Raw genomic sequence first — 233,249 nt, 5'->3', positions numbered from 1 at the left:
CCCTCAAATATTGGAAGACTGCTATCATGTCTCCCCTGGTCCTTCTCTTCCCTAGACTAGCCATGCCCAGTTCCCGTAACCTTTCTTCGTATGTTTTAGTCTCCAGTCCCCTCATCATCCTGGTTGCTCTTCTCTGCATTTTTCTAGAGTCTTTCTAAGGCTTTATAAAGTGGTAGTAGTATCTCCCTTGATCTTGATTGTATCCTTCTGTTAATGCAATGTAGGATTGCATTGGCTTTTTTGGCTGCTGCTGCACACACACTGCCACTCCCCCTCCCCCCAAATAGCAAGCAGGAAAGAAGGAGACCCAGCTGGGCTGAGGTCAGGACAGCTGCTTAGCTCTTTAGTTAGAGGACCGCTGGTTTCCTTTAAAGAAGCCCATCAAATGCAAGGAGCAAACGGATAACACTTTGGACAGGGACACAGTATTTTAGTTGCGTCATGTGGTTAACAGATCAATGCTGAGCACACAAAGAAATGATATCTTGGATAACCACATCTAAAACATTGTCCTTCTGCCCCCACCCCACCCCATGTTGCTTTGACATGTCCAGGAGACCCCAAGAGAGTTTTGGAGAAGGTCCCTGGTGAAAGATATACGCTACCCCTCCCCCACTGCCCCAAAACAAGCCTTTTCCAAGATCTCCTCCAGATCTGATTGATTTCATAACATCATCTGTTTTGGGATCTATTTCTTTCCCGGCTCGGCTTCAGTTTACATGAAACCAGAGCAAAAATTCTATTTTCTTTGAATTTGCTACAGCTTTTAAAAGCTTGGAGACCATCCATTTTTCCATTGGAAGAATTCTCGCCTCGGCTGTTGTAGTCCAAGCAACCCATCTTCTCTCTGCTCCCTGTCCCAAGAAGAGAGGTCCTGTTTCTTGCTCTTTGTCTCTGCTTTTTCCAGCCTGGATAATACAGGCCCATCATCTCTCCCTCCCTCCCCCTCCCCAGGTGCCCTCATGATTTGCAAACACAGACTTTTGAGGATGGTACCAGGCTACCATAAGTTACCATAAGAATAATAATAGCCATTAAAATGATCCAAACAGAAATGAATAATAATGTTCAAATTATGGTATAGAAAATATCTGAATAACGATTCTGGTTGTGGGGGGAGAGAAGTGGGAGGTGAAAGAGAGAGAGAAGAGCTGCCAGAGGGCCCTTGGGCCAGTGCTTTTCTGTCACGTTTTTTAAATTCCCTCTTCAAATTCCTTTAAGTATGTGCATCTATTTCTTTTTGCCATTTTTAATGTTATTATTCATTTATATACCACGTTATCATTTTTATAAATAACACAAGGCGGTGACTCTACTTAACTTCCTCCCTCTGTTTTTCCCACAACAATAACAACAACAACCCTGTGAGGTAAGCCAGGCTTTTCTTCCCTGTATTTCTTTAACCACTGGAAAAAAGGAAAGAGATCTACAAAATCTCTTTCAAATTGCATCCTTTTCAAACAACAAACAATTCAAATTAGATTTTCAAATTGCACCCTTTTCAACAGCAAACAATATATCCAAAATGACAATATTGAATTTGTGTTGTAGGGGATGATGTTGAGTCTCTAGAAAAAGGGCAGAGGAGAACAAACAGGATGATTAGGGGAATGGAAGCTAAAACATATGAAGAACAGTTACAGGAACTGGGCCTGGCTAGTCTAGTGAAGAGAAGGACCAGGGAAGACACGATAGCAGTCTTCCAATATTTGAGGGGCTGCTACAGAGAGGAGGGAGGTCAAGCTATTTTCCAAAGCACCTGAAGGCCACACAAGGAATAATGGATAGAAACTGACCAAGGAGAGATTCAACCTAGAAATAATTATGAATGGCCGTATAATGATAAAGGAGGTTTCGGAAGCTATAAAATGATTGAAACAGGAAAGAATGGATTACCAGCTTCTTATTATAACTGTTTTGAGATGAACATTTACAAAATAGGATGATTTCTATTTTACAGGCAGGAAATATACCAGACAGCTGGAGAGAGTCCAACAGAGCCTCAATATCTAAAGAGACACCAAGGTTTGACTTCAACAAGAAACTATTTACACAATTGATGGAAGAAAAATAGGTCAATAACATTACTGAATAATGAATAGAAGTAGCTGGTAATTACTTTGGCTGGCAGGCTGAAAATAATTGTGCAAGATAAATGGATGATCAATGTAGATTTTTACCTAAAAGGCAGGGATAAGACAATATTAGAAATGTGTTGCACATTTTGGAATATTTGGAGCAATATAATGAAAAAGAAGTCCCATTGACCTTGTTTGATGCAGAGAAGGCATTTGACTATTTGAACTGGGATTTTGTGTTCAAATTTGGGAGAGAATTTTGTAAAATGGCTAAGATCAGTTTATACTTCACAAAAAGTACAAATACTGGTGGGGTGGGTGTCTTTAACTTACAACCACAATTGATCACAACATTTCTGTTGCTAAGTGAGAAATTTGTTAAGTGAGTTTTGCCCCATTTACGACTTTTCTTGCCACAGTTATTAAGTGAATGACTGCAATTGTTAAGTTAGTAACACAATTGCAGTGACGTGCAGTCAGGGGAGGCAGGGGAGGCAGAGCCTCACCGCTCTCATCATGAAAATAAAAAAAATTTACTCCGGGAAGCTGCGAAAATGGCTGGGAGAGGCGCGCGGCTTGGTTTAGCTTCCCTGGACATCGCAGCAGCAGCCCCAAGTGCACCGATCTCGTCATTTTTTTGCATCGGGCGAGCCCGGGATCCTTGCAAGGGGAATGGGACCATGTGTGCAGGAGGCTCCACAGCGCCAGCCTCAGATCAGCACAGCCGCGGTCCCCTTCATGTTGGCTCAGGAAGGAGGGGAATGGGACCATGTGTGCAGGGGAAGGGGACCACGGCTCGTGCTGATCTGAGGCTGGCGCTGAGGAGCCTCCTGCACACGTCGTCCCATTCCCCTTGCAAGGATCCCGGGCTCGCCCGATGCAAAAAATGCCTAGGTAACATCATCAGTGCTAGAAGGGAGGGGGGAGGGGAGAAGGAGGAGAAAGGAGAAGTTTCTCTTTTCAGAAATGTCTTCTCAGTGGAGCTGTGGCAGCCTGCCTGTCCCTTTCTGACATTCCTGAGAAGAGAAACTTCTCCGGTCGGGCTGTGCCCGTGCGATCGGAGCAACCACGCGGTTTAATGACATCACCAGCCTCACCAGCAATAAACCTCACTGCACGTCACTGCACGATTGTCCAGGGAATCTGGCTTCCCCATTGACTCTGCTTGTCAGAAGGTCTCAAAAGGGGATCACGTAAGCCAGGGACACTGCGACCACCGTAACTATCATAACTAAGACTCAGTTGCTAAGCATCAGAATGTGACTCTGGGGATGCTGCAATGGTTACAAGCATGAAAAATGGTCACTAAATGAACTGTTCTAAGTTGAGGACTACCTGTAATTATTGATGGAGATCTAATAAAGTCTTGTCAGGTACAAAAAAAGGAGCCAGGCAGGGATGGCCATTTATCTCGTCTCTTGCTTATTTCAGCCCTCTAAATACTGAATAAAAGAGAAGATGGTGGAAGAAAACTTTAATAAATAAATTTATTTATTTTAATAAATATTTTAACCTAAGTTTCTGTAAGTTGACTTGGTGGTGATTTTGGAAGAATTTAAAGAAAATTGAAACTTTAGTGGCAAACTGAAAGGATTTGGTACATTGGCGGGTTCTAAGATTCATGAACAGAAGACAACAATATTAACAAAAATCCTGAAAAATGGAGGACGAAGCGAATTGATGTCTAAAACAGGTTTTAAGTTTGAAAGTATCGCCGTGAAGAATGTCAATTGTATGCTATTTCAAAATAATTATGTTCAGCCAATTTATTACCCCAACTAGGTAACATCATCATTGCTAGTATGGAGTGGGGTTTGCCCTCACTTTATATTCTAGTGCAGGGGTGTCCAAACTTGGGAACTTTAAGACTTGTGGACTTCAACTCCCAGAATTCCCCAGCCAGCCATGCTGGCTGGGGAATTCTGGGAGTTGAAGTCCACAAGTCTTAAAGTTCCCAAGTTTGGACACCCCTGTTCTAGTGGCTTACCCTGATCATTCATCCCTTACTTGCATTGATGGCGTCTATCAGTGGTGGGATTCAAAGGTTTTTACTACCGGTTCTGTGGGTGTGGCTTGGTGGGCGTGGCATGGCTTGGTGGGCATGGCAGGAGAAGGATACTGCAAAATCCCCATTCCCTCCCGATCAGCTGGGACTCGGGAGACAGAGAATAGATGTGGGCGGGGCCAGTCAGAGGTGGTATTTACCGGTTCTCCAAACTACTCAAAATGTCCTCTACCGCTTCTCCAGAACTAGTTAGAACCTGCCGAAAACCACCTCTATGGAGATTCTCAGTCCTCCAGGTCATGGTTGTCCCAAAGATACTTTTTCAAACGGCAACTGGAATTTCTTGTTTTTCTTTGAAGACATTTTGCTTCTTATCCAAGAAGCTTCTTCAGCTCTGACTGGATGGTGGGGAATGGAAGGATTTATATTCCTTGCAGACAGGCTGGTCCTTTGCATCCTTTTAGAGTGTCGTGGAGGCAATTTGGAGGTTTATCTGTGTCCTAAGGGTCTCTAAAAGAATGCAAATGCAGCCCTAACATCCAGTCACAGCTGAAGAAGCTTCTTGGGTGAGAAGCGAAATGTCTTCAAAAAACAACAAGAAAATCCAGTTGCCTCTGCTTCTGAGAAAGCATAGGCTTTTAGAGTTGGAAGGACACCCCCAGAAATGTGGGAGGCATGGATTGTTAGTTAGTTAGTTTGTCACTCATGTACAAGATAACAGGAATAAGAATAAACAGGAATAAGAACACAGGAAATTGGTACAAATAAATGGGGACAGCAGGATAGGGATGGTAGGCACATTGGTGCGCTTATGCACGCCCCTTACAGACCTCTTAGGAATGGGGTGAGGTCGACAGGAGACAGTCTAAGGTTAAAGGTTTGAGGGTTTGGGGAAGAAAGCACAGAGCCAGGTAGAGCATTCCAGGCATTAATAATAATAATAATAATTTTATTTGATTAGCCGCAACCCTCTCCCGAAGGACTCGGGGCGGCGTACAATCAAAACAGATAAAATACAGATAAAGACACACATACATACATAAAGAACAAAGACATATACATGTGCATGGAGGAGGTAGACTCATAAGTGAAAGACAATTAAAAAACACAATTTAAAATCCCATTAAATAAAATTATTAAAAAACCCATCAGGAGCGTTATGAAGTTATGATTGAGCCAGGCCGGCTATTTGGAATAGGTGGGTCTTGAGCTTTACACGGAAGGAGCGGAGGTCAGTAGTGGTCCTAATATCCGGGGGGAGGTCATTCCACAGGGCTGGGCCCGCCACAGAGAAGGCTCTGCTCCTAGGCGCCGCCCCATGGCACTGTCTGGTGGACGGCACCTGGAGAAGTCCCTCTCTGTGCGAGCGGATGGGTCGTAGGGATGTATGGGGCAGAATACGATCCCACAGGTAACTAGGTCCTGAGCCATGGAGCGCTTTAAAGATCGTAATCAAGACCTTGAAACGCACCCGATAGACCACAGGAAGCCAGTGCAGCTCGCGCAGGAGAGGTGTCACATGGGAGTACTTAGTACTCCCCATAATCACCTGCGCGGCCGCATTCTGGACCAACTGCAGTCTCCGAGTGCATTTCAAGGGAAGCCCCATGTAGAGAGCGTTACAGTAGTCCAGGCGAGACGTCACCAGCGCATGGGTGACTGTGCGTAGGGCGTCCCGGTCCAATAGGGGGCGCAATTGGCGCACCAAGCGAACCTGGTGGAACGCCCCCCTGGCCACGGCTGTCACATGGTCATCCATGGACAGCCTGGCATCCAGGAGGACGCCCAAATTGCGCGCCCACTCCATGGGGGCGAGTTGAATGCCCCCAATGGCCAGAGATGGGATTAACTGGTTGAACCGGGGGGCCGGAACCCACAGCCACTCCGTCTTGGAAGGGTTGAGCTTGAGTCGGTTGTCATCCATCCAGACCCGTACGACCACTCGGTTGCTGAAGTCGTATTTTCTTCAATCGAGTTTGGAGCGATTTACCTTGAGTTTGCATCTATTGTGTGCTCGTGTATTGTTGTGTTTGAAGCAGAAGTAGTCATTGACAGGTAAGACATTGTAGCAGATAATTTTCTGTACTCCGCTCAGGTCAGACCATAGTGTGGATTTTAAAAATCATTTATGTCAGATATGCCAAATTGAGAACTTGGAACAGGTATAAATCCATGTGGTGCCCAAAAACACCTTTGGGGCTCTTAGCGCAAGAAGCATTTGATAGGTGAGAAATAATAGGGGAACACAAGTGGCTAACTTATTATGAGATACTAGAATTTTGCCAAGGGGAATACAAAATAAAATCAAGGGAAGAACTGGTGGCGGAGGAATATAGCTGTCAATGATTTTTTTATTATTTACAGTTGCCAGAAAGGTTTAAAATAGACAAAAAGTGTTTGTGGTGTTGAACATCGTAACACTGGTGTTGAAACAGAACTGAGCCCAAATGATGAACACGTAAATGCATAAATCTGTACCTTTTTTTTTTTTTTTGAAATTTGAAACAGAAGAAGTGAAATAATGTTATGATAAACTGAACTGAAGCTTTTGCTTATAATGCAGCAGCCCCCTCCCCAACCTTTCTGGGTCTAATATATGAAAAATCCCCATTCTTAATATCAAATATATATATGAAAAAACCATTTTTCATATGAAAGGACCTGCAAAACTTAATTCCCTGATCTGACATAACTTGAGTTTCCATCATAGCCGTAGTTGAGAGGGGGCCAAAGCCTTCCTGCATTTTGCCATTGCTATCTTATTTGCATCCCCCTCTTCCCAACTGGCAGTCCATGTGCTTCCCAGTAGATTCACTGGGCCATTAAGGTACATCTGCCCAGCCCCAGTGCAGGCAAATGGGTATTGGGATATAGTATAGTATAGTATAGTATAGTATAGTATAGTATAGTATAGTATAGTATAGTATAATATAATATAATATAATGATAATAATATAATATAATATAATATAATATAATATAATATAATAATATAATATAATATAATATAATATAATATAATATAATATAATATAATATAATATAATATAATATAATATAATATAATATAATATAATATAATATAATATAATATAATATAATATAATAATATATCAGAGTTGGAACTTTGGAGGTCTTCTGTCCAACCCACTACCTAGGCAGGAAACCCTACACCACTTCAGACAAATGGTTATCCAACTTCTTCTTAAAAACTTCCCGTGTTGGAACTTTCACAACTTCTGGAGGCAAGCTGTTCCACTGATTAATTGTTCTCACTGTCAGAAAATTTCTCCTTAGTTCTACGTTGCTTCTCTCCTTGATTAGTTTTCATCTGTTGCTTCTTTTCCTGCTTTCAGGTGCTTTGAGGAATAATTTAACTCCCTCTTCTTTGTGGCAGCCTCTGAGATACTGGAACACTATTATCATGTATCCCCTAGTCCTTCTTTTCATAAGACTAGACATACCCAGTTCCTGCAACTGTTCTTCATATGAAAAAAATATATGAAAAAACCCTGTTCTTAATATCAAATATATATATATGAAAAAAACATTCTTCATATGAAAAGACCTGCAAAACTTAATTCCCTGATCTGACATAACTTGATTTTCCATCATAGCCGTAGTTGAGAGGGGGCCAAAGCCTTCCTGCATCTTGCCATTGCTATCTTATTTGCATCCCCCTCTTCCCAACTGGCAGTCCGTGTGCTTCCCAGTAGATTCACGGGGCCATTAAGGGACATCTGCCCAGCCCCAGTGCAGGCAAATGGGTACTGGGATGCATAAAATTCCAGTTATGGCTGAGGTTGTTGCAAACAATATAAACATAGGAAAGGGAGCAAAAAAGAACGTTTATCATTCTATCAGTCAGTGGCCATGACAATTTATGATGCTTTGAACGCTGCTTTATTTTACCTATTAATGGAGGGCCAGGAAATGAGATTACTAATGTACTGCTTATGAGTAATTGCCCCTATGGATTAGCCTAGATGGCAATTTCAATTTCCATGCACTACTTTTCCTACAAAACAAATTCCAGCTTGTTTAAAAATATCTGTTAAAAACATGCTCGCCTTGGCTTTTCCTGTGATCCCCCCTTGTCCAATTTTACTGCCACTTAAAAAAAAAGGAGGTTGATTGACATCCATCATCTGTTTCAGCTTCACAAAAAATACAGGTAACTTTGCCCATTAGACATTGCCGGATGTTTTGCAAAACTCTCACAGAGGAAGAATGATGGCTAAAAGGGACATAGTCTGTTCTATAACAATATTTGTTTTTGTTTTTATTTATCATTTCTCATGGTTGACAGGCCCAAATAACAAAATCTTTCAACTAACAATAGGAAAACATCTTACCGACAACAGTTGAAATGTTAATTACTATGCAAATGAAAGAGAAAAAAACCCCAAGATGGGCAAATCCAGTTCAAAAAGCTTATTGCTTTGAAATTTGCATGAAAAATGGCCATTTTTAACAAAATAAGCTACAAGGAGGGGGCCAAGAACTTCTTCAGTTCCCAGAAGGATTTTTTTCTCAGGTTCTCAACAAGTCAATGCTTGAGAAAAGGATTGGGAGCAGATTTGGCTGAATATTTTTTTTTTAAAAAAAAGGTTTGTTTGCTTTTTACTTATTTCCAGAATTAGTGATGGAAAGGAAGACGTGCCTGAATCTCCTTGGGCAATTTTTTCTCCCTCCCCATCTTTAAATCCTTATTAATATGCGAAAGAATTTCTTTGCATTTCACGAAGTGTAAAACATATAGAGAAGTTGCATGGCGCTGCTGTGCGGAGGGAGGTTGCAAAACCCAGCTGATAAACGGGAACTGATCCCTCAAAGAAGCTCCATGGAAAGGTTATCCTGTACCAGAAAATGTGCACTTTTGATTAAGTCGGCTGCTTTGCGAGTACATTCTGGCCACAGCTTTGCCATGGTGCAGATGAGACCAAGGCTGACAAGGGATTAGAGGCAGGTCATTGCAGAAGGCCCAGGAGAGAGATCAAAACAGAGGCCTTGAACTTTCTTCCTCTGCCCGACGTTTGGATTCCTCGGAGGGCTGCATTCATACAAGTTCATTTAAAAAATCCTCTGATGGGGTAGTGTTGGCTCCAGATGCTCAGATTCTACCAATCTGCATTCAATATGCAGACAGAAAGCATCCCCCAACAATTATTTCAAACCAAGGGACGTTTTAGAATGATTCTCGCCACAATAGCACGAGTTCTTCTTGCATTTGCTCTGTGACCAGCAGGTAAACAAGGTCTGTGTGTGAATTATTTTTCACATTCATGGTTTGGTCTCTTAGCAGCCTGTAACTTCAGTCTCACACAAAGATAAAAACGTTCTCTTGGACTTTCCCAATAGCTGCTAAATGGATTTATGCTTTGGAGAAATAGCTAAGGATGTTCTTACCCTGGAGAAGACTTTCCTGTTTACAAATCTGATGAAAAATTTGAAATGGACTTTGTGGTCCTGCTGGTAGTAGACCAACCCTCTTTGGGTGTTGGAGACTGGTGGCCTTCATGCCATCAAGGCCACCAGACTCCATAATGTGAGAACTACTATCTGGACTCCTCTATGCAAAACCAGGAGATTCTATCATATATTTGAAGTGCTTTGGAAAGATGAGTGTCAATATTCCGATTGACTAACCCAAACCAAATCAAGCACAGCCGAGACAATCCAATCCCTGAATGCAAAATTTTATTGAGTACACCATATCAGCACCGATGGGGGCAAAACCAGATCCGGCTAATTCCCATGTAAACCCACATAATTAAAGTATAGGATTCTCCCCCTGCACATTGTCCAATTGAATGACATTGTATTGTTATGAGAAAAAGTCTTTGGTTTTGGCAAACATCTGTCAAAGCATCCTTGGTTCTCACGCCTTGTCTTCTTGATGCCTGGAGCCTACATTCCATCTTCCCCTTCCCTCCCCCCTGGTTCGTTGGCAAGCTAAGAAGTGATAATAGTTGCAACCGCAAAAGCGTGGTTCGAACTTGACATTGAGTGCATGATTACAGCAGAAACCTATTCTACTTTGTTCAGACGAAACCTCTCACAGAGAAATATCTGTGCAAACTCTCAAGATTTCTTATTGGACAGAAATGTCAGAAGAATTTAGCATTTGTTCCAAAGAAGCAAGTAAATAAGGGAGAGTCAAGAATGACACTTGAGTCAATTCCTAGGTTTCCTCCCCTTCCCCAAGATCCATAAAGGACTCAAAAGCCTATATACTAACGCTCAAAGTTTAGGGAACAAACATGGTGAACTTGAAACATTAATACATGAAGTATATGATATAGCTGCCATTACTGAAACTTGGTGGGATGAAAGTCATGAGTGGAATGTACTGATGGAAGGATACAAATTATTCAAAAGAAACAGACCTAGCAAAAGAGGAGGTGGATCTGCATTATATATAAAAGATCACCACATCTCTACAGAAATACACAAAACCAAGGATGAAAACCTACTAGAATCCATATGGGTCAATATAAAAGTAGGTTTTGCTGTAGGCATACGCAGGCCACCCAACCAAGCAGAAGAAATAGATGAACTCTCTCCTAATCAATTAACAAATGTATGTAGGAAACATACCACAGTACTAATGGGAGAATTTAACTACCCTGATATCAACTGGGAGACAAACTCTGAAGTAAGTGGGAGATCGAACAGATTCTTAACCAACTTAGCTGACAACTTTATCATCCAAAAGACAGAGGAGGAAACAAGAGGAAAACTATACTGGACCTAATTCTTGCTAACAGAGAAGAAGTGATAGAGGGAGTTGAAGTTGCCATAACCTTGGGTGAGAGAGACCATGCCATGTTGGAATTCGATATAATGCAAACAGAAACAATAGAATATAATCCAACCAGTATCTTAAATTTTAGAAGAGCTGATTTTAACAAACTCAGAGAGACCCAAAGAAAAATTCCACAGATAAAAATCCTAAAGGAGAAAACAACTCAAGAAGTGTGGGAAACTCTGAAAAATATGATCATAAAAGCCCAGTCCAACACAATACCAATGAAAAAGAAAAAAAAAACCAAGAGAGTTCTGAAGGAGCTGGCAGATGTTATTTCTACATCTGGAAACAAATAAATGTATGCCTAGAAGTCAGCACGGGTTTGTTAAAAACAGAACAAGCTAAATAAATCTTGCTTCATTCTTTGACAAAGTGACTAAATTACTAGACCAGTGAAATGCTGTGGACATAGTACCGTGTTTCCCCGAAAATAAGACAGTGTTTTATTTTCTTTTGCCCCACGAAATATGGCCTTGGGCTTATTATAGAGGGAGGGCTTATTGTTTTGGGGTTGCCCGGCAGCTTCTTCCTTGCGAACTGTCTCCCAAAGAGCCGGGCATAGCCTCAGGGGCAAAGCAACCATGAGGTGACCACGCTCACGAGCAGCCACCTGGAAAAACCCCTCTCCAGCCGGGCAGAGTGCCATTCACTGACCTAGGGGGTATCTCTAAGGCACCAAGCCACGTGGCGCTCTGCCCGTCCCCCCCAGCTCCCGTGGCTTGGCACATTCGGGATACCCCCCTAGGTCAGCGCATGGAGCTCTGTCCGGCTGGAGAAGGGGGTTGCACAAGCGCCTGTTCTGCCTCTGCTGCACTCCGAGCATAACTTCTTCTCCGGCTTCCAAACTCCAAAGCATGGCTGCCAAGTCTCCCAGCAGCGGCCGCTCTAGGAGTGCACTCTATGGTTGTGGACTGGCTGCTGTACAGAGACTCCTCCAGACAGAGAGTCTTCCAGCCGGGCAAAGCTCCATGCACTGACCTAGGGGGTATCCCGAATGTGCCAAGCCACGGCGCTCTGCCCGGCTGGAGAGGGGGTTTGCCAGGCGGCTGCTCGTGAGCTCATTGCTGCTTCACCCCTGAGGCTGTGCCCGGCTCTTCAGGAGCCCACTGGCAACTCTCCCCTCTGACCAGGCAGAATGCCACTCCCCAATCTAGCAGTATCCCGAAGGCGCCAAGCAACGTGAGTGCCTTTGCCCCCGGCTGCCGCGGCTTGGCGCCTTTGGGATACGGCTAGGTCAGTGAGTGGTGCTCTGCCTGGCCAGAGGGGGGGTTGTCCAGGGGGTTTATTTTCAGGGGTGGGCTTATATTTTTGCCCATGCAAAAAATGTGGCAAGGCGTTCATTTCAGGACAGGTCATACTTTCGGGGAAACACGGTATACTTAGACTTCATCAAGGCATTCAACAAAGTAGACTACAACCTGCACCTGTTGGTAAACTAGAAAAATGTGGAATAGACAGCATCATCACTAGTTGCATTTGTAACTGGCTGACAAACTACACTCAATGTGCAGCCTTTAATGGAACTACAACTACATGGAGGGAAGTAAGCAGTGGAGTACCTCAAGGTTCTGTTTTAGGCCCAGTTCTCTTCAATGTCTTCGTAAACAATTTAGAGGAGAGCATAGAAGGGGAATTCATCAAATTTGCAGATGACACCAAGCTGGCAAGAATAGCCAACACCCCAGAAGGATCCAAAAAGATCTTGACAGCTTTGAACAATGGGCCCTACCCAACAACATGGTTTTTAATGTGGAGAAAAGTAAGGTTTTACACCTAGGCAGGAAAAACTAAATGTACAAGTACAGATTAGGTGAAACCTGGCTCAAAAACAATAATTTTGAGAAGGACCTTGGAATCCTAATGGATGATCACTTAAACAGGAGCCAGCAGTGCGTGGCAGCAGCCAAAAACGCTACTACAATCCTTGGTTGTATAAACAGAGGCATAGAATCAAAATCATGTGAAGTATTAGTACTCCTTTATAAAGCCTTAGTAAGGCCACATCTGCATCCAGTATTGGTCACCAAATTGCAAAAAAAAAAAAGATGTTGAGACTTTGGAAAAAGTGCAGAGAAAAGCAACTAAGATGATTAAGTGCCTGGAGACAAAAACATATGAAGAACAGTTGCATGAATTGGGCATGGCCAGTCTAGAGAAAAGAAGGACTAGGGGTGACACAATAGCAGTATTCCAATATTTGAGGGGTGCCACAAAGGAGGCGGAGTGAGCATTTTCCAAAGCACCAGAAGGCAAGACAAGGAACACTGGATGGAAACTAACCAAGGAGAGAAACAACCTGGAATTGAGGAGAAACTTCCTAATAGTGAGGACAATTAACCAGTGGGACAGCCTGCCTTCAGAAGTTGTAAATGCTCCAACAATGGAGGTTTTAAAGAAAAGACTGGACAGCCATCTGTCCAGAGTAGCGTAGAGCAGTGATGGCGAACCTATGGCACACATGCCAAAGGTGGGATGCAGTGCCCTCTCTGTGCGTACACGAGCCATCGCCCCAGCTCAACTCCGCCGTGCATGTGTGTGTACCTCCTGGTCTTCAGGTCCCTGCCACTTACAGTATGTGGGGAGGGTGAATGCAGCGGGCTCACACACACATTGCATTTGGGGGGTTCATGCGTGCATGCACATTCACGTGTGTTGGGCACTCAGTTCAGAAAAGGTTCACCATCATTGGTACAGAGTCTCCTGCTTGAGCAAGTGGTTGGACTAGAAGACTTCCAAGATCCCTTCCAGCTCTATTCCGATTGCTCCTCATTCACCTCCCCAACTGGACGTCCACATGCACTTATTTCTGGTGATGAGCGTGGTTGTGCTTAGCCCAATGTTATGTAAGTAGTTTAGAATGTGTGTGTCTCATTCATTTACTCCTCGGGAACTAGGCCTGGCTGCAGCTCTACAAATAGCCGCTCCTGCATAACTGCTTATAATAATTGACATAGGGATTAAATTGTTTCCTCAGAGGTAACTGGGAAGGGATCCTAAACTTTACGTCCCAGATAAACCAGGCAGGAAATGGGACTTCTTCCTTGTAGGCTACAGGATCAGAATCTTGTGAGTCTGAAGGTAGAAACTTCAAGCTATGACTTTAACTGCCCTAACCATTAGGCCGGGTCCTTTCTAAGTTTCTTCCTCTAACCTTTAAGCTACTAGGGGGTTCCTCTCTTTCATGATTGTCTTCTAAACAGCATTTCTTCCCCTCATCCCTCAAGGTCATTCTTATACACCATCACCCCTTAAGGGCAGAAAACGGCAGAGTAGATCTATTGCCGGTTCCCTCACGTTGGACTCGTGTTCCAGGCAGAGCAAATTATGGCCACGGATTTCTGTTTGTTACATGTACACATGTTTGAAAGTCTCAACTGAAGTTGAAGTGCTGTCTAACAATCCTTCCATTGGAATGAGAGAATGTAGAGTGACATTTTCTCTTCCTGTCTCTATCATCATTTTTGAATCGCAGCCAATGATGTTCTGATCGTTGCTCATGATAGGCAAAGTGTTGGTGTCATCCTTTGTCTTGGCTGGACGCCCTTATTAGCAAAGCTGGGGGGGAAATCTACTAATTGCAGCACCGCTACAGCCATGGGATGGGTCTGCCTCTCTGCTAATCCAGTTGACCAAGTCAGTGGTGACTCTTTCCAGAGCTGAGTTCCTCTGGGATTCTATTCCAGAGGACAGGGGCTGCAAGTACCTTGCTTCCTTAGACCCAGAAGAAGTTGGAATTGATGGGACACCCACTCTATCCAAATGTACTTTGTCATGGGCAGACAAAAATGGTGATTGGTGGTCTCTGGATAACCAGACCCTTTGCCATGAATGGCTTTATCAATAATCAACACCTTGAATTGCCCTCAGAAGCCAGCTGGCAATCAAAGCAACTAGCATAGCAGCAGTGACACATGAGAATAACGAGAAGGGTCCATAACTGCTGATGTTGTATTTTGAAGCGGCTCTAGCTATAGATTCCAGATGGTCTTCAAGAGCAGCTCATGTGCAGTGCTTTTCAAAAATCCAGGGCAATAGTGACTCTCTGAAGGGCTTGAAGACCTGATGCAAATGACCCACAAAATGAAACAAGTGTGAAACAAGCTGAGAGTCCAGAGGACTCCCAAGTTGCAGGCCAATATTGGAGGAGAAGTGCAATTCCATCCAAGGCAACCAAAGTGAAAACATCTCTGAGCCAAGAGCAGAACTGCACTGGAGTTTGTTCCTCCCCATCCAGACCCAAAGAGCCCCCAGACACTGAGTCGGTACCCTGGCGTCATCTTGCAGCCCAGGATTTAACATTCTGATGGTACCAAATCCCAAGCGGACAGATGACCTCACTGAGGAAGGAGACAAAACAGTGCAGCATAGTGCCTACTGCCCTGAGTCTCCGTAGCTGGTCAATGGCGTTGAAAACCACTGAGTGGTCAATGCATCAAAATCCGGTCAAGGCAGCAGCAGACGGATGCAGCACTGCTTTCCTAGCTTCATCAAAGGTCATTGACAAGTGTGACCAATACTGCCTGGGTACTATCCCCCCGTCTGAAATTATTCAAAATAAGCTGCTTCCTCCAAGATCTTCTGAAGTTGCTATCTGATTACTTTCTTCAGAAAGGGAAGATTGGACACCGGACAATATTGCCCAAGATATTGCTTGTCTCTTCAGCAAACAGCAGGAACACTGGATAATGTGTATTAGTAACATACTAAACTGGAGACCTGCATCACCTCCATAGGAGCAGGGCCTCGGGAATGTTCTCCTCTCATCCCTTGAGAAGTCTGATGCCCTCCCATTCCCAAGCAAAGGTGCTTTCAGGTGCTCTTCACATGGAACTCTTGGATTATCATTCAGCTTTGCTGACACCTTGGAGAAATGTTCCTGAACTGAGAAATGTTCTTCGGATGAGCACCTGGGACCAGCCAATCAGGCAGGTTGTCTGAATAGCCAAGGTCCCATCCAGGGGGGGACCACCCTTGGCTTGGCCATTTTCTCTTCTTTACACTTATTGCAAATGAGTCATTCCAGCGCAGTTACCTAAGAAGTATTTGCAGGAAACGTCGGTGGCCACTTTTGTCCTTAGGTGATGTAAGTTATTATTCAGAATATAAATATATTCCCTGCCACCCTGAAAAAGAAAAGAACCATGCAGAAAAACTAAACATATTTAGGCCCAGCTGGAAGGGATAAGAAAAGATTCTATTTATCACCCAGATATTTTTAAATAATCTATGTAAACTAATTATTTCTTTTCTCGTCAATAAGACTGATTTCCTATAACAGCATTGAGTGTTGATAAGTAGCTTGAAAATGCTCTTGAAATGCTTCCTCTGCGTATGTTTCTCTCACACTCGTTTTGTCTAGATCAGGAGTTCCCCAACCCCCGGGGCCACGGACCAGTACCGGTCTACGACCTGTTAGGAACTGTGCTGTGGAAGTGGTGGATGAGCGTGTGAAGCTCCATTTGCACACATGCAGGATTTAGGTTGTGCACATCAAACCATCCCCTCCCTCCGCCACCCCTGGTCCATGGAGCCAGAAAGAGTTAGGGACCGCTGGTCTAGATGAATAACCAAGAAACTGTATCAAAAAAGTAGAAGCCACTCTCCCTGTGTAGCCGAGAAAGGAATTGTACATACGGATTCAGACAATCAAGGTTTGCTTTTTAAAACTGTATTTGGAGGAAGAATAGAATCCAAGGTTACAAAGATCAGAACCGGTTTACAGCATGAAATTTGCCCTCTGTCCAACGACAACGGTCACCTTCTATTAAACACACAACGTACTAATGAAGTCAGAAACAAAAGGCCGATGTTTTGTCTTGTAACATCCTCTCTGTAACAGTTCCCAGTTCACTTCTGTCCCTTGAGGCTGGGTGTTCATGGACTCTCGGGTATTTCGCCTCTGCAACCGGGACATACGGCTGCAACCCACCAGAAAAAGATTGCTTGCCCTGGCCTCACGTCAGTCATCGCAAGACCTGTGGCTGCAGCGGCTTCTGTGGTTGTGCCCAGCATCTCCATCGAAGTGTCTGACACTGAATTACACTCGTGTGTCTAATTCTGACACTAATAAAGTCAATTACAAGTTCTTCTGTCGGTGTCCGTATACAATTGGCTGGTGAATAAATGGCTGGTTCTATCTGCTTTGGCACCGTTAATTAAAGACCACTTCCTGGATATAAGGCCATTATTCTCTTTAAGTGTGGCCACATTGTGTCATGTAATATGCAAAATGCACAGCAACTGGACTGATCTGCTCGCCCATCCACCCAATCAATCAATCAATCAATCAACCAACCAACCAACCATCATTAGTTTTATGTATGCAATGATTTTATGACCATTGGCCAGAACAAAGAATCCATCTCTCCGTTTCATATTCTGTCAATGAATCCTTAGCCTAATGAAATCATTCTTTATCTCCTGCTGTTCGACAGGCATCTGACAGGCAGTTCCTGGGCCCTGGAGAGTTGCTTGGGCAGCTGTTCTGAGGACAATATTTCAGCTGCTTGGCTGGTATGTATATTTTATAGCATCACAAGCTTATTTGACTGCATTAAGACCATAGAAACTTGAACAGGTCCATCTAGCTTCCACCCCCCTCACAACTCCAGTGCACAGCCAGTTGGGTGATCTCATCTAACAATCATCTATGTCTGCAAAGATTTAATTAAAAAAATACACAAGCAGATTAACAAATGTAACTTTTTTTTAAAAAAAAAAAGTGCCACAATTTTTACAGAATTATTTCTGGCTCCAGCTATGCTAAAAAAAAAAGTCTATCCCTCCCCCACCCCCCAGACCCCACCAGGCTCTCCAAACAAGGACCAGAGTCTGGTGTTTGGAGTCCTTCTGCTTTCTACACATTCAATGCAAAACCGGTCTACTTCTGCTAAGAACGAAAGCCGTGTCACGCAGACCGACGTCTTGCTTGACTCTGTCCTGACTTTTGCATGTCCTCCTCCCTTGGCCTCCTTCTCTGGCAAAGGGCTCCTTTCCAGCAAGAGAGGCGAAGGCCATGTCCTCCTCTGGATGCAGCCTGACCCTCCTCCCTCCACCAGTGGTTTGCAGTATCCTCACAGGTGCAGGTAAGGGAAACAGAAGAGCTCCACTACCTTTAGCCTCCCCGTCCTCGTCCTCCGCCCAGATTAAGGCTGAGCTGCAAAAACTCTCTCTCTCTCTGGCAAAAGAGTTTTCCTCCACTCTCTGAGCAGCTGTGAGCATCGAAAACCTTTCGTGCGATCAAACGGGAGCAATATTAGGGCCCGGCTCCCCCCCCCAGTGCAAATAATGCAACCAACAGGGCTATTCCCCTCTGGCTGGCTGCTCTTTTCAGCAGGCCAGGAAATCCATTCGTACCATCTTTTTGTGCCATGCTTTTCTGCCCTGGCTAATCCCACAGGCCCTCCACCCCAGCAGCACGGCAGAGAAGTCTCCCTGTGCCCCAGAGCAAGAGGGTGGCACATCCAACTAAGTCAGAAATCTGTTTTTTTTCCCACTTTAAATAACATTCTTTGGTACTAACATTACAAACACATTCTTTCGGTCAAAATTGCAACAAGTGAATTACAGAAGCAGCCTAAGCTTTTTACAAAGTGCTTTGGACAAAAAGAGAACTCAAGAGTTCCAGTAAAATTAAGGGACAGGATTGGGAAAAAAAGGTTTTCCCAAAGAAAAGGGGGAAAAACATAGATATAGGGATCCTTAACTATAGAAAATCTAAGATTCTTAAGCACATACATCCCACATCAAAAATAAAATACAAGAAATCCCAAATCTGCGATGCACAGCCGTTGTCATCAGAATTGTGATGTTGTCTAGGGTCAAATGCGTAGGTCCTTTCTTTGTGCGATGGGAATGCCCCCTTTCCTTCAATTTACGGCCTTCCTCCTTCTTCCCAACTGCCAAAAGAACAAGATCAAGCGTGCCCCGGGGTGGGGTGGGGGGTGGACAGGACCCCCTTCTGGAGCGAAGGAGCCAGAGGCAGCAGCAGCAAGACTATTGTTCATCCCCTCCCCATCCCCATTTGTCAGTTCTTTTACAATCCTGTGCATTTTCAGAGCGACTGGGGTCTGGCAAATAGCTTCTTGTATCACAAAAGGCAATTATCATATGGCAGAATAGAACGTACCCAAGCCTAAGTACACTTTTAAAAATGTGTAATAATTTCGATGCATAAAATGCACAGTACTAAAAATATGGACTGATGGCTATGATTTTGTAAATGCTTTTCATAATTCGTAAGCTTTCCCCTCCCCCCCTCCCCACAATTCCCTTAGTACTGCTGCAGCAGTAGTCCACCGTAAATAAGCTGAAGAACGTAAATATTTAACTCCCGGCCACCACTAATCCATTCTCCAATATTTACATGACATTCATTAAAAAGGATTTGAAAGGAATCTTCCAGAAATGGCCAGAAGACGAAGCTTCTCCTGGACCTGATGCACCTCAGAAGATGGCTTGATGCTGAAGAGACAGATGAGGAATCAAGCTGCTGGATGACAGGTTACAGCAACCATAAAGGAGTCATCCTGGGGTACTTGAAGATCTAGCATGTTCCCTCTGGTATCAAAAACATGAAGCAGCCATGCTAGATTGCAGAGGTCTACCAGAGGTGGCACTTTGGTTGCACGTGGATCTTGAAGATGTCAAGAGGAGCGCTGCCCTTTTGCAACAGCTTAGCATGAAGGACGCATGTTGCCCTTGAACTTCAAGATTTTCAGAAGATTTGAGCATGGGAGGAGAATACCCTGACACCAAGTACAGCATGCATGCATGGACACAGTTCCCCACAGCCAGCGCTGTGGAAGGCACATCACAAGTACAATGCAGTGGAGGGAAGCCGAATCAACACACTGATCTGAGCCATTGGGCAACTGCAGAAGTGCTTTTGGCGTTTCTGCCCAACTTTTGATGGACTTATCTTCATTCATTTATAGGGGCGCCTGAGGCAACATTTCAAAAAACCAATAATGAAATTATACTGAGTCTACAGGGAAGGAGGGTTAAGAGTGCGATTCATCTAGTTCCATGTATGTGGGAGGAGGAGGAGGAGGCTTTCAAACCAAGCACCCAAAATGTAGATTCTTGTCTTTAAAAAAGAGCTTCGTTGTGTTTTTCAGAAAAAAAATCTCTTGAGACGGCATGAAAAAGGTTCAGGAAAGCCCAAACACCCATTGCATTGTCACTGTTTGCTCTAAGAATGAGAGGAGAGGCAACCTCAGTACAGAAAACAGGGACATATTGCAATGGTTCTGTCTAATTATTGTTGTTAACAATCCAAAAATTAAAAAGCAGCCGAAATAGATTTATTTTAGCAATGCAATGGGCAGCATTACTCAGAAGGAAAAGCTAATTCAATGTATTGCTGCTTTATTGTTCTTGTTCCTGCAGAGATGAAACCGAATGCTGGTCATTTTAACTCTGTGTTGCTAGAAATTTAACCTTGTTTTTCCTTTAGCTGAAGCCTGGAGTGTGCAGGATCCATCAAAGACACAACAACGGCCAGGTAATTAATGATCTTAAGCATCAGATCAAAATGACCCAAGGCGGGCAAGTTTCAAAAACTCCGAGCAAGACATCTTGAAATCACAGCAAATGAAGAATCATGCCAGACCTCAGGAGGGCCATGCAGCCCTCCAAAGGTTTGATCCTAATTTCACCTTTGTTATTCTCAGTAGATGTCACCTTGTGATAAGAAGTGGTACCTAACAGAAAAATAAACCAAGATAATGTTCTCATTATAACCACGGGCTTTTCATACGCTCTCTTACGATATCCAAGGGCATGTTTTGAATTTTCTTTTCCCAGGTGTATTTTTTTTCTTGAAAAGCAAAACAAAACAAAAGAAAAAACCTAATTCACTCACGTGGCTTCTCTGAATCTTTGGCTACCAGCTCATGGGAATTCCTGGTCAGTGATACCAACGGTGCAGCTGGGTTAGAAAAAAAAATGGGACTTTTGTTTCCCATAAAAAAAGAGGTATAATTTGGGGAGGGTGGTTTTCCTTATCTCCTTGGATAAGGCAGTTTCTCCTATTGTTCCAACAGAAAGGAAAAGGGGGATCCATCATCGTTCTCTTGCGGTTTAACACAATCATCATGAACTCGAGTGAAGTTTGGAAGAAATTGTTCCGGGCTGGGCTGGGTTAGGACAATGCGGACGGAGGTACCCAGGATGTCTCGCCGAGTTGTACGATTTCTGAGACAGTTCCCTGCCATGCAGCAAAAAGCCAGTGATCCAAAGAAGCCTCTAGGAAGTGAAATGAATGGCCTGCAACGAGAGGCAGAGCTAAGAGGAGGCGAGCAGAGACTGGGAGAGCATTGGAAGCTGCGGGAAGGGAACAAAAATACAACTGAGAACTAAAGGGAGGGAGGGAGGGAGAGTCCATGGAAAGATTAAAAAAAGCTCACAACTGGAATGTGTTCACATTCACTGGGCAAATGTTTTTACTTCTGGCTCATGGTCCACAGACGAAGAAAGATGAAGTAGTACTAGCTGCAAAAAAAAAGGGCCCCCATCATTTCTGGGCGTTGGGAAAACTTCCATCCCTTCTTATTCCTCCCAAGAACCACTGCATGAAGGGGGCTCTCTGGGTTAGGGAACCGTGGATGTGAGCATCTTCTGAGTGATCTTCTACAACAGCCACTGCAACGGGTGACCCCCGGCTCCTCGGCTCTGTCCAAGAGAGAAAATGTAGCTGAAGGTCTGAGTGCCGGGAACACGATGGCTGTCTGTGGTCTCCTGCTCGAGCAGGGGGTTGGACTAGAAGACCTCCGAGGCCCCTTCCAACGCTGTTATTCTGTGTGCATAGTTGGACCAATGATGGGTGTCTCGAGCCTGATTGTATGTGCAAAGAAAGCCCTCTCTGAAACTAAAGTCTAGCAGGAGCACGGATCATTTGTGTCAACTACATTCTCTTGGTCTGGTTGGCGTCTCTTCGTTATTTCCAGGGACACTTCAGACCTTTTCTCAGAGAGACGATAAAGAGGCTGCCAGAACTGCTAAAACAAACCCAAAATACACCCCTCTCCCCCCCAAAAAAACATCCAGCTTGAAAGTCTCCCCTTAATCCCCAGCATTTAATGACCTGCTTGCCATTGGTTAGAAAACAAACAGCAGCAGGGAGAACCACCAGAAAAGCGCCGATGGACGCTTCCTTTTGGTTGCAGAGGGGCCACCAAAGCCACGGTGGGGAATGCACAAGCACAAGAATGTAAACAGTGCCGCCGGGCACCACGCCACAAAACCGAAAGAGAAAGTCCATGCATACAGTGAGCCACTGAAGCCGGCAAATGTCCAGAGTAGATCTCTCAAGGTGAAGGCAGTTTGGGGGAAAGCAGAAAACAGAAACCTGAAAGGGGGTCCAGCAAAGAGTTCTTTGTGGTTACTGTGCATCTGTTGAGGACACACAGCGTGCCAAGGCACTGCAGTGCAGGAGTCCTGGGACCCGAGGAAAAGGAGGCCCGTCCGCCGCTCGCCATCACTGGGCGTGGAAGTAGATGGGTTTCACTTTCCCGGAAAGGATCTTGGGGACCTGCACCGAGATGATCTCAGCCATCATTTCAGGATAGTCGACGCTCACCATGTGCGACTTCACCAAGAGGTCAAATGTAAACTGATGCAGTTCTCTGGCAATCTAGAGGAGGAAAAGGGAGGTTGTCACAGGGAGGCACCCTTGTCTTGCTCAGCATGCCCTTCCAGAGACCTTCTGCCCTGAGGGCTGCCAGCTGCATTCTGTGCCAGGCCTGCAGCTTTCTTTTGGATCTTTGGCCTGCCACACTTTCTATGATTCTACTATGCCTTTTTCTATTGTGGGAAAATGGGACGGGGGATTGTACGGAGTTAGATGCTAAGTAGCCATAACAAAATTCTTTCTAGAAAGCCAAGGTCATCCTTTGTCTCTGCACCGCTGCACCTGACTGGAACTGGGTGGGTGGAAACTGCCAGCATGCCAGTGGGAGATTGGACCATGGGATGGACTTGTGGGTGTGGGGGCAAGATCTTGAACTTTCAACTAGGTGAGGAAAACCGGGAAGCTTTCGGATTTGGGTTTTCCCAGATGTGCCAACATGGCTCTCTTCATAAATTAGAACTTTGAGCAATACTTTGCCTTGGACTCTGGTTTACTTCTGGATGCTATTTGGAACCCTGACATTCTGAGGGGCTGAGCAGCCACTGGTGGTTCCAAAAGAGAGATGTTTGGGGTTGCTTCAAAGGGAAGGGGGAAGAATACGTGGGGGTGCCTCATATCCTATTGTCCTGACTGGACTTGTGTTGTAAGAGCATTTTATTCTCCCGTAACCAGAAAATGCACAATGTTCTGCAAGGTGTGACTTTCTGTTTTGTTTTGCTGACACTTCTAGAGCTACCCACGGCAAGTGATAACCCACACCCCCTTCTTCTCCTCATCTGAGCCCACTGCCCACTGTTGCACTCTCATGGAAACTTAGCGAATGGAGCTTCCCCAAGAAGCCTCCCTGGCAGGGACCACCTGAAGAGGCCTGAGGGAGCTTGGCTCTGAGCCAAAGAAACAACACAGAGCAAGAATTAAGAAGAACTATTTCCCCCCAAGCTGCACATGGCTGTTGAGTGGTGGGCCAGAAACCCCAGTCCAGAAAGATAGAACAGGAACTAAACTTCCTTTTAAATTTGATGTAGTTAATACTAATACAGCAACAACTTTGTCTACAAAGTTTAAAGATACAAAGAAATTTATATGTACACTTTTGCAGCTCTCGGTGTGTGTGTGTGTGTGTGTGAACCCAAGGATTTTGAGGCTGCTTGCAGCTCTGGGGCTTGAGGTTGTGTATCACTGTGCAGTGTCCATAAATCTGGAGGAGCCTCCAACAGAGGAGTTCCTATAAAAGGAGTAGGTGAATTATATTTACAATACCTTGTTTTCCCAAAAATAAGACCTCCCTGGATAATAAGCCCAAATGGACTTTTGAGCGCATGCACTAAAATAAGCCCTCCCCGAAAATATTGCAACACAGCAGCAGCCATGAGGTGACCACGCTCCCCGCACCTCAAAAATAATAAAACCTCCCTGAAAATAAGGCCAAGTGCTTATTTCGTGGTTCAAAAGAAAATAAGACCCTGTCTTATTTTTGGGGAAACACGGTATAATTATTCACCTCTTGCAAACTTCCGTATGCAAGTCTCCCTCGATCTTTTTCCAAAGTGATTCTGCAGGATTCTGTGGGCTTGGAGCTTCCTCTTTTTTGAAGCCCTTCTTAGTCTGAGCAGACCTTGCCCTGCACCCCAGGGTCCTTGGCCAACTCTCCCTCTTACCGGCTGCACAGAGTCCAGGAGCTTTGTGAGCTGATAGAAGCGACGTGAACAAGACGTGGGGTTCTTCCTTTTGCAAGCGATGATCCGGTCCAGCTCCTTGATGTAGTTCATCCGGAGCTCGTCAAAGAACTTCTGATTCTTCAGCCCATCCACTGGAACTGAGGCAGAATAAGGAGAGGAAATAAAAGGCTTGGAAGCAGACCAAGGAAAGAGCCTGAGGAATACTAAGATGTGTGTGCCCCCATCTCTTTGGCGGGAGGTGAAGGAATCTCCTCACTTACAAAGGCCCAACCAACAGCAGGGAAGCTGCCGCGGAGAACATAGAATGTAGACTAAAAGAGTTGGAAGGGATTTTGGAGGTTATCCAGTCCAACCCTCCTGTACTAGCAGGAGACCCTATAACCAGTGATGGAGAACCTATGGCAGAGCCATCTCTCTGGGCAACAGCAGCCGTCACTCCTCCATGCGCATCAGCCAGCTGGTCTTTGTGGATGTGGGAGCGCCAGAAACTAAAAAAGCAGCTCCTAGGCATACATCCGTGCGCCGGGAAGCTGAGCTTCCGGTTTCTGGTGCACGCATGCACACTGGCCAGCTGGTCTTCGTGCATGCCTATGCACCAGAAACTGGAAGACCAGGTGACTGGTACGCCTGTCAGAGAGCTGCACTTCTGGTTTCTGGCGCTACCCCCCCTCCCCTGCGTGCTCCCATTTCAGCACTCAGTGCCAAACTGGTTCGCTAACAGTGTCCTATACCATTTCAGACAAATGACTGTCCAGTCTCTTCTTCAAAGTCTCCAGTGATGGAGCTCCCACAACCTCTGAAGGCAACGTGTTCCACTGGTTAATTGTACTCACCATCAAGAAATTTATCCTTAGTTCTAGGTTGCTTCTCTCCTTGATTAGTTTCCACCCATTGCTTCTTGCCCTGCCCCCAGTGCTTTGGAGAATAACTTGTTCCCCTCTTCTTGGTGGCAGCCCTTCAGATATTGGAAGCCTGCTATCATGCCTCCGCTAATCCTCCTTTTCACTAGACTAGACATACCCAATTCCTGCAACCTTCCTTCCTATGTTTTAGCCTGATAAAGCTTATTTGCGGCTGTAGTTTCTTAAAGAGGTCCTGCCCATTAGCACCGTGGATCTCACCTACCATGCATCATTTACAGAAACAAAATAGATGTTGAGACTCTAGAACAAGTGCAGAGAAGAGCAACAAAGTTGATTAGGGGACTGGAGCAGTGGTGAAATGCATTTTTTTTTTACTATCAGTTCTGTGGGCGTGGCTTGGTGGGTGTGGCAGGAGAAGGATACTGCAAAATCCCCATTCCCTCCCCACTCTAGGGCCAGCCAGAGTTAGCATTTGCCAGTTCTCCGAACTACTCAAAATTTCCACTACCAGTTCTCCAGAACCTGCTGAATTTCATCCCTGGACTGGAGGCCAAAACATAAGAAGAACAGATGCAGGAATTTGGAACTGGGAATGTCTAGTTTGATGAAAAGAAGGACTAGGGGAGACATGATCGCCGTCTTCCAATATCTAAGAGGATGCCACAAACACGAGGGGAACAACCTATTCTTCCAGGTTCCTGAGAGCAGGACCAGAAGTAATGGGTAGGAAATCAGGAAAGAGACATCCAACCTAGAACTAAGGAAAAAAATTACCTTAATTTGTTTAAATTTAAACAATTAACCTTCGGAATGGCCTGCCTCCAGAAGTTGGGGGGGGGGAGCTCCTTCACTGGAGGTTTCCCAAAAGAGTCTGGGCAGATATTGATCCGGAATGATACAGGATCTCCTGCTGGAGCAGGGGGTTGAGCTAAAAGAGCTCCAAGGTCCCTTTCAACCGTGTTATTTTATGTTTTGTGCTAAGTACAAAGACAGGTACATGAAAAATGCTAGCAGCTTACTAATACTGAAGAGGAGCAGAGCCTTCATACAGAGAAATTCTTGAGGAGTAATCTGAAGCCATCCAAATTCTTGAGAGAGATGCCGCATCCTGACACATTGGCTGTACATTCTGGATTTGTGCATCCGGTACCTGGGAGAAGAAAAGAAGAAAGACATAGGTAAAGTAATGGAATATTGGTATATATATATGAATGGAATATTTAGAATATTTTGTTTAAAATGAAGAAACAATAATTGTAGTTGAATATATGAGACACAATGATAAAGATGTATTTATATATATATTGGATATATATTTTATGATTTTACATATAACTGAAAGTAATGATACATAAATATAAAATGTTGGTGAACCTTTATATATATACGATGAGACCTAAATAGGCTGATGAGACCTAAATAGGTTGAAATAGATCTATACTAGTCTCCCTTTATTTATTTATCAGCACAAATACAACACAAACATGTGTGTGTGTGTGTGTGTGTGTGTGTGTGTGTTGTATTTGTGCTGATAAATAAATAAAGGGAGACTAGTATAGATCTATTTCAACCTATTTAGGTCTCATCAGCTAGCCATACCCTTACTGGGAATCGAACCAGGGCTGTATTGCCACTAAGTCACAGGCTCTCCTCCTTATCAGCTAGGCCAGGGAAATAGGTACGTATTAAGTTTACAACCCCTGGTATGCCCAAATATGGGAGGAAGCACAAACACAACACAAATAACAAAGGCAACATTAAAAATAATGGCTTTCTGTCTGGATGGTTTCTTGGGATGAGCCGATAGACAGAGAAAGGAAGCAGTATGCTTCCTCCCATATTTGGGCATACCAGGGGTTGTAAACTTAATACATACATACATACATACATACATACATACATACATACATACATACATACATACATACATACAAGAAATATCAGAATAAGATAGATGATACCATAATGATATGTTATTATTAGATTTACAATGATGTAACAGATAGCTAGCATACCTATGAATGCAATCTTTAGAATACATGTTTAAAAGGAAGAAATTATAAGAGTAAACTGAATATATGATTTATAATGATAATCAATGTATTAATGTATATTGGGTTGATAACTGTTGATTTTATATGCAACTGAAAGCGGTGACGTACAAATGTTTGTGACCAAATGACAGGCTAAATAGATATGTAATTGATGATACTTTTAATGTTATATGTATGTTTTTGTTTGTTTTAAAATAAAATATTTTTTTAAAAAAAGACATAAAGGGAATCCAGCTGACTAATCTGCCTTTGTTCCAAGACCAACTTCCACGCATTTCACTATTAGAGAAATTTCTAAATGTTACCATTTCAGTCTTGATGGCAACTTCGTATTTCTTGCCATCCAATGCAAGTCCTCTGAAGGGGGGGGGCTGTCACATAATGGTGCATGTTGACCCCTCCCTCCACAAAGGCTCTCCTAGCCCCAAGCTCTGACCCAGTTCAGCCCCCTTCTGTCACTCTGCAAACTCCCACCAGCCCCTTCCTGGGATTTCGGTCATTTCATATGAGAACGCTTACTGTATTTTTCGGAGTATAAGATGCACCCCCCCCCCCGAGCATGGAAATGTCGGTGCGTCTTATACACCGAATCCCCACATCCCATTTTTGCAAAAAAACCGCAACATTTTTCGCAAAAACTGAGGCATTTTTGCCTTCCCTCAACCTCCAGCAGCACTCTGCAGGCTTCAGTAGGGCTGGGGTAAGGCAAAAACGCTTCCCGTTTTTGTGGAAAATGGTCCGTTTTTTGCAAAAACGGGGGCATTTTTGCCTTTCCCCAGCCCTGCTGAAGCCTGCAGAGTGTTGCTGGGGGCTAAGGGAAGGCAAAATCTTTTTTTTTTCTTACTTACCTCTTCGAAATCTTAGTGCATCTTATACACCAGTGCGTCTTATAATCCGAAAAATATGGTATAGCAAGGAAACACTGATGCCCCTCAGCTAACATGCCCCACTGGGAAACCGGTACCAAAGCAGCAGTTCCTCCCCGGGAGGAGTTTCCCATCTTCAAGCTGCATTTTATTCCCACTGGTGTTACTACTCACTGAGTCATGTTATGTCTCTGCCGTCAACTTTTGCTGAGTAAGGTTGAACATCTAGGTTATAAATACCTGCTTGTCTCCAAGAAATGGAAAGATGGATGTGGCATCTGCCAACTACAGAGACCCTTGGAAGCCCAGAGTGCTCAGTCCATTTGAACGCCCACCTGGACATCTGAGACACCACAGAAGTTTCCCTTCTGCTTCTTCCTCTCAGATCGGAAACAGGTCTGAATCAGTGGTGAAATTCAATTTTTTTACTACTGGTTCTGGCGGGGTGGCTTGGTGGGCGTGGCAGGGAAAGAATACTGCAAATCCCCATTCCCTCCCCACTCCTGGGGGAAGGAGACTGCAAAATCTCCATTCCCATCCCACTCTGGGGCCAGCCAGAGGTGGCATTTGCCGGTTCTCCAAACTACTCAAAATTTTCACTACCAGTTCTCCAGAACCTGTCAGAAGCTGCTGAATTTCACCCCTGTTCTGAACTCATTTTAAAGAGACACCAAGTCACGATGGACAAAGGCCATGGGGAAAACTGTCGGCTTCTGCCTGTGACGAGTAAAGAAGGAACTTTCCTGATATGGAGATGGCATATCTTCTTCATGTATGTAAGGTCAGGAGGTCATAGGAAGGAAACCCTGACCAAGAAAGGAAGAAACAAATCCAAGATTGCCTGACACCAGGAGAACAGAGGCAAGCAGGACACAATTTTCCAAGATAGGGCTACCATCACTTTAAAAAAAAATTCACAAAGAACCAGAATTTTTGGCAAGAAAACTATACTCATATTTATGCACAACATAGAAAATGAAAAACACCCACAGAAAGTACCCAGAATTCTGCCATTTGTGTCTAATATCAAAAAATGGGGAAAGATAGCTAGAATCCAACTGATGTTGCAGAAATAATGTTGTTTTTGCTAAGAGAAACTTGTTGGAAATCCTTGGAATTATGTTATTATGTTGAAGCTGGAGCTGCAGGCTCTTCTGTGGAGAAGGAAGATTTTGGTTGAGAGTAGGAGGGGGCATACAATGCATGTAGGTGTAGCAGCTTACTGAAGACTCTTGGGAAGTAATAGCACCTTTCCCTCTTTTTTTAACACAATAACAAGAGTTGGGATGGGCCTTGGAGTCTTCTAGTCCAACTCTCTGCTTAAACAGGAGACCCTAAAACATTTTGGACAAATGACTGTCCATTCTTTTCTTAGAAACCTCGTGATGGGTCACCCACAACTTCTGAAGGCAACATGTTCCACTAGTTTATTGTTCTGTCAGGAAATTTCTGTCAGGTTGCTCCTCTCCTTGAACAGTTTCCATTCATTGTTTCTTGTCCTGCTTTCAAGTGTTTTGGAAAATAGGTTGACCCCCTGTTCTTTGTGGCAATCTCTCGAATATTCAATCAAACAGTCCAAATAGAGCTGGAAGGGACCTTGGAGGTCCTCTAGTCCAATACCACGTTCAAGCAGGAGACCCTATACCATTTCAGACAGGTGGCCATCCAGTCGTTTCACTGGTTGATTGTTCTCACTGTTATAAAGTATCTTATTAATTCCAGGTTGCCTCTCTCCTTGATTAGCTTCCATCCATTGCTTTTTGTCTTGTCTTCTGGTGCTTTGGAAAATAAGTTGACCCCCTCCTTTTGGTGGTAGCCCCTCAAATGCTGCAATATTGGAATCATGTCATCCCTGGTCCTTCTTTTCTTTAGACTAGCCAAACCCAATTCCTGCAATTGTTCTTCATATGTTTTAGTCTTTAATCGTCTTAGTTGCTTTTCTCTGCATTTTTTCCAAAGCTTCAAACATCTTTTTTGTGATGTGGTGACCAAAACTGGGTGCAGTATTCCAGTGTGGTCTTACTAAGAAACCACGATTGTCTATCAAATGAACTCCATAGCGTTACAAGGTCATTATTTGTCCAGGTCTAGTGCCACAGAGGGTGCACTCTTCTCTTTGCAAAGTATCTCTCCCTCTTCTTTCATGAGAGGCTTTGCAGACCTCTATGGATTCTTGAAAGGATAAGACTCATGTCATTACTGCCTCTTCAGCTGCTGGAAGATTTCACTCAAGAGAGTATTCTAAATATGTAGATGTCAAGAAACCAGAAAGATACCCAGGAAGCTAGAGGGTTGGAGTTGACAGAATTATTACCATGTTATGAAGCATTTTTCAAAAGAAAATTGTTGTTTCTTGTCCTGACTTCAGGTAGTTTGGAGAATAGCTTGACTCCCTCTTCTTTGTGGCAGCCCCTGAGATATTGGAACATTGCTGTCATGTCTCCCCTAGTCCTTCTTTTCATAAGACTAGACATACCCAGTTCCTGCAACTGTTCTTCATATGAAAAAAATATATATGAAAAAACCCCATTCTTAATATCAAATATATATATGAAAAAAACGTTCTTCATATGAAAAGGACCTGCAAAACTTAATTCCCTGATCTGACATAACTTGATTTTTCATCATAGCCGTAGTTGAGAGGGGGCCAAAGCCTTCCTGCATTTTGCCATTGCTGCCTTATTTGCATCCCAGTAGATTCACTGGGCCATTAAGGTACATCTGCCCAGCCCCAGTGCAGGCAAATGGGTACTGGGATATAGTATAGTATAGTGTAGTGTAGTGTAGTGTAGTGTAGTGTAGTGTAGTGTAGTGTAGTGTAGTGTAGTGTAGTATAGTATAGTATAGTATAGTATAGTATAGTATAGTATAGTATAATAATATAATATAATATAATATAATATAATATAATATAATATAATATAATATAATATAATATAATATAATATATAATATTATAATATAATATAATATAATATAATATAATATAATATAATATAATATAATATAATATAATATAATAATATAATATAATATAATATAATATAATATAATATAATATAATATAATATAATATAATAATATAATAACCACTAATTAGAAAATATGGCAAAATACATAAGTAAAAGAAAGCACAAATCTGAATTTCTCTGTCACCCTGACAATTTACCCCATGGATTCTGATCTAAGCTGTTTTCAACTGTTCTGTTTTGTTCAGATAAAAGGCTTTATTGAAATGTGCCCTCGCAGAAGACTGTGGTGCCTGTTATCTTGCCACTTATGGCGCATGCAGCTTCAGGCAGAGTCATCTGAAAACAAGAATGCGAAGTACAGAGGCAGATCTTGGAAATTTGTTTCTGCTCTGTAATATCTGGCTACAATGTTCAACTTGAATCCTTCTCCAATGGAGGCCCAGGGATTGAAGTAACTGAATACATGAACTGCATACCGAAACTCTGGTAGACAAATGGTGCTAAGAAGACGAGAACATGGGAAGTCCTCTGCCTGGCCAAGACCTGGGATAGAGAAGCCAGAAGTGCAGAAAACAGTGGCTACGCTTGGGTCAGGATAGCTACATGTCAGGTGGTGTATTGCTTTACAGGACTTTGATCATCCAAGGTGGCATCTGAAGCACCATCATTTTATGCTAAAGATCAACAAAAGATGGAATATTTCAAAGAATGCACAAACATATGGAAAGGACCAGTCTTTGCCCCCTTGAGAAAAATATAGCATATGCCTGGAAAATGGATATTCAGTTTACACTTAAACATTTCTCTGGAAGATATTTTTACTAAACACTTCTAACTAGGAAATAGCTGATGTTTAGACTTAAGAGTTCTACTTTTTGACTCATCTACTTTCCAGAAATTGTGATCTCTACAACTGCCTCTCAGAAGAAGAGAGTATGTGAAACAAAACAAATGTTACCAAGAATTCATATTGTACAGCCCTACATTTTGCCTTTTGACTCCTGTGCAAATGCCATCTCACCCAATCTCCATGACATTGCAGTCAAGGAAAACCTTGAACATTTGCCTGAAACAAGTCAAGCAGACACAGTTTGAGCTCAGAAACGTTGGATCTTGCATAAACTTCCTTTCTTCCTTTTCACTGAAAACAGCTTCTTGGCCTTGTGACTCATTTGCCCTGCCGTGCCTGAAGAAAGGAGAAGGTTTCCTCTGGCTGTCTCTTAAAGCAAACGACAGGGTAACATCCTTTCCACTTCCTTCAACTTTATACATTAATCAGGTCGAACATGAAACAGAGAAAACATACTCATTGAAAACCAAATCTGGAGCGAAATAAAGCATCCGGGAATTCACATTGGTGAAGGACCTCCATCCCATGGCAAAAATCATCAAGCCCATCCAGGAGTACTGAATGATGGCCATCTGGTCATCTACATGCAGGTTGCGGAACCCTGGGGAGAAAAGTCAGAAAAGTTGAGTCAGCTGGAGGCAAAGCTCTTCCTTCAGGTCAAGGAGCAGTTGGGTTGTTAGCCTAGGCTCCAGGCTGTGAGGCCAACTCTTTAGAGCAATGGTACCCAACGTGGGGGCCCCGCCCAACAGGGGGACAATTTGATTTTTAATGGGGGTAATTTGAACCTTGTTTAAACCAAGTTAATGGCCCCTTTAGGCTTCCTCCGCATGAGTAGAGTTCACCTTTTGAGTAAAATAGTAATTATATAATATATAAGAATTATAAAAGGGCTCAATGGCCAAGATTTAGAGCTTGTCGATCAGAAAGGTCAGGAGTTCAGCAGTTAGAATCCCTAGCGCCACGTAACGGAGTGAACGCCCGTTACTTGTCCCAGCTTCTGCCAACCTAGCAGTTCAAAAGCATGTAAAAATGCAAGTAGAAAAATAGGAACCACCTTTGGTAGGGGAAAGTAACAGCATTCTGTGCGCCTTTGGCATTTAGTCATGCCAGCCACATGACCACAGAGATGTCTTCCGACAGCACTGGCTCTTTGGCTTTGAAATGGAAATGAACAACGCCCCCTAGAGTCAGGAATAAGTAGCACGCATGTGCAGGGGAATTTTTACCTTAAGAATTATATGTATGGGGGGGGAGCATCAGGATTTTAGATGGCCCCAAAAAAGTTGGGAACCACTGCTTTAGATGCAACAGAAGCCCTTCTCTAAACTATTGCAGCTTGTGACATTTTAAATCTGGCAGCTGGAAATGAGGGAAGGAAAAGTCATACTCAAAACATTTTCTTACTGGAGGTTTGTCTGTTGTTATAACAGAACAAGCTATTTTTCTCTTTATACACCAGGGATCACAACAAAAGGACTTCTAATTAGGGATGAAATTAGAAAGAAAATAAAGGCTGAACTATTTGGATTCCGAGTTGCATGCAGTCTGGACCGTCTGTATAACTCCATGTGAGGAGAGGGGCATTAAGTCAAAGATCTGCCAAGATGCCTTGCTAAAACCCAGAATTTTCTCAAGCAGAATTATCAGGAAGTTCATGTAATTTGATGCCACGTGGGTCACACTTTAGCCCCCCAAACAGATTATATTTTAAAATTACATTTTAATCTCACTGTTGTTTTCCTCTTCACTCTAAAAGCATCTCTTAAGCCTTTGCAAATTATTAAAAATATATTGTGTTGCCTAAGGTATTTAATCCATAATTATATTTGCTCCACTTAAAACTTCGCATCAGTTAGATTTTCAGACTTTTCGACACTTTTGTTGCTCATTGCTAACATGAGCGCATGTTTCATTCACCTTCTTGGCATTTGGAAGGTGGCGAAAGTGCTGAAATGAATGATCACAGAGAAAAAGAAAATTTGAACATTACCAGAACTATCAACAAAGCTGGAAACTACTTACGTCTTATTCTTCCTTTCTACATCTTTCCAAGGTGATTTACAATATACACTGGGTGCACAATTATTAGGCAAGTGAGTATTTTGACCCTATCATCATATTCCGGGACTGCAACCTACCTGGAGTGTCCAGAAGTACAAGGTGTTCAGTGCTCAGAGACATGGCCAAGGTAAAGAAGGCTGAAACCTGACTGCCACTGAACAAGACACATAAGTTGAAACAGCAAGACTGGCCAAGACGCATCTGAAGACAGATTTTTCCCCCAAAAAGTTTTATGAACTAATGAGATGAGAATGACTCTTGAAGGATCAGATTTGAAGGCTTTGATTTCTCTGCCCTGACTAGACCTGTGCAGTTCTTCCAGTTCTGCTTCTATGAATATTTTATTTCATATTATAAATAGACATTGATCTGCCAGCCCCTGTTCTGTTATTTCTGATTCTGGATGATGTTCTTTCCAGAACTGGTGCATTGATTTCAAATATCCTCTGCTTGTTGGACTTGATCTGTAATAACAGATCATTATTTCTTTGATTTCACTGTATATTTGTGATAGGTAAACACCTTTCCTTCCAGGAGTTATCCAGCTGTGGCCCCTGAGTGTTGCTGACCCAACACTCCTGAGGCCTGTAGCCTATTTTGGACCAGACATCCAAGAACTCCAACATCTAGCGTGGACCTTGTTAATCTGGTTGACATCCGAGCCGGTATGGCTTTCTGAAATTAATGTCTCATCATAATTTTTATAGTAGAGACACTCTTTGTCTGACTTCTCTGATGAGATCTGGCAGTATGGTTGAACCTCTGGCATAGCTATCACATCAAGGTAGTGCCTCACTGGCTATTGTTGTTATTACATGGGCAACCCAAAATTCTTTGGATCATTCTAGGGTCAAAATATAGTTTTCCTTTTACTGATTACTGGAACATTATTTATTATTAACGCCACCAATATTAAATTGAGTTTGCTCAGATGCTGAAATACACCACGTAAAGCTAAGTGGAGAGAGCGGAAGGGAAGATGGGAGAGGAAAGGAGGGGAAGAGAGGGGACAGGAGAGAGAGAAACAGAGGTGAGGAAAAGAGTGGGAGAGCTAGAAGGAGCGGAAAGAGGCGAGAGGAGAAGGGGAGAGGAAGGGGAAGTAGAAAAAAGAAAGGAGAGGAGGGATGGTAGAGGGAAGGAAGAAGGTAGGGAGGAGGAGAGAGGGAGAGGAGGTAGTGCTGCTGTGGAATAGGGCATAATATGGTGTATGGAAAGCAGAAGAGCAAATGAGAGTTGTTGTGGGTAGACGGTGAGAGGAATTGATATAATACTGGAAAATACATAATAAGTGTTTTTTAAGATGTGATGGTATACTTGTGGATACTTATATAAAAATAAAAATTAAAAAAAAACTTAAAAAAATAGATTTCCTTGGTGACAGATCCTTCCCTACCACCGCATAGCTTATTGTCTTATGCTTCGTTGGTCTGTTATTTTCTAAAACAGGAAAGGTACCGACTTCTCCCTGTGAACCAACAACCATAAATTTCAATGCAGAAAATTGTGTGATGTGGACGTTCTGAATTTTGTGACAGAGAATTAACAAGAGTTTAAGGTCCTCGGGGATCAATTAAGAAGATTCTTTTCCAGAATCTTTTCTTGGCACTATTTCTTCAGCATCAATTTCTATTCTTGGAAAACAGGCTTTTGACAGCATAGAGTAGCTAACATTAACATAGACTTTAGAGAGTTCAAACCATTCATAACCTGTGATCTGTACACAAATGAGAGCTTGCCTTGTTCTTTAACATCCTCTAAGTAAGTTCCAAGCAGAGGCAAGAATTGCAGGCTCTTAAGGTTTCTCTCTTACAGATTACATTACAACTTCTTTGGAGACGGAATTCATGCTATCTGTGGTAAATATAAGCCAGCAAGTTTAACATCTTCAAAAACTACTAGCATTACACTTTCAGCTCTGAAGTTACCAATCATAAATAACAAGTATGAAAGTTAAGCAGACTTAAGAGCTTGTGGTTTGTGTAAAGCTGAAATTACAATTTTGGATATCACTGAATTTGCAGGAAGCCTGCCTTATAGCTATCAGCTAAATGGCATCTTGAGATACCTATCACACTAATGCTGCATCAGTGGAAAGCACACTTAATAAGTGTTTGGCATCAAGCACATTTTACCTGCTTTTCCACTGGTATCTCAGTTCATAATTACCTGTTTCACTTGAACTCTATTAATACTATTTTTTTTAAAAAAACTTTGCTAGTATTTTTAGAAAGGTCAGCCTCTTGCCCCCAACAATCTGGCTCATCATTTTACTGGCCTCGGAAGGACGGAAGGCTGAATCAACCTTGAGCTGGTGAGAATCGCACTGCTGGCAGTTGACAGAGTCAGCCTACATTACTGCATTCTAGCCACTGTGCCACCATGGCTCTTTTTCTAAATAGCTGTTAAACAATGTTCACACCATAGCAGTGTTCCAATATTTGAGAGACTGCCACATAGAGGAGGGTGTCAAGCTATTTCCCAAAGCACCCGAAGGCCAGACAAGGAACAATGGATGGAAATTGACCAAGGAGAGATTCAATTTAGAAACAAGGAGGAACTTTCTGACAGTGGGAACAATCAACCCATGGAACAGAAGTTGCCCTCGGAAGTTGTGGGAGCTTCATCACTTGAGACTTTCAAGAAGAGATTGGACTGTGATTTGTCAGAAATGGTGTAGGATCTCCTGCTTAAGTGGGGGGTTGGATTAGATGACCTACAAGGTCCCTTCCAACTCTGCTAATCCATCAACTACCCCCAATGTGCATTGGAACCCCAGGCCAAGGGGCAGAGCCACGTTCTGGCTGGCTGTGTACCGGTTTCCATTTCAGGTGGAGAGAGAAGAGCCCTTCAGGCATGTACATTTAAGTTTTAATATAATACTCCAACATTTACATGAAAAAGAAGAAAATGTATTATTAATCTCAATTCTGTTCTCTAGCAGACAGACAAGCTTGTTATCTCTCACATGGGATGAAGCCACTTCTGATTTTTAGAAACTGGAATCTGCATTTCCTGAGGCTGAAACCAGATCATGTTCATCCTCCATCTGGCCCAAGGCACAACAGCATCATTGACTTCAGGTTTTGACTATCATCTTTCTCCAGGAAGAAGAGTTTATGGTCTGGGTAGTTTTCTGGGGGGTGGGGTGGGGGGTGTTAGAAATTGGGAACTGGATGTCTCTGCAAGCGCTTTGCTTGCAAAACATGTCTCCCATGGGATTCGCCCAAGGTTGAATGCAAAATATTCCATTTAGGAGGTGCAAAGGTTGTACTTCAGATAGAATACAGACATGGGGGAGGAGAGAAGGAGAAATGAATATGAATGTAAGAATTGGAATGGGTCTTTAGACACAGAGTCCAAAATCATGCCCAGTGCAAATGGTCATCCAGTCTTTTTTTTTAAAGATATCCCAAGAAAGGGAGTCAGACCTTTTCCCCAATGGTGAGATTCAAATAATTTAATAACCGGTTCTCTGCTCTAATAATTTCTTCCAACAACCAGTTCACCCAACTGCTCAGAAAGTTAACAACCGGTCCTCCCAAAGTGGTGTGAATTGGCTGAATCCCACCACCGTCTGTTCCACTAGTGAACGGCTCTTCATATTAAGATAAGTTTGCTGATGTTCAGCTGACCTTTACTTCCTTTTCCTTGCTTGAAGTTGTGTTCTTACTATCCAACAAAATGAATTGTAATGTGGAGCAAAGCAAAGTTTTGCATGTAGGTAGGAAAAATTTAAGATACAAGTACAGATCAGGCAAAACCTGGCTCAAAAACAGTAAGTGTGAGAGGGACCTTGGAGTCCGAATGGATGATCACTTGAATATGAGCCAGCCGTGTGCAGCAGCAGCCCAAAAAAGCTAATATAATCCTGGGTTGTATAAACAGAGGCATAGAATCAAGTTTACGTGATTTATAAAGCCCTAGGAAAACCACAACCGGAATACTGCAACCAATGTTGGTCACCATACTACAAAAAAGATGTTGAGACCTTGGAAAAAGTTCAGAGAAGAGCAACTAAGATGATCAAAGGCCTGGAGATGAAAACATAAGAACAGGATTTGGATTTGGCCAGTCTAAAGAAAAAGAGAATTAGAGGTGACATGATAGCAGTATTCCAGTATTTGAGGGGCTTCCACAAAGACCATGGTATCCTATTGCGCCGGCTGGAGGGGTTGGGGGTTGGAGGCACCGTGCTACGGTGGTTCCGCTCCTACCTCTCTGGCCGGACGCAATGTGTGTTGACGGGGGAGCAGAGGTCGACCGCAAGGCCCCTCATTTGTGGGGTCCCACAGGGGTCGATCCTCTCGCCTCTCCTGTTCAACATATATATGAAGCCGCTGGGCGAGATCATCCGTGGTTTTGGGGTGAGTTACCATCTGTACGCTGATGATACTCAGTTGTACATTTCCACCCCAAACCACCCCAACGAGGCTGTCGAAGTGATGGCCCGGTGTCTGGAAGCCGTACGGGTCTGGATGGATGACAACAGGCTCAGGCTCAACCCCTCCAAGACAGAGTGGTTGTGGTTCCCGGCTTCCCGATTCAATCAGCATATTCCATCGCTGACCATCAGGGATGAGCAATTAGCCCCGGTGGAAGGGGCGCGCAACTTGGGCGTCCTCCTTGACGATCGGCTGACCTTAGAAGATCACGTGGCGGCCGTGGCAAGGGGGGCGTTCCACCAGGTTTGCCTGGTGCGCCAGTTGCGGCCCCTTTTGGACCGGGAGGCCTTGCGCACAGTCACTCACGCGCTGGTGACGTCCCGCCTGGACTACTGTAACGCTCTCTACATGGGGCTCCCCTTGAGGTGCGCCCGGAGACTGCAGTTGGTCCAGAATGCAGCCGCGCGGGTTATTATGGGGAGATCGAGATTCTCCCATATAACACCTATCCTGCGCGAGCTGCACTGGCTTCCTGTGGCCTACCGGGTGCGCTTCAAGGTACTGGTTACCATCTTCAAAGCGCTCCATGGCACAGGGCCCAGTTACCTGCGGGATCACGTCCTGCCCCATACATCCCTGCGACCCATTCGCTCACACAGAGAGGGGCTACTCCGGGTGCCGTCCTCTAGAGAGTGCCAGAGGGCGGTGCCCAGGAGTAGGGCCTACCCTTTGGAATGACCTCCCCCCAGACATCCGGACAACAACCGACCTTCGCTCCTTCCGTATGAAGCTGAAGACCTACCTGTTTTGTCAAGCCGGCCTGGCATAACGTTACAATCTTGCCACCCCAGGTCATTTTATAATGGGAAATTTTGTTTTTTAAAGTTTTTAGAGTTTAATATTTTTGGGGTTTTAAATTTTGTAAGTATGCTTATTTATGGACTTATTTTTACCTCCTCTGCACGATATATGGTGCTATCTTGATTATTGCTCTGTACGTCGCCCCGAGTCCCTGTGGGGAGAGGGGGCGACTAATAAGTTCAATAAAATAAATAAATAAATAAATAAATAAATAAATAAATAAATAAATAAATAAAGAAGAGGGGGTCAAATTATTCTGCAAAGTACCGGAAGGCAGGACAAGAAACAATGGTTAGAAACTAATCAAAAAGAAAAGCAGCCTGGAATTAAGGGGAAACTTCCTAACAGTGATGACAATTAACCAGTGGAACAGCTTGCCTCCAGAAATCATGGGTGCTCCATCACTGGACATTTTTAAGAAGAAACTAGACAGCCACTTATCTGAAAGTTTCTCCTGCTTGAGCAGGACTAGAAGACCTCCAAGGTCCCTTCCAGCTCTACTCTAGTCTGAGATTCTTGTTTCTGGTCCTGATTTCTGGAACAACTTGGGACAAATCTACCTCTTTATACAAACGATGAGTAAGGCCAAACCTTGGTTTATTCGCTTCTCTGAATGCCTCTTCAGCATCTTTGCCAGAATCACCCAGCTGTACTTCATTCACAGAGTTTTAGAAAGTTGCCCTCCAAGTCGTTCGCACTTGTATCTTCCCATTCTGAGATGTCAACCTGCACCTTCTTTTACTTCTCGTTGCTCCACTCCCACTAACTCTTGAACTTACTTCCAGCATCAGATTAAGCCCAAACAAACCACTCCGCCAAATGTAATAGGGAAGGACTCAACCAGCCCGAGATCGGCTGTTGTTGAAAAAGTTAACGGCACGCATTAACATGACAGATTTTAAAAACAATTCACAAAACAGTCTTACTGATCAGAAGGGCAAAAGGTTGATTTTTTTTGCCAAAATCTCCAGTTTTTAGTGCCTGCTGCCAATGTGGTTGAGATTAATAAAAGGGAAGAGAAAAAAAGGCAGGTCCCTGCTGAGTTTGCCTACAGACAAGAAATAGGTGTGAAGAGAACAGTTCAAAATCCCAGAGTCACCGAGATCCATGGTTACACAATTCTTCCCTTCACACTCTAACTCTCCCTTTCCTTTCAATGAAGGCCTCCTCGTAGGCAGGAGTAGATCTTCTGCAGCCTCCCCCAGGCCCGGAACTCCCTGTGTCTCCGGCTGCCTCCGAGCCAGCTGAGGTTGAGCCTCAAACTCTCCTGCTAGGGCAGCCAAGGAAGCTTCCCTCTGCCAGCACAGAGAGTCCCCACGGGCAGCTCCTTCCTCTAGTCTTGCCTTGCAGGAGGGCTTCGAAGGAAGATGTGCTTCACTGCCTGCCTTTGGCTACTTGCCAATTGATAAATCAGAACAAAATATTCATTTAACAATAACGACTGCGGTTGCAAAGAGGCTGTCAGGCCTGAAGCCATCTTTTCTTTTGGATCTTTGGCCTGCCACACTTCCTATTATTCTGCTATGCATTTTCTATTGTGGGAAAATGGGAGGGGGGATTGTATGGAGTTAGATGATATGTAGCCATAAAAAGATCCTTTCTAGAAAGCCAAGGTCATCCTTTGTCTCTGCACCTGATGGGAATTGGATGGGTGGAACTGCCAGCACGGCAGTGGGAGATTGGACCATGGGATGGACTTGTGGGTGTGGGGGCAAGATCTTGGACTTTCAACTAGGTGAGGAAAACCAGGAAGCTTTCTGATTTGGGTTTTCCCAGATGTGCCAACATGGCTCTCTTAATAAATTGGAACTTTGAACAATACTTTGCCTTGGATTCTGGTTTACTTTTGGATGCTATTTGGAAACCTGGCATTGGCTATAACTCTCCTGGTGCTACCTGGGAGGAAGATATCAATTTGTCTCCATTATTTCAGCCTAAAGGGCACTTAAGGCAACAGGCAGAAAAGCAACATCACATTTAAAGGCCAAAAAAATGCAAGTTGAGTGTAGTATGAAATAGCACAGAATTAAAAGATGAGAAAAATAGCAGCTAAAGGGGCACTCTAAATAACTTCCATTCCCCACCCTTGAGGGTTCATCTAGCTTGAGGAAGAGAAGACAAGTGTCAATTCTTAAAGTTGCCATAGTGAGAGAAGGGGAGAAGCACATTCCACACATACTTTCGGTTAAAGTCGGATCTCAGAATACTGCAGCAGGCTTGGGAAGGGTGCACCTCATTGGGGAATGTGATTTATGACACAGACTGAGGGAAGGGAAGGAACAGGGGTAAAATTCAGCTATAACTCAAACAAAGCTTAGATCTGACTGCGAAAGGCCTTGCCTAATGGTGCTCCTAATAAATGCCTACTTTTGTATTGAAACTTGTCTCGATACTCATGAATCAATTAGGGCATTTTTAGGAAACCTGACAAGACACTAACAAGATATATATGCCAGCTCTGCCATCTTCGCTATGCATTGCTAAGCTTGCTGGCATTTTGCTAAAGAAATAGCAAAAAAGGTGACGCAAGAGAAGAGTTGGAGAAAGTGTGTTTCATAGTTGAATTCTCAGAGACTCAGCTTCATAACTGAACAGGGCTGGCAAGACTTTGCAAAGGTGACTTGTTGGTGGCATGTTGGCTGTGCCATATTGCCTCATTCTGATCCAGGACCCTTGAAATTTTCTGCGGAGACATTCTTGAACAGTGTTCTTGTTTGTTCCAGTGCACCACAATCACATGCGGATTCTTGGAGTATGAAGTATCTCCACGATGGTCTAACCCAGGGGTCGGCAACCACAAAGGTCCTAACTGGAAGACCCCCGTTCAATTCTGGAGCTGACCAGAAGTCTGGTTCCCCCACCATAGAGTCTCTTCCTAGCGCAGCATCCTTTTTCCTCTGCCAACTGGAAGTCCGGTTCCCCCACCATAGAGTCTCCTCCTAGCGCAGCATCCTTTTTCCTCTACCTGTCCTAACCAAACGCGCTATCAATTATGGAGCTGACCAGAAAATCTGCCCCTTGCCATGGAGTCCTCTCCTAGTGTGTCCTGCCCCCCCCCCCCAGAAGCTCCTCTCAAAATTGTGGTGCTGACTGGCGAAAGGGAGCTGCAGCAGAGGAATGAAAGAGCTACATGCGGTTCCAGAGAGCTGGCTGGAGAATTCTAGGAGTTGAAGTCCACAAGTCTTAAAGTTCCCAAGTTTGGGGACCCATGTGCTAGACACAGGAAAGTAAAACACTCAAACTCCAGGATGCTTCATTCTAAATTAGGCCACAGGTTTTAATGAACATTTACCACATGAGTACTTCAAAATGAGAAGGAATTAATAATCAGGCAGTACTTTTAAAAAGCTCTATTTTAACAGAGATAAGAACCACCAGCAAGTTATGAGATTGCTAATAAGACATCAGTCTTGGAAGTCGTGGTGACATGACACCTACAATCTCAAATAGGAGTGACTTTCTCATTATCCTTATTCACAATTTCAGGAATAGGGTTTAAAAAATACAAGTTAAAATGACACTTCGAGAAAAAACAGCGGTTTGGAAATGTAAGACGGACAGAATGAACATCTTCCATGCAAAGTTATCTTTTTCACAATGGGTGGAAATTCTTGGTCTTTATAACAGTTTAAACAATTTGGTTCTAGTCACTTCCTTTGGAGAGCTGAAGGCACAAGGAGAAAGAGCTTGATAGACACCCTGTTTTGAGTGTAGATGTGCTGTGGCCTGCCAGTGCCCAGCAGAGCTTGCAGCAGAGTGAGGAGATTGTGGAGGAACATGGCCAGTCCTGGAGTCAGGGGAAGGCACGGATGAGGGCTCTGTGTCGGAGGCAGAGAGGGGACCAAGGCCATCTGGTAGTTATTTGTTGCCTCCGGAGCCTGACATCAGTGAGGCAGAAGAACAGCGGGAGCCTGTTCCCAGTGTGCGCATGCGCAGAGCTGCCAGTAGGCAAGAACAATGGGGAAAACAGGGTCAACTTGGGAGCAAGGCTTGGAGATGATTGGCCCCTCCCTTAAGACATAAAAGAGGAGCGAACAGGGCATGAGCTTTTGCAGGAAGCAATTAGTTCATCTGATCAGTTCAAGCTTTGAAAAGTTCTGTTGGACTCTGCGCTGAGTTTGGCCTTGCTCTGCATTCGGCAATTAGGTCTCTGGCAGCCTTCCAAGGGAGATAAGGTGGGTGTTTATCAGCATTCCCCTGAAAGACTGTGGCAACTCAAGCAGACATCTGCCGGAACCTTCGCAGACTGTTTGTGAATCATTAAGGGCTGTGAATGACCGCAAGTCACAGCCATATAAATAAAAGAGGGTTTTGGGGACTAAGATTGTGATTTATGCTTTCTCAGGAAGCCTGGGTCAGAACAGGATGGTGAAGCAGGTATGCTTATGAGTTCTCCCCCCCCCCCCGTTATTTTACTTTCCCTCTTTTATATTGCTGATATGACATATGGCTGAATAATTAAAACAGTATTAGAAGTTTTGAGGTGCAGCAGCAATGGTTGCCCTCCTGGACTTGCTGGTTCTACCTTGCTCAGAATTGAATTGCTCTAGTACACATTTCTTCATTCATTGGTGGGAGAGGTTTTCATTCATAAACCACAGTTATGCCCATCAAATTCTGTAAAACAGGAATCAATGGAATTAAATCTTTCTTTAGATTATTAAGTCCCAAATGTTTCAATGCAGTTGTATCCAAGTCAAACATTAAAATTTTCTCCATTTGCCTGGATAAACTGACAATTTCCTTATTCATGTAAACCAGAAAGGAAAGCCCAGAGTGTTGTCTGATCATTCCTGTTCCTTTTCAATAAAGAAGGATCATAGAATGTATGGATTAAAAGGCACCTGAAATCCTGCTTGGATTACTGGAGTGCACTCCTCATGGGGCTGCCCTCGAAGAGTCTTTGCAAGCTTCACCTGGTGCCAAATGCAGTAGCGGGAGCCATCATGGCTGCTGGTTGTTTGCCACATGTCCCACCTCTGCTCCACAGGCCACACAGCCTGCTTTTGGATACAATGCAAGGTGTTGGTGTTACCTTTCAAGCCTTTCATGGCTTGGGGCCGGGCTACCTATGGGGCCATCTCTCTCCAGCAGCATCTCCCCATCCTGTTCGATCCAGCAGGATATGCTCTAGGTCCAATCTCCTATCGGCTGGTAGGACCAGGTGGAACCTTTTTTATTGTAGCGTCTGACGATGCCTGGGCATTAGATTGGCCCCTGATTTAGAAAGACACCTTCTGATCCACCTCTGCTTCAGCAGGAGACCTCAAGCAAATCCTCACAATAGATTCCTTTTCCTTTCCTTCTCTTCAACGTTACCCAGATGCCTTCAACTTGAATTCCATAATTGGGGACATGGTTTTCTTTATGGCACATGACATCTTGCACTGAAAACTATTCCCCTTGGTTTCAGTTGGGTCTCTTTGCTTTGAACAAGTCATAGCCTTCCATTCTACTCCAACACCTCAGCAGGCTTTTACCATACCGACCCATCCTACTTGTCCCATTCGCTTCCCCACATTAAGCTCTCTAGTTCCTCTGTTTTGTCTGCAGATGTGGACTTGGCGATTGATCTTGCACATGGGGAGGGTTACTGCCTCCCTGCTGTCATTTGCTGAAGATTTCTAAGTAAGTTTTCCATTTCATTGCTTCTGCCATTATTATCTGCAGCTACAGTTCTAATGCCCAGCATTCCTCTACTGACGTCTGGGCTGCTGCCTCCTTTCAATTTATTTTAAAATCTTTCCTAAACCCCGGAAGGCTTTTGCTAAATATATTTTCCCTTCCCTTATAGGTTGTAGCACGTTCTTGTCAAGGAATCCCTTATACTGGTGACGGAGGCCAGGGTTTATGACTTCAGATCTTTCTCAATGGACATGCCTTGCCTGTTTTTTTCCTTCCCTGCCTGTTAAGGACGAGTAGGGAGGATTAGTACTTCTCCAGCTGACCAACTTGCCTGCTTTTACAGGCTTTTACAGTTGCTTGTAATATTCTGAAAGGTTTTTGTCTTCTAGTAATCTTGTTTAACCGGCTCAGAACATACATGAATCGGCCAATGTCAGTCCGATGAGTTTGGATCATCTTTTCTCCATATCAGGGGTGAATTCCTACCAGTTCGGCCTGGTTTGGCCGAACTGGTAGTGGTATGCTGGAACTGGGTCACAGAACCAGCAGCGACCCAGGCTGGACACGCCTCCGAACCAGTTTCCCGGTTGCCGCCATCGCCATCTTTCAAAAAATTTCTGCACATGTGCAGAACAATTTCCATTGAACTGCGCATGTGTGTGCACGTGAGCGAACTGGCAGTAATGCCAGCCAGAACCCACCCCTGCTCCATATCCATGTTCATCTGGAAGGGAGTTGCTTCTTATGCTCTTCTGTTTCTCGTGTCAGGAAATTTCTTGCCCGTATCACTTTACCTCCTCGGTGGAAAGCAGGGTTTTGTTGGTGGATGAAGCACTGAAAGTCCTTTCCATTGTATTTGGAGAAGCTGCTATAAAAGACACCCTCTCAGATGGTTGGAGCTGTTTTTCCACATTCAGCTGGTTGGCTCCCATGATGCAGGCTTTCTCCTACCGTGTTTCACCCGAAAATACGACATGTCCTGAAACTAAGGCCATGCCACACTTTTCGGGTGGGCAAAAATATAAGCCCCCCTGAAAATAAGCCCCCTGGATAATCTCCCCCCCCCCCCCGGCCAGGCAAAGCACCACTCGCCGACCTAGTGGTATCCCGAAGGCACCAAGCCGTGGGAACGAGGTGGGGGGGGGCAAAGGCGCTCACGTTGCTTGGCGCCTTTGGGATACCGCTAGGTCGGCCAGTGGCGCTGTGCCCAGCTGGAGAGGGGGGGTGCCAGGCGGCTGCTCTCTTGCGAGCGGGCTCCCAAAGAGCCAGGCACAGCCTCAGGGTCAAATGGCTGTGTTGCGCCATCGCAGCAGCAACACAACAGCCATGAGATGACCACGCTCATGAGCAGCTGCCAGGCAACCCCCCTTTCCCACTGGACATAGCGCCATTCAGTGACCTAGGGGTATCGCCAAGTCACGGGAGAGCTGTTCGCCGCGCTCCGGCTACCGCGGCTCAGCGTCTTCCGCATGCCCCTAGGTCAGTGAATGGGGCTCTGCATGGCTGGAGAGGGGGGTTGCGTGAGCGGCTTTTCCGCTCCCTGCTCGCGTGACTCCCAGGCTCACGATGCCCTTGCCTAACTCTCCCTTCAGAGCCAGGGCATCTCCACTGCTGCCGCCACCCGCCACATGGCTTTTTCTGCGGCTTCCAAAGCACGGAGGTAGGATGCCGAGTCTTCCGGCAGTTGCCGCTCTGGGAGTGCGCTCTATGATTGGTTGCCGGCAGAGCGTACTCCCAGAGCGTACAAAAACTACCAAAACAAATCCTTTTAATAACATTAATTTTCATTTCAGCAGATATTTGGAGGCTTAATAATCAAGGAAGGTGGTAGAATTTCTTTCTTTTATGAATACAACTTGCTTAAGCATGCACACAGAGAAAGGTACCTATTTCCCTGAAAATAAGACCTCCCTGGGTAATAAGCCCAATCGGGCTTTTGAGCGCATGCGCTAAAATAAGCCCTTTCCCAAAAATAATGCAAAACAGCAGCAGCCATGAGGTGACAACACTCACAGCTTCATGCACCTCAAAAATTTCGGGGGTCAAAAGAAAATAAGACAGGGTCTTATGTACAAATTGAACATTGATGGAAAAGTGAGATTAATGAAACTGATAACTCCTATGCAGCTTTCATGAAAATTAGCAGAAATTAGAATTGGCAGTACTTTATGAGAAGGACTGAGGTGACATTGAAAAAGGAAGCAGATGCCTCTTTCATCCTACAAATTAATGAGTTATAATGGGATTTAAAAGTTTCTAAACATGTCTGAATTTTCAATATTCTTGCGTGAACATTAAATCATAATCTGTTCTTCACACAATGCCTCAAACCCAGAGAAAGAGAACCCAATTAAATAAATTAGTCAGACCCAGAACACTCCTTCACTTATTCATTCAGAAAAATGACCCAAAGCTATATATTTGTGTGTAGCGAAAGTATGTAAACTTCTAGGCTTCATTTGAAGGAGAAATTAGAGTCAGGAGGCTTTGTGGAAGAAGCAATGGGCTAAAATTCCTTTGAGCTGATCAGTTATCATAAATGTTTAACTGCAGGTCTTGCTGCCTAGCGAGGGCGGGGAGCAGACCAGTTACTGAAAGCAAAGCAAAGATAGAGACCAGTGGTAGGATTCAAAATTCTTCACTACCCGTTCAGCTTGATGGGCGTAGCTTGGTTGGCATGACAGGGGAAGATTACTGCAAAATCCCCATTTCCTCCCGATCAGCTGGGACTCGGGAGGCAGAGAATAGATGGGGCAGGGCCAGCCAGAGGTGGTATTTGCCGATTCTCCGAACTACTCAAAGTGTCCACTACCAGTTCTCCAGAACTGGTCAGAACCTGCTGAATACCACCTCTGATAGAGACATACTTTTGCCACGCATAAATGATTGCTTCGGATCATTTTCCTCGATCAATCAGTGAATGTTTTCGACTCATTTATTTAATTTGGTTTTCCTTATCTAGTCTTGGTACTTGCGTGGAGAACAAAACACATTTAGGTCCCATTTGTTCAGAAATGTTGAAAATTCGAAAGGTTCACAAGCTTTAAGTACCATTGTATTTGGTGTTTAAATTTCGATCTTCAGCTTCCTAATTATGCCTTCTTAGTGCATTTTTGTCCTGCTTTCCTCCATGAATCCCAAGCAATAATATAAAGAGGTGACTGGAGGCCCAGGTTGCCCAGGGGGGAGGAGGAGGCCCACTCTGTGACAGTTCAAACTTCTCTTCATAGCCCTAAAACTCAGGCTCTAAAGCAGTGGTGGGATTCAAAAATTTTTACTACCAGTTCTGTGGGTGTGGCTTGGTGGCAGGGGTGGTTTCTGGCTGCTGCCAGTTTGCTCAGAGATGTGCTGTGCCTATGCACACATGCACAGTACTAAAAACATACTTCTACACATGCGCAGAAGTAAAAAACAAGATGGCAACTCTTACGGCGATGCCAAGAGAACTGGTTCGGAGCAGGCAGAGTTACTACCTACTTGTCCAAAGCAGCCGAACTAGTAGGAACACACCTCTGCTTGGTGGGCATGGTGTGGCTTGGTGGGTATGGTGTGGCTTGGTGAGCGTGGCAGGGGAAGGATACTGCAAAATCCCCATTTCCTCCCGATCAGCTGGGACTTGGGAGGCAGAGAATAGATGGGGGCGGGGCCAATCAGAGGTGGTATTTACCGGTTCTCCAAACCACTCAAAATTTCCACTAGCAGTTCTCCAGAACTGGTCAGAACCTTCTGAATACCACCTCTGTTCTAAAGGGAAGAACACTTTTTGGAATGCAAAACCTTTTTTTGGGGGGTGGAATTTTGAGGGCAATACAAAATGCTCAGCAGGAGATCACAAAATGTCTCATCCCCAATTGTCCTTTTATCTGAAACAATCTTTGCCTCCTCCCCCAAGGTCTGCTCTGCAGAGTGCTTTGTCCTCTTGTCTTTCCCAGGCCCTGGCATGCCCCCCTTTCCCTAGGAATACCTGGGAGATGCGGCTTAATAGCTAATGTTTACTTGAGCAGCAGCCCAGGTTTCTGAATGCTGAACCCAGGTGGGTCAGGGAGTTTGAAGGGAGAAGGCCTCTGAGGTCCCCATTACCTGCCCCGAGCGCCTTAATATTCAAGGCATTTCAGAGCAAGAGTCCTGGCTGATGCGAGGGGTTTTGTGTGGTCTCTGGGTCCTTGAAGCTTCCTGGAACAGGGTCACCTTTTGCACTTTATGTGACACAAACTTTTTCAGGGGCCTTGTTTGAGTCTTTTGGACAAAGACTGGGATAGAACTATCAGCTGCCCCTATTAAATTTTGATTGGATTGCATGTGGTGCATAAAGAAAAGGCCATTTGGAAAGAATCAGAAGGCTAAAGCTTTCACAGAGCTGACTGAACTATATTTTCTCAGGGAGCATCTTGTCCTGCAAGGTCCTTCAATGTTTTGAAAAACTGGATTCTTTCATTTGTTCTATGGAAAATGTGGCATTGGGTTTTTTTTCCTTCTGCTTTTCTTTTACACTGATGGATTTCTTATGTATGATTTCCCTCTGCAACTGGCTTTTTATCCATTGTTTTGACAGCAGATAATAGAAGAAAAAAACCCAAATTTAATTTCAAAGAATATGCACGATAATGGAAGAAGGAACTCTGTGTAATATTTGAACGCGAACCTTTTTCCTATTTTGCATTAGAAACTGAAGCTGAGCACAAATCAATCAATCAAAACAAAATAAGCCTCCAATAATATCTGAACAAGAAACCCTGTGTAGCAAATAAGCCTTTAGTAAAGCTGCATCTTCTCTGGCCAGAGAGAGGGAGGTAACTACTCCAGAGAGTCCGGAAGCAAGAGGCAGACGAAGCCCAATCTGGCAGCAGAGACTTCTCAGCACAACCCGGCAAAGGGTGGCTTGTGGGGCTGCTCTTGGGGTGACAATCTTTTTAGGCTCAAGGACACATTTTGATTTTGAGAGCCTTTTTATTTTTACTTTCAAAATGCCAACAGGACCTATGTGAAGCCAAGAAAAATAAATAGGCAATAGATCCCTTGGCCCTTCCTTTGCATTTAAATATGTTTTGGCTCAGTGGCTAAGATGCTGAGCTTGTCGATCAGAAAGGTCGGCAGTTGGGCGGTTTGAATCCCTAGCGCCTTGTAACGGAGTGAGCTCCCGTTACTTGTCCCAGCTTCTGCCAACCTAGCAGTTCGAAAGCACGTAAAAAATGCAAGTAAAAAAATAGGGACCACCTTTGGTGGGAAGGTAACTGCGTTCCATGCACCTTTGGCATTTAGTCATGCCGGCCACATGACTACAGAGACGTCTTCGGACAAGCGCTGGCTCTTCGGCTTTGAAACGGAGATGAGCACCACCCATTAGAGTCGGGAACAACTAGCACATATGTGCGAGGGGAACGTTTACCTTAATATCAGCAGGAGCCTGATGGATACCAAGGAATGAATCCATGCCACGTACCCTCAATCAAATTTCCTTGAGATAAATGCAATCCCTCAGGGACCATTCCATGCAGATTTTGTGGCAATAACAAAGCAGGGGGTTGGACTAGAAGACCTCCAAGGTCCCTTCAAACCTTATTATTCTGCGTTCTATGTTAGCTATCCCCTTCTTCCACGAAGTATTTTCAATCTCCAGTCTAGCCTTCAGGTCTAAGAGGTCCCCTCTCCGAGTGCCTCCATCACCTGAGACCCTCCCCTTGGCTTTACATCTTCGGATCCTGACAGGGCTGGATGGGGGTACACAAAAGTGCTTCTTACCTGGCAAGGCTTTGGCCCATTTCACCACATGGACCAGGTGCCTCTCTCCAAGTTCATTCAAACTGGTGAGAAGGGAGCCAAAGGAGTCGGGCTGGTTGTTGTCATGCCCTGCACAAACCACGCCGGGCTCAATCGCTTCCAGGACATTGAGGAAGATAGGCTGGCATTCCAGGCCGTCGATGTGCGTTAGGGGCATCTTCGTGGCTTGCTCCTCAGTGGGGCTCGATGGCCCTGCCGTCTCCCCTTCTTCTTGCATCTTCAGGTTGCCCAATTTCTTTAACTTGCGGGCTGAAAGGGGAGAAAAAAAGGTTTCTAAGAAAAGTTTCCAAGTTTGAAGGCCTCTGATCTAAGTGGAGAGATTGCAGAGGAAGGGATTACAAGAGAGTAAATTATGCTGGCTGGGGAATTCTGGGAGTTGAAGTCCACAAGTCTTGAAGTTCCCAAGTTTGAAGGCCTCTGATCTAAGTGGAGAGATTGCAGAGGAAGGGATTACAAGAGAGTAAATTATGTTGGCTGGGGAATTCTGGGAATTGAAGTCCACAAGTCTTGAAGTTCCCAAGTATGAAGGCCTCTGATCTAAGTGGAGAGATTGCAGAGGAAGGGATTACAAGAGAGTAAATTATGCTGGCTGGGGAATTCTGGGAGTTGAAGTCCACAGGTCTTAAAGTTCCCAAGTTTGAAGGCCTCTGATCTAAGTGGAGAGATTGCAGAGGAAGGGATTACAAGAGTAAATTATGTTGGCTGGGGAATTCTGGGAGTTGAAGTCCACAAGTCTTGAAGTTCCTAAGTTTTGGACACACCTGGTTTATATGATGAGTGGGCATATCATCAAAGGAAGAAAATTTTATGGAAGTTTCTTTCATATAACTGAACCTTATGAACGTGCTGCTTCCTGGGGTGGGGGGTGGGGAGATACCAGAGCCACCAGAATGCCAATGGGGGCTCCCTGATTCCTTTGGCCAGCCCAGGTGGAGAGGTAGCAGTGCAGAATTGTCATGCAGCTATCAGGCCTGCAGCCATCTTTTCTTTTGGATCTTTGGCCTGCCACACTGTCTAATATCTTATTATGCATTTTCTATTATGGGAAAATGGGTGGGGGAATTGTAAGGAGTGAGATGCGATGTAGCCATAACAAAATTCTCAAGGTCATCCTTTGTCTCTGCACCTCTGCACCTGACGAGAACTGGATGGGTGGAACTGTCTGCATGGCAGTGGAATATTGGACCATGTGATGGACTTGTGGGGGTGGGGGCAAGATCTTGAGCTTTCAACTGGGTAAGAGAAAACCGGGAAGCTTTCAGATTCGGGTTTCCCAGATGTGCCAACATGGCTCTCTTAATAAATTGGAACTTTGAGCAATACTTTGCCTTGGACTCTGATTTACATTTGGATGCTATTTGGAACCCTGACATTAACCCGAATCAGAAATCCCATTCACCCAGGCAGTAGTGTAAACATAATGCGAAGAAATAAGAAATAACTTTGTAAGATTTTCACTACCTCAGCCAGATTTTGCACGAGAACACTGAGAGTCCAATCTTCTCATGCAAGGTTTCACAGTGCAGGCTTGCACACATTTGTAAGGAATATTTTTAGCGTTTACAAAAAGTAATGTGTTAGGATTTGAGCAAACCATTTGGGAATCATAGACATCACGATGGTGCCGGCTACCCCTAAAATGAGTGCGCTTCCTCCTGTTGTGTTTGCCGCAGTCGGTGTGACAAGATGGAATTAAGTTCCTCTGAATGCTTCTCGAAATTCAGTACTGACTGCTGATGTTCACCATTACAATCATATGGAATTTTCCCCAATGCCCAGAGGAGCAATATAGCCTAAATCTACGGCTGCAGGAGTGGAACAGGGAATTTTCCATCATTATGCTTTGATATTTCATATTTGATATTTGATATTTCTGAACAACTAGAGTTCTGACCACCGTTCTTGCAAACAAAACAGCATATTTTATGCATTTTTGATCTGATCCTACAAGACTAGATATGCTCTCTACAAAATAAAGGGTGGCCATTTTTTATGTGGTTGGGGTCTCTATCAGTGATGGGATTCAAATTTTTTTACTGCTGATTCTGTGGGTGTGGCTTGGTGGGCATGGTAAGGGAAGGATACTGCAAAATCCCCATTCCCTCCCAATCAGCAGGGACTCAGGAGGCAGAGAATAGATGTGGGCGTGGCCAGTCAGAGGTGGTATTTACCGGTTCTCCGAACTACTCAAAATTTCTACTACTGGTTCTCCAGAACTGGTCAGAACCTGCTGAATGCCACCTCTGATCTCTATGCTCAAGGGCAAAATGGAGCAATGATCTTTGATCAGCTACCCCGTCCCAAAACCTTGTCAGATCTCTTAGGAGAATCCTCATTAATTCTGGCAGCCTAATCATTTTTAAGAAATTAAATGATGTATTTTTAAAAGGTTAATTTGGGGGCTCCATGGAAGCCACTTGGAGGCTGTAAATTCTGTTGCTGCTCCCTATCACAATGGAAACCGCCAAGACTGGGCAAAAAGAGAAGCTCAACTATTGCAGAAGCACAGAGGGGGCAGAAGTGAAATTCAAATTTTTTTTACTACCAGTTCTGTGGGCGTGGCTTGGTGGGTGTGGCAGAGGAAGGATACTACAAAATCTCCATTCCCACCCAAACTCTGGGGCCAGCCAGAGGTAGTATTTGCCGGTTCTCAGAACTACTCAAAACGTCCGCTACTGGTTCTCCAGAACCTGTCAAAACCTGTTGAATTTCAACCCTGAGAGGGGGGCTTGTTCCCCTTCTCCCCCTCCCAACGTTCCCTATTTCCACCCAGTACAGATCAGCTCTCCATAGTTTATACAAAAGTCAAGTAATATTTCCTAATATTCAAATGGGATCAGAGGTAACTTAGATACATTATTTGAGTGTGGCAATCTGCTCTTTTCAAAATTAAACACTCTTTCTCTTTGGAGGTTGACTTTCTGGTTGCGAATTGGATAATCTTTGCTGCCCTTCTCTAATCTGTCTGAATTGTTCTACTTTTCACTGGTCATCATCAGGCCTGCAGCCATCTTTTCTTTTGGATCTTTGGCCTGCCACACTTTCTATTATTTTACTAGGCAGTTTCTATTGTGGGAAAATGGGAGGGAGGATTATATAGAGTTAGATGATATGCAGCCATAACAAAATTCTTTCTAGAAAGCCAAGGTCATCCTTTGTCTTTGCACCTCTGCACCAGACCGGAACTGGATCTTGAACTTTCCACTGGGGGGGGGGACGGGGGACTGGGAAGCTTTCAGATTCAGGTTTTCCCAGAGGTGCCAACATGGCTCTCTTAATAAATTGGAGCTTTGAGCAATACTTTTCCTTGGACTCTGGTTTACGTTTGGATGCTATTTGGATCCCTGGCAGTCATATTGCTTTTGCAATCATGCAATTAATTAATTCCCCCCCCCCTAATATTCAATTGGGGTTGCCTTTAAAAAAAGAAGAAAAAGAGCCATATCTCCCTAGACAACCAGGATGTTCTCCTGACTTTATGTGTTGTCTCCTGTTTTGGCATTTTGCTGAATTGCTTGCCGCTGTATTGTTTGCGTTTCGTTTAAGGCTGCTGTCAGGCTGTGGGACCCAAATAGGGACTGTAGAACTGGCTGTGGGTCAAACCAAGGGCCCTAAAATTCTTGACTCCCTAAATTAGAGGTGGGGAACAATGGCCCCTTTATGACTTGTAGCTGGTTCAGAAATTCTGGGAGTTGAAGTCCACAAGTCCTAAAAGGGCCATTGCTCCCCCTCCCCTGCCCTAAATGACAAACGAACTTGTCTGGCCCATGAACAATGCTAATGATTTTACTTGTGCTAGTGGCACAAAATAAACACACTACCTTTCATCATTAAACATGCCCAGCAAACAAACCTAGTGACAGAACCTTGTCGTTTTTCTTAAAAATAAATAAATGAAAGCTTTCCATTAGAATTCAACATGTAAACAATACATTTTCAAAGGGAGGAATGAGCTTGCCTAGTTTTGCACAATTCCTGAAGCTCAGGTTCCTGCGCCCAGTTCTCAGTCCATTATTCTGGGTGGACTTTCCCTCTTCAGCGCAGAAACAATGGCAGGCCTCAACTGGGTCAGGCCAAGGAGGGAGCCCGGACTGCCATCCCGCTTGGCAGGTGCGCTTTGCAGGCTCAACCACAGCTTGTCCAGACTTGTTCTGGGCTCTGCTTAGACAAGGATTGTTGACTTGTGTCCCCGTGACCCAGGAAAAGGGGCAGCCATTTGAAAAACCCTGCCCTACAGAATTAAGAAAAAGGCAGGGATTTTTTTCTACGTCCCTGTAGTAATTGTGCTGGTTAAACCCAGCTAGAAGCAGTGGCGCTATATATCTATCTATCAGGTGCCAACCCTGCACCTTGCCCGAGCTCAGCGACTGAACAGCTTGCTAAGTTCTGAATGTTCTTCAGGGCCAAAGAACTGCCCTGCCAGGGAGATTTAAGCCGATCCAAGCAACCTTCAGACCTTGGCATCACATTACACAGATATGAATAAAACCCCAGGAAGTCGGTGATTATGACTTTTCTAATTCTCCGAAATGGACTGTTTGTAACCTTTATTTATTTATTTTCCACTGCTGGGTGTTTGCTTTAATCGTTGCTCACAAACATAAAAGTCTACCGAGCCAGATTTTGTCATTCTGGACCATAAAATGCTTTTATATCTCCCTGAAACTCTTACCACCTCCTTCTCAAAAGGCAGCTTGGAAGAAAAAATAAAATAATGAATTGGAAATAATGGGGAAGAGATAGAGGGAAAAAAATCCCGGTGGCTTCACTTCAGCAAGAGGAGCATAAAACCGTATCTGTTGTCCTGGAGGATCTGGCTCCCTACATTAAATGATACTTATCTGAAACTTCCTCTGGCTGTAATTTAAAAAAATAAGCCTCCCAACATAAAAATGTCAAATCAAAGAGCATCTCAATAAATCCATTCAAAAGCTGATCTTTAATTATAGGCTTTGGATGATCTACAGTAAGAGCAATTAAGGAAGGTTCGTCTGCAGAAATGGGAACAGGCCAATAAAAAAATAAAAGTGAGTAACCTTTGAAAAACAAGAGCAAAATGCAGCGTGACATCCGCGACGTTATTTATGCAGGTTGGGATGGTGACAAGGAGATGGCTGAACATGATCTGACTGTGTCTCGCAACGTCCCGATAAGCTTTTCCAAGAACATGGCTGCGCTCCTCTCTTAACCTTGAGGCAGTTTTGCTTCAAGCTCCAGGGTCAGCTTATTATGGCCTATCTGCGCTCCAAAGACACAACAGTCCCTCTGTTTTGACTACATGGAGTGGTCCCCCACAAGGGAGGCAAGGAAGAGGCTAAGCATCTGGAAAGATCCAACCTTCCAGGGTTGCCTGCATGGCCACTTCTGAGAGAAGCTGCAACGTCAGTCAAGGTTTAGACCAGGGGTGTTCAAACTTGGGAACTTTAAGACTTGTGGATTTCAACTCCCAGAATTCCCCAGCCAGCTGGCTGGGGAATTCTGGGAGTTGAAGTCCACAAGTCTTAAAGTTCCCACGTTTGGACGCCCCTGGCTTAGAACTTGGAGCATCCTTGCCCAACTTCTCATGACCTACAAGGTTTGCAACTGGAACCTCATGGCTTCCCAGCTAATGGGACCCCTGCCAACGCTGGGAGGTATTTAGTTAGTAATCGTTGTGCCTTGGATAAACCTCAGTTGCCAGATGCTGCACAAAGCATTTACTTAATGTTTTTACTTCCAGTTTGTGGAGATTTACCATCGTCCAGGCCATGGTTGTCCCAAAGATGCTTTTTGAAAAGGCAACTGGACATGGTTTTTCCTTGAAGACATTTTGCTTCTCATCCAAGAAGCTTTTTTAGTTCTGAGAATCTCCATAGATTCCACCTCCATTAATTAAAGGTAAAGATTCCCCTTGCACATAGGTGCTCGTCGTTCCTGACTCTAGGGGGCGGTGCTCATCTGCGTTTCAAAGCCTAAGAGCCAGCGCTGTCTGAAGACGTCTCCGTGGTCATGTGGCCGGCATGACTAAACGCCAAAGGCGCACGGAACGCTGTTCCCTTCCCACCAAAGGTGGTTCCTATTTTTCTACTTGCATTTTTTACGTGCTTTCGAACTGTTAGGTTGGCAGAAGCTGGGACAAGTCACGGGAGCTCACTCTGTTATGCGGCGCAAGGGATTCAAACTGTCAAACTGCCAACTTTTCTGATTGACAAGCTCAGCATCTTAGCCACTGAGCCACCGCGCCCCTAACATCCACAATTTCCAGAGGCAGCCGTTCCACTGATTAATTGTTCTCAATGTCAGGAAATATCTCCTTTATTTATGTTGGATCTCTCTTTGATAAGTTTCCATCCATTACTTCTTGTCCTGCCTTCAGGGGCTTTGGAGAATAGGTTGACCCTCTCTTCTATGGGGCAGCCCCTCAAGTATTATTGAAAGCACTATGATCATGTTACTCCTACCACTTCTCTTTGTTAAACTAGACGTAACTAGTTCCTTGACTTGTTTGTCACTATTAGTCTCCAGACTGCTAATCATCTTTGTTGTTCTTCTCTGCACTCTTTCTAGAGCAGTGGTTCTTAACCTTCCCAATGCCGCGACCCTTTAATACAGTTCCTCATGTTGTGGTGACCCCCAACCATAAAATTGGTGTCTCGGTTCCTAAGACAATCGAAAATATGTGTTTTGCGATGGTCTTAGGCAACCCCTGTGAAAGGGTCATTCGACCCCCAAAGGGGTCCTGACCCACAGGTTGAAAACCACTATTCTAGAGTCTCAACATCATTTTTGTATCATGGTGACTAGAAATGGATGCAGTATTCTAATTATGGCCTTACCAGCACATTATAAAGTAGTACTATCATGCAGTGGTAATTCCGGCTGGTACAGACATACCGGTAGTAGCTGGGAGTAGCTGATGGTGTACCGGTACGGTGGCTTGTTTGGCCCACCTGCCCACCCGCGTTCTATACTGGTTTTGAAAGCAACCGGCCAATTGCGCATGCACGCACAGCATGAGGTGCCTGCGCGAGCTCCAACGAGCATCTGGGTGTCACAGGGGCGGTAGAGTGCACATGCGTACACAGCGCATGTGCACGAAAGGATGTGCAGCCCTGCGAGCACCCTACCGGTAGCGACGGGGAGAGGAACCCACCCCTGCTACCATGTCACATGATTGGGAGTGTATCCCTCTGTTGATGCAGCTCAGGACTGCATTCGCTTTTGGGGCAGTTGCTGCAGATTGTCGTAGCAGTTGGGCAGCCTGCACGTTTGCTGGCAAGGGAATTCTGGGAGCTGAAGTCCACCTATCTTAAAGTTGCAGAGGTTTTGAAAAAGCACGGCTCTGGAAGTCGCCAATGCCCCATTAGGAAACTTGCATGTCCAGCTTGTTTCCTCTAATACACAAGAGGTCAGTTAGTGGAACCCTAGAGAAAACATTCCAGAGTTTGGACAAACAGATTGCTATATCCAGTCTAGCCCCCTCCCCCTCCCATCAGCCCAGCTGTTCCAAAATGACAGATTTTGCTTTTTTTTCTTGGAACAAGTCCTGGTTTCCTGCTGATGATGATTGTGGCTTTGATTATGGGTGGGAAAAGACAAGGTGCCCTATTTCCTCAAGAGGAGAAGGTTGTTACACTTGGACTGATGGATCAGCTCAACCACAATACCGGTAGAGGGGTTTGTGTGCGCGCACATGTGTGCAAGTGGGAGGGGGAGAGAGAGAATATACCGTATAGGGTATTGAATGTTTGGGTTATCATTAGAAACGTTGGTAGGGGACAGCACAGGTCACATGCTCCCCCCCCTCCATCTGCCCATGGGAGTACAAAACGTGCTTCATGCTAAAAACAAGGGTAGCCTGGTATGTTCCCATTTGTCCTACACATTGCCCAATGCAGCTGGAAACTAGGCCAGCCGTGCCTTGGGCAGAGGAAGAGGGCAGGTCAGGAATGAAGAACGCTTGCAAAATCCCTCCTTGGCTCCTAAGCCCAACTGAAAGAGAGCCTTTCGGGCCGAGGCCTGCAAAGTAAACAGGCGGGCACCATGGCTATAAGAATGCAACAGGGTTCCTACTGCAAGGGAGAAGGCCATCGTTCATCCAGAGTGTCTTTAAAGATGCCCAGGGCAGGGATGGGCAGACCCCTAAAAGAGCACCCTTGATCAAGATCTTTTGGCAATGGTTGGGCAACTGCGGAGCCTTGGACCCACATTTCTAATGAAGGGCAGGCTGGTCTTGGAGGTAGCTAAGGAAACACAGCTCTTTTCAAAACGGGTTATGGCACCATTCCCATTCAGTTGGAAAAATGGAGATTATTAACCAATCGTGGCTGGCTAGTTTCACAGATATCTCTGGAACTCAGAGAAGTCACACAAAGAAGAAACATTCAAGGGAAGCAGGACAGAATCACATTAACAGAGACATTTCTAGACAACCAGAAGTACACCGCCATTTATACCTGGCTGGGCTAGAAACATATGTTCAAACTTAAACCAAGTCTTATAGTCCAACCCCCTGTCCTATCCATTGCAGACCAAGAGTTGTCCAGTCTCTTCTTAAAAATCTCCAGTGATGGAGCACCCATAACCTCTGGAAGCAATAAACCATTCCACCAATTAAATGTTCTCAAGATCAGAAAATTCCTCCTTAGTTCTAGGTTGGATCTCTCCGTGATTAGTTTCCATCCATTGCTTTTTGTCTTTGCCTTCTGGTGCTTTGGAAAATAGGTTGACCCCCCTCTTCTTTGTGGCAGGGCTGCTATCCTGTCACCCCCAACCCTTCTTTTCATTAGACAAAACATACCCATATCTGCAAATCGTTTTACATACATTTTAACCTCCAGATCCCTAATCCTCTTTGTTGCTCTTCTCTGCTCTCTTTCCAAAGTCTTTACATCTTTTTTATATTGTGGCGATCAAAACTGGATGCAGCATTTCAAATGTGATCTTACAAGGCATTATAAAGTGGTACTAGCACTTGATGTGATCTTGATTCTATTAATGCAGCCGAGGACTGCGTTGTCCACCAGGACTCCAAGACCCCCCTCTCAATTACTGTTATTGAGCCAGGTTTCACCTAACCTGTACCTGCTCTTTTGGTTTCTCTTGCCTAAGACTTTACTTCTCTCTACACTGAATTTCATTTTGTTAGAGAGGGCCCAGTGTTGAAGTCTGTCCAGATCCATCTGGATCTTGAGCCTGTCTTCTGGGCTGCTGGCTATCCCTGCTAGTTTAGTGTCATCTACACATTTGATGAGTTCTCCTTCTATCCCCTCATCTAAATCATTTATGGAGACATTGAAGAACTCAAATTGGCCATAGGGGGAATCTCTACTGAACTAGTATTGAAGAGGTCCGGGGCCATTTAGAAGGCCTCAGTCGGTTTGGATTAAATAAATCCATTGATGGCAGAGAAGTAATTTTATTCTCCAACGCACCTGAAGGCAGGACAAGAAGCAATGGGTGGAAACTAATCAAAGAGAGAAGCTACTTAGAACTGAGGATAAATTTCCTGACAGAACAATTCATCAGTGGAACAACTTGCCTCCGGAAGTTGTGAATGCTCCAACACTGGGCGTTTTTAAGAAGATGTTGGATATCCATTTGTCTGAAGTGGTGTAGGGTTTCATGCCAAGGCAGGGGACAGGAGTAGAAGACCTCCAAGGTCCCTTCCAACTCTGCTATTCTATTCTATTCTATTCTATTCTATTCTATTCTACTCTACTCTACTCTACTCGATTCTACTCTATTCTCTGGATTCCTTCCCCTACTTAGTTATGAAAATAGCATTCATTGCACATTTTCCACCTTCTGTCTTCCAGTTGTAGATTTTGTCATTTTATCACACTGATTTTTAGCTAGTTATTTTTCTATTTAACATGTTGCCAACTCTGACCACCTTGATTGTAAAACTAAAAAAAAAGAAGGGATACCATCTTTGCCTGCCGCGCTGTGCTGGTGTGGAGGCTTCAGAGGAAGGAAGCGCTACGGCTGCAAAGCAGGAAGCCGGAGTTGGCTCTGCAGCTTTTAGTCTACTTTATTGTCATTGCACCTTGTACAACGAAATTAAATGCGATCTTCAGTGTCCAATGACAGTTCAGGTTGTGGTTGTTAAGGAATCATGTGCAGTCATTAAGCACAGTATCGGGGCGGCTGGTTTCCTCATTGACTTGATCGATTAGAAGCTGCCAGTGAAGATCACAAGCGGTGGTGATGATGTGACTGTGGGAAGCTGTGACCCTTGGAACTGTGTGCTGGTTGCCAAGTGCCCCAATCATCATCCTGTGACTGTGGGGACACTGCGACAGCCACAACTTCAAGGACTGGCCATAAGTCTTCTTGTTGAGCACTGTTGTAACTTTGAATGGTTGTTGAACAAGAAGTCAATAGCCCATAGCTTGCTAACATTAACCATTAGGGTTTGATTGAATGGCTGGCTCAAGTCTGAACATGCAAATCTAAAGTCAAGGTTTTACAACTCTTGACATCTGGCGGACTAGAGCAATAATGAATTGCATCAACAATAAGAGAGACTCTATTGGTTAGACCACCAAACCTCTCTTTTCCTTCTCTCCCACTTAGCAGACTCCCCCTTTCTCACCAAACAGGGCACTTCAACTGCCTACTGTGTCAGGGTTCCAAAGAGCATCCAAAATTAAATCATAGTCCGAGGCAAAGGATTCCTCAAAGTTCAAATTTATTAAGAGAGCCAGGTTGGCACATCTGGGAAAGCTTGAATCTGAAAGCTTCCCGTTTTCCCCCACCCAGTTGAAAGTTCAAGATCTTGCCCCTACACCCCAAGTCCATCACATGGTCCAATCTTCCACTGCCACGCTGGCAGCTTCCACCCATCCAGTTCCGGTCAGGTGCAGAGGTGCAAAGACAAAGGATGACCTTGGCTTTCTAGAAAGAACGTTGTTATGGCCACGTATCATCTAACTCTGTCCAATTCCCCCCTCCTATTTGTCCATAATAGAAAATGCACAGTGGAATAATAGAAAGTGTGGCAGGCCAAAGATCCAAAAGAAAGGATGGCTGGAGGTCTGACAGTTAGTAAAGGGTTAATAACAAATATCCAACCACTCAACATTTTTGCATCTTTCTGTGAGGGCTCAAGACAGAAACAACTTGGGGGGGGGGATTCAAAAGGGGAGGATGGTGGGCACGAATCCTCAGCCCACTTTTTTCACAATTACTTTTAAGCTAACAGTAAAAGGGAAGATAAAACGAGACAGGCGGGAAAGGTTAAAGTGACCTAGAAAGGACACGCGAGCATTTATTTGCTCGTCCCAAGTGAGCACATGACCTTGGGAAGGACTGCGTTTTATTTGTAACATTCAACTAAACAGATTTTTCCTTCTAAAAGCGAGCTTGGTCAAAACAAAGCCTTAGCAGGAGACTGTTTGGCAGTTCAGCTCCCAGGGAATCATCTGACACCCATCGGCACATCTTGCTCTTGGGAGTTTATGGCCTTGGAGCCCGGGGGCCTCTGCCCATAGGTGACAAAGTGACGTCCACAGGACAGCTTCGAAAAAGATGCAAACGAAAAGAAGTTGGGCTTACAGCAGGGGTGTCCAAACTTGGGAACTTTAAGACTTGCGGACTTCAACTCTCAGAATTCCCCAGCCAGCATGGCTGGCTGGGGAATTCTGGGAGTTGAAGTCCGCAAGTCTTAAAGTTCCCAAGTTTGGACACCCCTGGCTTACATGGATCCTTTGGGCTGGGTTATTATTTGGGCAGTTTTTTCAGGACTGCATGAATTCCCTTCCCCTGTGTTGCATTTGGCATATAAAAGTCTTATTTTGCACCTCACATCTTTTTTTTCTTTGTCAGCATTGTGAAAGCAACATTAAGTGGCTTTTGACTGCAGTCTTGCTCAAGGAGGGATGTGAACATTCAGAAGCCATGATGGAGTCTTGTTTATCTTGCCCATCCTAGAGTTTGCTATACAGATCCAGAGCAGGACAATCTATTTTTTTTTTTAGCAGCCAGACTGGCTGAGCTCAACTTTAGAATAGAATGCCGTGTTTCCCCCCCAAATAAGGCAGGGTCCTATTTTCTTTTGACGCCCGAAATAAGCGCTTGGCCTTATTTTCAGAGAGGTCTTATTATTTTTGGGGTGCAGGAGGCGGCGAGCGCGGTCACCTCATGGCTGCTGCTGCGGTGCAATATTTTCAGGGAGGGCTTATTTTCATGGGGAGGGCTTATTTTTGGGGAAACAGGGTAGAATAACTTTTTTAAAAAAGTTTTTTATTTTTATTCTCTGTTACAGGTACACATTCACATAGTTATTGTTCTTATTTATCTTTATCATTTTTACATATTTGTTTTTCCATATACAAAGTTAAAATATACATTCTGGGTTGCTTTTCTTACCATCCAGTACATCTATTTTGTATTATCACCACCCTATTTTTTCTTCTTTTTTTGTTCACCCTCCCTCCCTTTTCTACTTCCTTCCTTCCTCCTCTCCTTTCCTTTTCCTACTTACCTTACCTCTCCTCTACTCCTCTCTTTCTCTTCCTCCTTCTACCCTCTCTCCTTTTCTTTCTATCCCTTCCCTTCCCTCCTTCCTCTCCTTTCCTCTTTCTAGAGTTGGAAGGGACCTTGAAGGTGTTCTAGTCCAACCCCCTGCTTAGGCAGGAAACCCTACACCAATTCAGACAAATGGCCATCCAACATCTTCTTAAAGACTTCCAGTGTTGGAGTATTCACAACTTCTGGGGGCAAGGTGTTCCACTGATTAATTATTGGACTAGAAGACCTCCAAGGTCCCTTCCAACTCTACTATTGTATTGTATTGTATTGGAGGCAAGCTGTTCCACTGATTAATTGTTCTCACTGTCAGGAAATTTCCCCTTAGTTCTAAATTGCTTCTGTCCTTGATTAGTTTCTTTAGCATTCTGTCTTTCAGGGCAGGACCTGGGAAGCAGCTGAGCAGATCCTTTCTTTGCCCATAACTCCTCTAACCCGAGGGCTCACCTTTTCAGTTGGAAAGACAGCTATTAATATTAGACCCTGGCACACGTTTATGAAGATAAGCCATGGCTTGCTCCGCTGCCTACAGAAACAGAGGCATCCTGGTGCTTCAGCTGGGCTAGGATCAAAACTTTCACAGCAACAGGTGGGAAAGGCTGGTTTGCTTACCCTGTCATAAAGGTATATACGGCTTGTACTTTGTTCCCAAATGGCATAAGCTAAGAATTACAACTTCATCAGTGCTTTATCAACGCCATCAAAGCGGAGTCTGACTCTCAGTAGTACCACTGCAAATGTGCCCTCTTTGGGAACATGTGGGTCTTGGCTGTGAAAATAAGTCCATAGGAGTCCAACAGTGAGCCCGAGACTGTGCCACACTTGTACACCTTCTCTTCTGGAGGAGGGCAGAACAGAACGACAGAGTTGGAAGCGACCTTTGAGGTCTTCTAGTCCAACCCCCTGCTCAAGACGTGGGATAGGAAGGGCATCTATGCCCATCATCTGCTTGCTAACCCTAAATGATTTCTGTGACAAAGAGCAGTCAGCCTTAAGCCTTGATAGTTCTAGTTCTTCTTTTTTTAACAAGAGGCTTAAGCTGCATGCTAAGAATTAAAGGAAAATAATGTCTCAGGACATACTGTATACTCAACGCAGTAATTTGTGACAGTAGTAAAATGAAACTCTCCTTAAAATGCACACAGATATGGAGATCTTTTTCATTATTTTGGGGGAGGGGTTGGGCTATTTTTGCTACTGTTAATATTCCTACCACGTTTTCCTGAAAATAAGACAGGGTCTTATTTTCTTTTGAACCCCCCCCCCCCAATAAGCACTTGGCCTTATTTTCGGGGAGGTCTTATTATTTTTGAGGTGCGGGAGGAGGCGAGCGGGGTCACCTCATGGCTGCTGCTGTGTTGCAATATTTTCAGGGAGGGCTTATTTTCAAGGGAGGGCTTATTTTAGTGCATGCGCTCAAAAGCCCGATTGGGCTTATTATCTGGTAAGGTCTTATTTTTAGGGTAGTTTCTGCGAAACAGAAAACCTTGCAGATCAGATAATTCAGACTTCCAGGGAAGGCGTGGCAAGCTAAGCATGTCTCCAAGCAAAGATGACAACCATGGCAAAGATGAAAGAATCAGCAAGTAAAATAGATTTTTGGAACCTCTCCAGACAAGGAAAGGATGGGAGAGTACCCCCATGTGCTCAGGGTAGCTGCTGCTCATGAAGAGGCCACAGGGCAGCAGCCTTCTGGAGGTTTGAGACAACTGTGGAGGGACCTTTTAAAAGACATTGGGTCCACTAACTCATTTTATAATCACCTTCAGAAATTGCCTCTTTAATTACCTCAACACTATTAGAGACCTTCAGAGCAATAAGGTTTAAGAGCAATCTGATGAGTTTACTTCCATCCTTGAAAAATAACCATGATCTTAAGAATGTAAAGAATTGGACATAAATAGTAAAAAGCAAATAAGACTTTGATTTATGAAAGTTATAAACAAATTAAGGGTCCATTTGTTACTATAAGCTTTTATTATATAAAATAAACAGTTTTTCATGGAAAGCAAATTGTTTTGTCTATCTTACGCTGTAATAGATATTTGAAACTTCAAGACCAGAAATTGGACACTGAGAAGGACAAAAGGCTCCAAGCAGAAAAGGAAAAGGAAAAAAAAAAACGAAGTGTAAACATGCCCTTGCTTTTTTCTTTGTAAAAGGCTTACAAAATGACACAAAGCTTTAGAATGTTGAAATACTCCACGAGATTTTCAAAGAATGGAGCCAGAAATGTGTAAACAATGTTAGTAATTTCAGCAATGCTTCTACAGATTGATTAACCAAATGATATTCATGATGAGGTGATAGATAGATAAAAATTTGTTTGATGAAATATTAAATATTTTAATTTAATAGTAGAAATATTAAAACCAGAAATACTGGATAATAAAGACAACAGAGAAGGCAGCTATAGTATCTTGCCAGTGGTGGGATTCAAATAATTTAACAACCGGTTCTCTGCCCTAATGACCATCTGGGTAGGTGTGGCCCAGTGGTCATGTGATCGGGTGGGCGTGGTCAATCAATGTCACTCAGGTCAATGGGCTCTTCGCCTTAGCTGTTACAATGTCATAAGGGTTAACCACAGAGGCAGTTTCTGTAAACAGGGCAATAAAGATTAGGCTAGAAACAACCACTGTTCCCTCTAAGGTGCGCACCTGCGTGGCCACGCACATGCCTAGAGTACGCCGCACAGTAATTTCTAACTGCCGCGCAGCACCAGCGTCGCGTATTTGGTGTGGACACACGGTCTCCAGCCAGCTCCAGCTAAATGCAGTTCATTGCCGCCTGACTTGTGACTTCAGGATTCTCCTTAATCAGTGTAGGTCAAAAATAAAAAAGGGAAAGGGGCACTTCAAAACAAGCGCCCCTTTCCCTTTTTTCTTTTCAACCCACAATGATTAGGGAGGATCCTGAAGTCGGGCGGGGCTGAGAAGCGAGGAGGCAGAAAAAGAAACAGAGGCCAAGGAGCTTCCCCCCGCCCCCTCCCAGCAAAAATCTAACCGGGGAGCCGGGCGGGCAGTAGCAAATTAGCCGATCACGCCGCGTGGGCAGTAGCAAATTAACCGATCACGCGGCGTGATCGGCTAATTTGCTACTGCCCGCCCGGCTCCCTGGTTAGATTTTTGCGGGGGGGGGGGGGAGAAGCTCCTTGGCCTCCGTCTCTTTTTCTCCCTCTTCGCTTCTTGGGGCTCCACCAATGGGGGAGCAAGGCCCGCCCAGCGCCAGGCTTTGGGTTAACACAGAGGTCTACAAAGTTGGCTGTTTTAAGACTGGTGGACTTCAATTCTCAGAATTCTGGGAGTTGAAGTCCACCAGTCTTAAGAGCCAATTTTGCAGATCCCTGGGCTAATATGATTGATGTCCTTGGTGGACTTCAACTCTCAGAATTCTGGGAGTTGAAGTCCACAAGTCTTAAAGCTGTCAGGTTTGAAGACCCCTGGGTTTTTTTTTTCTAAAGGGTTAGGGGTGCAAGGGTCTTGCAACTTGACAGCTTTAAGACTTGCATGCTTCAATGCCAGAGTTCCTGAGCCAACATGACTGGAGGAGGAATTCTGGGAGTTGAAGTCCACAAGTCTTAAAGCTGTCAGGTTTGAAGACCCCTTGGGGTTTTTTTCCTAAAGGGTTAGGGATGCAAGGATCTTGTAACTTGACAGCTTTAAGACTTGTGTGCTTCAAATGCCAGAGTTTCTTACCCAACATTTTGGTTGCTAAGCAGGAGCGTTGTTAAGTGATACTATATAACATTAAGCAGGTACCTTGAATAAACATAACTTTGAGTTTCAAATAATACTGATTTTGTTGTTGTCTTAGGTGACACCTGTGAAAAAAATTCAGGTGCTGCTCAGGCATAAAAATGTGCCGCGCAAACACTATACTTTTCTGCTCACACTGAAAAAAAATTAGAGGGAACATTGGAAACAACACCAGAACGTTTCCTTCTTTCCTGCCTTCCTTACAGGATTAGCCTTGTAAAGTGGGAAAAAACAAAAGGAGATTTCTTCCAACCACCGGTTCTCTGATCTGCTTAGAAAGTTAACAACCGGTTCTCCCGAATAGGTGTGAACTGACTGAATCCCACCACTGTGTCTTGCCCAGAGAAAGACCGGAATAAGGACCAGAACCTGGTTAAAGCATTGAAAATGAAACTGGAAATACAAATGATAAACCAAAAGGGGGGAATGATTTTTTTTAACTGGATTTACCATGGAATTTACTTAATTACCTCAACACTATTAGAGACTTTCAGAGCAATAAGGTTTAAGAGCAATCTAAGAAGCTTTTGAGCAGGGAAAAATAAAAATTGAATATAACCCAAATCCGATGACAACAGCTGAAAGACTTAAAGATCAAAACTGTCAGAGGTAAAAGAAAGGAATATAAAGTTGGTTTCTTTGACCAAGATTATAATGACACAAGTTTTCATAAAGCATTAGTGACCATTTTATAGACATTTGCTGACACCAGGACTGATGGTTTTACGTATCAATAAGGAGTGATTTATGGAAAAGAAGGCATATTTGTACTCTTTTAGGAGATGAAGAGTTATCATTTTCATTTATACTTTTTCTGATTAAGATTGAAGGTCACTTCTTTAAATATTTCTTTTCTTTTTCTTTTTCTTTTTTCTTTTGCACTTTTGTAAGAGAAAACCTTGCCAATCACAGAGGGAAAAAAAACAGTTTCCACTCTTATTCTTGTTTCATATATAGGAATGTTTGGGGCTTTAACATTCCTTTCTCCCCATTTTCCCAACAAATGTCCATTTCCCCCCCTTTTTTTGTTTCTGGGTGCAGCATAATGTGCATGTCTGAGTTAGGTTGTGAAATGTTCTGAATACTCCATGTGCTAGTTTTAGGGAGTTCAACCAATACAAATCCACCCACCCCATTTCTGAAAGTCCAAGGTTGCATCTCAAAACCCATGCGGTGCCTGTAAAAGTAAAGGTTCCCCTCGCACATAGGTGCTAGTTGTTCCTGACTCTAGGGAGCAATGATCATCTCAATTTCAAAGCCAAACAGCCAGCGCTGCCTGAAGACATCTCCATGGTCATGTGGCCGGCATGACTAAACGTGGAAGGCTCATGGGCTGCTCTTCCCTTCCCACCAAAGGTGGTTCCTATTTTTCTACATGCATTTTTAATGTGCTTTCGAAGTGCTCGATTGGCAGAAGCTGGGACAAGTAACGAGAGCTCACTCCATTATGCAGGGCTAGGGACTCGAACCGCTGAACTGCCGACCTTTCGATTGACAAGCTCAGCGTCTTAGCCACTGAGCCACCCTGTCCCTTTAGCTGTGCCCTCTACCAACTGTAAACTGGAAGGTGATATTTCTGCTTTGTAAATGCATCTAGTTTCATTAAGTCCCTAACAGGGGCAAGAAAAACATCGTCCCCAACACTGGTTTTACCTTCATTTTGTGGTGCTATTTAGTTGCAAATTCAAAACACTGATTGTTCTTAACAGCCCATTAATTTGAACACCTGATGATGTATGTTTTCCATCCTAACAGCGCTTGACATGCAAAGAACCATCTGTTGGGGGCTGGATGTCACTCTTGCAGGCAGGCTCCCACCTGGCAGGCGGGGTAATCGAATTGCACGGCTGACCTTGCCAGTCTATCCAGGAGTGGGATGAGAATAGCAAGTGTTTCTGTCTCTCCGCTACCAGGCTTCAGGGCCACACCTTCGTAAATGCACCACCGCTTTGTTAGAGAAACCATGCAGCTGCGCTGTAGAGTAACTGCTCTACCAGGCTAGGAAAGGAGGAGGAAGCAAGTAATCCTTCTCAACTCACAGCCAGCCCAGTAGATTTTGTTTTTCATTTTCTGACGCCGTGAACTGTATGAAGGGACCCCCACCAACCCCCAGCGCTTCATCTAGTCCAGGTATCAGCAACCTTAGACACTCAAAGAGCCACAAAGGTCCTACGTAATTGGAAGACCCCCACTCAATTCTGGAGCCGACTAGAAGTCTGGTTCCTCCCCCCCCCCCCCCCGAGTCTCCTCCTAGCACAACATCCTTTTTCCTTTACTGACCGGAACTCCGGTTCCCCCCACCATAGAGTCTCCTCCTAGCACAACATCCTTTTTCCTCTGCTGACCAGAAGTCTGGTTCCCCCACCATAGAGTCTCCTCCTAGCGCGGCACCCTTTTTCCTCTGCTGATCGGAATTCTGGTTCCCCCACCATAGAGTCTCCTCCTAGCGCGGCACCCTTTTTCCTCTACCTGTCCCAATTGAAAGCCCTATCAATTGTGGAGCTGACCGGCAAAGGGAGCCACAGCAGATGGATGAAAGAGCCACATGCAGCCCCAGAGCCACAGGGTGGTGACACCTGATCTAGTCAAACAATGAAGAGCATGTAAATGTGTGCCAACTAGCTCCTCCAACTTTTTGCAAGCCGAATTCACTGCCGCCAACCTCTTCCACTACCTCTAGGTGACCAAGGGTCAAACTGGCAGCTCACCTTCAACAGCATCTTTTTGCCAATGGCGAAAAGTCCCCTTGAAGGAATGAAGGGACTGACAAAAAATAACCTGGATGTCATAACAAACTGTGCAAATTGCAAAGAAGAGAAGCCAAAGCTAAGAAAAAGAAAAATCTCAGAAGTGAACTTAATAAAGCATTGGAGAGAGAGAGGGGGGAAGAGCTGTTGGAAGAAACAAGAAGCAGAGTTACAACATTTTAAAGATATAGAGGCAAAGGTTCCCCTCGCACATATGTGCTAGTCATTCCCGACTCTAGGGACGGTGCTCATCTCCGTTTCTAAGCTGAGGAGTTAGTGCTGTCTGAAGACGTCTCTGTGGTTATATGGCGGCATGACTAAATGCTGAAGGCGCACAGAACGCTGTTACCTTCCCACCAAAGGTGGTTCCTATTTTTCTACTTGCTTTTTTTACATGCTTTTGAACTGCTAGGTTGGCAGAAGCTGGTACAAGTACAGGAGCTCACTCTGTTACACGGTGCTAGGGATTCGAACCGTCAAACTGCTGACCTTTCTGATCGACAAGCACAGCGTCTTAGCCACTGAGCCACCGCTTCCCTAACCAAAAAGTCAGGATGATACTTCTTCTCAATGAGGCAGCTCTTAGTGCAGACACACACACACAAATGTGCTTTCACCCCTCTAAGTCAGAGCTGTCAACCTTGCAGCCTGTGGGTCAGATGCATCATGCGCTGGCCACGCCTACGCCCGATTTAGCGAAGGGAAAAAAGTCGTGATGCGAGTTTGACACCCCTGCTCTAAATAATTCCAGTGATGGAAGATAGCAAGTGTGAATCCAGCCTGTGCAGCCTACCAATTATGATAGTATGTTATGACGGTCATAAATCAGATCAGACACATGACCAAACTGATTTTACAACCTTAACCACTGACCTGTGGTGACTAAGCCAACGCAACAGTTATAAAGGGAATGCTGTGGTTGTTTAGTGCATCCATTGTTTGCTATGCTGCAGTTTCCCCCCAAATCAGAAGTAACTTCTGCTTTTCAGCAAACGGTCATAAAATGCAGACATCCTCATCCTCATCCAGACAAGTGACTGTAAGATGCTGCCAATGGCCATAATTGCAGCCATGTTGCCAAGCACCCAACTTGTGATCACAAAGACGAATTCCTTGCGTGTCCAATCGCACTTGGCCAATAAAGAATTCTATCCTATTCTATTCTATTTGCATGTGGGGTCACAACTTTGAAACTGGACCATAACTCTATTGTTCCAGGTAAAAGTTGTAACTTGGAAGAGTTGCGAAATGATCAGTTACAAGTTGAGGATGACCTGTAATCAGTTTGCCATGAGGCGAGTGTACTCTTCACTTAAGAGCTGAGGTCAAGACACAAAGCTGCGAGATTGCACAATGGAACATAGCTGATATCACGCCTTTTATTATCCGAGGCTACTGAAGTGGCCACTCCCACTTATCATTCTTCTACGTATATTTTACCCTAGCAATGCAACCGTAAGAGCTGAAAACCTTAAAGAACATTTATTTGTGCATTCCATATATCCTGAAGTCACGACATTTGGGCACATTATTATGGCCCTATTGGATATGACTTCATAGCACATCATACAAGTCTGATAAGCATTTCTATTGCCTGGTTAGAGGTCCTGAAGGCTTGTTGGGGTGGGCTAGGTGGATTTTCCTCAGGAGCAGGATGAAGATCAAATGGGGATGGTTGGTTATGTGCCATCACATCACTGTTAACTTTGACAATCACATAATTAATTCAATTCAATTCAGAATAGAGTTGGAAAGGACATTAGAACCCCCTGCTCAAGCAGGAGACCCTATACCATTTTAGACAAGTGGCTGTCCAGTCTTCTCTTAAAAACTTCCAGTGATGAAGCACCCACAACTTCTGAAGGCAAACTGTCCCACTGTTAATTGCTCTCACCATTAGAAGGTTTCTTCTTAATTCCACATTGCTTCTATCCTTAATTGGTTTCCAGCCATTGTTTCGTGTCCTGTCTTCTGTCCTTTGGAAAATAAGTTGACCCTCTTCTCTTTGTGGCAAATACTGCAATACTGCTATCATGTCATCCCTGGTCCTTCTCTTCTCTAGACTAGCCATATCCTGGTTCTGCAACCATTCTTCATATGTTTTAGTCTTGAGGCCTTTAATCATCTTAGTTGCTTGTCTCTGCACTTCTTGCAATCTCAACATCTTTCTTATAAGGTAGGGACAAAAATTAGATGCAGTATTCCAGTGTGGTCTTACTAAAGCTTTATAAAGCGGTACTAATACTTCATATGATGTTGATTCTATGCCTGTATTTATACAACCAAGGATTGCATTAGCTTTTTTGGCTGCTGCCCCATACTGTTGGCTCATGTTTAAATGATCGTCCACTAGCGCTCCAAGGTCTCTCTCACAGTCACCACTACTGAGCAAGGGACCAGGTATACTCTACCTGTGCAGTTTGTTTTTCTTGCCTAAATGTAGAACCTTCCTTTTTTCACCCTTGAATTTCATTTTGTTAGATAGTGCCCAATGTTCAAGTCTGTCAAGATCCTTCTGTATCTTCAGCCTATCTTCTGGAGTATTGATTATTCCTCCCAGTTTACTGTCATCTGCAAATTTGATGATTTCCCCATCTATTCCCTCATCTAAGACATTAGATTTTCTGCAGGACAAATGGACACTAACTGGATCTTTTGGGTAAGGGGCAGGGGTGAAATCCAGCAGGTTCTGGAGAACCGGTAGCGGAAATGTTGAGTACTTCAGAGAACCTGCAAATGCTACCTCTGGCTGGCCCCAGAGTGGGGTGGGAATTAAGATTTTGCAGTATCCTTCCCCTGGAGCGGGGAAGGAATGGAGATTTTGCAGTATCCTTCCCCTGGAGCGGGGAGGGAATGGAGATTTTGCAGTATCCTTCCACTGGAGCGGGGAAGGAATGGAGGTTTTGCAGTATCCTTCCCCTGAAGCGGGGAGGGAATGGAGATTTTGCAGTATCCTTCCACTGGAGCGGGGAGGAAATGGGGATTTTGCAGTATCCTTCCACTGGAGCGGGGAGGGAATGGAGATTTTGCAGTATCCTTCCCCTGAAGCGGGGAGGAAATGGGGATTTTGCAGTATCCCTCCCATGGAGCGGGGAGGGAATGGAGCTTTGCAGTAACCTTCCCCTGGAGTAGGGAGGGAATGGAGATTTTGCAGTAACCTTCCCTTGCCATGCCTACCAAGCCACGCCCACAGAACCGGTAGTTTAAAAAATTGAATTTCACCACTGGTATGGGGTTTATATTGGGCTCTTATTAGAAACTCAGTGATCCTCCTTCCGATATGAAGATAATCCTCTCAAGTTCAACACAAGCTCTCTGGCGCAATTGAGGCTGCACAACCCCTTCCCACAGAAAGAGAAGAAAGAAATGGAGGAAAATAGGGAGGGCTCCCTCCCAGAATTGGGGCAGAACCTATCTCAGCTGGAGTGGAAGACTTTACAGAAGAGGTCCAGAGTAGGCTTGGGTCCACCTTGCAAACTGCCTGGAGTTCTGGGAAAGGCAAGTGACTTAACCAAGAAGTCGAACTGGGAAAGGGATTTCAGAGTTTGCTTCAGCAAGGTAAAATTTCTTCTGGGCTCCCTGGCTTAACAATCAAGAGGGCTGCCAGACAATCCAGCCTAGGAAGACTAAATGTTGGATGTTTTGGTCTTGTGGGTTTGCAAGCATTTGTTTGCAGACAGCTGCCGTACCTGACTACAATCTGCACAAAGGAGAGCTGCTTGAAAATTACAGGAGGGGCACGGTGACCTGGAAACCACATAAACCCAGCTCAGCAGCTGTAGCCTCAGTCTTGGCAGGGCAGAAGACCCATAGCCAATGCTTCTGCTTCTGCAAGTGAATGGCAGAGCCTTCCCTTCCCCACCAGTTCAAACCCCTCGCCTGCCATGTTCCAAATGGCGTGTCGGGCTGGCCGTGCGGGAGGACACATCCCCAGCAATTTGGGTGCATTTATCAGTTAATTCCAGGCAATTGTAGGAATGCTCAGCTTATCTGATGAAAGAGGAGACGTCCTGCCCTCCAGGCTGCCCGTCTCTAAAGGGCTTGTAGGCTAATGGCAGACCGACACTTGGAAAGAGAGCCGGGGAGGGCAGCCAGAGCAGAGTGGGGGACGGGCAGACAAGAAGAGCTGGGAAAAGGAGAGACAATCTGCCTGCTCTCAAAACGCTTGTAGTCTGAGGCTTCCTTTCAACAGACTTTGTTGGAGTGCTGCGTTCACATGCGCAGTGGAAGAGATCACTGGGGAGGACGCAGAACTGTGCGATGATTCCTCTGGAGTATAAGATGCTGAAAATGGCAGATTGCTGAGTGATATGATAGCAGCATTCCAATATCTAAGGGGCTGCCAGAGAGGAGAGGGGACCAACCTACTTCCCAATCACAGGACAAGGGCAGGACAAAACACAGTGGATGAAAACCAATCAAGAAGCGATCCAAGCTAGTACGAAGAAGAAATCTCCGGACAGTCAGAACAATTCATTAGTGAAACGGGTTGCCTTCAGAAGCTGTAAGTGCTCCACCCTTGGAGGTTTTTAGAATAGAATAGAATAGCAGAGCTGGAAGGGACCTTAGGGGTCTTCAAGTCCAACCCCCTGCTCAGGCAGGAAACCCTACACCACTTCAGGCAAGTGGTTATTCAACATCTTGTTAAAAATGTCCAGTGTTGGAGCATTCACAACTTCTGGAGGCAAACAGTTCCACTCAATAATTGTTCTCACTGTCAGGAAATTTCCCCTCACTTCTAAGTTGCTTCTCTCCTTGATTAGTTTCCACCCATTGCTTCCTATTCTACCCTCAGGTGCTCTGGAGAATAGCTTGTCTCCCTCTTCTTCGTGGTAACCCCTGAGATATCGGAACATTGGTATCATGTCTCCCCTGGTTCTTCTCTTCACTAGACTAGACATACCCAGTTCCTGCAACCGTTCTTCATATGTTTTAGTCTCCAGTCCCCTAATCATCTTTGTTGCTCTTCTCTGCACTCTTTCTAGAGTCTCCACATTTTTTTTACATCGTAGCAACCAAAACTGAATGCAGTATTTCAAGGCATTATAAAGTGGTATTAACACTTCATGTGATCTTACGAAGAGACAATTGGACAATCATTGGTCTGAAATGGTACAGGGTCTTCTGCTTGAGCAGGGAGTTAGACTAGATGACCTCCAAGGTCCCTTCCAAGCATGTTATTCTGTTATTTTTCAAGTCAATGCAACAACAGAGCAGGGGCAGCAGGTAACCTTTCTGTCGTTAAGATTCTTCCCAACATTCATGATCTTTTGCAGACACCACTGGGCACAAAGGTCTGTGTCTCTAGTTGCACTTATGGGCTGTGGGGGGGGGGGGGAGAAGCTAGCTGCCACTGCTGCTCTTGAAGTCAGAAAAGCTACACCCTTGGTGAGTTGGGCACAGGTTTCGGGAAGATCCTGGGGATTGGCTGGAACTTGACAACTTTGCTGCTCTTTAAGAAAAAGGTCCATAAAGGCTGCCTCTCAGTTGTCCAGATAAGGTGAAAAGAAGGGCTTCCTTTGTGGGCAAAAAGCATTAGCAAAATCATCAAACTGCCTGCTCAACAACATCATAAGTTTTACTGATTATGGAGAAGATACTCCACCTGATTCAGATTGCTGATTCTACTGTAGCCACAGTTATTGTATTAAAATGGCAGAATTCTGTACCATAAGTTCAAAGACAATAATCAAGTTCATAACAAATAATACTTCAAATGCAAGTTAAACCTCCCTCCTGCCTGATATACTAAATAATTTTTATCCCTCAGATTTTATAGTACATGCATTTGCATTTCCAGCACAGCAAAACCCCAATTTGAAACTTTCCCGGATGGTTTTGAACTTTCAGGGGTTGTCCATCTTCTACAGTCCTTCTCTCACTATTAAACAAGAAGCAGTCAACGGGAAAGATTGGAAAGAAGGAATCAAAACAAGGCAAATTTTCATTTAATTATCTCGAATTGGTTTGAATTAAATTTTTCAAGGGTGTTGGATTAACATTTGGGAAAGGTATCATTTTATACCCAGAGGTCTTTGATAAGAATACCAATTCTAGTTCTTGGGGGAAGAGAGCGCTTCTTCTTGAGACCTGCTGGAGAATGTCCAGGCACCTAATTCTTGCACAGAACATGTCCTCTGATGAAAATCTAGCAGCTGATAAATCATGCCAGGCGCCCTGTTTTGCTTTTTGATGGATGAAGATCAGTATATTTGCTGTGTGGTATGTCGTCGAGAATCGACATCTATGCAAGGGAAGCATGCCGATAGATAGGATAATCAATAGACCATGAGAAATCATGTGCAGTGTATTTACTACCATATGTGATGGTAGTGACAAAAAGCCAAAATATACTGGCGGAATATCCAAAAGTGGTTGATAGAGATAACCGAAGATGAAATAGAATTCACACCCGAACTATTTCTTTTGGGAATTATAAACAATAAATACAACAAGGTTATCTTTTTAACTGTACACATTATCACGGCAGCAAGAATGATCTTTGCCACAAATTGGAAAAACAGGGAAATTCCACAAGAGGAGGAAATAATTAGGAAAATTCTGACCTGTGCTGAAATGGATAAATTGTTGTGGGAATTGAAGAATAAAGATGCATCAGAATATTGTAAGATTTGGGATAAATTTTATCGATGGTTGGAATATAAAAGGGAAAGTCCAAAACGGGCATGAGGCAAGATTCATAGAATGGAGACTAGAATTATGTATGAAATGATAAACGTGAGAATGTACAAGATCAGGGGTGTCCAAACTTGGGAACTTTAAGACTTGTGGACTTCAACTCCCAGAATTCCCCAGCCAGCATGGGAATTCTGGGAGTTGAAGTCCACAAGTCTTAAAGTTCCCAAGTTTGGACACCCCTGTACAAGATAAACACAAACCAACACGGCTGGAAATAGGTTACTTTTTTTCTTTTTTTTAAATACGGCATGGATCAAATGTTTAAAAAAACAAACAAACAGGGGGATGCAATGTATAACTGGATATCTTAGCACGTATGGCATAGGTTCTTCCAGGATGGTTTACATTGTGTCCAACGTTTTAATTTATGTTTAATAAAAAACGTTTTAATTAAAAAAGAAAAGAAAATATGTGCCGTATTTAAGTTCGTGTGTGTGGGCTTAGTGAGGAACGATGAGCTGGCATGTCTCCAAATGAACAGCGATGATATCATGATGGTGACTGAAGAACCATAGAGTAGGCTGGTCTCACGGAAACTCTATGGATAAGGAGAGGACAGGAGATTGACTGCTTGAGCTCCGGATGGCGGTTTCTCATGAGTTTGAGTCAGTGGTGGGTTCCGGATCCCGTCGCAACTGATATGCTGCGACGGGGCCGGGCGTCCACCATATGTACGCGCACTGCATGCACATGTGGACCCACTACCCGCAATGCTCCAGCTGCTCGGTGGAGCGTTTGCGCAGGCACCGTACGCTCTGTGTGAGTGCGCCAATAGCCCGGTTGGATCAAATACAGGTAAGGATGGCAGGCAGGCAGGTGGGCCCTCCGGCTTCAAGCAGGCACCGGGGCCGTAAGCCACCACTGGTTTGAATACCGGGAGATGAAGGGAAGTTATTAGGCTCTCAACAGTGATAGAGTCTTTTAAAGGACACCGAATCCCTCACATTCTAACCACTTTTGGAAATTACCTACTTTAGTATCCTGGCTTTTAAGAGTTCTTCAAAATGACACATTTGCAAAGCTACTTGGTGAGTTGACCTTCGTTAACTAAAGGCTTAAGAATGTAAAGAATTTGAAATAAATGGCAAAAGCTTAAGAAGACTTCAATCCAACAAGTTAAGGGACTAGACCAGGGGTGTCCAAACTTGGGAACTTTAAGACTTGTGGACTTCAACTCCCAGAATTCCCCAGCCAGCATGGCTGGCTGGGGAATTCTGGGAGTTGAAGTCCACAAGTCTTAAAGTTCCCAAGTTTGGACACCCCTGGACTAGACGAATTTGAATGATCGGGGCCTTGAGTGTAAGATTTTGGAAATAATTATGCAAGCAGCACCTTTGTAGGAACAAAATTGTTTAGTTTACCTTAGTCATCATAGAAATTCAAGATTGGATGATTTCAGAAATTGGACACTAGTAAAGACTAAAGATTCAACGCATAAAAGATGAAAGATAAAGAAGGAGACAGGTTTATCTTTTGTCTTTGGCCAGCCCTGAGTCAAAATGACAGAAAGCGGCATGACATTCGAAATACTCCAGGAGGTATTTGAAGAACGGGGACAGAAAATAATAGCTACAATGTCAGCAGTGACATTTTAACGCTTTTAAGTGGGCTTTAAAATAGATAAACAGAAAACAACAATGCTTGTTAAGAATATGGCCTCTCAGTTCTATGAAATTTGAGGGGGGGAAAAGAGGTGGAGAAAAAGGTGAAATGCCTGTTGATTACACAGACAAATGCAAATTCTACACTGTTTCAAAATAACTTTGTGGCTCTTTGTAATAGGAAGAAAGGCCTATTAAAATGGAATAAATTACAGTTATCTTTATTGGGTAAAATCTCTGTAATTAAGATAAATGTTTTACCAAAGATGCTGTCCCAAAGGTGCTTTTTCAAAGAGGCAACTGGACTTTCTTCTTTTTCTTTGAAGACGTTTGGCTTCTCATCCAAAAAACTTCTTCAGCCCTGACTGGATTGTGGGGAATGGAAGGATTTATAGTCCTTGCAGACAGCTGGTCATTTCCATCCTTTTAGAGGTTGTTGAGGCCACTTGGAGGTTTGCCTGTGTCCTCAGCATCACCTGAGTGGTGCAAGTGGATGTGGAGCCTTCTTGGAACTACTGAAAGGATTGCATTGGAGATTGGAGATAGATGATGTCGTATCCCTCCCCCTCTGTTGAGAGAGGGCTGTTCAATTTTGACATAGATGGTCTCTTTGCCCCTCTTTCAAACCAGTGGTCCTCTGTCCCAAAAGTGGACTTTGCTGGGTTCAAAAGAGTGGCCCATGTCTTTTAAATGCAGATGGACTGCTGAACCTTCTCCTTATGGCTTTGTTCTCCTATCCTGTGCCATGCATTTATGATGTGGTTGTTTTGTTTCCCCAATGTACAGATCTGCACATGTCTTACTGTATTGTACTGCATGTACAACATTGCTCAGTTTGTGTCTGGGTGTTTTATCCTTGGGTGAACCAGCTTCTGCCTTAATGTGTTCTTGGGTTTGAAGTGTGCACATGTGTTGTCTTGACTGAAGATTCTCCTAAGCTTTTCAGATATTCCTGCAGTGTATGGAATGACAACATTGCTTCATTTATTGTTCTCTTCTTTGTCTCTTAGGGAGGAGCTCCTGCTGGGTCTTTTGGGGGATTGATGAAGGCCTACTCTTTGCTGGTAGGTAGGCAGGCCTTCCGCATTTTATGTGTTCCAGTGGGTGGCGAGAGTCAAAATGTAAATATCAATATCTGTGTGTGGGGTTTTTGTAAACTTCAATGTTAGGACTTCCTTAATGTGTACTGCACAAAGGCTACTCTATTTTCCTTAACTACTACTGAAGTACAATGCTATTGACAAGCCACAATACTAGCATCTTTACCCTGGGGAAGCCATCCCATGTATATATGGACACCCCAAAATCCACAAAGAGGGAACTCCACACAGACCAATTGTCAGCAGCATCAACTCTTGTCCCCTACAACATTGCAAAACATCTAACCACTTTATTAGCTCCTCTAATTGTCAACACCATCCATCACATCAACAATTCACAGGACTTTGCCTGCAAGGTTTGGAAACTAAAATTGGACCTGGATAAGACCATGGTTTCCTATGAAGCTACTCTTCTCTTCACTCACATCCCAACAACTGAAGCTGCGACTGTAGTGAAGAAACACCTGTTACAAAACAGCCCATTAGATGGCAAAACTAAACTCAGCCCAAACCACATATGCTGGATCTCTGCCTGACCACATTTCTAAATATAATGAAGGTTTCTACAGACAAAACAGGGTTGCACCATGGATTAACCTGCGTCCCCCAATGTGGCCAATCTCTACATGGAAGAGATAGAAACCAAAGCCCTAAACCTCTTCCCAGGAATTCCACCCACTCACTGATATAGGTATGTAGATGATACTTGGATCAAGATCAAAACATAGGAATTGGAAACCCTCACCAAACATATCAACTCTGTGGACGGATGTGTCAAATTCATGTGTTAAGGAAAATAATCTAGCTTTACTGGACTGTGCAGTGCATATTAAGGAAAACAGAAGTCCTAACATTGAAGTTTACAAAAAAAAAACCCGCACAGATATTGATATTTACATTTTGATTCTCACCACCCATTGGAACATAAAATGGAAGTTATCAGAACCCTACACCCCCGAGCTGAAGGCCTGCTAACCAGCAAAGAAGGGAAAGAAAAAGAATGAAAATACATCAAAGAAGCCCGCAGAACAGGTGGCTATCACAAGTGGGCCTTCATCAAATCTCCCAAAAGAGACCCCAGCAGGAGCTCCTCCTTGACAAAGAAGAGAACTATAAACAAACAATTTATTTGTTTGTTTGTTTGTTTGGTGATGCGTGTATAAGATAACAGATATAAGTACATACAAGATTATGAATAGATGAAATGGATGCGAATAAATGGGGTTGTTAGGACAGGGACGGTAAGCACGTTGGTGCGCTTATGCATGCCCCTTACAGACCTCTTGGGAATGGGGGGAGGTCAACAGTAGACAGTCTAAGGTTAAAGTTTTGGGGGTTTGGGGAAGAAAGCACAGTCAGGTAGAGCATTCCAGGCATTGACCACTCGGTTGCTGAAGTCGTATTTTCTGCAATCGAGTTTGGAGCGGTTTACCTTAAGTTTGTATCTATTGTATTTACCTTATTTCATTCTTTGACTAAGTGACTAAATTAGTGGACCAGAGAAATACATACTTGGGTTTTAGTAAAGCATTTGACAAAGTAGACCACAACCTATTTCTTGGTAAGCTAAAAAAAATGTGGGATAGACATTATCACCACCAGATGGATTTTTAACTGACAAATGTCAGTTTTAAAATAATCATGTCGCAATCTACTTTCTATGGAAAAAGAGACTTTTAATTGAACCATAACATAAGATAAAACTAATGAAGCAATTAAAACATTTACAATGAATAAGACCCCAGAACCCAATGGTATTTTTGCAGGATATTACATGACTCATTAAGAAATCCTGACTTGAAATCTTGAATTCAAGTAATGAATGAGATTCAACTAGCTGAAGAACTTCATTTCTTCACCTAGTTGAAGAGGCCTTCACTTCCTTAATTTATAAAGGGAGAGATTCCCTAACTCCCAATTCATAACCCTATTCGATCATGTTGATCAACTGGAAAGGGGATTCCTTAATTTGACATGTTGAATAGGTTGCATTTACTATGTGAAGATTGTTCACATTTTGCTCTGGGTAAGTTTGTATCATAGCCAACAGCTACACAGTGAATAAACCTACACACAGAGAGAGACACACAAACACACACACACACCTGCCTGGCTCAGCATTAATGTTCTGGAATAATCCATCCTTGATTATGGGCTATTTTTGGAAGATCAGTGGATCTAGGTTTGCCAGTTTTCCAGAAGATGGTCAGAAAAGTGTTCTAGAACAGTCCAGCCCAGTGGGTGGAGCAGAGAAAGTGTGAGCTGAGAATATGTTCACATAGCAAACTGAGAAAGTTCTCTGCTGCTTCATCCTAGTCTGTCAGCCACCCCACTAACCTATGGACTATTTTTTGAGAGATGCTTGAACAAAAACCTGGCAGAGCGGCTAGATCGGGCTCTTCACCGATGTAATCCAGCAGTTTGTTCTCACAGTGCACAAACAAGTGTGTAAGGAAGCCCACCAATCCCCCTGCTATTCCGATCACAGATGGTCTCATTTCATCAAGGCTAGTAATCATTGATCCCGGCGATTTCCATAATTCAGTTAAACCCGTTTTTCAAGCCAGCTAAACTGGGAGCCGGTACAACATTTCATAATAGTGAATTTGAAAGTTTAATTATGCATTGTGTAAAAAAAAAAAAGTCCTTGGCTGTCCTGATCCTCCCAGGATTCAATTTCACTGAACGGCCTTCTAGGTCTCGTCTTTTGGGAAAGAGAAAAATAGCTTCTAAGTGCCCATTTAATCCACATCATGTTCAATTCTGTATATTTCAATCATGTCTCCTTTCATTCGCCTCCTTTCGGGAGATGCTGCTCCAACCCCTTCGTCATCTTAGCTGTCCTCCTCTGAACTTTCTCTAGTTCTATTATCTATTTTTTTGAGGAGCAGCTACTAGAACTGCACATAATATTCCAGACCTGGTCATACCATTGATTCATATAAGAACATTATGATATTGCCATCTCTGTTTTCAGTGCCATTTCTTATTACTCCTAACACGTTGTTGTCCTTTTTTTTAACAGTAGATGCTGACCGTGTCAGCCCCTCCATTGATCTGTTGATCATTGCGCCAAGGTTTCTTTCCTCCATCAGTCATTGATAATTGATCCTGTTAATTTAGAATAGAATAGAATAGAATAACAGAGTTGGAAGGGACCTTGGCGGTCTTCTAGTCCAACCCCCTGCTTAGGGTTAGGGTTAGGGTAACTAACCCTAACCCTTTCCTACATGAAAGAAAAATCCCCATTCCCTCCCACTCCAGGGGAAGGATACTGCAAAATCTCCCTTCCCTCCCCACTCCAGAGGAAGGATACTGCAAAATCCCTATTTCTTCCTGATCAGCTGGAACTCAGGAAGCAGAGACTAGATGGTGGTGGGGCCAGCCAGAGGTGATATATATATTGGTTCTCCAAATTGGTCAGAACCTGCTGAATACCACCTCTTGTTCAGGTGAAACTTAAAATACTCATGAGATTAAGTTGATAGTCCACAATAAATTCTGGTGTGTCTGTGTGTGTGTGTGTGTTTGGTAAAAACAGCACTGGGTCCAGGGGTCCCTCACAACAAACTTTTCCTCTATAGCTTACTGTCTAATTAGTCTTTCTTATCCACTTACATTTTTGTATGGGTTTAGAGACAGACACCTTTTTGTAGACAATCATTTGTCAAGGATGGAGGAGATCTTCTGACTAGGGCAGGTAGTTGGACCAGAAGACCTCCAAGGTCAGAATATTGTAGGTATAAAAGATTTTAGAAAGAGCCACATAGTCCTACTCCACTCAGTATCAAGGATGCAGCTGTTGAGGTGGTTCATAGTATTAAGCACTGTATCTGGGGCTGCAGATAACTAGCAATCTGACTTGGTCTCTTCACACGTCATCCTTAGTGAAGCATGCAAACCAGCGCCTGCATTTCCTGTGTCGGATGAGGAGACCACATCTTTCTCCTTCTGTCCTGGCCACTTTTTACAGCAGCAAAATTGAGAGTGTTTAACACATTGCATCACTGTTTGATTTGGTGACAGCAGAGCCTCAGATAGAAAGTCAATATAGAGGGTGGTAAGGACAGTGGAGAAGATTATAGGAAGCTCGCGTCCCGTTATTCAGGATATTGCTTATAAGCACTCGGTGCTTAGAGCTTGAAGCATCATTAGAGACCCTACACGCCCACCCCACTGTATGTTTCTGTTGCTCTCCTCTGGGGGGAGGTTTCGAAGCATTTCTAGCAGGACTATCAGATTTTGTAACAACTTTGTTCCTTCGGCCATCCATCTGGTACACTTGCAAGATTCATTTTTCTTGCCATGTACGTCTATACATCTGAACTAGACTGTATTGTTTCTCTGTGTCATATATGTGGGCATATGCTTATTTATTTATTTATTTATTTTGTCATGTTTATGTAGTGTAGATTGGAGGTGGTGACTCTTTTGAGAGCTGCGTGCAATGGAATTTCATTTTAATGTATGCCGATTAGTGCACATTCAAAGTGACAATAAAGATTCTAATCTAAATCTAATCCAATCTTGATCTAACCCCAACAAAAGCTGCTTCACATGTTCTGGTCACATTTCAAGAAGGGTATCAGAGAGCTTGGAGAAAAGGGCAACCAAGATAAATAGGGGCTTGAACAGAGGATATAGCAATTGAGACTGCTTATCTTAGAAAAAAAAGCTTACTAGGAGATACTATTAAAATACAAAGGTAGACAGGTATGCAAGTTATATTTTTAATTCTCATTTTGCCCACTGTTCCTAATTGCACATTTTTGCTTAAAGGCAGCCTTTTTTTTTCTCCTGATTTCTCAAGGTAATGACTCAGCCAATTACTTTTTGTCCCTTGGCTGGGGCATATGGACACCTGAGTTTGATGGGATGGGATTGCTTCCTGCATAAAGACACAGAAGATCCATTTCACTGACTCGTGTGATAAAAGTTGTGAATTTCTCAAGGGCTCATCAGTGAATGGCCCTAATCTAATACATACTTGGCATAAACTTTGATCTTTTCTCCCGTGATTTCATAAAGGAGTTTCAGCTTCATTAATTCTGGGACACCCAAAGAGCAGAGCAAATAATTTTGGTGAACCCACCAGTGGCAAAGGGGGGGGGGGCAGAACTTACCTCCAAGGGTCATCCCTGCTTCGTAGCATTTTCTCAGGCGACAGGAGGGACAGTTTTTCCTTCGGAATTTATCAATGGTGCAGTCATTTCGGCTGGCACAGAGATACTTTTGTTTACCTTTAAAAAGATACAGTAAAATTTGACATTAATAGATGGGGGGGGCAGGGTGACTTTATTGCAATTAAAAACACAAATACATGAATGCATCAATAAATAATATCAGACTTGAGGGGTTTGATCAAGGGAAGCAAAAATAATGGGAGTGATGAATGATGTGCCTACCCACCGTTTCTGTATGTTTATTTATTTTTATTTTATTTATTTTGTCAAGCATGCATAAGGTAACAGATATAAGTATAAACACCATCATGAATACAGGAAATGGGTACGAATAAGTGGGGACAGTAGGACAGGGATGGTAGGCACATTGGTGCGCTTATGCACGCCCCTTACAGACCTCTTAGGAATGGGGTGAGGTCCACAGTAGACAGTCTAAGGTTAAAGTTTTGGGGGTTTGGGGAAGAAAGCACAGAGTCAGCTAGAGCATTCCAGGCATTGACCACTCGGTTGCTGAAGTCGTATTTTCTGCAATCGAGTTTGGAGCAGTTTACTTTGAGTTTGTATCAATTGTGTGCTCGTGTAGTGTTGCGGTCAGTGACGTGCAGTCAGGTGAGGCAGGGGAGGCACAGCCTCACCACTGTGATCATGAAAAGAAAAGAAAATGTAAAGGGAAAAAGGCGAGAGCTGAGGTCAGACTGAGCTACTTGCTGCCTGAGCCTGCCTCACCATGGATGACTGCTTAACTGTTTTAAAAAGCCTCTAAAAAAGCGCCCTCTACTATGAGGCAGGAGAACTGCATGCCTCCTCTAGTCTAGGAGTTTTATGATCACTCGAGCAGAGTTAAGCAAGGGTTAAAAGCGTAAAAATTCCTGACTTAGGGGAGGCACGCAGTTCTCTGCCTCATGGTAGAGGACGCTCGTTTGGGCAGGGCTTCTTCAGAGGACCCGAGGCAAGAGCAGAGTTGAAATCCTCTCTGAAACAGCTGGAAAAGGTATGTGTGGGTCGGAGGGAGGGGGAGGAATTCAAACTTCATCCTCCTGGTGCGGGGCTTTGGGCAAAGGCTGGAGGGAAGGACTCTGGCTCGCTTGTGCTCTCCCTTGCAGGCAGAGCCACGTTGCCTTTTCAAACCTGTAATCAGTGAGGGTGGGCTGGATCCTTCCAGGGTGGGGGGAAAGTGTGTGTGCTCCAGTATGGCTCTTTGACTGGCTTCCTGCCTCCCCCTCACACACTTTGTGTGTGTGTGTGTGTTTGTTTGTTTGAGAGAGAGTGAATGAGAGAGAGGGAAGGGGGTAGGAGAGATAGTCCAATCCAACGTGTGTGTGTGTGTGTGTGTGTGTGTGTGTGTGTGTGTGTTTTTGAGAGGGGGGAGGGAGGGAGAGAGGGAGGAAGGAGGGGAAGGGAGAAGAAAAAGAAAGAAGTAAACTTCTTTCACAAAGGAGAAAAAGAAATGCTGTCCCTTAAAATCGGAACTGAGCATGCCTGGCTGTGGAATTCTGGGAGTTGAAGTCCACAAGCCTAAAAAAATCGCTGCCTCACCAGACATAAACCTCACCGCACGTCACTGGTTGCAGTTGAAGCTGAAGTAGTCATTGACAGGTAGGACATTGTAGCAGATAATTTTGTGTGCTATGCTTAGGTCAGACCGAAGGTGGCGTAATTCTAAATTGTCTAAGCCCAAAATTTCAAGCCTGGTGGCATAAGGGATTCTGTTGCGAGCAGAGGAGTGGAGGACTCTTCTCGTGAAATTTCTCTGGACTCGCTCGATTGTATTAATCTCTTATATACAGTGCAGATCCCAGACAGACGAGCTGTATTCGAGGATTGGTCTAGCACAGTGGTGGGCAACCCGCGGCTCGCGAGCCACATGCGGCTCTTTACACCCTTTAATGCGGCTCTTCTGTGTGCCGGGTGCCCGCTCCCCTCCCTCCTCTCGGGCTTCGGAGGGAAGCTTCTGCAAAAGCCCGGGCGAGTGACAACCAATTTTGGTCCTATGACTGCAGAATGCTGCAAAATACCATAAATGCAGGCCAGTTGTTGAGTGTTTCAAATGTGATTGGAACACTCAACAAGGTGACCACAGTGTGTGTGTGTCTGTGTGAGTGAGACAGACAGACAGAGAGAGGAACAGAGAGAGGGAGTGAGGGAGGGAATCAGAGAGAGACTGACAGACAGACAGACACACACACACAGACAGAGAGAGACAGAGAGGGGGAGGGAGGGAGAGAAAGATAGACAGACAGACAGAGAGACACACACAGAGTGAGTGATTAAGTGAATGAGTGACAGACAGACACACCCACATACACAGAGTGACAGAGAGAGAGGAAGGGAGGGGAGAGAGACAGAGGGAGAGACAGAGACAGACACAAACACACAGAGTGAGTGAGTGAGAGACAGACAGACACACACACACACACAGAGTGACAGAGATGGGGGAGGGAGGGAGAGAGAGAGACAAAGAGCCAGAGAGAGAGAGAGAAAGAAAAAGAAAAAAAGAAAGAAAGTGGGAGAGAGAGATGAAATTAAAAACAACAACATACAAACCTGACTTACTCAAACTATCCAAGGAAATGCAAGGCCAATGTTCACATTAGTGGTTGTGACTTTGTCAGTCAATGTCAGGATGTAATTTTCTCTACATTGTAAGGCAAATTTTACGGAATTTAACGTTATCGATAAATAATATCGTTCTAAAGTTTTTGTTTTATTAGTTGTGTTATTTGTATCCTCCCGACCTATGTGGATACTTGCATGCAGAATATTCTCAATAAAAACTTATTGAAACTAAAAACAGTGTACCATCCTATGTATTTTCGGTTTTAAAAATGTGGCTCTCAAAGTAAATTTCAATCGTGGTTTTGGCGAGATTTGGCTCAGTTGAAAAAAAAGGTTGCCCACCACTGGTCTAGCAAATGTTTTGTATGCTCTGGTTAGTTGTACAATGTTATCAGAGAAGAAACTACACAGGATTAGGTTAACAACTCTTAATGCCTTTTTGGCAATGCTGTTGCAGTGAGCTGCTCTGGCACTTAGATCATTAGAGGTTATTACTCCAGGGTCCTTGACAGAGTGAGGGTTGTCTACAAGGTCCTGTCCACCCAGCTTGTATTTGGTGTTCTGATTTTTTTTTCCAATATGTAAGACAGAGCATTTGTTGGTTGAGATTTGGAGCTGCCAATTGTTTGACCATTCTGATACATAGCCAAGGTCTCTATGTAGGGCAGCAGCATTGTCAGAGGTGTTGACTAGTTTTGCATCATCAGCAAAGAGAACACAGTTGCTTATGATATGATCGCAAAGATTGTTTATGTAAAGTATAAAAAGTGGGGGTCATAATACACTGCAGCTGAACACTGGAGAAGGTGCACCTACGCAATGTCTCTACCCCAAAGATCCCCCGGGCAGAGGCACATCAGAAGCAGGCCAAATTCCAGCTGCTAAGCAAAGGCTGGAAACCAGATGTTTGGGCTGCCACACCCCAGCTTCTGTTGGGAGAACGTGACTCATTGCTAGGCCTGAAGGAAGAGGCTCAGCAGGCCTTACCAACTCTGTACCCAGCAGACGAACAAATCCAACAAGCGATAGAAGGGCTCAAAATATCCTTACAATGAATCTCGGCTAGGAAAAATCAAAATTTAGAATCGCTCTTATTTGGGGGAAATATTCTGATCTAGGCTTCCTGAGACAGTAAAAAGCATATGCTTTGTGCCAAAAGCCCTCTTTTTATTTCAACGGCTGTGAATTATGTTCATTCACAGCCCATAATGAGTCACAAATAGTTTGTGAAGAGTCCGAAAGAAGTCTGCCAAAGTCTTTTGGGATAAGGCTGATAAGCACCACTTTTATCTCTCTTGAAATGTGTCAAAGATCTAATTGCCAATTAGTTTTGCAAGGCCACACGGAGCACAGAGTCAAAACGGAGCTTCAGAATTTAAACTGACCAGAATGAACAAACTTGCTTCCTGCAAAGGCTCATATGTCTTTGTTCCTCTTTTATGTCTTATGGGAGGGGCCAATCATCTCCAAGCCTTACTCCCGAGTTGTCCCTTTTGTCTTAACTGTTCTTGCCTTCTGGCAGCTCTGCGCATGCGCGCACTGGGAACAGGCTTCCCCTGTTCTTCTGTCTCGCTGATGTCTGACTCTGGAGGCTCTGGAGGCCTCCCAGATGGCCCTGCCTCCCCTCTCTGCCTCCTAAGCAGAGCCCTCATCAGAGCCTTCCCCAGACTCCAGGACTGAGCCATCTTCCTCCCCAACCTCCTCACTGTCTGACTCTGTTGCCAGCTCCACAGGCTGCCAGCTAACAACAACAGGAAGACTAAATAGAATATTAACTTCCACCTTCCCGAGAAGAGTATTGCCAATTTAGGTGACATTATCTATCTGGCTGGGTTAGGGACACAGACTATTCATAAACATCCAGGTGGCATGGGAAACCAGTGCTCAGCATGAGCATAAACATTACCAGCTTTGGTAAGATTACTTTAGCATGTCTTGTCACAGAGGCAGCCCCAAAATGGTGGTCTTGAATTTTGGGCACTTCCCATGACTCCTGCCCCTCTCTCAGTAGGATCCAGGTGTTTCTTTCTCCTTTAATCCTCATCTTAACATTCCAGCTGGAAAGAGATCCCTTGGGCTAGGATGTCCTGGGCAGTACAGTTCTCTGAATTAACAGGTAATCCCCCCCCCCCTCCTACTCTGACATGAAGGATACAATCACAAGGATGTATTCAGTTCTGTTATTGGTGCACCATCACAACTTCAGAAAAGCACAGCTCTGAAACCGCCTTACTAATGCACCCATCAGCATAGTCATATTCCTAAGCTGCCTCTTGCAAAATTCAAGGCAGCCTTGGGGTGTAAAAAGAATATAGTACGAAAACGGCAGATTTTTTTTTAAAAAAAAAAACATTATTTTAAGTTATGGAGGACTAGAGGAGAAAATAGGTGCAGAGAAATGTGGACCAAGATAGAATGCTAAGTGGAAGCAAGGCAATAACAGCATTCCTATATGGGTGGAAGTTCAAACAGGATAGGAGGAGGGCAAAGGAGCCAATTGAGGGAGCAAGAAAGAAAAGAAGTAAGTACATATTGGCTTGAAAGTATTTGGAGATCATCTAGTCCAGGGATGGCTAAACTTTTTCTTGTTGGGTGCCAAAAACGAACTTCTGGAGGCTTTCCTGAAGCCTGGGGAGGGTGAAAACGGCCTCCCCCAATCCTCCGGAAGGCTGAAAATCAGCTGGCTGGCATGCGCGTGCACGCTGGAGCTGACAGTTCACGTGCCGGCAGATATGGCTCTGCATGCCACCTGTGGCACGCGTGCCATAGGTTCGCCATCACAGATCAAGTCTAACCGTCTATTTGATGTAAGGGATAATGGATTATCAAGCATTCTCAACCAAGTGCAGCCGTTCAGGCCATCTCCACAACAAGCGATGGCTGGGTTTTATCACTGACGGGTTGCATTGTCAAAGGAATTTGCAGCCAAAAAGCTGCGTTTCTGTGATTTCTGCTCAGAGGCGATATTCCTGGTCCTCACCCTGGGCAACAGCCCTTGAAATAGGTGTGGCAGGGCCTCTCAATCTTTTCTTCTCCAGGTTAAGCATACTTTCCCTTTTCTCGACCGCTGCTCTGCTTATCCTCTGGTGTGGCCCAATGCGTGAGAACCCTTTCCAGGCTGATCCTCTGCCTTCAACCAATGTTTTATGTAGGCTTGTTTGCAAAATGGCAATGGACCATTTGCGCCACGTGTTAACAGCTCATCGATAAGAGTAAACCCGGCAAACCTTTTGCACTTACCTAAATTAAAGACATACTAGGTTGCGGCATTCGACAACGGTCTATTAAATGGTAACTCTCTAAATCGGTCCTGTAGAACTATTGTTAGAATTCCAGTTGGGTCAAAAAGGCAACTCCATTCCAGTTCTCTTCTGTCCCAGTTCTAAGTGATTTCCGAGTGAGACGCATGGTGGCAATTATCTCTTTAGGGATAAAGAGGGCTTTTTAGGGCTTTAGACAGGAGAGCTATCAGTTTTATATAAAAAAGAAAGAGGAGGCATGCTCTTTCTTTTTTATATGCTGATTGCTTATCTTGGGTCTTTTGTGTTCTTATTATTACTTTTAGGTAAAGGTTTCCCTCGGAGATATATGCTAGTCATTCCCGGCTCTAGGGGGCAGTGCTCATCTCTATTTCAAATTTTGAAGAGCCAGCGCTGTCTGTAGACATCTTCATGGTCATGTAGCCGGCATGACTCAATGCCGAAGGCACACAGAACGCTGTTACCTTCCCATCAAAGGTGGTTCCTATTTTTCTACTTGCATTTTTACGAGCTTTCAAACTGCTACGTTGGCAGAAGCTAGGACAAGTAACGGGAGCTCACTCCGTTACGCGGCGCTAGGGATTCGAACTGCCAAACTGCCAAACTTTCTGATCGACAAGCTCAGCGTCTTAGCCACTGAACCACTTTGTCCCTATTATTACTTTTACATAATGGCAAAAACTGATTTTGCAGCACATTGGTGCTTTATCTTTTGTAACAATTTCCCGCATTGCTCTGTTATTCTGCCACAGACAAACTATAGAATCTTATGGCAGCTCAAGGTTTATGGTGTAAACAGGATGAGAAACAGCTGACAATCAGTCACCTCAAAATCTCTCCAGAGGGGATCTCCCCTATGTTTCTATACTTCCTATCATTTATTTATCTTGTATGGTAAACAAAACAAAATCCAAATTATAGAACAATTCAAAATAATTTCACAGTGTCAGTTAAAATATTTGTTTAGCCTTCCAAAATAGACCTTCTAAAAGTCCACCAAAGACTCTGGTCCTCCCCAATCAGCTGAGATAAACACTTTCCAAAGCTCAGTAAGAAGTAAAAAGAAGTAAAAAAGAAGACGTTTTTAAGAGAAATCAAATATGCTTGTTACTCAGCTACCTCCCTAAAGGAGATCTGTATAATACCAAGTTACTTTTGGAGAACAACCAATGGCCTTTGTCGCCAAAGCTTTATGCTGAAATTAATGTGTGGCCTTTTAAGATGCCAAACTATACTTCATTAGACAAATGGGCAGAGAAAAAGAAAAGATCTCATTTGTTCCTGGACACATGGCCTCTAAAAAGCCCTCTGCTCCGTGCTCCATCCCGGGAGACTTTTGAGAAGATTGGAGAGCCATTTGTCCGGAATGGCACAGGGGCTCCTGGCTCAAGCAGAGCATTGGCCTAGAACAGTGATGTACCCAAACTGGAATGCGCATGCATGCGCATGCATGTTCGCACACCAGAGCACCAGAAAGCCAAAGACTAGTTGGCTGGTGTGTGCATGCCTGTTTTGGGGCTGTTTTAGGCCATTTTGGGGCTGTTTTCAGTATGGTTTTGGGCTGTTTTCAGGCCATTTTTGAACCATTTCCGGGCCATTTTTCAGCACAAAAAGCAGCCTGTTTTTTAAACCAGAAGAGCAGCTGGCAATGGAATGCATGCCCACAGAGAGGGCTCTGTCTTCCACCTCTGGCACATGTGCCATAAGTTCGCCACCATGAGTCTACAAGGTCTACAAGCTTCTTTCCAAACTCTGTCATTATGTATTCTATTCCGGCTGCTTCTTTATCTCCCTTTCCTTGGATGGCAAGTCTTAGCTGCTTTGAGAGTTGTGCATCATTCAAGCAATGCAGCTTGTACCTCTTGGTACCCCTACTCTTCCTCTTGGAGAGTAACATTGCCTGGGGGGAAAAAGTGAAAGAGGTGAGACTGGCCAAAGGTTCTCTGCCAAGGAAAAGTTCCTGGGGAAAGGAAGAGGAGGAGGAGGAGGGAAGGGCTGCTAGAGACAAAGGGAACAATCAGGAATGCCTACGCAGCCAAGAAATTTGGTCACTTTGACAAAAAGAAAAGAAGAAGCAGTGTGCATATTCTTATCTCCATCTGTAACTAACAAAGATACGACGAGATAATTTAATAACTGGGAAAGAAGGATTTTTTAAAAACTGCCCCGGGCCACAAGTTCAAAGGCTGAACTCATGCAGAAGTGTTGCATTAAAGAAAAGAGAGGAGGAGGAGAGTTGGGTTTCATCAGGAGCTACTTGGAGGAAACATGAAAGTGCCCAGGAACAAACAGCACGAAAAACCCTGCAACCTCAGGAGACAGGAGGAACAAAGTTTGTGAAAATCATCAGGGAGGAAAAAGAACGAGGAGAGAGCTGGTGGGAAGGAGACAAAAAATCAGGGGTACCGTGGAAGGTGGAATCAGGGGGCTTGGGAGAAAAATGTGGGGGACTTGTCAGTATGACTCATTCTTTCTGAGCTTAAAACTCTCCGAAAGAAAGGCCCCATTTGCACCACTCAGGTGACAACCTCCAAGTGGCCTCAACGACCCTCTAAAAGCATGCAAATGACCAGCTGTCTGCAAGGAATATAAATCCTTCCATTCCCCACAATCCAACCACAGCTGAAGAAGCTTTTTGGATGGGAAGTGAAATGTCTTCAAAGACAATCCAGAAAGTCCAGTTGCCTCTTGAAACAGCACCTTTGGGACAACCATGACCTGGACGACTGACAATCTCCATAGACACTTCCTGAGGAAGGAAAGAGACTGCAAAGAAGATGGGAAAGGAGAGAAGTAGGAAGGAAATAAATGAGAGGAAAGGAAGTAAGATTGGGAAAAGTCTAGGAAGAAAGTTAGGGGTTCAAGAGGCTGCCCTTGAAACCATTTGGGGCAAAATGCAGCAGCATTTATATCAGCTTCTGGTAGAGCCCAAGTAACACCCCTGCACTACAAGTTATATTGAGTACCAGTGTTTCTCCAGGCCCAATTCAAATAGCTGGTGTTGACCTTAAAAGCTCTCCTAAGCTAAGGCTGCATTACTATTACTATTAATCTTCTCATCGTTCTTATCACCCATCTCCTCCCACTTATGCCTGCAGGACTGTAACTTTGTTGCTTATATCCTTACGATTGATATTGATATTGGTTGTTTCCTGATTGTACCCTATGACTCTCATTAAGTGCTGCACCTTATGATTCTTGACCAACGTATCTTGTCTTTTTTATGTACACTGAGAGCTCATGCACCAAAGACAAATTCCTTGTGTGTCCAATCGCATTTGGCCAAGAAAGAATTCTATTCTACTCTAAAAATTCTATTCCATGGCATGGGACGGAAGTATCTGATGGATCGCCCTCCCCTCAATTCATGACTGCCCATCCGACCAGATCTGACAGAATGGGCCTCTTCTGACAGGTTCCTTCATCTAAGGAGCTCCATTGAGTGAGTCCTGGGTGGAAGGCCATTTCCACTGGGATTCTACACTGTGGAATCTCTTCCCTGCTAGACTGAGGATGGCCTCATGGCTTCTATAATAAAAATTTTATTGGTTTTTCAACATTTATAGGGAAAAGGGTAAATGGACAGGTATACAAATTTTGGCAGTTGCAAAATGTGACAGGCGCCCCTCCCTCCATACTCATAGTATACATTTATATATAATGCATTGGTATATAATTGATTACAATCAGCATAATAGTTCTATTACTAAATTCAATCAGATTAGACATTACAGTATAAAATCCAGATATAATTCCATTATCACTTTTGGTCAGTTTATAATAATATAATTTTCTTGTTTATTTTTGTGATCTGAGTCTTCTTGCTATTGCCCCATCTCCCTCCACTGGCAGAGCTCTGGCCCCTCCCGTGTCCTGCGTGTCCGTTGTAGTGTCTCGTGTTTTTTCTAGGAGTATTTTGTTTTTTTCCATAAAGGCCTGCGCCTCTATGGGGAATTGATTCTGATTCTTGTCTCCTCCCAGAATATCAGCATACCTTCAGGCATCAACCATCTAAACCACACCCCTTTCTGGTATAATTTATTCACTAATTGCGAATAATTCTTCCTTTTTTCTCTAATCTTCTTAGGGATCTGCTTCAGAATGGTTATCTCCCTATCATGGTATGTCAATGCTTGCCCCCTTTGTACACCCAGAATTTCATCTCTTGTGCTTTTTCTAAGAAATTTAATGTAAACCTCCCTGGGTACATTGTGTGTTCTAGCATAAGCTGAGTACCTCATGGCTTCTAAGCGTTGAAGGTCCCTCAAGGCACGGTTATGCTAGCAGGCCTGGGGACCCAGAGGACAGTCAACTGATACGGTGGCTCCTGTAACTATCAATATCTCTCTGCCTAATATTCCTGTTTAACCTCTTTTAGTTTCCAATGTTTTCAATATTTGTTAATGATAATAAATGTGAAATTTATTTAGTTTTCTTGTACGCTCCTCAGAGCCTCTTGCTCGTGAAATGGGAGGCTCTATAAATTAGACAGATAAATAAAGTGGGCCAGGAGAGCAAATAATTAAGTGAAGGAAAAAGAGAGAGGCCAGTAGCAGAAATGAGGGGGAGACACATACATAACAGTGCAAGAAGCAAAGTGGAAGCTTTCATTTGCAATCATCATTTTGAGAGGCAAGTCTGGTGAGATATGACATATCTGATTACCTTTCTTAACCAGAATTGCACCACACAGCCTTTTAATTAAGCTAGCAATTATTATTTTCAAGTAGCCCACAACATATTAGCACACTGACTTTGGTGGCATGAGAAACAACATCATCACCAAAACTCCCATCAACCGGATTGCCCCAGAACAACTTCTGTTTGGCAACTTGCTCTTTTCCAGCTGGCTGGCTCAGCTCCATCACAGGTATGGTAACCACTAAAGACTAATCTACGATCTCTTTGCTGAAATCTACTTCGTTATCCATATCCCCAACATTCTCACATAAAGTTTCATTAAATAGAAAGCATTTGGCAGTTGAATGCCGAATGCCTGGGGACAATATGTACACAACCTAGTATCTTTGTTGGCAACAACATGGAGGCTATTTTATTTTGTGATTTCCCAATCAGGCCTACTAGGAGGCCTGGACTTCCCCGTGGTCTTTCATCCAAGGACTATGAGGCTCAAGATAACTTGATTTCTTAGGCCAGGCACCTAACGAATGAGAAGCCCAAAAACCGAGATTGTTTTCACGTCACATCCAAATTTTACTGTGGCATGCTTGAATCCAAATGAACTTCACCTCTTTAGCTCTTTCCTCCACTTTCTGTTTGATAATGGACAAGTTTTCCTGAATTAACCCCATCACACATCAGTGTTTTGAAGCTTTCTCCAAGAATTTCCGGGAAAAGCTCCAGGTTTGTTTTTTTTCCAAAGCCCCCTCCCCCTCCCAGGAATCTTCCTTGCCAGTTAATCCTGTTAAACTCCTTTTGTGCACAGAAGGAATCGGCTTCAGGATGAGATGGTTGCAGAAAGCAGCCAAAATTAGAAAAGATTCTTTAATTGAACAATTAAAATGATCTGACCAAGATATGGCACAAATGTGCAACTTGGTTTTATTGTGTGTGTGTTTTTTTTTTGTGGTCACCACTTTTAAAGTCCCAGGCAGGAATAATTCCCATGACAAGAGGATTCATACCACCACCACCACCCCGCTTCAATAAATTGTGCTGATAGGCAGAAACCGTGAAGACTGGATCCCAAAATGTCTGGATATATTGAAGCTTAAAACAATTCACACACAGAGAGAGACAAAATTTAATAAATGTAATCCCTTCATTTAATTGGCTCAACCTTTTCAACCTCTCCAATAAGGCACACATTAAAAAGCACCTCTTTGACGAACCAGCTCAAGAGAAAGGCCTACGCCAAGGGTGTCCAAACTTGGGAACTTTGAGACTTGTGGACTTCAACTCCCAGAATTCCCCAGCCAGCATGGGAGTTAAGAATCCACAAGTCTTAAAGTTCCCAAGTTTGGACACCCCTGGCCTACGCCTTCATGGGCTGCATAGGACTTGCTTTTCATTTGCTATCGTGAATGAATATCCATTTCCTGCAAAAGCTGGGATGGCTGGTGGCCCCCCAAGCCACAGGGTGGTCTCTCCTTGAACAGCCCACTGCTTACCGTGGGAGCCAGAGTCCAATCCCAGGGCCTCATGTGTCAAGCTACAATGGGAACAATCCCTCTGCTTTCCAAGTTCTCGTGCCGGCTTTTCAGGAGAAGCCATTACAAAGAGGTGCAAGCAGCTGTCTCCTAGGCAACGAATGAGTCCAGAGTAAGAAAGCCCCCCCCCACATCCTCCAGGCATTACACATCTGTGCCCTTTCTTTGACATGATGGACGCTCCTTAACGAAATCACATCAACAACCTGTAATGAAGGCCTTGAAAGTCATTAGACTCTCTTTTTTTCCTCACAATAACGCTCTCCCTCTCTCAGGATGCCTGGCATGACGTTGGGGCACAGGGCTGAAAAACAACCACATTGAAAAAAAGATACAAAACAACTCCACAGCCTTGCAATTTACCTTATTAGTACTTGTGATAACACCCAAGAACCTGTGCTTCTCAAGTGCCCTAAGGTGAAATTTCGCCAAGATCTTTTAACACAACCAGTTCTCAGTAGCACTTCCTCTTATCCATCATCCCCAGAGACCTGCCATTCCCATTGCCAGCTGAAAAGCTGTTTTTCTGGATAAGATTGTAGAGGAAAAAAGCAGAAGTCCCAGTAATGTGAAAACTCTGAACTTCCTCACTGGAGTAGGAATGCATGAACAGGCTTAGAAGTCCCTACTCAATGGTTTCGTATTATGTTACAACTGCCCCATTGGTGTTCTGCAGAGATGTTGGACTAGTAACCAGTGGTGAAATGCACATTTTTTTTTTACTACTGGTTCTGTGGGGGTGGCTTGGTGGGCGTGGCAGAGGAAGGATACTGCAAAATCTCCATTCCCACCCCACTCCAGGAGAAGGATACTGTAAAATCTCAATTCCCTCCCCACTCCAGGGGAAGGAAATAGCAAAATCTCCATTCCCTCCCCACTTCAGGGGAAGGATGCTGCAAAATCTCCATTCCCACTCCACTCCACGGGAAGGATACTGCAAAATCTCCATTCCCACCCCACTCCAGGAGAAGGATACTGCAAAATCTCCATTCCCTCCCCACTCCAGGAGAAAGATACTGTAAAATCTCCATTCCCTCCCCACTCCAGGGGAAGGAAATCGCAAAATCTCCATTCCCTCCCCATTCCAGGGGAAGGATACTGTAAAATCTCCATTCCCACCCCACTCCAGGGGAAGGATACTGCAAAATCTCCATTCCCACCCCACTCCAGGAGAAGGATACTGTAAAATCTCCATTCCCTCCCCACTCCAGGGGAAGAATACTGCAAAATCTCCATTCCCACCCCACTCCAGGAGAAGGATACTGTAAAATCTCCATTCCCTCCCCACTCCAGGAGAAGGATACTGTAAAATCTCCATTCCCTCCCCACTCCAGGAGAAAGATACTGTAAAATCTCCATTCCCTCCCCACTCCAGGGGAAGGAAATCGCAAAATCTCCATTCCCTCCCCATTCCAGGGGAAGGATACTGCAAAATCTCCATTCCCACCCCACTCCAGGGGAAGAATACTGCAAAATCTCCATTCCCACCCCACTCCAGGAGAAGGATACTGTAAAATCTCCATTCCCTCCCCACTCCAGGAGAAGGATACTGTAAAATCTCCATTCCCTCCCCACTCCAGGGGAAGGAAATCGCAAAATCTCCATTCCCACTCCACTCCAGGGGAGGGAAATCGCAAAATCTCCATTCCCTCCCCACTCCAGGGGAAGGATACTGCAAAATCTCCATTCCCACCCCACTCCAGGAGAAGGATACTGTAAAATCTCCATTCCCTCCCCACTCCAGGGGAAGGAAATAGCAAAATCTCCATTCCCTCCCCACTCCAGGGGAAGGATACTGCAAAATCTCCATTTCCACTCCACTCCAGGGGAAGGATACTGCAAAATCTCCATTCCCACCCCACTCCAGGAGAGGGATACTGCAAAATCTCCATTCCCTCCCCACTCCAAGAGAAGGATACTGTAAAATCTCCATTCCCTCCCCACTCCAGGGGAAGGAAATCGCAAAATCTCCATTCCCTCCCCATTCCAGGGGAAGGATACTGCAAAATCTCCATTCCCACCCCACTCCAGGGGAAGGATACTGCAAAATCTCCATTCCCACCCCACTCCAGGAGAAGGATACTGTAAAATCTCCATTCCCTCCCCACTCCAGGGAAAGGATAGTGCAAAATCTCCACTCCCTCCCCACTCCAGGGGAAGGATACTGCAAAATCTCCATTCCCAACCCACTCCAGGGGAAGGATACTGCAAAATCTCCATTCCCACCCCACTCCAGGAGAAGGAAATCGCAAAATCTCCATTCCCTCCCCACTCCAGGGTAAGGAAACTGCAAAATCTCCATTCCCTCCCCACTCCAGGGGAAGGATACTGCAAAATCTCCATTCCCACCCCACTCCAGGGGAAGGAAACCGCAAAATCTCCATTCCCTCCCCATTCCAGGAGTTCCCCTGTATACTCCTTAAAGCCTCTTCAACAATTACTGCAGTAGATAAGCAGGTGGGATCGATCCACACTTTATGTGGCAAAACACAGCAACCCTATATTTGTCAACTGGCTCTCTTTTCAGTCAAAACATTTCAGCTGAGCCTGAGAACATGTCTCCTGTCGTTCACTTTTCCATCCTTCCTATAATCAACAATCTCAGCCCACCCCAATTCAAACTTCCTACTGCTTTGTTTGAAAATTTTATTACCACATCAACGCTTTCTATTCAGGCTGTCAGACTTCAATAATCGCACTACAGATACTAGTTATCCTCCCCCTCATCTATACACTCATCATCTGTAAATATCTATTAGCTTCTTGACTACAAGAATCTCTCTCCGCTTGGATTATTGGTTATAGCAGAGGTCTCCAAACTTGGCAACTTAAGACTTGTGGACTTCAAGTCCAATAATTATCCAGCCAGCATAGCAGAGCTGGCTGGAGAATTCTGAGAGTTGGAGTCCACAAGTCTTAAAGTTGCCAAGTTTGAAGACCTCCGGGTTATAGACTAGATGGCTTCCACTCTTATGTTCTCATGGTGCCATGGACTGCCTTCCACACTCTTCATTCCAGTCCCTACCATCCCATGCCAGGTAAAATAATTCAATTCCAAAGTCTCATCAGCCCTGGACCAAAAGATCTTCCCTTCCACCCTCCACTTCCAGCACCAAGGAGACCACCCAACGCTGATTTCTTTCTAAATGTTTTGGCCAATCTGCTATTCCTTGAAATTCGACACAAGCTTCCTGGCCAATCCACAATAAATTGTCCACTAGTGGCAATATGGCATTAAAAAAAACCTGTTAGCTGCCCAGAGTCACCTACTCTGGGCAGCTATATAATTGTATTGAATGAAATAAGTGAAGTTGGGTTTCAACTTCTCGCCTGTGATGAAACTGCCAGCAAAAAGTCAGCCCTCCACTTCTGGTCCTTCCCTACGATGATCTGGAGGTCATTTCCATTCTGATTAATTACTTCCATGACCTCCATATTCTTTCAATTCCTCCCATTCCTATATGTCTCCATTTATTCATACCCATTTACTGTGTTCATACATACGTTTATACTTATACCTGTTATTGTTTACATGTTTGACAAAGTAAAGAAAATGAATAAATAATAACTATTGCCTTTTCTCAACTTTGCTCATGGAAAGGAGATTCTCTGGACTCCTTTAATAAAGATACTGATGGCTCAGGGGGGGCTTCAACCTCACTTTCCTTCCTTCATGGGTTTTTCAGTTTGAGGGCATCAACAAATGGCCTTGGAAACACATTCAATTGCCAATAAAAGAGGCAGGGTACCAAAGAGCAGGATGGACAAGAGGAGGGCTTCGGCGGGGATGTTTCCATAGGATCCCAGCATGGCAAGGCATACAGTGCACATTACTACTCATTTAACAGAGCCAAATGAAAAGACCATGTTTTCCCCAAAATAAGACAGGGTCTTATTTTCTTTTGACCACCCCCAAAATAAGTACTTGGCCTTATTTTTGGGATGGTCTTAGTATTTTTGAGGTGCAGGAGGCCCCTAAACTGTGGCCCATGGATCAGCTGATCCAGAGAGGGCCGGAAGTTCTGTCTCTGCTTCTGGCACACTCTTGCCAGCCTTAATGTCACTGGGCCTGCTGCTCTTTTTGTGGCCGCCACTAAGAGAAGGGCGTAGTAGCTAGAGTTTGCGGTAGTGGCCTCCGCGAGGCCATTCCGCATGGATGGCAGGTGCATGTCCCCCTCCCCCTCGGAAATGGTGGGGACCAGCTGCGCATGCGTTTCAATATTTTAGGAGAGGGCTTATTTTCAGGGGAGGGCTTATTTTAGCACATGCGCTCAAAAGCCAATTGGGCTTATTATCCAGGAAGGTCTTATTTTTGTGGAAGCAGGGTATTAAGAATATAATATTGTATGATTGGTACTATTGCCTTTAAGGATTTTGAGTTAAAGCGAAAGTGAGCAAGTAAAGAAAAGTAAGAGATAATCCTCTACAGCAAAATCAATGGGAACCTTCGATTACGGGACTACAGTTGATCCACAGAGAGCAGAGCCCCAGGATCAGTGATCACGATTCTCAAACGTGGGCTGCACAGTGTCCATGCCTCGGCTAGGCAAAACAATCTCAAGACAGCTGAGGAGAATCAAGTGAAAGTTTACATTTATGGGGAGAAGTACTTCTCCATCTTCTTCAGCGATCGCATTCTATTTTCAGGGATGACTCATTCTAACTAAGCACTTAGAATTAAACTGATGAAGACTCTGATGATCTTTTAAAATATACAAATTGTGAAAAGCTTTTATTTCCTCTGGAGTGTCCTCCCTACCTTGGTCTGTGTCTTTGGAAAGCGTCTCAATAGGCTGATGATACAGATTTATTTTTGAATGATTTAGTGCCTTTCCACTTGGCAAGCAACTCATGATTGCAGTCTTCTCTACATCAAGAGCCATAACAAACACACAGCTTTATTGATGCCCCTTGTTGGTGCAATTTGTTAATCCAAGTTTTTTTAGAAAGGATAAATAACTATTATCAGAACATCTAGAGATGGGGGGTCAATTGGCCCATGATTTATTGTTATTGATTTACAAGGAAGCAAAGAATGTGGAGCTCCCCAGTAAGAACTGGAGCAGGCAGACATTGCCAGCTGTTTCCCCTCCAGGACAATCAATTTCTCTTAGGCATAAGCAGAGAGGTTGAGAACAGCTCAGGAGCTTCTGCAGGAGGACCACACACGGTATGAAAAATAAGGAATAATAACCTGGTAGAAAAGCTTCAGAGCGTAATTCTGTTTCCAAAGCAAAGTCAGGGCGATAGTTTTGGGACTAAATGTTTCTGGTCCCATGCCAAGCTCAGAAAACCCTCATTTTCCATATGCAGAGTTAAGGCTTGGTGCTGCTTCCAGAGAAGAAGCAGACTCAACTATTGGAAGGGCAGAGAGAAGGCAAGGCTTTTCAGAGACTTGGCACTTTCATAAGAGAAGCTCATAATTAGAATAGAATATCAGCAAATAGCGCGAATCTGCAAAGATAAAGTCCTGAAAGCCAAGGCTCAGAATGAAGGTGTCACAAAGTTTAACTGCTTAATTTTTTCTTTGCAACTATTTTCACGCAAAAGGGGAAAAAAGTCTAACCTATCAAAAGAAAAACACCTCAACACCATGGGATACAGGAGAGGAAAACAAGTCAAAACAGGCAAAAAAAATTAATGAAAGCATTTCCAGGAGTTTACAAGCTAGTTCTGGAGAGCTGGCAGTTGTGATCTTGGAACCACTGATCAAAAACTTTCGGAGCTCTTGGAGCACAAGGGAAGTGACATAGGACTGGAAAAGAACTCATGTGGTTCCCATCTTCAAAAAACGTTGGGGACAGATCCAGGAAACTGCACCTTGATATCAATACCTGGGAAGATTGTGGAAAAGATAATTAAGCGACGGATTTGCGAACACCTAGAAGCAAGCAAAGTTATAACCAGAAACCAACAGATCATGCCAAATAAATCTTATTTCAGTGACTAAAGTGACCCAAGCATGATTGTTAATTATGTCACTGTGGAGAGAGATGACTTGGGGAGTATCTCCAAGTGCTGAGTCCTGGGCTCACTACTCTTAAATGACTTAGATAGGAATCCTCATTAAATTTTTCAGACGACACATGAGGTATGGTCATAGGGGACTGCTAACACCCCAGAAACTAGGCTTAAAGGTTCAGAAATGTCTTGATAGATTTAGATATTGGGCCTGATCCAAGAAAGCATTATTCAATAGTGGAAAATGTATGGTTCTGTATTTAGGTAGGGAGAACCAAATGCACAAGTATACGACAGGTGGCTCTTGGAAACCGTAAATTAAGCCAGCAACGTGTTGCGACTGCCAAAAGAGTTAATGCAATACTAGGCTGCATCTACCGTGATGTAACGCCGAGATCACAGGCAGTGATAATACCACATTCTCTGCTGCCCTGGTTATCCCATACCTACAATGCCGTGATCAGTTTTGGCTCTGCTGTGAGAAGAAGGGTGCTTGGAACTGGAAGGAGTTCAGAGGAAAGCAATAAAAGGATGATTGGCCTGGGCATGTCAACATGAAAGAAGGGCGGTTAATGATGAGGGTTGGGAAGTCACCTCCCTGGTATTTATTTCACTTTTTCTCCTCCTTGCATCTTTTCTCCTTTCTCCTTTTATTTTCATTTTCAGTTTGTATTATCTTTTATCGTTGTAGCTAAAGCTTTTAATAAAAATATTTTTTAAATTTTTTAAAAAAATTTCGCCCTTCCTTTTCGGCCGTGTTTTGCCCTCCGGAGGCTTCAGGAACTTCCCGAACTTCCGGTTTGTGCGTTGGGTTGTTTTTCACCCTCCGAAGGCTTCAGGGAAGACTCCTGAAGCTTCTGGAGGACAAAAAACAGCCTAACATGCAAACCAGAAGTCAGAAAACAGGCTGTTTCCGGCCTCTGGAGGGCCCCTAAGTGGGGGAGGGAGGCCGTTTTTGCCCTCCCCAGGCTCCTAAAAAGCCTCTGGGGAAGGTGAAAAACTGGTCCACTGTGCCATCGCATTCCAAAAGCGGGGGGAGGGGGCTTTCATGCATAAGCATGGAAGGCGCAAAGAATTATGTGTGTGGTCAATTCGGAAACGGTTGGAAGAAATTACTGAGCGAAAAATAGAACTCAAACCAGAAGCATTCTTATTAGGACTACTAGACCAAAAAATGGATAAACAATCTCAATACATAATCATACACACACTCACTGCAGCCAGGATTGCTCTTGCACAAAACTGGGGAAAAAAATCAATATACCCTCAGATGAAACTATAATCAGGAAAATACTTGATTGCGCAGAAATGGATAAAATGACAATAGAACTAAAAAAAAGAGAAGAATCGGACTTCTATAAAGTATGGAATAAAATGTATAAGTGGCTAGAAATCAGAAGCCAAAACAGAAAATAGGGAATATAAATATACGGTGATACAAATAATGAATAGTATTATAAGTGTTAATACTACGTTTGCTACATTATAGGACAAGGTGAAAGCAATAGGAAGGCAATGCAGAAGGGAGAACTATAAAAGCTAAGCAGGAAAGGCGATATATAAAGCTGTAAAATTACTGTATATTGTTATGTATGTTCTGTGTTTTGTTTTCTTGTTGTGTCTTCTTTACTGTTTTTAAAGATTAAAACATTCAATAAAAAGTATTTTTTTTAAAAAAAAGAAGAGTGAGTCGCTGGCCGTATAAATTTTCTTAAATAAACAAACAAAAATTCCCTTTCCTGCCCTGCATAATTAGTTTGGAAAACACTTGATGGTGTGTGTATATGGGAGCTCCTAACCTGCTATTCTTTAGATATCATTTGTCATGTCAGCTTTCATAACCCCCTTGGCTTGGGCATGACTCCCAGACACACAAAGCAGGTCCAGTGGTGGGATTCAAACTTTTTTACTACTGGTTCTGTGAGCGTGGCTTTGTGGGCATGACGTGGCTTTGTGAGCGTGGCTTTCTGGGCGTGGCAGGGGAAGGACACTGCAAAATTCCCATTCTCTCCCCACTCTACTAACCTGCTTTCCAGCTCCGTTTTCCTGTTCAGGGCAACAAAGAAGATCAGCTGGGAGGCAACAGGGGCGGGGCCAGCCTATTTGCCGGTTCTCTGAACTACTCAAAATTTCCGCTACCGGTTGCCCAGAACCTGCCTGAACTGGATGAATACCCACCTCTAAAGTAGGTGTACACCCTGACATTTCAGAAATGCAACTGGCAACATTTAAGCTGCTGGAGTTTCATTGGAGGGCAATGGGGGCTCTTTTATTACACCTACTATGCATCTTTTGTCACAAGAAATGCAGATCTAAGGAAAACAAAGAGGTGGGGCAGGTGGGGCATGAGGAAGCAATGAGGCTGCCAGTATGCCTGCTCTCCCCTCCCCATTTGTAAAGTATACACAAGTGTATCACAACACGGCATTTATTTTCATTCATACCCACAAAACATTAAATCTGTGGAAAAGGATGGCATATGCCACACGAAAGGTGCAGAGAAGAAAAAGGAGTATCAGGCCACATGTAAGAAATGGATCAGTTCCAATTATTATCAGTTCAGTTTAATCAGCTGTAAAAATGTTTGTTAAAAAAGGGAAAAAGACATAAATGGTCTCAGTGACCTTATTTGAAGTCTATTAAAGGTGACAATCACAGTAAAAATTAGTAATTTTATAGATTAGTTTATAGGTTAAATAGTAAAAATAAACTTAAAAGAAACGTAAAATTATGAGTGTATATAATTCAAATTTATTTATTTGATTTATTAATCAATCAATCCAATTTATACATCACCCACCTGACTGTCTAAGTGACTCTGAGCAGTTTGTAAGTGTAAGTGTTGTGTAAGTGTTGCCCAAAGATAAACAGGATCCTACATCAAGCAGAAATTATACAACAAAAATTATGCAAACATTCCAAATGAAAAAAAAATGACTCGTATCTTCTACCATCAGACTGAAAAGGGCCTCCAGAGATACAAGATGAAATATGTAGCATGTTGATTTCTAATGTCAACACAATGAAGAAAATTGAAACCTTCTGGGTACTACAATTCTGCTGAATGATATCATCTGCAGGGAACATCACTGTAGGTGTCAATTAAGGAAAGACGGATGACACACCCACTGCAATGTTATTGTGCAAATAATACAAATTATCTAAGTGTTCCACATCACTACAAATATGATGTTGTTTGCTCCCTTTGAACGTGACCAGTCTGGGGAAAAAAATAGCTTCCGGAGTCTGGGGAGGGCAAAAAACGGGACTCCCGGAAGTTCCGGAAGTCCAAAAACAGGCCTGTTTCCAGCCTCCGGAAGGCCTCCAGAGCCCGGGGAGGCCATTTTCTCCCTGCTAGAGGCTCGAGAAAAACCTCCAGAACTTGGGGAGGGCAAAAATGCTCCCCCTGCTGTGTGGAGGGGGGGTTGCATGCACATGTGCGGGAGGGGGGTCATCCGCGCATGCACAGGAGGGCAGTCTGCATTGCATTGTGGGCGCAAATGTGCACGCACACAATTTTGGCACGCAAGGACAAAAAGGTTAGCCATCACTGCCCTATACCATTTCAGACAAATGGCCGTCCAACCTCTTCTTGAAAGCCTCCAATGATAGAGAGCATTCACAACTTCTGGAGACAAGTCGTTCCACTGATTATTCCTGTCGGTGTGATGTCTCTGAACTCTGCTGTTTTGTGACAGGCATTCTCCCAAACAGCAGACATTTATTTCATGGCCACAAAAAACCACCCCTTGCAGTTAAGATTGTCATATCGAAGCCAATTTCAAGAAGGAAGGGATGTGGAGAAGATTGCATTCCGTTTGCTGCAATGGCACCCCCATGCTACCTGTCAGTTGCTCAGGAAGGAAAACAACATCAGCTCCGGCCTTATATGGATTTCAATTTTTTGTTCTTTTTTAACCGAAAAATAAAATACCCCATAGCACAAACCCTTTCTTACATACGTATTTATCTTACTACATACAGGTGAGGGGATCCCATCAATCACATTGAATTAGATTGCATTCCGTTTCAGTTAAATCAAAGAGTGTGAACCACTGTGTCATTTCCACATTCCGCCAAGCGCGCATGAAGCAAACGGATACCAACTGGTACAGGAACCCACTCCTGGTATGTATATCCAGGTATTAGATTTATCCTTGCTGCAAGAGGAGGCTCAACAATTTACAACATCCATCAAAACTAAATAATAAAATGCATTAAAATACTACGACATAAAAAGATGGCTGCTAACATGCGCAGGAGAGTAATAGATAATATCAATTCATACATTAAGAGCTTTCTGAAAAAGCTCCATTTTAGAGGCAGATTGGATTCTGGTGAGGAGGAGATGTTATTTCAAATTTCAGGTGCCCCCACTGAAGTTTCCAATCCTCCCTTTCCACAAAGGTTTGTGACAGGAAATTGGACTCCAAAGTTCAGCGATTCGATTACTACACAATGGATTGCAAGGGAATTCTGGAGATTTGTATGAATTGTTACAATTTCAGGACCCCCATACACCAAGCCATACTGTGTTTCCCCCAAAATAAGACAGGATCTTATTTTCTTTTGACCCCCGAAATAAGCACTTGGCCTTATTTCCAGGGAGGTCTTATTATTTTGGAATTGCAGGAGGCGGTGAGCATGGTCACCTCATGGCTGCTGCTGTGTTGCAATATTTTCGGGGAGGGCTTATTTTTGGGGGAGGGTTTTTTTTTAGTGCATGCGCTCAAATGCCTGATTGGGCTGATTATCAGGGGAGGTCTTATTTTCAGGGAAACAGGGTTCACTTGAAACGCCCAACAGAAAGCCATTCCTTCTCAGAAGGAACTCTCTAATTGCCCTCAACTGCCTTGAGGTTGGTCTCTGGAGTCCCACACATGCCCCCACTTTTTTTACTTATAACTACTGTATTTTTCGGAGTATGACACACCTTTTTCCCTCAAAAAAGAGGGTAAAAATCTGGGTGTGTCTTATACACTGAATACAGCATTTATGGCCTACCGAAATCCCGCCCCCTTTGCAAAAATGGATGTGCAGAGAGTTTTGGAGGCTTGCAAGGTGCTCCTAGGGGCTGGGGAGGGCAGCTTTTGCTCATTTTGCTCTCCCAGTCCCCAGGAGCACTCTACAAGCCTCCCAAAGCCTCTGCATGCCCCCCCTTTTTTTGCAAAAAATGAGGCGTGCAGAGGGTTTGGGAGGCCCGCAGAGTGCAAAACCTTTTTTAAAAAATTTACCTCTTCAAAATCATGGTGCGCCTTATACTCCGAAAAATACGATATGTATCTCAATTAAACCAGTATCTTTTGCCTAAATTTTAGAGTTCAGATTTTCCTCTTCTGGATTCCAGAAGGTTCTAATTTAAACTATGTGATTTCAAGTTCTTGTTTATAATGTTTAAGACCCTGCTTTTACAGTCTGTCAAATGCAATGAGTTTATTTCTTTTGGAAATACTTGGGAAGTCAAACTTGGAGAAGCTGAAATGAAACATCTGCATTTTTTTGCAATTGCAATTGCAAAATATAATTGCGATTGCAAAAACTGCAATTTTGCAATTTTTTTTTAGTCCTCTGGTCTCATTCACATGGGTTCAGTTCAGCTGCATCTTGCCCTGGTCTGGAGGGTGTTCTGAGAATTCTATAGGACGCTAGCTCCCTACTACATACCTCAATACAATGCATCAAAAAGCAAGCAAGCAAATGCAATTATTGCAATTATCTCAATCATGGCTCATTAGCTGGCATCACAATTAAACTCAGGAATAAGTAAAAGAGGAACGGGAGCAAGCTTCAATCATTCCTGAGAACAAAGAGGAACATTCGGTGCACTAGACTACAAACAATATCTATTATCCAACTGAAGTACTAGAGTTTATCAATGAATTTGGCACAACAACATCCTCCACCCAGCAAATTGCTCTGACATGAAATCTGCAAGCACTAATAGGGTATGGCTTAGGGCAGGAGAGCTTCAAATCAAAACCTGCCTACTATATCCAAGGATGACTCAGGCACTGCCAGGGTAATAGCGAGATGATTGATGATGATGATAATTTTGTTTGATTCATATCTTACTCTTTCTCTATCAGCTCAAGAGGCAGTGGTTGGTTCGAAGTCACCAAATGGCTGATGGGAGACCTGATTGGTCGTTCTAATCAAATACAATGACGACCAACTCCCTCATTGTGAGGGGGACTGAAATGTCATAATGGAGCACTGCTTAGGTATGAGCCAGCTATGTGCTGCAGCTGCCAAAAAAGCCAATGCAGTCCTAGGCTGCATCAACAGAGAGATGGTATCACGGCCATGGGAAGTGACAGTACTGCTTTATACTGTACTGGTGAAACCACACTTGGAATAGCGCATCCACATCTGGTCACCACGACATAAAAAAGATGCTGATGCTTTAGAAAGGATGCAGAGAAGAGCAACTAAGATGATTAGAGAGATGGAGGCTAACTCCACTGAAGAATGGCTAAAGTAAGTCTAATCTTTATTGTCATTGTACTTAAATACAACAAAATTGGCTAAAGGGACTAGGTTTTTGGAAATGGACAATTAGGCTGGAGGGGCTGGTGGTGTCAAGTGTGAGCTTAGCTTAGAATCCTTGCCCAGTCATAAGAGGCATAAACCTGACCTCCCCTGAGATTCATAAAGCCTAATCTGGTCATTCTGCAGGAAAAGCAAGCAATTTGGAGAGATTCTGATAATATAGTCAGAGAACAATTTAGGGAGAGTTGCTAACTTTGACTATTTATGTCTGGCTCTAGTTCCATGATGGCGAACCTATGGCACCCATGCCAGAGTTGGCATGCAGAGCCCTCTCTGTGGGCATGTGTGCCAATTGCCAGCTACTCTTTTGGTGTCCAGTGCGCACATGCATGCTGGCCAGTTGGTCTTTGTGGGCACCAGAGTGCTGGAAAATGGCCTGAAAACAGCCCAAAAAATGCCCCAAACCAGACTTTTCAGTTTTTTTCAGGACCATTTTTTCTGGCTGTTTTGAGGCCAATTTCAAGCTGTTTTGGAGCCATTTGCAGATCATTTTTGGGGCCCCATTGGCCTGAAAAACAGCCCCAGAACAGCATGGAAATGGCCCAAGAAACAGCTAAAAAAGGCCCCAAAACAGGTATGCACACAATGGCCAGTTGGTCTTCAGGTTTCCAGCACTCTGGTGCGCATACAAGTGTGTTCCGGCACTCGATACCAAAAAGATTCACCATCACTGCTCTAGTTGCTTATGCTGGACACTAGCTATGTCTAGCTTAATGAAGAGAAAACTGAGGGGAGACATGACAGCAGTCTTCCAATACTTGACAGGCTGTCACATGAAGAGGACAGACAAGAGTTTTATTTCAGTCGTTGACCAATAAAAACACAATCAATAAAATGAACAACACAAAACCATCCCCTAATAGCAAGAATTACTAACAAGCATTTATGGGTAAAGCTTATGCGTAATATAGGAAACCTTTGTTGCTTTTAAAGAAATAATTTTTTCTTGATTATTTAACAGCGTAGATAAAAGCTATCAGAGTGCCTCAGAAATTTAAGTAGAAGAGGGATAATCAACTGGTGGAGAATTACCCTGTAGTACTGGCCGTGTAGAAGAACAGGCGCTGTGGTTTCTATGGCATCCCTATCACAAGGGCAGAATCGGATTTCATGTGGCAATTTCCTATTTCCCTTCCAGGACAACTATGGGGAGAACATTAGAGCCAGTTTGGTCCAGTGGCTAGAAAGCAGGAGACTGCCTTAGCCATGAAAGCTGGCTGGATGATTTTGGGTTAGTCACTCTCTCTTAGCTCAAAGGGTTTTTGTGGTGGGGAAAACAGAAGTAGGAAAGTGTGTTGAATATGTTTGTCTTCTTGAGTTATTTGTAAAAATAATAAAGAAGGGATATAGAATAGAATGGAATAGAATAGAATAATGGAGTTGGAAGGGACTTTTGGAGGTCTTCTAATCCAACCCCCTGCATAGGCAGGAAACCCTACACCACGTCAAACATCTTCTTAAAAACTTCCAGTGTTGGAGCATTCACAACTTCTGGAGGCAAGTCGTTCCACTAGTTAATTGTTCTAACTGTCAGAAAATTTCTCCTTAATTCTAAACTGCTTCTCTCCTTGATTAGTTTCCACCCATTACTTCTTGTTCTACCCATATAAATAAGTAAAATAAAAATTACATCTAGCTATGGTCTATGGTCTCCTGTTTGAGCAAGCTGTTGAATTAGAAGGTCCCTATGGTTCTATTATTTGTAAATATCTACCAATATTACATGGATCAGTAGTTAAAGATATTAATCCAAGAGATTAGATTGAAGTTTACTGATTGCTGCTTCAGGGAAGAGGGTTTATTCACCATAGCGCCTGAGGGCAGGAGAAAAAACAATGGCTGGAAGATCATCAGAGGGAGATTCAGCCTAGAATTTCCTGACCGTGAGAACGATCAATCAGTGGAACAGCTGTGGGTGTCACTGGAGATTTTCAAGAAAGGACTGGGCAACCATTTGTCAATGGTAGAATAAGGACCCTTGCTTTGGGCAGGGGAGGTGGACTAGAAGACCTCCAAGATCCCTTCCAGCCCTAGGAGGCTATGTTTCTAAACAACTGATAGTTCTTTAGCTCTGCTCTCTGCAGAGCTGCAAATTATCCCAGAATCAGAAAAGAAGCTCTCTTCTTCTCTTCTCTGGTCAACCAGAAGGCTGTGAGAAGACTCCGAAACCCTCTCCAGAATGTACAGCGTGTCAGGGTTCCAAATAGCATCCACAATCCACAGCGCTACATTGGTCCTAACATGAAACCAGTTCCCTTGCAGGAATTCTGATATCATTTACCACTTTCATCCTAATCTATAATGCTGAAGAGAACCTTTAAGGCAGTGGTGAAATCTATTTTTTTTTTGCCATCAGTTCTTTTGGTGGTATGGGTCATGTGACTGGGTGGGTGTATCCAACTTTTCCCCAATTTTTAAAGCATTTTTTCCTGCCAGTTCGGGCGAATGGGCAGGAAAAGAACGCTTTAAAAAGTGTGGGGACTTGACATCGCAACGACACGACATGCAATCTTGGGGCTCCGGGATTGCTGTCGATATCTCTGTTGCTGGATGGTCCTTTTTGGATCTAAACCATTCTGAAGGAACAGTGATAGAGAAGAGCGTGTCCTGCTGATCTCAGGGACATCGCAAAGTCCCTGATCGATTCAGGAGAAAGCTCTTTTTGCTGGCTACAAGAGAAGCAGCCAAAATGGCTGCAAAAGGTTGGGACAGTCCCCTGAAATGGAAGCAGAACAGGAGAGAGAATGTGTCAAAATGGTGAGAACAATCCTTATTATTCGAGAAGAGAAAACCCAAAAGACTTAGAGTTAAAATAAAATTGAAGACAGAAGGAAGTAAGCGGCGAATTAACCCTGGTTTAAAACTATCATGTTATCTTTTTCACTTTAATTTTGTTTGTTTTCTATGGATGGACTTTTTACAAATGCTTCTTACTTTTAAACTGGACTGGTCTTTTTTTTTTTCTATACTTTTTCCATTTTTTGAATTTTTTGTATTTGTGGATTAAAAGTTTCTTTCCTCGCAAGGCTTGGCCGGATCGTAATCTTTAAACATTTTTTTTCTTCTCTTCTGGAGTTCGGAGCTTAGAAAGAGAGGCAAAAACAGAGGGAAAGGATGTAACACTGCCATCTACAGGCTGGAGGCTTGGCAACATCTGATAATACAAAGCTATTGGCTTTGTTTACTGAAAGGGTCAGTGGAAAATGTCTGGTTTATACAGGTGTTTCTTTGAAGGAAAGAGAAAGCTTTGACCTGAAAAACTTTACTGAATTTGTTTGAAACCTAGGAAAAGCCTTGGATGTTTTAGTGGCAGTGTTTATAACCTGGAAAAATGGCCCAATATGAAGAAGAAAAGGGACTTGCAAAGAATTATGCTAGAAATTCAAAAAGTATTAATAATCACAGAGAGAATTGAAAAGAGACTTGAAATTATAGATCAAAATACAGAAAGTTCAGAGGGAAGAGTTGAGAATACTTATAAAACAACGATGAAATTTGAGGACAGAGTTCAAAAAACCATAGAGACATATGAAAGTGATAAGAATATTGTTGACACTGACAGCAAATCGTGAGTGGGGGGAAATGGTAAGTGAGAAATACGGAAAGGAGAAATCGATGAACTGGAACTCTATCTCAGATGTCAAAATATAGATGAAGAAAGGGGAGGAAATTTGGCAGAAACAATGAGAGTAATTTCGGCAGAAGCACCAGCGATAACAAAAGTCAAGCTGATGAAAGGAACAGATAGAGGGGTTCGAAACTTTATAAGATATGCAATGAATAACAAGTTGTCAAGACAAGTCCACATAAGACTTATCAAGAAAATACTTAGAATATAGATTCTACAAACGGCAAGAGATATTGGACTGCACTATTTCTGGAAGGATACAGGATGATGAAATGAAATGTCACAATAAAATTTAGTTAAATATAGTTAAATTTTGAGTACTATGTATAAGACAAAGTAATAATAGCTATAGTCAAATAAATGATTAATAATGATAATAAAGCATTTATATATGCTAGATTGATAATATGAAACTTTATACAAACTGTAAGTGAGGATGATGGAGATGATGTTGAAAAACCTTTTTATAAAAGATAAATAATTCTATATAGAATAGAATACAAAGATGTAATATCATTGGATGATTTCAGGATGATGTAATGAAATGCCATAATATAAATTTACTTCAAATTTAATATGTTTTATATAAAAAGGATGTAATAATAGCTATGTTTAATGGATGTTTAACAATTATAACAATTTGTATACATGTATATTAGATTGATAATACTAATAATGGAAAAAAACATGGAATTGAAAATTATTAGAGAATGTTATCAATGCTAAAATAATAGAACAACAGAATAGGATATAAAAAATTCTTTATTATTGGATATATTGAAGATGATATAATGAATCATTATAATATAAATGGATACATATTTAGAATATCTTGTTTAAAATGGAGAAACAATAGTGATAATCAAACAAATGAAGTATAATAATAATATTTGATTGACAATGTGTGAATTTTTGATAAAGCTCAAGCGATGACTATGGAAAGGACGCAGAAAGACCTTGTAACCAATCGAAACACTGTATGCAGTTGAAGAGGTTTTTATGTTATATGTTTTGTGTATTTGTGTTTGTTTGAAAATAAAAAGTTTATGTTAAAAAAAGTGTGTGTGGGGGGGGGGAGGTTCCAACAACTGTGCGGCTCACAGCTGATTCGTGCGATCCTCGGAAGCTTCCCCCCCCCCCCCCGGCTTTTAAAAGATTTTTCCCCCTGCCTATTTGCCCAAACGGAAGGAAAAATGCTTTAAAAAGCGGGGGGGGGGGGGCTTCTGACAATCATTCACAGCTGAGCCATGCAATCCTTGGAAACTAATTTTTTCCAATCGGTTTGCAGAACCAACGGCAATCGTCCGTTCAGACGAACTGGGCCAAACCAGGAGGATTTCACCCCTGCTTTCAGGTTCTTACTTGGGAAAACTCACTTTCATTTCAGACAGCCAGTAAAGGCCTGGCATCAGCTGTGTTAGGGAATAAATGGCACACTTAAGGGAATGTAATTTAAGAGAGTGGCAAACAAATGACTCCTGTCTGGTCTCCACATGCAGTAGCTACATATTGGGCTTTATTGATTTGTTCAGGAAAATTCAGCTGGACGAGACCATCAGTTGGCAAAGAACATCGGGGGGGAATGGACTTTTTCCATATGAAAAGGACCTAAAGGCCAATCTATAACTTGTTGACCTGCATCAGGATAAAAGCAGACCTGAGAATGAAACCAAACACTTGTTCAGTCTCTGAACAAATCTCTCTCCGTGGCAAATGTGACTATTGATTTGTGAGCCCACAAAAGTGGCCTGCCACAATTTCTGGTCCAGATCCATCTCTTCTACAGGAGAACGGGTACTTTTCTAACACAGATGCTCAACTGCTTTCCCCATTGTTTACATAAGAGTGGATCTGCATCAATAGAGCATCTTACGAAGGAAGGAGATTAGTCTGGTATTCTTCAATGTCCACTTGTAAGCGGTCATTTAATTTCAATATAGTGAAAGGCAGAGCTGGGAACGGATCTAAAGCACATGGTCAGCAGGACATCTGAAATGAGCTTGCAACACTGTGCACGGGGAGCTTCGAAAGACTTCATGGGCTTGATGACCATTCGGGAACATTAAATGATTTTCAGCCGTGGACTTTAGATTGCGGTGAGATCCCTAGAGTCCCTTTCGGCATGTGGAAGGCATCTCCCTTTCAAGAGAGCACCATGGCATCTCTTCTAGGCTAGTCTTGTGTGACTGAAGAAAATCCGGGTCTAAAATCATGTCTATGAAAGTCTAAGCAAGGAAAAGCACGGCAGCCCATAGTCAAGTTGGTTGAGAACACTCTTATACAAATGCTATTATGCAACAGTATTATGCAAATACATAGATCTCTACAGATCAACTTGAGGAGCAAGTTTTGCTCAGCTTATTGTTGTTTGAATCCAAGTCACGATACAGTAACTATGACTTGGAAGGTTTCTGGAAAAGGATTCAAAGATGAGACAGTTGTTGAAACAGCAGTAAAAAGTAGTAAAAGTAAAGTCCTACACTTAGGTAAGAAAAACCACCCATATAAACTGTGTGAAACCAGGCTTAATAGAAGTGACTGTAAGAGGGATCTTGGAGTCTTAGTGGACAACCAGCTAAACATGATCCAGCAGTGTGCAGCAGCAGCCAAAAAAAGCCAATGCAATCCTAAATTGCACTAACAGAGGGATATAATCAAGATCAAGTGATGTACTAATACTACTCTATAAAGACCACACCTAGAGTACAGCATCCAGTTTTGGTCACCACACTATAAAAAAGATGTTGAGACTCTAGAAAAAGTGCAGAGGAGAGCAACCAGGATGATGAGGGGACTGGAGACTAAAACATATGAAGAACAGTTACAGGAACTGGGCCTGGCTAGTCTAGTGAAGAGAAGGACCAGGGGAGATATGAGAACAGTCTTCCAATATTTGAGGGGCTGCCACAGAGAGGAGGGGGTCAAGTTATTTTCCAAAGCACCTGAAGGCCAGACAAGGAATGATAAATGGAAACTGACCAAGGAGAGATTAAACCTAGAAATCAGGAGGAACTTTCTGACAGTGACAGCAATCAACCAATGGAACAGAAGTTGCCTTAGAAAGTTGTGGCAGCTTCATCACTTGAGACTTCCAAGAAGAGATTGGACTGCCATTTGTCAGAAATGGTATATAGGCTCTCCTGCTTGAGCTGGGGGTTGGACTTAATAGATGACCTACAAGGTCCCTTCCAACTCTGTTAATCTGTTAAATAACTGTAGGAGATGTCCATCTCCAAACAGAGCATGGAAAGTCTGATCTAAATCCACAGGTATTAGGTATTAAGTATTTTTGGTGGCTTAATGAACTGAACAAACCAAGTTTGTTTTGGTAACTTAGTGTCAGTTCAATAAGCACTTTTAAGGTATGTTGTGAGAATTCACCCATTATCACCTTAGCTCCTGCATTTTCTTCTTCTAATTCATTCCATCATGTTTTGGGAGACAAACAGGGCAACTTTCATTCAACCAAAAAATTCCATCCATCCCTACATATTTGACTGCTCCAAACTTAGAGACATGTGAATATGAATATTCTGGGCTACCTTTACACAACTGGAGAATTTTTAGAGCACTACAATATCTGGTGTGATCACTTTAATGCCAAGGACTGAGAAGATGAGAGTAAGTTCAAACTCTTGTGTTGAAGGGTTGCTTGTTAGAAGCTTGTTGAACTGGTAGAATATTTTGTGCATTCAAACTTCAGACCGTAAACGTAAAGAGAAATGTTGTTCGAGACAGAAGCTGCCCCTAACCAAAGGCAGCCCCTCCTACGGCTGTTATGGTCAAACCACATTTTCTCCCATTTACACACCCAATAAAACTGGAAGTCACAGTACAGACATTTTAATCAGAATATTAATATTTATACTGTATTTTTTGGAGTATAAGACGCACCGTAATAAAAAATGCACCAAGATTTTAAAGGGGGAAATTAAAAAAAAAGTTTTTGCACTCTGCAGACTTCCCAAAACGGCCCATTTTTCACAAAAATGGGCCCGTTTTCTGTCAAAAAATGGCGTGCATAGCCTTTAGGAGGCTTCCAGAGGGCTCCTGGGAGGCTGGGGGGCAAAAACAAGCACAAAACAGTCCATTTTCCTTTCCTTTTTGCCCTCCCCATCCCCCAGGAACACTCTGGAAGCCTCCTAAAGGCTATGAATGGCCATTTTTGCAAAGGGGGCAGGGTTTCAGGAGGCCAAAAATACTGTATTCAGTATAAGACGCACCCACATTTTCACCCTCTTTTTTTGGGGGGGAAAGGTGTGTCTTATACTCCAAAAAATATGGTAACTCATTTTTTTTCTACATGCTTTCTAGTCCATGCGGCCAGGCTTACATGTACCTGGACAAATCCACCTTCTTTGCAAACTGTGCTGACAGGACTCCAGAATGCCTTCCCACAAAGACCTACTAGCATCCCTATTATCTTCCCAGGAGCCCAAGAAGCTGTAAAATCATGCCCTTGTTTAAATATCTCTTTTTAGTCACCCAGCATGCTTCAGATTGTAGTGTGTCATTTTATTTACTTCCCCTGTATACTAATTGATCAATTTTTTAAACAAAATGTTTTTAAAAGCACTTAATTGAATCTGAACTGTTACTGGGTAACAGGATATGCAATCAAGAAAATAAATATTCTACCTACACTTCAAGGAGAAAGTCTGGAAACAATATGTTTCCAATGGACATAAGAGCATAGAATAGGGTTGGAGGTCTTCTAGTCCAACTCCATCCCCCCTTACTGGAGCAGAAAACTCTATACCAGTGGCTCCCAACCTTTTTTTGGCCATGCCCCACCTAAGCATCTCTAAAATCCTGATGCCCCACCCCCACCCCCCATGACATATAATTCTTACTTCACTCAAAAAGTGAACTCTAATCACATGGAGGAAGCCTAAAAGGCCATTAACTTGGTTTAAACAAGGTTCAAATTGCCTCCATTAAAAATCAAATTGCCCCCCTGTGGGAACTACTGGTCTATACCATTTCAGACAAATGGTTCTCCAGTCTTGTTAGGCCCAGGGTACCTGCGAGACCACCTACTGCCACCAGTAGCCTCCCACCGTCCAGTACGATCCCACAGAGTTGGCCTCCTCAGGGTGCCGTCGGCCAGACAGTGTCAGCTGGTGACCCCCAGGGGGAGAGCCTTCTCTGTGGGAGCGCCTTCCCTCTGGAATGAGCTGCCTCCGGAGCTTTGCATAATCCCTGACCTCCGGTCCTTCCGACGCGCCCTAAAAAGTTGGCTTTTCCAGCAAGCCGGCCTGGCCTGTTAATTTTAACTCATTTTTTAAATGTATTGTCCTATAAATTGGGTTTGTTTTTTTGGATATGTATTTAATTTCTTTTTAACTTTCGGGATGTGTGTTTTTTTAATGTTGTATGCCTCCCTGAGTCCTTTGGGAGAAGGGCGGCATATAAATCCAATAAAAAACAAACAAACAAACAAACAAAACCTCCAGTAATGAGGTGTCCACTATTTCTGGAGGTAAGCTTTTCTACTGGTTAATTCTTCTCACTGTCAAGAGTGAATTAAAAGCGAGTTAATACTTAAAAGTGGATATTGAACCGACACCTCATTGGATATGAGGTGTGATTGGACATACCAGGAATTTGTCTCTAGTACATAAGTTCTCAATATATATATAGTGGCTAAGACTCTTAGTCTTAGTCTATAGCCACTTAGTCTATAGTGGCTAAGACTCCTGCCTAAGATATAATACAGCCCAGGTTCAAATCCCAGTAAGGGTATGGCTAGCTGATGAGAGCTAATTAGCTCGAAATAGATCTATACTAGTCTCCCTTTATTTATTTATCAGTACAAATACAACACAAATATAAAAAGGCAACATTAAAAATAAAAATATGGTTTTCTGCCTGCATGGTCTTCTGTGATGAGCCAAAGGACAGAAAGAGGGAGTAGTGACCTTCCTCCCATATTTAGGCATACCAGGGGTTGTAACACAAATACATACCTATTTCCCTGGCTCAACTGATAAGGAGGCGAGCCTGTGGCTTAGTGGCTAAGACTCCTGCCTAAGATATAATACAGCCCAGGTTCAAATCCCAGTAAAGGTATGGCTAGCTGATGAGAGCTAATTAGCTCAAAATAGATCTATACTAGTCTCCCTTTATTTATTTATCAGTACAAATACAACATATATATATATATATATATATATATATGTATGTATGTATGTATGTATGTATGTATGTATGTATGTATGTATGTATGTATATATATATATATATATATATATATATATATATATATATATATATATATATATATATATATATATATATATATATATATATATATATATATATATATATATAATTTGTTTTCGTAGATTTTCACGGGTGTAGGTATGCTGGTTTTGTTGTATTCACGGGAAAAGACCCGAATACAACAAAACCAGCATATATATATATATATATATGCAATAAAGTGATAAATCATAAGATACAACCAACAAGTGATAATCATAGATACCAATGGGAATAGGTAGTACCATTCCTGCATGAGCTGCACTACCTGACAGTGTTTTTTTGGGGGTGTAATTCAAAGTGCTGAAGGTTACCTATAAAGCTCTAGTCTGGGACTAGGATACTTGAGGGATCTCCTTTTCCCCCCAAAAGTCTCATCCCACCAGATCAAACAGAAGGGGGACGTGGAAGATCCTGTCAGCCAAAGAATGTCCACCTCCTCAGGTCCAACAGGATCAAACCACTCCTAGATAACAGGGTAAGTCCATTCCCCGGAATTGCATCATGCTTGGATTCCAATTGTGGAAGAACTGAAGCAATTTTATTCACGGGGTGTTGGACAAACTCTTCCTGTTGGTCCTGAAGGGGCTCATCTGAGCCCTCCTGTCCAAGGGTGACCCTGAACAGAGCACCTGTGCAACATTCTGCAGTTGCAAGAAGTGCCGAGAAGCACAAACAGTATTTGGCTACAAAGCAATCGATGATCAAAGAGCAACAATTATACTTCCTGGACATCCCTTTCGTCGGATGGTCATTCAGATTTATGCGTATGCCACCAGTGCAGAAGCCATTTAAAGATCAAGATTGGTTTGAATTGACAGCCTAGGCAAGCAAGATGTGCTGTTAATAGCCGAGGTGGCACAGTGGTTAGAGTGCAGTACTGCAGGCTACTTCAGCTGACTGCTAGCTGCAGTTCCGCAGTTCAAATCTCACCGGCTCAAGGTTGACTCAGCCTTTCATCCTTCTAAGGTGGGTCAAATGAGGACCCAGATTGTTGGGGGACAATATACTGACTCTGTAAACTGCTTAGAGAGAACTGTAAAAGCACTATGAAGCGGTATATAAGTCTAAGTGCTATTGCTATCTGTGATTGGAGACTGAAATATTAAAGTTAGAAACATGGAAGAAGAAAATATAATTTAAAGTGTCCAACTTTGGACACCCCTGGTTTAAGGGAAACCAGCGCAATTCTCCCTTTGCATGTCCACCTCAGCCTAAGCACCTTGACAAGAGTGTTAGATGAGGCTGTTTGAAGGCTTCTACCCATGTTTTCCCGAAAATAAGACAGGCCTTATTTTTGGAGAGATCTTATTATTTTTGAGGTGCAGGAGGCGGCAAGCGTGGTCACCTCATGGCTTCTGCTGCGTTTCAATATTTTCAGGGAGGGCTTATTTTGGGGGGAGGGCTTATTTTAGCACATGCGCTCAAAAGCCTGGTTGGGCTTTTTAACCAGGGAAGTCTTATTTTGGGGAAAACAGGGTAGTTATCTTGGTTTGTTTTACAATGTTTGCTGCCTGTGCCAAAGAAGATAAGGGCAATGATCCTCCATCAAGAAATGATCAGAAGACAAAGACGCACAGAAAAATACACAGCCATTTGTAAATGACTGAATGTGCACACATCACAAGAAGTGACTCTAGATAGCATATATATAAACTATGTCAAACGTGGTCATTTTCATGAAGAAATCATACCAAGAGGCTTGCCAGCAATGGAGTCATCTCAAGATCTCACCCTGAGACTCCCCTGGCCAGATGACATAGCCAGGTCTTGAGAGACTCCCAGAAAATAAGGAGGAAGATGACCTCATTTTTTGGGGGGGGAATGTTCCAGAAGGCAGGTGCCATGGCAGAAAAGGCCCGCCAAGAGAGCGTTCCCTGAGGGGTGGGTCCTGAGAGGTGAGCCTCACAGCATATCTCCCTTGCTCGATCTAATGGAACGAGCAGATGAAATCCAGGAGAGGCTGTCCCTCAAATAACCCAGTCGCATGTCATGAGGGGATTTCAAGGTCAAAATTAGCCCCTTCAACGGGGGCCAGAGGTAGACTGGCAAACGATGCAATTCGTGGAGGAGAGACTGTCCACATTCTGCACCAGCTGAAACTTCTGGGTGTTCTTCAAGGGCTTCCCCAGGTAGAGCATGTATACCTCCTGGTATGAACAAAAGCCTTCCACCCTATAAGCTGTTGGCACTCAGCTGCCCTTATTGGCAAAATCTATTCCCTGACTTTGACTACTTGACACGATCCATCAGGAAAAGGTTTCCGGAACAGGTTTATAGGAAACCTCTTCCTATCAAGACAGACTTTGGTCCGTCCAAATCCAGTCCTCTCTATTGGCTGGCAGAATGTGGGGCTGGGCTCTTTCCAAGCCCACCTAGAGACGGCAAAGATCCCACTTGGGAAGGTTTGTATACAAAGCAGAGACTAAGCTCTGTCTCTTCCTTGGATACAGGGGGAGTTGGCTTTCCTAAGAGTTGTAGCTGCAGACTGCAATCCATTTGCTTGCAAGCCTTATGGAAGCAGGTGGACCCCACACGGATTCTACCAGGTACAAGATTTTCTTCTCTTTCTCTTTTCAGACACCTGTTTTTTTTCTGCACTATTTCAGGGACCCGTACACTGGCACACAGGACGGAGGGGAGGGGGAGGATGTCCACTCCATGGCTGTATAAGGCACACCAGAAGTGTGGAAAAAAGATTTACAACTCACAGCTCTTATGAGTCCCAAGATAAACTCCTCTGAACCTCCTCAGACTGTTATTTATGTTCTCGTTTGTCTAATACAACAACTTTTTTTTTACTGCTTTGCTTTTCAGTGAAAATCCACACAGCTTTTTTCTGCCAGTTACAAGATGGGAAAGAGTTTTCCTCGTGACTAAAGAATTACTTCACAAGTCTTAAAAAAAAAAAAAAACCAGAATGGACAACAACCCAAGGAGACATTCAGAAAAGATTAAAGTTATCTCTCCAGCAACTAAATATAGACAGGTCTGTATTCAGTTGCGTGCTGAAAATAGCAGGTCTGAAAGGTCTTCCAACTTCCAGTCACTATTCTGCTGCCTGGTGATTCCTGGCTGGGGGGTGACAATTCTTTCAAGGGAAGGAGGGAAAAAAACTGCAACGCCCGCCGTCTCTCCCTAGTGACTGTGGCGGGGCAGAACTTACAAACACAAGGAAAAAGGAGGCCTTGGATAACCAGTTCATGAAAGGCACATACGTCCCTAATTCACTGCCCAGGGAAAAGAGCCAGGGGTTCAGTCTAAAGGATGACAGTCCTGATGCTACTCAAACCTCTGGAAGGCGCAGACAATACAATACAATACAATAGCAGAGTTGGAAGGGACCTTGGAGGTCTTCTAGTCCAACCCCCTGCCTAGGCAGGAAACCCTATACCGTTTCAGACAAATGGCTATCCAACATCTTCTTAAAGACTTCCAGTGTTGGGGCATTCACAACTTCTGGAGGCAATTTCTGTTCCACTGATTAATTGTCCTCACTGTCAGGAAATTTCTCCTCAGTTCTAAGTTGCTTCTCTCCTTGATTAGTTTCCACCCATTGCTTCTTGTTCTACCCTCAGGTGCCTTGGAGAATAGTTTGACTCCCTCTTCTTTGTGGCAACCCCTGAGATATTGGAACACTGCGATCATGTCTCCCTTAGTCCTTCTTTCTCTTAAGCTAAACATACGCAGTTCCTGCAATCGTTCTTCATATGTTTTAGTCTCCAGTCCCCTAATCATCTTTGTTGCTCTTCTCTGCACTCTTTCTAGAGTCTCCACATCTTTTTTACATTGTGGCGACCAGAACTGAATGCAGTATTCCAAGTGTGGCCTTACCAAGGCATTATAAAGTGGTATTAACACTTCATGTGATCTTGATTCTATCCCTCTGTTGATGCAGCCTAGGACTGTGTTGGCTTTTTTGGCAGCTGCTGCACACTGCTGGCTCATATTTAAATGGTTGTCCACTAGGACTCCAAGATCCCTTTCACAGTTACTACTACTGAGGAAGGTACCACCTATACTGTACCTGTGCATTCTATTTTTGTTGCCTAAATGTAGAACCTTACTCTTTTCACCATTGAATTTCATTTTATTAGCTAGTGCCCAATGTTCAAGTTTGTCAAGATCCTTCTGTATCTTTAGCCTATCTTTTGGAGTGTTGGCTATTCCTGCCAGCTTGGTGTCATCTGCAAATTTGATGAGTTCCCCATTTATTCCCTCATCCAAATCATTGCTGAAGATGTTGAAGAGTACTGGGCCTAAAACAGAGCCTTGGGGTACTCCACTGCATACTTCCCTCCATGTAGATGCAGTTCCATTGAGGACTACACGTTGAGTGCGGTTGGTCAGCCAGTTACGAATCCATCTGGTGGTGATGCTGTCCAACCCACATTCTTCTACTTTATCTAATAGTAGGTTATGGTCTACCTTATCAAAAGCCTTACTGAAGTCCAAGTAAACTATATCAACGGCATTCCTCTGGTCCACTAATTTTGTCACATTATCAAAGACGGCAGGCAGCAGCACAGAGAAGGCATGCCGCCTCTCATCCAATGAAGTTCAGGAAGTGGGCACATTGAGGCTTGTCTATAAATACTATGCGTTCTTGAGCCCTGTAGCATAAGAAGAGTGCCTTGGTAGAATTCCTTAAGAGGCCCCTACTGGTATTCAGTCAAGGACTCTCACCATCTTTCTCCACCAGCACCCAGCTGGCCTTTTCCTTGGTTCATGTCCTGGACCTCCTCACACAACCGGGGAGCACCAAGGACTGGCAAGCGGGGGGACACCGATCCAAGGCTCTTGAGACCCACCTATTCCAGGTGGTAACTAAGGCCTCCCTCAAAGTACCCACCAGATCCCCAGGAAAACTGTCAAGTTTCCTCTTGAATCCTATACAAGGCCCAGATTAGTCTTAGCAAATGCTTTGACCATGACAATGGGCAACTCCATGCCTTTGAGGCAAGGAGGGCTGGAGGAGGTGGGGGTACAGCTAGAGGCCAGCATTCAGTCCAGGCACATGTCTTTCCTGATGAATATCTGTTACTGCCATTTGAAAAATGGAATGCAGCTGGTTGTGCCACCACCCTGAAAATGCTGTCACTGCCATCCAAATCAATTTCAGTAAAGCCAACAGTTGGAGAGAAAGTATTTTTTTCCGAGGGCTTTAAATGTAACGTTAAATGACACTTAATGTGGCTATGCACACCTGATCAATAAGTGACAGACTCCTATAAAGTTCTGGTCAGGCATGTGAAGAAGTATATGTCTAGACCAGGGGTCCTCAAACTATGGCCCGCAGGCCGGATATGGCCCACTGAAGCCATTAATCCAGCCCGCATGGGACTATAAGGTTGCCCTACTCACATCACCCCACCTACCTGTTGACCCTCACCTGCCTCCTGGAGGCCAGGGAGGCCAAAAACAGGATGTGCAGAGGCCTCTGGAAGCCAAAACCAGGCCCGTTCTTTGCCTCTAGGGCAGAGGTGGTATTTAGAGGTTCTGAACCAGTTCTGGAGAACCGGTAGCGGACATTTTGAGTAGTTTGGAGAACCGGCAAATCCCACCTCTGACTGGCCCCGCCCCATCTATTTTCTGCCTCCCGAGTCCCAGCCGATTGGGAGGAAATGGGGATTTTGCAGTATCCTTCCCCTGCCACGCCCACCAAGCCACGCCCACAGAACCAGTAGTAAAAAAAATTGAATCCCGCCATTGGGCTGGCATGACTTGGCAATAGTGTTCCAATATTTGAAAGGCTGCCACAAAGAAGAGGGAGGTGTTTATTTTCCAAAGCAGCAGAAGACAAGACAAGAAACAACGAATGAAAACTAATCAAGGAGAGAAGCAACCCAGAACTAAGGAGAAATGTCCTGACACTGAGAGCAATTAATCAGTGGAACTGCTTGCCTTCAGAAGTTGTGGGTGGTCCCAGTCATTTGCCTCACATGGTACAGGGTTTCCTGCTTGAGCAGGGGGTTGGACTAGAAGACCTCCATGGTCCCTTCCAACTCTGATGATGCTGTAAGCTCTTCCTTTCCTCTGCCAATCCACCAGTCTTCCCTCACTCCTCTCTCTTAATTCTCTTCTGAAATCCGTATGACATTTCCAAAGCAATTATGAATAGCTGTCCCTATGCCTTTTTTGGCAGAGGGAGAGAAGGACATCCAAAGGGCTGAAAGAACTAAGCAGGAGTTTTGCAAAGCTAGGACTCAAGAGATTGAACAGTACAAGTATTTCTTAATTACATAGGAGAGGAAGAGAAGGGCATTTGGAAATGGTCTATAAATCAAGTTTGGTTTCTCTTTCAAAGACATCATAAGAAGAAAGCATTTCAAAATCCCCCTATTTCCAAAATATGGAAGCTGTTTGTTCTGCTTTATTCTGCTAATACAGAATAAAAGGTTTTTGGGAGAACTGGTAAAAGGAAATCCCAGCAGAGAACAAAGGGAGGCAGAGGAGCAAAAAAGAAGAGGAAGGAAGACCTGCCAGGAGAGGCCTTGTTTGCAGCAGGTGACATAGAGAAGAAGTAACTCTCATGTTCCATTCAGGGCTGGATTTGGATCGTGTTTGGGGTTTTCTTGATATGGCTGGGATAATTGTGTCATAACTTTTAATCTCCAAGCTAGATGAACAAAAAAAAAAGCACTACCAGCAGGACTCTCCTCTGTCTTGTGGTGATGCACGTTTTACTCTGCTACTTTCTGCAAAGGCCCTTCCCCCAAACTCCCAGAAGGGTCCTTCTCTGGCCTCATCCCCCCCTTCAGTGGGGAGAAGCAGGCTAAGTAAATAAACCAATAGACCTCCCTGATAGAGCCAAGGAGGCGCGTCAGGTATTTTCCTCCCAGATGTTTAACCTGAGAGAGACCATGGACATGTTATGCTCACAATCTGTGATGTGTCCAAAAATACAGCATCTCAACGAGCTTTTAGCAAATCCATCTAAATGGTTCCAGCAATTCTCGGGTGAGTGTCTGAGGCACAATTACAAATGTTGTGCCAGAATTGGAGCAGAGAAATCTCCCTAATGATTGAAAGGGAAATATATCAAAGGGAACACAGCTGACTTCCAATCACAAGTGCATTGGCTGCTTGGCTAAGAAGTGCTTCTTTGCTAAATGATATCATAAAAACCAGTAGATGACTGATTATTGCCAGGGGCTGGAGCTTTAGTGGATGTTCACGTTAAGAGAAAAATTATGACTGGTGCCGGTTAGATGCCTTCTGAAAATTGCAGCTGTGTTACTTTGATTTAAAGCAGTACTTATTTCACCAAATATATCGGCATAGAACTGCTGGGCCCTTTCTCTTCCTTGAGACTTTAAAGCTCAAGATGCTTTCTTTCCATTCAGCTTAATGAGGAATAAAAACTACAGCAATCACAGAACTAAGAAGAGCTGCCAATGGGGTAAAATCACCTATGGGGTAAGCACAGTGAATTTATGATTTACTAGTTAAACTATCATCCTGTGGGGTTTTTTTTTGGGGGGGGGGATATAATGAAAGCAGAGTGCCAGTCCTTTCCCCAGCCCAATTCATCTAATTCTCCTCTCTTCTCCTAGGTCCCCATTACCAGCAGCGCAATAACAAAAGGCTGGGAAGAGCAAGAGGGAGCTGGAAGTCTGACTAAGGAAAGGCCTCTTTTGTGGTCTGCTGGCGACCTGTGGAGCTGGCAGCAGAGTCAGATAGTGAGGAGGTTGGGGAGGAAGATGGGCCAGTCCTGGAATATGGGGAAGGCTCAGATGAGGGCTCTGCGTTGGAGGCAGAGAGGGGACCATCTGGTAGTTATGTGCTGCCTCCGGAGCCTCTGGAGTCTGACATCAGCGAGGCAGAAGAACAGCATGAGCCTGTTCCCACTGTGCACATGTGCAGAGCTTCCAAAAGGCAAGAGCAATTAAGACAAAAAGGGCGACTCGGGAGTAAGGCTTGGAGATGATTGGCCCTTCCCATAAGATATAAAAGAGGAGCAAAGGGACGTGAGCCTTTGCAGGAAGCAATTTTGTTCATTCCGGTCTGTTCAGACTCTGAGAAGCTCCCTTTGACTCTGTGCTCCGTTTGGCCTTTTAAAACTAATTGGCAATTAGGTCTCCGGCAGCATTTCAAGGGAGATTAAAGTGGGTGCTTATCAGCATTACCCTAAAAGACTGTGGCAGACTTCTGTCGGACTCTTCACAGACTGTTTATAAATCATTATGGGCTATGAATGACCATCATTCACAGCCGTTTAAATAAAAGAGGGTTTGGGGGGTCTAAGCATCTGATTTTTACTGTCTCAGGAAGCCTAGGTCAGAGTAGGCTGCTTCTTTCGCCTCTTTCCCAACAGCCTCCCACCCTGGCAGAAAAAAACCCAAGAGAATAATCTGTTGGGGCCGACTGTAATCCAAGATACTCTGGTCTCAATTAGGCAGAGGACTCTTATCCATGGTGGCCCATCTCCAGTGGTAGGCCCTTCACACAAGCAAGACATGTTCTGACATCTTTTAGTGAACAACAGTGCCTGAAGTGATATTTACAGTGAGAGTGAGAGTGAGAGTGAGAGAGAGAGAGAGAGAGAGAGAGAGAGAGAGATCACATTCTCCAATGGGCAAATAGCATTAATTACCTTCAGCTGCCCTTTTGAAGAAGACTTTGCAGCTTCCACAGGTCAGCGCTCCATAGTGGCATCCTGACGCTTCGTCCCCACATATCAGGCATGTCTTCTGCGGTGGGAAATAATAGTCAATCGGCAGAACATGGTCCCTTCCAGATTCCAGCCTTTGGAAGCAAAAGAGAAAAATCAGAAGAAGAATCATTAGAAGGTGATTTAGGAGCAGCCAGCCATTACCAGGAGTCCCTATGCTTGAAAGTGACAAGGAATCCTGGCTGCCTATCAACCTCCTCTAAGGGCCTCCCGAGGATACAACCAGAGATTGAATCAGAGCAGGTTTCTCCACCTCGGTGATTTTGAATCCCAGCACTGGGCCCAGAGCTTCTTGTACATCCTGCCCAGTTTCTTGTGATCATTTAGAGTATCTCTCCCATTTCCTGCAAACGTCTTTTGAGATGGAATTATTTATAATGATTAATTATACAGAGGAATTATTGAGTCTTTCATCTGCCCCTCTATAACTCTCTGGTTTGGCTCTGCAACCCAACAAGACAGACAGAGACTTCAGAAGAGAATCAGAACTGCAGAAAAAACAATGACTGCCAACCTGCCTTCCATTGAGGACCTGCACACTGCACGAGTCAAAAAGAGGCCCCTGAAAATATCTATAGACCCCTCGGATCCTGGACATAAATTGTTTCAACTCCTGCCCTCAAAACAACACTGTAGAGCACTGCACACCAAGACAACTAGGCACAAGGGCAGTTTTTCCCGAATGCCATCACTCTCCTAAACAAATCATTCCCTCACCACTGTCAAACTACTCACTAAGGCTGCATTACTATTACTATTAGTCTTCTCATCGTTCCTATCACCCATCTCCTCCCCCTTATGACTGCAGGACTGGAACTTTGTTGCTTTTATCCTTACAATTTATAAGGATATTTATTGTTTCCGGATTGCTTATTTGTACCCTATGTCTATCATGAAGTGTTGTACCTTAGGATTCTTGACGAATGTATCTTGTCTTTTTATGTACACTGAGAGCATCTGCACCAAAGACAAATTCCTTGTGTGTCCAATCACACTTGGCCAATAAAGAATTCTATTCTGTTCTGTTCTGTTCTGTTCTGTTCTATTCTATTCTATTCTATTCTATTCTGACAGAACAGCAAAACTTCTTCCTTCTTCCTTCTGGACATAAAACTTCAACTTGCCTCCTTCAAGCTTCCCTTCCTCTTTAGAAGTGGAGCTTCTGCCTATCTGGAGAAGTGCCAGTGGTGCCACAGGTCACAAATACAATTTTACCCTTTTTTTTAGTGCAGGCCAATGTTAGCTCTTTGATGTAATAAATACCAATTTTCAACAGAATAGTGGCTATCAAGAAAGAAGGGTGGCCACCTTTCTGTTCTTTTTCCCCCTTTCATAATTATTCACTATCTTCCTTCTTTTCTTTTCTAATATTTATATAGTTTTTAATGTTGTTAAAATGTCTCCAATAAAAATTATATCAAAGAAATGATAACGCAGGAGAGAGAGTGAAATGCAAATGCATTTGTAACCACCGTCAACAAGATTGAAAGGACTCTTCAGTTCTGTCCTAGGCAGATGGAGGTTTAATGGGGAGGTTGTGTAGAAATGGGCAAAAGATTGGCTCCTTCCCCTTGTTTGGGCATCTTCCCTGTTCACCTGATGAAGGTAGGAGGGAGGTTAGCTTTGAAGTTGCTCGGGGCTGCACTCACAAGCAGGTCCAACCTGTGTGATTTGCTCTGCATGGGGCTGCACTTGAACATCACTCAGGAATGTCCGTTGGTGCAGAGCCAGCTGCCTATTCAGTGGTAGTCAGACCCATTATTGTCACCTGACATGGTCCTTACAGGAGAGCCACTGATTACCAGCTTGTTTCCAAATGGCATTCAAGACTCCGATGAGCCCACAGAAGGATGAAGGGGTCTTTGAGATCCCTTCATTCTGGATAGAATCTGTTCATTCTACCATTCTTTCATAAAGGGCCCTCTGTCCGTTTCATAGCTGAATGCGGATGTGAACCTTATATCAATGCAGCAACTGTGGTTTCACAATATCCAAATTTATGCACATATGAACACACCAGGCCTGGTTAAAAAAAAAAAGCCTCACCAAGTCTCCAAAGATTTTTCTTAGTCTTTAAAGTACCCGCAAAAAAAGGGATAACTGTCCCTTTTCAAGGATAACTTTGACATTCATACCGTTTTCCCAAAAATAAGACCTCCCCAGATAATAAGCCCAATTGGGCTTTTGAGTGCATGCGCTAAAATAAGCCCTCCCTGAAAATATTGCAACACAGCAGCAGCCATGAGGTGACCACGCTTGCCTCCTCCCGCACTCAAAAAGTAATAAGTCATCCCTGAAAATAAGGCCAAGTGCTTATTTTGGGGGTCAAAGGAAAATAAGACCCTGTCTTATTTTTGGGGAAACACGGTGTGTAATATCTATTCTTCTACATTGTCCAGAAAACAGTTGTCAAACACACATTGCGTCAAAAGGCTCAAAAGCTGGCAATCTTTTTTTTAAAAACAAAATTTTATTGGTTTTTAAAAATATATATACAAGGAAAGGGGTAGTGGATGAAGTACAAATTTTGACAGTTACATTATGCAGGAGATGGCCCTCCCCCCCATTCTCATAACTTTCATTTATTAATACATTAGATTCTTGTTACTTATTAGTATTTTGTCAGCATATAAACTTTTATCTTAAAATAATTTCAATCATTTTATATCAAACAGATTTTCAAGTTCATTTTTGTCATCTGAGTTTTCTCAATGTTGCCTCTTCTCCTCCCCCCGGCAGAGCTCCGTCACCTCCCGTGTCCTGTATGCCCGGTGTAGTGTCATCAGGTTTATCTAGGAGGACTTTATTTTTTTCCATAAAGGCCTCAGCCTCAGTAGTTGTATTAATTCTAACTCTCGTGTCCTCCCAGAATATTAGCATACCTTCTGGAAAAAGCCATCTAAACCACACCCCTGGCAATCTTGAGCTGAGATGGCAGAAGCAAGCTGCTCATTATAACCAACAGCGCCTTCATTTTGCAAAGTAAAAAGAAGAAGAAGAAGAAGAAGTTAGATGAAACTGAAGATGTCAAGATGAAGGATGTTTGCTGGATGGATTACAATCAATGAAGTCTAAAGAGTTGCAAATTGAAGCACTTGCAGGGCTTAGTTGTACCTGCCAAATGATTCCAGCACATCTTCCTAAAGCATAATGGAGAGAGAATGCAGCAGTAGACAACCAGGCCAGACAGTGGGTACTCCAGAGAAGCTGGACACACAAACTAGGATGGACTTCTAAACATAGGTACTTCCCTGGAAGCTGTTTCTAATCTTCTCTGTGACAGGCCAGAAAAGCAGGGATGAAATCCAGCAGGTTCTGACAGGTTCTGGAGAACCGGTAGCAAAAATTTTGAGTAGTTCAGAGAACCGGCAAATACCACCTCTGGCTGGCCCCAGAGTGAGGTGGGAATGGAGATTTTGCAATATCCTTCCCCCAAGAGTGGGGTGGGAATGGGGATTTTGCAGTATTCGCCCCCTGCCACGCCCACCAAGCCACACCCACAGAACCTCTAGTTTAAAGAAAATTGAATTTCACCCCTGCAAAAAAGCTTTCTAACCTCTTTCAGGACTCCAGGACCAAGAAGGACTCCAAAGCAATGAGTTCCAATCACGTTGTCCAAAATGTGTTGACCACTCGGAGAAAGCAGGCAAGTGCTACAGATGCAAGTCAGACCCCAGTAAACAGAGCTGACATGGAGCTCTTGTCCTTCCCAAAGATTCTTTGTGCCTCTCATCACACTTGACCAAATAAAGTATTCAATTCATTGTTTTTTACAGTTTTTTTTAAATCATCTGATGTGAAAGGTGGACTTGCAAGCCAGCAAGCACCTGGCAGCTGCTTTCAGAATCCTTGTCCTGCTTTGTGGCAAGCTCAACGCCTTTCTCCCAAGGGGCAACTCGTGGGGAGGGTTGGCCATTCCATGTCTACATTCTGCTGACTTATCCCACTCCCCGCAGGAAGGCTCACCCGGCAAAGAATTGGCTCCTGGCTCCTTCTCTGCTCCCATTCATCTCCACTGACTTCTCCTCTGCCTTAAACTCCTGCGTGGTGAAATTCTGCAGCTCTTTAAAATCTCCATTAGATGCCAGAACCACGCAGAAGGCCTTTGGTGGAGGAGATACTTGAACCCAGGTCATCCAGCCTTAAGAAAGCCTTCAGAATCTCCAAAAGCAGCCTAGGTTTTCTTCTATTTTAACTTCAGTTAGAAAACATGACTAAGCTAAGAAGCAGACCAAGTCACAGAATTTTTTTCTCAGGCACATCCCCAAGCCAAAGCAAAGAAGGAGCCCTGCAAAATGGGAAGGCGGGGGGTTGAGTGAGGAAAACGAAGTTCCCATCTGCAGCTGGAAAACAAGCCTGGCAGCTTGCTCTTTGTAGCACATTTCTGCAGCGCGAGGCCACAAAAATACCCTTTTAAAATGAAAGCCAAGTCTTGGAGCCAAGATTGGCAACCTAGAAAACCAAGATAAGGCAGAGTGAAGCAGACACAACTTGTGCAGGAATGACGTGAGCCAGCAATTCCACCGAGTTCACAACTGGAAGGTTAAGGCCAAAAGTCTTCACATGGTTTGGGACAAAGAGAAAGAAACAACGTTTTTCGCCCTCTTCTTTCTCCTTGGTTTGAGATGGGAGAGAATGATCGCAGGGCTCTCTGGCACTCTTTCTGATGAGCGAAATACTGGCAATTTCTTACTACAGAGGACTGCTCTGCTAGGAGCAGTGTGTGTGTGTGTGTGTGTGTGTGTGTGAGAGAGAGAGAGAGAGAGAGAGAGAGAGAGAGAGAGAGAGAGAGAGAGAGAGAGAGAGAGAGAGAGAGAGAGAGAGAGAGAGAGAGAGAGAGAGAGAATGAGAATGAATAAGAGTAGGTCATTCCAGCAATCAGTCTGGTTTTCATGGCATGCTCTATGGACCAAGGGCAACCTTGAGGCAAAATGACATTTCCACCTCTCCCTTCCCCTCCTCCATCCTGCCATCACTTGTGCTAAAAATTTCCATCTGAGCCACAACACACACACACAGAGAGAGAGAGAGAAAGAGAAGTCCATCCTTTTCAAGTAGAGCCAAGTCACAGAAATCTGTAATTCATTTATTTGTGGATGGAGTTTCAAAGTTCCAAAAAAATAGCTTTCTTCCCTGAGAAAGGAAGGATTATTTATTTATTTATTTTAAATACTTCTGACTTCTTGCCAATCAGGAACAAACCTTCCAGAAGGGGTTTATGGGATTCAATGAACATTGATTTAACTTTCCCTGGTTAGATTTTCTGCCTTGCTAGATTTTATGCATTTTAAAAATACTTGGCTGATGAAAAGTATAGGGTGGATATATAGGATAGCTAATCAGGTACTGCAATGACAACAAACGAATAGATTTTCTTTGCTGTTTTATTTCATTTCAAGTGCAGGGAACAAGTCCATTTCCCTCTTGTGGTAATGAGGCATTCAAAGCACACAGAGTTTTCTTTTGGAGCAATAGACCCCAAAGAACCGGAGGCTTTCAGAGGGGCATCCTACTAAATTAAGGATAACCGGAAGGACTGAAGTCATGCTAATCCTACAACCACCACATAACCAAACACCACCCTAGAATATATAATAGAAGTTGAGGAAGGCGCATTATTATTAATTTTAAAAATAAGGGGGAAATTGTCTTCACATGATACCGACTATCTCAAACTCAAACCTAATTGTACTGAGGATACTAGCAATTCATAGTTTTAACCATTGGCTACCTGGATCCTTGAAGGAAGACACTTCAACTTATCCTAGCTTTTTTCTAGATCCTTCTCTCATTTGTCCTGCAAAAGCCATGCTGGACAGGCAGTGTGGGAGCTGCCACAACACGGTTGGGGAAACTGCAAACTAAACTCAAGCTCTGTAACCATTTTTGGGGCAATAAAACAGTTCTTCCCAACGATCCAACGGTTGGCCACAATTTTGAAGACACACAAAAATAGTTACCAAATTCTGCAAAGGGTTTTTACTGCTTCCTGTTGAAAATTCTTTGAAGATTTAACAAACATCATGGATACTATAGTTGAGATCCGAAGAAAACTGAGCCAAGAAACCATTCATGTTTCTTTATTTTCATATCTTGTTTCTATGCGGAACTAAATACCATTTCCTTAATGACTGAATGGCCTGAGTTGCCACCTTTCTAGATCAAAAATAGGGTTTAGCTCTATTGGACTTAATAAACAAAATAAGAATGCCTTCAATAAAAAGTGAGATGTGGCATATTTTTATTTTACATGCTTGAATTTAATGATGTTTTTTTGTTTTTCTATCATAAGAATGGCATCTTTTATATTGATCTGGGCTGCAAGTTTATTTGGGAAAACACACTGGGTATTGTAGGAGAAGGACGGGCAGAGCCTGGGGGTCAAGAGAGGACTCAACCTAGAAGTGCCTCAAGTCCACACACCCACACTGAATTTCTTTGACTCTTATCTAACACCAATTTAGTGCTGAGTATTAGTTGTGTGGGGACACGGTGGCTCAGTGGCTAAGACGTTGAGCTTGTCGATCAGTAAAGTTGACAGTTTGGCGGTTCGAATCCCTAGTGCTGCAAAATGGAGTGAACTCCCGTTATTTGTCCCAGCTTCTGCCAACCTACCAGTTCAAAAGCAAGTCAAAAATGCAAGTAGAAAAATAGGAACCACCTTTGGTGGGAAGATAACAGCGTTCCATGCAACTTCGGCATTTAGTCATGCCGGCCATATGAACATGGAGACGTCTTCGGACAGCACTGGCTCTCCGGCTTTGAAACGGAGAGAAGCCCCCTAGAGTCGGGAACGACTAGCACATACGTGGAAGGGGAACCTTTACCTTTATTAGTTGTGTAAATTCTTGAATATAGGCATCGACAAGAAACCTTTTTACCTGGAATGCAACATGTCCTGATTCTTTGTGCATGTCAGATATGAGTTCAATGGATTTATGGGCCACAACCAGACAGAGGAGCTGCTGCAATGAATTTAACAAATCTCACTTCCCCTTCCATTCCAGTGCAATCACAAGAGTCCATGATATATAGGTGGAATGTTCTGTGTGGCCCTTCAATCACATTAACGCTCCTTCCGTATTAAGCTTAAGACCCACCTATTCCAAGCAGCTGGCCTGGCTCAACTTTGATCTAACCATATCGCTCCTGACGGGTTTTTAACTGGGTATTTTAATTATATTTAATTTCTAGGGGTTTTATATACTGTATTTTAATTGTTTTTATCAACCGACCTCCTCCTTGTGTATGTTTCAGTGTATGTCTTTGTTATATGTTTGTTTTGTTTACATATTTATTTCGTATGTTTCGTTGTACGCCGCCCCGAGTCCTTCGGGAGAGGGTGCGGCTAAGAAATAAATATATTATTATTATTATTATTATTATTATTAAATATATTCCCATGAACTGTAGCAGCCTCGTTGCAGAACCACAAGGAAATGGTCTTCCCACATATCCAGTTCAGCATGAAAGCAGAGCGGCAGCAATTACAGCAGAAAAAGCATTATGAGAAGATAGCATTTAGAATTATGTACCTCTCCATAGCGCTTTACAGCCCTCTCTGGACAGTTTACAAGGTAAGAATTATTTGCATATTGCCCTCAAAACAATCTGCCTCCCCATTTTATGAACCTTGGAGGGACAGAAGGCTGAGTCCACCTTTTTTATTTTAAAGGTTTTTTTTCCTTACATATCATTGCACATAATCGTTATATTTGTCATTCTTACACATCTGTTATTCCATTTAATAGGTTATAATATACTTGGTGGGCTTTATTTACCATCCCTTGCGCCTGTTGTAACACCACCTTATTTTCCCTTTCTTTTCTCCTTCCCCTCTTCTCTACTTTCTTCCTTCCTCCTCTCCTTCCCCTTTCTCCTTCCCTTACCTTTCCCCTGAGTCCACCTTGAGCCAGTCAGGATTGAACTGCTGGCTGCCAGCAGAATTAAGCTTGCGATCCTGCATTCTAAGCACTGCGCCACCAGGGCTTCTACAAGATGTTTTGAGTTCTGATGGCTACGTAGGACTATGAATTCTTGCCAATGAAGAATTTATTACACACATTACTGCACATTTCACCAAGCGTCTGCACCTGACATGGGAAAAATATTCTGCAATGATTGGATGGATGATTCAAGCTAACCAGAAGAATTTAGCCAAAGGCAAGTCACTGATTTTTATAAGTTCAGTGACTGCCTTATTTCTAATACACACATATTTTTTCACTACTCCCTAAAACAGACTGCAAAACTTTTTTTTTTGGAGTTCTTCACTCATCCAGAATGAGAACAAGGCCAATCCAGAACATTCATCTTTATTCCTTCATGCTATGCAGTCTGGAACAGTTGCAGGTCTGAGATGTTGGGGAACAGATGGCAGTTCCAATCAAGTGCACTTGTTTTAGAAACTCATTTTCTATCCTTCTATCTAGACCAGGGGTGTCCAAACTTGGGAACTTTAAGACTTGTGGACTTCAACTCCCAGAATTCTGGGAGTTGAAGTCCACAAGTCTTAAAGTTCCCAAGTTTGGACACCCCTGATCTAGACGCTTTCTGGAATTTTGTTCCTCTTTCCTGAACAGCATGTTTCCAAATTGGCTACCTCCTGCTTGCAGCGATGAAGCTGAGAGAACCTGGGGAAGGTTGATCAATTCATTGACAGAAATGCTCTCATTTCGAATCTGTCACCAGTTGGAAAGGTTGCTGGGTGTGGAGCTTGGCACGTTAATAAACGCTAATAAATAATAATAATAATAATAATAATAATAATAATAATAATAATAATAATAATAATAATAATAATAATAATAATAATAATAATAATAATAATAATAAGACAGTCATTTCAACAGATTTTGAGTAATTGTAATTCGGTGTTACCAAAGGAGTGGAGGCAGTCCAGAGAGTATTACTATGGTTTTTAAACCTTTGTACATCTTTGCTTATTTGAATTTCTCTCTCTCTCTCTCTCTCTCTTTGAATCTTTGTGGTTCGTGTAAAGTTTTGGGAAAGATTTGGTACAAAAGTTTTGGGAAACATTTGTCCTTTAAAATGAGAGAAATTAGCCTGACAGTTTGGCAGTTTTCAGGCCTTTAAAGTGATGTTTCCAGTTTCTCTAAGGCAGTGATGGCGAACCTTTTTCGCCTCGGGTGCCAAAAGCACATATGTGCGCGCTATCACATGAACTCGAGTGCCGACCCACATAACGTAATGTCCCCGCTCACCTGTGTGGACCGTGCATTTTTGCACAAGGCTTCCTCGCCACTCCCTCCTCTGTCTGCTTCCCCTTGGCTAACACCCAGTGAGGGGAGAAGTTGCTCTGCCACTAATGGGCAGAGATTGGGGTGGGGGTGAGGGGATGCTCAAGTGTGCTCCTGTGTCAAAAAACCTTCCCTTATCATTCTTCTGTGTAAAGATTGGGCCCTTTTTACAATGGCAGGTGTGAGTCCAGTTGCTAAATTCTCCCCTTCTATTAAAGAGGATCCTGGGCACTACAGTCAATAGACAAATGAGGAAGGGAGCTGCTGGCACAGGGGAAAGAAAAGCAGCAAGAAAAGAAGAAAAAGCAGCTTTTTCCCCTCAAGGTGGCTGCTCTGTTCCCCCCCCTCCCCCGTGCTAGCACAGAGGATCCTGCCTGGTCCCTGCAATCCAAAGGGAAATGAGGAAGAGACCAATCTGCATGAGGGAAAGACAAGTAGCAAGGAAATAAGGAAAAGCAGCTTTTCCCCCCTCAAGGTGGCTCCTCTGTTGCCCTTTTCTCCATTTCAGCACCACTTCATGGAGCCTGCCCCACCCCCCATCGCCCAGGTCCTCGCTTCTCCCAAGCATTTCTTTGCCTATTTAATTTCCCCTCCGCAGCATTTTTCCATCATGTTTCTTGCCATTTTGGACAGGAAAACAAAGTTTGTGGGAGTAAAAAAAACTCCTTTCAATCAATCAATTCCAACTTTGGGAGATCACTTCCCCCTCCCCAAGTTGTTATTGATCGAAGTTTTTTTTTTTGTCCCACAAACTTTGTTTCTCTGCACACGATGGCAAGAAACGCGATGGAGCTGGAAATCAGGTAGGCAGCTCTCTCAGTGATCGGGCAGGATCCTTTTTAGTAGCAGGGGGGAGGGGGGAACACAGCAGGCAGCAGGGGGGAAAGAAGCTTCTTTCCTTGCCGCTTGTCTCCCCCGTGCTGGCAGCTCTCTCAGCGATCGGGCAGGATCCTTTTTAGAAGCAGGGGGGAGGGGGGAACACAGCAGGCAGCAGGGGGGAAAGAAGCTTCTTTCCTTGCCGCTTGTCTCCCCCGTGCTGGCAGCTCTCTCAGCGATCGGGCAGGATCCTTTTTAGTAGCAGGGGGGAGGGGGGAACACAGCAGGCAGCAGGGGGGAAAGAAGCCTCTTTCCTTGCCGCTTGTCTTTCCCCCGTTCCGGCAGCTCTTTTTGCATTGGGCTGTTTTTCGCCCTTTGGAGGCTTCAGGGAATCCTCCGGAGATTAAAGAAAACTATCGAAAATCAGCTGGCCGGCGGGTGCATGCGCACTGGAACTGACAGGGCAATGCCTCACGTGCCCTCAGAAATGGCTCCGCGTGCCGCCTGTGGCACGCGTGCCATAGGTTCGCCATCACGGCTCTAAGGCTTTTTCTTTTTGGTAAAGAGGTAATGTTTGCCATTACCTCTTCCCTAGGGCCAGTGGTGGGTTTCCAAATTTTTTTAGAACCTCTTCTGTAGGTGTGGCCTGCTTTGTGGGAGCGGCTTGCTGGCCATGTGACCGGGTGGGAGTGGATTGCCGGCCATGTGACTGGGTGGAAGTGGCTTGACAGCCATGTGACTGAGTGGGAGTGGCTTGACAGCCATGTGACTGGGTGGGTATGGCCAACTTGTAAAATGTGGTGAAACTCACTTAACAACGTTCTTGCTTAGCAACCAAAATGTTGGCTCAGAAACTCTGGCGTTTGAAGCACGCAAGTGTTAAAGCGTCAGTATTGTGCCACTCTTATTGCGTCCGCAGATAACCGCCCTGCCGCCCTGCTTAGGGTGACCCGCTCCCTCCTTCAACAGAGGCTGCGGGAAGCCCCACTGCAGGGTAGAGCAGAGGAATTTGGGGAGTATCTGCAGGACAAAATTGCTTAGATTCGCAGCGAGTGGGTCCCCTCCAGTGGTTTAGAAGAGACGTCGGAGGTGGGTCTTGAGGTCCCATTCTGGGAGGAGTTTGACTCTGTTACTTCCAACGATATGGACAGGTTGCGTGGGCAACTGCGAGCCACCACATGTTTATTGGACCCGTGTCCCTCCTGGCTTATACTGGCATCCTGGGAGGTCACACGAGGTTGGCTCCAGGAGTTAGTCAACGCTTCTTTGAGAGAGGGGCTCTTGACGACCGCCTGAAAGAGGCGGTGGTGAGGCCCCTACTCAAGAAGCCTTCCCTGGACCCAGCTATGTTAGCAAATTATCATCCTGTCTCCAACCTTTGCTTTTTGGCGAAGGTTGTAGAGAGTGTGCTGGCACAACAGTTCCCACGCCACTTGGAGGAGATTGATTATCTGGACCTGCGCCAGTCCGGCTTCCGGCCGGGCCATAGCACGGAGACGGCTTTGGTCACGTTGGTAGATGATCTCTGGAGGGCCAGAGATGGGGGTTGTTCCTCCATCTTGGTCCTATTAGACCTCTCGGCGGCTTTTGATACCATTGACCATGGTATCCTATTGCATCGACTGGAGGGGTTGGGGGTGAGGGGCACCATTCTGCGGTGGTTCTCCTCCTACCTCTCTGGCCGAGCGCAATTTGTGTTGGCAGGGGGGCAGAGGTCGACCTTGAGGCCGCTCACTTGTGGGGATCTGGATCTGGATGGGAAGTAACAGACTCAAGCTCAACCCGTCCAAGACGGAGTGGCTGTGGCTACCGGCACCCCGGTTCAACCAGTTGATCCCATCACTGGCCATTGGGGGCGAACATCTGTCCCCCGTGGATCGGGTGCGCAATTTGGGCGTCCTCCTAGATACCCGGCTGTCAATGGACGACCATGTGACAGCCGTGGCAAGGGGGGCATTCCACCAGGTCCGCCTGGTGCGCCAACTGCGTCCCCTATTGGACTGGGCTGCCCTCCGCACAGTCACCCATGCGCTTGTGACGTCCCGGCTGGACTACTGTAACGCTCTCTACATGGGGCTCCCCTTGAGATGTACCCGAAGGCTGCAGCTTGTCCAGAATGTGGCCGCGCGGGCAGTTTTGGGAGCCACTAGGTACTCCCATGTAACACCTCTCCTGCGCGGGCTGCACTGGCTTCCTGTGGCCTTCCGGGTGTGTTTCAAGGTGTTGGTTAAGCGCTCCATGGCACAGGACCTAGGTATTTGCGGGATCGCATCCTGCCCCATACATCCCTTCGGCCGATTCGCTCACACAGAGAGGGACTTCTCCGGGTGCCGTCCACTAGGCTATGCCAGCGGGCGACGCCCAGGGGAAGGGCCTTCCCCCTGATATCAGAACAACTACAGATCTCCGCTCCTTCTGCAAGAAGCTAAAAACTCACCTGTTCAATTTAGCCGGCCTGGCCTAATTCCAACTTCCCACCCCATGCCTGTATTTTTAAATTCGAGGGGTTGGTTTTAGGTTGTGTTTTAATTTTTAAGTAATTTGTACAGGGCTCTAGGTTTAATTTGGTTTTAAGAGTATTTATTATGTATTTGGTTTTTAATGTGGTTCCTGTACACCGCCCCAAGTCCTCGGGGAGAGGGGAGAGGGGGCGGTCTATAAATCAAATAAACTTGAAACTTGAAACTTGAAAGCTGTCAAGTTACAAGACCCTTGCACCCCTAACCCTTTAGAAAAAAATCCCCATGGGTGTTCAAACTTGACAGCTTTAAGACTTCTGGACTTCAACTCCCAGAATTCCTCCTCCAGTCATGTTGGCTCAGGTACTCTGGCATTGAAGTGTGCAAGTCTTAAAGCCGTCAAGTTACAAGACCCTTGCACCCCTAACCCTTTAGAAAAAAACCCAGGGGTCTTCAAACTTGACATCTTTAAGACTTTAAGATTTAGATAGGACTCTTAGAGGCGGGCGAGGTGATTGGTGAGCCAGCCAATCAGTGAGCAGTGGGCGGGGCAAGCGTGATGCAGGGGGGAGGGAGCCGGAACCGGTTCTAAATGGCATGGTAGATGTGTGGAACCTCTTCTATAGAAGAGGTTAGAACTGGCAGGAACCCACCCCTGCCTAGGGCTGAGAAGGTATGACTGGCCCAACGTCACCTGGCTTCTGGCTTCCTTGTTTCTAGCATGATGCCTTAACCACTACACCAAACCAGCTCTGTCCTCCTTCATGACTAATCCCTCATTTTGGCTTTTAAAATATTTCCCAGTCTTGGTCATACCCATTTTGCGTAGGTTCTGAGGCGGCACTCAAGGTACGGCAGAGTTCAGTTTCCATCTCTAATTTACACCATCAAGAGGACTTAAATAAAGGAAATACTCATTAATTGATGGATAGCACAGGACTGGACAAAAATCATTCTCCATAGTAAAATAGTGTTTTCTGAGAATAACACTGAACAGAGCACTCCAAAATGGCAGCATTTCACAGTCCTGATCCCTTGGCTGAATAAGGAGGCGCATGGGACCCCAATCTTATCCCTATCCAGGGAAAACTTTAAGGGGTGGACCAAGTATAATCTTCAATTCAGTGGTGGGATTCAATTTTTTTTTATTACTGGTTCTGTGAGTATAGCTTGGCGGGCATGGCAGGGGAAAGACACTGCAAAATCCCCATTCTCTCCCAATCAGCTGGGAGTTGGGAGGCAGAGAATAGATGGGGGCGGGGCCAGCCAGAGGTGGTATTTACCGGTTCTTCAAACTACTCAAAATTTCCGCTACCGGTTCTCCAGAACTGGTCAGAACCTGCTGACTTTCACCTCTGCTTCAGCTGTTGTGCATGGCGCCTGTTTAGAAACAAAGTTCTTTGCATAAAACCACAATCTGAATTTTCTTATAAAACGTTCAGCTTTCTGGATGGAAAGCTCTGAAATAAAAGTCTCAATTTCTTGAAATGTTAAGCACTACTTTCATTTGAAAATAATCAAAGCATATTTAATGCATAATGTCTGAACAAGCTTTATGGACAGTTTTCAGTACCACAGAATCTGAATCAGTAAAAGAGACTTTTATCAATTTCAGATTACAGCTTGATAGAGCCTGTTTTTTTTAAAAAAAAAAAACATTGCAATTCTAGGCAGTCTAACTTGGCAATAAATCTCACTGGACTCAATGGGCTTTTCTTGTGGGTATATGGGGTTATTCTGGAAATGTTTCCCTTTGTGTACAATAGACCTAGGACACCTCTAGCACAGGCCAAAGCATATGGCTTCCCAAAGCATTTAACAGCATAAATGAGGCTGAATAATCTGCATAAATCAAAGATTAGAAACTACAATTCAATATTTTGCTTATAATTTTTTTCATAAATGTCTCTCTCCCCTCTATGTATGTGTGTATGTGTGTGTGTGTGCATGTATGTATTGGTTAACAGCAATATATATACATATACATACATATACATACACATACACACACACACATACATACATACATATATAGTGTCTAAGCAGCTGATACGCCCAAATATGGGAGAAAGCATACTGCTTCCCTTTTGCCTTTCAGCCCCACTCCAGGAGCCTTCCAGAAAAACAGTGCTTTTCTTTTATCAAAGCACCTGATATGCCCAAATATGGGAGGGAGCATACTGCCTAATATGTAAAAACAGCCCAAGTTCGAATCCCAGCAACAGTATGACTAGATGATGAGAGCTAAATAGCTTGAAATAGACCTATACTAGTCTCCATTTATTTATCAGCAAAAATGCAACTACACGCGCGCGCGCGCGCACACACACACACACACACACTGCATTTAACTCTGTTTGCAGTCTTCTCTGCTGGCAGTCAAAAGGATATGTGTGTGGCTGAATGTGAGCTGAGTAAAAGATCCTATGTCCTGCAGAGGTCAAAATGAGCAGTTGCAAGAGATCAGACAAAACCATTAGGATCTTTTACCACATTCTGCAAAAAAGGGTTACGAGGTTATTGGTTAACAGCAAGATACTCTTGCTGGAGGGAACAGAGTTGCTCTCCTATTAAAATCACACCTGTCAATATTTCCTGAACGCTCTTGGAAAAGGACAAGAAGCAGCCTAGGAGTAGCAACACAAAGAGATTTGTTGTGTGGGAATCACACCAGAAGCAAATCAGCAGGTGGGGCCAACCTCCAAAGAATCTTGTAGTCCTAGAGATTCAGAACATTTCATTCCTGATGCAGGCTATTCGTGGGAAAGCTGCTCCAGGAAGATTCATGAAATCGTATGATTGGAAGGGATTGAAATGGCTGTCTAATCTTTTTTGAAAACCTCCAGCGATGGAGCAGACAGAACCCCAGGAGACTGGCTGATCTATTGATCAATCTTTCTCGCTGCCAGGAAATTCCTCCTTAGTTCCAGCTTGGATTTCCCTCTGATAAGCTTCAGGTAGAACCCTCTCCACATGACTTTGCTACGTATTCATGGGCAAATTCATTGTGTATTCATGGGCAAATTCATTGTGAAGCAATATCAAAATTGCCTTGTTGTTGTTGTTGTTGTTGTTGTTGTTGTTGTTGTCGTCTTCTTCATCATCTTCTTCATCTTCTTCTTCTTCTTCCTCCTCCTCCTCCTCCTCCTTCTCCTTCTTCTTGTGGTGGTGGTGTTGTTCTCCTCCTCCTCCTCCTCTTCTTCTTTTTCTTCTTCTTCTTCTTCCTCCTCCTCCTTCTTCTTCTTCCCAATCCAGGCCTGATATTTCCTCTAAGTCTCTCAGTTATGTACTAAGGACACCAGCTGAAATCAGCTGGGTGTTGCCACCTGCTGTGGGCACTCTTCACTTAGCCACGGCGATGCCCTAACAGAGGCTTTCCCCAACTATTAGCAGAAACCCCCACCGAGATGTTCTTTTGTGGGAATCCTTTGCCAGTGCTGCTAACCTCTCTGCTAGGGAAGCTACTGGTCTAGGACAATTGGGTGCAATTGAGCTGCTTGGCCATTCAACTTTTGGTGAGACTCCTCCCTAATATTGGCCTTCTGGGGTTTTTGATGGCAACTCAAACCCAGCCGGGGCAGTAAGTAACAAGATCTTCCCGGAAGAACTGCCAAGTCCTAGCACCAGCAAGTCCTTTTACACCTCAAGGACTCTCTTTTGCGGTGCTTCTCCCCTCTCCTTCTGGGCCCCGGGTGCCTCCTGGCCCAGCAGGGTGAGCTCTCCCCAGGGAGAACCTGTGCCACCTCCCTCTGCTCCTTGACTGCCTTCACACTGCAGACCCACCTTCTCTGGTCCCCAGCCTGGCTCCTGGCCCCTTCCGGCAGCCCAGCCACCCTCAGAATGCCGCCTGCCCTGTGCGCCATACGCCTCCTCAACTGGGGCTGCTCAGCTGAGAGGGCCAGGACTTGCTTCTGGGATCCCCAATGCGGGGGTGGAGAGGGGCACCATGCAACCCTGTTGCCGGAGCTGCTCCTTCCCCAAAAAAGGAAGTCAAAGGTGCTGTTAGGGCACCCATACTTCCAATGTGCTGTCCATACAGGTTTGAAGGGGATGGATGACCCCCTCAAGAGGGAGAGGTGAGTCAAGAAGCAGGGCCTGCAGGTGTCTCCTCCAGCCCCAAGTCTCTTCCTCTGCTCCTCTGCACTTCCAGGCCGCCCTCTGGGGCTTCCCCACAGCCCTCAAGGGCCAACTGAATCCAGCTTTTCCCAACTACTGCAAAGGCCCACGGAAGGATTAAGGTGTGGCCATCTTGGCCAGCTCATCGGACTGGCAGGAGGCTGAAGCAGTTGGGCAGCTGAGGCTCAGGGTGTAGCGATGGGGCATTTGGCGACCTGCATGCTTGTCCATGCAGCCCAATGACCGGTAAACAAGCAAGACGCAGCAGGCAGGAATGCCTTGCAGCGGGTTGGCTGGGGCCGGGGAGTGGGGGAAAGGCTTGGGTGAAGCAGGTGGGGCCAGGCAGCTGTGCTCAACTGTCCCATTCTGACTACAGGTATGCCTACAAAGGAACGGAGAGAAGCCATTGAGCAAAATCCCCCTGAACGAAGGAAGCATCCGGGAATTTTGCTTAAGGGGGCAACTGTGCTAGAAATGAAAAAAATGAAGCGACCACACAGCAGGAGTAGATTACAAACATGGTAATTCTTACCAATTACATAAGAAACCGCTAAATAACTGAGATTACAACAGGAGATTTAAAAGTTCTGGGGGCTTAATGATGTAATATTATTATGAGGATAGCGGGAAACTTGAATCCGGCCCACACTTTGCCCCAAAAAATGCATTTTGGGGGAGGGGGGAATAATAATGGAGTTGTTACTGTATATATGTATGCCTTTAAAAGGAGGATGTATGTAAAATTATTAATATGAAAGATGCTTATTGGAATGTAATTATTAATACCATCAATATTAAATGGAGTTTGCTCAGGCACTGAAATACACCATGTAAGCTAAGCGGAGAGAGTGGAAGAGCGAAAGGGAGAGAAAAGGAGGGTGAGAGGGATTAGGAAAGAGGGAAGCAGAAGGGAGGAAAAGAGTAAGAGAGAGAAAAGGAGTGGAAAGAGGAGAGAGGGGAAGGAGAGAGGAATGGGAAGTATGAGAAGAGATGGATGGTAGAGGGAAGAAAGGCGGTAGGGAGGAGGACAGAGGGAGAGGAGGTAGGGCAGTGGTGGAACAGGATAATATGGTGTATGGAAAGGAGAAGAGCAAATGGTAGTTGCTGTGGGTTGATGGTAAGAGAAATTGATATAATATTGGATAAAAAAAGAAACAGCCTTTCCGTATAACTGCCTTGCAAGCCTTTTCTGCCTGCTTGTTTTGGGAAGTGGAGGAGGGGATAATATGCTCTGGTCATCAATGCCCTGGAAGATGCCCTCTTGTTGCCTGTGTGTCGTGCAGAAGATCAAGGCTTCATCCGTAAATTAATCACAATACTACCATCATACTTTCTCTATTGTGGTTAGTCATAACAATACGAATGTAATCAAGTCATGCAACGCAAAAGATGTGCCTCTGATGTGCAGAATTTGTAACCCCAATGGGATAATTATAGGTTTAACTAGCCTACTGCACATTTTTCAGTTAGGTTGCATCATGGAATTGCTGCAGGATTTCAGCATTAGGCTAATCAACTAAAATATCAGTGACCACGACCTGCCCTTAAAGCCACAATGTGATTTATCTGATTACAGCTGAATGAAATATGTGATAATTCAGCCACAGGATTTCTATGAACCTGGCCCACAAAGTTTTAATCAACACACTGGGACTTGCTCAGTGGAGGGAAAGTCATGGACTGTAAAGAACACAGCTGAGAAACAGAAGTATAAATATATATTTATTGATTTTTAATACTATTATTAGAGAACATATGCTTAGGTGTTTGCAAACTAATGTTTCCCAGCAGAGGTGGTATTCAGCAGGTTCTGACCAGTTCTGGAGAACCCGTAGTGGGAATTTTGAGTAGTTCGGAGAACTGGTAAATACACATTCTGGCTGGCCCCGCCCCATCTATTCTCTGCCTCCCGAGTCCCAGCTGATCGGGAGGGAATGGGGATTTTGCAGTAACCCATCCCCTGGAGCAGGGAGGGAATGGAGATTTTACAGAATCCTTCCTCTGCCATGCCCACCAAGCCATGCCATGCCACGCTACGCCCACCAAGCCACACAGACACAAAAACCAGTAGTAAAATTTTTTGAATCCTACCACTGTTTCCCAGATCTGAAATATTTTAATTCCCACCATGCCTACTCAGAAGGGCCCCAACATAATTTGTGGCCCACAGGCTGCAGAAGACTCAATTGAGAGTTTGTAAAGGTTCGAACCAAGTGCAACTTTGACCAGACTACTTTGAAAGCTCTTGGAGCGTGTTGAATGAGAAATTAGCTCCCCAAAGGCAGGCTGGGCAAGGGATCAAGTGTGGCATGAATCACACCAGAAGGGCATATGCACGTAGGTTACAATGGTTGCTTCTCCACTATGGGGCGCTTCAACCTTTAATGGCAGGATGTGCAAGTCAACCCTGCCACCCTCTGTCATTTATGCTGCCCTCCCCCACTCTTTTTGTATTTCTACACTATCCTTCTTAACATTGCCAGCCAGGAGGGTCCCTTGCATTTCTGCTTACTTGAATTTCACAGGCAACACAGACATAATGAGTTTGCATTCCTTCTACCTCTGCATATCTTTAATTTTGAGGATAAGATCCTGGATCAGAGATGGTATTCGGCAGGTTCTGACCAGTTCTGGAGAACCGATAGCGGAAATTTTGAGTAGTTCGGAGAACTGGTAAATACCACCTCTGGCTGGCCCTGCCCCCATCTATTCTCTGCCTCCCGAGTCCCAGCTGATCGGGAGGGAATGGGGATTGTGCAGTATCATTCCCCTGCCACGCCACCAAGCCACACCCACCAAGCCACGCCCACCAAGCCATGCCCACCAAGCCACGTCCACAGAACCAGTAGTAACAATTTTTGAATCCTACCACTATCCTGGAGGCAGCCAAAGAGGCAACAAATGAGAACTGAAAATATTGTCATGAGGGCTTTTTTCATAGCCATGTTTTATATGTATTCTATCAGACCTTCATCAACAGAAAAACATGCTTGAATAATTTGGGTTATCCTGTAAGTAATCTGGGCTGTCCATAACCCTGCTAGTGCATTCAATTGGTTGATGGAATTAATGGGGCGCTAATGGATCGGTTGCAGAGACTTGATTATGGATTCATCTTTATTTTCCTCAAACTGCAGCATGAAGGAGCCCAAAAACCATTGTTAGAGGAAGGTCCCCATTGCACAAGCTTGGTCTCATTGCCTAAATTTGCACTTACTTTAGACAGGCAGAGGCGTAAAGTTTTTTTCAGCAATTTAAGTTAAAATGGTCGTGAAGAGCAGAATCTCGTGCCTAACGGAAAGTGCCAACTAGAGTTGGAAAGTACCACTCTAGCAGTGGTGGGTTCTGGATCCCATTGCAACCGGTAAGGTGCAACGGGGCCGGGCATCCACCACATGCTAACACCTGCAATGCTCTGCGATGCTCCAGCTGATCGACGGAGTGTCACGCAGGCGCCATATGCTCCCTGTGGGTGCACAGAAGCCCCAATCAGCTCAAATACAGGTAAGGATGGTGGGCGGCTTGGCCCTCCGGAGCACTGTACCAGAACGGTACCTGGTGCTCCCAGCAGGCACCGGTACGCCCGTACTGGGGCGTACCAGTTGTATCCCACTTCTGCACTCTAGCTACGTCATCATCAAGATCATGAATGAAGATTCACCGAGCTTTCATATACCATCAAGACTTGTGTTAGGGAAAACGGAAAGCACTACTTTAAAACTGGAACTTAGTGCAAATTTAGACAATGAGACCAAGTATGTGCAATGGGGACATTCCTCTAAAAATGGTTCATGGGCAGCTTCTTGCTGCAGTTTGAGGAAAATAAAGTAAATTCCAAAACTGCAGAAAAAAACAATGACTGTCAAACTGCCTTCCATTGAGGACCTGTACACTGTGCAAGTCAAAAAGAGGGTCGTGAAAATATTTACACACCCCTCGCATCCTGGACGTAAATTGTTTCAACTCCTACCCTCAAAACGACACTATAGAGCACTGCACACCAAGACAACTAGACACAAGGACAGTTTTCCCTCAAACGCCATCACTCTGCTAAACAAATAATTCCCTCACCACTGTCAAACTATTCACTAAGGCTCCATTATTATTACTATTAGTCTTCCCATCATTCCTATCACCCATCTCCTCCCACTTATGACTGCAGGACTGTAACTTTGTTGCTTGTATCCTTATGATTTATGTTGTTTCCTAATATGATTTGATTGCTTATTAGTATCCTATGACTATCATTAAGTGTTGCACCTTATGATTCTTGACGAATGTATCTTGTCTTTTATGTACACTGAGAGCATCGGCACCAAAGACAAATTCCTTTTGTGTCCAATCACACTTGGCCAATAAAGAATTCTATTCTATTCTATTCTATTCTATTCTATTCTAACTGAAAGGTAGCCTGAAAAAATGACTCATAAGTCAATCAACTAAATGTTTTAAACTTTGCTTTTTCCACTAACTTGAGAGTGGTAGTGAGGATATGACAAAAACTCACACAACAGGATTGCACAATCCCTTGCCTCTGGAGCACATTCTTGGCACCTTCACTGACTTTTCATAAAAATAGTTTTTCTTAATCTCCATAGTCATCTGGGATGTCCCGAGAATAAACTTTGGTGAAGTTGACCTGTAGTGTTTGCCCCAGGTCAAACTTCTTGCAGCAGGTGTAAGGGCTCCTCTCCTAACTTAAGAAAGTGAAGACTCTTGAAATGGATTATTTCAAAAGGAACTTTTAATTAAGAAGGATAGAAACCATTAGAGGCAAAGCAATATCTGAATCCCCTTTTGGCAATGCAGGTGGAATTAAAGTAGTAGTGACCCCTCCCCTTTGTTAGAATGCAGATTCTAGCCAATACACAAGTGTGAAGATGTTTCCTTTATCAACTGCCCTGAGAGCTGAATAAACATACATTCCCATGGCTATCTTCCATTAGACATTAAAGTAAAACACCCCACACAGCCATCATAAACATTCCCCAAAAGGTGGTGGGATCTCAAGGCCTTTCGGCCCCAGGAAACTAGTGGTAAAATATCAGTTGTCACAGGCGTTGCCAATAAATTGACTCCAAGGCTCCCTCCTCCCAATTGTATGGCAGCATCGCGTTTAGGGATCTGACATGCTTAAGCCTGGATGTCCTCCAGTTGGAAGAAAAGGATGGGAGCTTGGAAGGGCCCCTTCATTAATTAATATAGATTTGTCAATAATTTATAGTCCTTAATAAAACTGCCTAAAACATTTGATTGCCTGATTGTCTCAGACTTTGCAGAACTTGGCTACTGACTTTGGCAAGAACCAACACGCACAACACAACGTGAATCAGGTAACTCCCAAACTTGTTCAAAGGCACCCCAGCTATGAGGCTCAGATGTTCCTCTCTGTCTTCTTTCTTAGGTGCTTAAAAAATCCCCATGGACACATCAGAATAGCCGACGTCTCCCTGAATCTATTATTCCCCAGGCACTGCTGCTTGAATGCTTTAGGAATCAGATGAACTGAGGCTTTCGGGAATGTTTAGAGTGAAGGGAACTGAACAGGAGAGTAGAAGTATTAATCAGTTTCTGGAAATGGAATGGGGAGGGGAGAAAGGCCATTCTCTAATCCCCCTCCCTAATAGAACAGCAGACATCTGCCTGATTTACAATGGGAAAATCTAAAACCTCTGCAGTTTAGACCTTTTTCTCCAAAATGATCTTGTCTCCGCAGACTGTTTGTTCTCCCAATTCCAAAACGGGGGGGGGGGGGGGAATTCTCTGACGAATTATAAGTGTTGCTTTGTTAAAGAAAATACTATTCAATCTAGCTCTCAAATAGGGAAATTGCAAAGAAAACGTAAGTTGGCTGCAGATACGAAAAACATTTGCACTTTTAAAACTAGAAAATGTAAACAATGCACGTAATAGGGGAAGGAAAATCCCTGCTAATTCACAATATTCTTAGCATACCCTGAATAAGTAAAGTTCAATTAAGTACATCATGACTAACTTGTTGCTGATTGACTTCCTCAACTGGCTACATACTCGCATAGTATTCAGGTGGTAATTATTGTGTGTTCACAAAAATAATTTCTCAACTGCATTTATACCAGCCAATTCTGCCTCAGTTTGTATCCTGAGGGGTCTCAGCTCAGTCAGACTAACTTGGTCCCAGACCAGGCCAGGGCGAAACTGACAAACTCCTGCTTTGGTGGCTGGTGTGCCCTAGAAAAGCTACCATCTTCTTGGCTGCACTTTTGGGCAGCAATTTCCATCACCCACTTGGGATGGCGGTCTATCATTTTTATGACTGGCCACTAACTCTTACCAAAATCTGTTTATGCTGCATATTTATTAAAAATAAAATACTCTACACCTGCGATGGCAAACCTATGGCAGGCGTTCCCGAAGTAGAGCCGTCTGTCGCTCTTCTGGGTTCTGGCATGTCAGCCAGCTGGTCTTCATGCACATGGGAGCTCTGGAAACTGAAAGACCAGATGCCAGGTGCGCATGCTTCCAGTTTCTGGTGTGCATGTGCACGCAAAGACCAGCTGGCTGGTGGGCATGCATGTGCCGGAAACTGGAAGATCATCTTCCCCATGTGTGCCTGTGTGCGGGGCGGCTGCTTTTCCAGTTTCCAGTATGCATGCATGCACTTCTGTTTCGGTACTCAGTGCCGAAAAGGTTCTCCAACACTGCTCTACACTATCTGGAAAAGCAAAAGGTTTATTCTATTGCCTTCTCTTTGTCTATATTCATGCTCTGTTACAAGCATTGTTGAAGAATTTCAAGTGTTTAGCAGAAACTCTGCAAATTGGGAGGATTGCGTTTGGTTTACGAGAAAGGAGTGAATGATCTTTCAACAATCTTTCAACGCTGCGAATTCCTGACGCTCCTTTCCCACAAAAGTACAACTTTCCTTGGCATTCCCAAGGATAACCCAGACTTTTGGAAATAAAGGAGCACACAGTCAAAGTATCCGTTGGATTCCCTGAAGCAAAAGAAAAGTTTCAGTTTAATCGAAAGATGTGTTGATTTGGACTCTTGCCTAGGGAGGGCATCCCTTCCGCAGCCCTTCCAACCCCAGTGCTCCACAGTTTCAAACTTGATTTAAAAAAAAATATTTTACTCTCAGGAATTCAAGTTCTATGAAAATTTGTCACATTCTATAGGGGGGAAAAATAAGCACCGAAGGCAAGGAGCCCTCAGAAGGAAGAGCTGCAAAGCAGCCTGTTTCTGCCATTTAATTCCTACCTCATGGTCAGAAAAAAACCAGGAGTCTAGTAGCCCCTTCTCCAACTAATGAATTTTACTAAAAAGCATACAATAAGCTGCAGTTCATAAATGCTGATGCTTTTTAACAAGATGCTACAGACGCCTTCCATACGTAATTTGCACTGTGTTGATTCACGTGTTTAGGGTTGTTTTGTTTTTTGCCTCACTTGCCATGTAATTTTGTGATACAGAGCTACATATCCAAAGGTTTCCTCACTCTTGGTACAGCACTGTTGTAATAAGTTCAAAGTCTCACACAAAGAAACTCAAAAACAGATCAGCAGGTCTATTAACCACTAATTTCCCTTCCAGAAACAATTCATTCTTTGCATCTATCATCACACAAAAAGATAATACATCCCACCCTTCTAAAAACAAAACCATAAAAGACAAGACTAGGAATACAAATAAAAATAAGCAAGAAAATGGTAAGAGAACACCTGTCCATTCTAGAAGAGTTCAAATCACTGGGACCTGACGGATTACATCCCAGAGTTCTGAAGGAGGTGGCACACATGGTCTTAGAACCAATGAATCATGTCTTTCAAAGATCCTGAAGCATCAAGACTGAAAAAGTCCTGATGTGGTTCCCATCTTCAAAAGAGGGGAAAAAACAGATCCAGGAAACTAAAAACCAATCACCCTGGAATTAATACTTGGGATGATCCTGAAAAAGTTAATTAAGCAACAGATATGCAAACACCTAGAAACAAGCAAAGTTATAACCAGAAGCCAACATGGGTTTGTCCAAAACAGATCATGTCAAACAAATTTGATTTCATTCTTTGACAAAGTGACTAAATTAATGGATCAGCAAAACACAGCGGACACAGTATATTTGGATTTCAGTAAGGCATTTGACAAAGTAGACCACAAACTACTTTTTGGTAAGCTAAAAAAATGTGGTATAGACAGCATCAACACCAGATGGATTTGCAACTGGTGGACAAATTGCCCTCAATGTGTAGTTCTCAGTGGAACTACATCTACATGGAAGGAAGGAAACAGTGGGGTACTTCAGTTCCATTTTAGGCCCAATATTATTCAACATCTTCATAAATGATTTAGATTAGGGAATAGAAGGGGAACTCATCAATGACACTAAAGTGGCAGGAACAGATAACTCTCTATTCAAGAGAGATTCATGAATCCTCATTCATCCTCTGACCTCTTTGCTCCAGTAGCACTACTACTGCCCTAAATTTTACCTGGATTGCAATCCAGATGATCCCTTTGGGAAATCAGCAACAATAGAGCCCTGCCCAACTTAATTAGGCATTTGGCAACTGAAATCTGCACTACTGCAATCTTTCTGAGAAGAAAGAGTAAACTGATACACAGCTGACAACCTCAGCACTTTCTAATTCCTCTCTGGACAAGGAGAGGATTTTGAGATCATCCCCAAGTATTCCAGGCAGTGGCTCCCTGTGAGGAGGCCACCAAAAGTATGGACTCTGGCAGATTTAGTGCTCTGGAAGACAAGGGAATAGCCATTCTTCTGAAAGTGGTTAAGTACACTGAGTTTGTGTGCTTCTTTTTCTAATCGGTCCCAAAAATTGTTTATTAACTGCTCTTCGTCTCTGTGACACAGCGCTAGGTAAATTTCCTTCCATCACAAATAGACCAAGGAACCACGTGGATTTGAAAAAAGACATTGGGATTAATTAATTAAAGGAAAAATGCTTTTGTATTGAATTCTCTTTTTTAAAAAATCATATAGGCTGAGACTTTTTTTTAATATTACCCTTTTATTAGTTTATAATATAAAATACAAAAATACAAAAGCAAATGATAGGAAAAATAGGGGAGTGAAAAGGGAAAAGTGTAGAAAAGAAGGGAAAAAGAAAGAAAAGGCAATGACTTCCAACTCCAAGTTTTGTCCTATTTTACGACTTTTCTTGTCACATTCGTTAAGCGAGTCACTGCAGCTGTTAAATTAGTAACATAGTGGTTAAGTGAAGCTGGCTTATTTCATTGACTTGGCTTGTTAGGAGGTCGCAAAAGGTGGTCGCATGAACCTGGGAAACTGCAACCATCATAAATATGAATCAGTTGTCAGGCATCCAAATATAAATCATGTGACCATGGGAATGCTGCAACGGTCATGTGTGTAACATGGTCATAAGTCACTTTTTTCAGTGCCATTGTAATTTTGAACCGCCACTGAGTGAACTGTTGTTAAGTTGAGGACTACCATACTTTTCAGAGTTTAAGACGCACCCGAGTATAAGTCGAACCAAGATTTTGAAGAGGCAAATTAAAAGAAAAGTTTTTGCACTCTGGAGACCTTACAAAAACGGCCCATTTTTTTGTGAAAAGGGCCCATTTTTCGTCAAAATAAAAAGGCATGCATACATAACCTTTAGAAGGTTTATACAGTGCTCCTGGGGGCGTCAAAAAAGAGCAAAAAACGGCCCATTTTCCACTCATTTCTGCCCTCCCCAGCCCCCAGGAGCACTCTGGAAGCCTCCTAAAGGCTATGCACAGCCATTTTGGTGAAGGGGGTGGGGTTTCGGTAGGCCAAAAATGCTGTATTCAGTGTATAAGATGCACCCAGATTTTCACCCTCTTTTTTGGGGGGGGAAGGTGCATCTTATACTCTGAAAAATATGGTACCTGTATGCTGGAGAGCCAGTGGATCCTGGTATTAGAACTGCAGCCACAATACCGTGAGGCACTCTGGATTTGTGGGAAACTCTTCAGCTAGTAAAATAACAGTTTTGGTGGCTGCACATTTCTTTAAATTTTTCTCTTTTGTTACTATATTGGTTTTATAAAATGTACTATATTGGTTTTTCTTTTCTTTCTATGTTTTTTTCCTTTTCTGTGCTTGCTAGTTATCTTCTTATTCTTTTCCCCCCTTCAGTTTGTATCGGTTTTCTATCTTTGTCATTGTAATTTCTAATAAAATTACTAGATTAAAAAAAATAAAAGCAATGTAGACTGCTGGGGTGTAACTTCTAAAAAATAAATACCTTGCCCACACAATGTCTTTGGAAAGCCTACAAAGGAGAGAGGAGATGTGATGGAATCTCATCAAAGAATAAGAGCCCGAGTTGATTTCCAAGCTCAAGATTCTTATCTGGCTTGTAGCAACGTTTCTTTTTCCACTTGAAATCAAGTAGTACAGCTTTTCCTGAACTGTATCATTTTAGCCTGCAGGTAAATCTTACCTGCTTGAATGGGTCCATCCATAAAGGCCTACACTGTGCCTAGACTACAGTATAACTCCCACCCCGTCAAAGGAAAACAGCACTCGAGGCAATTGGTCAAGCAGATGAGAAGAGCCGGGGCTACAATGTAGAAAGCAAGGCAGCCAAAGGGAGCTGAGCCTTTAAGAACAAGTTGAAGAGTCACACCTTAACTGAAAGAGTCAAGTTTCAAGAAAGATCAAGGAAGAATCAGACATTCTTTAGGTCAAGGGTCAGAAACCTGTGGCTCTGGAGCCACATGTGGCTCCTTCATCCCTCTGCTGCAGCTCCCTTTCACCGGTCAGTGCCAAAATTGATAGGGCTTTTGGTTAGGACAGGTAGAGGAAAAAGGATGCCATGCTAGGAGGAGACACTATGGTGGGGGAACCAGATTTTTGTTCAGTAGAGGAAAAAGGACGCCGCGTTAGAAGGAGACTCTATGATGGGGGAGCTGGACTTCTGGTCGGCTCCAGAATTGAACAGCGGGCTTCCGTTTAAGACCTTTGTGGCTCTTTGAGCGTTTGAGGTTGCTGACCCCTGCTTTAGGCAAAAGAAGGGGAAGGTGTCAAGAGGTTGCCTATGCCCAGGGATTGTTGGGTCTTGCAGCAGGCAGCTTACAGGTGTGAAGTCAACTGTTCTCACAGAGCCGAGGGGGTGGGGGCAGGGGGGAGGGTTGCTGCTGTTTCTGTAATTTACTTCAGTGAACCAAACCACTCAAACAAAAGCCCAACTGTCCTACTAGACACGGCTGCTTTCTGTGTAAGCAGAAAACTCCAAAACGCTCCAAAGCGCATTCACTGGGAAGAGAAGGCACTCATGTACTGAAGGCTCAGGAGGGAAGATCCGCAAGAATCCCGGAGATTATATGGGCTTTACCCAAGCTGCAGGCAACATGAAACATAGATTTTTCTGAGACATCCAAGCAAATACCACTGTGAAGGAAGGAAAGATCCTTGCATTCTGCTGATACGGTGGCCCAAGTGCAGGATTGCAGGCAAACTCTGCCCACAGCCAGGAGTTTGATCCTGACGGGGCTCAAGGTTGACTCAGGCTCCCATCTTTCCCAGATGAGGATTCAGATTGTTGGAGGGGGGGAGGCAAGATGCTTACACTGTAAACCCCCCTCCCCCAAGAGTGCTGCAAAATACTATGGGCAATAGATAAGTCTAAACGCTATTGCTATCCAGCAGACAATTTCAAATCACATAGAAGTGATCTGGGGATCAGAGGTGGGTTCCTACTGGTTTGGACTGGTTCGGCCGAGTAGGTAGTAGGTTGGCTGGCCACGCCCCCAAACCGGTTCTATCAGTGGCTCCATAGGTGCCGCCATCTTGTTTTTTGCTTCTGCACATGCGCAGAAGCAATTTTTGCTACTGAGCAAACCAACAGTAACAAAAACCAAAACTGACTCCTGCTGGGGGAAGGTTTAGCTGTGCTTTGTATATATGTAAGAACAAAATCAAATATGGCAGTTGCTCCTCACCCTCTATTCAGGCGGTTGGGTGAAGCTGAAACTTCCTGCTTGGGTCACTTTTGGTTACCAAAGGGAGAAGGGAGGGCAGGTTGTTTTTCCTGCTGCCCCAAGTGAGAGGGGAGAAAACATCTCTTGTGAGGGAGGACACCACTTAGGGCCAGCAGAAGGCAAGCAACTTCAAATCCCACCGATGGCCTGGTGCCTGCAGTGCAGACCTCAGGCGCAAGTTGACACCTGACCAAATTCCATGAGTGTCAGAGAGGACAAAGATGGAAAGAGAGATTTCAAACGCAAAGGATTATTTGAATTAGTATCTCCTTCTCCCAACAACTGCCTCATCAAAATCTGCTTTGTAGTAGTCGGGATTTAGCACAGCCTCAAACACTTCTTATTGTTGTTGTTGCCGCTGCTGTTACCCATATTTTTAAAGTGTTTGCTTTATTTGATAATACTTCACCATTAAATTAACAGCTTTTGCACATTTTACACCAATTTGCAACATTTTATGCCAAATTAGTCAGGGGCATTCAAAATGTGGGCGTCTCAAAGGCGCTTTTTCAATAGGCAACTGGATAGTGGTGGGGTTCCAGATTTTTTTTACTACTGGTTCTGTGGGCGTGGCTTGGCGGTCGTGGCAGGGGAAGGATACTGTAAAATCCCCACTCCAGGGGAAGGATACTGCAAAATCCCCATTTCCTCCCGATCAGCTGGGACTCGGGAGGCAGAGAAAAGATGGGGGCGGGGCCAGTCAGAGGTGGTATTTACTGATTCTCCGAACTATCAAAATTTCTGCTACCGGTTCTCCAGAACTGGTCAGAACCTGCTGAATACCACCTCTGCAACTGGACTGTCTGATTTTTCTTTGAAGATATTTCGCTTCTCCTCCAAGAAGCTTCTGAATGAAAAACCTGGATGATTGAGAATCTCAGTCAAAAGACAAAATGTGGGAGATAAATGATCTCATTTATTACAAGTCAAGTAAAACAAAATAGGTTCACTTAGTTTATTCATATTACTGATTCTAATGCCTTTTAGCTTGGAATTAAAAAAAAGCATTTAAACCAATGTCATCTAAACCCAGCGGTTCTCAAATAGTGGGGCGCGCCCCCCTGGGGGGGCGCGAGGCTCCGTAAAGGGGGGCGCGAAGGCTCCCTTTCCATCTGGGTGCAACGGCGTGGGTGGCGTGGGCGAGGCATAATATATCCCGCCTGGAAGTGGCAGCACTTCGGACTGTGGATTTTCATTGGCGCCGGGGGCTGGAGCTGTGCACGAAGCCTGCTCGGGCGGGGGTGGGAGGGAGGGAAGCATGGCTGTCCCAGGCTTCCCTCCCTTCCCCCCCCCCCAGCCCAAGCAGACTTTTTGCACAGCTCCAGCCCGCGGCTCTGATGAGTCTCTGAGCAGTCCCCAGCGCTGCCACTTCAAGCCGGGATATATTCTGCCATGCCCTCGGCGGCGTCTTTATGCAGGTAGCTCGCCTCCCCGCCAGCCCGTCTGGAAGCGGAAGAGCAACAGCCGCTGTTGGGGAAGGGACAAAGGGGCGGCGGTCGCCCGATCTTGCCATCGCCACCCCTTCGCCCCTGGTAACGGCGACTGTTGTGCTGCTGCTTCCAGCTGGGATGCTGGAGGAGCTGCTGGCAGGGAGGGAGGGAAGAAGGGGAGGAGGGAGTAAGGATAGACAAGCAAGAGGGAAAGAGGAAAGAAGGCAAGCAGGCAGGAAGGAGGCAGAAGGAAGGAGGGAAGAATGGAACTGGAAGGGAGGCAGGGAAGGAGGGAGGGAGAAAGGAAGGATAGGAGGATAGGGAAAGAGGAAAGAAGGCAGGCAGGCAGGGGGAAAGAGGAAGGAGGGAACTGGAAGGGAGGCAGGAAGGAAGGGAAGGAGGAAGGGAGGGTGGAAGGAAGGATAGACAAGTAAGAGGGAAAGAGGAAAGAAGGCAAGCAGGCAGGAAGGAGGCAGAAGGAAGGAGGGAAGAATGGAACTGGAAGGGAGGCAGGGAAGGAGGGAGGGAGAAAGGAAGGATAGGAGGATAGGGAAAGAGGAAAGAAGGCAGGCAGGCAGGGGGAAAGAGGAAGGAGGGAACTGGAAGGGAGGCAGGAAGGAAGGGAAGGAGGAAGGGAGGGTGGAAGGAAGGATAGACAAGTAAGAGGGAAAGAGGAAAGAAGGCAAGCAGGCAGGAAGGAGGCAGAAGGAAGGAGGGAAGAATGGAACTGGAAGGGAGGCAGGGAAGGAGGGAGGGAGAAAGGAAGGATAGGAGGATAGGGAAAGAGGAAAGAAGGCAGGCAGGCAGAAGGGAGGGAGGTGCAAGGAAGGAAGGAAGCATAGATAAGCAGGAGGGAAAGAAGGCAGGCAGGCAGGGGGAAAGAGGAAGGAGGGAACTGGAAGGGAGGCAGGGAAGGAGGGAGGGAGAAAGGAAGGATAGGAGGATAGGGAAAGAGGAAAGAAGGCAGGCAGGCAGAAGGGAGGGAGGTGCAAGGAAGGAAGGAAGCATAGATAAGCAGGAGGGAAAGAAGGCAGGCAGGCAGGAGGAAAGAGGAAGGAGGGAACTGGAAGGGAGGCAGGGAAGGAGGGAGGGAGAAAGGAAGGATAGGAAGATAGGGAAAGAGGAAAGAAAGCAGGCAGGCAGAAGGGAGGGAGGTGCAAGGAAGGAAGGAAGCATAGATAAGCAGGAGGGAAAGAAGGCAGGCAGGCAGGGGGAAAGAGGAAGGAGGGAACTGGAAGGGAGGCAGGAAGGAAGGGAAGGAGGAAGGGAGGGTGGAAGGAAGGATAGACAAGCAAGAGGGAAAGAGGAAAGAAGGCAAGCAGGCAGGAAGGAGGCAGAAGGAAGGAGGGAAGAATGGAACTGGAAGGGAGGCAGGGAAGGAGGGAGGGAGAAAGGAAGGATAGGAGGATAGGGAAAGAGGAAAGAAGGCAGGCAGGCAGGGGGAAAGAGGAAGGAGGGAACTGGAAGGGAGGCAGGAAGGAAGGGAAGGAGGAAGGGAGGGTGGAAGGAAGGATAGACAAGTAAGAGGGAAAGAGGAAAGAAAGCATGTGACTACGGTGGGAGACGAGGAAAGACCGGTGTGCTATGTTATGCAGAGGTCTACTTATAACAATTTTATAGACAAATGATACTATTTACAGTCGCGCGGGGGGGGCGCGAAATGTTTTCTTCTTCCTAGGGGGGGCATGACAGAAAATAATTGAGAAGCACTGTCTAAACCCAACAGCAAATCATGTCAAGTTAAGACCTAAGTAGGTTTTGCCAAACAGCTTCTCTCCATTTCCTCCCAGTTCCCATCAAATCCCAGCTGCTGACATCTCCTTTTAGATCTCGTTACCCCTGCTGATCCACAAGGAAAGCCGCCTTCCCTGTATAAAAACAATCTTCTTTTCAGAAGGTGCAGAAGCGAAGAGATCAAAGATGCCGCAGATCTGTACGTTCGCTAAACTTTTCTTCTGCGGTTTGTTTTCATAATAATAGCACCGGAGCACTTCTACAGCTCTTGAAACTTTGAACGAGAGGGAAATATTGTGAAGGGCTGTGCAGGAGTGACCATCAAGCACATGTTGAAACTCAGGTGCTATTTGCAGCAGGTAAAAGTAGCAGAAGGCACTTCCCTCTATTACGGGAGAGACGGTAAGTCTCGTAAAATTCTTCTCCCTTCGGCTTTGCTTTCATTTCAGCGTGAACCACAGCCTCCAAATTCACCTCACTTAAGCAGAATTCAGAAACGCATTAGCTGAGCCCTTCAACAACAAAGCCCAGGTGCTCCATCTAGAGCAGTGTTTCTCAAACTTGGCGACTTTAAGTCCTGTGGACTTCAACTCCCAGAATCCCCCAGCCAGCATAGCTGGCTGGGGAATTCTGGGAGTTGAAGTCCACAGGACTTAAAGTCGCCAAGTTTGAGAAACACTGATCTAGAGAGTCGGGCAGAACCCTTCGCCTTTCGTTTCCAAGAGCCTCCATTTACAAGAGCTGACAACTTAGATGAAAAACCAGTCTAAACAAGAACCATAAGCCACACCAACTAAAGCAACCCTGACAGCCCAGCAGCAGGACGAAAAACTGGAGGGGTCATTGCTCCGGCTACTTTGGGGGCCAAAGGGAGTCTTCCTGGAGAGGCCAATTCCCAGTGCTGCTGAAAGAGAGCGGCCCCCAGCCGGCTTCTCAGGGGAGGGTGAGGCTGCTGATTTACCCATGGAGGAGGAAACGTTTTGAGTCTGGAGCAGTGGTGCAATTCAGCCGGTTCTATCCGGTTCAGGCAAACCGGTCGCAGTGGTGGCAGGAGGCTCCACCCACCCACCTGGATGTAATCATGTCCTGTTTTTGATGCTCTGTGCATGTGTGGAAGGTCCTGCGCATGCACGGAGGTGGCATGTGCGAGAGAAGTGTGAACCGGTAGTGAAGGTAAGTTGATTTCGCCCTTGGTCTGGAGGATGCGCCGTGGCCCCGTTCTGCAGGAAATCAAGTGGAGAATTCATTTCATGCCAGGGGTGGGTTCCGGATCCTGTCGCAACCGGTACGCTGCACATGGGGCTAGGCGTCCTAGTCGGGCATGTGTGCTGCGCGCGCATGCCAATACCACCACCCTGGAATACCCAGCTGCTCGGTGGAGGTCATGCAGGCACCACACGCTGTGCCCGTGTGCACAATTGGCCAGTCGTATTATAAACCAAGTATTCAGCTTAAGTAAGATCAACTGAGGTGAACTATTTCAGGAACAACAACTTGATTAGTTAACAACAACTCGCTAGTCGGAACAGAACTGAGAACTCCGGTTTGACAGCTATTTATAGTGCAGCTGTCAAACCGGCAACCAATTAGAACGACGCCAGCTCCTGCTGACGACGCCTGCATGTTCTAGCCAATCCTGGCACCCGCCGGTGATGATTGACACCCCGCGGTTGCCATGGTTCAGACACAACATGGAACGCGGGTGGGTATGTGGGCCAAACGAGCCACAGTACCAGTACGGTGGCTGCTGTTCTTGGCTGCTACCGGTACGGCCGTATCGGGCCATACCGCCCAGAACCCACCACTGTTTCATGCCCTAAATTCCAACATTTCATCACCCCCCCAATCCAAACATTTTTGAAAAGGGTCTGAAGATTCCTTCTACTCACCCATTGAGAAGGGCTCAGGGATGTTGTGTGTGGATCAGAGCTAGCCCAGCCTGAGGCTTTTCCACAAGGCAGGTGAACACGGCATGGCTTCCCGCCTCCCTCTGACAACCCACCTTCCCTGGCAGCTCAGCAGCTCCAACCCTCTGACCTCCTTCGCGTGACAACCTGTTGCAGATAGTATGGCAACTATCTTGGCTTGCAGGATAGTTGCCGTTGGCTGGCGAGATCAGGCGTGCTGGTGCCTTTTTTCATAGGAGAATTGCTGCAAAGGGGGAAAGCAGGGAGGGGGGAGGCAGTGGGTTGTCTTGCGCAGTTGCCCTTTCTCAGTTAATGCCAATGTATTAAAAAGGGGGGTGGGTTGCAATTAAAAGAAAGAAGGGGCTACAGAAGCGACGGCAATATGTGTACAGAATCTAAAGGGTTGAGCAAAGCAAGCAGGAAATTAGGGTGCCATCAAATTCACCTGCCTTCCCCCTCCCCCTTCATTTCAAAACTGCCTCTCTGGAAGCAGAAACACAAAGGAAAAACGTTTGTGGGAACTCTTCAGAGAAAGGGGGCGATGGTCCCTCTGCCCCAGAGGAATTAGGGGGTGAATTTAGAGATTCCTCCTGGTTGGCCCAAGTGTGTCTGCGATGGCGAGAGAAACAGAAGTGGGGGCAACGTCTATCTGACTTCTCGGGTACAAGCACATTGCACATTGCTCAATCGGAGGCAAAGAGGAGAGGAAAGGGAAAAGTCATACATGGCACTTTGGGCGGAGAAAGTCTTTAGTTACCATTAAATGCTCTTAACTGTGTAATTCCCTCTGAGTGGGAATTGGACAAAGGCTGTTCTCCAAAGGAACAAGAGGAAATTGTACAAAAAGGTTTTTTAAAAAACCATTCAGGCCTTATTCATAAAAAAAACAGCCACAAAATCAGGGTTGGGACTGACAGCATAGGCTTCTGTGCTCTTGATCCTTTCTGTGGCATCTGTGACCACATGTGGCTCAAGGGTCCACAGATGCCAGAAGAAATGGGTCTGGGGTGAACCTTCCACTGGTGCTGCTGGTCGTGAAAAGATGTGAGTCAGAAGGATGGTGGTGTGCAAGGGGGCACAAAGAAGAAGGGTAGTCAAATGCTAAGAAAAGAAGCAGGGGCCACGAGGTTATTCTTTTACCTGCATAAGAAAATTATTCCCACCCAGATCCCTGCTTTCAGAGGTTGTCATTCAGAAGAACTTAAAACAATAGAAAAGATTGGTACATATTCTGACCCACTAAATGCAGGTGAAGAAGGAGTCAAGGCGATGGGTTTTCCCAGTTGCAATGTATGGCTGTGAAATTTGGACCATAAGGAAGGCTGAGCGCCTAAGAATGGAGACCTTTGAACTCTGGTGCTGGAGAAGACTCCTGCGAGTCCCTTGGACTGCAAGGTGATCCAACTGGTCAGCCCTAGAGGAGATCAACCTGACTGCTCTTTAGAAGGCCAGATCCAGAAGAGGAAACTCAAAGACTTTGGCCACCTAATGAGAAGGAAGGACTCCCTGGAGAAGAGCCTCACGCCGGGAAAGATTGAGGGCAAAGGAAGAAAGGGACAACAGAGAATGAGGTGGCTGGATGGAGTCACCTAAGCAGTAGGCGTGAACTTGAATGGACTTCAGAAGATGTACAGGACAGGAAGGCCTGAAGGAATATTGTCCACGGGGTCATGATGGGTCGGACACGACTTCACAACTAACAACAAATACATTCTGAATGTTGCAGTTTCCTAAATGTTAAAAATGTATATTTTGTGCCGCCATCATTGAGGTAACATTCCTCTAGATTTGCCCAGGATGACTGACTACAGGCCAGAGGTGGCCCATGGTGGAGATACGAACCTCTGCATTCATGTATTTGTAGGACTTAATAGACACTTCCAATCAAGTGACACCCTTCGACTCCACAGCGTTTTTCTCTGAAGTCACAAAGCTTTCTGATGTTTCCCCCCTGTCCCCCCCCCCGGCCACTCCAAGTTTTAGTAATTACAAGTATTTTCCACAAGCTGGTTGTCACATCTACAATTTCCCCACTTTCCACTACATGGGGGAAAAAATACTTTTTATCTTAAGTGTTTTTAAGAAATCAAAGGAAAAACAGCACTTAACACACTACTCTAGAGTACCAATAACATGATACTAACAGTGTGCTCCATTTTGAGGTTTGTTTGTTTTTTTAATAGAAGTGCAATTCTAGTCCTCTCACATCTGCAGGAAAATATTACTAAAAATCCTAAAGTCCTGGTGAGACCACACCTAGAATGCGGCATCCAGTTTTGGTCACTATTTTATAAAAAGATGCCTTTTTTTAATAAAAGTGACCAGGGAAGTAATAAATTCAAGATACATTTTAACAAGCAACTCTAAGTCTGTCTCTCACATCTGCTAAACAAACGCTTTAAGGTTTTATCTTTTTATTTCCTAGAGATCTGATTAAATGTTATAGATCTTCTTAAAATGTGCAAGAGGAAGGCAGGATATCCCACTTCTTGTTCTTTAGTCTCTTTTTCAGAAAATCATTCCTACTGTGATAAACAAATTGCAAAAGAAGAAAATACAGATTTTCGTTTATGCATTTTACAAATGCATAAAACTATATCTATATTTCAAAGTTATATGCGGTTTCAAGGTTAATGATGATGAAGATAAAAACAGGGAGAAAGAAGCTGGAAAAAAATTGGCTAGAACAACTCTCAAAACAACCCTTATTACATTTGCTCACACATTTTCTTCACTGCACTTTTGTAAAGCAAAACGAATTTTCAAACCACAGATTGTTTAAAATCTGCCAAAGATTTCTCCTTCCACTTAGCGTCTCCTCCTAGCTAGTTCCTGGTTACTGCAGAATCCATAATCCATCTCCAACATATTTAACACATTTTATATCAACCTTATTTTAAAATCTTTGCCTAGCTTAAAGTGAAGCTTGTTATTTCAAGGGCCATGTAAATGACTAGCACCAATCTCAACAATTTTATTCAACTTTACATATAAATAAAGGCCTACAAATCACAGCTAATTTCTCCCAAACCTTCAATTACTGTGAAACTAAAGAGAATGCGTAGCATCTGGACCAAATAAACTGCATTACAAATGTTTAACCAGAATATATAGCAGCATGTAGTATCAGCATTTTAAACGTATTTCCAATCTTTTTAGGACAAGAGAGTTGAATGAATTTTGGTAATTGCACACCCCAAAGAGAGAGGCCAAGGCAAATAAACAGAGAAGACTAGGACAAATGCTAATTTAATTTGATTTGATCACTTTGTAACATTATACACAGTGACAATTTTGGAAGAATTGGTAAAGGCTGCTTTGCGGGGCAAAAGATTGTCCATCCCATCTGGAAGCAGTTATTCGTTGCGGCTGCGCCCAAAATGTTTGAATCTTAATGAAGAAGCAGATCGGCTGTAAGAGCCAATCTCCAGATGTATTAGTCAGAACTGCATCAGTAACAATTTCATTAACGATATAAATTTGTGACTCAGAAAAGTTTTCCTCAGAATTGTTGCCATAGTTTCTCAAAAGGAAGTCAGTCCTGGTGACCCATGCTCCAAAAGGAAGGAAAAAATGTCGAACAAAAATCCCATTTTTTCAGTCAGGGGTTATCAGCCTCAGCTCAAGCCAATTCTGGAATTTTCTCCCTCCCCAACTTCTATGAGCATATATATATATTTGCAAATGGATGCGCGTGTGTGTGTGTACAAATCTGTTAGAAGGCAACATTGCCAAAAAGAATAGAATTACAATAAATGTACATGAATTTTCTGTCAATGAAATGGCATGTTTATAAAAGGATTAGGCTTCCCCATTTCAACATGCCATCCATCCACTCTCACACACATTCAGAAATACACAAGTATGCACAAAACACACACACACACACACACACACACACACACACACAGGCTCTTCCTTCCCAGCAAAAAAAAAAAAGGCAGGAAAACCAACGCCAGGGATGGAAACAAGGCAAAGGGAACAGAAAAATTAAGAGAATCCAAAATTGGCCAACCTCTTTCTCTCTCTTTTTTATTAAAAGTCTTTTTTCTTTTTATTCTCTTATGTATAGTTACAGGTATATATTCACATAGTTATTGTTCTTATTTATCTTTATCACTTTTACGTATTTGTTTTTCCATACAAAAGATTTAAAGATACATTCTGGGTTGCTTTGCTTACCATCCCAGACACCTGTTTTGTATTATCACCACCCTATTTTTTTCCTTTTCTTTTCACCCTCCCTCCTTTCTCCATTTTCTTCCTTCCTCCTCTCCTTTCCCTTTCCTTCTTCCCTTACCTCTCCCCTACTCCTCTCTTCCTTCTCCTACCCTCTCTCCTTCTCTTTCTATCCCTTCCCTCCTTCCTCTCCTTTCCTCTTTCTTCCTTCTCTCCCTTTTCCTCTCTTCTCCTCCTCGCTTCCTTTCCTTTTCTGTTGTTGTGGTTATCTCTTTTCAACTCTGAACTGGTGTATTTTCAGGCTGGGCCAACCTCTTTCTCATGCCCTTGCCTTAACCGCTTCCTCTATCAGATCAGCATATAAGCAATCCAGAACCTGGATGGAGAGAAAGCCTCTTCTGATGGATGAAGATGGCATCACATGATCCCTGGGCAGACAAACCAAGGGCAAAAGCATTATGGGGGGGCAAGCTGGGGCAACAGGAGGTGGGCTGCAAAAAAAAAGGGCAAAGGCACTTTTAGCCCAATTCAAAAGAAGCTCCTTCCGAAATCACGGGATTAATTTTCCATTCATTCTGTTTGGAATGGACTCCAGCATGAGAGCCATGTCCAGTGGCAGGCATCACTCTAGCCATCCATTTATTAGTAAGGTAAAGGTTCCCCTCGCCCTTATGTGCTAGTCATTCCCGACTCTAGGTGGCGCTGCTCATCTCCGTTTCAAAGCCAAAGAGCCAGTGCTATTTGAAGACGTCTCCGTGATCATGTGGCTGGCATAACTCAATGCCGAAGGCACACGGAACGCTGTTACCTTCCCACCAAAGGTGGTTCCTATTTTTCTACTTGCATTTTTTACATGCTTTCGAACTGCTAGGTTGGCAGAAGCTGGGCCAAGTCACAGGAGCTCACTCCGTTACGCGGTGTTAGGGATTCAAACCGCCGAACTGCCGACCTTTCTGATCGACAAGCTCAGCGTCTTAGTCACTGAGCCACCACATCCCTATTTATTTATTACACTTATGCAGTTGCACCAGAGATTCAGAAGCACTAGAGGAGTACACACACAGAGACACAGACAGACAGACGCACACACTAAAACACTGAAAAGTATTCAGGGAAACTGGAACGGATCCAGAGAAGGGCAAAAGAGGTGACCAGGGAACGGGAAGCAAAGTCCTCCAAGACGGGGTTTGTGTATCCCTGAAATGAGGAGACTGAAGAGGGCATGATGGCATTCATCAGATACCCAAGTGGATGCCCTACAGAAGGTCAAGACCTGTTCCATTCCACGGCAGAACATGGAAAATGGATTTATGTGCCAGGAAGGCAGATGCCAGTCGAACATTAGTAAAAACACTCCCTCTCCCCACAGTACAGTTCAACCTCCAAGGGAGGCAGTGGGCTCACCTTCGTTGGGTCCTTCTCACAGGGGCTGCACAACCGTCCATCAGGGATGCTTTGAGTGGGACTGGATGGCCTCAGGGGGCCCCTTCCAATGGGAGGATTCTCTGCTAGGGTCAGCGTCAGGCCTGCCCCCCAGGGGCAGAAAAGCAAGACTCTTGAATCCACTGAATCCAACCCAAAGAACTTTTTACCGAGCGAAACTGGTTGCAGGAAAGTCAGGCGGAATCTGAAGTTGCCGCGGAAAGCAAAAGCCAAAATTCTTTCGGTGGCCCAATCCCAACCCCCTCCCCAGTGAGATGCCGAGAAGATGTTTTGAGAATGCTGAGAACATCCCACCGTCGTGAGGCTGCCATTCCTGCGCTTCCTAACCAGCTTGTGACAGGCAGAGTTAATACAGAACGCAGACGTACAATCGTAACTTGCGATCACGTGATTTTTCACGGAATGAGCACCACAACTCACAAAGAGGAATCGAGGTCATAAGCCCATCACAATGTGGTGTTTCCCTTAATGATAGAGTTGCTGGTCCTAATTGTGACCACCAAGAGAGGACTACCTGACAGGAAAACTGAGAGAAAGTGCATTTTTCCACTGCAAGGTTATCTTTCCACATCTGCAATAATAGCAATAGCACTTGGACTTATATAGCACTTCACAGTGCTTGTTCTGAACGAGGCTTCTTCCCAAGAGCATGGAGCGAACTCCTTGTCCTGACAAAAAACCCTTTTATTAATTTACTGTGAATTCTGCTCATTCTCATCCAGCAAAGTCTTTCAAGGGAGGATTTACAGTCACAGACCTTCTCTGGCATAGAGAGCTTGCCAAAACTTGGCAAGGAGTCTCGGAGAGTCACGAACCAATTAAGCAAACTCATTGTCTCCTGCAAACTCCACTCCCCTTTCGCTCCTCTTTTATTTCCTCTGGGAGGGGCCATTCATCGTCCACCTGTGGCTTTTCTCCCAAGTCGACCCCTGTTCTTTAACTGTTCCCTTCGTCTGGCAACTCTGCGCATGCGCACACTGGGAACAAGCTCTAGCTGTTCGTCTGCCTCACTGATGTCCAACTCCGAAGGCAGCTGATAACTGGCATACGGCTCTGGCCCCCTCTCTGCCTCTGACACAGAGCCCTCATCAGAGTCTTCCCCAGATTCCAAGACTGGCCCATGTTCCTCCCCAACCTCCTCATTGTCTGAATCTCCTACCAGCCCTGCTGGCCGCTGGCGGGCCACAACAGTGCTTTCCCGTTCTCTCCAAGCGGTTTACAGAATCAGCCTCTTGCCCCCAACAATCTGGCTTCTCATTTTACCCACTTTGGAAGGATGGAAGAATGAGTCAACCTTGAGCCAATCAGGATTGAACTGCTGGCAGTGGGCAGAGTCAGCCTGCAGAACTGCACTCTAACCACTGCTCCACCAGGGCCCTTCAACAATGCCCTTCACTCCTTTCACAATACTGGAGGATCAAATCCACGCTCCTTTAAATCACTTCAATCCAATACAGCTGGGCTGCAGTGGAGGAAAAGGCAGACCACAGATGCAAATTTGGGATGGATCAGCTCAGAAAGAGCTACTTATTCCAACTGTATTTGAGCCACCAGAATCTGAGAGGCTGGACATGGATGTCCCTCTTTTGGGTCGGAGGACTGCAGAGACCCTGACTCCTCCACCCTGGGATGGCCAAAGCCATTTCTGCTTCCCCAGACACCCTCCTTCTTTTAATCAAAGCAGCCCTGGGAAAGCCAAAGTGAGTACAAGTAGTGCCCGGCTTACAAACATTCATTTAGTGACCATTCAAAGTTACAACATGGTTTTCCCAATTGCAATGGATGGCTGTGAAGGTTGGACCATAAGGAAAGCTGAGTGCCAAAGAATGGAGGCCTTTGAACTATCGTGCTGGAGAAGACTCCTGGGAGTCCCTTGGACTGCAAGGCGATCCAACCGGTCAGTCCTAGATGAGATCAACCCTGACTGCTCTTTAGAAGGCCAGATCCTGAAGAGGAAACTCAAGTACTTTGGCCACCTAGTGAGAAGGAAGGACTCCCTGGAGAAGAGCCTAATGCTGGGAAAGATTGAGGGCAAAGGAAGAAGAGGACGACAGAGAATGAGATGGATGGATGGAGTCACCGAAGCAGTCGGCGTGAGCTTCAATGGACTCCAGAGGATGGTAGAGGACAGGTAGGGCTGGAGGAACATTGTCCAGGGAGTTGCGATGGGTTGGACACGACTTCGCGACTAACAACAAAACTACAACAGTACTGAAAAATGTGACTCAGAATCAGTCCTCATATTCTCCTGGTCATCTGATCAAAATTTGGCTGTTTGGAATCTGGCCAGTAATTACCATGGTCGCCAAGTCAGAGTTGTGCGATCACCACCCCAGCTGGCTTCCGGCAAGCAAAGTCAATGGAGAAATCCAGACTCACTTAAAGACCACATAATCAGGTGCAACTCATTTAACTCATGTGATTTTCAAAAACTTCCAACATTGGAAGTTTTTAAGATGATGTTGGATATCTATTTGTCTGAAATGGTATAGGGCAGGGGTGTCCAAACTTGGGAACTTTAAGACTTGTGGACTTCAACTGGCTGGGGAATTCTGGGAGTTGAAGTCCACAAGTCTTAAAGTTCCCAAGTTTGGACACCCCTGGTATAGGGTTTCCTGCCTAGGCAGTGGGTTGGACTGGAAGACCTCCAAGGTCCCTCCCAACTCTGTTATTCTATTCTATTCTATTAACAACTGCCCTGCTTGGCAATGGAAAATCTGGTCTCGATTGTGGTTGTAAGTGAAGGACTGCCTGTAGTCCTGGGGGGGGGGGCTAAGGGAGGGGACACACGCACACACATGCACACACACACTGCTCTGGCCTTGATTGTTTTGGCTTTGTGAAGTCTGAACTTTGGATATTTTTAGTCTTGCCTCCAGCTAGTGAAGCAGTCACACTTTGAAGATCAAATTGTTGTCCCTGCCTGATGGGGGCATTCCACAGTAACATCAAACACAAGTGGGCAGGCCAGCTGCTTAATCAGGTTAATCTATTGCACTTTCCTCTGTGTAAGAAATTAGCCAAGCCAGCTCCAGCCAATTTTATGGCAGGTGAACGAACGGCAGCCTCATCTTTTCTCGGTAACAAAGTTTTGGCTTTTGTACAACAGAGGGGAAAGAAAACGGTCAAAAGCAAAACAAACCTCCTGGTCGGGACATTTGGAGATGAAAGGGAAGAGACTATTTGGAGAAAAGGGACTCTGGACTTACTGACAGGTTTCCTTTTGAAATCCCAGAAGCAGGTTTCTTAATAGAGAGGAGATGAAATGGAGGGCCCACCGTGCATGGCTAGTAGGCTGCTTTTTTCTCTTCGATTGCTCTGTTGCTTTGGCACTGCAGGGCAGGATTGGCACAGAGTCCCAGCGTTGAGACTGGCACTTCTGGTCTCCTTGCACTCACATCAGACTGCCAAGTTGGTGCAAAGAAGCCAAGAGGAAGAGAGGGTGATCTGCAGGGCCGGAGGGTGATCTAAAGTTGCCTTCCGGATCCCAGCTCCTGTCCTCTGGAATGCTGACTCCCCCAGAGATGACATCCAGAAAACTCCTAAAGATTGAGCTGCCCTCCCAGGCTTTGGGGCAAAGGAAGGGCCGAGCACCTAGAGGGATTTTCTTTGCTTATCTGTTTCTTTGGAGGGTGTCCTTGACTCTTTCATCTTTTAAACTTTCAACCATAAACTGGCGGAAATTGTTGGGAGTCGGGTGGCCTGTGCATTGTTATGTATTCAGGTATCAGTGTTGGGTTTCAAAATTTTTTAGAGCCTCTTCTTTAGGTGACGCATGCTTTGTGGGAGTGGCTTGCTGGCCATGTGACCGGGTGGGAGTGGCTCGCCAGCCATGTGACCAAGTGGGAGTGGCTCGCCAGCCATATGACTGGGTGGGCGTGGCCAACTTGTAAAATGTAATGAAACTCATTTAACAATGGTCTTGCTTAGCAACCAAAATGTTGGCTCAGAAACTCTGGCATTTGAAGCACGCAAGTCTTAGAGCTGTCAAGTTACAAGACCCTTGCACCCCTAACCCTTTTGAAAAAAAAAACCCAGGGGTGTTCAAACTTGACAGCTTTAAGACTTTAAGGTTTAGATAGGACTCTTAGAGGTGGGCGGGGGGATTGGTGAGCCAGCCAATCAGTGAGCGGCGGGGGGGGGGCAAGCGTGGTGCGGATGGGCAGGGGGAGGGAGCTGGAACCGGTTCTAAACAGCACGGTAGATTTGTGGAACCCACCCCTGGCATGTATGTATAAAATACTAAAGTGCTTCAGGTCAAGAGGTCAGTTGGTTTGTTCAATTTCTACACTTTCCAATTACCAATGACTCTAGGCCCATGATGGCGAACCTATGGCATGCATGCTATAGGTGGTACACAGAGCCATATTTACCGGCACACAAGCCGTCAGCTGCGGCACACAACCAGCTGATTTTCAGCCTCCCGGAAGGCCATGAGTGGCGGTTTTCACCCTTCCTAGGCTTCAGAAAAGGCTCCAGATTTTGGGGAGGGCAAAAAGCAGGCCCAATGGGCCAACTGAACAAACTTTCCATTGGCCGTTGGGCCTGTTTTTTGCCCTCCCCAGGCTTCAGAAGTGTCTCCGGAGCCTGGGGAGGGTGAAAAATGAGCCAAACAGCCAACCGGAAGTTTGGAAACGATCCGTTTCTGGCTTCCATTCGGCCTCCGGGAGCAGGGGAAGCCGTTTTTGCCCTGCCCAAGCTTCAGGAAAGCCTCCAGAGCCTGGGGAGGGTGAAAACTTCCACACACACAAAGGGGGGTGGCATGCACACGGGGGCGTCGCATGCGCAGTGGGCGGGGCGCACAATTTTGGCACACCTTCACAGAAAGGTTCGCCATCACTGCTCTAGGCAGTTCACAAGGAAACGGGAGAATTATAAAGCGATCTAAGGCAGCAATAAAACAAGATACCCCAGAGAGCAAAGGTGGCACAACCAGGCAGAAGGACGTCGAAAATCAGATGCCCACCACTCCTGCCTGGCCTTAAATGCACCCGGAGTAGAAACCAGGTGAGAAGTTCCTTTTGACACCAATTTGCAGGAACCTGGGAGAGCGCGAGGCCAGGGCAGCCTCCAGCGGTGCCTCCGCTGGGTGAGAGGAAAGAGCTGGCACTGACCTGTGGATGCCTACTTTCTGCTCCCGCTCTTTTCTCACCAAATAAAAAGGCAATTAGGAGAAGAACCAAAATCAGATTTTCATATTTTTTTTTCCCTGCGAAGTAGCAAGGCTGGCTAATAATATCTTCCAGTAACTGCTTTTGTGGAGGGAGAGAAGGGAACAGACAAACACAAGAGAGCATGACAGGCATTGCAACTCATCTTCTGCTAGCTGGGATGCTCCCATCAAGCCAGCTTCCCTCCTTCTCAAGGAAGGAAAGTTTCACACCTGTGCACCAACAGAAGACACGGGAAGGTCTCCTGAATTGAAGAGCCCAAGACTCATTTTTGGATTCTGGAAAACTACATCTGGTTAGTTCTGATCTGGCTTAGAAGTGGCCCCCTCCTCCTCACTATTTCAGTGGCCGGTGGGCTAAATCGCAGCAACCGCAGAAAGTGAATTCAGCTCCTATAAAGCTGCATCCCTTAACACGAGGGATTCAGAACTGCCCATTCGAAAGCAGAGGATGAATCCATGCAGCTTCGCCTCCTGTGAGTGAAACAATACAGCTGGTTGCAACGGGGTGGGGTGGGGGTGAGCTCACTCAACAACTTTCTCCCAACGTTCAAATCTCTTTGTATGAGCAAGCAGCTCTCTGAAATAGCTTCTGACAGCTTCAAAAGCCACAATTTTCGGTTGCAGCCCTAATCAGCACAACTGAATGGAGCCTCCTTATCCAATGGCAGGCTACCTTGAGAGTCCTACGCTAGGTCTAATGAGCAAGAGAGCCATGTTGCTTTTGCTCCCTAACTTTTGGGTCTTCCTGAAACACCACCGTTGAATGTGCTTTGACCCAGAAGGGCAGGGCTTATAGCAGGGGTGTCCAAACTTGGGAACTTTAAGACTTGTGGACTTCAACTCCCAGAATTCCCCAGCTAGGGAGTTGAAGTCCACAAGTCTTAAAGTTCCCAAGTTTGGACACCCCTGGCTTATAGTCTATTCATGGAGATTTCATTCTTCGCTTTGGATGGCAGACTAGATACAGACAACGGAACGGTATTCTATGTCAATATTCCTCCATTTTTAGTGGGGTATTTATGATATTTGGGTGTTTAGTGGCAATAAACCCCATAGGTTAACCTTGCAAAATGCATTTCGTCTCCAATTGTGGCTGCACCAATCTGGAACTAAAATTAGACAGGGGATCCCCAGGCAAAAAGAAATTGAAGCGTGATTTGCAACCAGAATTACAGAGTTGCAAGGAACTAACTTCCAATCCAACCTCCCCCTGCTCAAGCAGGAGACCCTATTATCATTCTAGACAAATGGTTGTCCAAACTCTTCTGAAAAGCCTCCAGTGATGAAGCACTCACAATCTCTGGTGGCAAGCTGTTCCACTGGTTAATCGTTCTAACTGTCAGGAATTTTGTCCTTAGTTCTGGGTTGTTTCTCTCCTCGGTTAGTTTCCATCCGTTGTTTCCTGTCTTGCCTTCCGGTGCTTTGAAAATAAGTTGAACCCCCCCCCTCTTCTCTGCGGCAGCCCCTCAAATATTGGAACACTATCAATGTGAAGGCGAACCTATGGCACATGTGCCACAGCTGGCAAGCGGAGCCATCACGGTGGACACACGAGCCGTCGCCCAGGTCAGCGCCACTGCGCATGTGCATGTGCCTCCCGCCAGCCAGCTGATTTTTGGATCCCTGCTGGGAGACCTGCACACATGGGCAGCGGTGGGGTCGCATGCACACATGTGGGGGGGGATGCAGCACCCCCACACACACCATTTATGGTTCCAGGTGGCTTCAGGGAATCCTGTTAGCACCAAAACAGGGTCACACAAGCATGGGGGGAGGGGTCGGCACTGGGGATGGGACCAGCGGGATGGGCATTGGATTATAGGTGTCGGCACGCACGGGCACTATGGGCACCCAAGGAAAAAAAGCTTTGCCATCATTGTCACCCATAGTCCTTCTTTTCATTAAACTAGATATGCTATACAGACTAGATACCTATATACAGATATGGATAGATACATGTAGATAATACATATCGTACATACCAAATACATACTAGACACAGGAAGGTTCTACCGGTAGGCTGAGAAGATTCTCACCAGTGGCCCAGCAGGAGTCCAGAGATTATTGTGGCAACTGCACCAGAGTTTGGAAGCTGCGCTGTGGTTGGTTTCTGCTGCACTGTCATTTCTGACGCTTAACAGATCAGGAGAGCCGATGGGGTGTGTGTGTGTGTGTGTTGGGTTTTGGATGCTATTTCATATGCGGGCAGCGGAGTGGGGGACAAACTCTGAAATAGCTCCTCCTAGAACCATTTCTTTCTAAACGTATTTTCAACGTCTCAAAGGCACTGGCAGCTGAGGAAATTTTGAAAAAATCCATTGATCCCACCGTGGTGGGATTCAAATTTTTGTTACTACTGGTTCTGTGGGCGTGGCTTGGTGGGCGTGGCGTGGCCTGGTGAGCGTGGCTTGGTGGGCGTGGCAGGGGAAGGATACTGCAAAATCCCCATTCCCTCCCAATCAGCTGGGACTCGGGAGGCAGAGAATAGATGGGGGCGGGGCCAGCCAGAGGTGGTATTTGCCAGTTCTCCAAACTACTCAAAATTTCCGCTACCGGTTTTCCAGAACTGGTCACAACCTGCTAAATACCACTTCTGATTATAGCAGTCATGCCAGTTGGCATGTTGGATCTGGCTTAGACATCAAGGTCTAGAGTTGCACTTCACTGGAGCTGCAGGTAACATAAGTGAGGATCCCCATCAATGGGGGGGGGTGTCAGCACACTCAGTGGTAGGAATGCAGGTCAACACAGCTCTGCCAGTCCTTTGGGGAGAATCCATACAACTTGATGCTCCAGCCCCCCCCCTCCCACCCACTCCCTCTCACTACCATCTCTTTTTCTCGCACACATGTCTCAGACGGCTTGTCCAGCTCTCTTACTCACACTAGGAGACACCCAGCTACAGTTGCGAACTACAACACAATTGGAATCATTTCCAACCTTGTTTGGTACCAGAGCTATTCTCAAAATGTCAGGAATTTGTGATTAGCTTAAAGTGGAGAAATAATACAGTAAAAAAGAGTACTAGATAAACACCGGTAGGAATCTGCCAGGAGTGACTAATAAGAAGCTGCTGATATTGTTCAAGGTTTGGTGCCAAGGGTTAGCACCATAACAAGAAGTTACAAGCTCCCCGTTGTTCCTTCCAGCCTCAGAAACAAAAAGAAAGCTAAAGACGTTTTATAGTCTCATTGGAAGGGAAAAAATTAGCTCCAATTTCATGCCTGTCTATCCTCAGAAATTCAACCCTAGATAAGTCCTTCTTTTACTAACAGCCTGAAGGAGAGGATTGACACTTAGGATAGACAAGGGGAGGATCAGAGAGAATTTCGCTAATTTAAACAAACCCAAATCTCCAAGACCAGGAGGATTACCTCCCAGGATACCAAAGGAACAAGTGGAACTGACTGTGGAACCACTCTAGGCATCCTTGAAAACTCCTGGTGGGCTGGCAATTCCCAGAAGACTACCGTGTTTCCTCAAAAATAAGACAGGGTCTTATTTTCTTTGACACTCCTCCGCAAATAAGTGCTTGGCCTTCTTCTGGGGGATGTCTTATTATTTTTGAGGTGCAGGAGGCGGCGAGCGTGATCACCTCATAGCTGCTGCTGTGTTGTAATATATTCAGGGAGGGATTATTTTCAGGGGGAGGGCTTATTTTAGTGCACACGCTCAAAAGGCCCATTTGGGCTCATTATCCGGGGAGGTCTTATTTTCAGGGAAACAGGGTAGAGGAGAGCACATGCTTCCAAAAGGGGAAGCTACGGGAGGACTTAGAAGACCTCAGACCTACCAGTGTGATACTTGTTCTGGCCATGCCTTCAGACAGGTGACCAAGCAGCGCTTGGGCAAACATCTTACAATTAACAGGAGCCATAGGCCTTTTGCAAACAATTTGTGCCAGATTAAATTCACAGTTTAATCAACTGGGATAATGTTATAGAAACAGTATACCTGGACTTCCCCAAAGCCTTTGACGGATGGTGACATGATATTTTCCCCTAATAAAGTAATATAGTTTGGGCTGGATGGTGCAACTCAGTGGTGAAATTCAATTTTTTTTACTACCAGTTCTGTGGGCGTAGCTTGTTGGGCATGGCAGAGGAAGGATACTGCAAAATCTCCATTCCCACCACACTCCAGGAGAAGGATACTGCAAAATCTCCATTCCCTCCCCACTCCAGGGGAAGGATACTGCAAAATCTCCATTCACTTCCAATTCCAGGGGAAGGATACTGCAAAATCTCCATTCTCTCCCCACTCCAGGGAAGGATTCTGCAAAATCCCCATTCTCTCCCCACTCCAGGGAAGGATTCTGCAAAATCCCCATTCTCTCCCCACTCCAGGGGAAGGATACTGCAAAATCCCCATTCTCTCCCCACTCCAGGGGAAGGATACTGCAAAATCCCCATTCCCTCCACACTCCGGGGGAAGGATACTGCAAAATCTCCATTCTCTCCCCACTCCAGGGGAAGGATACTGCAAAATCTCCATTCCCAACTCACTCTGGGGCCAGCCACAGGTGGCATTTCTGCTACCGATTCTCCGAACTACTCAAAATTTCCACTACCAATTCTCCAAAATCTGTCAGAACCTGCTGGATTTCACCACTGGTGCAACTGTTACATGGATTTAGAGCTGGTTGACTGACAATGTCAAAAGACGTCTCGTTATTGGTCCCACTTCACCTTCAAAGGAAGCACCTAGCAACCGTCATGAGGTTCTGCTGTGGGGCTTGCGCTATTCAACATTGTATCAATGATTTGGATGAGGAAACTGAGGATACAAACAAGAGGGAGGGAAGAAAAGAGCTGGACAGGCTTGAGAGGTGGGTGGAAACGGAGAGGATGAACAGAAACAAAGGATAAAGCTCTCCTCCTAGGCTGGAAAAATGGGAACAAGAATAGAGGATGGGTGACCAGTTTTGGCACGATTACATAAGAAAACTGTCTGTCTGTCCCTGTTGACTACAAGTTAAACATAAACCTGTAGCACGAAGCTTCTTCTAAGAATACAAATGCTATCTTTTTTTTCTTTTTTTTTTATTAAAAGAGTTTTGTACAAACAATTTTCCCCCCTTTTCACCCCCCCGCCATACAATATAAATCTCATACAAATGCTATACCCCCAACCCCCCCACAAAAATTCACTTTCAAATATTATACCAAATACTTTGCCCCCTCCTCTCCCCCCATCTTAAAATAGATTACTCGTAACCCCTTTCCTCCCAACAAACACAATATAAATTTCTCTTAGATTAGTAATAACACATTGATCCCATTTTCTAAGCTAATTTAACATCTATAACTCTTAATATAAATTTCTCCTAGAATAACAATGTTTCATTAATCCCATCTTCTAATTTATTCATACATATATATTACCCCACCCTCCACCCTAACCCTCCCCCACCTCCCACACAAACCCACCCCCCTGACTTCCGCTGTATACCATTCTAACAATTCCAAACATCCCATATACTATTTACTCTGATCATCTATCGGTCTAAACATTCTTACCTAAAGGCTAGATAATAAGTCCTAGTCTGGTATTTATTCTGTATATAATCAATCCATTTTGCCCATTCCTGTGTGTAATCCTCCTGTTTCTGAGCTTTTAAGAAAGCTGAAATTTTTGCCATTTCAGCGAACCCCGCCACCTTCTGAATCCATTGATCAATTGTCGGCAAAAAATCTTTTTTCCAATGTTGCGCAATCAACAACCTAGCTGCTGTGACCATATACAAGGCCAATTTTGTTTCCCCTTTGGTAAAATCCTTAACTATACCCAATAAAAACATTTGCGGAGTGAATTGTATTCTATCTTGAGCTGCATTCATAAGAAGACAGAATCTAGAAATGATAACTCCACTGTACTCTGTGCTGGATAGGCTCCCATTCCGAGCACCATCTCCAGAGTCAGGTACCACAGTTGAAAAGAATGACAAATTGGAGCAAGTTCAATTGAGAGTTACCAAGATGCTGAAGGGTCTGGCGAGAGAAATAGATGAAGGACCTGGGTATGTTTAACTTACAGGAAAAAAATATATGATTGAGACAAACAAGATCTTCAAATTCCAATGGATTACCATTCCACAAGGGGTTTGTTTGTTTGTTTGTTTGTTTGTTTGTTTGTTTGTTTGTTTATTATTTATTTATTTATTTATTTATTTATTTATATTTGGTGCTTCTAGACCGCCCCCTCTCCCAAAAGGGACTCAGGGCGGTGTACAGTCCATAGAAAATATCACAAAATACAATAAAAAAGTTAAATATGTACAGTTTGGAGGAGGTTAAAATGCAATTAAAAGAACTGTACAAAGCTATATAAATACAAGTTTTAAATCCCTAAAAGAGACACAACAAATTAAAAAACCCCTAAGATAACCAGATAATAATACATTTGCCAGGAGGGACAGTTGTGATTATGCCAGGCCTGCTAATCGGAACAGGTGAGTCTTCAATTTTTGCCGGAAGGAGCGGAAGTCAGTGGTGGTTCTAATGTCGGGGGGGAGGTCATTCCAGAGGGTTGGGCCCATCACAGAGAAGGCCCTACTCCTTGGTGTCGCCCGTTGGCATTGCCTAGTGGACGGTACCAGGAGAAGTCCCTCCCTGTGTGAGCGAATTGGCCGCAGGGATGTATGTGGGAGGATGCGATCCCGCAAGTAACTAGGTCCCGTGCCATGGAGCGCTTTAAAGATGGTAATCAGCACCTTGAAACGCACCCGAAAAACCACAGGTAGCCAGTGCAGCTCGCGCAGGAGAGGTGTTACGTGGGAGTACCTCGTACTCCCCATCACAGCCCGCGCGGCTGCGTTCTGAACTAACTGCAGTCTCCGGGCGCGTCCCAAGGGCAGCCCCATGTAGAGAGCGTTGCAGTAATCCAGGCGGGACGTCACCAGCGCATGAGTGACCGTGCGTAGGGCATCCCGGTCCAGTAGGGGGCGCAATTGGCGCACCAGGCGAACCTGGTGGAACGCCCCCCTCGCCACGGCTGCCACATGGTCATCCATTGACAGCCGGGCATCAAGGAGGATGCCCAAATTGCGCGCCCGTTCCACAGGGGGCAATTGTTCGCCCCCTATGGCCAGCGATGGGATCAGCTGGCTGAACCGAGGTGCCGGTAGCCACAGCCACTCAGTCTTGGAGGGGTTGAGTTTAAGTCTGTTGTCCCCCCTTCACTTGTTTTCAACTGCCCTGGGGACAGGACTAGAATCAATGGCTTAAATGTCTAAAGGAGGTTCAGTTGAGCCACCAAAAGGGACTTCCTGATGTTATGAGCTGCCAAATGATGTGATAAGTTCTCATTCTCTGGAAGTCTTCAAACAGAGGCTCAAAGATCACCAGTCCAAGATGCTCCAGTGAATCCTGTCCTGCACAGAAGGATAAACCAGGTGAATCTAAGGCCCCTTCCATGGTCTCTACTACGAAACAACTGCAAAATCTTTACCTTATTTCTGAAATATTTTGGCATCGTGGAGTTTGTGAATTATCCCCTGCACATACAATGGCTTTTATTCGACATATCAAATCATTCATTTGGAAGCCACATTCAAGGTGGATTTCTCCGAAGAAATAATGGTCTATTAAATAGTGGGCTCCGAGCGGCCACTGTGTTATATCTGAGGTGAGGTTATGGCTTATTAGTAGTGAATCCTAATTTCTAGAAAGAGCTTCAATTTTGCCATGACAATTTCAAGACGTCCTTTCTACTCCCATGGCCTTGCTCACGTCACAGCAAGGACTAATAAGAAGCAATCAAATCACTTACCGAGCTAGTAACTAATCATGCCAAAATAAACTACGCACTTGACTTTTAAGTTTGATATGACACGTCTTCGAATAAATGTGACAAGGAAAAAAAGAGAACACAACAAAACCCTCTCTATTTTCTACTGTTAATTCTGGGTAACCAGGTGGACAAGACTGAATGGGACTGGCGGGGACCTGGGCTTTGTAAGTGGGTCACAAAAACTAGCCCAAGGATGCATCGCCTGCAAAGGAGAATCCCAATGGGTGCCCTGCGCTCCCATGCAGCATTTGACCAAGCAGAGCACCCGTGAGGTTTCAGCAAAATAGAGGAGTGAAGGAGCAAAGACTGGATGCACGGAAGTGCTGTATATCTTGTCCTTCCTGGGGCTCCATGTGTACCAGGCTACACCAGTGAGAAGCCCATGAAATTGAACCAAGGCTGGCGATGGGCTCTCCTGGGCATCAGCACTTGGACTGGAGACTAAAACATATGAAGAACGGTTACAGGAACTGGGCATGGCTAGTCTAGTGAAGAGAAGGACCAGGGGAGACAGGATAGCAGTCTTCCAATATTTGAGGGGCTGCCAAAGAGAGGAGGGGGTTCAAGCTATTTTCCAAATCACATGAAGGCCACACAAAGAATAACCGATCAAGGAGAGATTCAACCTGGAAATCAGAAGGAACTTTCTGACAGTGAGAACAATCAACCCATGGAACAGAAGTTGCCCTCGGAAGTTGTGGGAGCTTCATCCCTGGAGGCTTTCAAGAAGAGACTGCATTTCAAAAAAATATCTCATTAATATTAAGCTCATTCTACCAAAGTTTCCCCCCAAAACCAACAATTTTGACAAAGTTTAAAAGGTTTTATAAAGGCTTATAAACATTCTAGTTTCTGCATCACACATTAGCTGGGCAAAGTCTCACATATTTACACAACAAAGCAAACAAATGGATGTAAAAAGAAAAAGACATTTTTCACCTTTTTATATCTAACAGTTCCATTACTTATTTTACTACCTCAGGCTGTAAAGGCTGCCAAACCGTATATATTGGAAGAAAGAGCATGGAGTGCAGAATGTTTATAGAGGGCATAAATAAGGGTGACAGCTGATCCTTAATGAATAAGCCATAAATTGCTGCATGAACTGAAATTCAAAGGTGTTAAATTTCTGTCAGATATTCCATTAGACACCTGCTTCCTACACCTTCACTCTTTTTAACATTTCTCTCTCTCCCTCCCCCTCTTCAGAGCAGTGGTGGGTTTCTATTTATTTTACTACCGGTTTGCTCGTGGACGCTCGCGGGCATGCACAGAAGTGTCCTGGTGAGTGGGTGGAGCTTCCCGCCATTGCTACTACCGGTTTGCCTGATTCGGGGTAAACCATCAGAAACCCACCTCTGCTTCCAAGTTAGTTGGCTTCAAAGACCCAGCACTCCTATGCCCACACCAGTGGTGGGTTCCTACCAGTTCGGATCGGTTCAATCCAACCAGTAGTGGTTTGGCAGCCTGGGTTGCTGGAACCGGCAGTGACCCAGGCTGGCCACGCCCCTGAACCGGTTCTACGGGCAGCACCATAGGTGCTGCCATTTTGTTTTTGCTTCTGCACATGCGCAGAACAATTGCACTACACATGCACATGCAGCGCACCCACGAGCGAACTGCCATTAGTGCCTGCCAGAACCCATCCCTGGCCCACACCAAAGAAGCAGCAAGAAAGCTAAGAACCTGCTGCCTTCTGACTAGGAAGAACTTGTGGGAAAAGGTGGACCCCTCTCCAGCTACTGGATCCTGTGCCTCAACACCTTTACCTGCCACAAATACACAATGAAAATCTACCAGGACATCTACCGGACTTCCAGGCTGTCCGAGTACAGCTGTTTCCTCACATGAAAAGATCTCCATGATAGACAAGTACCGTAGTTCATTTGCTACTGCCTACTTCTAGGGAGAGAAAGGCCCTCACCCTGCTTTTCCTTGAAATCTTATGGGGAGGGATCCTTGGGAAAGAGAAACTGGTTGCTGCTCCCCACTTTATCCAGACCCTACCAGTCTGTGAGGGTGCTGGAAGGGCAAACTCCTTGCTGGACTAATAACAAAGAACAGATTCAGTGGTGGGATTCAAATGTTTTTACTACTGGTTGTGTGGGCGTGGCTTGGTGGGTGTGACATTGCTTGGTGGGTGTGGCTTGGCGGGCTTGGCAAGGGAAGGTTACTGCAAAATCCTCATTTCCTCCCAATCAGCTGGGACTCAGGAGGCAGAGAATAGATGGGGGTGGGGCCAGCCAGAGGTGGTATTTACTGGTTCTCTGAACTACTCAAAATTTCCACTACTCGTTCTCCAGAACTCGTCAGAACCTGCTGAATCCCATCTCTGAATAGATTGCCTAAACGTTTTAAAATAAATAGAGTGTAGTAAGAACACAGCAAATCCCGAACTGAAGAATTTAAACTGAATTTGTATCTAAACTGGAACAGGTTATTTAATCAATCAAATGTTTCTCTGCCTATGAACAATTGAACACAGACCAGAGCATGTCCAGATCCCAGGCCAGGTGGGGGTTGCATGCATGTGAGACAGTGAGGAGGTGAGCAAAGCGTGAGCCAAGGGGAGGAGGGCTGGGAAATGCAGTGGTGGTATGGATGGTGGTGCTACACCCTTCCGACACATGAGAGAGAGAGAGAGGCAGACAGTACATCTGTGCATGTACAAGAGAGACACAATGCGTGAGAGACGCCACTGGGCCTCCCCGCCTGCAGGGCTAAGGTTCTCCTTGCCAGCATGAACCCGCCTTTCTTTCGGCTCTCCCTGCAGGTTGGCTGTCTGCCATTCTGAGTAGTGCAGCATGTATCTGGGGGGTGTTATAAACCGAAGGTTTGTAACATGGAGACTTCCAGTAATATCAATTGCTAAGAGGCCTAGACCTACATATAAGAAACATTCATCCATGAAAGAGACAAAGAAACGGAGGTGTACGTAAACAGAACAATGCAGCACTGAAAATAAATGAATATTTATCTTCATACATTCTACAGGTCTCCATTTTCTTAGACTTCTTGCTATTCCCAGGATGTGCAGTCCAGACAGACTGACTCCCCACCACCCCTCACTGGAAAAGCCTGGGGGCCTGACTGCCCTAGAGAAAAGCTGGAGGCGCCTGTTAACCTGGTTACAACCCACCTGGAATGGCAAGCAAGCTGGCACAAAGAAAGGCTGGGCAGAGCATCACTGGGGACCAGTGCAGGAGCAACTTCAGTTCCCCATCACTGAAGGGACCACTCCGAGAAGTGGAGCGGCTTTCCTTCCCTTTCTCTCCTTTTAGGAACAGCCCCCACCTCTCATCTTAACTCAAGCATCAACACAGTACTAAAATATCACATCCCAAAACTCTCCTAGGTGTCTTGAAATAGTTTTGCATTAGTGTTTTGGCTAAATTGAATGAAGCCTTTGCTGCTATTCTGCAAACATACATGTGTGTAGCTAAGGACTTTAACTACCATATTTTTCAGAGTATAAGACACACTTTTTCTCCCCCAAAAAGAGGGTGAAAATCTGGGTGCATCTTATACACTGAATACAGCGCTTTTGGCCTCCCGAAACCCCACCCCCTTCACAAAAATGGACATGCATAGGCTTTGGGAGGCCTGCAAAGTGCTCCTGGGGTCTGGGGAGGGCAAAAAAAAGGGGGAAATGGGCCATTTTCTGCTCGTTTCCCCCCCAGTCCCGATGAGCACTTTGCAGGTCTCTCAAACTCTCTGCATACCCCCCCCCCCTGAGGCGTGCAGAGTGTTTGGGAGGCCTGCAGAGTGCAAAAACAGTTTTTAAAATTTACCTCTTCAAAATCTTGGTGTGTCTTATACTCTGCTGCGTCTTATAGTCCCCAAAATATGGTAGCTTCCCCACTTAAACCCATTCCAATCCCTGGTAAAATTACCAGAATTACAGGAGCAGGTGGAAGATTCAAATGCTGGGGAAGGCTAGAGAGGAAAGAAAGAAACTAAAGAACAGGACAATGAAAAATAATAATTTATTACACTTGTATGGCACTTGACTGAACAACTGAAGGGGAAGAAGGAAAGCAGTGCTGTGGCTTACTAAAGGCAAAACTCAGGCTGTCCGTGCCGAGAAGGCCCAAAGGCAGCCAGTGGTTCCCCACTCCATCAGGGAAGTTTTCTGACTCTTTATCTGTTGAAAGAGTAATGTAGACATTTGTAATGAAATCCTAGGCCTGTGAAGGTGAACCTGTGGCACATGGAGCCATATTTGAGGGCACGCAAGGCATTGCCCTGTGTCAGCTCCAGCACAAATGCATGCGCTGGCCAGATGTTTTTCGGCCTTCTGGAAGGCGGAGGCCATTTTGACCCTCCCTAGGCTTCAGGAAAGCCTCCAGTCTGTGGATGGCAAAAAATGGGCCCAACGGGTCTACCGGAAGTTTGGAAACCTTCCAACTTTTCCCCATCTACAGGCTCTGGAGGCTGTCCTGAAGCCTGGGGAGGGCGGAAAACACCCCAACGGGCAAACCGGAAGTTCATTTCCGAACTTCCGGTAGGCCCGTTTTTCGCCCTCCACAGGCTCTGGAGGATTTCCTAAAGTTTGATGAGGGCGAAAAACGTCCCAACTGGCCTACTGGAAGTCCGGAGGCTTCAGTGAGACCTGCGCGCATGCATGGGGGGGGGGCATTGCATTATGGGTGTGGACATGCTATAGCACATGTGCCCTTTTGGCACCCGAGCAGAAAAACCGTTCACCATCACTGTCCCAGGCTAAGAATATTTTAATTCTAATTATACAATGTTACACTCAGCTCTGCTTTGAAGATCTCAAGGCCCGAATAAAGAAATTATCTCTCCCTGTTGTAAGATTTATATTGTGCATTTCCACCTGGAGTGTGAAGGGAAGCAAAAAGCACTTTTTTTCCCTTCAGTTTTATGCTCCATCTAGTGAGAGATAGTTAACAGTGAGCCTCAATTAACCAGCCATAATTTCCACAGTGGGCCAAGTGACAGAACCCTTGGTAACACAAAGTCATCACCTGGTCTCCAGCCGTTCCAAGCCTGCAGAAGGGTGTGTGTGTGTGTGTGTGTGTGTGTGTGTGTGTGTTATAATACAGACTGCAGAGTTACTGCTCTGATCACAACCAGCATTTTGAACTTTCAGAGGTGCTTTGTCCAACTTAGGTGTTGCATCCTTATTCACATAAGAATACGTGATGAAATGCAAGGAAAACTGCTACCTTTAAAAAAAAAAACTCAGGTACTAGGCACCCTTTTGCTAACTGAATCCTTAACCAAACCACATTGACCCTTCTTCCTTGTACTTCTAATGTACAATAAATATTCCCTGAAGCGCTTTTAATACCGGTTGTCTAATCTGAGAGCTTGGATAGGTCAACCTGCAATTTCACAAAAGGCAACTGAGTGTGCAGTTTTGTCCCCACAAACAATGACTCCTTTCATTAAATTATTAGGAGCCAAATCCTGCTTTTTGTTATATCCCAAGATGGCAAACAATGAATGTTTCCTTCTATGTTGCCTTCATGTTCTAAACAAAACAACTTTGTATCCTATTAGTAACTAACCAAGTCTGGTCCAGAGTTACACTTTGTACAAAATTAAATATTTGCTTATGGCTATAATACAAACTTTCAGTCTTTCCAGCAGCAACTAAATGTTGCACTGAATTTGTTGATTGTGTCAATATTTTAAAATGGATTTCATCAACTTTTATATCAACACAATTATAATCCAGATTTCCTCAAAATTTTGCAGCAGGGGAAATAAGTTATTTACCGGGATATATTTTATTATTAAATGTATATTGCCATATTACAGATAGGAAATGGAAAGACATGATGAAGAAAGTTTCATGTGAAAATAACTTCAGTCTCCTCTTTGGAAAAAAAAAGTCCCAATCAAGTTGCTTTAGCAGAACATAATCCTATTTTATTTTTTCTGGAAGTAGCATAAATTGCCCGATGAAGGCTAGAATGAAAAGGTTAACTATACTGAGTATTTTAAAAAAATTCTTTCTTAAAAAGAAATTAGTTTCAGCAGGAGGGCAGGAGTTTGTGCTACATTTCTCTGGATGTTTATTAAAAAATACATTTGCGACACCAGAGCAAAGCAAAATGAGAATATCTGGAAAGGTTTGTAGAGCTGATCCTCCTCCTTCCTTTATCCTCCTGTAAAACTCTCCTATAAATCCAAGCAGTGGCTTGTAAAACTGTAAAAGGAGCTACCAACTTGGAAGGAAAAAGATGGCCACTGGGGCGGCCTCTATTTTGATGCAGGCCTTACTGTGCTCTAAGGTTTCTTTCCAATGAAAAGGGACACAGGCTTGTCCTGCAACACCTTCTGTTCTTCAAGGCGTCCCTTGTGGCATTCACCTCTCCTGAGGACAAAGGCCGATCTGTGGAACACAAGCAGGCCAATTTGATTTACTGATTCACGCCCACCTCCATCAGCAGGTTGAATAATGTCCAATGTAATTGACAATTACAGTAGGCCTCTCAAGCACTGGAGAAATCAGGAAATCCAGGCAGTTCAAACGAACTTCTAGCAGTCAAAGCAAATAAGGTAAAGGGTAAAGGTTCCTCTCGCACATATGTGCTAGTCGTTCCTGACTCCAGGGGGTGATGCTCATCTCCGTTTCAAAGCCGAAGAGCCAGCGCTGTCCGAAGAAGTCTCCGTAGTCATGTGGCCGGCATGACTAAAGGCCGACGGTGCACAGAACCCTGTTTCCTTCCCACCAAAGGTGGTCCCTATTTTTCTGCTTTCATTTCTTACGTGCTTTCAAACTGCTAGGTTGGCAAAAGCTGGGACAAGTCACGGGAGCTCACTCCGTTATGCGGTGCTAGGGATTCGAACTGCCAAACTGCCGATCTTTCTGATCGACAAGCTCAGCGTCTTAGCCACTGAGCCACCGCATCTCTTCAATTGCGATAGATAAGATTAAAAGGAATTTAAGGGGATTAGTTCTCTTGTGAGTACCAAGGGACTCAAGACTGATGATGTGTTTGACCCCTCCCTCAGACTCAGCTGGTCATCTCCTACAAGCCCAATTTTACTGGCCTACACTTAGTCCAATTTCAGTCTTTTTTCCATTCCTGACCTAGCATTAATCTTACAACAATCTTGCTAGGTAGATCAGTATTCAACAAAGCGTGAAGCTGAAAAGAGAGCCTTCTTCCAAGAATCATTAGAAGTCTCTGGCAGAGGCAACAGCTGTTCTCCCACCCCGTTTCCTTCCACTCCCAGGAGTCTGATTGCATTGGCAACTCCACAGAAAAATAGGATGCATAGTTTTTCACATTTTTCTCTCTTGCAGACCCCTGGGAAGAAGAGACTATAATACAAAAGCTGAAATGTCCAGAAGCCTTGAGTCTCTTCGCCTTCCACTGGGATTGTCTCTTCAGACATGGAGCTGAGCTTTTCTCATCAGAAAAAAAGAGGTAAAAGCACTAAGCAAAGATTCAGCACAGCAACACAAAAAATATCCCAAAATAAACAGATACAGGAATCTTGGTTTCATATGTTCCCCCCAAACTAATTTTTACATTTCTATTTTGAGGAAACCCATTATGTAACCAAAGATTTTCAGCTACTATATTTTGAATTTTGCTACTAAATTTTGAAAATGTTTAGAACTTTCCTAAGGTGAAATTCTGTATGATTACTACCCTCTTTCCCTGAAAATAAGACCTCCCCAGATAATAAGCCCAATCAGGCTTTTGAGCACATGAGCTAAAATAAGCCCTCCCCCTGAAAATAAGCCCTCCCCAAAAATATTGCAACACAGCAGCAGCCATGAGGTGACCACGCTTACTGTCTCCTGCACCTTAAAAATAATAAGACCTCCCTGAAAATATGTTCAAGTGCTTATTTTGGGGGGGGTCAAAAGAAAATAAGACCCTGTCTTATTTTCAGGGAAACATGGTATTTATTGTACAGCTATTTTAATTGCAACTATAAGTAGCTAAGAAATCCAAGTTCAAACTGACTTTCAGCTACAAAAACTCTGGGTGGCTTTGAGCCAATCAAAGTTCGTTTCTGTTCCAGAGGATTTTATTTCATTATTATTGGTGATATTTATAAACTGCCCAGTCATACCAATAAGTGCTGGTGCAGAGTAAAGCAACAATATAAACAATACAAAATACAATATAACTAACATCAAATAATAACAAACATACTAAAAGAATCCAACGTCAAAGGCTTGTTAAATAGTGCAGTCATCGAGGCTTTGTAAAATACAAGAATGGCTGGAGCCAAATTTAATTTAATTAATTTAGGCCATGCCCAACCTCAACTGACTCTGGACAATGTACAATAAAAGTGGCCGCTTAAAATCAGAAAACAGCAATCCTAAAAAAAAAATAAGCAATAAGAATTGATGGCAGATTTGGTCAGCCACATCCATATCATATCTAACCACCCTAACAAATCAGAAGGCCTGGGAGAGCAGCCAGGCAGGAGGGCTTTCCAATCACCAATCACCCAACCCAGGAAATAGACCACTGACATTATTAAATCACCTTGACCGATCCTACCATCAGTTCCCTTAGATTTCATCTAAGCTTTTTTCTTCCCCAACCACTCCCCAATAGACCCCAAATCCCACTTCAGGACTTGTACAGCAACCTCAGTGTGGTCTAGGGTGGTGACAAGTTCTTGGCGGTCCCAACTCCAAAAGATTGTGGTGTGTAATGTGGCCCATAGTCATTTCAATCAGAGCCTCTACTTGTGTTTCATTGACTGAGATCCTAGAGTTTACACAGCTGCTTTTGCGGCAGAGAACAATAAAAGGAATAAGTCTTCTCACAGAGGTCTTGTTCCCATTACTGATAATTTCCTACAGAACCTGTTGAAAAATTTCCAAGGAACCCCTGTCCAAGTAATAGAGTGGAAATGATAGGAGAAAGTAACCACATCATAATATTAGACTTCATCAATGTAATGCAGCCACAAGCAATAGAACAAAATCAGACTAATGTCTTAGGCTTTAAAAGAGCTGATTGAGACAAACATAGAGATCACTTGGGAAGACTCCATGGATGAAAACCTTAAAGGAGAAAACAACTCAAGAAGCTTGGGAAACTCTGAAAAAATGTGGTTATAAAAGCCCAGTCCACCAAAGTACCACTGAAAAAGAAAGACAAGAAATCCAAGAATACATGGTTACACAAAGCACTCTCTGGTAAATGGAAAGACAAAAAGAATAAGTATTTAAAAATAGAAAGCAGGACACATAATTAAATCAGAATACTAGCAAATGGCCTGAATCTGCAAACACAAAGTCAGAAAAACTAAAAAAAAATGAACAAAGAGTTGCAACAAATGTCAAAAATAATTAAAAAAAAAGGTTCTTTCAACATGTAAAAAGCAAGGACAACGTCAAGGAAGCAATCACTCCATTAATGGGAGAAGATGCCAAGGAAGTGACAAGCAACTGTGAGAAAGAAGAACTGCTTAACTCAGTTCTCTTTGCATCTGTCTTTACACAAAAGGAAAGAGTAGCACCATAAAAGACAGAATAGGAATGCAAGTCAAAATAGACAAGAAAATGGTACGAGAATGCTTATCCACTCTAAATAGGTTCAAATTCTTGGAATTACAAGAATTTGTTCTGAAGGACCTGGAACACATAATCTCAGAACCACTGTACCACATCTTTCAAAGATCCTGGAGCATTGGGGAACTACCAGAGGACTGGAAAATAACTGATGTGGTTCCAATCTTCAAAAATGGATCCAGGAAACTACAAAACCAATCAATACTTGGGAAAATCCTGGAAAAGATAAGCAACAGAACGGAGAATACCTAGAAGCAAACAAAGCTATTACTAGAAGCCAACATGGGTTCAGTGATATGCCAGATAAGCTTTATTGCATTCTTTGACAATGTGACTAAACTGATGGACCTGGAAAATACTGTGGACATAGTTTACTTAAACTTCAGTAAGGTATTTGACAATGTAGATCACAGCCTACTTCTAAGTAAGATAGAAAAATGTGAGATAGACAGCATTACCACCAGAGAGGTTCCTAACTGGCTGGCCAACTACATTCAATATATAATCCTTAATAGTACCACAGCAGAGGGGTAATACAGGGTTCTGTCTTAGACCCAGTACTCTTCAACATCTTTATAAAAGATTTAGGTGAGGGGATAGAAGGGAACTCATCAAACTTGCAGATGACACCAAGCTGGAGGAGGAGGGGGATAGTCAACACTTTAGAAGATAGATTCAAAATCCAGAAGGACCTTGACAGACTTGAACACTGGGCCTTTCCAAGAAAATGCAATTCAAAGTTGAGAAAAGTACGGTCTTACATTTAGGTTAAAAAGACCCAAATGCAGAGGTATAGAATAGGTGGTACCTGGCTCAATAGCAGTTAACTGTGAGGGAGATCTAGATGTCCTAGTGGACAATCAATCCTTAAGTATGTGTTGCAATGTGTTGCAACTGCCAAAAAAACCAACGCAGTTCTAGCCTGCATCAACACAGCGTGACAACTCCATCCAAGGTTGGCTTGGAGCAGCCCAAGGAGCCCAAGACGTCCTTTGAGTGAGAGTTTCCTCCAATTCTCGGTCGCCTCTTGCAACAGGTACAGGGCATGGCTCAGCATGGCACCCTCCAGATCCGCATCAAGAGGGGGACATTCACCTCTGTCCCCTTTGCGCCACTCCCGTCTGTGGGAAGCTCTGCTTCCTCGCCTAAAGGTTACTCCCAAGGGTCGTCCCTCCTTTCACCCCCCACCCAAGGGCCACCTGGGCCTGACGGGTTCCTTGCCTAGCTCCTCCAGCCATGGTAGAGAAAGGGAAGGTTTTTGACAAATGGTGCCCATAAAACAATGTTTCCTCTCAAGTGGCCCATCACCCTTGCGTAACAACATTTCCATGCTGGAACCTAAGGTTCAAGTGCAAACCCAAGAAGTTACTTGTATGTGTTTTTAGAGAAGATGGACAAGCTTCACGGGGCTTAAAGAACACTGCAGGGAACACATCTGGCCCGTCTTCTAGCAAGGGCCTTGGGACGGCCTGGCTCAGAGAAGGACAAGGCCCTGCAGCCCGGTCCCTTCGTGTGAAAGGTGTTGGGATTTCTAACCCAGTCCCATCATTTCCCCTTTGAAGCTTCCATGAAAAACCGGTCAGGAATCCTGAGCGAGATCAACATGTCTACAAGTTCAGCTTTTAGGGCTGCAATGTTAGAAGGATGAACTAAGTGTTCAACTGGCAACAGATGGAGAAAGTTTGGCAGCCCTGGGAAGAATGGAGAGGGGAGACTCTCTTCTGCCTTAGCCATGAACTCACTGAGGGAGGAATTGTGTGTTCCATAACGTCTTTTAACTCCTTCTTAGGGACTGCTTTCTTTTTATATACCATTAGCACGAGGCTGGATTTGGCTGGGGAGTCAGAGACGGGAAGGCAAGTTTCTTAACCCATTCCCCTGGGCGACTTTTCTCTTGGAAATCAACCTTAGAAAGAGATAAGGGGAATAAAATAGTAGAGGAGGTTTTTTAAAAAAAAAAAAAGAAAAAGAAAATAAAGTTGGAAGCTCAGACCTACATCTGGAGCGCAGAGATGGGCAAGACAGACCGGTCTGACAGGCAACACGATCTGAGCTCCACACTGTAGCACATCGAAATATCAAGGATGAACGTGGTCCTTTTGATTTGAGCCAACGTTGCATTTTTCCCCTCTGATGAAGCTCATCTGCTTTTTACATTTCACATCTGTGCAGACTTTCAAGAACATGCTATAAAAATCTTGGACTTCAACTAATGGTCGATAAAACAATCTCTCCCATGGAAAGGATTGGGGAGCAAGGTAGCAAACGTCCTTGACATTCAGTTCTCTGCCTGCAAGGATTTTTTTTAATTTGATTTGATTTATTTCATCAAGCATGTATTTAGATAACATATAGACGTATGAACATGATTCTGAATGCATGAAATGGACACGAACAAATGGGGACATTAGGACAGGGAAGGTAGGCCCTCTGGTGAGCTTATGCACGCCCCTTACAGACCTCTTAGGAATGGGGTGAGGTCAACAGCAGACAGTCTAAAGCAGGTGTGTCCAAGCTTGGGAACTTTAAGACTTGTGGATTTCAACTCCCAGAATTCCCCAGCCAGCTGGCTGGGGAATTCTGGGAGTTGAAGTCCACAAGTCTTAAAGTTCCCAAGTTTGGACACACCTGGTCTAAGGTTAAAGTTTTGGGGGTTTGGGAGAAGAAACCACAGAGGTAGTGCATTCCAGGCATTGACCACTCGGTTGCTGAAGCCGTATTTACTGCAATCGAGTTTGGAGCGGTTTAGCTTAAGTTTGTCTCTATTGCGTGCTCGTATGTTGTTGTGGTTGAAGCTGAAGTTGAAGATACACACATTTCTTGCAGCCTTTTGGAACCGCAGCAGGGAGAAAAAAAGGAACCCTCAAACCTCATGGAACTACAGGGGAGGGACAGACCCCCCAATAAAAGGGGCATTTTTATCCCTTTTAGAAATCTCAAACAGCAATTCTGCAATGGAAAAACGAAACTCCCAGGGACCCAAGAGCACCAAAACCAAACACAAAGGGTCTTTGTTGGGGAGGACACTGTTTTGAGAACAGCAGGAGAGTCACCTCAGCAAGGATCCTGGAATCTGAAAGGACCTCTCAGGATGCCTGCTGAAAGGCTTGTTCAAGACCAAGCTTTTCCTCTATTGCTGGATATTTGGACCGCTTGAGTTTAAAAAGGGAAAGTGCATTTGGCCCACCAGTGGTTAAACTGCATTTTATTTTATATCCTGGAAGACTAATTTTATTCACACTGGTTAGATGAAATGGCTATACTTCATTAATGTTTTTGTTCTTGTGTTGCAACTATAATGCCTTTAAAAAAAGATATTAATTATATTCTTTGCTTCTCTGAGCAAGAATGCACAAGTGAATAAATACCCTGCTGCATTTATGCTTGACAATGGTGAATTTATCTTTCCTGCTATAGGGCCGTCCTTAACATGCGGTGTTAACGTGCCCGTGAAAACTGCGGCAAAACGAGGAGTGTTTGTTTTATGGCTGGTTTCCCAAGTTTCTTTCTTTCTTTCTTTCTTTTTTTTTTTTGCATCCCCTCCCTACAGAGCACCCAGGCCAGCCTGAACAGGAATGTCCTCCGGTTATTTGGGGAGAAGCATGCCAAGAACTAGGCAAAAAAAAAAAAAACCCAAACCTTCGACCAGAGGGCAGACCCAAAATGCTTCTCCTGCAGACCTGACCTGGCACTCAGATAACAAATCTGCTGGGACGGGTGAGACCCTTCTTAGACTCAAGTGGGCCTCATTTCTGATCCCACTGAATCCTGCCCATGTCGCACCCCAAGCAAATGGGGGACTGTAGCACAGTGTTGTCAATGGCAACAGTGCCCCCCAGCACCTTACAAACAGGGGTGAAAGTCATCAGGTTCTGGAGAAACAGTAGTGGAAATTTTGAATAGTTTGGAGAACCGGCAAATATCACCTCTGGCTGGCCTCAGAGTGGGGTGGGAATTGAGGTTTTGCAATCTCCTTCCCCCAGGAGTGGGGAGGGAATGAAGGTTTTGCAGTATCCTTCCCCTGGAGTTGGAAAGGAATGGAGATTTTGCAGTATCCTTCCCCTGGAGTGGGGAGGGAATGGAGCTTTTATAGTATCCTTCCCCTGGAGTGGGGAAGGAATGGAGATTTTGCAGTATCCTTCCCCTGGAGTGGAGTGGGAATGGAGATTTTGCGGTATCCTTCCCCTGGAGTGGGGAGGGAATGGAGATTTTGCAGAATCCTTCCCCTGGAGTGGGGAGGGAATGGGGATTTTGCAGTATCCTTCCCCTGGAGTGGGGAGGGAATGGGGATTTTGCAGAATCCTTCCCCTGGAGTGGGGAGGGAATGGGGATTTTGCAGTATCCTTCCCCTGGAGTGGGGTGGGAATGGAGATTTTGCAGTATCCTTCCCCTGGAGTGGGGAGGGAATGGGCATTTTGCAGTATCCTTCCCCTGGAGTGGGGAGGGAATGGGGATTTTGCAGAATCCTTCCCCTGGAGTGGGGAGGGAATGGAGATTTTGCAGTATCCTTCCCCTGGAGTGGGGTGGGAATGGAGATTTTGCAGTATCCTTCCCCTGGAGTGGGGTAGGAATGGAGATTTTGCAGAATCCTTCCCCTGGAGTGGGGAGGGAATGGGGATTTTGCAGTATCCTTCCCCTGGAGTGGAGTGGGAATGGAGATTTTGTGGTATCCTTCCCCTGGAGTTGGGAAGGAATGGAGATTTTGCAGTATCCTTCCCCTGCCACCAAGCCACGCGCACAGAACCAGTAGTAAAAAAAATCTGAATTTCACCTCTGCTCACAAGATGTAATGTTGTGAGGAGAGCACAGGGATTTTACACAAATAGTCTCCTCCTCAGCTTCTTTGCAGCTGTTCTCTGCCTCAGACATCAAAATTCATGACTCCAACAATGGCCGAGAGCAACAAGAGGGATGAGCTAAGTGGCGCTAGAGACGTGATCCAGAGTCACTTGGTCTAAACAAGACTCAAAAGTTGAAGGGGAAAAAACAGAAGGAGCAGCAAGTAAAAAATAGCCTCTTGAATATTTTCAACGTCGAGCATCAGTGATACATTACTATACTTTCGCAGTACATAAAATCAGTTCTAGAGACTCTGGATTTTTGAGAATGTACCAGAAAGGCAGCTGGAAGGGCAGGTTTCAGAAACAGCATTCTTCCATGCGCAACTGCCTTCAAAAGAAGTCTCTACACACTACCAACATTACGTGGAAGTAGAAAAGTCAGAGACACACCAATCAGCCAAGAGGAAACTGACTTTTGCAGAAGCCATAAAGCCATGCTTCAAATAAAAGCATGGCTTCAATTTCCATTTATTTTACACATAAAATTTTCCCAGCACAGAAGCCTACATTAAATTGTGAAAAATGAGGAATCCCAACTGATTTTAGTTTACCTTATTCACAGCGGTTATAGAAGAATAAAACATTCCAAAGTGACCGGAAAATGTGGCTTTAATATATAAATGAGCTGCGGAGAGAACGTTGTTCCAGCTAGCAGATGTGAAAAACTGAAGGAGCAAGGCCAACTCATCCAAATAGGCCATCCTCAAATTTAACTCCTGGACTTTGTGTTCCAATCGCTCTTTTAATCTGATTATTTTTGAATTTACAGGGTAAAAAAAAAAGAACACTTAAACAATATTATTATGGAATATCCAATGGCCCCATCCTAGCAAGGAACGCAGACTTCCTGAACCCCGTTAGAGTCAGTATAACTATTACATTGCTTAAGTTCGGCTAACAGGGGGCACTTCTGTTTGATGGAGGAGCACCATATGGCTCAAGGTTTTACGCAGACAGGTTAAACAAGCAGTTGGCTCAAAGCAGACCTTAGGCTGCTCACTCCAATCCAATGGCCTCCAAGACCACAACTGTCCTCAGCCCTTGAACAAGACGGGCTGGTCACATATCATGGTCACACATATGTGAAGGGATCCAAATTGCAACACAATTTCTCAGTCCTTTACCAAGGGGATACGTTGATTTGGAGGGGGGGATGGAGAAAAGGTAGATTTAGTTCAGCTGGGTGCCTTGGGCAATGACCTTACTTCATTTATTTGCTCTTTGTTACATGTCGATCTTAATTTATTTATAAATTTCCCTTAAGGATTCAGATATCTTAAGTATTTCAATTGCATTATCAAATTCTCCAATTCCTATGTGTTGATCAAAGCACCCTGAGACAGACACGCTCTGGAAAAAAAATTATGAACCATTTTACTAAATAACAAAGTATAATTAGCTGCTAAATGAAAAAGAAAAGTGGGATAAAGTAAAAGAATTAGCAAATGTGTAATTATGGAGATCAGCTGTGTTGCCTGCAAAGGCTTTTACTGAGAGATCTTCTGAAGTGCACTTAATTGAGTAGGAGGCTTATTTTATTAAGAGAACATGTCTTTGAAACTGGTATGAATGAATGCCCTGGATCTATTTATTTGTTGATATTGCGTACCGTTTCTTGGGAATTATTTCATTCCTGGACTTAAACCCTAATAATGGATGTATCAAAATGCAGTTGATCGTAGTTCTGCAAAAAATACAGTGGTATAAATGTGATTGGTAATACCCTCCCCCAAGCACACACATACTGTATAAGTGAATGCATTATTCTTTAAGAAATGCCTCAGAAATTCTGAAAGCAATCCAAATAGATTTCACTTTTCCTGCATTAAGCTTCCTTCACTAAACGGAGTGAAAAGAGCAGAACTTTGGTTTTGCAAACCAAATTCTTCTAAAAGTCAGGATGCAAAATTGCAAGCCAACAACTATGCGGATCCCACTCACAGGATTGGCTTCTTTCTTGTCTTTTGATTGCTAACTCTTCTTGGCTTTAAACCAAACAAGGCAAAAATTCAAAGTTCTGGAGTCACATTGGCCTGTGAGGCTCTTTTCCATGCGAGAGGGGAGAAGGCTTTCATTCCTGCTCCAGCTGAGGCTGCAAGGGTCCCCTTCAACGCTCCAGGCTGAGACTCTCCCCTCCCTGTGGAAACAGGGGGGATAGTTGGAAGCCAGCCAGCCCAACTGTCCCTCTCTCCAGAGTTATACCTGCCTTCTTCCCTTTGGATCAATTCAATTCAGAAAAGAGACCTCGGTCTGCCATGAAGTTCAGCAGACGCCTGAGCTGCTTTCAGGACTAAGCAAGACAAAGAAAGCAACGTTTGCAAAAGTAGATTTGGGGATCCAGTTTTCATTTGGCCGATTAAAAGAAGGAACTGAACAGCGGAAACCTAAAGGAGTTAACGGGACAGGCGAAAAAGCCACCACAACGTGGCTGTTTTCAGAAGGTAGAGGGGAATGGAGAAGTGGCTCCATTGCGAAGAGAAGGAAGGGAATGGAAGCTGCTGTTACCTTGGCCAGTAGCATTCTCCAAATTCTGCAGGGCTGGACTGAAATATTTCCAATTCATCGGCATTAGGACTACCCATTTAGCATTGCTCGGAACCTACATTAATATAATATAGGAAAAAGAGGGGCAAGAATATCTTGGCTTAACTTTCAACCCCAGTTGTACGTCACAGAATGCCTGGGATGGAGGGGAGAACTGCGCCTGCCACCGAGTCTCATCTGGGTGAAGCAAAGTTGAAGACCTTCAAAAGAAAAATCAAAGGAATTGCAGGAACAGGAGGCCACGTAACTTCACTGACGAGGAAACCCGCACCTGGATTATGAATATGCAGGGAATACCAGCAATTTCTCCCGCTGTTGAATGTGCAAAGCAGGCAATATATTTGGCTAATTATTTTTTATGGAACTGTGTTTCAGCGACAGAAAATACTGCTGTTGAACCTTGTCATTCGACTGAGAATCTGGGGAGAGAGGAGAACAAGCCCAAGAATCTACAATCTCGTTACGTTGTCAGATGAGAGGCTGTTGCATGTGCAGTATGAATAAATCTCAGCACCCATAATTTATTGTGCATTATTTCTTCCTATAAGGAGTCACGTAGGGAGAATAAATCTAGGAGAGGGGAATAATCTAAAAGCGAATCTACCCTTATAAGCATTTGCTCTCAAATTTATACATTGCAAGATCAAAGCTCCTTAAACACTCCCCTTTCGTGTCTGTAACCTCATAATGTCCACAGCATATGTTCTCATTACCTTTGGAGTGGAAGTCAGGAGGAGGGAAAATATAGTGGGAAATACCAGTAAGAGCTATAAGCTTGACTCATAGGATGCTGTAAAACGGTCACCTCAGTGTTACTCTCTGTTCCCCAGCAAGAACCTTACGGGCTCCATTCACTTGCCAGTCACGGAGCTTAAGGCTGCAGCCTAAATGAATTTAGCCGACAGACGTTGTGGGCAAAAGGGTGGCCAGAGAGACCTCCAGTTTTAAATATGGACAAATTACCCCACGGAGTCACCTAAGATGACAATCTCAGATGGGAGTTATGAAAAGAAGTAAAATAAATAAATAAGCAAACCTCTGCCAGTATCATGAACAAATTAAGCCTTTCAAGCGCCTTCTCTTGAACTCTTCAGCTTTCGGTTGTACAATACAGTGTTAACTATCACATCGGCGCGGCCAGAATGGATCACTTTTAAGGTGCAGGATTTAATGCACAATGCTTAACCATTCCCATGAAACGAAGGGGTGCAGAAGCACACATTTGGGTTGGAGCAGGATTACTTAAGCCCCTAGTTTGCCCAGCAAGCCTCTCAGAAGGAAACGCTTGCATGGAGATTCCGTTTTGTCACCAAGCAAGAAATAAACCACGTTCCCGATTTTCTGTCTTGTGGCAAAATACACGTGTTCACTTTTTTTCCAGATTGATTTCCTAAACTCTATCTGCATTTTATGCACATATCTCACACCACAACCACGGCTGCCAACCTGTTGCCAGAGAACTCCTCCTGGACACCATCCTGACTAGAATTTCTGTTCTAGTTACGATGCCATCTGCTAACAAACAGCTGTAGTCCAATTGCAGTGAAAACAAAAAAAAGTTTTGCTATAAATCAGAGTTATGGATTCACTGCACCAAAGGCAACTGAACTGAACGCACCAGCAGGATCTGCTGTTCCATTCCAACAAGAGGCAAAGGGGCCTCTTGCTAGAACCGCATCATAAATAACTTTGGATCACCATACTATAACATTTCAACAGGACCTACAGTCATAAACGTAAAGAGTCGATCCAGGTCCATTGACGTCACTGGGGAACTTTCCATTAGATTCCATAGAGAATTGGATTAGGCCCAAGAAAAAGGCTAAGAAGGGAAAGGCTACTCAAAGCACTCACAACATACCTTTTTTTATTATCATCCCAAATGGGCAGCCTGAAATCTTTTTTCGGTACTAGCCTATCAAATTTCTAAATGTCTGTTCCCTAGGGCTATAGGATTATTTCATATATCGGCATTGTGAATCTGAATGGGAAATATTTGCGCATTATATCGTATGGGCAATTTTAGTGCTTAAGGCATTCAAAACGTCTTCTTCCACAAAAAGAAGCACCCGATAGCTGTTTTATTTTAGCTCAGATTCCACAATTTTCATGTCACGGAAATGAAGCAGGAGTGACTTCTGCAATAGACATACATGTTAACTGACCAACAGTTGCCTTAATGTACATTAACCAGAAATTTGGGTTGTGATGCAATTCTTGTGGTTTAGCAAATTCTAGTGTCTAATTTCCAGGCACAACACACTGTTGAAGATACTTTCAGTAGAATTTTGCTTGCTTTGAACAAATACGCTTTGCAATTCTTAGCAACATGGTAACGTAACAGCAGAGTGTAGCCTCAACTAGGAAAGGAAGAGTTAGATCAAGAAGACTTCGAAGTAAAGCATGAACCACAAGATGGGACCCAGGCTTATCTTCCTCGGGTCCGAGAAACAGTTAAAGGGGCCAGAAGAAAACTATGGACACACTAAACGTTGAAATTGAGAAGAATCTGGGCTCACCGATGTACACATAAATGCACACCAACAGGCTGTTAATTTTGCCCGTACGGTAGTACATTTAACTGGTTTGCTACCATGGAAATTGTTATCTTCAAAGTCATTTTGCCTAAATGGAACACAAAGTTGGTCACAGGGAGCTGGGATGTCCACTCTCTGCACCAGCTTAGCTAGAATTATCCCACAGGATTTTGATGAAATCACTGAATAAATATTGTACATTATCACAACTATACCATTATGCATTTTTTTCTTCAGGACTGGGATCCATTTGGGTTTTAATTTATCTTTCTTCTTTTTCCCTTTTGTCTTTTCTTGAGGTATTTTGTGTGTGTGTGTGTGTGTGCGTGTGTGGTCTGCAGCTTCTGAATCCAAGAGATGATTAAATTAAAGAATGATACTTACATGCTGCAGCTAAAAACACACCACTTTAAAGTAGCTTTAAATTACAATCCCAAGGATTCATATTTACCAGGAATAAATGAAACCGATGGGATTTCTTCTGATATAATCCCTTTGGGATGATTCTGCCCGTGGTATAGGGCTAACTCTCTCCCTGGAACCTCACATCAACTGGCCTAATGGAATATATGAGTCCAACCAAGTTTATTCAAAACAAAGTAAACCAAATCAATGTATGATATATGGCTGGATCACTGAAAGAAAAATTGGGATATCTACATATTATACATTGTGCAAATGGACCAATCAAATATTAGGTAAGAATGTTTCATCCTTTTTATTGTTAGTAATAATTAATAGTATAAAATTAAGCCCTTGTGAAAAGCTGCACTGCCTGAACAAAATGACCCGTTGGAGACCGATCCACCTCCTTATGTGGGATCCTAGGAAGGGATCTATCCTGGCTTCCATATGTTACATATGGCCTTGCCAAGGAGAATATTATTGCAGGTGCCAGGAAGGGTGGCTGGTTAAACCTTTTGCCCACGATAACCAAAATCATGTTGTAGGCTTAGTTAAAAGCAGGAGCCAGTATTTTAAAATGTACTCATGGAAAAGACAACCTATTGCCAACAGAAAGAGTAATTTGTGATGAAAATAAATGACAAAAAATATTGAGAGAAGACTAACATTAATAGTCTATATTTTTTTTAAAGATTAAGATACTCTAGCAAGTAACCTGTAGGTAAAGTCCATGGGTCTGAGCTATCAGACTGGAGTAGCTGGTGTTTTCTTAGGTCCCGCACACATACATGGCTTGTCTTTTTAATAACATAAACCTATGAAATGTATCTATGTGAAGTAAATTCTATTTAATCCAGTAGACTTAATTCTTTTAAAGGAGAAAACATATCAATAATTAATCTTGTCAGGGGGGAAAAATGGTTTGCATTTGTTTTACCCAGCATGCTTTTTTAAAAAATGTGTACACATGTACAGTTTATGCTTCCTGATTTCAAGTTATAAAATGTATATTATGCACACAGATTTATATCACTTAACATCCCTGGTGGGCGATTGAAAAAACTTCCATGAACACAAAATAAAAGGGGGGGGGGAGGTAGTTCCGAAGCTCTCCAGAGTCTAGATCATCACCAGGGGCCTGGAATCTGCTCTTCTCTCTCTCTAAATATATATATAGGGACCGATCCACCGGACTGCAGCTTCATTTCACAGAAGGGGCCTCCTGGCTTCCTTTATCTGGAAATGCAGTTCCTAACTTTCCTCAAATCGGGGAACCCCCCCAGTTAGCCAGACCCTTTGCGGAAATCTGGTCCAGGCAAGCAGAGGTTCAGGTGGATTCCTGCCCCACCCGCCCCCAACACCCCCCTTCCTGTAATCGCCCAGTTCGGAGATGCCTTTGAAGAAAAGGCCAGGCGGGACGGGGCGCTTCCCCGGTGTTTCTTCCCCCCCCCCCCCCGGGAAAGCGGCAGGCCGACCGCTGGAGCGCACAGGCTGCGGACGGGGCTCGCGGCTCTCCTTACCTGACGTCTCCGTAGGCGCCCGCGTAGCCCTCCATCCAAGGCCCGAGCTCCGTCTTGATGCAGCCGGTGGCCGGAGCGAAGGGCATCCTGCCCATCACGCCTCCGGGGTACCACATCTCGGAGGGCAGGTCGGCTCCTTCTTGGCCGCTCGGCCCTTGGCCCCTGCCGTAGCCGAAGGGGGAGGCGGCGGCGGCCTCGGTGGAGGCGCAGGGGCCGTAGACTTGCGCGTCGTCGGCGAAGAAGGGGTGCCAGGCCGGGCCCGGAGGGGCGGCGTAGTGGGGCGCCAAGGTGGGCATCTCCCCGGCGCGCCGGTACTGCGCGCCCCAGAGGCCGCCCGCCGCGTACTCCAGCGGGCTCTCCAGCTTGATGCGGCCGTGCGAGGCGAGCGCCAGCTGGAAGTTGTAGAAGTCGCGGCTCTGGAAGGCGCCCGCCGGCGACTCGTCCAGCTCCGGCGAGCTCTTGAAGAGGCTGAGGTGGCCCGGCACGTCCATGGCCAGCGCGCCCTCGCCCTCCCCGCCGCCGCCGCCGCCTTCCTGCTCGGCTTCGACGATCTTGCAGCCCCCCACGGCCACGGGACGAGCTTGCGCGCCCGGCAGCGCGAACATGCAGTCGCCGCGGCTCGTGGCCGTTTCTCCGCCGCCGCCGCCGGGCCCTTCGAGCACTTCCACCGCCAGGCCCATGGAGGCCGAGACGGCTTTGCACAGCTCCTTGGCGCTCTCCCCCAAGTAGTCTTCCTTGGCCGCGCTGGCTTCGCCGCCGCCACTCGCCGCCCCGCCGCGCGGCTCCCCTTCGGCCGCCGGCAGGAGGCTGCTCCCGGCCAAGATGTCCTTCAGGTCCCCGGAGCAGCTCTGGAACGAAGGGGCCAGCAAGGCCAGCGACGAGGAGGCGGCCGAGGATGAGGCGGCGCTCGCCGGATGGGTCTCGCGGTCGGCCGGCTGAAGCCCTTTGCTGCCCGGCGCGGGGTCATCCAGCGGCAGGTAAGAAGGGGAGGCGGGCGGCTGGTGCTGCCGCGGGCTCGGCTCCTGCAGGCGGACGGCCGACGGAGAGCCCGCGCTTTGACAGCCGGGCCCAAGCTCCTCTCGCGCTCCGCCGGGCCCGGGACTCTGGAAAGCCTCGCGGACGCTCTGGAAAAGGCTCTGGAAAGCGCCGCGGAAAGTTTTGCCCGGCGGCCGGGCGTAGACCCTGCCCAGCCCGACGTGAACTTCCATGGCTGGTTGGCGGTGAGAACGCGGGATGAAGTGGCGCGGCTTCCTCGCTGCCGAGGGCGGCTTCTCCTTCTCCTTCTTCGCCCCTCGGGGAGAGTCCTCGGCGGAGCGGGCACCACGGGCGCCTGGCTCAACAGTGGCGACGGCCGATCATCCCTGGCGGAGTGGCGAAGAGCCGTCGGGGCGGCCGGGGCCGAGCAGGTGCCGCGGCAAGAGAGGCGGCTGGCCGCTTTCGGGGATCCCGATCCGGAAGTCGCGGCTGGCCTGCTGGAGCGCCCGGGCGCGCGGCCTAGAAGAGCAGCGGCGGCGGCGGCTCCCAAGGGGGAGAGGAGGCTCCTCCGGGCCTGGGCGCGACGAGGAACTTTCTCGGCGGGGAAGAAAAAAGCGCGCAGACGAGCCCGGCTTGGCGGAGGCTCCGGCTGCCCAGCGGCGCTTCTCTTGCGAGGCGAAAGTTGAGGGCGAGCGGCGGACAAGACCGGCGGCCGAAGGCGGAGCGGCGGAGCGGCTGACCGTCCTCTCTGCTTCCCTCCCCCGGACAAAAGCCAAGCCAAGCGGCGAACGGACAGCTTTGGGGGCGGCGGGCCCGACCCGCCCCTTTTGCCCCCGCCTGGCGCCGGGAGCCAGAGGTCGCGCTCGGGCCGGCCGGGGCGGAGCGGAGACGAGCGGGGAGCCCGGCAGCCCAATCAGCGGAGACGAGCAACAAGTGGGCGAAGCGCGGCGGGCAGGCCCGGGGAGGAGGCGGCGGCGGCGGCGCCTTCCAAAGCCGGAGGAGCCCCGCGTGAGGGCCGCTTGGCGACGTTTCCCAGGCGGGGGAGACGAGCGGGGCCGTAGAGGGAAGGCTGCGGGGCCTTTGCCTGGGAGGCTGGCGGCGCCGGGCGGGCTCGGGCTTTATGTAGCCGCTCTCCGGCGGCCCAGCGCCTCTACTCTGCATACGCACGCCCAGCTCCACGTGCCGAAGGCAGAGCCCGCTGAAGTGTGCCCACGAGGCGGCAGCGCCGCCGCTGCAAAGAGCCAGGCCGGCCGCCACGCTCCCCCGACGGGGCACCCAGCCCGACGTGAGGGGGAAGCGGAGCCTCCGGAGCACCGCCCGGCGTCCAAGCGGACGCCAAGTCCGCGCAGGGAGGAGGCTTCGCCATCCCGCTGCGGCCGCTCGGCAGTCCCCGGCGTCGCTCTGCCTCAGCCGGCCGCGGGTACCGAGCCTCCCCCCTCCCGCTTCTCATGCAGCCTTTCCGGCTCTTTGGAGCCCGGGGCCGCCCGGGAAAAGCGAGGGGCCCCGGGTGCTGGAGGCGGCCCTCCTCGTCGGGCTGCGGCCCCCTGCCTGGAGCACTTGTCCACCGGCTGCGTGGATCTTCTGCCCAAGAGAAGCCGTCGAGGCCCCTGGCCAGGCCGCTGGAGGAGAGGAAGGTCCCCGTGCTCCGTGCGGTTCAGGGTCCGGAAAGGGCCACGGGGGCCCATTGGGGGCGATAAACAGTCTCCGAAGCTGAGCCTAAATGGGGCGGGGGGGGGTAAGGTTGGCTTTCAGTGCTGCCCCTTCAGAAATGGGGCAGATTGTCGAACCCAGATAAAGTTGCAAGGACAAATATCCCTCCAAGGGCTCCAAGTCCAAAAACTCGCCTGACTTGAAATGTCTTACAGTCGGGATGAGAAGCAGTTCAGGCCATGTTAGTTTGAGAGGCTTTTGAGTTCCTACCTGCCAGGTCCCCCCTCCCCAAATGCCCATTTGTGATAATAATTGTATTGCAATTGGCCAAGGCCGCTTGAGGGAAAGAAGTCTTGAGAGGTTCTTTGAAACAAAGTTTCAGAAATATGCCAGAAGAATATTTTGAATGGGAGTGATTTATTCTGAGTTTATTTCGCATTATAAAAAAAGATGTTGAGGCTCTAGAGAAGGTGCAGAGGAGAGCAGCCATTAGGATTAGGGGACTGGAGGCCAAAGTGTATGAAGAGCAGTTGCAGGAACTGGGCATGGCCAGTCTAGTGAAGAGAAGGACCAGGGGAGACATGATAGCAATCTTCTAATATTTGATGGGCTGTCCCAGAGAGGAGGGGATCAAGCTATTTTCCAAAGCACCTGAAGGAATAATGGAATAATGGATGGAAACTAACCAAGGAGAGATTCAACTAAATAAAGAGGAACTTTCTGATAGTGAGAACAATCAACCCATGGAACAGATGTTGCCTTCAGAAGTTGTGGGGGCTTCATCACTTCAGACTTTCAAGAAGAGACTGGACTGTCATTTGTCAGAAATGGTGTAGGGTCTCCTGCTTGAGCAGGGGTTGGACTAGATGACCTACAAGGTCCCTTCCAACTCTGTTAATCTGTTAAATGTACTTCTGTACCATGCAAAGTCTCTTTCTCCCTCTCTCACACACATACCCACAGTATCAGCTGAGGGAGTCAGGCCAGTTATGTTCCCCAGAGAAACAATCAGGAAGCTCCCTTACCTCATTTTTTTGCGAAAGGTAACCCTTCCTGTCTAAAGAAGCACCTGTCTAGATTTCCCACCTCCTGATGAAGCCTCTCTTCGCCAGAGGAGCTTGGGCTACCAAGAGGTTAATAATTTGGTCTCAAACAAATTTAGGTCTGAAACCTTGAGTTGGTTTGAATCATTGAACTAATATAAGGATAAATAGTTTAAATGTGAAATTCTATTTTAATCAGGGAAGCTACGTTTATATGAAATTGGTTTTTGATAATGCTTTGGTTTCAGCATGCAAAATGAAAATAGCTGGTTTTCTTTCTATCAAAAAATAGGCATCCATGTTTATTAGACTGCATTCTTCCTTAACTCTAATAACAGGAGTTAAATTGATGTTCTGGATAGTTTTTGGCATTTTTTCTCTAAACATTTACGTTGAAAACATGTGTTAACAAACAATGTTAAGCTCAGTTACAAAACCACTCTTCATGATCAAAGTGAAGAGAAACATTTTCTCCTCCTTGTGTAAATGTAGTCAGCGAATATTTGTACTCAAGCAACCTGCCCTAGCTATAACGTTCTTGAAGTTCTAATCCCAATTTATTGAGGGCAGAAGGTTCATGAAGGCTGGATTAGAAGATGGTCTTACTGTACCCACAAGTCAGGTAAAAAGTCCCGAGTCCTCCTTTGCCCAAATGGATGTGGAGAAAGCAAGAAATTTTACTGATAGTGAATGATGATGTAGAAAAAGGCTGATGTAAGAAAGAGAAGAGATTCAGGCCTGTATTGCACTCTTCTTGCATAAAGATACACTCACAGCCTATCGCAGAAAGGGAGGAGGAGTGTTGAGAAATTTGTAAGTAAAGAATAAATAAGATAAAATAAAAACTGCTGGTGACAGAGAGATGCTAACCAGTACTGCAGCCTCTTCCAATGGACAGTAAAATGAAAACTGATCTAAGCCAAAATGCAGTTTTTAAAAAAGCTGGGAAAACTCGTCTTACTCCTTAAATAAGGGTCTCAGGGGTGCACGGACTGAAAAGACCGTGAGTAGATCCACACAGCTGTTTGCTCTACTCCACATGCTGTCTTAAATGCTGCTGCCCCTGCAGTGAGGCTGGAATGTGCAGGAGGTAAAATTATGGGATTACCCTAACCCTAACTACATATATCACACACACACAACATTCTAAGGGACTGAAATCAGCTGAAATTCAAGCTCTATCCACCGTATTCCACTGTGTGAGATCTCCTCCAGTTGTTCTGCACCATGTTCTGGTTATCCCATGCACAGCAATTGGCCCAACCATTGTTTTGCTATCACACTAAACTTTTTTCTTTTGTAATTTCCTCAAGCTGTACTCATTTATTTGACTGTTTGACTTAACCGGTAGAGCAGAGAGTTTTTGTATCTGTTGGCTGCCATCTACTGATTATCCCCGCTTGTACAGCTATTGCTTGAGTGCTGGTAAAGAGCTGAAGTTTTTTTTAAAAAGAGTTAGTTGTGGGAACTATATACTAAGAACATCATATGAAGGAAAGAAATGAGAAATCAGGGCTTCTGAGAGATGTGGACAACGGGAAAGGAATTTGCTTCCAGACACCTTACAGAAGTAGAACAGACATTCCTACAATTACACTTCAGTTACAGGCTTTTGAGCCAGGAATACTGTATGCTAGTCGGTCTTAAAGGTAAAGGTTCCCTTCGCACATCCACACTAGTTTTTCCTGACTCTAGGGGACGGTGCTCATCTCCATTTCTAAGCTGAAGTCCAAAGACTTCTCCATGGTCATGTGGCTGGCATGACTAAACATCGAAGGCACACAGAACGCTGTTACCTTCCAGCCAAAGGTGGTTCCTATTTTTCTACTTGCATTTTTACATGCTTTTGAACTGCTAGATTGGCAGAAACTGGGACAAGTAATAGGAGCTCACTCCCTTATGTGACACTAGGGATTCGAACCGCCGAACTGCCGACCTTCTGATCGAGAAGCTCAGCATCTTAGCCACTGAGCCACCTAATCAGTCATCCCATTTTTTTAAAAAAAGCCAGGGGGAGGGAGCAGACAAAGTGGCTATGAAAGCAGGTTCTGATCTCCCTCAGAGCCAAACATGATTGAGGAACAGGAGAAGAAATCTGGGTAGGAAGAGGCATCCACAGGAAACAGGCAGAAACAGACTTCTAGAGAGGCGTATGGAGATTCTCAGTCATCCAGGTCATAGTTGTCCCAAAAGTGCCTTTTCAAGAGACAACTGGGCTTTCTGGTTTTTCTTTGAAGACGTTTGCTTCAGAGTTGAAGAAGCTTCTGGGATCAGAAGCAAAACGCCTTCAAAGAAAAACCGGAAAGTCCAGTTGCCTCTTGAAAAAGCACCTTTGGGACAGACTTCAGGAGCAGAAATGGCAGTCAGAAGATGTCCCTGTGAGTAGCAAGGCTGGCAACTGGAGCAGAATGTAGAGCCAATGAGTAGACCGGCTCTTCGTAACTCCTCTTGGGATAAGCAGAGGGCTTGAGGTCACTCGCAAGTGCCCCAGACAGTTGCTCCTCGTGAGCTCTGGGAGACAAGGAAATAGCCATTCAGCTGAAATTGTGGGTTGGTAGAGTTCATGTGCCTCCTTTTCTAAATCACTTTCAGAAATTGCTTTTTAGCTATTAAGCCACCTTTGGATTGACAGATTTTAAACACTGAATTTCCTTTAAGGAGTCCATGCACAGACAACACGACAAGGGAGAGTGGAGCAGGGATAAACAACATCCCCATTCCTTTCCATGGGAAAATACTTTTGGTTTGAAACATGATAAGATTTTACAAACTTGACATTAGAGGAAACTAAGAAATGCAATCAAAGGAAAAGAACACTTCGTTTACCATTACAGGATGAAGCAAAATATTTTAACATTTGGACACAGTAAAGGATCTTGTTGAACAATGAAATCAGAAGTTACATTTTAAAAATGTTTCACTCTATGGATAGTTTGTGTCTAAACTCTTGTTTATGGAAGCTAAGCAAATTCTACCTAGAAGGGTAAGATTGAGTTAAACATGGATTTGTACAAGAATGACTCAAAAAAAGATGCTACACTGGATCTCTAAACTGACTGATGTTTTAATAATTAACTAAGATATACAAAAAATAATCCAAGATAGCAACTTGGACAATTTTCCTATATTAGATTTACAAAAGTGTCTTGCTAAAGTTTTGAAGAATTTTGAAGGAGCAAAGAACAAATGAAAAGAAATCAAGTTCTATGACATTATTTGAAGGTATGAAAGATCACAATTGTAAGAGGTAAAAGGAAGAAATATAAAGTTGGTTTCTCAAATGAAGGTTAAGATAGATACGTTATCTCTGGTAATCTTTAAATTTGCTGACATCAGGACTGAAATGATGACACCTTGTGGATTTGTTTTAAATAAGAGATGGCACAGGCGAAGTTGAGATTATTTGCACTTCAAGAGAAGGTGATAAATTATTAAAATTGTTTATATTTGTTGCGAGGATTATAGGAAGTCATTTTATTTCTTTCTCTTTACAATATTTTTAATTTTTTTCTTTACTATTCCTTTCTGGTTTTCCTTTCTTTTTTTCTGCAGATTCTATTCGTTTTATTCTATTTTTATCAGTTGATATTAGTTTTTATTGGTGCAATTTTAATCTTTAATAAAATTACTACCATACGATTTTTAAATAAAATTACAAATTACTACCGTGTTTCCCTGAAAATAAGACAGGGTCTTATTTTCTTTTGACCACTGAAATAAGCACTTGGCCTTATTTTGGGGGAGGTCTTATTATTTTTGAGGTGCAGGAGGTGGCGAGCGTGGTCACTTCATGGCTGCTGCTGTGTTTCAATATTTTCAGGGAGGGCTTATTTTGGGGGGAAGGCTTATTTTAGTGCATGCATTCAAAAGCCTAATTGGGCTTATAATTTGGGGAGGTCTTATTTTTGGAGAAACAGGGTACCATACACACATGTGTGCGCGCGCACACACACACACAATATATATATATATATATATATATATATATATATATATATATATATATATATATATATATATATATATATATATATATATATATATATATATATATATATATTTGTGTGTGTGTGTGTGTGTGTGTTGTATTTGTGCTGATAAATACCAGGCATACCAGGGGTTTAGGCATACCAGGGGTTGTAATATATACATACATACATACATACATACATACATACATACATACATATATATGTGCTGGTTTTGTTGTATTCGGGTCTTTTCCCATGTAAGATTGAGATTGTCTTTGCAACGTTTCGGCAAGATCTCACCTGCCATCTTCGGGCTTGGTCTTAAAATGAATATATATATATAGGGTGCCTTGAGGGATTCCCCAAGGGACATCACTTGAAATGGGATGTTTCTTACCTGAAAACCTCTGGCTCAACGTGGTTCACTCTCTCTCTCTCTCCCTCCCTCCCTCCCTCCCTCTCCCTCTCCCTCTCTCCCTGTCTCTCTTTCCCTCTCTCCCTCTCTCTCTCTCTCCTCCCCCCCTCTCTCCCTCCCTCCATCTATCTATCTACAGCAGTGGTGAATTCAAATTTTTTTACTACCGGTTCTGTGGGCGTGGCTTGGTGGGCATGACAAAGAGTGTTAACAATCAAATGATAACAGGATCTAATGAAGTTCCCAAATTGCATGTGTGATGGAGAGCTTAGTACCACAGAGAGATCCAGTAAAATTAGGTCAAGCAGGATAGAGCTGGAAGGGACCTTGGAGGTCTTCTAGTCCAGCCCCCTGCTCAAGCAGAAGACCCTATACCATTTCAGACAAGTAGCTGTCCAGTCTCAAAAACTTCCGGTGATGGGAGCACCCACAACTCCTGGTGGCAAGCTGGTTCTCACTGTTAGGAAGTTTCTCCTTAATTTCAGGTTGCTTCTCTCCTTGATTAGTCACTAAATGAATGGTTGTAATTTGAGGACTATCTGTATTGCAGATAGGACTCAACTGCTCTCTGCTGCTTGCAGGGCCTTCCCCACCAATGGCTTTCAAGAACACTTTAAGCCACTGGGTGACCTCTGCAAAGGTGAAACAAAGATTCCCACAGTCTCTGGACCCTCAACGCTCAAGGACGATCTTTTCTGCTACAAATATTCCTCCATCTACAAAGACTTTTCAGTTATAAATCAGGCCAGAATTCAACTTGAAACGAAGTAATCTTTCAGCCATGCTGCTTGAAGTTGGCCAGAAAACATCCACTACAGTCCAAGCAGAGAATCTCAGCCCAACGCAAGAAAATTTTCTACAAGAGCATTTTTCCTTCTAGATGCATGTTCTTTCACATCCTATTTATAGTTCAAAGGAAATATTTGGGAAATTCTTTTAGCTTATGCAACCCTCATGGCGTGCACAGTTGCTCCCCCAGGCAGTTTACAGTTGTACTTCTGAAAATGGCCTCCTCCCACAAACGTTTCAGTAAGCATGAAGATTGCAAAAGCTACATATTGATAGTGATGGGCACATGTTTGTTTGTGTGTTTTGTTTGTGTGTTTATATATTAAATTTTAGTTTATATTTTAGTAAAGTCCCATATTGTTATATTCTCCTTCATTTCCCAGTAAACTAAGAAACCTATATACTACCTATAGTATAAGAGAAGACGCTTAGAAGCCACAGCTCTATATAACCTCTGAAGGCTCACGGAAAGCTGTTGCCTTCCCACCAAAGGTGATCCCTATTTTTCTACTTGCATTTTTACATGCTTTTGAACTGCTAGGTTGGCAGAAGCTGCGACAAGTAACGGGAGCTCACTCCGTTACGTGGCGCTAGGGATTCGAACCACCGAACTGCCAACCCTTCTGATCGACAAGCTCAGTGTCTTAGCCACTGAGCCACCGTGTCCCTTTCTACAATACATAAACAATCCTAAAACGATTGGAAGGACATAAAAGCAAACATTCTGAGCATTTAAAAAATAAAATCTAGAGAGTATAAATGAAAAATATCACGAAAGCATCTGCTAAGATAAAGAAACAATTTGATCCAACGTTGGAAAAGTGAATTCCTTCTAACAAAGCAAGAATAGGGGACCAAAAGGTTTACGACAAAGACATAACAAACATGGCTATATATATAGAAATATATATGGGCATAGATTCAGAAACATACAGATGATACAGCTAAAGATATAGATATTCATCTAGCACGTGTAAATCCTGCCCCCAAATGGATATTCAATCTAACAAGCACTGTCTAGTAAAGAAAATTCCACGTAGCAATCTAATTGCTCATGTTTAATCCCTACCAATTCAGCACTCTAGCAACTGAACATTCAAATGAGCTAAATGTGAAGCAGAATGCATTTCAAAGGCAATCAGGTTAGTATATTGTTCTATAGAAAAGTTGCAGTTATAAATTGACTGTATTCCACATGGGGTCAATTATTTCCATACCAGCTGTTTTGTTGTATAATAGGAGTTACTCCTCTTGAACTTCAGACCACACCTAGAGTACTGCATCCAGTTTTGGTCACCACACTATAAAAAAAAGATGTTGAGACTCTAGAAAAAGTGCAGAGAAGAGCAACCAGGATGATTAGGGGACTGGAGACAAACATATGAAGAACGGTTAAAGGATGGCTAGTCTAGTGAAGAGAAGGACCAGGGGAGACAGGATAGTAATCTTCCAATATTTGAGGGGGTGCCACAAAGAGGGAGGGGTCAAGCTGTTTTCCAAAGCACCCGAAGGCCAGACTAGGAATAATGGATGGAAACTGAACAAGAAGAGATTCAATTTAGAAACAAGGAGGAACTTTCTGACAGTGAGAACAATCAACCAATGGAACAGAAGTTGCCTTCAGAAGTTGTGGGAACTTCATCACTTGAGACTTTCAAGAAGAGATTGGACTGCCATTTGTCAGAAATGGTGTAGGGTCTCCTGCTTGAGCGGGGGGGGGGGTCAGACTAGATGACCTACAAGGTCCCTTCCAACTCTGTTAATCTGTTAAAAAAATCTTTAAACCTGGGCCTATGATTCTCTAGGTTCTGCTCTCAAATGCTAATTATGAACTCAATGTACATCAACATGAGACATAGTAGCAATAGCATTTAGACTTATATATCGCTTCATAGTGCTTTACAGCCCTCTCTAAGCAGTTTGCAGAGTCAGCATATGGCTGACACGTATCTGGGCCCTGAGTTTACCTGACCTTGGAAGGATGGAAGGCTGAGTCAACCTTGAGCAGGTCAGGATCGTTTGTCAAACCTCAGACAGTTGGCAGTCAGCAGAAGTACTGCAATACTGCATTCTAACCACTGTGCCACCACAGCTCTTAGTAGTATATTATGAGGTTAGTTGCATTATGAGAAAACGTCATTCCTCTCAAGGTAGAGAACTGGAGACAGAATTAGACAAAAATAACCAAACCTTTTTGGTTGCACATTCTATTTGTGTTTTGTAGTCTGACAATTATGTAGACTATATTCAGAACCATCCCATAATGCTTTACAGCCATCTCTGAGCCGTTTATAGAGTCAATGAATTGGCCTCAACAATCTGGGTCCTCATTTTACTGACCTCGGAAGAATGGAAAGCTGAGGCAACCTTCAGCTAGTCAGGATTGAACTTCAGGCTGTGGGCAGAATCCGCCTGCAATACTGCATTTCAACCACTGTGCCACCAGAGCTCCTCTAGTCATGTAGTCATGTAAAATGATGAAGCATCTTCTGTATGTGCTCCCAAAAGTCATACACATAGAATACACATAGAAGGTATATATACACGCATATGTGTGTGTACACATATATGCACAGAATAAAAATTACAAGAATTTTAATAAAAGAATCCTTCACCTTATAGAAATTCCTCATAAGGAATTGCAGACGCATTCGTAATTGCTTCTGAAACTCATGAGTGTGACATAAATAGAAGTATTTATATAACCCAGTAATTGTGATTTAAATCCGCCTTATTTTTTAATATCAGGGGGGAAAAGATAGAAAGCATTTCTGCATCAGCTCCTGCATTTGAGGCTTGTTTGAGATGGCTCAAAATCCTTGTGTGAATACTAGCAATCATGGAAGTTATTCAGGATACAAATTTATATCAGATGAATTCTTTAAGTATTGCTTTGAGTCAGAAAAAGCATAGATTTTTTTTTTAAAGAAAAGGCTTTCATAGAAAAGCGAGAAAAAAAATCAAATCGTTAAAGTCTTTGATATTGTATAATGCCAAAATACTCTGCATGTACTCCTATTCCACTTTTTAAAAAACCTCACAGCATCTTCTTCCAAAGCACAAAAGAGCAAGTCCTTTGTAGTATGCTGAAATATCTTATTATGGAAGTACAGTCCAGAAATTAAAACATTTCCCCTATCTTCCACTAAATTTCTTTGAATTTTGTTTGATTGTTGAATTTATTTGCCACCCATCTCATTATTAAATTATGCTGGCCAGCTTGCAGCATTAAAACATTAAGATCCTAACAAATAAATATATTTAAAAAAATAAATCCCAATCAAGGTAAAATTTTGATTAGAAAATGAGGAGGGAAGGAGGGAGTTGAATGCACAGGGGTGGATTGCCTCTTAATTCAACAACCACCTCCAATGTGATGGTCTCCCCGTAACTTAGGGCTCCAAGCCATGAGGTCAAATCAGGCCGGTAGAGGAAATTTTGAGTAGTTTGGAGAACTGGCAAATACCACCTCTGTCTGGCCCCGCCCCCATCTATTCTCTGCCTCCCGAGTCCCAGCTGATTGGGAGGGAATGGGGATTTTGTAGTAACCTTCCCCTGCAGTGGGGAGGGAATGGAGATTTTAGAGTATTCTCCCCTGCCACACCCACCAAGCCATAAACACACCCACCAAGTGATGCCCACAGAACCAGTAATAAACATTTTTGAATCCGACCACTGGTGATGGGCAGGTCACATCAGGTGAAGGATTTGTGATGGCTCTTCTGGTGGGTCAGGTGTGGGTCATGTCAGGTGAGGAAAGTCGTGGTTGGGGGTGGGTTGCATGGATTGGTTTCATGCACTTTCATGACCTGCACCCTATGCGTAGGCCTCCCTTCCTTCTCTGGGCTCCCAGGGCACCCCTCCCCCAGCCTTCTTCCTTGGTCTCCCTGGATTTGCAGAGGCACAGGCCAGCAGGTTCTGACCAGTTCTGGAGAACCAGTAATGGAAATTTTGAGTAGTACAGAGAACCGGTAAATACTACCTCTGGCTGGCCCCGCCCCCACCTATTCTCTGCCTCCCGAGTCCCAGCTGATTGGGAGGGAATGGGGATTTTGCAGTAACCTTCCCCTGGAGTGGGGAGGGAATGGAGATTTTAGAGTATCCTCCCCTGCCACACCCACCAAGCCATGCCACACCCACCAAGTGATGCCCACAGAACCAGTAATAAACTGGTCAGTAGGGCTTGTGATGGGCAGGTCACATCAGGTGAAGGATTTGTGATGGCTCTTCTGATGGGTCAGGTGTGGGTCATGTCAGGTGAAGGCCATTGGGAAGAAAGCTGTGATTGGGGGGTGGGTTGCATGGATTGGTTTCATGCACGTTCATGACCTGCATCCTATGCATAAGCCTCCCTTCCTTCTCTGGGCCTCCCAGGACACCCCTCCCCCAGCCTTCTTCCTTGGTCTCTCTGGGTTTGCAGAGGCACAGGCCAGAGGTGGTATTCAGCAGGTTCTGACCAGTTCTGGAGAACCGGTAGTGGAAATTTTGAGTAGTACAGAGAACCGGTAAATACCACCTCTGGCTGGCCCCGCCCCCACCTATTCTTTGCCTCCCGAGTCCCAGCTGATTGGGAGGGAATGGGGATTTTGCAGTAGCCTTCCCCATCACACCCACCAAGCCACACCCACCAAGCCACGCCTACAGAACCGGTAGTAAAAAAATTGAATCCCACCATTGGCACAGGCACTCCCCATTCCTGAGCTCTCAATGCTCAGATCGCATTACAGCCTCTCACTTAACTTGCACATGGCCTGAATGGCGTCTCCCAGGACCTCGCCCCTCCAATCAGCCCCACCTGAGAGTCCCCCCTCTTTATAACTGGTGCATTGGGGATTACAGATTACAACCACAACAGCCTGGGTTGATGTGGTGCTTTTTACGACTGCATTACTTAGCAACGGCAGTCCTGGTCCCAATTGCTGTTGTAATTCAAGGACTACTTGTAAATACATAAAATCAGTATTACTAGAGAAGCAAAGGGCAAACATATTACCACAAAATGTCTCATTTGCACTGAAATACGCTTAGCACCATGGTGCTTGCAGTTCAGGAAAACCATCGGTTGAAAGCATCCACTTCTGATTATTTTTTTTAAAAAAATCTTGGCCCAATTTGGAATAATCATAGTGCATTTCCTGAAATGATAGACACTTTACCTAAAATTATTTGCCTTTTTGTTACAGATTCCTCCTAATGGGGACGGCAGGGCATTGTGTAAAAGGAAAAGGCATAGAACGTCACAAGGGACAATGACTATATCACAGCAGCATTTTTCTTTTCCCACTGGCTGGACGTGCCAATCACAAACTCCGAACAGGTACTAGGAATTAACGGTCTTTAAACCCTTGAATTATCCAGCGTCTGCAGGATGGGGAATCCTTGAGTCAGCCTTTCAAATGAACACCTTGGAAATAAATTTCAGCTGAATTAAACGAACTCTCAGCTAACCAAAAGCTGGGAACTCGAGGAGTTACCATCCTGAATGACAGATGAGGCTATTTTGAGCCCTATCTGCATAAAGTCATCAATTTCCTATTGGAAGAATTGTGCTTAAAATGCTGCAAAATGAAAAAGCTACATGACAACCCCACAAACATCCCAAGTGGATTTTGGCAACTCATCCATCTCTTTCAGGAATGTCCAGAGAAAGGCCAAAGGACAGAGCTGCTCCTTTTACAAACCAGCCTCGGCCGGACGTCTTGCCATTGGCCCAGTGGTGAAATTCAAATTTTTTTACTACCATTTTTCTGGGTGTGGCTTGGTGGGCGTGGCAGGGAAAGCATACTGCAAAATCTCCATTCCCTCCCCACTCTGGAACCAGTCAGATGTGGCATTTACCGGTTCTCTGAACTACTCAAAATGTCTGCTACCGTTTCTCCTGAACCTGTCAGAACCTGCTGAATTTCACCCCTGCATTCGTCTCCCAAGTTATCCTGGATTTCGTTGTGCCTTTGGAGGCATTCTGGCTACCCTATGAGTGCCCTGGCAAAGGCCATGCTCACAGCATTTCAGAAATAATGACAAGGTGGCATCTCTCACACTAAACACCACCTACTCCAAAGAACACAGCTCTAAAGAGAGCACAAGTCTTGAGTTTACACACACCATGCCTTCTGTCCTGCAGGTGCAAGTTTAAGGACAGAGACTGAGCACCTGTATCTTCACATTTAACTAAGCAATGTTAAGTATTTATATGGCTGTAGCTCACCAGGTTTTGGTATCCCCTCTTGAAATGATGTTGCCAATTCCATAATTTACAGAATGCCCCACAAAACCTCTGTGGATGTATTGTTCTACACAAAGGAAAAGCAAAGGATACCACCTTTAGCTCCAGGGGCTGAAGGGTTGGGAGGCCACATGGCTCACTGAGAAGTTGTGGTTGATTTTTTTGCATTTGGATCAGGGGTGGGATTCAATTTTTTACTACCAGTTCTGTGGTTGTAGCTTGGTGGGCATGGTAGGGGAAGGTTACTGCAAAATCCCCATTTCCTCCCAATCAGCTGACAGAGAATAGATGAGGGCAGGGCCAGCCAGAGATGGCATTTACTGGTTCTCCAAAGTACTCAAAATTTCTGCTACCAGTTCTCCAGAACTGGTCAGAATCTGCTGAATACCACCTCTGATTTGGATTTATCCTTGGTGATCATTGTAGGTTGTTAATATTGCTTTTTTATTATTGTTCTGACATGTTATCAGCACCCTCAGTCCCATTTGGGAGATAGGCAGACAGTAAATTGATTAAATAAATGAATACATTGTATTTTTAATGATACAATCAGACATTGCCTGTTTTTAGATAAGCCACAATTGGATGGTTTCACTTAACATGCTAAACCCGAAGTTAACCAACTTGCGCTGTGTCCTAGCCGGGTGGATATCTCTGTCTCACACAAGTTCAATTCAGTTCCTCGCACTTTCAGGTTATTTTCCTGGCAAGTATCTGCATCTCTGTCTTTATTTCCCATCCAATTTTGTTCTGTGCATGCACAGAAGCCAAAAACAAGATGGCGGTGTCTATGGAGCCACTGAGAGAAGCAGTTTGGGGGCATGGCAGACCTGGGTCACTACCAGTTCCAGCGATCCAGGCCGCCAAACAACTACCCTTTTGGCCAAACCGATCCGAACCGGTAGGAACTCACACTGCCTCACTGGCAGAATTGCACTGGGTGAGATGGGGCCAGCTACTTATAGCTGATTTCACAGCCTTAATATTGTGAGAGGGTGGGAATGGAGGGAGAATTTGAATAATTTCTTGGAACTCCTGGAAGAAAGTTAGGATAGGAACAAGAGCAATGAGCCATTCCACATGTGCTCAGAGACAGAGCCGTCTTAACAGCATTATGGGACCCCAGGCAAAGCAGTATAGTGGGGCCCCTCTGACAACTGCTCACAGGAATAAAAATGTAAATTGGTCGATAAAATTAAACATATATTTGCATGTTAGTATTAATAAAAAAAATTAAATTACAGTAAAATGTAATAAATATGTTGCTGTACTTATATGATAAGGGTGGCTCAGTGGCTAAGACGATCAGAAAGGTCGTCAGTTCGGTGGTTTGAATCCCTAGTGCCATGTAATGGAGTGAGCTCCCGTTACTTGTCCCAGCTTCTGCCTACCTAGCAGTTCGAAAGCACTTAAAAATGCAAGTAGAAAAATAGGGACCACTTTTGGTTGGAAGGTAACAGGGTTCCATGCGCCTTTGGCATTTAGTCATGCCGGCCACATGACCACGGAGACGTCTGGCTGTTCGGCTTTGAAATGGAGATGAGCACTGGCCCCTAGAGTCGGGAACGACTAGCACATATGTGCAAGGGGAACCTTTACCTTTATTCATATGATACAAGGTGCATTGAAGGGTTAACATACACAGATTAGCATGGGGCCCCTATGCTTGTGGGGTCCATGGGTAAGTGCCCATTGGGCCCATGCATTAAGACAGATCTGCCAGAGATGTACCTTCTCAGTACAGAAACGTTGACCAACCAACAAGGGTAGTGAAATGGCATTCCAGATCTTTCCCGAAAGCAGGTAAAGATGGCCAGCGGTGGGTTTTGGCTTCTGCAATTGCCGGTTCGCTCAGGGTCATGCTTCAGGTGCGCATGCTACACACGCACACACAGTAGCAAAAAAATGCTACTGTGCATGCGCAGAAGCAAAAAACAAGATGGTGGCGCCTATGTTGCCGCCAATAGAACCGGTTCGGAGGCATGGCAGGCCGAGTTACTACCTACTCAGCTGAACCGGTAAGAACCGGTAAGAACTCACCTCTGGAGATGGCACTTTAGCAGAAGAACCAGAAGGTTCTTCTGGGACTGGTGATGTGGCAGAGAGGGAGAAAGGGAAGAGAAGAGCTAAAGGAAGTTGCCCTGAGAAGCTTTCCAGATTTAGTGTGCTAATGTTTGACTTTTTCTTCTGGCACGTGAGAGAAACATTCCCTCTCTCTTTACCCCACACAGGGATCCGCAGGGTGCTGGTCTCCCAGGATTCTTCTCCACGAGTGGCTGCGGGCGTTTTTCACGTTCACCTGCTGTTTCTGGCTCGGAAAGAAGCAGCATGGAGCCACGCAAGGGGTTATGCTGTTTTCAATTAAAAGTTGTTGCTTGACTGTTCAGTTTGACCCCGTGAAAACAGATTCAAAATGCAAATAAGACATGCAAAGTTAAAACTGTGAGTTGGACCCTAACTTGGTGGTATTTAGTTCCTAGTGAAGCTGGTGGGACTTAAGGCATGACTAACTTTTCTCTCTGGTGTCATTGAGACCTAAGCTGAGATCCCACCCAGTAGAAGAATCAAATCACAAAGGAGGTGATGAGTAAACTTAGCAGCATATGGCTGAATTCAAGCAGCATGGAGGCCAGTCGCCGTTTGCTTAGTTAACCCAGTCGCCTGATTCGCACAACGAACTCTCTGACTATCTATATGGGGTTACGCAAACTAAAAGGTCAGCCTGTTGTTACCAAACCTCCCTGCCTCTAGTTCTGGCACCCTTTTCCAAACCCCACCCTCAATTGCCAATCTTTTACCAATTAGCTGGACTTGGATTCAACTCTCTACTTTCTCCATTACAGCCACCAGAAACCAAAACAGGAAGTTAAAAGCAGTCGAGAGGCACACAGAATGGTAAGGCAATCTAAAATACTACACTAATTGCACAGGACAGAAGAATAAACAGAGAAGAACACAAATACATGTCTTCCTTTTATACGCTGAGAGATCATCTTAGCAAGGGAATGGAGGGTCAAGGAAGATCAAGTAATTGCAGTTGTTTGGCAGGAAGAGGAAAAGACACCCGCAGTAAAGTTTTCCCTCAGTTTTCATAACTCAGATCTAGTATTGAAAGCAAACTATTTGGAGCCTGAGCACTGGGGGAGGATGGGCGGGAAAGGAAGACCATTCTGGGAGACAACTACTGAAGAGTATACAGTCCTAAGACTGGATCAGTCTATGAAGTATCATATTTTTCGGAGTATAAGACGCACCTTTCCCCCCTAAAAGAACGTGGAAATGTTGTCTCATCTTATACACCGAAGACAGCCATTTTTGGCCTCCCAAAGCCCCACCCTGCATCCCATTTTTTGAGAAAAACAAGCAAAAAACGGGCTGTTTTTCACAAAAACGGAGGTGGCTTTGCCTTCCCCCAGCCCCCAGAAGCACTCTGCAGGCTTCAGCAGGGCTGGGGGAAGGCAAAAACGCCCCCATTTTAAACAAGGAGGACAAAAACTTTTTTTTCTTACTTACCTCTTCGAAATCTTGGTGCATCTTATACACCGGTGCGTCTTATAGTCCAAAAATGTGGTAGATTTACCTACCAATAAAGGAGAAAATGTGTAGCTCGGGATTGAAATGAGGGGTCCCTGCTGCTTTCTGAGCTTGTTTGTTTTCTTGCAGAAATTACCCAGACTTGTGCTCCTGATGATGTTACCTAGTTTGGGTAATGAAACGTCTGCAAGAAAACAACCAAGCCCAGAGAGCAGCAGGGACCCCTCAGTGGCTTTACCTTTTGCACTGAACGGTGGACGTAACTGGGGTCAAGGATTAAATTCTCAAAGGAGCTCTACTAAGGCTTTGGTCTTTGGGAGCAATCATACCTTCTCTTCAGGAGAAATCACAATAAGCTCTGTTTCTTAATTGTTTGAAATATCCAGAGACGGTATTAAGCCAGTTCTGACTGGTTCTGGAGAAAGTAGGAAAGTATGAGTAGTTGGGAGAACCGGCAAATAGGCTGGCCCCACCCCTGCTACCTTCCAGCCTCCCAGCTGATCTTCTTTTGTTGCCCTGAACAGGAGAACGGAGCTGGAAAGCAGGTTAGTGAGGTGGGGAGTGGATTTTGCAGTAACCTTCCCCCAGGAGTGGGGAGGGAATGCGGATTTTGAAGTATCATTCCCCTGCCACGCCCACAAAGCCACGCCCACAGAACCGGTAGTAAAAATATTTGAATCCCACCACTGCTAGCAGTGCCTTTATTCAGTGGTAAAAGGAGACGTCTAGTTTCTTACTGCTCCTGGGGCTGCCCATTGGTGGCTGTATCTGCTATTCTCAGCTGTTATGTGAGCTGTCAACCTGTAGTACAATATGAAAATAGCAAGGCAGAAATCCTTTTCCAGGAAATGTAATTTATTAGTATTTGTTCGCTTAGAATAACAAAAAGGATTGGAGGGGGGCAGTATTCTTTGTGGGCTGTCAAACAATTTCTCTAGCCAGCGCAACACAAAATTGCTCTTTAGGTCACATATAAAGATCATGCATTTGGCAAATTAAGCTAGCTGATGGTAATTGCAGAATCTCTGGAGAGGTACGAAGCAAGATGTCAACCTCTGCTTCACTTACTTACTATCGGCTGCCATAGAAATGGGGCGGGTGGGGGCATGGTATTTGGGATGGGAATAAATGGTACAGGAGAGATATGAAGAAGGGAGTTTTTTTCTCACCATCTTCTGCGCATGCTGTTGGCTGGTGTTTGGAGTTGGTCAAGGCCAACCGTCCTGCATACCAACATGATGATGCCTTTTGGAGATGCACTCCACATGACACCTAAGGGAGTTGCAGATTGGACACTGGGGTGGGGTCGTTGGAGGGAGGGGGCTGGGTTATCATTTGATATGTATCTGTTCGCACTTTTCTGACTCAGATCTTGCTTTACTTTCGCTGCCATTTTTTTCATAACCAGTAAAAGTATTTTAATTCCACGAACAATGGAGTTAGAAGTTTTCTTTCTTGGTTATTGAGGGAGGCACGCCTGAAACAAGCTTGCTTTCTTCCAATTTGTATAACTTGGGCTGTAGTTAACTTGGATAGGCAGTTATGTGTGCCCCCACAATGGCACATGTTTCAGGTCTGCTCCATGAGGTCCATGGGTTGCTAGTTTGCTTCGGGTTCAATTTGAGACGCTGGTTTTGACCTAGAATACTTTTATGGCAGGGGCCAGGTTACCTGAGGGACTGCCTCTCCTGATTACAGGTGGAAGAGGTGAGGGACTGCCTCTCCTGATTCCATCAGGTGGAAGAGGTGTGCTATGGATCCCATCTGCTAACGTTTCACCTGGAGACACTCAGGAGACAAGCCTGGACCCCTCTTCTCTGGGTAAAGGTAAAAGTTCCCCTTGCAGATGTGTGCTAGTTGTTCCTGACTCTAGGGGGCGGTGCTCATCTCCGTTTCGAAGCCGAAGAACCAGCGCTGTCCAAAGACATCTCCGTGGTCATGTGGCCGGCATGACTAAATGCCAAAGGCACATGGAACACTGTTCCCTTCCCACCAAAGGTGCTTCCTATTTTTCCACTTGCATTTTTTATGTGCTTTCGAACTGCTAGGTTGGCAGAAGCTGGGACAAGTCATGGGAACTCATTCTACTACGCGGGATTAGGATTAGGGATTCAAACTGCTGAACTGCCGACCTTCTGATTGACAATCTCAGCATCTTAGTCACTGAACCACCGTGTCCCCTCTTCTCTGGGACAGCCCCTCAAATCTTTGTTAGATTACACACCCAGTTCCTGCAAGCTTTCATCATATGTTTGAGCCTCAGCTCCTGAAACTTCTTGGTTGCTCTTCTCTGCACTCTTTCCAGAATCTCAACATCTCTTTTGTATTGGGTTGACCAAAACTGGGGGCCGTATTCCAAATGTGACCATACCAAGGCAGTATAAAACACTACCAACATTTCACATGATCTTGGTACTATCCCTCTATGGATGCAGCGAGGACTGCATTCCTTTTTTGGGGCAGTTGCAGCATTGGCTATTGGCTATCCCCCCCCCCCCCCAGCTTGGTGTTGTCTGCAAATTTGAAGAGTTGCCCTTGTATCTCCGCATCGAAATCATTGATGAAGACATTGAAGAGTATTGGGCCTTAGACAGAGCCTTGGGGTAGCCCACTGCTTGCTTCCCTCCATGTAGATGCAGTTCAGTGGTGGGATTCCATTTTTTTTGCTACCGGTTCTGTGGGTGTGGCTTGGTGGGCATGGCTTGGTGCGCGTGACAGGGGGAGGATACTACAAAATCCCCATTCCCTCCCAATCAGCTGGGACTCGGGAGGCAGAGAATATTTGAGGGTGGGGCCAGTCAGAGGTGGTATCTGCCAGTTCTCCGAACTACTCAAAATTTCCACTACTGGTTCTTTAGAACTCGTCAGAACCTGCTGAATACCATCTCTGATGCAGTTCCATTAAGCAGAACATGCTGAGTGCAGTTGGTCAGCCAGTTATGAATCCATCTGGTGATGATGCTGTCCTGCCCACTTTTTTCTATCTCGTTTCTATCTTCTATCCTGTTTGTAGTCTACTTTGTCAGTTGATCCATCATTTACTTATTTATTATTAAATTTGTATGCCACCTGTCTCACTATGACTCTGGAAGATTCACAAGTAATGAAATTGAAGAAAAAAGAAAGAAAACTACAAGTCAACAACAGAACTCAGACTGCATAGAAAAAAGGGGGGAAAGCAGGAGGCTCTGCTCCCCTTTTCAAAGGCCTGGGCCAAGAGCCACATCTTCAGGGTCCTTCAAAACCACGGCAGAGTTAACATTGCAAGAGTGCCCTGCTGCTTTCTCTTGGACCTTCCTCTGCCCCGCTGACCTGTCCCCTTGGCTATCTTACAAGTTTTTCTATTGCTAGGGGTAAAAGTAAGAAACTGCCATAACTCTGGAACATCTCAAATGAGGAAGTGCTGCCAAGCCAGACCACCCGGAAGTATCCGTTGAAGAATGTAGGATGGTTTTGCTCTCTTCCAAAGGAATAAAACAATGGAAACTGACCTCCCATAATGTCAGCAATACATCTCTTTCCCAGTTCAACTCAACATGCAGCTCTTCTTTGACAGACGGGGGATTTAATTTATGGAAAGCCCTCCTCCTTCCATTCTAGTTCTGGATTGACCCCCTGATATTCTTCACTCACTGCCTGCAATATTACAGGTTGCAACGCCAACACACTTATAGCAGTGGGACCAGGGGTGGGTTCTGGCAGAGACTACTGCCGGTTCACTCAGGGATGCGCCACGCGCTTGATGTGCACTGCGCTCGCATGTGCAGTAGAGTTAAAATTGCTCTGAGCATGCACAAAAGCAAAAAACAAGAGAGCAGTGCTTATGGTGCCACTGGGAGAACCAGTTTGGGGGCGTGGCAGATCTGAATCGCTGCCGGTTCCAGCGACCCAGGCCGCCAAGCTTCTACTGGTTTGGCCAAACCAATCCGAACCAGTAGGAACCCACCACTAAGTAGGACTTTTCAAATTATATTACTAAACATGAAAAATAGGTTGCTCGGCCTGCCTGAAGTCTCTAACTCTTCAGCCAACCTCTGGGGCTAACAGGTCATGTTGGAATCTCAGCCTTCTTATCTTTGGAATATTACCAGTTGCAGTATGTGAAATCTCTTCTCTTGAGTAATAGGCAGTAGCAGCATGACTTAAATTCAGTGGCCTGACCTTGACACTAATTAATGATTAGATAGTTGTACTTGTACCTAGGTAAATAACCCATCAAAAGTTAGCAAATTATATGTAGTTTCAGTCTCCAAATACTCATGATAATATTATCACAAGAACTGGTACAAATAGTTATATACACTGCACAAAATTTAATTTTGCTCATTTGCTAAGGAAGAAATATTTCTTCTCCCTTTTTAAGCTATCTGTAAAAAAATCCAACTTGTAGTTTCCAGGTACTGCCTCTGATGCAAACTTTGACTTTTTTTGGGGGGGGGGGCTTTTAAATGATTGATGATTACCAGGAGATACAGAGTGGAGAAACTCTCATTGATTAATGATATTGCTGTTTGTGGAAACTGAATTCCATATTTGGTTATATTTTTAATATTTAGATAGTGAATGCAGTTAAAGTTATTTGATAATATTTATTCACTTACAACATTTATAAAGCTACTTCTCTTATAACCAACTCCGGGCAGCTCCCAAGAATAAACTGGTCTTAGATTCCAGTTTGGGACCTTCTCCATTGACCTGTCGCATTCCGGGCAAGTGGAGGCTGTTCTTATGGGCTTTTTTTGAGCAAGAATCTGTGTGCCCTGATCGATTCTGTGCCTGAATTGGGAGCTACCAACCTCTGGTAGGAGATCTTATTTCACTCCAGACAAATGGCTGTCCAGTCTCTTCTTGAAAACCCCCAATCATAGTTTGGCCTCTGGAACCTTTGTTGTTCTTTTCTGCAGTTTTTCTAGGGTATCAACATCTTTTCTGTATCTTTGTGACCAAAGCGTAGCCTTACCAGTGCAATATAAAGTGGAACTATCACTTCTCATCATCGTGATACTGTCCTTATATTAATGCAGCCTAGGAATGTATTGATTCTGGCTTTTTTTTAAGCTGCAGCCCATTGCAGAGTCATTTGTAAGTGCTGGTTTACTAGGACCCTTAGATCTCTCTCAAAGTTGTCGTAATTAAGCCAGGTACTATCTATGATATGTGAATTTGGTTTTTCTTTGCCTAGGACCTTATTTCTCTTGCCACTGAATTGCATTTTGCTGGACAGGGCCCAGTGTTTAAGTCTTCTGAATCTTGAGTCTATCATCTAAAGTGTTAGCTATTCCCCCTCCAACCTGGTGTCATCTGCAAATTTTATGAGTTTCTCTTCTATCCTTTCATCTAGACCATTTATGAAGACACTGAAGAGTCCTGGGCCTAAGGCAGAACCTTGGAGTTCCTCACTGCATGCTTCCTCACTCCATTTAGATGCAGTTACATGGAGGACAACCTGTTAAGTGTGGTTGGTCAGCCAGTTCCAACCCATCTGGTTGTGGTACTAACTTTCCCACATTATTCCAACTTACCAAGAAGTAGGCTGTTGTCTACTTTCTTAAAGTCTCTGCAAACCAAACCAGAAGGAATTGAATGAATATGAACTGGAAAAAGGGAAACCTTCCAGGGCAGTCTTTTGCCTCATTTAGAAGCAAAATGCACATAACTGACGGGCTTTCCACTGAGGGAGTGCTGCTTGCTTACGAAATATTTGCAAGCAATTACTTTGCTATCTCTGGGGCACCCAAAGAAGCCTCAAAATATAGAAAAGCCTCAACGCCATCATGTTTTAATGTGTTACCAACAGGTATATTAGAAGGGAGCTGTTGAAAGTCCCTCATGAAGACTTGGAGAAATTGAGGCCAGCTCTCCTTTAGTTCAGGTGGCTCAGTGGCTAAGACGCTGAGCTTGTCAATCAGAAAGGTCGGCAGTTTGGTGGTTCGAATCCCTAGTGCCGCGTAAAGGAGCGAGCTCCCATTACTTGTCCCAGCTTCTGCCAACCTAGCAGTTCGAAAGCATGTAAAAAATGCAAGTAGAAAAATAGAAACCACCTTTGGTGCAAAGGTAACAGCATTTGGTGCATCTTCGGCATTTAGTCATGCTGGCCACATGACCACGGAGACGTCTTCGGGCATCGCTGGCTCTTCGGCTTTGAAATGGAGATGAGCACCACCCCCTAGAGTTGGGAACAACTAGCACACATGTGCAAGGGGAACCTTTACCTTTATCTGCCTGATATTCAAGACTGCCAGGTCTCTCCTCTCTTACTACGAGGGCACCAAGCTATTTCCCAAGCTGTTTCATCTTCAGTACCAATGCTCAGAGCAGAGTCATCTATTTTCTTTAAAGGTTTTTAAATCTTATTATGCTGCATGCAGAACCTGAAAGAGTAGATTGATATGCATTATATTTATCTGTTAGCTGACAGGTTTTTTTTTTTCTTTTTTTTCTTTTTGCCTTATCCCTGTTGGAATAATTTTATGATTTTCTAAATTCATTGCTTTTTTCATGTGTCCTTTTGATTGTTTATAACCTTAGCTTTTAAGATTTTATTTTTATGTAATTGTATTTACATATTTCTCATGCAATCTTGTTTTATTAGTGATCGAAATGATGTTGATCATATAAAGTTAGCAAGCCTTGCAACGTACAGTAGTCCAGACAGGAATCCCAGCCAGATCAGCATCAACATGGAGTGAAGGAAGCAGTGAGGTGAGCCCCCAGGGATGGACTTCAAATTTGTTAGCAAGATGGCCATGCCCTCCCAGTTGCTGGGTTGCTGGGTGGCCATGGTGAGCTTGAATATGTGGGTTCCTACCAGTTCAGCCCGATTCGGCCAAGTAGGTAGTAACTCGGCTGGCCACACCCCCAAACGGGTTCTATTGTTGGTGGCGCCATCTTTATTTTTGGTTCTGTGCATGCACAGGACAATCTTCATTGCAAAAATATAAGTTTTTTCCCCCTTTTCTAATGTTTTGCGCGTGCGCAGACCTTTTTAGGTTCAAATGCACACATCTGTGTAGCAAATTTTTCTGCGCACTGAACTGACAGTAATGCTGGTAGCAATCCAAGCCGTGAGTGTGGCCTAGTTGGCCTCCTGCACCATGGGGAGGGGGGCGTTTTTGCCCTCCCTGGGTTCCGGAGGCATTCCTCGAGCCTCGGGGAAGGCAAAAATGGCCTCCCCAGGCTCCGGAAGCCCTCTGGAGGCTTGAAATGGGCCAATTTCTGGCTTTCCCAAACTTCTGGTAGGCCCATTTTTCGCCTTCCATGAGCCTCCGAGCATGTCCTGCACTTACCTGCATCCAAAATGGGCCACGTGGGGACTCCTGGGAGCGGAGGGATGGGTGGGGCCAGCCAGGAGTGGGATTTGGGGGTACTCTGAACTGCACAGAATTTTAGCTAGAGGTTCTCCCAAACCCCTGCGAACCCCCAACAGCCCACCCCTGGGTCTCTCAGGCCCAGGAGAACTCTTCAATATCTTCATCAACGATCTAGATGAGGGAATAGAAGGGGAACTCATCAAATTTGCAGGCAATACCAAGCTGGCAGGAATAGCCAATGCTTTATAAGATAGCCTCAAAATCCAGATGGATCTCTAAAGACTTGAACTTTGGGCCCTACCCAACAACGTGAAATTTAATGGGGAGAAAAGCAAGGTTTTACAACTAGGCAGGATAAACCAAATGTACAAGTACAGATTAGGTGAAACCTGGCTCAAAAACTGTAACTGTGAGAGGGACCTTGGAGTCTTCATGAGCAATCACTTAAATTTGAGCCAGGAGCAACCAAAAAAACCAACGCAGTATTAGGTTACATTAACAGAGGGATAGAATCAAGATCACGTGAAGTGTTAATTCCACTTTATAAGGCCTTGCTAAGGCCACACCTGGAATGCGCCATTCAGTTTTGGTCACCACGATGTAAAAAAGACGTTGAGACTCTAGAAAGAGTGCAGAGAAGAGCAACAAAGATGATTAGGGGACTGGAGGCTCAAACATATGAAGAATGGTTTCAGGAACTGGGTATGTCTAGTTTAATGAAAAGAAGGTCTAGGAGTGGCATGATAGCAGTGTTCCAATTTCTCAGGGGCTGCCACAAAGAAGGAGTCAAGCTATCCTCCAAAGCACCTGAGGGTAGAACAAAAGGCAACAGATGAAAACTAATCAAGGAGAAAAGCAACCTAGAACTGAGGAGAAATTTCTTGACAGAATAATTAATGACTTCCCTGCAGAAGTTGTGGTTGCCCCAACACTGGAAGATATTGGACAGACACTTGGATGAAATGGTGTAAGGTTTCCTGCCTGAGCAGGGGGATGGATTAGAACACAGCTCTTCAAAGTTGGCAACTTTAAGACGTGTGGACTTCAACTCCCAGAATTCTCCAGCCAGCTGGAGAATCCTGGGAGTTGAAGTCCACACGTCTTAAAGTTGCAACTTTGGGGACCCCTGGATTAGAAGTTCTCCAAGGTCCTGTCCAACTCTGTTATTCTCTTATTAATTCTATTCATTGTCAGGTTACATCAACAGGACCTGGCAAATCTGAAAGTACATCTCTCCCCTTTGCAAGAAATGAAGAGGGGGTCCCACCTGAGCTGCTTACCTGCCCCACATTCCTCCTGCAGGTTGAGCTGCCTTCCATCTGCCTGTTCCTTGACTGCATCTGTTCCCCCATCTCTCAAAGTCATTCCCAGACACCATTACAAATGTTATGCTTTGTTTACCCTTTTTAACAGCTAAGGTTGTCCTTATTGGATTGGTTGTTAATTTTGTTTTATATTGTTTTTCTCTTCTCTATGACCATAATAAAAATCTCTCTCCTTCTTTCTCTGTTCCATTAAATCCATGTTTCATAACAGGCGTGCTCACCTTCCAGAAAACTAACATTCCAATGTATGTAAGGAGCCCATGTAAGACCCTGGTGCGCACTTTGTGTGTGTCTGTTTGTGCGTGCACATGTGTGCATGTGCATGCACAAGTGCTTTCAAGTCATTGTTGATGTCTGCAGACTGCAAGATTTTACAAGCGGTTTTTCACTGCTTCCTTCTAATGTCTGGGAGGAGGTGACCATTAGATCAATCTAGTTGTGATCAATACTTGACTAGTGCATTGCAAAGTGTGCACCAGGAATTAGATAGGCAGATACACTCTAGAAATCCGATGTCCAACATCCCCTCAGCTCAAACCCAATGGGTCAGTGTCCAGTCTGACCAATTGGGGAGTAGCTTCATCTCAATCCATCAGAGCTTGCTAGTCTGTTTCTGCATTATCACCCAAAATGTGATGGAGGCATCCTAGATCTTTATTATATTATGACTTGTGCTGGGAGAAGATAGAAAACACAACTTTTAAATTGAAACAGCTATAAGGTGAAATTAGGCCCCCTCCACAAATGGTGAGAGGGTGAGACAGAGGCTGTGTCATTCCCCTAAAACAGGCCACGGCTGCTATGGAGCTTTAATTATTGGGTGCATTTTCAAGACCTCAGCCAGCATGGAGAAGGAAGAGAAAGTAAGTTTTAAGCACTATTCATGAATAAAAGTTAAAATGACAATAAAGAGAGCAGAATCCAAGTTAATGAGCCGTGATGGCGCAGTGGTTAGACTGCAGTCCTTGCAGGCTACTTCTGCTGCCTTCCAGCTGCCTGCAATTTGGCAGTTTGAATCTCACTAGGCTCAAGGTTGACTCAGCCTTCCGTCCTTCTGAGGTGGGTAAAATGAGGAGCCAGATTGTTGGGGGCAAGAGGCTGACTTTATAAACTGCTTAGAGAGGGCTATAAAGCACTGTGAAGCAGTATGTAAGTCTAAGTACTATTGCTATTGCTACATCATTCCGGGCAATGAACTTACCCTCAATTTTCTAGAGGTATTTGTTCTCTTTGCTCAAAGGGATTTTGCCTTTGAAACATCTCCCAAAGGAAAAGCGAATTTTGGTAGAACTGTCAATGCTCAGGTGGGATGTTTCTACACTGATTTAGTGACAAGGTGTCTCTTGAGAATTTCACCCAAATTATGTTTTCTGAAAGAAATTTGAAGGATACTTTATCTTTTATTACTGAATGAAAACTACTCAAAGAAAAATGGGGGAGGGGAGGGGAGGGGGAGCATGCTTAAGATCAGTGCTTCTCAACCTCTCCAACTTCAGGATGTGTGAATTTCAATTCCCAAAATTTGCAGGCGTCAGTTCTGGGAGTTGAAATCCACACACCGAACGCGGAGAAATGATGCTGTAGCTAAAGAGCTGACTAATCCCCTGAACTGAGTGAGCCAGGCCAGGAAACACACTGGCCGCTTGATCGTTGTAAGAGGCTCATTGGATGATTTGGGGTCAGTTGCTTTCTCTTTCTTGGTTGCATGTGGGCTGCTTGAGCTTTCAGAAAAGAAGGCAGACAAACCCAAAAATAAATGGCATTAATTTCAGAATCAAGATAAGGATGTATGGAGCGGAGGCTGCCAGGGTCCTTAGGAACCTTCCAGTGGTTGGATTTAATTTTTTTTACTGCTGGTTCTGTGGGTGTGGCTTGGTGGGCGTGGCAGGGGAAGATTACTGCAAAGTCCTCATTCCTTCCCGACCAGCTGGGACTCGGGAGGCAGAGAATAAATGGGGGCGGGGCCAGCCAGAATGTGTGAATGTGCCAGTTCTCTGAACTACTCAAAATTTCCACTACTGGTTCTCCAGAAATGGTCAGAACCTGCTGGATACGACCTCTGGAACCTTCCCTAGATTGCTCCAGGGCAACTTGTCCTTGGCGGGATCAAGTCTTATTAGCTCTTCTAATATTGGAACTAGTTATGTTCCCAATGTATTTCTGAAAATACATTTAATTTCAAAATTTTAATTTAATTTCAAAGCCATTTAAATTCAAAGCCATTTAAATTCAAAATTTCACCAGGCTTTGAAATTTTGGGCTTGGACAACCTAGAACTTTGCTGCCTTTGGTCTGACCTGAGCGTAGTACACAAAATTATCCACTACAATGCCCTACCTGTCAACGACTACTTCAGCTTCAACCGCAACAACACATGAGCACACAATCGATACAAACGCAAGGTAAACCGTTCCAAACTCGATTGCAGAAAATACCACTTCAGCAACAGAGTGGTCAATGCCTGGAATGCACTGTCTGACTCTGTTGTTACATCCTCAAACCCCCATAACTTTAACTTTAAACTGTCTACTGTTGACCTCACCCCATTCCTAAGAGGTCTGTAAGAGGCATGCATAAGCGCACCAATGTGCTTACCATCCCTATCCTACTGTTCCCATTTATTTGTACTCATTTCCTGTGTTCTTATTCATGTTTATTCTTATTCCTGTTATCTTGTACATGAGTGACAAACTAAATAAATAACATGAAATAAAAACTGTGATGCATTCTCTGAAATCTCATCCTGGCTTGGAAACTGGTGACCTGAAAACCTCGTGACTCCCATGATCCCCTTCTAGCCTCGAGATCCTCTGGAGGTTTCTGTCTAGACAGCCCTTCAACTGAAGGATTCTCCAGCTCTCCTCCAGGAAGGCTTTCTCCCCATTGTAGTTTTTCCTCTATTAAGAACTGATAGATTGCAGCCACATTTTTCTTTTTCTTGTGGTAAGTTTCTATATCAATATTGTCAGCTGCCTAACTAGTGAATCCAAAACAAGGAAACACTCTCAGGAGACTTGATTTCTCAAAAGTAAAACTTAATTGGATACACCATATTGTTACTGAAGAAACAAAACCAGATCTCGTTTTTTTCCCATGCAAATGCTTGCCTAGTTAAACAATAGCTTCACTTATGAGACATCCTTTTGTTACGGGAACAGTCCATCCCATTCTCAAGCACCTGCAGTGATGACCTTGATGATTTCCATGCTCTCATGATCTCCACATTTCATTTCCTGCTTCTCTCCCCCTCCCCCAGTTCATTGGTAAGTTGAAAAGCATTTAGGCTTGAAAAAAGCAAAGTGGTTCAATCTTGACACAGTTTAATTACCAGTTAAGGTTTTTTTTAATGATCCCTCTTTACTTTTATCTATTGCTGTTTTAATACACACACACACACACACACACACACACACACACGTATATATATCATATAAAGGAAACAAGAACTAAAGTTATACATCACAGAGTGAAGAGGACCTTCAAACTTTTCTTCTGAATGTGTTTTATATAAATTAAGAACAAAACAAACCACTTTCTGTGTTTGTCAGGAGCTGAATGAAATAGTGGAAATCCAACATACATTTGAATGAAATGAGTCAAGTATCCTTGGACTAATGGACTAATCATTAATTGGACTAATGATTAATAGAGAAAGGAATTAAGAATGAAAAGTCTATAGAGATTCCAGGTCATGATTGTCCCAAAGGTGCTTTTTCAAAAGACAACTGGACTTTCTTGTTTTTCTTTGAAGACGTTTCGCTTCTCATTGAAGAAGTTTCTTTAGTTCTGACTGGATGGTGGGAAATGGAAGGATTTATATTCCTTGCAGACAGCTGCTCATTTGCATTCTTTTAGAGAGTTGTTGAGACCACTTGGAAGTTTATCTGTGTCCTCACGGTTATTGTTCTTCATTTATTCTTTATTGAGAACAATAAACAAAGCAATGTTGTCATTCCACACACTGCAAGAATAGCTGAAGTGCTTAGGACAGGGGTGTCCAAACTTGGGAACTTTAAGACTTGTGGACTTCAACTCCCAGAATTCCCCAGCCAGCCATGGGAGTTGAAGTCCACAAGTCTTAAAGTTCCCAAGTTTGGACACCCCTGGCTTAGGAGGATCTTCAACCAACACAATGTACATGAACACTTTAAATCCAAGAATACTCTAAGGCAGAAGCTTGTCCACCCCAAGGATAAAATAGCCAGACACAAATGGTGCAACGTGGTATATGCAGTACAATGCAGTGAGACATGTGCAGATCTGTACATTCGGGAAACAAAACAACCACTTCACAAATGCATGAAACAACATAGGAAAATAAACCCTTCAGGACAAGTTTCAGCAGTCCATCTGCATTCAAAGAAAGAAAAGTCCACATTTTGGACAGAGAGGATTGCTGGTTTGGATTGCTGGGTCAAAGGCGCCATCTATGTCATCTCTCCTCTCTCAACATAGGGGGAGGGATACGACATCAGCTATCTCCTGTCTACAACACAGTCCTTTCAGCAGTTCCAAGGAGGCTCCACACCCATTTGCACCGCTCAGGTGACCCCCAAGGACACAGAGAAACCTCCAAATGGCCTCAATGACTTTCTAAAAGAATGCAAACAACCAGCTATCCACAAGGAATATAAATCCTTCCATCCCTCACCAACCAGTCAGAACTGAAGAAGCTTCTTGGATGAGAAGTGAAACATCTTCAAAGGAAAAGCCCTTCGCCAGGACTTTGGCCTTTTTCAAGAAAGTCCAGTTGCCTCTTGAAAAAAGCACCTTTGGGATAAGAATGAAAAGGAATACTCAAAAGTATGCTTTCCCCTTTCTTCCCATGATTTGAACTTTGCCCAGCGATGGTACTTTAGAGAGTAGATTCAGAGGGCTTCCACCTTAGACTCTGGGGGCTTTTGGAAAAGAAGAGTTGAAAGCATCAGCTGGGTACTGCAGGCATGTCTGCAATTCTTAGGTGAGGAAGGGGTAGGTGAAGCGATTGTTTCTGCCTTCCTTTAGCATGAGAAATGTGCCCTCCCCTGTGACCTGGGTGAGAATGTGTGTCTTTGTGAGGTGTAGATGTAAATGTTTGGTTTGAGAAGGAACCTTCCAAGTCATAGATGCTGAATGCTTGGGAGAAATTATGGATGCTAATTCTATTAGCAAGACTGAATGCAGAATAAAAAGGCCCA

The 233,249-nt window shown here is 44.5% G+C and overlaps 1 protein-coding gene across 1 annotated transcript; it reads right to left on the bottom strand.

The window, feature by feature from the left end:
* Window positions 1-16,546: 16,546 nt before the first annotated feature.
* Window positions 16,547-202,573, bottom strand: AR (androgen receptor). Its single transcript, XM_081963987.1, has 8 exons — window positions 200,835-202,573; window positions 127,100-127,251; window positions 84,056-84,172; window positions 50,479-50,766; window positions 32,267-32,411; window positions 26,088-26,218; window positions 24,185-24,342; window positions 16,547-22,529 (listed from the first exon to the last, which is right to left on the bottom strand). The coding sequence occupies exons 1-8, from the start codon at window positions 202,040-202,042 to the stop codon at window positions 22,374-22,376; spliced, it is 2,355 nt and encodes a 784-aa protein (XP_081820113.1). The 5' UTR covers window positions 202,043-202,573; the 3' UTR covers window positions 16,547-22,373.
* Window positions 202,574-233,249: the final 30,676 nt, after the last annotated feature.

Source organism: Natrix helvetica, assembly GCF_964273705.1.
Source record: "Natrix helvetica genome assembly, chromosome: 11".
NCBI lineage: Eukaryota > Metazoa > Chordata > Lepidosauria > Squamata > Natricidae > Natrix > Natrix helvetica.
Note: the sequence above shows the minus strand (reverse complement) of the source record. Positions and strands in the feature narration are given on the sequence as shown.

Excerpts from the sequence above, each read along its gene's own strand:
- AR (XM_081963987.1), bottom strand. The coding sequence starts at position 202,042 with ATGGAAGTTCACGTCGGGCTGGGCAGGGTCTACGCCCGGCCGCCGGGC. Across the intron at positions 84,173-127,099 it reads CTTCAAAAGGGCAGCTGAAG|GTAAACAAAAGTATCTCTGT; the intron begins GTAATTAATGCT and ends ATCTTTTTAAAG. Across the intron at positions 26,219-32,266 it reads CCAGATTTGGTTTTCAATGA|GTACCGGATGCACAAATCCA; the intron begins GTATGTTTTCTC and ends TTCTTCTCCCAG.